General features: G+C 43.6%; 1 protein-coding gene across 13 annotated transcripts; it reads left to right on the top strand.

The window, feature by feature from the left end:
• The first annotated feature begins 43,433 nt into the window (after nucleotides 1-43,433).
• On the top strand, nucleotides 43,434-228,429 carry NRG1 (neuregulin 1). Of its 13 annotated transcripts, XM_052778028.1 has the most exons (13): nucleotides 43,457-43,685; nucleotides 75,470-75,647; nucleotides 83,159-83,283; nucleotides 91,955-92,005; nucleotides 94,947-94,997; nucleotides 199,301-199,430; nucleotides 206,239-206,297; nucleotides 212,652-212,675; nucleotides 217,235-217,337; nucleotides 220,743-220,869; nucleotides 222,348-222,478; nucleotides 222,991-223,194; nucleotides 227,285-228,429. In XM_052778028.1, the coding sequence occupies exons 1-13, from the start codon at nucleotides 43,472-43,474 to the stop codon at nucleotides 227,934-227,936; spliced, it is 2,049 nt and encodes a 682-aa protein (XP_052633988.1). In that variant the 5' UTR covers nucleotides 43,457-43,471; the 3' UTR covers nucleotides 227,937-228,429. The 13 variants fall into 13 exon arrangements, with proteins under 13 accessions (XP_052633997.1, XP_052633988.1, XP_052633991.1 ...); XM_052778031.1 differs by lacking the exon at nucleotides 91,955-92,005; XM_052778030.1 differs by lacking the exon at nucleotides 212,652-212,675.
• Nucleotides 228,430-233,470: the final 5,041 nt, after the last annotated feature.

Below are 233,470 nucleotides of genomic sequence, written 5' to 3'. Positions count from 1 at the left end.
CTGTCAGGACATGTCTGGCTCAGCCTGGAGCAGGAACATCTTTGGGGCACCTAATAGCACCCTGGTACCTATGGGGAGGGGGAGTGCTTGCAGGAGGGGGAGAGGGAGTGGTCATGATTTGAAACAGGAGAGTTTCTGACTGTGTATACAGGATGGAGAAAAATGTTACAAGGATAATTAGGCATCAGAACAGGGGTCCGGAGTGGCTGTGGGATCTCTATTCATGGTGGCTTTCAAGTACTGACTTGACAAAGCTCTGAGCAACCTGTCCTGAATTAATAGGTGACCCTGCTCTGAGCAGGATGTTGGACTAGACTCCCTCCCAACCTGACTCATTCTGTCATTCTAAAAATGAGCATCAGAATTAAGAAAACTTTTTTTCTCAAGTAAGGACAAGAATAAAATACACTGGACAGGTTCCTGTTGTGCCTCAGCCTTGACTACAACCGATTGAAGCATAGTTAATTTCTCGCTATCATTTATGCTCAAACTCAATTGTAAAAATCACAAAAGAGCAGACAAAAGCTCCTCATATAAACATGACACACAGTTATTTAACCTCACACATGGTCTCCGCTGGCATGGCTTCTAGGGTTGAACTCTGCTTTGTGTAAATCTCCATAGCTGTAACTTCAAATTGGCAAGTCTACTGTCAAGGCACTTGTTGCAAGATCTTAGGGCTGTCTGAATCTTTGTTCCTGAGCTAGGAAAACGCTTAGGCTCCTGCTCCAATTTAAGTCCTTAGCTAATATTTACCTGAAGAAGAATGTGGGCCGTTGCCTTCCTGATCTCAGCCTATAGTTAAGGAGTGGTTCACAAAATGATAGCTGGTTTGTATATTTTCTTGTTCAATGGGAATGGAACATACAGCTTCAATACATCAGCCAGCAGCGGCCCCAGAACACTGTGAAATGCCCATGCTGGGCTTGATTAGGCTGGTATAGAATTAGAGCTAGTCACTCAGTACAGAATTCACTTTCAAGCCAAAATTTTGCAAACCCAAAGCTTGTGATGTGTGGTTGTGACTTGCACGACACTCATGTCTTCCACAGAGATACTGTTTTTTTTCTGTTTTCCTCTGGAAGTGGGAAGGTCACTAGCTGCAACCAGAAAACACTCAAATACAAGAAAACTTTGCAGAGCCTGTAGGAGTTGTGAACCATGAAGAGCACACTCTATAAAAATGACAGTCATTTATCTTTGTTAATAGTGCTAAGGATGTTGCACAAACTTGTAGGAAATTCCCATCCAGGCCAAAGAACAGTACTCCTCCCCCACCTTGCATCTTTATTGTAGCTCTTACAGGACGCGAACTATTACAAAATGACCCAGAGCTGCGTCACAGCACAGCAGCAGCAGCAGCAGCAGCGCAGCCAAAGCACATGATGCCTCTTCTTGTAACTCCAGCTCCCACGGCCTTCTTACTAAGTGAGGGTCCTAGCTTTGATGCAAAGAAAGAATTAGCTCATACCGTGATTTGGGAGAAAATACTTAAAAACCAATCTGTTAAAAAAACAGAAAGCCACTAAAAATATCTAAACAGTATTTTGTAGCTTTGTGATTTCTCAAGCTAATTTTAAAACAGAAGGGGATAAAGGACATGGGCAAGGGAGTAGCTGACTCAATTTTTGAACTCTCACTAATGGCAGTATTGCAAAAGAAAAAAAAAAAGTAAGAAATAGCCCATGGTACGTTTTCCAAGGAGTTCAACACCTACTCCACCATCAAGATAAAATGCCCCCACTTTTGAAAGTGCTCCATCCCCACTCTGAGGCATGTTCTTTGAAAAGGAAGAAAATGGGTATTTTCTACTTGTTTTGCTAGACACAAGGAATGAATCTGAACACTTGGTTTTAAGCAACCAAATGGGAACTGAACACTGTGGGACATACAAAGAAACATATTTTCCTGTAGACTCAGTTGGGATTTTTGTTATCATTTCTGTGCTTTCCCTTACCTAGTGATACAGAAAATGGTAAGAGAAACGCACTTTCTGCCTGTCAAAGGCAGAATCCTTACTGGCAAAAACTTCTGTTTGGGGGGTTTTGCTGTCCTGGCAGCAGTTCTGGTTGCTCAGTATGACTGTAAGGCCACGCGTCACTATGGCTGATACAGTCAACTGATGGGGGTGTGTTTTCCATTCCATCAACAACTCATTTATCTCTGAGCTGTTTGTGTTTATTTTTCTGGAAATTTGCTATCATGTATAACTCAGGAAACTGGTACATACTGTTATTCAAACAATTCTCACTTTAAAATGCTTTGTCCACTTTAAAGTGACATCTACTTGATGTCTTAGCAGATCCCCACTCTGTTGGACCTATCCTTCCCCCATCAACACTTTGCCCTGTTCCAGCAGGGATTCATTGCTATCCCATGCAGATAGCTGAAATTATTTTATCAGTGACAACAGTGGGACAGTATTAACTTTCTCATAATTCAGCTTTTTTTCATAAAAGTTGAATTGACTTGCCAAAGAAGCCCTATTAGACACACAGGCAAGTTTGGAACCAGCTCTGTTCAGTCAGGGGTGAAAATGTAGGGCTGTGTGCAGCACTTGTAGGATAACGTATCAATACAATGCTGTTCATGTTAGGACAAAGCCAATACCTGCACTTTCTGGATCCACTTCCTCCTGCTTACAGAAAAGGCTATCAATCACCACCCACAGGGACAGCATTACTTTCAGTCCTGGGCAGAGCTGAGATGCGCACCCAGTGCCCATCGCTTGCATTGTGTCTGGCCCCAGCAGGTCAAGAGGATGCCATTTCTAATAATACGCAGGTAATACAACCCTGAAGGCAAAGTTTCACTAGATCTCCCCAAATGAAGTAGATATCTTCTTTACTGAACTGAGACTCAGGTACGAGGTCACAGGTGTCAGTTGTTGACTCTGTTGTACAGAAAACAGCTTCTTTCCTTAGACTGATTCCCAGTCCCCCACACAGACCTGCCTTCCACCCGCTGCCTGTATGTTGCCTTCCTGTCCACTTTTTCTCAGGCAGCATGAGTCTCTCTGAGATATCTGGCATCTCTAGAAAGGGCAGGATTGTTTTACCCCTGTTGGCCTGCCTGGTGGGAGAAAGGAACTGGTAGGAGGTCTGTACTGGAGTAGTACAGTGAGTCCATTGTGCTTTAGGATTCCTGAAGGGCACCCAAAGGGGGATTGCCCTTGGGAAGCAAAATGGCTTATTAGACCCTTAAGTTGCAGGGGTTCAGTCCTGGGGAAATGCTGCACTGGTACAATGCAAGCCTGAGACAAAGTACTCCCAGAGAACCGTGCTTCTCCTTTATATGTTGCTACGTAAATTTAATATTAAAGCACTGGGCTCATGTGGTAGAAAATTGGGTTAAATCCTGGGTCTCTGCTAGTTTACTTTGGTAACTGTAATCGAGTGTTTAAAAAAAAAATTTATAAAGCAATACAGATGTCCCAACTACTGTCTTCCATCTGAAAATGGAGCTAATTTTGTGTCCCTTCTAGTCTTTTTTGCCAGCATTTCAGAGCACAGATTGACTCTTGCTTCGGTTTTAAATAGCTCCCAGCATTATTGGAACCTAATTTTTGGCTGAGGCCTCACATTTGTGGTAGTGCAAAAAAATGAGTCATTGATCTCAAGTTTCAAAACTGCTTTAAGCCAGTAAAGGTCTATAAAGAAAATAAAGTGGTGGTCCTGTGCCCCTTACCCCTACTTCCCCATCCCCAGCTGTGCATTGGCATCTGATACCAGCTCTAGTGCCTATGTACATATGAGCAGCCAGATCAGGGAGCCAATCTGCCTTAAAAGTAACAACTTACTGTCTCACAGCATAATTTTTCAGGGTTAGTTTTCTGTTATATGATTTCCCTTGTCCCTTGTTGCCAACACAAGAAAGAGAATGAAGACAAGAGCAGAAGGGCAAGACAACCTCTTTAGGGAATAGATTGCTGTATATCAGTCATAACCTTCACAAGTAGAATAACTTTCAATTCCTTCATGCCAAGGAACATAAATAATTCCTGATACAGAAAATCCATTTGCTTTCCTTAGGTACTTTTATACAGAAACTCCATACATGTGAATTGATTGCTGTGGTTTTGGTTTCAGGCCCCCCTTTTGAGCAATGGGAGTGGGTGCTTATAGCTGTAGTTAGTGCAGTCCTTGGGTTATCCAAAGCTGTATGCCTGTCTTCTCAAACCTGTATAATTTTTTCAGCATGTGCTTGAAAAGATAGTAGCATTGTCATACTCCTAAACACAGCACAATAATCTGCCCCAGAGCTCCAGAGTAGAAGCAAAGTGGAAGATTCTACTGGCTGATAATCTGCTGTTTCCTGTTCTAGGGATGAAAAATGAGCAAAAATAAAGGTCATCTGTGTTTATATTAACAATACAACATTTCCACTATATTTCGTAACAAAGTTGGGTCATTATTTATCCACTTGTCCTTTATATCATTGCTTTGAACTCTCTGGGTTTGCTTACAATGATATTTCTAAAATCTGTAAACAGTCAGGAAGAAGCATTTATAGTTTTCTAAATAGAGCATTAGGTCATTTTATTATCAGAGAAATAGAACGCTGCCCATCTGTTGTTGTTCCACATGTGGAACAGCAGGCAGCCTCCTCCTAACCGTTAATTATTTCAAGGAAGTCAGTACAGCAACTTTGCCATATGGGTCGAGTTTCTTTTCTGCTCTTCAGGATAGCCTTCCCCACAGCTATCTGTGAAGGCAGTGCTGTGCTAAGAAAACACACCCATCCATGCAAATCCCCAGCTAACAACACACTCTTGATACAATTTGCTGCAAGTGTTCTAGGTTTTGTTGGTGGAGTGAAGGTAGAGTTTCATTTTCACTTTAGGGCATTAATTCAGCTCTAGGTTCAAAATAAAGTTTGCATCGTCCTTGAAACCTCTGGAAAAGGTGAGGTTATCTGCTCCCTAACCCTGGGGTGTCATTAACCTGTTAGATCACTGTACTGCTTCCTGCAGCAAGATGTCTCTCTTGTTACTCCCATACCCTGTATAATACAGGAGGGCAGTAAAGAGGACAACAGGAATAATAGTTAACTAGATCTGAAAATCCTAGGTCCCTTTGTGGTTCACTGAAAGCATGTTCTTCCATGTCAGAATATGATGGAAATGTTGCAGTAAACAGGTTCAGTCCCAAAGTAAACAGAAAGCCACCGTGGTTAGAAGCTCCTCTAGGCAGGTATTGTATTTCTGCAAAGTATATGTGCAGTGCTTAGGAAACTTTGCTAGTCCTTGCAAGTATTACAGTAGTGCAGAAACACAAGGCATTATTTCATATGGATAAATAAAACTAAGGAATTATCACAGTGGTGTGATTCCCCTTTGAGTTTAGAGAACAGAGGAAATTGCATGTGAACTTGGTGCAACCTCTCACCGTCCCATATACCACTGTTCTCAGTTCCCACCACCTCCCCTCTGCAGTACCACCTCATTCAGGCACATCCTGTGCCTGAGGAGTCATCACCTCCACCACACTGCACCGCAGTACACCAAACTGTGCATCAGGACATGGTGCTTCTGTCTAAGCCTCTTAGAGATTTACATTGAAAATGTCTAGCAAAATTCAGTAATCAGCTTACTCCTAATGAAAGTGTAAGTTAAGAAATGGCTCGGGAGCACCAGTTGGGTCTCCGTGGGCTCTCTTTGCTTCTCAGGATGGCTCAGAACACAGTGTGCCCTGCAACACACTGAGGCTAGCCTGGGCCATGGGGGTTTTCTGAAAGACGTGTAGTCTCTCTTTCCTGGGAAAATTATGTTGGGGTGGGGGCTGCTTGGTTTGCTTTGTTTTGAGGAGGGATGGTTTCTCCTTTGTTATTTTGAGGATTATTTTTTTCCTGGTTTGCATTAAACATACTTCCTGTGGGCATGGCACATTGCAATGTAGAGAAGGCCCAGGCACTCTTCATGATAAAAAATGTCTCCTTCACAGAGATTGCATCTCAGCAACACCTTCTACACCTGTTCACAACTTCTTCTGCAGCTTCTCACTTTGACCAAGATCACTGTATCCATGTTTCCTTCATCAGGCATTGCATAACATTCTCCCTGGCAAAACTGTGACCTTCTTCTAGAGAATTGTGACTTTCAAGAAGTCCCAAGCCTGTTTTAGGTGTCTTCTAAGAAATTTGTCAGCAGAAAGTAGTAAGCATGGGAAAGAAAGACTGAAAACAATTGATGGGCCAGCAGCATTCCCCAGACCAGATTATGAGAAAGCTTGCAATAGACTGGTTGTGTAGATACTATATGGACTTTAGAAAGGAGTGTGGACCCTTGTGGACCAGTGGGACTAGAGTAATTTTTCTTTAAGGACCAGCTGGGTGGGAATATGAGGAATATCCCCAGTTTATCTCAAAAAATCTGAGAGCTATACATGAGTGATATACCTCTATCAGGATAAAGCTTTGTGTATTTTCATGCAGTAGAGATAACTTCCTTTGTTGTTTTATACAAACAAATCACATGCATGAGGAACATGAGAAATTAGGTACATGAAAAATGCATGAGAATGAGCTTAGAAGACAGCACTTGCTGGGAAACTACCCAAATTGTCTCCTGAGGAAATGGAGAGAAATGGGAAGACAGGTGGCTTCGGAATTGCTCCATGGTGTGAGAAGTCTCTCCTGGGAAATTGATGTACCACCTTCCCCTTTCCGCAAAAGAAAGAGTGTGCTCCTGGCTTGAGGGAAGACAGTGAGGAAGTGCGAACTACAATGAGACTCAGCCCTATCCAAGTACCAGCTTGTTCCTCAGCAGATTAGTCTGGGGTAGCTCCCTGCTCATACTGCCTGATGCCTTATCTACCATGGGGGAAACCCAAGCTAGATGCTGGTTTTCTCCATATGTATCCCCCTATGACTCCACTGAGGTACATGCTTTCAGGACCCTATTCTAGTCACTGAGAATTTTATCACCAGGGACCAGATCAAACAGGAATTTTTACTCAGAAAACTATTGTCTTCTTTGAGGTCTGTCTTGCTGCAGGTAGCCGTTATGTCTCTGTGAGTTGAGGTAGTTTTCAATGTGGAGACTACTTGGGGGTTTTTTATGCCCTGGAGAAGTGGCATCCTGTCTTTTTTTATTTATTTATTTTATTCCCAAAGATCTATAACTGTCTGCATGGCTTGGACTACTTTTAATATATTAAAAACCCCACAATACTGTGCAAATTAATTGCAAGTGTAGGTTAAATATTTTTTGTGGGTTTTGTTTTCACATTTTTCCAGTGTGTACTTTTGTGTGCCTGTGCATGTGATTATGACTTCACATGGATTAGGGTGCAGGTGAGATGACATCTAAGCATGTTGGTACTGTTAAGCATATTCCATCCTTGAGTATAATCCCCCCATAAGCAATGGCTGCATATTTGATATGGCAGCAGGGACGACCACAAAATGTGTGCTATACTCAGATTAGTGCTTTACCTTAAACTGGATGCTGCTGCAAACACAGTTAATCTCTCTTGCTTGTTTTCCTCTCCCTTTCTCAGGTTTGTGTATCTTTCAGCAAAACAGCTTGTTACATGCTAACGAAGTCCCTTGGCCTAAATCTTGATTCTATATCTTATTTATATGTCAGGAGTGTAGGTTGTGCTTGTTCCCATACTGACCGTACAGTACATAATTCAATAATGGAAGTTTAGCCCTGAGAACTCTGCTGTGTCTCTTAAAAAGATGATATTTTCTCATGCATATAAGACTGGCAACTGTTGTTGCACCAATCACTAGATGTAGCTGTGCCCATTTCATGAAGCCCAGCTTGCCTCTTGTATGCTTCCCCCGAAGAAGTGGAGCCTGGGAAGAGGAACCCACTAATACTACCATGGTTTTCCACCAGAAGATGCCTGCATGCAACCCTACTGTCTACCTAGATCCCTGTTACAGAGCTCTGCATCAGCACCAACATTATTTCCAAAGATGGGGGCACTGCTAAAGGCAAGGCAAAGGTTTTCCAGCATTTTACATTTCTGCCTGAAAATCTTCTAAGGGGACTTTAAGAAACACGTAGCAAGTATGTAATAAAAAACTATAAAATAATAAAGCAGCAATAAAGTAAATTAGACTAAGGGTGAGTTAGGGTCTAGGAGGTAAGCAAAGAGACTATAAAAGAGGGGGGGAAAGAACAAAGGTCACCTGTTTTCTATCAGAAATCTAGTTTAGAACTCAAAATCCATTCCCACAAGGATAAAAAGATGTGTGTGACACGTGAGGAAATTAAGTCTCCAGGATGTGCCTTGGGAGTGCTCTAGGACAGAGGCATTTTGGAAAGAGGTGATAAAGGCCTTAAAGGGCAGTGATGAGATTGTGGAACTCCTGCATGTGGGTTCTGGAAAAAAAAGATATATTTGAAAAACCCCCAAAACCAAAAGCTCCTGGAAAATACGAGCAGCTGGACTAATTGTAGACACTTGGAAAATGGAAAGACATTTCCTTTTTTTTTTTCTTTAAACAGGAGCTTTTGTAATCTGGCTTCTGTTCAAGGCATAAGGAAAAATGTGTTGATTTCTGTCTCTGTTATGTGCACCCTTTGCAGTCACAGCCTGCAAACCTAAAATAAAGGAAATCACCAAAGGCTAACCCCAAAATATTCTAGCACACTGCTTATCAGTCATTATGAAGTGGCCTGTTTTCATGGATGGGTACATAATGCTATTTCCATTTTTACACATCCATCAAAGAGCTTAAGAAACACTCGTGTATCTAACTGACAGATATATCAGCCAGTAAACTTAAGTTGCAACTTCTGATTATAATAATCTGAATTGTATAAATGATGGGCAAATTGTAAAAAGATAGCTCTAGAGCCCATTATCAACTCCAGTGAACCCATGGTAGACAACTCTCTTTTTGCTGCTGACATCTATGAATTGCTTGGTGTCATCTTAGCTGAGATTGTAACATTTGTCTCACTGGAAGCACAGCCAGATCTCTGTCAGACTGTGTACCTGACCAGATTCCCTCTGAAATCCATGTCTAGTTACACTCATCATCTTGCAGTACCAGCTCTGTGAAAATGGCATTGAATGGTAGGTTTTCAGAGATACTTCTTTATCCAAATCAACTGCAGGGACCACTTCTTTGTTTCATGTTCTCTTTCAAGGACTCAAAAAAAAACCTTGAAGGTTGCAACCCTGCTGTGAAATATCTCCAGACTGTTGATCACCAGAGTCTGAAGCAAGGCCCATCTTTTTTGCCAAGGCTGCTGAAAAACTAGACAAAGATAAAGTGTTTAAATTAAAATTAGAAAATTGTGTGCTTCTGCTCTGCAGTTGGGTTGGGTTTTTTTCAGTGCTCAGTGATTTCCTATTATTTTTGTTGCAGGATTGCCCTGCTGTTGATAACTGTGCCAGTTTTGTCTAAAGTGTTGATCTGGTTATCTGTCGTCCTTGCTATTTGTTGAATCTTAATGCTATCCTAAGCTGATTCTTGTTTTATACTCCATTTGTATTTGCTACTTAGTGCTGGAAAGCATGTTTTGGAAAGTCAGAGACCCAAAATCCTATTCAAGGAGGCAAGAGGAATCTTGCGCAGATCATTTTCTTAGGTTGGTATAGCATCTTTCTATAATCTCCAGGGTCTCACAGCCCATTATGTCCTTCGGAGTGCATCTTAATGTGAGCTGTTCTGATGCATAATGGATTTCAACTTAGTCCCAGAAGCGCACAGTAAACAGCAACAGAGAGGAGGCTTTATGAGGTACCACAGTGCTGTTGTTGAAATCTGCCACCCAGCATCTTGCCTGCTTTATCTGTCCAGAAGGAGCTATCACTCACAAATCATTTGACTCTTCCACTAACTATGTCTTTTCTGGGCTTTAGCAGTTCTTGAGAGGCTTAGTAAAAGCACTGCAAATTACTGAAAAATCCAGGAGAAATCTACAACACTGAGTCTTGAGTTGATTTTTTTAATCACATTTTAAAAACTGTAGTTGAATCAGCAAAAGATCTGAGTTGGTGCGCAAGCTGTATCCTTTTCTCTCTTTTCCTTGATTTAAGCCAACAATTAATCATGGCACAAGAGGTAAATGAGTGGGGGATTTCAGTGTAAACTGTGCTGGTGGATAGGTAAACATTTCTGGTATTGTTGCAAATAACCAACACAAGTGTAAGGAATGGAAGTTTAGCTTTAGGCCTGTATGTTTACTGTTATGACTTTAAACTGTTTATAAGAAGAAGAGTACTTTAAATGTTCCTGAGGAGATGGGCAAAACCACATGGCTACTAAGGGTTTAACTGAGATAAAGTGTTTGCCTTAAAATTCAGAGAAACATGGTCACTTTGCAGGAGTGGTTTGTCATTTAAAACATTGCTGTTGATTTTGTGCTGTGACACCAGCCTAAAACATTTATGGTAACTCCAGAAATTAGGTGTATTAGAAGCTGGGAGGCAATATCTGGACTCTTCCTTATCACTGTGTCCTCAAACAGAGCTAATTCAGAGTTGTCCACGTAAAATAACAATGCAAACTGCCCTGTTCCTACTGTTAATACTGCAGTTGTTAAGATGCGAACTTAAATGACTTTCAATAAATCCCTTGGTCCAGTTTGCATGGTGGTAGATGAAGGTGTCAGTTTTGGTGACCAGTAAAACATTGATCAGAGTTTTCCACTAGCCAAGCCACTGGCTAAAAGCTTGGGAGAGCTGGGTGCTGTTCTCTTGGGGTTTGTGACCTGGACATCCCACCTCCCACATGTCTTCCAAGAGGCCTGGTCTGGCAGCTGCCCTCCATGCTGGGGAGCTTGGAGTCCATGGCTCAAATTCTTCTTCTACATGAGAGGGGTCAAACCACCCTTTCCATCAAGAGGTTCTCCAAGAGACTGGCAAAGTGTTCTGCTTTGAAATTATTTTCTATCATGTTAAAGCTGTTTTACCCTGCAGATGTAACTAGAAATTAAGTGGAAGAGAGCATAGGTCTCTAAGTGGATCATACAGTGCTGAAATGGGACAGTGAAGCTCTCGGTTCCAGCCACTGTTCCAAGGTCTTTTTAAACATCCTGTGAGGTTCGGCACCCTCACTCAGGATTTGTAAACATGTGGTGTTGGCAAGTAAGAAACTGAGCTATTGCTGCCAGTACAGGTGGGGAAGGATGTCAGAAGGAGAAGGTCCCTCACCTTAGTGAAAGGGCTCTCCACAGCTCTGGCCAAACTCCACTCAACAGCAGTTCATAGTAGCCCAGTGTTACCTAAGGAGGAGTTTTGATCTTGGGACCATCGAGAAGAAAAGGACAAATATGTAGCTTGCAATAGGTGTGACCATGATAGCCTGAAGTTAATAAAAAAAGTTTTTCACTCCTTTGTCAAAGTGAGTGCTCAGATAGTGCATTTCAGGCTGACGTCAGTACTCAGTAGCAAGAGATACACAAGGACAGATGTAAAAAACATTGCTGTCTTCACCTGAGAGCTCTCTGTTTCCCTTATTAACATCCTTAGCTGATTGCTTTTTTGATAGGGTGGTACCAAAAAGGCTGCCTGACCGTTGTGGACTCTGTAGAGCACTGAGCTGGCAACAAATGATATGCCTCCTTGAGGAATCTTTAATTTAAATAGGAAAGACCAAATATGAAAGAGAAGACAAGCATCCTTAACCCATGTCATTAGTTTTGCCCTTTAACCTTGTCTTCTCCACGAACTTGGATCTGATGACAAAAAACTAAGCTGTCTTTCTGCATGTGCTACTCAAAAGAGACGATGTAATTTTGTGTGACTTTTTCTTTGCAGGTGGGTGCAGCCTTTTTCACACTGCCCTGAAGTCAGCCCTTACAGCTAGTGTTTTGTTGTGCTCTCACTGTATTTGTGACATTTGCCCCCTAAGGTCTTTCTAGGTTGCACTACTGAAGAGTTTGCAGCCTTCACTGGGTTTATCCTTCCTTTGTCCTTGTGCCTCATACACATCTCAGGGAGCTATCTTCCAAACTTTTAACCAGCACCCAATGCATTGGACCTCCTCAGTATTACAAGTGCTCTGTTACAGAGGCAATATGTATGAAAACCTGCTCCATGTCATGGAGCAGCTCCCATGGAAAGTGGAATGAAGAAAATGTCATTGGTGAGCTGGAAAAGGAAGATGCCTTCAGTGCAAAGGATTTGAGGTAGATACAACCTCTGCCAAGTTCCTGGAGGAATTCCTCTCAGATTTAGACGGCCTGCCAAATAAGGGTCTTCCGGATAACCCAGGCCTTGCTATGTGAGTATCTTGGATGGAAAATATGGTTTAGTCATATCACATGGGAGGAGTATTCTTTGGTGCTTTTCTAGTCTTTCTAAATGACTTTGATGTAGAAGTAACCCTTCAAAACCATGCTACCTGGGTTGGTATTTAGCTTGAGCAGCCAGATTTTACTTTTCAAGTCTCTATCTGCAGCCCAGCTAGGGGACTGTAGTAGCATAGAGTGTTGTCAAGCTGCTGTAAATGTGTGGATGTATTTAGGTTACCATGCGTGGAGTAGCTGATGAGCTGATGAGGAAGAACTATCAGTGCAACCAGTTATAAACGTATAGCTAACATCTACCTAGAATACAGATGGCTCGTGCTGGCCTGTAGACAGCGCTGAGGTCATAGCCAGGCCCATTGCAATATGTTTGCAAGGAAAAGACAATTCATTACAGACTGACAGGCTCAGTTAGCAGGATTACAATATGCCTCTTTATACAGCAAAAGGCCAAGTTAATTATCTCTGGTATACAGGATAGCTGCATGTGTCTAATGGCCTTTGCTCCTTCCTGGAGGGAGAGATAGTTTATTATTTGCTAATTCCAGACCTGAAACTGCTAAGAAATTTGTTGGGTTTTGTTTTTTTTTTCTCTGTGGAAATCGCCTGGAATCATTAATCCTGCTATTATTTCCCTTGCCTTCTCTCAAAGATCAGAATACTAAAAAATCTATTTGACCAGGCATTCATATATTCAGTTTTGTTGATGAAAAACATATTCTAGTTTTACATGCATACTTTTTATACAGATATGTATCAATTTATGCATGTATTTATAAGTATATACAAATATATGTGTGTATAGACATATACATACATATACAAAGACATATTTATACACACATATAAATATATATATTTTTTTATATATGTATACACACATATGTGTACATCTGCACTACCATCCCGATATGCATAGTAGCCATCCACTGAGAGAAATCGCATGACGGATTTCCTTACTGACATTCATCTTGCAACAATGCTCTCTTTATCACAGTGCAGTGGTAGGTTAGTGGAAGGATGGACAAGCAGACTTTTTGTTTTGTGAATGAGCCATTACAGTGGTCTCATGCTCTTCATGAGATTTCACCTGTGAGGTCTCTCCATTGTCTTGCCAATAAAGCCTGTAAAAAGAAAATTGCATCAGCAGCACTTCATTGAAACTGCAGGTGAGCCTGTGCCAAGGGTGGGGAAGAAGAAAGAGGGCTCTGAGTATGTTTCAGACTATGGGTCACAGCAAGAAAGCAGAACACTTGGAAAATTTCTAAAGGAATGATCATGTAAAATATTTTGGAATAGAGTCAGACACTGAGGCATAAGGCTATAGAGGATGTATGAGGTTGGTCAGTTTGAGCTTCTGGTGGATTTCTGTAATATAATCACTCTGCAGTCTTGCCTTAATAATGAAGAATGACTCAGCACAGCTATTCTCCAAGTGTACATTGTGTGTGGGAATCCTCATAACATGATCTTCAGTTTCTTAGCATTCAGCATGCATCATGGACAAGCACTAAAACCTAGCAGGCCAGTTTTCAAAATAATGAGTTCATACTTGGACACATGGGTCCTGATTCAGAAAGGCATTTAACACTTCCTAACTTTTCTTGATTTCTAAGGAACTAATGCAAATGCTTGGAGTTAAGCATGTGTGTCTGTAAGTGCTTTGCTGAATCTGTTAATAACAGCTTATATTCCCATCGCAGCCTCTCACCTCAGTTCCTCTTCAGGTTAATCATATTTATGAAGTTCATCGGAAATATAAAACTAGTCATGGGTCAACCAGCCATGAATAATCAAATATATTAAAATGTAAAGTACACTTGTGGAAATCATGTTCTGCCAGCAGGCATTCTGTTCAGAGTGGTTAAAAATCATGGAATAAGTTACTCATTGTAAATTATTCACTCATTTGTAATAAACAAGTAGTTTTCACTAGAAATCAGGCTGTTCTGCTAAATAAAGCAGAGATATAAACTGACAATGGGAAAGAATTTGGTAAATGGCTTTTGTTGAAGCACTGTTTTCTGTGTCATCCAGGATTGTAACTGAACATTTTTTAAAGGTTTTATTAGATGTAAAAACCAGCAACAAAGGACTGGATTGACTCTGGAGACCACATCTCTGATTTGGACCTAGCAATATTCTTGTTTGGCTGCTTTTATGGAAAAGGGAGTAAACTACACATAAATGAATTCATGAACAGAAAGGGTTTGGAAAGATTTGGGCAAATAGATAAAGAACAGTACTTACACAGCTGGGTCACAAAAGAGATGAAAAAGCACTAAAACAAGGTTTATTTAGGAAAAATGGGATCTGTGTCAACCCCATATCCAATAGCAGAATTCATTCAAAAGGCTGTTCATGCAAAGGTCTGGAGTGGACAGTGGAAATCAAGTTAAAGAGAAATGTGTTATGTGATCAAGACTATGAAAATAGGACTGGTTAAGTCCTATAAACACCAAATTATCGGCTTCCTAAAGGTAGGTTGTAATGGATGCTTTTTATGTCCTGGCTGGATCCCCATATGCAATTGTTAGAAGGTTCCACTGTTTTGGAGGAATGATGATAACCTGAAAGGGACATCAAAAAAGAGAGACAAAGACTTACTATGTGTAAGAATCAACATAGGAGGTGGTAAATGGTACAGAATGGCCTTACTGCAGGTGTGTGGCATTGGTCACACTCTGCTCTACAGGAGTCACCTGACACAGCTTGGTTGCTTTACATCTCTTGAGATACTGGTCCTTTAGTGGGGTAAAGCCTTAAGAAATTAATTGAAATGAGTCCATGATCTGTCTTGGTAGGATAAGTCTTGTCAAAATTAGTCCCTTCCTTTGCTGCCTTTCTGCGCTGTTTCTCTGAAACATCTGTGCAACCTAAAGGGAATGATAGGAAAACACAAGACAAACCTTGGACGTGAATGGAACAGAAGGAAGACAATTCAATCCCATCTTGCAGAGCATGAAGATGAGCTTAAATGCTAGGTTTTTAGACATACAAAATATCTGTACAGTATAAAGATCTGGGAGCTGTTATCTGTGCAGTATGAAGATCTGGGAACAGAACCTAGGCACAGGGCAAGACCTTAGGATGGTTATCCTCGGAGAAATCTGTTTCTGTTTCAAGTGCTTTTGGCTATCCATGTGTAAGCATATACAAGAAGTATTTTTTTGAGTTTAAGAATGGAATTAAATACCACCCTACTCTGCAAGAGACTTTAGGCTTAGATCCTCAGAGATATTTGTCATTGGGAATTAAGTGCCTGCATAGTGGATCTAGACTTTACACTCTGGATCAAAAATGCCCTTAATTTGTTGAGTTTAGGCAACCTCTTTCGAGCCAGCTGTGCAGGTGAAGGTGTCAGTATCACCCCTATGGAAGCTGCCACCTGTGCAATTCTGCGGGCGGAGTGGTTCCCTGATACGCTGTAGGGAAAAACAACTGGCATAGCACAAACCCAAGCCATGTAGTTTAAGTGTGTAAACCAACCTGGCTGATTTTCCCTGAGGTGGTGATGAGCACCCTGGGGATGATGATAACATCATCATCTGGCTTAGCTCAGTGCAGCATCAGAATCTGTCTGTAGCTGTAAGGCATGGCACCAGCACACCACCACTTATTGTAATGACTCGCCTGCACCTGGCCTTCAAGCTCCAAATTGGGAAAACGTGCAAGCAAAACTGGCACCCTAAAAATGTTGAAGGAGAACCAAAAAAGAAAGTAATCTATAATATGACAGGTAAGAAAGGGTAAATAAAATGAAAACTCTCTGGAGACAGGGGAAAGCCTTCCTTTATTTCAGCTTAGTTTATTCTGACCTTATGTCTTTCTTTATAAACATTCAGTGGATAAAACCACAGTGGAGCCTTTTCAGGTTTGGGGATGATGGTATGCTTTCCTTCTCACGGGGCAGCTAAGTTTCCTAGGAGCTTTGTATTAAGAGCTTTCCCCATCTCTGACACAGGAAGGCTCCCTCCCTCATAATACCAATTGCTGTTCATACCATGAGGAGTTTTGCCCAAGAATTTTGCAGACTGCGTCTACAAGACACTGACAGACCATGGTTGGACTTCACAGTCTAACAGACTAACAGGCAGAGCACAGAAACCTGTCGATTATATGGGAATGTGTCTGCAGGAGGGCTAGTTAGAGGAACAGAGTTAGTGTGCATCAGGACCGATTCTCAAACAGCCTGCATAAAGCTATACCTGCAGTTGTAGGCCAGTGCATGGACTGAAGTGGTGGTGATTTTGATTTTCATCCCCACCCACCTCCTACATTTGCATTTGATTTCTTGGTAATTTTTAATGATTAGTTAAAGCCAAAGTTAAGAGAGAAGTGTGCCTATTTTGGTGCAATTCTGAGAGTTCAGGGTTGGGAAATTCAAAACTACCAAAATACAATAAATGCAGAGTTTTCACTGGCACCAGGCAAAATACCTGGTTTGGTGAAAGTCAGGCAATATGACCCATTCTGTAATTTCCACTAATGTAACATGAAAACAAAATACAGCCAGAAGACAAAAGAGTGGAAGGTCCAGAAAAAATTTGGCTACCAGAGATCATCCACCCCCTAAAATTTACTAAATTGTAGCTTCAAACTAGTGTTTACCTTTTCTCTCAATAGCCTTTTTTCCAAGTGTCCATATATAGACACCTCTATGGACTGGGGACTGCACAGAGATCTTCTCCTATAGATCAAAAAGTCATGGAAAATGGCATCTTTCCATTATCAATAGAAATCAAACAGGACAAATATTTTCTGCATTCATGGTTTAAAAGAAATGGATGTTTCCCCAACAGCTAGCCTTCCATTGTCAGCTCTGTTACTCCAGGTCCCCGTGTATTCCAGCCTTGAGGGCAAAAGCAGCCAGTTTTATATGGATTGAGAGATCATTTTATTGGCAGGCAGAGGGCAGACCCATACACCGCTGAATTAGCCACCCCTGCCAGCCTTCTGCAGGTGCACATATAGTCCCCCACGATCTTCCCACAGGGCATTTGCAGAGCAGCGTTCCCAGGATGCCTGGCAGCTGGCCAGCTGGTATCACACAGACTGGGGAGGGCTGCTGGGTCTTTGGGTTGCAAACCTGTTGTTCCTGCCCTATGGGAAGCTAAGAGCCTGATATATCGCAGTCAATTCAGCTTCAGTACACAGCTGTCTTTAGACAGTGTGACTCATCAGTGGTCTGGTCCAACTTCTGCCCAAATTCTATTTGGTGTCCTTTTATTTAAGAAAATAATTTCTCTAACCTTGAAGACTGATTCGGCTTCTTGAAAACTTTATATTGATTTTTTTTCTGCCCTCCTGCTAATATTTGCTGCTATAATGGACCTGCAATGTAAAAGTGGTAGCTTAGAGCAGGTACTGAGCTACAATGTAGTGGAATACATCTGGCTCCATAGCACCTTTCAGCCTTTCTAATATTCACAAGTTTACCTGAGTAGCATCTCTTTAAAGAGCTCGTTGGCTTTTCTTTTATCCAGTCACTCTGTAGGGCTCTGGGCACTCGAATAGCATGGCATAAAAGAATTGGGCACAAAACTTGGAGCTAAATGATGAATAGGGCTATTTCTGACTTACACTCAGCACTCCAAGTTATGAGCTCTGACATCTTTATCTGCAGCAGATCAAACTATTATGGCTCCCAGCTGCCTACCCTGTTTCTCTGCCAGAAGATGGTACTCCCATGGTGGGGTGAGAGAAGCACACATGCCTACACCACTGCCCAGACTACTGCCCTACACTACTACCTCAGACTGCTAATCAGGGGTGGGTGGAAAGGCAGGGGGTGGCTACACCTTAACCTACGGCAGAAGAAAACACCAGAGCTCATGATTCAAAACTGTCATATCCTGATCACACCACAGAGGTAGTATGAAATGGCCTTCAAGGCTTTATATAATTACAGGAGTAGTGCTACTGTGCCTCGGTGCAAAGGAGATTCCAGGTACATTTAGAAATATACTCAGCTTTATAGAATCACAAAGAAAACCAGTTACACAGTGACTGAAGCTGCTCCAGTTGTGCAGGGAATTCATACCCACCTTGCATGAGGCTGTTGAAAGAATCTGGAGGAAAACCGAGGACTGTTTTGAGTATTTCTGAGTTACAAGACACAATTGAATTGGATATATTTTGTTTAAAAGTTGTCAAATCTCTAGAGCATTTCCTCCCTTCACTTTTTGAACAAAAACTTAAAATCAATTCTCCACAGACTTGCTGTGCTTTCAAGGGGCATTTGAAAAGCCTGCATTGTTTTCCCCAGAGTCTCTTGAAGCTTTTATAAGTATCTGCCAGCTAGATGTCAGAAGGAAACGCATATGGTCCTCTTTCTACAAAAGTGGTTGACTACTTCAAGTGGATAATCGATTGGACAGCTGACTTAGCAGTCAATTGACCACTCCAGTATCCAGTCTGATTGATGATTTTCCCTTTCTTTCCTGGTGAAGTGAAGCATACAAGTGTCTTTTTTGTTGTTGTGGAAACACTGAGGTCTGATGTAGCCTTTTAGTTAGGTGTTTTCACCTTTGAGGCAGGAAAAATGGGCCTTTTGCAGTCAATGGGTACAGATCAAAGCAAATGGGAGACGAAGAGTTTATACCGTGGGAAATTGAATAAAGACTGGAGGACAGATGACTGTGAATTGGGTTGAGCTCTCATTTTGGCAGGCAGGCAGACCATCCACAGCCCTTTGTGTTCCTGCAGCTTCCCACTCACATAATGTTTGAGAGGACAGGAGTGTCACCCATCTTCTTTGGAGCTTGGGAAATCAGTTACCAGCATCTCCAAGAAGGGAAAGGTCCTCCTGTGTGCTTGGAGCACTATATTCATAAGTGACCTTGTACTCACAAGTTTCCCTGGATACATCTCGGATAGTTTTGGAGGAGCTGATACCAAGACTAGTTGTCCATACAGATATCAGATTGGAAACAGAGGCCCAAGGAGCAGCCAGAGACTGACCTTCGAAGCTCAGGGGATCCTATGTGGCTGGACACAGTCAGTGGCTGAGTGCATTAATAGCATGGCATTTGGCACCTACAGAAGAGCAAGGCACACCTACAACAAGCTGCTAAATGGTGGAAGGATACACAGCCACCTTTCAATGACAGTGTAATCATATTCTCCTTTATACCACAATTGCTTTAAAAAATGTGGCTGAAGTCACTGGGTCCCTTGGATGCTTTTAAAATGTGTATCCAGAAGCAAACCAGCTTTCTATGCAGTTAATGTTGGGCTGGAGTAGAAGTTTATAAGAAATATTACATTCCCTCAGTATGCAGAACATGCAAGTTCTCATTTCTGTAAGTTCTCTTCGTATTGTTGCAGGAGTGCTAAGTGGGTGTAAATATAATGTGCAGCCAATATAAAGCTATAATATGCTGCCAGAGTGATGTGAAAGGGTCACTTAGCAGAATAAATGGCTGTCTTGAGAATTCACTACTGTCCATACAGTAGCAATACAGACAAAGGATTATAAAGTATCCTGAGCTGCATTTCTTTTTGGCTGAAGGTGATTTAGCATTGAGAAATAATCTCAGTGGAAATCCAGATAGCATGGTTCAAGTCCCACATTTCCGAGCAGGTTTCCTCACCAAATGGCTCAAACACATTCCTATTTCCATGGTTTCTTAGTTGAGATTCATACAGCAAGAAGCTTCCATCCCATTGCAATGGCAAAATGAAGGGGTGAAGTCTATCCCCTGAGGTGCAGCTTTGCTGGTGAGACAGACCTGGAAGAGAAAGAGTGAAATGACATGAAAGAGTGTTCAAACTGACGGTACCCTTTTAGACACTATTTCAAAATTCAGCCTGCTAGCTCTTTTCTCTACTTTCACTTTGGTATGCCCTATGATGGTATCAGGCCCACTAGACCCTGACAGCTCTACATTTTACATGCAGCACTTCTTAATTATTTGGCCTAATCTTCAACTCAGGAGACATAGCATGGCAGAAGAGGCCTTTACCTGTCTTGGAGACACCTGGGGAGGACAACATGTAAAGACCTTTGAGATCCAGAGTAGAAAAACAGAAACAATGCTACTTGCAGAGTTTTTTATTCAGAACCACTTGTACACATTTAGATGTTGGACTGCTTCAGACTTATTCACCATCACGGCTGATGACAGCTCTCCTGTTGAAATAGATCAGTAGGAGCTTTACCTGATATTCCCAGTGGGGCAGGCTCTGGAGAAGAGCTGGGAAGGGGAAGCCATTTGAATCTTTGGGACACCACACCATAAACCTCTGCTGCAGCACACAGCCCTGCCTGCTGAGCAGGAGCCATTTGCCTGTTGATCCCTGGGGAACAAGGACACTGCCCTTTTCAAGCAAAACAGAGTGACGGTTGGAGCCTCTGATGACAGGAAGCAGGATTTTTAAATTTTTTTTAATGTACTTTTTTTCCTCTTGTTTTAAGAGAGTAGGAGGAAGTGATTGAAAGTGAAGCCTGGAAACAGCTGGCTTTTCTTTTGGGTCACAGAATTATCCAAACTGTTTGCAAACTCACGTCTGTAAAGCTAACAAATTGAAAGTCACTAAATCCACCGTATACTTTAGGTTTCGTTTGACGCCCACATGCTGAAACTACCTCACTTGCATCTGCTAATACAGAAGGATCCTTGCTGGAGTGAAGTATCACCCCTGTGCTGCTTGTCTGAACATGCTGATTTTCAGTTGTGAGAGAGTTTCCTGCAGCTTTGGGCAGTGTCAGCACAACGACATCTGTGGTTCCTTCTCCCACTTGCTTGAGCATAAGCGAAGTCACCTGCAAGTTTCTTCCACATGTTTCTGTAACAAAGGTGTTATCTTTTTAAGAGACAGACTTAGCAGGGAGACGTGTGTGGAAAACAGACAGTATGGCTACATGTTTCCATAACCTGCAGCACTGCTGCTTACAGTCAACATAATCTTTTCCTTCAGGGAAAGGAAGTCAGGAGGAGCAAAAGTATGCTTCTCACTAGGAAAAATCAGTGGGGTGCGTACGTGATTGTTTCACTCCTTCAGCTGCTCTTTTTCCCTATGCATGGTAGTGCACAGTGCATGTTAAAATTAAATACATGTAAGAGTTATAATAGGTGTTGGAGCCTTCCACTGTAACGCTAGATAAGTTAGGCTGGCTAACTGCTTTCAACTATCTTAACTTTTCCAATGCAACTTCCTCAACACGGTTATTTTATCTGTATTACTTATACATCTGTAGTATGACAGTTCTCAAAGCCTATCAACACCTGTGTTGTTATGCTCTAGGCTTTAGAAAGTGTACAGGCGAATGTTGCAGAAATGCATCCCTTAGCTTCATTGACTTTAGATGTACTACTGATTCTAATGTTGCAGCTTGTGAGGAACAAGCCTCTCCAGTGCAGTACCTGAACTTGCAGCCTGGAAGAGAAGACATAGAAGATGGATTTCAAGAGTTGCATGGGCAGAGAAAAAGGGTAACACAAATAAAGTGAGCTTTAGGGTGGCCTGGCCTACGTGCACTGCTTGCTTAATCTTTGTGCCTTCTTTGGTAACACTTCCGTAAAAGTAAGGACCAACATGGAAAAGCTGTCCCTGGTGGACTTTCAGCAGTCAAGGAGCTTCTCAAGTCTGTTATTCTTAGGTTTCATTCGTTAAGATGTCAGCCTCCATTCAGCAACAACTGCCATCCTAAAAAGAAATCCTCATGGGGAGGAGGAACAGTGCCTTTTTGGACTGTGTGGTTATCACTTCCAACCACAACCAGATCAGCCAGGACATCAGTGTTAAAAGAGCTCCTCACCTCTCTCTGAAGCAATTCTTTCTGGTGCAGCTGATGTTAGGATGTGGTCTCAGAAGAGTTACCAGATGTCTCATACTAATATAAACCTAGCTAGAAGAAATGGATACTTCTCCATTTGATTTTTTTTCAATATCACCTCTAAGTCAGCCAAGATTTGTTTATATATCCATTGCTTTTCATACACTTGGCAGGTTTTTTGTTGTTTGTGTGTGTGTGTGTGTCTTTTAATATATTCACTTAGCTCAACAGCACCATTTGTACATATGTTCCACCAAAAGGATCAAGCCCTAAACAAAAAACTTTTCTGTGAGGCTGACTTTAGGTAGAGACAATCAGGCAGTAACCTAGGTTCACTGGCAGCTAGTGGTAGAAGGTGGCCCCACTGAGGCCACCTGCTTTTCCTTTGCTTTCTTTAGGGGAAAGGGAGGCATGACTGTTTAAGCAGCACATGCTACCCAAAAAGGTGATCTCCACCTCTTGCATGCAGAGACCTGCACAGAGCTGGCCTTGCAGGCAGCACTGGAAGCTGAGGAGGGGTGTGAGGGACATGGGACACTGCTCCTTCCCTTAACCACCTCCCCTTCTAGTGAGTGATCTCTGCATTCTTGCAGAAAGGAGGAGCAGCAAGCTTCAGTGCTGGTCTGGTCTCCTTCTGCCTCACCCTGTCCTCAGCCAGCTCATACACCAGCAACCCAGGAAGGACCAGGCTACCCTGCTGTAATGACAGAAAGAAGGTCCTACAAAACCATTTGGTCAGCTGATAAGATCCATGGTATTGAGGAGGCAAGACACAGAGGCATTATACAGAACTGCCTGAAATCTCCCCACCATTTTCAAGCCCCATTCATCTCCTTCCCTCTCCCTTCCTTCAGACTCCCTCCAGTCACATCCATCCCTCCCAGCTTCAGCTCTTCTTTCTCTAAAGCCCTATTTCTTCCTGTCATCACACCTCTACTCCCAGGTCTCAACACTTCACTAGCCCCTTTGGGCTCCCCATACACCTTATTGACACATTTCTAAATACAGGTTAGAAACAGCTCCTCTTGGTCTAACTTCACTCTTTTCATTACTCAGCTAGCTGGATAACTGTAGAGGTTTTAAAAGCCATGTACACTATCAGTGAGGCTTTTGCTTCTCACTCTTGGGGGCACTCACAAATTTGGCCACCACTGATAAATAGCATGAAACTGCTGCAGCTGCAAGTATTTGTGCATTTTATCTCTTTGAACTCATCCTGTAACTAAATAAATCGGGTTGTTGTTTTTTAATTAGGTGATACTAAAACTTCATGTGTGCTATTTAGCAAAACTTACTTAGGAAAATAATAATTCCTTATCCTGCAACAAAAACAATGCATCTTTTGATTCAAATAAAAAATGAATGGCGTAATGCAAGCAAAACTAATTTAATTCTGAATTGAGAGGAAAAGTGAAATTCCTAGAATGCTTAACAAAATAAAACTTAGTTTTGACTTTTATTGTTTTGACCTGATATTATTTACAAAAGGCTAAGCAAGACAGTAAAAAATGAGTTGTTACATGACTTTATTGAAATGAAATCTTTGACTTCGTGTTCATTAAATATTTTGACTGACTACCTATTTTATATGTAGGTGAAAATACTTAGCTTTGCTATGACTGAACACTGATTATCCTTGGAAGCTTCTAAATTTTTCTTATCCCCAGAAATTATTTACAACAGTTGCATCCAGAAATGGCTGCTGTTAAACACTGTCAGATTTTTCAGTATATTGAGAGGCAGAGCTGCAGACAAGCAATTCGGTTCATCAAGGAGTCTAAGGAAAGACAGGAGTTTACAGGAAAGGTCTGTAAGCTGTGGTCATGGACAACAGGCTGAACAACATTTGCAATATTGGTGTGATTGAAATATGCAGGAAATCAACAGAGTTTTCTTGATGTGCACTGACAGAAGAGCTGAGTGAACACACACTTATGCTTTGTTTCACCCAACAGTTCCACCCGTTGCAGCTGAGAAGAGTGAAATACACAATTATTGGTATATGGCCCTTTTTTCTTGCATTTTCACTCAGTGTCTGGTGAAGACAGGGCAGAGGACATGCCTGTGTCATTGACAACTCTGTGGATAGATTAAGCTCTGCACATTTTATTACCCAAGTGAGGTCCTGTGCACAGGAAAGGGAAAGCTCATTTCAACGTCATCATTCAGCTGTGCAGCTCCATCTCATGCTTGGTGCGGGGGACCATACTCTGTTGCCCAGGTTGGACTTTTTGTGCTTCGAAGGGAAATAAATAAGTGATCCTGCCTCTGAAAAGCCACCAAACTGGCTTCTAATTTCCATGAGTTTTCAATTAATGATAAAGCTGTTATTTTAATTCAGTTCTTCAAGCCCTAGCTTGGCCATCTGTTGTATGAATAAATGCAGCAATCATTCAGATCAGGGGAAAATGTGACTGCTATGACTGTTTGCTCTTCCAACAGGTTTTATTCAGATAACAACACTGGTCTGGTTTAAAGGCATCTCTATAACTGTTATGAATTAGTGACTTACACCTAGGGTGTGCAGTCATGACACAAAGAGCCTTGATAATAGGTCCCGTGGCAGTTCAAGACAAATTTCAAAATCAGTCTAGAAAGCAATTCTTCAATTTAATTGACATACATTTTGTATGAAAAAGTCAAATCTTTAATTAAAGTAGCTAATAGATGACAAAATACAGTCAAACTTTTAGCACACAATTCCTTCTCCAGCTCATCAGCTTTTTCCAACTGTATTGGTTGTTTCAGTTAAGAGACATTACCTCTCCCTTCAAGGCTTGACCCACTTGTATCCCTAAATCATCACGGTTACAACACAATCCTACCCATTTGTCCATCTGGTGCTCAGAAGTATTTCCTGACATGATCTCCAGCTTCTGGTTGTGATGTGAACTAGCTTTTTATTATTATTATTTTGTCAGCTTATGTTTAAAAATTGTGTTGAAGGATCTTTATAAAGTAAAAAACTCAGAAGTACCTCCATGAATATAACCTGTCTGCACAGACCAAGTTCAGCTTCCTAGAGTGTGGCCTTCACATTACAGTCAGAAAGCACAAGTTTTTCCCTTGTGACTTCTTCATCCAATACAGCTCTTGACTTTTAGGCTGCTTAGTTTGGATCAAGTACTCACCTTTAAGCATCTACACCTCAAGAATTTGCTGATGCTTTCCTTGCAAAGAATATCACAGCTTCATCCTGGTGCAAGAGTCCTACGGTCTCTTCAAGAGTCTGATCCTGATTTCTGGTGGGAGGAAATTAAACCTCACTTTTAAGAGACTTTGCGTATCAAAAATTGGGTTAGCTTGGTGGATGTTGCTTAAAGCACTAGGCAAATTTTCCATCCCCTGAAGTAAACTTCTTAAAATGTCAATTCTTAAAATCAAAGGTTAAGAAGTAGTAAGTTGGAGACCACTTAATGGAAGGCAGGGAACCCTGTGTAAAAGGCAATTGAATGGATTATGTTCTCTACACTGTGGCCAGAGCTTAAAAAAATTGGGTGTGGCACAACCTTGCTTTTAATTCCCTCTTTACTTCTTTCTTCAAAATATTAATCTAAGTTTTAGTGTGGATTTTAGTCAACCACATTTCAAGCACAGGTGTGTTGTTTTCCCCAAGGCTTAAAGGCTTCTGGGACTATGGGCATAGTGTTTTGTCCTATGGTGCAGAAGGGGTCAATTTCACTGGTTATAAATTCATTAACTTTTAAGACATTAAAAATACTTCTACCATTGGTTGGCTGTAGAAGCAAGAATACAATATGACATCTTAAGCCTGGTTCTAGCTGTCCTCCTTCACTCGCATCAGTGGATTTTTAGCTATGCCTGTAAACAATCACACAAAATGGGCAGAGAGTGATATGAATTCATATATGATACATACGGTTGTCAGCTAGTTTGGAAGTGGCTAGTTTGGGTTTAATCAGAGACTTTCAAAATAACACCAAAAATATGTTAAAAGAGAAAGAAGTGCTGTTATTTTTCGTACTTGTGGACACTATTGGCCCAAATATTTGCTCTGAGCTTCAGAAGGTGTTTGTCCCTGCTCACCCTATGCACGTAAATCAGAGCAGCCCAGAGCTGCTTTAAATGACTGCAGCTGCCAAGAACCTCTCTGAAACCACACAGGCACTGAGAACTGGTGAAGCACTGATACTTTTGATCCTAACCCTGAAGGACTCTTGTTTTCCTCTCCTCTAGGGCAGGAGTGGGTGGGTGGGTGGGGAAGCTGTGCCAGTTGTGCCTTTAACGCACTGCAAATTCCCCTGCCCATAGTGGGGTCTCAGCTAGCACACAGGGCTGGCTCTGCTGGGGCAGGGAATGGGGAGCCTCTCTTTCCTATCTGCTCCCAGGCTGTCAAAACAAATCAGGTAATGCCCCCACTATGAGTGCCTGCTTCCTACTGGACTTCAATTACAGAGTGAACATGCACAAGAAAAATCCCTTATCCCCAGGGCATGCGCAGCTAACTGAGAAAGTATTCTCTTAATACACGTATTTATTTTTCTTCAAAGTAGATCTTAAGGGTGATTTTCCACCCTGAACAAATATCAGCTGGCTGACACAGAGAAGTAAAGAAAAAGAAAGATCCCTCTCTGGGTAAATTAAAAACAAAGGCTTAAAGGTTGTGTGTAACTAGGCGATCATGAAGCTGAAGTGGTCATCGAATGTTTTGCCTTCGTTCTAAAAATGAGTACGTGTATAGCTTTCACTCCTTTCTTCTGTTTCCTAAGCCCAGACAAAACTGTTTGCCAGCTCTCTGCCTGTTAAGCCAAGATGGATGCTACAGAAGACAGCCTGGGCCAGTGCCTGAGAGTGCCAGCACCCTCTGTGCGGCTGTATGTCATAAGGATTTATCAGGGCTTGAGTTCAGCTTTGCTGTTTTTTGGGGCTATGAGAGACAGCCAGGCAGACATCTCTAGCCACCCTCTTTCGCACAGGCAGGGGGAAAAAGCAGATATAAAAAGCACAGTTTCATAGATCTGGAACACAACCTCAGCAGCAGCATTAACAGTTTTTTCCCGAGGGACTGCAGTTTAAAATCCTTGGTCGTCCTCCTATGTTAACAAAAAACAATCAGAAGGAAGGTTTCTCCATGGTTTATAAAGGAGGATGGTAAAGGAGAAGGAAGGTGTGTGACATGCTAGACTCAAGCCTGATCAGCTTAGTATCTGCAAAGAGAGAAGATTAGGGCCCAGGCATGTGGCACTGGTTGAAGTGGGTCTATGCAGGAAAAGCCTGGGTTGTAGAAAAGTGGCCAAAATGTCTCTTTGTCTTTCAAAACACACATCTGTCCAGGAAAAAAAATTTCTTCTTCCTAGCCATGCATCAGGCAAATGTTTTGCATGATTCAGTTAGTCTGTTGCTTTCTGTTCAGGTTGCTTGATGCAGTGATACCAAACACCATGAAGGCTTCCTCAGCAGAGCTGGCAGATAGCAGCAGGATTCCACGCTTTTGAAAGGAAGTCTCCCAAGGGCAACTGAAAAATTAGTGAGATCTTTGGTAAATCCCCTCAGGTGGCCCAGAGCTCTATGCAAAATCCCTCCTCCGTGAGGTCAAGGGAAGATTTGGGTTCTGGAGACCATGACTCAGAAGCCTTCCTCACCTGGTGCTTGGGCCCACAACCTGTTTGTGGCTGGTCCCTACTTCTCAATTTCCTCATGCATCTGGTCCAATCAGGAGAGTGTCCCTGAGCTGAATCAGTGGATTTGCACACACACCACAAAGCAGCTTGCATGGAGGCAATAGAAAAAGCTGCTCCCAATGTAAGGGAGATGCTCTTTGCTCTTCACAACGTGTTATTAAAAACTGCCTGGCCCAGGAGTCTCTTCGAAAATGCTGTGATCCAGGTAACTCCTGTGCCTGCTGAGGCATCGCGGCAAGGCACCAACTGGCCCCAGCACGCGTCTTGCAGTGTGCTGTACAGGAAGGGTGTGCGCTTGTTTGGGGTGAAAGGAGTTCCACCAGGAAATGCTGGCGCTTCCAAGAAATGACTTGGAATATTTATTGCCTGTGGAGCGAATGCCAGGCTTGGATGAACAGCACCCTATCTGACTGAGCCAAACTGAATAGCCTCCCCCCTCTTTGGCAGCGGGGGCTAAGTCAATCCTGCTGAAACTGGAACCACCTTTGTACGATTTGCATATTTCTATGATGTTTGAACAGTGACCATATACTGCTGTCATTATCCACTAGGAAGATACCTAGCAGGACTATAGAACAGGAATAAGATGGACATACAATACACTATGAAGATAAAGAAGAGAGTAAACATTAGTGTTAACATTTTACAAGTCTCTGCACGTGTCATTCCTTAAGATCTGTAATCTAGATGATTCAAAAGAACAGCATGGGTGAAGTGCACCCTCTGTCTGACAGCTTTGTTGTTCAAATCAGGGAACTAAAAACTCCTCCCCAGTTTTCCGTCCTCCAGTATAATAAAAATAGTGGTCTATTTCCTATTTAGTAACAATTTTACACATATGGCAAGGGAGGCACACAGGGCATGGAGTGACATAACATCATTTTCTACACTTTTTGAAACAGTCCATTACGTAAAAATTTGGAATATTCCCTCTGATGGTGATGGACCAGCTCAAAAAAACTCCCACGTATTGCACATTTTTTTACTTTCCTGCTTCTTTTTTCTTCCTTCTTTGCAATGATTGTGTACTCTTTGTTTGCCTGGCCTACGCTTTTCCGTTACAACACCCAGTCAATCCTGCATTCCTCTGACTTTCCAAAAGCTTGTGGCTGTTAAAGGGATCTTGTGAAGGTGTTTGAATTATGCCTGGAGCAAGCATGCACAAATTTAAGCATGATCAGGTATTTGTGGCCTGCCTGGAGAACCCTTTCTCCTGATGAGTAGCACTTCAGTGAGTAGTCCCACTGACTTAAATAGGATGACTCATGTAAGCAATGGGCGTCACAGTTAAGAGGTTGAACACAGGTGGAAAACCAAAAGGTGTACGGAAATTCTTCTCTGCTGAGCGTGTACACCCAGTTCCTGAACAGTGTGAGCAGCCAGTGCATGTGTTCACAGGTTCGTCTGTGGCAATGCATCCTGCCTAGTTTGAGTCTCTGCTGGAAATGAGGAAAAATGTCTCTCATTACCTTGCAGTGCTTATTGGTTAATACCTGCATTTTTAAATGGGATTTTTGGAAGGGGAGGAGGGAGAAACTGCATCACAAAGCTGGACAGAGCAACAAGGTCCCAAAGAAATCACACTCCATGACATTGCTTTGCTGGGTGGCAGTGATGTGTTACAGCTGGGAAGAATTTGGCTTGAAGACTCAAAAGCCTGTTCACTATTGCAACCATGTTGATGGAGGGCAGGATCCAGCTCTTCATCTGAGCACAGCTGTTGCTGCCAGCCAGGATGTTACCCCCCTTTCTTCTCAAACTAGAGAACACAAATGAAATGCTCCATCACCTGCATTGTCTGTGTCCTCACTTTGTTTTGGGAAAAGAGAGAAAACAAAACAGGAGTCAGGTGATGCTTTGTTTTGGATATGGATAGCAAGTAGAGTTCACAAGGGAAGTGATGCTGATAACGTCTAAAGTAAGCACACGCAGCTTTTAGGTCCACAGGGGAGACCAAAGCCAGTTTAATGCCTCACCTGCTGGTAGGATTTTTGCTATTAGCGTGTAACACATAAATTTGGCGTTACACTGCCCATGTGGCAATGGAGGCATTAATCCAGCCCGTTACTCTTGGCCATTCCAGTACAAAGCAGGATAGATGTTTGGAGTTAGCAAATCCCAGGCAAGGGCCATTCCTCTTCAAAAAGCATGTTCCTGTGGGCAGAAAGTGCCCTATGAAGGGGAAGCTGTGCAGCCATGCCAGTGCCCCATTGTCAGTTCAAAGACAGCTCTGTAGTGTGCTGTTTAGGATCTCACAGCACGGCCGCTGATAGAGCCGTGCCTGCACCCTGCTGCCCATCCAGCAGCACTCTCAAAAGGAAAAGGGGACCTCGTCAGCAAGAGGAAGAGAAAGCAGCCCCCTCCTACTCCACTCTGTGCGAGTGTGAGAGGTCTGGCTAGTCTCCCTGCTGGCATGAGCAAGATTGTGCAACCTGTGTGTCCTCTCCTCGCGGTGGGAGCACAAGGACACCCTTGTGCACGGGCAAAGCAGCTTCCCTGCCCATCATCTATCGCAAGGACCCTGCTGATGTGCTACACCCGAGTGGCCTTCCTGACCATGTAGCGATGCTGATATAAGCAGGGGGGGAAGCTGAGGGACCAATGTCCAAAGTGCATAGGAGCAGACTTTCAATGGGTGCAACTCAGCACAGCCTGTTGGCTTCAGTGGCACTGCACTGACTTATACCAGCTGAAAACCTGTTCACTGCTTTTGCCAGAGTTAATGTACTTTCCTTTCGCAGGACAGGGACAGAGCGGCCTAATGGTAATTATTGTTATGCAGGAAGTTGAAGTTAATCTCTGTTTTCGAATGAGTATAAATGCCAAGGCCTGCATATGTACGTTTCAGAAACAAAGAGAAATTACACAATGAACTCATGGCATTTCATTAGCATTTACATTATCTTTGGGCCCAGAGGGCTCAGTGGAAATGGAGAGTCTTCCGCATAAGGAACTTTACCCAGGGCTTTATAAGGGCTTTTTTTATTGGATCTTGAAAACCTCCAAGGATGCAGAAGGCTCAGCCTCTCTGGCCATCCCGTTGCACTGCCTGGCTGTCATCATGGGGAAGAAGTGTGTCTTTATCTCCAGCCTGAACCTCTCTAGCTTCAGCTTATGCCCATTGTCGCTGCCCTTCCCAGCAGGCACTGCCAGGGTGCTGTCAGGTGCCCCATAGCCATCTCTGCTCCAGGCTGAACAAGCTCCTCCTTGTAGGACAGTGGTCCAGTCCCACCAACCCAGTGGCCTCCTGGAGCCCCTCTGGTTTGTAATTGTATCTCCTCCCTGGGGTCCCAAACAGGGCATAGTGCCTGGATGAGGCCTGATGAGCCCTGAGCCGAGGGGATCACCCCTCTCCCCCATACAAATCCATCTGCCCTGTAGAACTTACAAATTTAAAAAAAAAAAAAAAAAAAGACAAGCTGGATCACAGCAAAGACAAGGACACGGAGAACATGGCTTGTCTAAACTTAGCTTGCTTAGCTGAGACCAGAAGACCATGTAGCCCACTATCCTGCCCCTGAGACTAGCCAACAGACCATAGTGGTGGAAGAGTGTAAGGACATGGGAGGTATGCCAAGGGGGATTTTTGGGAATGATTTCCCAAGCTTCCAAGAACTTGAGTCTCATGGGTGATGGGTTTATATTTAATAGCTCCTGAATCACTTTTTGTCCATGAGTTTATCAGATTGGTTTTGAACTCCATGTAAGCCTTTACCATCCACAATGTCCTGTGGTAAGGTGATGCACAATGTAATTAGCTATATGTTGTGTGAAAAAGTACTCCTTTTCATGTTTGAAAATAATTGGGGTTGTGTTTGAAACTACTGCTTTCTGGTTTACTGATGCTCCTTACTTTGAAAATTCTCTAATCACCTTCTCTGTTCCACTTATGTGGAGCACATGGGACTCCACCACATCCATCAGACTGCGTGCCTTCAACCATCTGTCTTGCTCTTCTCTGTACTTTACCCAGAGCCGTTGCAGGGACAAAGACTGCAGAGTTGTTTTTTTTTAAACGTGGCTGCAAACCAAGTTTGGCAGAGAGATGTTCTCCATTTCCTTCTTTTTTCCATTCTCAAAAGTACCTAGCATGGAGTTTGCTCTTTTGGTGGAGCACCAGCCCTACTGTGTGCAGAGCTATCTATTTGAAACTCAGGATCTCATCTTGAGTGGGGATAATCCATTGAAACCCTGCCCCTGCATGGGTAAAGGTCAGGGAGGGCTTTTCCTCTGTCTCTTTACCTCCACTCCAGTGTCCTGCCTGCTAAGTTTAGCTAGCTTCCAGAAACACTCCATTGGCGTAGTTAATTTCTGCTCTCATGTCCTTTCAGTCTTGCCTAATGCATTCCAAACTTTGCCGCTCTTTGTCCATGACACAATGATAGTACAACAAGGACTATGCCCCAATAAAATACTTCTTTGTTTTTTCTATTGGACCGAAAGTTTTATGGCATCTTTGTATGCCTTTCTTTCTGCAGCCCTACTGATTGCTTTGGGCCTCATATTCACCCCAAACACTCAAACTTCAGCTTTTAGAGTAACTTCCTTCAGCACGTCCAGCCCCAAGAAAGGCGAGAGGCATTGAAGGGCTGTGAGAGACTGCAGGTGAAGAACGGGAAACAGGGGGAGACCCATCCCCACTGTGCATAGTCATCCATAGCGTGCATTATGGTGGTGGTCAACCTCCACGGGCACTGTTTCAGAGACAGTAAAATGGCTACAGCACGAGCTGTGAGTCCATACATTGGTGTTGCTGTTATGCTGGGGGTCACCTGGTGCCATCCTAGGGCAGAATCTGGCCCTCTGGGCACTACTGGGAGTTTAGTACCAGTAGGGTCAAATCAATGCTGTCTTGAATCAATGTCCATGAAATGGAAAAAAACACTTTTCACTGTTTCACCTATCCCAGAGAGCACTAACTTTTCTGAAAGTGACATGTGATTAGTCCGGCACAGTATAAACCCCCCACTCCAGCTTTTTTTTCTTCCTATCAATGAGTTTTTCTGTGGCTGGTGCAATGCCCATAATAATATTCTCTCACTGATCTCTGTGAGCAATAGATCTGGCCCTTTAGGGTTAAATTGGTGTGGCCAGCCTTCCCCAAAAAGACTGTGGCCTGTGGCATATTATGTTACGAGTAGGGCCACTTGATGGGGCACCCTGTCTGCGCAGCCTGGCAAAAAGGCCAGAGCAGCTCTAGTGTGTCCTGCATCTTATCTGAGACTGGGACCACCTGATTTCTCCAGCAACAGTTAGTCAACATCTTGTGTCCTGAGTAAAGATCTCAGATAAGATGGTGCTCTGCAGGTTGCTGGAATAACATTTTGAAGATCTGGCATCTTTATGGTTCTGCCACAGCTTTGATGTGCTTTCCTAAACAAATTGCTTCATTGCATCATGCTTGAGCTTCCACCTCTGTTCAATAGGGAGTCATTATAGGGACCCCCTAAAAGCTAGGAATTATTCCAGTTAAACCAAGGGAATGGTGGTGCTGACAATCTTTTCAAGAACTGATGACATTTCTTGGAGGTGAACACTGTCATTTGCTTGATGGTTACCAGAAGGTATTCATGGATGTTAGAGCTAATAGTAATTAATTGACCATGTAAAACCACTGATGACTGAAGAAGCTGACTCAGATCCCACTTCTTTGTTTAAACTTGTCTGTAAATTCTTCACATTTTCGTTTGGTAAGAACAAAGATAAACTGCTTTAAATGTAACCACAACCTGTAAACATAACATGCAATGTCTGAAAGATGGGTCAGATTTTCTGTTGGGTGAGTGGGTGCAGCTTCCAGACTGAGGTTGAGAGGTTGGCTCAGCAGTTTCCAAGCCATGAGCATTTCTTCTCTGAAAAAGAAATGGGGTTTTCTGCAGAATGAAGAAGAGCAAAACAGCTGTCTTAAGGCCAAAGGCGCAAGCTGACAAACTGGAAGAAATGGACATACAGGGCTGGGCATTTGCTGGGGAAATATTCAGGTTCTTAAAGAACATAGGGGAATTGGGGCAAAAGAGACATTTCGCCAGGGCCTTCAGTCCAAAATACAGACAATTAAAGGTTTTGAAAATATCGCCCTAAACAAATGAAAGACAATAAACACATGGGATTAGGAAAGCTCTCCCCCTCTTGAGCAATTTTTGCATCTGTACAGAGGTACACTGAAGCCACAGGAGGCTGAGCCCTCCTCCCCAAACATTTCAGACACCAAGAGCTGCTGAATGTTGATACTTTTGTCCTCGGTCAGTCTCCTCATTGCATCCACCCCATCCAGATCCTCAGACAGCTCGGGCTGCAGCATGTGGGGTCAGCCTGGGTGCTAGGGCACTCACTTTGCTGCCCCAAGGAAGGTCACAGCACAGAGTTTCTTTCTCTGCATCGCATTTCAGCCTGCCAAAGCCATTCGCTTACCTGAGAAACTATGGCAAGTTTGGAAAAAATGACATTTCAAAATTAGGCTTGCCTTCCCCAGTTGTTCACATTTGCATTTGCATTTGATTGCTTTGCTGATCCTCAACTATTTTAATTTTACTACAGCAAATCTTGCTAGCTAATTATTCTCTCCAGACTAGTGCAGCTTATCCTCTAGCTCTCGGCCCTTTACTTGGGGCAGTCACTCACTTACTTATTTTTGCCAGAACACTGGGATCCGTATCAACGTGACTTATTATTTTCTTGAGGTGTCCCTGACCATCAGACACTTCATCAGATTCTTTAATATCTTTTGCATCCTGTTGCTGTAGACAAGTCATGCACCTGCTGGACCATCTGCCGATGCAGACTGCAATTCAACCACGCACACAAGAGATTTCTTTATCCATTACTTTGCACTTTGTTAAATGGTATCTGTCTGTACAGAGAGGCTCTAGTGAGGTTTCAGACCAGGGCCAGGCCAAGGTGTTTTGGAAGCACAAGCAAAACCTGATTTTTTTCCTGCCATTAACTCCAAAGGACTCGAGTTCTACCTCCAGAAGTTGAAAGGAGCACATGGAGAGCCCTGCGGGGTTGTGTGTGGCATGCTGAGCACTGCTTATTCTGCAAACCAGGGAAATGGGAGGTCCAAGACAGCGCAGTGGTACCAGCCAGCCTTGCTTTTCAGGACTCTAGCACAGAGCAGGCAAATGCTGGAGCTTTTGTTCCTTTCCTGCCAATTTTCTTGCCTGTTCCCTGCCTTCATCTCATGCCTGAAAGGGAAGTACCCAGATCCCAGTTATTTGTATTTTTAAGCACTAAATCTTGGCAGCCAGGGCGTAACTTGTAGGAATTTTTCAGTGATCCAGAAAGAACCCTAAATATACATGTATTTAGGTCTTCAAGTGTGCTAAAGTACTGTGTTCACTGGGATCTGTGTGGCCCAACAGCACCTCCTGAATTGTATTTCGTGCGTGCATGTGCGTGTGTGTGCACATGTGTGTGTGTATGACCTGAGGATCTGGAGAGACTTCTTTCTAAACAGTGTTTCACAAAAAGTTTTATCCACAGAGGAAGTCGCACCAGCCTGATTACATCAGAGCACTTACAGTGCTGAGGTTCTCCAGCTTGATTCCCTATTTAGACTTCCTTTAAAAAGGGAGGAACTAGTCAGCAAACAGCAAAGCTATTTGCTATCTATATGTTTTAAACTAGGGCTCATCTGGAAATAGTCATGATGTGTTAGGGCCAAATCTTCAGGCATGCAAATCACTATTTCCATGGACTTCAAAAGAGCCATGCTAATTTTCCACCCTGTGGGATATGACCTCTGGATTTTACTTCAACTTTCACACTACGCTCACTACCTTCCTTACCACACCTTTTGCCAAACAAAGTTATATTTAGCCCTTTGTCTGACATTTTATGCTAAATTCAATTTTCCTACCACCAATAAGCAACCCATAATACTTTCAATCATGACTTTGCAAAGCCATGAAAAGAAAAATCAAGATATTTTTAAAATGTAGTTTTATCTTCCCCTTGGCAATCTTTTACTAGGTGTGTAGCTTGGTAATTTCTGATGCCCCAAAATGAGGAAGTAGGAGACAGTGACCATGGGAGTCAGGTCACCCTAACTGTGGCAGAAAGATAGGACAACAGGACTTTGCACCATGTCTCTACACTTGTGGAAAAAATGGAAAGTAGTTAGTCTGGGAAGAAGGAACAAGTTTCTATAAACAGCTCTGAACCAGCACTCACTTACAGATCACTGAAGTCACAACTTGCTTTTAGAAATATGATGAAGCCTCATGCTGACCTGAAACCTCAGGCACTTGTTAAATTGCATGCAAAGCAAAAGAACACAGAACTGGTCATAATGGGTCAAACTAAAGTCCCATCCAGCTTAACATCCATTTTCTAACAATGGCCAGGAGCGGGCTTCTAAATGAGATTAAAAGAACTGGGCATGTAGAGAGCAATTTTCAGATTTATGCTCCCAGCTCCTGTCTGTCAACCAGGTACCCTGCTCTTTGGATAACTACAGAGTGCCCAGGTGTATTTGGGGTGCATTTCCACCCCACCCCACTCCCCCCCAAATGGTTGGCAGGGCTCAAAACAGACAAATATACAGTTTTTGCTCTGGCCTGTCTGCAGGTAACACGCCACTTCCACCCCACCCACCAGTGCACTGCGTTTAACACAATTTCAAAACATTATTTTTTGAGGCTTGAAATAACTGGATTTCCCTGGGCTTTAATTTACCACTTGACTAGTTTCCTATTTAACCTTTCACTTCAATCCTTATTTCACAGCATGAAATGATACCCCTGCGCACCATATTTCTCTTTTTGAGGCAAGCCTACCAAAATTATCTTCTGCTTGGATGTGATGGGCAGTGCATGCAACTTTGTGAAACAACTCAGTGAAAACAACATATTACTCATAGAAAATTCTCCGTGAAGGTTGCAGCTGAGAAACTTTGATAGGAGGAATGGCATATCAGACACATTTTACCCAAAGTTCCACTTACTTAGAAAGGAAAGGGCATGAAAACTTTCTGAAAGAACAATCTTTCCCAAACCCTGTTTCTGAAAGGGAGCTAAGTCTGTGCCTGGCTTTAAGCAAAGGAGTTGCCATAGAAATACTGCTGTGCTTAATATGATACCTGCTAAGTCAGGGATTTAACCAGGGACACTGTAATTAATGACACAGATTTTTACAGCCTGAGCTAAACAGTCAAGACTTGCTAGCTATAGGTATATATTTCTTACACAGATAAGGCACAGCAGGGAATCTTACCACTGGTTCAGGCTTTAATTAGACACATCTTCATTATCTTGCTGGATGAAAGACCTTGAAACAAAGCTGGTGTGACTGTACATCCTCTCTAACACTGTATTTATTAATTTTTGCTTAGGATTTAAGTAAGAAGAGTTATGGAGAAGGCAAAGCCCATACAGAGAGACTCCTCTCCCTACCTGCAATATATTTTTGTTTACTGCTGCTCATCAAACTGATGTTCATGGGCAGCAAAAGCTCCAGTTGAATCACAGCAGTTCTGAATTAGCTGTGAATGTGTGTGTGTGTATATATATACACATGTGGGGAGGTATGTGCACGGGGGAAGCCTCATCCTTCATTTTGTATATTAATGACAAAATGGTTCCAAACAATTTCTGCATTTAACAGCAGGCCATTTAGCTGAGCCCTCAGTGAAATCCACACAAAAAATGTACATCTGTATGTCTGGTCTAGGGGGCTGGACCTGTTGGTATGCTCAGACAAGAGAGAATACCCTCAGTCGATCCAGTCACACTTGTCCCACCACATACTGGGCCAGAGACAAAGAAAGCATGGTAGCGATCAGAACACTTACGTGAAAGAAAGGATGGTCTCAGTTCCAGTTCCTGCTCTCCTAACTATTTTATCAGTCCAAAATTTTTGGCCAAAGTGCCTAAGAGCCTGGCTAACTCCTGAAAGATGAGAGATGTGCACTTGCATCTCTTCAGACAGAAGAAGGAACCAAGCTCAGGTTTCTCCCTCTTGGGAATAGGGCATCTTCCAACACTGGGCTGTTAGCACAGGCAGGAGGGAGGCAGTCCATGCTTGTTGCAATCATTTTCAAATAGCATCTCCTTTTTTTCTGGTGTTTTTATTTCACTTTGGGGCTGTGAATACACCTCCCTGCAGCATGAAGTTGAAAGCCTCCTAAGCTTCAATGAGACATCTTGTTTTATTGTTAACACTGGGGTAGCTTCTTGCTTAGCAGACATGGCAGTTGTGAATGCCACCATTGGGCACTGAACAATCCTCAGGCACTGAATGTGGAGCCTGTGTGCCTAATTCAGGATGCTGTTTTGATGACCATATCATGAAGAGTTTGCAGCTACAAAGCTGAGAGCTGCTGGGTATAAATTCCCTCTCAGTTCTAACTCCTTTTCCTCTTCTGTAAAGAAAGAGGCTAGTAGCTTTGCCACACAGCCACAGGGGTGTTTTGAAGATGAGATATCTTGGAGATTGTATACCATTGAGATTTTCTCATGAAGAAGGCTGTAACAACCTTGGGTGGCAGTGCAGGCAAAACACACTCCAGAGTGCTTGTGCTGCACTGATTGACTCCAAAGGGGAGCTGTTTTCTTCACAGAGCCCATGGAGCAAAGGCAGCATGAAGTGGAGCCCTTGGGGACCCATCAGACTAGCCAAGTGATTTATTCAGGGACACTGGGTTAACAACACACCTTGGTTAACTGCACCCTGCTGGGAGCATCATTTTTCCTCCTGCAGCAGGGCAGGGATGCAGGCAGGTGCCTGTGCTCTCTGTAGTCAGCTTACTGCAGGACAGGCCAGCTTGTTGTTGCAGAGGAGGGGGGTTACAGGGAAGCAGAGAGGCCACAAGTCCACCACTCTCATGGTGGAGAAGACCACACAAGATATAGACATACCTGTGCAGCTTGATGGCTCAGAGACAGAGCGAGCTTTACCAAACCCACCGAGCAGAGTGCAGTTTGAGACTGCTGACCATGTGGATGCAGGCTTCAGAGGGGATGGGACCAGCATCCCTTTTGAGATGTGTCACCACAGAGGTAAGGAATGTGTGCTGGCTGTGATGGGGCACAGGTTAACCATGAATTTAGGCCCAGAGTGTGCCAGTCTAATTTGGAAGGTCTGTTGGTCCCTTGTGCGTGCAACCAGGATGATGGGGATTATCATGCCTGGCCACTAACGTCTTGCCCACAGTGAGAAAAATCAATCTAGATCCAAAACAGCTACGCATTTAACGTGAACTTGTTAAACCACATTAAAGCTCTGCTTTGGCATTTTTAATCAAAGGTGCTTTTAATATGATCAGACTTCATTACCTTACCAAGTGAATTGGTCTGAACTTAATTTCAGAATTTTTTAGTCCTGAATAGAATATCCACCCAGAAATTGAATGAAGTGTCAATATACACTTAGAAAATTAATTTGGATTCATTTCCATGAGAGCACAATGTGTGGTCTGAACACTGATCAGTAGAGTCACACCAGTGAAGTGAGCGAGCTGTCAGTACTGCAGGTGCTGGAGGAGCTTGGATTCAAACAGGGACTGTCAAAATTACTCCTCTTAACAGATTTTCACCTTCCACGCGTTTTCACTTAGTTTATTTTCAGAGGCCATATCCTTGGTTGTAACTAGTGATGTTTTGCAGGAGTGTAGTAGCCTGTAGAAACTTTGGCCTGATAGGTTTTTGAGGAAGATAAAGCTTATGCCCATTAACTACACAAAAATATTTCTTCATTCATCACACACGGAACATGCACATTAATGGGGCTAGAAGTTGTGACTAGGTGATCTAATAAGTTCTGAAACAGTAAATGTTAAAGCATCCACTTCACTTGTGACAGTTTCCTGAACTTTCACAAATTGAGTCCATAAAAATTGTTGGTAAATTGGAGGCTATCAGGTCTTGTTTGTAGCAACATCTATACAGACACATGTACAAACAACTCTGAAATGTGCCATTTCCTGAACAGAGACGTTAATGAAACGTCATCACCTGTCACGATTGCTGCTGTTGCCAAAGATGTTCGTCTGTCAGCTCGACCTTTAAACCACTGTTAGGATACTTTTGTGTAATCAAGATTTGCATCCTCAAAATGTCAGTAGAACAAAAGCTACTGTTGTCCTGACTCAGCTGAGTAGATGTCAAAGACTTGGTTCTCAGCTGCTGACAAAATTTCAAGTCGAGCTTGAGATAAGAAAGTGTTTTATTCACAGTTATGGTTAGAATACTTCTTTACCATTTAATTCTATTTATGCTGATGTTTCTTACTCTTTTCTTGCCACCAACAGAGTGGCAATAAGCAGTTTTGATGTCTATGCAGATTGTCTTCCCACTTGTCTTCGTGGGTTTTAAAGGAACACCAAATGGAGAAAAAGAGAAATTGGCAGTCCTCAGTTTCAGAAGAGACTGAGAGTAGGGTTAAACCATCACCTTTATGAATTCAGGAACCAATTTTGTTAATTAAGTACATTTTCTGTAAGAAAAAAAAAAAAGGTCTTAAAACACTTTATACTCTCTTGGTAAGTCATTGGAGTCTCAAAGTATTTGTAATGAAGCCCCTTTTGTATGGCCAGTGATTTGTAAAAATGAACCTAGAAGCAAAAGAAAATCAGATTGTTGAAGTTTTATTCAATTGTTTGTTACACTGGAGCGCTTTTTATTTATTTTTGTTTACTGATCTGTCTCTTTTGCCCTGCATTGCGTTTTGCAGAGATGTTTATATGAGGGGAAAATTAGACTTAGCAGTGTTCTGCATTCACTTTGCGTGATGTAAATAGTGGCACAAAGTGCAGAGGTCCAGAGTAGCTGACTATCAACAGCTAGATGAGCTTGGGCATAGGCAGAGCTTAACTTTTGTGCTGAAGAAGTTGACGTGGAGAGAGCAAGGAGATGAATGTGTAAAAGTTTGATACATAGTCTCTACCTGTGTGCTGGTGACAAGCGGGCAGCTCTCCTCTACCTGTCCTACGATGCACATGAAAGTTTGACTTCTGTTCCCCAAGTAACTGTAATTTTTATGAAATTGTACAACATGTCTGAGCTATGGTTCCCACTCCACTGAAATGATGTAAATTGTTGCATCCCTGTATTTCAAGAAGTCCAAAGTGGCCTTTCGATGTGGAAACTGATAAAGTGCTTTGAGATCAGTGGGTTGAACTGTGCTGTAGCAGCTCAAAAAGTTGTTGTACGTTATGCATTTTCAGACCTGTGTCTGACAAGCCCACTCTGTACCACACTACTGCAACTGAGGGGGGGAAACAGCTGTTTTAACATGGTGTTAAATCAGCTGCTACCCACTCTGCTGAAGCACCTCACAGCTGGCAACAGCAGAGGAGGAGAGACAGTCTTACATGCTATAAGCAGTACCTGCTTCTTTCTCATCAGTGTATACAGGAGTAAATCACACCCTTCCACTGCAGATCCATGACACATTGTCTAAAATGAATGACAGTCTTCCTTCTGGGAATAATAGGCTTATTTCTGGGGCAGACTTCTGGTATGTTTTCCCAAGAAATTTCACTTTTCTGACAGAGAAGGTGCCAGGGTGTCAGGAATCAGACGTTTCATTTTTAGGCTTTCAGTTTGAATGCATCCTCGGGCTCCTGGGGTCTTCTCACAGTATCGCACCCTCAAAAAGAAGGAGTCTTTGGTGGGGGTCCATCCTGTGTCCTGCTCACGGTGCCTCGATGCTGATAACTCCCTGGAATGACGTTCTAACACTGATAAACACGGCATGAAGGTAATGTTTACCTTGAGCATTTAGATTTTGCAGAGTACAGAAAACGAGGTCATCTCGAGATTGTTTGAAAGTACACTTTGTTACCCAACACAGTCCCTTACATTTTGCCGGAGTGCGCTCCCTCCTTGCTGAGTAGTGACCCCTTAAGGAAAAACCCAGCTACTGCCGCCAGTAATATCTCCCCATCTCCAGCTGCTCTTCCGTGAGTTTTGCTTTCTCTCCCCACCCCGCCTGGGGCTTATTCACTCATTTTCGGTTCAGCACATTTGAGAAAGGATGTCATAACGACGTGTATCAAGAAATCCGAAATGTTGCTCAAATGCGTCCTGCAGCAGGCATCTTCTGTAACTTTTTGTGTCAATAATTGTGCCCGTGTCCTTTATTTTATTTTCCCCATGGTTTGATTGTTCACTGGTGCTGTATCGCCAGGCCACTTAGGAACTCTATTTTTTTGCCTTATTGTTTTGCAGTCGATGTTGTTCACTCCTCTAATTTTACCATAGAGACAGAACTTACACGAGCATCGGGTTTTTTTCTGTATGTTTCAAAGTCCAAATGCTGAAAACCAAGTATCACTGGTTAACCACTCCTTTTTTCAAAAGCCTCTTGCTCCAGAAGAGTATCTTGAAAAAATTGAACCCTAAAATTGAGCCCTAAAACTTTCAGCCACAGAAGATGAGTAACTCAGTATATGTTGGGTTTGGAGTGTTTTGTCTTTTTTGGGCCTGACTCAGGAAGATTTTTTGAATGTTTTCAATCAAACAATACTGAAAAACAATTCTATAGCATCTTTCGTGCATGGTGATCATTGTAAATGTTTTTTTGCAGCCTAAGGAACATGCAGAATAATCTCCTCAAGAAAAGGAGGAATCACTAAGAACTGCAAAGTAACTATCCTAGTTCTGGGTTCTGATCCTACCTGGTTTTCCACGTTGCATGGCCTTTCCAAGCATACAGGGAAAACCTTCCTTTGTGAGATTTAAATAGTTTGTGCAGATCTTTTCTGTAACTTCTCAGAGTACTATGCTTCCCACCTAAGGGTGTAAGTGCATCTCCTACAGATAATGGTTATCTGCACCAGCAGGGAATATGGCTGAGCAACTATATACACAGATTCTTGAAGTTTTCTGGGTGACGGTGGAGTTCACTTTGGTGTATCTACACTGTTACCGGCTTCTTTAAAGCTGTCTCGGGTATGACTCTGTCGGGTGCAGTTTTATCTATGAACTGCAGCAAGGCTTCACCTGACCAACTCTCGGTTGTGAGAACCGGTGGTTCTGGGATCAGCCCCATGAGGGGATGCAAGAGTAGGAACGGACCCACACTGGGAACACGGACTGTAAGTGCGACCTCCCCGGGGGCACGGTCCCCTTGCAAAGCACCAGGTGCGGGAGTGGACGCTATAGCCTTGCGAATCCCCCTTCCCTTGAGCATCGGCCACCGCCGGGGGGGCGGCACTGCCGGTAACCCCGCAGGAAGCCGCAGTTTAAGCAGGTGCCGAAGTGGCAGCACGCAAGCACCCTGAGGAGCCACTGCAGCCGCACCCGCCTCTAGCTTTCCCCAACCCGCGACCCCGCGCCGGAGACCACCCCGCAGCCCCCGGGAGAGGCCCCGCGCCTCTCCCCCACGGCGTGCCCGCAGGTCGTCTGGTGGCGGAGCCACCCGCCTTCGCGACCAGCCGCAGGCTTTGCCGATCGGCGGGGCGGCACCCGGCTGCGACGCCCGCCCCGCCCCGCCCTGCCCTGCCCTGCCCGCCCCGCCCCGCCCCGCCCCGCCCCGCCGGGGCCGCGGTGTCTGCGCCCTCCCCGGGGCCGGGGCCGGGGCTGCCCCACACCCTGGGTCCGTGCAGGCTCCTCCCGAGAGCAAGCGTGCGGTGCCCGGGGCGGGCATTAGTAAGGCGTGTGCCGAGGGGGTGTGTATGTTGGCTGGAGTTTATTATTATTATTATTATTATTATTATTATTATTAGGAAAGAAAGGGAAAAGGAGGGAAAAAAAAGGGAGGGGGGAGGAGGAGGAGGAGGAGGAGGAGGGAGGGGGGTGAAGGGAAAAAAAAAAGCCCGGAGAGGAGTTTCCAAAAACTTCCAAGGAACTCGCTGCTCCAAGTCCCAGGCGGCGGCGGCGGGCAAGAGCGATGCTGGAGCCTCGGGCGCTCCGGGAGCCGACAGCGGCAGCGGCGGAGGGGGCGGCTGCGGGGATGGCGGCGGCGGCGGGGAGCGCGGTGCTGGCCGGAGCTGGGGTGGCCGAGAAGAAAAAAGACGGCAACGGCAGGAAGGGGAGGAAAGGCAAAGGGCCCGGCAAGAAGCCGGCTCCGCCGGAGGAGGGCGAGGCGCCCGGGTCCGCCACAGGTAAGCCGGTCGGCAGGTGCGGGGGCGCCCCGCGCGGACCCACCGCGCTTTTCCCGCACCCGTGGGGCCGCAGGCAGCGGGCGCATCCCCGGCGCCCCCCGCCGCCGCCTGCCCGGCCCGGCCCGGCGGAGTTGCGCGCCCCGCGGCGGCGGCTGCTCGCCGAGCTGCCCGGCCCCGCGGAGCGGCGGCGGCGGCGGCGAGAGCCCCTCGGCTGTCCGACCGCGGGCCGGTCTGCCGCCCTCCCTCCCACCGGCCCCGAAACCCTGAGCGGCTCTCGGCCAGCAGTTGCTTTTTTCTCCCCCCCCCCCCCCCCCCTTTTGGAGGTCGAGGGGCTCTCTCTCCTACTACAAAACACGTTTTCTGTCCCTTCCTTTCCCCAGAATCGCTTAGCTGAATTGAAGAGATGGCAAACTTTCGTGTGGGGTATTTTGTCTAAACTTGCAGCTGTTTACTCAGGGATGATTAGAGAGGACTTTTTGCTCGCTTAGCAGCACGGGTTGTTTCTCTTATGCCTCCCCAGTATCAAGCGCAAGTATTCGTGCCAGTGACACCCTCATCCTTTGTAGGTGTCCACAGAGGCAGGACTCTGTGGATCGACCCAAAGGTAGGGTTGCAGCTGAGCACGCTGCATCCCTCGCTATAGTTACTTATTTCTATCAGCCAAACACCCCGATCAAGATCAAGACTCCTAGTGCTGTACGAACACATATGAGCACATGATGCTTTTCCTAGAGGTATGCCACCTAGTTTATCAGAAAGCCTAGTGGCACATACAGATGCACTTAGCTTTTTGCAACAGCAGTGTGTAACTGGACTTGCTGGTTAGTTTATCTGTTTCTTTGAATTCTTTGTTGTTTGTAGGCAAGTTGTTTTAAAAGAAGTATATGAAAAGCAGTCAGTTGCCTGATTTGAGCTTTTTTTTTTTGCTTTGGGTTTTTTCCCCTCTAAACAGCCACATAAACAAAAAGCCAAAAAGGGTAAAACTTCCTAAATATACCTATGTTAACTTTGCTTAGTGCATCATGGCCAACACGATGCTGCTATAGATTTTAATCATCAGCCCTCAAGGAGGATGTGTGTGATTCAGCAGCAGCAGGTATCCCTTTGGGCTAATAATCTTTACAAACTAGCACTGCCCAATGCATCCTCTTCTTTGTGTCTCTTGGAGACACTGCTCACCCAGCTTCTGGTCAGCAGTGGGTGTAAATGAGTTTCAGGTACAGCAGGTGAGGTTTCCCTTGTTACGCCAAGCTAGAGACAAACTCTCCTTTTGACACCCCCCCCCCCCGGGTTTTTGTAATGCTGCTTGCTGTTACACTATGCAAGCATTGTGAGCATCTCCTGCTAAAACAAACTGTCTCTTGGAACATTAAAACCTCTGGTAATCTTACCCATGATAGCTGGGCTGTTTGAAGTGTTTGGGGGTTTTTTTGTTTGTTTTTGTGGTTGACAGAAAACAGGAGGACAGTGACATGTTGGAGGATTTGTGACAAGAAAGCTCTGTTAAGGAAGTGTAAAGGAGACACATGTTTTCTGAGTTTCTGAGTCCTCTAGTATTCCATTCTTGTAGGAGAGCTTTCATTTTCCTGCTCTGTGGACAGTTTTCTGTCTCCAGTGGAGCAGGGTTGCTGCACTAGGGAAGCTGGGGCAGTCCCAGGAAGCTGGGGTGAGCATTTGCGCAGGGCACGGGAGGCTCCATGTGCCTTGGGCTGGGCACTTGTGCCAGTGCTGAGGGAGCAGGGGAAGGAGCTGTGAACCAGAGGGGATATTTTTTGAGTAATCCAACCAAGTTGACTCTGAACTAGGCCGAGGTTTTTGGGAAGATGGTCTTCTTTCTCTGGTGGGGGGAGCCAGAGTAACAGTCTCGAGGATCTACGCAATATGTATCACCTAAAGTTTAGGTAACCATGTGTATTTAGTTCCCGCTTCTGGTGCTGTGGTCTGATCATGTCTGCCATGGTGAGAGTTTTATCTGAAAATCTGAAAGGTGGCAAGTCTAGATGGAGGTTCACCAAAGCAGGGTTCAGATCATACCTAGCTCTTAAGGCTCTGCTAAAACTCCAGAGGGCTCATGTCCCTACTAAGCCAAAACATGTCAGTGTTGGAACCAGAAAAAGTCCATTTTTCTGGCAAGTGCTTACCTCAGTTCTCCAAAGTGCCAGTATGTTTTTGTCGGTATGAAAGAGTACTGCCTTCATCCATGCCTGACATTACTAGTCAAAAGTTTCCTGTATGGGCAAGAACTGAGCATTCTTCTATCTTATGTAATTAAAATCCCACTTCTTCCAAGATGAGTGTATGTGGCAGGGTAATTCACATGTGTAGCTAATCCATGTACTGTTTGCAGGTATGTTATCTAATAGGAGAATGAAACACAGCATAAGACATCAGTGTACACTTCACTCACAATCAAATAATGTCACGTTGGCAATGTTACACTTACAAATTTTGTCTAATCTGTTACTTAAGAATATTTTCTTGTGGGGGGGACTTAGAACAAGAGCTGATATTTTAGAAGAGAAAGAGTGGAAAGATTGGTTAATGTGAAATGTAGCAAGAGAGCAGTTTCACATTTCATGCAATGGGCTTTTATTCTCTCTCTTCAAGCATATTAGAGCTTGAGTTAATGACTGGCTACACATGTTGATTAACAGTACTTACTAGGGATGGTATGAAGGCCTCTGACTTTCGTGGGACCATGATTTCTCCTTTTTGCTAATACAGTTTTGTGGTTGTATCTGATGATCAGTTGGTGTGTTTAGGATGTGCAGTCTGAGAGGTCATGAAACAGTTTTGCTTTTTAGTTACCTGCTTTCTTGAATTATGTCAGGAATTGTCATCTTCTCTGCTGTGTTCTCCTCTGTCAGTAGTTTGCATCTGCTCGTGGTCTTCCTTCCATATGAAAAATGGCAGCTTGCAGCTGGTCATCAGTTTTAAGGTCTGTGCACTAGCATAGGAGTCCTTAGCAGATCTTGATTTTTTTGTTTAGTGCTGTTTTTTATGATCATAGCTTCTCTCAGCTTAGTTTGCTTTTGGCTGTCAAAGTATATCACATATCCCTTCAATCTTGGGTCTGGAAGCATTGACTTATTGGTAACTTGTCACCAGGTTGAGAATTGGCTTTATTATTTGGAAAAAAAGTGTATGAGAAAATGTTTCTTTACTGTATTCTGTCACAACTTACCTGGGAACTCCAGAATTACTGTTGGAGAATAAAGTTATAGAGTTATTGGGAAAAAAACCTGAGCAGGTTTGGCCTCCTCTGCTCAGCTGCACAGTGGTAACACAGAAAAAAACCATCTTCATGTTTTCATTGCCTGTGTGAAATCTGGGCTCTGTTACAAAAGTTTGGGAAGGTCCATGTCGCTGTTGTTTCTTTGTCACTAAAATTATGTAGAAGAACATTTCCCCCCCTCACTTCAAGCAGTCTTGAACAAACTGATGCTGTCTGGTTTGTGTCAAGTCCAGAGTGATTGTATCTTCCTTTAGCAGGGTACTCTGGACCATGATAAATACAGGGGGTGGAAAACTGAGGACAGAGTATTGCAAATGGACAGAAGCTTACAGCTTTTCTCTGAGTGATTTCACTGAACTGCTGTGCCAGCTGAGCATGCAGAGAGGCTCAACAAATCTGGTCTTCCTAGGGCATCACCAGCACACTGAAAATACATCCAGCCTGGGCAGAGGAACCTAATGCAGGGAAGCTGAGGTTGTGAAGCAAGGTCTCCAGACCTTCCCCTCACAGAGGCACTGCTCCTGACTCGGGGTGCTGTTATAGCAGGAGCAGGGAGGCTGGGACTGGGCCCAGTGTCAGTCCTTGAACCTTCTGCCTAGCCCAACTTAGTGTTGGACCACGTAAAGTAGTGCTACTGAACTGAGAGAAAGGAATCAGCCCAGGAAGAATCCGTCTGTGAAAGAGCTGTGTTTTGGTAAATTAGGTGGTGCACCAGCATATCGGTTGCCCAGCGCCTTTGCCAAGTGTTTCTGGACATCTCAGGAAATGTGAGTTTTCAGGTGGTTTCTGCTTAGCAGACAAGATGAGGGAGAGGCTGCTGGGCTTGAAAGGACAAAGCATGAGAAGACATGGAGTGTTTCTGAGAGAGACACCTTGATGTGTGCAATGACTGACAGTGCTGTCAGAGCAGTAAAGTCTGTGGCTATGGGTTATGTCAGCCACTATAGTTCAGTAGCAGTGGTAGGAAGCTCTGCAAGACTCTGGTGCAGAAAGACAAAGTTGGTGGTGGAAGAGTGAAGAGTAGCAAAGATGGGTCCCAATCATCATTTCAGTGAGGTGACCTCAGCAGCATTGTTCTGAACACATCTGCACTTGGAGAGCCCAGAGAAGGGTGGTTGCAGTCATTGACATAGAAAATAAGTACCTCCTGGTGAGAAATTCAATTTAGACTTAGGTAAAATGCCAGAACTTTGAGACTACATGACAAAATAAATAGCACAAAGTTCAGATGAGATGAGTGTGACTGAGCATCACTTTTGACTGCATCCTGGTAGCAGGCTTGGTGGACAGAGGAAGAAATGGTTTTGATCATATGAAAGACCAAGTTGCAGGTCAGGGCTTGGTTGGGAAGATTAGAGGCTTGCTAGGTTTAAATTGATACTTAACATTCATAAAGAAAGGTCAGAAGAGAGGTCAGTATTTTGGCATGAATTGAAGACAAGAAAAGCCTTGGAGATGGAATGAGAGCTGTGATTTCTGGTAAAACTTGTCCAATTGTAGAGGAAAACCATTGCTTAGAAGGAGTGACAACTTCTGGTGTTTCCAGGCCAAAATATTTATGCGCTGCTGGTATGCCTGTACATTTTTCTGGGAGGAAAGCCTCTCCACCTGTGTGCAGTGCCCGAATGCTCCAAACATTCCGCACAATCTTCAGAGCAATTTTGAGAATGAATCCTTTAAAAAGCATGTGAGTGTGTTCATGTTTTGTGAATAAATGAGATTAGTGACCATTCAACATTTTTTGACTTAACACTAGAAGTACTACTTGACTGTAGCCGTGGGAATGCAAATAAAATTGTGAGGACATACCAGTGCAGTTGTCCAGTAAGTACTGCATGTGTATAGAAAGACATTCCCCCTGTGAAATAAATCCAGAAACTGTTCTGAACTTTGTGCAAATATTGATAGCTGGGGAAGGCTGAATAAATTTTTATCTTGGGTATAGAAATGCCAAGATCTGCTAAGCTATGCAAGGATTTTAAAACATTAATCCCTGGCAAAGCTTGTGAGATGACACTCAAATCTGAGTTTGTCTATTTGCAATTGTGGGCTTCTCTTCTTGGATTTCTGGAAAGGCACTAACTGAAAAAAAAAAAAAAAAAGAGTGAAACAGTTTGAAACAGCTCTCATAAGTAAAAAAAAGAAAGAATCCTATGCAGTTGATTTTTCAGAAGACTTCAGCACTCACTATTTGGGGCAGCTCACTTTTCATCTCATCTACTGAATCAAAGTCACTGGGTTTTCAAGAAAAGCTTTTGGGTGCCCAGTTCATGAATGTCTAGCCACAAAAATCACAGAGGAGCTACCGAGCATCTTTGACAACAGATTCTACTTTAGGCACCTAAGTGGCAATTTGTTATTCTGAAGGTAAGGCCAGCTCAGTGCTGAACTGTATAAAACTTTCTTCCAAGCATCTCCCTTCCTCCACCTCCCCCTTTTAATCTATTTGTGAGCTTCTGATAGTCCTTTGAGACAGGTACTTATAACCAAGAGCAAAACAGTGAAGAACAATAGTGTCGCAGGGTGTCAGAAGCTCTGGAAATGCTATGAATTCTTACCAAATCAGTGTTTTGTTAACATTCCAAAAGTAACAAGAGTGAATGTGCCTTTAACAGTACTGATACTTTATCATGTTCCGTTATGATACAAGGAAACAAACCAAGTGTCAATACTTTGTGTGAGTCATTCTCGCTCTACAAAGAACTGCTTGAATGTGCTTGAGGTGTTTCAGTTAACCCTCAGTTGCTCCCTCAAATACACGGAGTCCTGGGGTCGGCGGGAGGCGGGGGGGAGGTCTTGTTCCAGCCCGAGAAAATTTAGAGTGAAAGGCTTGCATTTGAAGAGCTACCGTGTCAGTGCCGGAGCTACAGGCAGCTGCAGCAGGGGCACAGCTGAGAGAGGAGCCATGTCAGGACTGCGGTGCTTGCCGGTGATGCTCACGGAGGCGTCTGTGGACGTGTTGCCTTAAAAATAATGAAAATAATCACAATAACAGTGAAAGGAAAAAAATATCCGTTGGTGACCTGAAGGGAAAGGAAGCGGGGCTTGAAGAGGGGTGCCGCTCCCGCTGCCGGCCGCGAGAGGGTGCGGCGGGAGCGCGCTGCTGCTCGCGGCCCCGCGGCAGGTACGGGGACCGGGGTTGGGGCGGGGGAGGAGCTCCGGCCCCCCGCACCTTTCCCTCCTCGGGCTCTGGACGGGGACGGTGGGGTGGCAGCTGCCCGTTGCCCTAGAGCTGCGAGGCTTTGGGCTGATCCGCGTGGGAGACTGACGGGGGTGTTTTCTCAGTCCTTTGTCTCCGTGGGTACTTCACCCGTATCGGAGGGTGACGAGAGGATGGCAACTTGGAAAGCAGTCTCCTGAAAATGAAGGGGGGTGGGGGGCTCTGAAGTTGTGCAGGTGTGTGGATGTGCAGGAGAACTGGTAGAGAAGCTGTGAGGGCATGCTTTTCTCCTCTTTTCCTTCATTCTTTCCTTCCTTCCTTTCCTTCCACACTCCCTCCCTTTCTTCTTCCCCTCCTTCCTCCTTTCCTTCTTCTTTTCTTCCCTCCCTTCTTTCCTCCCGTCCCCCTTTCCATCCATCTGTCCTGCTGTCCTTCTTTTTTGCCTCTCTCTCTATCCTTTCCTTCCTCTGTCCTTTTCTTCCTCCCTCCCTTCTTTTCTCCATCCTTGCTGCTTTCTCTCCCTTTCTCCCTCCCTCCTTTTCCTCCTTTTTTCTCTTCTTCCTTTCCATCCATCTGTCCTTCCTCCTGTCCTTCCCATCTGTTCTGTTTCTGTTAATGGAGAAAAAACAATAAAAGGAAAATAAAGCAAGGTACTTCATAAGGGACGTATAGGGATCTTTAACATAACCTCCTGTCTGGAGTAACTGCTAATGTTTTATTTGTGCACAGAATACTAGTGCCTGTTTTTGCATTTCTGGTTGTGTAATTTTCTGTGGGAGCACTAGATCTGGGGAGAAATTGACCATCTTATGTAGGTTGTTCACTGTGGGCCATTTGACGACTCCTAGCTCTGACAAGGAGCCCACAGGCTTCACAGGTCAGGGAGGAAGAGAGAGATGTTAATCCAATTGTAACAGTTCGCTTCGGAGCCTTTCCTCATTCCCTCTGTGCATCTCTTTCTCAGATTTTATGAACCGATGGTCCTTCCACCTCTGTAAGCAGGGGGAATCCAGGTCAGGCTGTTTGGTCTTGGCATTCAGACTCGGACTCAGGCTGAGCGTTGCTCAATGCCTTTCTCCTGCATTAACAGCTTTCATTTCAACCCTGAGTCAACCACATGCCATGTCCTATGGCTAATGGTTAATCCCTTTGAAGACAGTTACAGAAGCATGAATGCATACTTGAGATGACTAAACAGACTCCCTGGTAACATCCAGTTGCAGAGGTGATTGATAGAGGTTGTTCCCACTGCCACTACTGCCAGAAGAGTTAAATTTTACATCCAATATTGGGAGGCTTTGTGTGTGTATGTGATGTGAAGTTTTAGCAGGATTGTTGGCTTCTACAGTGACAGACTCTTCAGTTTTCCTTTGGGGAAGTTCACTGGACTTAGAAAGGAGAAAAAAGGGGTTGTTCTGTCAATGTTATGTTGCACCTGTATATGAAACAGCACTGAAAACTGCTCTCAGTTATTGCATTATATTTGGAACGGATGCCAGTAAATGAAACAGGGCCCATTATTCTGTGAATACATTTTTGCACGTAGCCTTGAACTGCACCAAATAAACTGGTGTTGTTTGTATCATAACAGTCCTTTGAGGTCTAGCTGAAATCTGTATCCTTCAAATTCCTCTCTGTAGAACAAGCTCAGTTTGAGAGCAAGATCCTATTGCCTACAGTCTGTGCATGTCCAAGGTCACACCAGATCAGAATCTGATCCCAGCACAGAAACCAAGTCTCCTGATGCTCAGTCTAACTTCCTTCTTCAAACCACCCTGTTTCCTGACATATGGCCATTCTAGAGATAAGAATAACATATAGGTAACACAAGCCTGTCTCTTGCCCTGTTTTTTAGTGTGCAAAAAGATTCCTTTCCCTCTGTGAAAATGGGTTTCCTGGAGGGCACTGTGCATTGTTGATACATCTGTTGCAGAGGGGACAGAAAGATGGGGGGTCTTTTTAGGTAGCATGCATATTGCTGTCCCACTGGTCCTGTGCAGCCAGCTCTGTGGCAGGAGCTGTTTCCACAGGGAGGATATGGGGATGAAGGGCATCAGGGAAGATATCAGTTGTGCTACTGTGCCAGACCTGCATGTTTCAGGTAGGTGTGTTACTGGTAGGATTTGACAGACCCTCAGAGAGAAGGTGGTATTAGAAAAATTTTCCAGCAGGCTGCTTCCAAGGGCAGAATCTCCCGTTGCAAGAACAGAAGAGAAACTTCCCTTGCAGAACTTCCCCCCTCCAGTGGGAACAATATGACCTGTAAAAACTGGTGTTCCAGGGTAGCCAGAGCCTCCTTCTTATTTCTGCCCTCTGCTCTACTTCTGCAGTGAGTCATATCAGCTTTCCAGCACTGTCCCAATTATCTCAAGAGAAGTTACTTTTGGAGAAATTAGCTAAGCTTTTGAAAAGTGAACCTGAAAACATGAAAGCTCCTAATTGGACATGTTCTTGGAAGGGGTGGACTGGAGATACAGAGGTATAAAGTGCACTGTAAAGGGTTTATTCTCTGTGGGAGCTCTAGGGGATGAATGGAGCTGCCAGTGCACTGGTGGGGTTAGTTAAAAGGCACTGATTCTAAAAGTGAAGGCAGTGATGCAGAAGAAGGACTTGCCGGGGCATGTGGAGGATTTCTGTCACTCACAGCATCTGAGAAGAGGATTGGTATCTTTTTTGAAAGATACGCTATAGTTCAACCAAAAGCTATGGGATGAATGCAGAAATTACTGGGTAAGGTTTTTTTATGTGTGTCAGGCTTCTAGTCTGACCTTCTGAGCAAGTTATTGCCAGACTTAATGTTGTAGATTCCAGCACTCCTGGCCTCATCTTTTTTTCTGTTGACACATTTTGATTTAAATATGATTTTTTCTTAAGCATGTTGCACATAGCATATGAGAAGGTGCTGCAAATGTACAAAAGGCTAAGTGCAAATGCTGGATGACAAAATGAACTGTGGGGAAAAGAAACTGATTGTCAACAAAAGTGAAACTGGTGTTGAGCACAGGTTTTCCTGGCTGTGTGAAGTGCCAGCAAGGTCACAAATTGGAAAACCATTTCGGAGCAATAACGGGGGGGGGGGATTTTGAAACAAGGTCAGAGAGGGGGATTTAAAATAGATAACTATCCTTTTAACTCAGGCCTCTCCTTCATTATTTGGCATTGATTATTTCTCCCATCTGTGAGTGAGGGTGTCTCTTACCCCATTCTGTCCTCACTCTTACAGTGAAGACCATCTGGGTGAGGAGTCTCTTTGTAGGGTTAGGGCCCATCCTATCACAGAATGGTGAGAACTCATCCTAGCTACAATCTCTCTCTTAAGGCTCATGTCAGTTCCACGAATGCTAGAATCCACTGGTCTCAGTTGCTGGTGTCCTTGCTCCCATCCCCAAAATGCTGTCTGCCCTCATCCCTTCTCCAGCTCACACCTGACTGGCAGAAGCTGTTGGCAATAACCAGGCTGCCTCCAGTTTCCAGGCAGGGTGAGTGAGGGGAACCAGTTCTTTGGCTGCAGTCTGAGTTGCACCTGACAGCAGGATGAAGGCAGAGCTTGGTGTTAAGGAGATGTCATCTTCACTGCTGTCCACAAGAAAGTGCAAGGGAGGGAATATAATTTTTTAAAGCTGTTGCGAGAGCTTTTTTGCTAGCTTCATCTAGGCATTTTATTTTAATGGTATGGAAATAATTGCACAGCTGCTGCCAGTGACATTGCTTCCTCTTGAGGGGGGAGGCGCTGAAGAGAGATTCCCAGGGCACCAAAGATGGCTGAGAATGTCCTAGTCCCAGGGTGGATTTTTAAATGCTTCTTATGGTTCACTCTAGGCTTCCATGGCTTTCCGTCAAGTTGACTTTGTATGCAAGTGCCAACAAAGCTGAAGTAGGCTGCCAGGTCTAGATAGCTGTGTTTCTGTCCATGGTCTGTAGTTTGAGTCTTTGGTGTCTGTTTCCTTTTTGTTTCCCAAAAGGTCAGACTCTGCTTCTGTGATGAGTTGTGCTGAGTGCTGGCTGCCACAGTGAGCTCACCTGAAGGTACCTACATGGCACTGGCAAGAGGGAAATAGCGTGTCAATGAGATGAAATGGCAGGAGGGCATGTGAAAATACTTCATTTTGCAAGCTCTTCAAATACTTGCATAAACAAAAAGTGTTTGGGAGCCTTGTCTTCTGTCACACAGTGTACGGCCTCTGCATACTTATCCAAAATGCTTATACCTGGGGATGCCAAACCATAAATTTTCACCAGACTCTCTCTAGCACCAAAGGCTGCTCAGTGCTTTGGCAGGGCAGCTGCTCATGCTCTGCCATCTCCACCGTGAAATGAAGTAGCCCAGAAACTGCTCTGATTTATACCACCGTTGAGTTTGAAGTACCACTTTCTTCCCACAATGCCAGGAGGTTTAGACACTTTGTGCTGTCCAGGGGCATCAGAAGAAGAATCTTGAGGCAGCCCACTGTCAGAGTTTCCACCTATTTCTGTAACGTAAAAATGTGATGCTAACTTGCTTCAGTGTAGGCAGTTTCCCTAAACATGTCCTGGGAACCTGCATGCACAGGACAGGGAAGAATAAAAGTTGCTACTAGTGATTTTGAGCCAAATCCCCAGAGGAAGAAAAGCTTTCATCACAGACTTGAGGGGAAAAAAGCCATGAGCAAGACAAAGACCAGATGCCAGCTGTAGCAAAATCACCTGTGCAGTTGAGAGGGGACCTTATCTTATAGACAGAACAGTGGATCCAATCCCTCCTACCCATTACAGACAGTTCTGGGGTCACTGTGTCTATGCATCTCCCTGTCCTGCACAGTTAGGCCCTGAAAGGAACCTGATCTTCCAGCTTACAAGCAAGCTGACCTGTCAGGAATGCATGAAACTCCTTGAACATCACTGGGACTATTTGCAGACTTAAACTTGAGCACTTGCCTAAGCACTCTGGTAAATGGAACTAGCTGGGGCTGTGTGCAAGGTGAAGATATCATGCCTATGGTTAGGTTTCCTCTTTTCTCAGCCTACATGGGTATCCACGTATTTTAAACTGTGAGTAGGTGTTGTCTTGGGTGTCCTTTGGTGAGTCCCAGAAGAGCCAAGTGAAAATGCAATTAATGACACTGCAAATTATTTAAACTGAGAATAATAAATGGACTTCTGTCTTGCAAAAACAGTATTTGGAAGAAATTGAAATGATGTGCTGTATCATGTTTGCTGGCCTAGAGATGACAGGGAGAGAAAGATAATTAAATTAAATATCTAGTGTTTGCTGATGAGGTTAATGGTTAACTCAGCTGTCCTGTGCAATCAGGTGCTTGTACATTTGGAGGTGTTTTGGCATCTTTTTCGTCTTATCCTCTTTACATCTGCAAAGTGATAGCTGTTTCTTATTCTACTCTCATCTACTTAGCTTCTGCAAAGAGAAGGAAAATTTTTTTTTACTAGAGTCATGCTAGAGCAATATTAGTGCAAACATATATGCAGACTTGTGCACACACACACACTGTGGTCATCACAACTGCAGCAAGAGAGGAGTTAATTTTGAAGTCCTTGAGACCTTCTAGAGTTATATTACATCAGAGAATTCGTCCGCTGGGGAAGTGTCAAGAAAAGAAAAGGCTTCTTTTCTAAGCCATTTTTAACTCGTGGTTCCATAAAAATGCTGGAGTTCCTGGAGAGACCCCCTCAGGGAGTGGTCCTGTGAAATGTGCCAACAGCTGGATGGCACAAATTTGGAAAACACTGCTGTCCTTAACGAATAGAACTGAAAGCTGCTGTGAGAAAGCAGTGCATTTTCCCAAATAACCCTTTTAATTCTGTATCAATGTTTTAGAGAGGAACAAATGCATATTCTTTTGATAGTGTTGGGAAGCAAGCTCTTTATGGAAAAGCAGAAATCTCCTCACCGTGGGTCACAGCAGGGAAGTCTTGAAATGTCCAGAATAGTGAGTTGCCTTTGATACTTCTTTTTAAAGCCGCAGTTGGCTAACAACTCCCTTGACAAATTAAAGAAATACCAAGCAGCCTTAGGATCGCCTTGTTTCATGGCACATCTCATGATGTTTCTCACTATCAGTTTCATGGCAAAACTCAGTCCATTTCAGATCAATCCCAAAGAACCCAAGCACAAATAAGAGCTATGAGTTGCTTTGAAGTTGAGGCATAAGCAACAACTTGGGGTATTTAGAACTGGGGTTTGTTTGTGAGGCTGTTTCCCCTCACAAAACCATAACGACTGCTGGCTCTATAACCAGGGAGTAAGTAGAATAAGATAAAAAATGTAAGATAGGATTACCCTCACAGTGTTTGCACATCCTTCTCCTGACCATCAGCAGGGTATGTGTGGGTCCAGTAATGCTGCCTGAGCGTTCCTGCCTCTGCTCCGGTGCAAAGCTCCACCTCACCGGATCCAGGTCTCTCCCTGGAGTCAGCCAAAGTTCCCCATCACCTTCAAGCCCCACCAGAGGAGTGAGAGGCAGCTTGTGCATCTGCTTCACACCACAAAGGCTCCTGAGCATCAAACCTGACCCAGTGGTATCTCCTTCCTCTGCAGCTTGCTGACGTGGAGGACTTTGCCATGGCCAAGGGCATCACAGCCAGTGATTTATGGTTGCTTTTTTCCTTGCCTCTTTTCCCTGTCACCCACCATCAGCTGCAGCTGGAGATAGGATACTAGGCTAGACTAGCTTTTTGTCTGACGGGGATGGTCATTTTTATGGGTGCTGAAACATGCTTGAGGATGGAGTGAAGGATGGGCATGTGGGCCTGTTTGACAAGGGAAAATACTGGATGTGGAGGATTTTTCAAGCAGGAGTGGAGGATATGCACTTGGCAAGGAATTAATGTATCAGCATCTCAGGGAGTCCTTCCTTAAGCAGCTGCCCATTTCTTATGTTCTCAGTGCTCTACTCCTGCCCTGGTGCCTGCTACATCTCTTTCCCCAGTACCACTATCAGCATTTCTAACAAACTCTCTTGCCTGCAGCATGCTGTATGTAACGTTTCCAGGGAGGAATGTGGGGGTGGAAAGACCACATGAGGTCATAAAGTTTTTGTGGAGTTGCAATTTGATCCAAAAAGTGAATTACCAGGTGCTTCTTCAGAGAGGGATTGGGGGTTATATTTAAATACCTCTTTTAGTAAGGCCTTTTACTCCAGAAGAGAATCAATTCCATTTATCCTCTAAATGCATTTGTTTTACCATAGCATAATTCCAGGATGATCTTTAAATTGATCAGTAGATTGAACTTAACAAATTAAGAAATAAGAGAAAAAAAAAGACAATGCTATGTATCATTTTTCCTAACACAGAGGATTTTACCAGGCTACTGAGTAATGAAACTTTAAAAAGGCAATACATTTCAGATGTTTATTTTCAGAAATTTGCCTTTACTTTGCAGGGAAGGGAGAGAGTAGGGGTACAGCCCCACTACTGTAATCAGCACTTGAACTCTGTGTTCCAGGGCCAGGGTGGATACAGCATCAATCAATAGGCTTTAATCAAGGAGGGGTGGCAGAAGAGGTTTGATGCGACTCTGCAAATGGACATACTGCTTCTGGAATGGTTGTTACCGCTTGGGGAGGCTTCTTGTAACAGAAGGTTTGTAGGGAAGGTGTTACACTCCTGTGAGCTGTATGCAGGGGTGCGGCTGTTTGTGACTTGGCCGGGAGGCTGCTGGGTCTGCTCCTGGTTCTCGAGTGGACAGAGCTGCTGGAAACACAGGTTGTATTTTTTTTTCTGCTGTGTTTCTGAACAGCAGTGTTGAACGCTGATCTCCTACCCACTTGTTCAGGCATTCAGCAGGGAGTATCAGCTGGAAGCAGTAATGGCACTGCTTATACATGCTTGGAAGGCAAGAGCCTGTGGTCAGCAGCCTGTTTATGCAGGGACACCTGGAAAGCTCATCCAAACAAGCTTTTAAAGTGCATACATGAAGCCATATTGGATCACCACTTGCATTTTTTTTTTTTTAACCTAGTTCTAAACCAGCTAGAATTAAGATCACTTTATTTCTGAAGGTGTGTCCCCACCATAGTTAAACTCAAGTAGTTTAGATTCACACTTTGAGTTAGTTCAGTTAAAGTTTTGCAGTCTACCCTTGTGTCAACAGCCCTAAAATGCTTTCCCCTTGCTGCTTAGCCTGGACTAAGTCTCTAGCCCCAGCTGAGTCTGCAGGGGAAATAAGAGAGACCCAGCCCACAGTGCTGCTGTGGTCTTACACATGATGTGCTGCGCAGACGCAGGGAGAAGTCAGCTTGGGACCATGTTCAAGAGGAGGGGAGAAGTGGTGGAAAAGCAAGGGGGTGGGACTGGGATTTGTGGGGCTGAACATCAAGCAGTGGGAAATGAGTGAGTGAAGAGAGGTCCTTGGTGGAGAGCAAGGAAAGGAGGGAGGATGGTGGGAGCAGAGAGCTTGGGAAGCAAGATGCGTCTGGGAGATGAGGGTGCAGGAGGGGTGGTGGAGAGGTTCAGGGTCACTTTTGGCTCAGTGGGAGATGGGAGATTGGGAAAGGGGGGAAACTGAGGCATGACAAACCCACAATGAGGGTGGGATGAGTGGGACAAAGGAAGGTGGCCTTGCAAGGGGAGGGAAAAGGCTGCCGATGCAGATGGTGTTGTGCAGCCCCACTCCCCCCAGGGTCAGCAGGCAAAATGACTTCACTGGCCATCCTCATCATCTTTTCCCTGGCTGCAGAGCCACGCTGTTTCCATGCAGTGACCATGGCAACCCAAGTTTTTGACTGGCTGCTCTAGGATGGTAGCCGCGGTAATGAGTATTGATGGAAGGGAGGGGAAGGCAAGCAGCTGTGGAGCAGGGGAAGTTGCCTGAGTACAGTAATCATGTTTGGCAGGTCAAGGGTGAACTGTGGCCTGCGGGAGTTGTACAATGCCCAAGGCTAGCAAAGTGGTGTTATAATAAACCCCAGATGTTTCCGCTATTTACAATGTATACCTTATGTTTAAACCTGAAAATGCATCCTAGGATCTGGTGGGTAAGGAAACAGTTATTAGCTGTTTGGAAAGGACTTGCTGGTAATGTATCTGTTCCCCCTTGATATTAGCTGTTGCCTGTTTAAAATATAAATCTTCTAAGCAGAGACCCTCACAAGCAGCTGCTTTGCCAAACCAGTGGTTCCATTCGGCTTCATGAGAAACAGCACCACCCCCCCGACAGTTTCTTGGGAGTATACAGCCTGGGCACAGCAGCCCTGGGAGCCGTGCTAGCAGCCTGTGTGCTTTGGTGTGGGAGAGGCAGTGCTGTCAGGCACGGGAGCGCAGCCAGTCACAGGTGCGCAGAAATGACCGTTTAATTTCCCCAAACTAATTGTTTCAGAGCTTGGAGCCAGAAGCCTTGAGGTATGTTATGGGCCACAGCAGAACCACAGCAACTTGAATAAGCATTGGGGGGGGGGGGGGACACACACACACACACACGACACTGGACGACACACCTTAGGCTTTTATGTCAAAACAATGGCTTGTCTACAACAGTAAATTAGTCAGCTAAACTGTCAATTTACAGCCCAATGGTTGCTCTGCACAAACCCTCCAGGTGATCAGTCCTACAGCTGGTCCAGGCAAGGCACTCAAAATACTAACATTTAAAGTGAATGAGTTCAACTGTGGGAAGCCCTGGAGCGGATGTTAGTGTTCAGAGATGAACCATTCTGAGTGAATTGGAGTTGAATCTGCTTTGGAAGTGAATTAAACCAAAGCCACCCAAATTTGGAAGGGACATGTTTGCTTTGATGTTTTATTGGATTTAAATAATGCAGGAAAAATGCACACCTCCAGTGAATCCTGATTAACTCCTCATGCACGTCCCCCGCCTGCCCCTGCTCCCCGTGCATCAGTCTGCACTGTGCCACACTCACCCATCGCATGGGAACTTGGTGTATGAAGGGGCTTGTCTGGACCCCTCACCACAGGGTATACAGACCCTAGTGCTTTGTGTAGGGATTGAAAGAGGAGTGCTTTAAGTTAGGCTGTGTGAAAACATTGCTGAAGATCAACCAACAGTTTGCAAGGAAAATGGCCAAAAATGGAGTCCTGGATGACCAGTTCAATTTACTTCTGCAGAGAACCCTTTTGCCCAGGGTACCTGGGCATGTAGGAGAGTTGAGTAGTCACATTACGCAGCACTTATCATGTGTTGATATGGCTTTTGGGTCTGTGTAGAAGTGAATCTTGGGCATCGGGGGGAAAACTGTGCTGATTTTGACAGTTGCTGTTGAGTTGTTCCTCCTTGTTCTCTGTTTCTATCCCAAACATTCCCAGTGCAGCTATCCCATTGCAAGTCTACTGTGGCTTCTACTAAAGGCAAGGTCTTTTCTCCCCAAGCTTTATTGTCCTCCCACATCCCGTGTGCCTGCCCTAGAGTGATTTTCTTGAATTTTAGCCCTGATGGACAGCTCCCTGCCTAGCCATCCAGTTTTACAGTATTTCACATCATGCCTCATAAGAAGGGATACAGTACAAGTATTCTGCTAGGCAGACTGCCTGTGTGATGTCGATGGCTCTCTGTACCTCTCTCTTATTCTCTTGGACTCATTATCATGGGTGAAGGATGATTCATTTTAGTGGTTTCTAACGTGACACTCCAGTTTAGAATGCAGTAAGCCACTCTAGTTAATATGAAGCCAGTGCCTGAGGTGACTGAGTACAATAACTAAAGCTCTGTAAATTCACATTCCATCCCATCCCATGAATTAGCTTCCCCACATGGAAAGCCCCAGGTGTAGAAATGTCACTTGTCTGAGATCTTTTTTGAATGCTAGAGTTGTCTGTTTTGCTGATTGAGAAAAGTTTTTTTTAATGTTTTTCACCTATTTCAATGTGATGACCAATTTTTTTCAAAGTGAAGTTGCTGAGTAAGAGTTAAAACAGCAAAATCCTGCATTTTTCTCTCCCAGTCTATGCCTAAAACTGACGAGCCTCTCCTTTTTTAAGGACGTGATGAACATATTCAAATGTCACTCATAAAGTCACTTTTAGTACTTCTTTGTTTAGTGAGCCTGTTGATTGTGAATTCAAAACACGTTTTAATAAAATTTCTGCTTCTCTCCTCCCCTGTGTGTCTAGCAGATTCAACTAATGTAAGTCCTGTCAAAATTCTCTTTTTCTGTATTTTAGTCTTTATCCTTCCACAGAATAATCAGTCAGATAACAAATACATCAGATAATACATTCTTTTGCAGTGTAAAAAAAAAGATCTAAGAATTTATAGGGTGATTATGTGTATGTTCAGTTATACAATTGTCTAAACAAATGGAGGGCAGAGATAGCATATCCTCAGAGCTTGGAAAACTGAGTTATCAAATTGAGAATAAGGGCTATGCTTAATAACAAATAAAAGTGTCATAATAGTTAGCAACCAGTGAGAACCTTTCTCTTTTTTTTTCTTTTCAGGGAAAGAATGGGGTATAGAAAGGAAAAAGATTGTTAAAACCTGCTGTTTAGGTCAGTGCTTCCTCTGATTATTTAAATTTTGTTTAAGATTGGGGAAGCAAGCCATGGGGATTAAGAGCTGTCAAACCTCTCACTACTATCAAAACACTTCCATCTCATGAGCACTGAGAAATACTGAGAAACAAAAAACTTCACACTTTTTTGTATCTACTCAGAAAGATTGGGATGAAGATACTGTGAGAAAGAGGGCACCTGGCCCTGGAGATTTTTGCCTTTCTTGGCATAGAAACCTGGACTTCCATGATTAGACGCTGTGTTTTGTGTGTGCTCAGTCAACCCTGGACAGGTCTGTGAAGGCTGCAGATGGAGGTGCCATGAGCTGCCAGCAGAGATGATGACTTTGTTGTTGTTTTACTGAATTTTGACCCTCCTCTATGCACTCTCAACTCATGTCAGAGCTATTAATGACAATGGCTTTTGGGCCCTTTCACACCTCCCTGAACACATAGTGTGTGCTCACTTCCTGTCCCTCCATCACAAATAGCTTGATTGTTCTGGAGGCTCCAGGAAAACACTATTTTGATACCGTGTTTCCTTAATCCTTGGTCTGTTCATGTACTACTGGAAATTGATGAAGCTCATGAGATAAAACAGTCTGCAAGAAGAAGATCACACCTGGAAATAATGAATTCCAAAGTCCAAAGCATGTCTTAAATTCTTTCCAGAAGCAATGATTAGAAGGGAAAAATACAGTAGACATTCAGTATAATGATACTGTTGGGTTTTGTTATTACGTTTTTCAGCCATGTTGGGTTTTATGACATCTCTCAGTAGACAGACAGAAATTCAGAATGAGGTAATGCTGTGAAAACAGTATGCTTATCGTCTACAGAGCACTTTTCTGTCTTGTTTCCATTTCTCTCAGCAATAATGGTGTCCTGCTTGGTTGCTTCCTACATAAAATTCCCTTTGCAGCCAGAAGGGGGACTCAGGATATTAAATTTCAGCAGATGCCGTGAACTCATCCCTTCTGTTCTTTCTTCTGAACATCCCTTTCTGATACTGTTGCGATTCTTTCTTGTCTTCCTCCATCAATCTTTCATGGCTTTTATTTGCATAGCTTTCATTATTATGTACTTACCGATGTCGGACAAATTTTGCAGAAGGAGGTACTGAAATGCTAGGACACATGGCTGAAACCAGATTCCAGTCCATCAGGAAGAGGATTTGGTGTCTCTTTTCTTTGTCTATTTATCACAGGGGGGTTCAGTCCCTGTATTATTGGGTCTCCCCACAGTTATATCTTCTCCCCCGTGTGTAGGTAGAATCCCAGACTGTAATTAATAAGGGAATATTTTGGCTCTTGTGACATTGAAACACAGGGGAGTGTTGTGAGACCCAAGAGAGGATACTTGGTCTGCTGGATGGACTTCAGACCATCGCCCAGCTCATGATGAAAGAGAATAAATGGACATTTCTAATCAGAGATATGTATGTTGCTTCATGTGGTAGCAGCAGTGAACTAATCTATGAGAGAAAAGCCAGAGGTAAAAACAAAAAAAAAAGGTAGAAAAGCCAGATGGTGTGGATACATCATTTTAGGTAAATAGCAGACTTATCTTTTGCTCATCACCAGGACGTGAATCCTGCCTGCCAATGGGCTTGTTGTGAGACAGCCCTGTTCTCTGTACTCATGCCACCTTGCAGGACTAAGTCTTACAGGAAACCTGATACACCTGCCAGTTCTGCTGCTGGAGTTGCACAACAGTTTCCATTGTAAATCCCCATTTTCCCAAACCTTTTTAGGATCAAGCTTTTATCTTTGATTTATTCATGTAATATGAGTTTTTTTCTCATGTCTTCTAGAAAATCTGGACAAAAGCGATGACTGGCAACCCCCTAGAGTTCAGCTCAGTTGGGGAGAAAGTTATGCATTCTGCTTGTTCTGTGCTATTTTCAATGAAAATCCAGATTGGAACTTGACATGATACCATCTTTTTAGGATACTGTGGTTTTGTTTGGTTCATGAAAGACTGCTTTTTTTTTTGAAGACTACTAAAAGAAAGAAAAAAGTGACAACGTAAGAATTAGTCTGAACACTATGCAGAGGCTCTCTGAAGGGAGATTTGATTCTGGTTTGATGCTTCGATCTCATCTTATTGCTTGGGGAAATATCCCTCCTGTGTCTGTCAAGGAGCAGCAGCCTTCTCTAACAGATTTTGCAGTTATTTACTTCAGATAGCTTCAGAGAGGCACAGTGGCCACATGTGATGAGGCTGGAGCCTTTATTGTAATGCTGGCTCTGCAAGAAATAGATAAGCAATCTTCTGGGCTGCTGCAGCATGACACCAACACCAGCATGTGGGAACCTTCTTTCTTTTCCTCACCTGGGCTTTTTTCTGGGGAGTTGTCTCAGGGTGCTCCTGCATGAGATTTTGACTCTGTTGGCACAGCAGCGAGGGTGTAGATTGCTGCCTTCCTTGCAGCTCAGCTGTCTGAACCTGAACAGAGCTGGTTTGAGGTCTGTTCGATGGGACTCAGTGGTAAAAACAGCTTTGCTGCAGATTGGCTTGCAGTCATTCTAGCAAAGCTTTTCAGTAATTTCTCAGCAGCAGAAAAGCACATTTTATGCTGGATGCTATGTGTATACAGTCCAGGTGATTCATGGTTGAAGTCCGTGTCGGCGCTGGGAATTAAAAGCAAAGGAAGAGTTTCCTGTTGCAGAAATAACAACTGAAACTTTTACTAGTAAATATGTGAAACAGATAGATTACAGGAGATGATATACAAAAATCTCTAGCTCAGCAGTAGCAAAATGAAGCTGTTGTTCATGTGGCTATTATCCTTGAGAATGAAACAAAAAGGAGACCAGGAAAGGGATGGGACATTGGTCTGATTAGTCCTTTTGTGCAGAGGTTTATAATCACATTGACGCCTTTCTACCCTGAATGATGAATGCGTATTAACATATATGAGTGTTAACACACAAAGTCACTGTCGTTAAAGTCAGGTTTCTTAATTTAATTGAAGCAGAGAGAGCATTGCCTCTAGAAAGACCTGTTAGGACTAATTTAATCCAGAAGTTTATTGATTCAACTTAATTTGTTAAGGAATTGACTTTAATGTGGGTTTAATCATAAATCAGCTTTAAATCTGTTTAAGTGTGTTCACACTGAGGCTTTGCATTGGTTTAAATAAAATTGATTTATGCTTTACTTAGAAATCTGCAAATTTGGCTATAGATAAGGTCTGTACTTTATTTTTTCCTCTTAGAAAGACTATAGCACATTTCTCTGTCTTCTGGAGGGAAAGTCTAACTGTATCGAATCAATGACAAAGCATTTTATTTTCACAGGGCCTGAATTTTACCTTAGTACTATGCTGGGTCTTCAGTTCTTATTGTATAGCAAATAAAGCCCTGGATACTTGCACACTTGATATAATCAATTTTCAGGCTGTGATTTTATCCAAAACTGTGACACACAAAAACCATTTGTAAGTTTAAAAGAAGAGGTAGAGAAAGGGAGGTTTACTTGATTTACCATGTCTTTATTCTTTTTACTGGCAGCCTGTTCAGAATTTATGGAGTGCAGTTTATTCTCCAACTCCTTTTTAGCTAAACTTTACAATATAGTCTCTGTTCCGTTAATGGAGCGCCTAGATTGGGGCATAAGATTTGGTAAATTATGCACATTGCTTACTACACTTTATATATTTGAGTGGCTCTATAAGGGCTGCCTGTGGCTTCTACATAAAGAATATCACATTCCTACAGTAAAATCCATAATTCCTCCTTGACAGTAGATGCTGGTGGCCACAATAACAAGGGTTAGATACGTAGGATGTTAAATAGTTACTATTTAATGCATGTTACAGTCTTTTTCACATAGTCATAGATTTTAAGACCATTGAGGGGTTTTGACAGAAGGATATAAACACCTGGCAGGATGGGCTTGATCATTATGGACCAGGAGCTCCAGGCTGGACTTGATGGCCTGGAGAGCTATTTCACAGTTTTCTGTATTTGTGTGATGGTCCCACTCCTGTGTGGCCCACAACTTAGCATTCACACAGGTTTCCTGGTAGGCAATTCCACCACTTATGGTTGATCTGGAATATATTTTTAAAAAGCCTTGTAATTTTTCCTGCATAATTTTTGAACTTTTGTCTACAGTCGAGAAACCATTTCAGAATTGCATAAAGTGTTCCTATCCCTCCTCCAGTGACTGCTGGACCATGGCATGTTTCTGCACGCTTTACTGATCATGTGGTTATGGATTTCTGGAAGTTGACCTTTAAAAGGATGTCTAATCTTGTATAATAATTTAACCAGGGGAGATGCTTCTAATTAGATCTTTTTGCAAGCTGTTCCTGATTGCAGGTATTTAGCAATATTTATTTGTAAGAATTTTGTTTAATTTTTCATTTGTCTGAAGATAGCCTGTGCACATTTTTAAGCAGCTGTGACATAAACGTTTCCTTTTCACTGCAGTTGCCTGTTCTGTTTTGTCATAGCTGCAGAGTATAAATGCGGGGTTCAGTATATGTTGGAAGTAAATTATACTGAAGGGTATACATTGAGATCCTCTCTGCGTACTGCGCAAGCCCATAATGTTAAGTAAGTGCCCTGTTTAGATTTTTGCTGAGCTGGGTTTGAGCTGATGATTTGTGTGCTATGCCCAGGTGTATCCAGATTCTCAGCTCCTGAAATGAGTCAAGTGGCTTTTGGTCTCATTGGCTAAACTGTTTGCACACCTTCTGGTAAAAAAGGAAGATTTTGCTAACAGATGTTTCCAAGTAACGGCCACCTCAGTCAACTGAAGGGGCCAGGACTAGTTGTGCTCTGTCCCTGGGGAAAGGCATGTCTTTTTGCTGTGGGAGTGGCACCCTTGTGGCACTGTCAGACCACGTTGATTTTCCCTTAGCATGTAGGTATGAAAGCAGTCATCTTCTGAATTGACTTAGGAGTGGAGGCACAGCATGCTGCACCAGCAATGGCTCTGATGTTTTCTACCTGGTACAGATTTCAGCAGAGGCAGGGGGGCTGCTCTTTCAAGTGTTATGCAGCTGGGATGGCACTGGCACATGCTCTGCTCTGTCTGTGATCAGCACCAGAAGAAAATGACAAAGAAAAGCATTAGAGGCAACTCTGGTTAAGCCTGGGTGGGGACAGACCCCACTTTGGGGTTGCAGTGGAAGGGCTGCCCTTGCCTTCCACAGGTTTCCTCCATCTTTGAGCACACAGATGTTTTTGTAGGCCCATGTCCTTCCACAGCCTGTGCTAAACACCCACATAAATCCCCAAAAGACAGTATTGCTAGAAGAGCTGACCACAAAGGATTTAAAGGAGAGGAGGGGAAGGAAAGTGGTGAATGAGGAGCCAATACCCATAGTATTGTTTGACTTGTGTATTAGCAAATCAATGTCTTGAAAGTTTCAAACTTCTTCACACTGCTGTAAATACTTTATGCAGCCCTTAATGCAACAGCAACTTCTTCCTTTTCATGGTCCAGTCATTCTTGTTTTCTCCGAATTAATTTCTACGTTTTGATTTAGTTTCTGTTCATGTCAAACAAGCCATCAGACAGGTTTCAGTTCAGGTTTTCCACCTTCCCACCTCAAAATTTCAACATGGATGAGTGGTTCAGCATAGGGAGGAATGTTAGTGGACAAATGAACCCTCTAAACTGCCAATTGTGCCTGAGGATGCCCAGAAATTTTCTCATCTACTTTGTGAAAAGTGGTGGCCTCTGTGTGAACTTTGTGAGAGGGAGATTTTGGGGGACTTTTGGGGAGGCAGTTGTTTTTGTAAATCCCATTTGGGGTCTTTCTGTGTACTCACTAATTATTCTTTCCAGTGGTTTTATCCCCAAACTCAGATTACTCAGGTATCCTTGGTGGTGGTGGCAGTGACTCTAGCTCTGTGAACCTGTGTAGGATGAGGTGGTTAGCAGTCACCTGTTGAGGTACCCTGCATCCCACGGTCTGGGAATTGCCTTCTGACCACGATTTCCACTGAATTTCACCTGTAATGGCACTCCCTATTCCCTGTGTTGTATCATTTTTAATGTGTCCATGTGGGCAGCAGGTCCTTCTGGTTTTCTTGTTCAACATGGAGAATTTTTTTAATACTGAGCAAATTTATGTGAATCCAATGACTACAACTACAACATCTGATGTTATTTAAATTCTGCATCATGCACTAATGTGGCAGACTGTTGCTTCTATACATATACAACTGAGCTCTCACTGGGAATAGGGACAAATTGGCACGCTTAATTAGGAAGATCTCTGACCAGGCACCTAAAAGTGTGCTGGCAATGTTGCTGGATGTGTGTCGTTATTCCTTCTCTTAAGGCTTCCACAGCCTCAAAAGGATGAGGAAGATTTTGAGAAGTATGAAGGCCTGCCATGGATACGTCTACACTGGGCAATTTATTGGCTGATGCATGGTACGATTTTGTCTGTGAAGTGAAACTATTGCAGAATCAGAAGAAGCTACAAGCCCAGAAAACAGTTTAAGCCAGGATAGAAAATGGGCCTCTCTGATTAGGATCAAGGGAAAGCAATCACTCATGTCATTTGTACATAGGCATACCAGCTTTGTTGGAACAGTGTGAAGGGAAAGAGCATGATGGAGAAATGTTGAGAGGGTGGATAAGCAACTGGTGAGACCAGAGGAGGTGGAAACAAGAGTTATAAAATATAAGATAGTGCGTAGGATTTGAAAAGCTTACAGGATTTGACACACAGAAGTCTCTGTGTTTTCTGATGGTGGCAAATACAGGAGTGTGTCAGAGAATACGAAATGTGAGAGGGAGAGGAAGAGATGGCTGTGGCACTTTTCAGCCCTCCGATTGAAAGGCTAAAGCTCTAAGGAAGCTATAAAAAAAAAAAGTCAGTTCTACCAAAAAGAGAAAAAAAGGGAATTACCCAAGAACTGGATTTTCATCAGTAATCCAGAGGAATAACCTCTGAAATTATACCAAAGGAGAAGACCGTTGTGTTGCACATCTTTCCTTCCTTGCCTTTTTTTTTTCTCCATTTGTTTTTATTCTTCCCAACATGATCTTAGGGCACACCAACATGGCTAGACATGTACCACAGCTGAGACCCAAAGTTTAAGTTTTGCATGCCTCTCAGCCCGGTCATCTGGTGGACCTTCCAATTCTGGCTGTAAGGTGTAGTCTGAGACCCAGCCAAGTTAACAGTGCAGTCACAGCCTTTGCTTTTAGGTCGTCTTCTCAGCTGCAGTAGTCTCTGGTGACTTATTGCATGCCTTTTTTCAAGCAAAGATAGAGATTAGTGATGAAAGTACTTATGCTGGAGAGCAAAGAAGAGAAAGAGACATATGTATGATGCAGCAAGCCATGCTTCCTCCCCTCATCTGACTTCAAGGCACGCAACTTGAGACAAACTTTTTTAATGTGCAGCCCTGAAATTCAGCTCTTAAATCAAAAGTGGCTTCATGTAAAAAAAATCACTGAGTACTTGCAAGTCCCCTTGAAGTCCATGGGATTTATGCCTGCATAGCATTTCTGTGCATTGGATTGCTTTAATTTTAGTGCTGAAATAAAGATTCTGGAGTCTACCTTTATGCACTTAGGTATGTAAAATATGGACCTGCAGATTTTTATATTGACTTTATGAGCAGTTGTACCTGAATCACTTATTGGATATCAAGTATATTTATTTTACACTGTCCCCACATTTTCAGTCTGTATGATCAGGTTTTTGTATTGACAGTGTCTAACAGGATCATCAAAGTTTATCAGGGATGCAGCCAGTTGGAGTCAGCTGAAGCATTGTGAACCAGAAGAGCGAGTATTTAATACAATCAGGCAGTGTGTTCCTCAGACACGATCATCAGTAAATAAATTAAGTGTTGACCTTTAAATTGTAATCTTTAAGTGAGACGCTTGCTCACACCCAGCTTCTCTTGTGAAACCTACATTTTGCTATCTTTGAACACCGTTCCCTGTCTCTGAGGAGGTCTAAGCTCAGAAACTGATATCTTGAGTGACTGCAGGAGGCTGGACAGCTTGGCATTATCTTATTACACTGAATAAATGGGCACTCTCAGGTTTTCCCTAATGGACATGATACTTCTAGACATGCCAGTTTGTCACTAACATCCTTTTTCTGGCTCCACTGGAGATGCTTTTTACTTTTAGAGTGGAGGAGGGAATAGTGAGACCTTCTCCATTTGTACAGTTCTTCTTCCATATGTCCATTTTCAGTGTCCTGTTGAAAATCCTGCCTTGCCAAGGTTAGGGGGGAGTAGTGAGACCTTCACCATTTGCACAGTTGTTCTTCCATATGTCCATTTTCAGCGTTCTGTTGGAAATCTTGCCTTGCCAAGGTTATGTTATGAGTTGGCCCATGATACTCTCATTGGAAGGGTTTACTGGGTTTCTGACAGGGAGAACGACAAGAGGATTAATGCAAGCTCAGAGAGCAGCTTCATGGCTAGGGTTAAATATCCATGAACACTGGCATGACATACCATGTACCTGAAAGCATCTCACCCTGAATAAACAAATACTTTAGGTGGAGATCTATGAGTTTGCTGGGTGCACCATTACTTTGAAAGGACCAAGTGAGACTTCAGCGCATCATACCTAAGCCTATCAGGCTCACTGAGTTTAGACTCAAACTCTCCACAGCGCGAGACAAGCAGTTCCTGGTCAGGGTAATCAGAGTTGCAGTTGGCTTTGTGATTACTTTTGGAAGTATTTACTCTGATTTATAGTGGCATTTGCTGGTTCCTCACTGGTCCAGTGTTCAAAGAACATGGCTGTAGTGCAATATCTCTCCCTAGTGCTCTGTCTCTTGGCTCCTGAACATGTTGCTAGCCATTCCTGTGGCATTCCCCTTTCTTTTGGCCTTTAAAACATCTACAATTTCTGCAAAAATTTCTTTTTAACATCACTAGGAAGAATAAGATTACGTGGGTCTTGGTTTTACATGTAGTGCTCAAGACAAATGTCAGGTTTGCATTTTTCCTTTTGGTCTTCTACACAGCCATAAGTATTCAAATCATACCAAGACCAAGAAGTTGAAATGTATCTGGCAGTATTTTGAAAAGAGTTCAGAACTGAGAAATTCCCGTTTAAGTAGCTAAATGATTTGTTTGGTATTCCAATCTCTCAGCTCATGTTCAGTTACTCTGGTATTTTGGAGAGCTGGTTATGTGGGATTATCTCCTATCATTACACACAGGGTTTTATCGTGTAGGTAATCTGCACACAGATGCAGCATGCTGGAAGGAAATAGCCAGATTTTTAAAAGTGTAGAGAATCCAAATGTTGCCTAAGAGAATAACAGGAGGATTAGAACCAATAGAAAACAACAGAACTTTTGGGTTTGGTTTTTTTTTTTTTAGTTGCTTAGAGCAGGAGCAGTATACATTTTAAAATGTAGCTTACATGGTTTGTACCAAAGCCTTTAGAAAATCTGGCCTGCTGATGATAAACCTGAGCTTGATTACAATCTCATATGCAAGGGGAGAAGGCTTTTGGAAATAATGTAATTTGTCTTGCATTACTGACCTGCCTTGAGCATTACGCTACAAAAAAGCAAGTCTGAGGCCAAGGCAATGGGTGTTATTCTTGTGGCTTTTATTACCACTCACCAAGCTGTTGGTCACAATTTTGCACAGCAAACGGTGCACATGTGCCTACTGGCAAGCATGCCTAATACATTCCTGTGCTTAGACTCTTAAAAGGCTTTGTGCCTTCCTAGGAAAAGAAAAGAAAGGGGAAAAAAAACCAACCACTCATGGAATTTCAGCTGAAAGCGTGTAGTTGTGTGATAATATTTTGCAGGTTTCCTGTTTAATTTGTTCAATGTGTTGAGCTTCCATGCAGATTAACTATACAATCAAACACCGAGGGTGAGGAGATTGCTGTGCTTTGCCAAACTCACCAAAGTCCAGAGAGAAGAAGTTATCTCCAGTCATACATTATCAGTGAGTCTTTTGCAGAGAGAATATGGAAGTGCGTGTTCCTTATCTGCAATGATATTATGCAGGCCAGCAGACATACATTTCTGAAAAAATTGCTAACAAAATGACAGATATTCAAGCCATTTCAATAAGCAGAGATCTAACACCTTGCATGCTTTTCCCTGTTAAACCCTTCCAACACTGCGGGACGTTTGCTGACACAAGAGCCCCCGCCGCTTTATGAGGGCTCGTCACAGCGTGACAGCCCTCTCTTGCTGTTATTGCCCCTGTTGCTTTCTTAGAAAGTCTGTCAAACCAGGGGAGGTCCATGGGTCACAGAGAGAGGTCCTGACCGGGGAGTGTGAAATGCCTGGGGTTAAACATGGGTGCCTTTCTGTGTGTCTAATTGACTCTTAAAATGTGAGGCCCTCCCAGGTTTCAGCACAAGGAATACAGATAAAGTGGATCGTGCCGCACCTTTCATTCAAGTGGTGTCACTTTCGGGGTGGTTCCACGCTTAGTTTCTGCTGTTTCTCTTTGGGATTTGTTTGTTTTCTTTGCTACCTGGCCCTTGTCATTCGGTGACGGATGGCACGTGTGAGGACACGGCTGCCACTGTACCAGAGCTGCTCATGACAGCACCACCGAAAACGGGACCCATAGGAAATGCTGCAAGGCTCCCTTCCATCTTTCACAACACCTTTGGACCGAGTCATCCTCTCCGAGTCATCCTCTCCTGGATGGCACCTCAACCTCCATCCCTGCGTAGGAGATGCAGAAAGTGTTTTTCTTGCCCTTTCTCCCTCGTTCCCACCCGCAGCAGCGAGCCTCACCCAGATCGGTGGGCAGTGGCATCGCTGGTGTCAGGAGCGGTGCTGTGTGATGGGCACAGCAAGGAGCGGTGGAAAGGAGCCAAGCTGGCAGGAGATGCCATGGGGCCAAAGGGGGAAGGGGTAGAGAGGCAAGGGGAGGGAGGTGTCAGGGGAGCAATGTCAAGTTATCATTATACGCATTTTTGCCTCCTTTAAAAGCATTTTTACCCCTCAGACAAGGTCCTGTCTTAGCAGCACTGGAGAAATTGGCACAGACTGATGAAAGTCAACTACCTCCTGCAACAGTGGAAGCTGTAGCTGATCTCGATCCAAGCACACAATGCTGTAGTTCTATCAGCACAAGCTTTCTCATATGCCTGGCAGGTCTGATTAACTTTTGCAAAACTGCAGCTGAAAGGAAATAAACATAGTGTAATGAAAAGGGGGGGGGAGAAGAAACAATCTCTTTTCTGTCATGTCTGTGAACAGCTTTTACTGCTTTCCCTGGAGAGCCTGCATGCTTGGACAGCAAGTTACTGTGAATTAGTGAGGGTCACTGCCATTGATTAAATCCTCTTTTATGTTTCCTGGTAACTCCTGAATTATGGCAAGAGCTGAGCATATTAATTTAACACTTTTTTTTTTCATTGACAGTTCTGACGGAGGAAAAAATCTGCAAGTCATTTTGAGCAGATAATATTGAATTAAAATAAAATTCAGGAACAAAATGGCATCTCCCTTTTATTTCCAGTTTCACACTGCTATGTTGACAGGAAAATCAATAACCAGTTGAAGTCTTAAGCACAAAAATTTTGATCCTTGCAAGTGTGGTTATTCTCCTAATTTATGCAAGATATGGACTAGGACCATAATAAGTGAAATATGGTAAAATAAGGAATACTGCCTTTTATTTCACACCTCTGCAGCTCCTTTTCATATATAGAGGCAAAAGACTATAACCTTAACTCTTTAATGACAGAATGAAAGTGTATGCACAAACCTCAGTAGTAAGGCTGTTAATGCTAATTATTTTGCTGGAAAATTTAAAGATTGGTATTTTTCAAGATTTCTTTCTCTCTTTTGGGTGACTGCCTGAATATTTACATGTGTGCTTATGTAAATGTATATGTATATACAAATACACACACACTCATAGAATTGTATTTATTTAAACATACTGATTTCAGAATGGTGTGTGGGCATTTGTTTTTCAGAAAGCAAAAATTGTTTTGGTAGCATTTTGGGAACACCCTGGAATTTCCAAAACTATTCTGAGGGGAGTGGAAAATGGGAACCAACATATGAGAAGGCACTTTGGGGGAGATTTCTTTCTGGTCATGAAATCCTGGGCCTTACCTGATCCATCACAGTGCCATGCTGACACATGTGTCTACCCTGTGTGTAAAACCTCCATGGATGCCCTCCCCAGAGAAGGTCTCCCTCTCAGACGTTTTGCTGATATCTCACCTAATACTTCCTGCCAGGGACTTGTTTTCCACACCAGCAGAGATGCATGAAAAAAGTTGTCACCTTCCTTTTAATCAGAAGTCTTTTAATTATTAAAGGCTGCTCTGTCCCTATCCTGTCTTCTGCTGGTGGCCCAGCAGGTGCCACCTCATTTGCTCGCTCACTGCAGACTGCATTTTCCCAACCACCGTTGTTTATGCTGCTCTGCTCAAGTCCCATTTTCCACAGAAATCAGGCTTTCCCTGGGCTTTCCTGGGATCAGGAAGGTTGCCTCACATGGGGGACAGGCCACGCTGCTGTCTGCCACAGGCAACTGCTTATCGGGCATGTGTGAATCCAGTTCTTTATACATGCCTCTCATAATTATCGACATGATGGTGCTGCTTGGTTTTTGTCTGACTGGAATAATAATTAAGGGCAATTGATGTCAGTAAGTCTCCACAAACACACAAGCAACAGATATCAAAACGTAATCAAGCATGTTCCAGTTTGTCAAAACATTTTGTTGTACTGGACTGTATTGGAGACCTGTTGGTGTCCTGATGAAATCTCCTAATCTGCACATTACAGGGAATCATTTGGCCATGCTGGCCATTTGTTTCCTTGGACACTATTACATCTGTTCAAGGAACAAACCACACTGCAGCTAGAGAATACTGGTTCCCCAGAGGTACAGACCAATAACGGGGCGCAGCTGAGCTGGGAAGGACTCACAAGCTATCACCAGCTGCAGCTCCCTGTATTAGCCCTCCCCGGCTGTGTGGTAAAGGTGTTATCTTAAGCCCCAGGGGAAGTAAGGTTAAACTAGGTGTTTAACCTCAATACTGGAGTATGGTAGAGGCTGGTTTACAGCTAGCCCATAGGGTCAAATGAAGGGTAGTGTCTCACAAAAGGACTGCATCTTCTTGTGAAGCCTGTGCTCAAAGATCATTACTGGTTGTGCAATATTAGAGGTCTTTAACTTAGAAAGCCCTAAATGGTTTGAGATTTACCCACAAAAGAAACACTATTGCTACAACACAGTAGAAATTGAGATGCATCAGCTGGAGCCCTTCAGTGTGTTGGAGCCATTGGCTGAGCCTCTTCAATGCAGTGTCCCCTTCTGGGTCCAAAATATCCTTAATTGGTATTGATTCTCTTGATGGGCTTCCAAGCCCGTTGTCTCTTGCCTCAGGGAAAGGATATGGCCAAGCTGAGGTTTGAGGTAGGTGTATAATGTGGGTTATAATGTTTGGCTGGAGCAAAAGCCTTTCCCTCAGATTAGGGAAGCTGTCAAGCTTATATTTATGCTTTTAGCTCCCTGTCACATCAGCTGCACCTACAGCCTTTGGATAGCCCCTGACTCATAGCAGTTGAAAAAAGTAAAGCAGCAAGACACCCTCCCTTTCCCTTTCTGTATTACCTACCAAGGCTGCCTGCCGCAGTGTGCTGTCTTGTGTCTAGGTGCACACAATCAATTAAGTGTTGTTAGTGCTTCATACCATATTCAGAAGCAGCACTTTAGTTCTTGCTAAGGCTGCATATGGCTTGCAGGTTGTAAGACCCACGTAAGAGGACTCCAAAGAGTCAAACTAGGCTGTCATTAAATGTGCCCTTATGCTTTAAGGATGATACACGTAACACACAAATGATCCTTATTTTTCAGGTTTTGTTGTAGAAGCATTGCTACTCTGGGTGGGGTTTTGCTCTCTGTGGCTTGCCTAGCTCAACTTGACTTGGTACTGTTTTCCCTTCTGAGGACGGCCTAATCACCAGCACGTTCTTTTATTTCTTTAGCTGTGCCTCCCAAATTGAAGGAGATGAAAAACCAAGAGGCTGCTGTGGGTCAGAAGCTAGTGCTAAGGTGTGAAACCACTTCAGAATACCCTGCACTCAGATTCAAATGGTTAAAGAATGGAAAGGAAATAACCAAAAAAAACAGACCGGAAAATATCAAGATCCCCAAAAAACAAAAGTAAGTACAGACACATATCTCGCAAGTGGGGCTGGGAGGGATGAGGAGGGCTGTTCACCAGAACACAAGCATTGAGGTTGTTAATTGCAGTATCACAAAGCTAAAAGCTGTGAGTTACAGCGGAAGAAATTTAAGGAAACAGATACTGACGTTATTTTTCTTGAACGTATGGATGAAGTGGTAGTATGGTATAAATATTTCATAAACAGTTTTCCCTTTTCAATTTCTATTTATTTTCTGATAGCCAAAGGCTATCATTTTAACCAGTAAACCTTGGAGACAGGCCATTTTTAAACAACTGACAAGAACTGAGGTGCCTTATGTTTATTGTCTAAAATCCAAGAACATTTAAAATCATCAAAGCAAAGTACATTTGGAAATATTTTTGAGATTTGCTTTGCAAGCAGTCTAGTCCTTAAGAAGGGCTGAATGCTGTCTGCATTAGCTTCGAATGCCTTATGCATGCTTGCAGTAGTCCTTTACTAGAGGCATTCCCACAATGCAGAACAAGACATGGCTCTAGCAATTGTCAGATGAGTAGCAAAGCCTGCAAATCTCATCCTCCTGGCTGGGTGGAAGTGTCCCCTACATGTGACTGATAACCAGTGCCAAAAGATGGTCTGGTGCGTTGCTTCTGCAGGGAAGGAAAAGAAGGTACACAATGCATTTTCTGCATCAAGACAGGAGAAGGCTTTTGCTGTTTGGTCTCTACCTTGTTGTTTAAGTTAAAAAGTTTCAATTGTGGATGCTCATCCATCAAAGAAGCAATGGAAATCTGTTTGAACACAGCCCTTCAACTGTCACTTCTGTTCTCAGTAGGCAGGGCTGCTATCTGCTGCATTGTGCCATGCCAGCCCTTTGTACAAGACACGGAGGATTTGGGGTGTCTGCAAGAGTACCTGCAAGAGATCTTTCCTTCCAGGGTGTCAAGTGCCCCCATACTTTTTGTCAGGTCTCAACTCATTAGGCAAAACAGGAGCCAAAATCAAACAGGTGCTTGACTTGCCAGAGCTATTCAGGTTGAAAACCAGATGCCCTGCCCTCCCTTGCAGTTTCTTGTACCCCAGCCTGGGGCACAAAGTGAAACAAGGAGGGGGGCAGAGCAGCATTACTGCAGCCCTCATGCCACGGTCGCACAGACGGCAAGAAGGAACCTCTGATGTCTCCTTCCAGCATTTGTGAAATGGAGCTGTTCCAGGTGGCAGATAGCCTGGCAAATTGTCTGGACCCATTTGCAGGGCCATATGTCTCCATCAGAGTTGTATTTTCAGTCTATTCTGTAAAGAAAATGTTCAGGTCAGAGCCTGGCCCTCAGCTTCCCCAGCAGCACAGTGCTGCCTGTGACCGGCAAACAGTATTTTCTCCTCATACATTTTGGCTGATGCTGATTGACAAAACTCACTGGAGCCAGGATTTCACCTTCTGGGGCTGGGCTGTATCAGTTCAGCATTGAATCAGTAACTGCCTTCTGCCAGCTCCCTTCTTTCTGGTTTTTTTTTTTCCCCACAAAACTTTGAGGAGCTGGCAGAAGGGAAACTAGCTAATAGCTATTGATTACAGCATGCATGTGGAACATGTGAAACTATTTTTCAGGTTGATGTGCCAAAACACATTTTAAATCCCCCAAAAGATACATAATGAAAAAAATTAAAATTGGGCCTTTTTCTGAAAAACAGAAATCTGAAGTCCTATTCCCCCACTGTCAGTGGGCAGAATGCAGGCTTTGACACGGATTTCACACTTCTGTGTGCTACCCCAGCCATGAGGGTGTCACTCATCATTGAAATTTCTCTCTTCTATATTCTGTTTTAAACCAGAAATGTCAGTGTGGAACAGAGAAGCCCTTCCAGTTAGAGATGTGAAAGTCACTGAATGTAGATGTATTGGCTTTGTGTGGCAAGGTTTTGGAAGCAGGGGGGGTTACAGGGGTGGCTTCTGTAAGAAGCTGCTGGAAGCTTCCCCTGTGTCTGACAGAGCCAATACCAGCCAGCTCTAAGACGGACCCACCACCAGCCAAGGCCGAGCCAATCAGTGATAGTGGTAACGCCTCTGTGATAACATTTTTAAGAAGGAAAAAAAGTTGGGACGGAGGTATTCGGCAGCCGGAGAGAGGAGTGAGAACATGTAAGAGAAACAACCCTGCGGACACCAAGGTCAGTGAAGAAGGAGGGGGAGGAGATGCTCCAGGCGCTGGAGCAGAGATTCCCCTGCAGCCCGTGGGGAAGACCATGGTGAGGCAGGCTGTCCCCCTGCAGCCCATGGAGGTCCACGGTGGAGCAGATATCCACCTGCAGCCCGTGGAGGACCCCACGCCGGAGCAGGTGGGTTCCCGAAGGAGGCTGTGACCCCGTGGGAACCTCGTGCTGGAGCAGGCTCCTGGCAGGACCTGTGGATCTGTGGAGAGAGGAGCCCACGGAGCAGGTTTTCTGGCAGGACTTGTGACCTCGTGGGGGACCCACGCTGGAGCAGTCTGTGCCTGAAGGACTGCACACCGTGGAAAGGACCCATGCTGGAGCAGTTCGTGAAGAACTGCAGCCCGTGGGAAGGACCCACGTTGGAGAAGTTCGTGGAGGACTGTCTCCCGTGGGTGGGACCCCACGCTGGAGCAGGGGAAGAGTGTGATGAGTCCTCCCCCTGAGGAGGATGAAGCGGCAGAAAATAACGTGTGATGAACTGACCGTAAACCCCATCCCCGTCCCCCTGTGCCGCTGGGGGGTTGGTAGAGAATCCAGGAGTGAAGTTGTGCCCGGGAAGAAGGGAGGGGTGGAGGGAAGGTGTTCTGAGATTTGGTTTTATTTCTCATTACCCTACTCCGGTTGATTTGTAATAAATTGAGTTAATTTTCCCCAAACTGAGTCTGTTTTGCCCGTGACGGTAATTGGTGAGTGATCTCTCCTGTCCTTATCTCGACCCACAAGCTCTTTGTTATATTTTCTCTCCCCTGTCCAGCTGAGAAGGATGGGGAGTGATAGAACGGCTTTGGTGGGCACCTGGCATCCAGCCAGGGTTAACCCATCACAGTAGAGTACAAAAAGGGGAAAGACAAGGGATGTCTGCTGACATCTGAAGGATTTTCCTTGCCTTTTTATTTTGAGATTTTACTTTGAGGGCACATCAGTGCTTTGCCATTTCTTCTTTTGCTTTTTACATGTGCTTCCAGGACTGAGTAGATGTGAAGAACTTAAAAGGAGATAGATTTTATTTTGATAAAAATTGGGACAGGCATGGGTTCTAAAGCTAAAGGAAAACAGGGGAAAATGCAGTGCAAATGAATGCCTGAAAAGACATGCAGATTAAAGTAAACAAAGCCATATTATAAAGATCCGATAGCAAATGAAATGAATATCAGTGATGAAGGAGTTTTTTCCCCACTTACTTTCTGTATTTTTTTCATGACAGTGCATTGGTAAATGTTTGTCATGTTCGTATGCTGCTATATTGTTATAACAATCATTTTAGTATGAATTTTTTACTATTACCAAGTGTGGGAAACATCAACTAGGAAGGCTAGAGTAGTTGTTGATCTGTCTGGGATTGTCTGTTTTAAAGATCAAATGGCTACATAAAAAGTAGGCTATGTTTCTGGAGAACCATTAGCATGCAGGGTACCACAGTCTTATTGACTCCTTCAATCCAAACACTTGAGAATAACACTTTCTACATATTTATGAAAACCTTTCGAAGTTTCTAGGTAGTGGCCAATGGCCAGAAGTGACTTTCGCTAATGCCATATTTTGCAAGAAATCACCTTTCTCATTGTGTGATGGCAGAATAAAACCTGTTCGTTGTTGGGAGAAAAATAAATATTTCTGAGTTCTGGCTATTTAGCTTTAGGTTTTTTAACAAATTTCAAAAATATCTGGCAGAGCAATGAAGTGTCTAGCTCAAAAATTGAAATTAATACCTTCGCTTGGCACCTGGAGTAGGCACGGAAAAGATAATACTGCAACTTGGTGTTTATTGGGTGCATTTGGCCGGGGTGAATACTACTGGTTCAAAGGATTTTTGGGAGCGGGGCACATGCTGACTGTGTTTTCCTAGTTTTTTAAGGGTTTAGAAGACTCTGTGGCAATGCAGGCTTCCTCAAAGCTTCGCCTTCTGAAGACTGCCTTGCATGTAAAATGAACTCGGGGGATCACTCCTCTAAGCTCACTAGGATGATTTCAGGGTGGTTGATTCAGAGGGCGCATTGCCCTGACATGTGATGACATGACAGTACAGCAGGTGAAACACACTAAATGACTGTGCCCCTTCTCATTACACTGGAAAGTCAAGAGAAACTGAATGAGTTTAAATTTTAATGAAAGGCATTTAAAGCATTCACTTTTAACCTCAAATTTGTCATGGAGTAAGAGCACGCAGTCAGTGAGTTTCTGCTGCTGTTATGATTGCTTATGATTCGTGATGCCACAATTGACTGATTTGTGTGTCCAAGCTCTAAGCTGTTCCTTTGCGTCAGTGGAGATACAGAAAAATTGGGCACCAGACAAGGGCTTTTCACCTGCTAGCTAACTTTCCCATGCCTGTTCACTTGTACTGGTAACATTTCATTTTCATTCCCTGATTTCAAACCCAGGTGAAGCGTGCACTTTTTTGTTTTGGGTAGTGTGCTGTGCAGAGTCAGGCTCTCTTCATGAAGAGAGACTCCTTTATTGAGGTTGCGTTTTTTGGGCAGAGGGATGGTGTTTGCCACTTCACCTAGCTGATGGCTTTGGATGCAATAGTGCATGAGAAAACTTTGTGTGCAAGTGCCCTGTGCCTTGGGCTTCATCCAAGCTTAGCCTGGATATTTGCCCGCAGACAGGCAATTCTGGATGACAGATGGAGACTGGAAGCAAAATGAATTCAAGCAGTCAGATAAGGTGGGCTGGGACTGCACTCTGCGGATGTATTTCTTTCCCTTTCGTGTATGAATACAAGCTCAGCAGTGTCATAGTGGCAATGAGCTAAAAATTATAACAGAAGCAAATCTTATAGGGAGAGGCATTTTTTGGTGTTGCATGGTATAGATTGAGAAAAGGACAGGCATCTGAATACAAAATCCCTTATCAGAGGCTTTAAGTGAATACTGTTGGAGTACTGTATTGCTAGGGAGCTGCTTCATTTACAGACATTAATGAGTCATCTTCTGCTCTGACTGTTTTGAATTCTGTCCTGATATGTCTTGATAATATTCTTAAGGCTATAAATATTCATATTATTTCTCCTGCTCTCAGAGAGAAAACTCCTTACAGAGTTTTTCTAAAAACAAGAGTAAATCTGGCTTGTTAGAAGTAGATTTGTAAAAAATACGGTTGCTTCACCTATTTTAATATAATCTTAAAATCATAAAAGGAAGACACAATTCCTCACATTTTCCCCTATCTATCATGTAAAACAAAGAGAATAAAAATAAATGTGCAGGGCAAAGAGCTTCTTCTAAAGGCCAAGAGTGCCACAAAGGTGGTTTGCATCAATATTACTTAATATCATACAGAGAGGAAAAGAGACTACAGCAGACATATAGTGGGTGCCCAAAGAAAAGTGATATAGCTGCAGCTGTGCTTCTTGCTTATCACTGGGTTAAAGTGAGTTCCTCAAAAGAATGAGCCTGTTTACATTTCCTTTTGAGGCATGCTGAGGCTACAGCCTGCTCTCCCTCTAGGCAAATGTCTGCAAGCATGGCTGAAAGATAACCTGTGCAATATAGGAAATATCACATGTCCATGCAAGCTGCTAGGTGGTGTAGACTACTGCCAGACGTTCCTGGACAGGCCCTCAATAGGCTGTTGCAAAACCAGTTATGTAGATGGCTGGCAGAAAGATTAGAGTAGGCCATTTTTACTGTGGCATAGCTGTTAGGTGCAAAATTCCCATGCAAAGAGACAGTAGCTTCCACCTTCTTGACACTTCTGTCAGTGTCTCAACCACATTTTTCTCATATATTCATGGTGGCCACCAACTAGAGTGTGTTCTTGTATGCCATATGAAATGCAGCCCAGATAATTAATTCAGCATTGGGAACTGGGATCCTAATGTTGCCTGAGAAGGGAGCCCAAATAGTCAGCTATTTAGTTGTTTACCGTTTGAGTAAACCTGAGCAACTTGCTAATCCTAGCTTGGCTGCTTCTACTTCTTGCAAGCCCAGTGGCCTCAGGAAAGCAGCCCTCTTTCATGACATGAGGGGAAAGTCTTGTAATGTGAGTTTCTAGCAGAGCTAGGATCCACCTGGCACACTGCTGTCATCCCGTGAGGGCCACAGCGCTGACTCCTCAGCAATAGGACCTTTGTGTAGAGGCAGGGAATGCTGAGCTGCTGATAAGCAGGTGTTTGATAGCAGATGGGATAGTTTACTGTGCTGAAGGGAGGGATGGCTCACAAGGATGGGTTGGAAAGTGGCATTGAACATTTTGGTTGCTCCAGAAGCCCCCCCTGCTACAACAGACTTGTTTCTGGTCTGAACCCAGCCCTGCTCAATGGTTCCCAGAAGGGGTAATCAATTGTGATTTCTGCATGGAGAGTTAGGAGACATGGCTGTGCTGAAGCAAAGCAACTCCCCAAACATAGCTTGACTCACCACTCATCACTAGACATGCTGGTGACTACGAGGTTTTAGAGTGAAGAACCTGTGCTCCCTGGGGATCAGTCCTTCATGTTGGGGTAGGCCAACTTAGGGAAGCCAATGCTCATGCACTCTGCTAGGTGACTGTTGTGTAGATAAATGAGCAGGCTTTGCTACAGGCAAAAACTTCCCCAAAGCAATTCTTTTAAACAGAAACTGGGAACAGCAATAATGTGTGTATTTTCCCCAAGCTAGTCATTCTTCGCAGTCTAGGTAATGGGATTATTGCCATCACATGAGTTGGGGACCCCTTGAATGACACCAGAACATGTTCCTACCAAATTAATGGGTAGGCAGGAGTTCTGCATTTTAAAATCTAATCTTAAAACCTTGGAGACTGATTAAATTACGTCTCTGAGCCAGGAACAAAATGTAGCTTCATGCAAATTGTGCTCCTGCTCATAATTTTTTGTTAGCCCTGGAGAATGATTTACTATTAGGGTTTCAGAGGTTGTTAAAGAGAGTGGTGCATTCTAATCTCATGATTATTTAGTCAGATGTTGGAAACTACAGTACTTACCCAGAACTCTGCTACTGGCAATATGAAAATGTAGGAAAGGGTAATCTATTTTAGTATTACACCCATCTCTGTGGCGTCTGGATAGCCAACAATTCAGCTGAGAGAGGAAGGTTGTTTTTCAGATTTACTTTAAGAACAAAGACTCCTCTCCAGCAGAAAAGCATAAACAAGTATTTTCATTTGAGTTCATTAATATGCCTATTTTCCAGCAGCCTGTAAGAGAGATACTTTTTTATTCTCCTCCCTTCATTCAAACCTGGATAGTGTTAATCTGTCAGTACGAATGGAAGACAAGACTCTTTGTTGAGAGGCAAAAAAAAGAGTGCATTAGTTGATGTAGTGACTGTTACTCCAGTACAGGATGTTTACATGTTTTTTCTGATTTCACAGGAAATACTCTGAGCTTCACATTTACAGAGCCACGTTGGCTGACGCTGGGGAATATGCATGCAGAGTGAGCAGCAAACTAGGGAATGACAGTACTAAAGCCAATGTTATCATCACGGACACCAATGGTAAGGCTTGACTCTTTATTTTACTATCATGTTCAGAAAGACCATGTCTTAAAGCTGCCACCCTGACAAAAGGGTTTGGAGGAGGGGAAGGCTTTGCAAGTGAAGTGGAAGTGGAAACATTGACATGTATTAGGTGTACTAAGAAAATTAATCAGGCTTGACTTGTCTGCTATGTAGTTGAGATGTTCAGTTTTCTTTACCCAGACAAATGGGATGCCTCCTATGGATCTCAGCAGAGATCAGCATTTTCTGTGAGACACTTTCCAACACCAAGTCTACGACACAGTCTAAATAGACAAGATAAGAGGAGGATGAAGGGAAGGGAATATTATTCTAATTCCCATGGTACACATGAGTAGTGGAGGCACTATAGACCTGTGGGGAAGCTTTCATTTAACTTAAAACATGTCCTAGTCTGAACTTCTAAACCAGCACTTCTCTCTTTGTCTTTAAGTAATATTTGTATCGCTCTGATTGCCATCATTTTTACTTTCACAGATGTTGAAAGGTTTTTCTTTTGGTTTCTAAAATAATAATGACAAAGGCGTGAATGTATTTGAAGGCATATTATTCAAAGGCATGAATGTAATTCACGAACTTTAATTCAGGTATTGTGGTTTGAACTTATTGCTTGAGGAGCGGAGCTTCTCATGAGGCAGATAGCATTCAGACTTACCCAAATGATTTAAAATTACTATAGATTGCTGTTTTTGCAGGGCTCCTTTCCATTTCATTTACAGGAAGTTCCAATTGCTTCTGACAGAATTTTGTGAGTGTTACCATTGTACACAAATGTTTTAGCAGTACTATTTCTCCTTGCGAGTGCATTGGAGGCTGCAGGTTGGTTGAAATCTTGTTTCTTAAGTGTGACATTGACTAATTCAGCTCCAATAATTCAAACTCCAGTGTCCAGCCAGTTGTGAAGTATCAAACAAACATGCCCTCATTAGCAAACAAAGCAGAAGTTCTATGCGTATCTGAGATAGGTTTAAAGATGTTGTTGCAATGGCAATTTACCAGGGATGCTTTTCTGTTCCACATTGTGCTCTGAAACAGGAGAAAGGCATTAAAATAAAAAGAAAAATGAATGTAAACCTTTGCCAGTGGGATTTGTGTTTGGCTATCTGCTGTTTTGTGAGCACACAGTGATCGCTCGACTGTATTCACTTTGTGTATTTGCTATTCTATTTCATCAACTAAAGAATCTCAAGTGCTAAGATTTCATACTGGCTGTATGGTATTATAATTATGATCAGCTGTCAGGAGACTGATATAAAAGCTCAAGTGTTATTTACCAGAATATTGTTAGGAGGAAAAATGGGTAGGTGTTTCTGTGTAGCTTTGTAAATGTTCTTGGTTTCCATGAATACTAATTTTGGTTGCTCATTAGCTGCTTACATGGAAAGCTCCTATACTGTTTCCAAGATACTGGAGTTTCCAAAACTCAGCTGTAGGCACTGTGCCTAGGCTACGATACAGATAAATGCAAAAAAATGCTTGGCCGTCCTCTATTACTTTCTCAGACAAGGAATGGTGTCGTGGCTGGGGAGTGCATGTGGGACCTCATTCCTATGCTTCATGACATGGATTTTTTGGAGGCTGTGCTGAATGACAGCAAAACACTCCTGCTGCAGGGAGACAGGAGCTTGGTTTTGAATGAAAACATTTGCAAGCAAGCCCTGTTATGTACATTTATAACCGATATGTTAGAATCTGTCTAATCTTATTGTGAAATGTACGTTGTTTAAAACACAGCCGTGCATGCAAACTCACTTGAATGCAGGGCAAACTTGGATCCAGTCTAAACCTGGCAGCTGGCTCTTGTCTGTAAAGATCTGAACTGGAAACTCAGTGATATCTGAACTGGAACATCTTGGTGGTATTTGATAATCTAGAATCAGGCATGGCAGCATTCATTGGTTGAATAAATCAATCGTGCATATTTGGTTGCCACACATACATCTGAGCCCCCTCTGCTTATTGTTGCTTACAAATGACCAGTAAAATTGTTCCTAATTTTCTTCCTAATGATGGAATTTTCCACCTGGATTTGAGGAACAGCATGGGCAACATCTGGTGACTTAAGAGGAATGGATCCCTAAGGCCTCAGAGGGTAACATCTGCTTTGCAAACAGGGATAGACCCCCTGCACGGGTGACCTCCTCACCCCTCCTTCCCCTGCATTCCCTGACCTCTTCCCCTTGCAAGCTTAATGACAGATTTGGGATCCAAACTCAGTAATGAGCCCTGAAGGGCAGTCATTATTCAGGTCCTATATATCTGTGAGGTCCTGCACTATTCATAAGAAAGAGAAAGGTTAAAAAAAAAACCAAACCAAAACCAAACAGCGTATTTAGCTCATATTTGTTATTTCCTGCCAGTGGGCTTTTGGAGAAGACCTTGGGGTCCAGTGCAGCCCAGGAGCTCCTGTAGAAAACTAATATGTGGGTATCTGAGAGGGCTGAGCCTCTCAGGGTAGGCAGAGAGGTTGCTTCCTTCCACCTCCAGCAGATAGGGCAACAGTGGGGTAAAGAAAGATACATCAGAGAGCCTGACTTTCTTATGGTTGTACTGACCTGCTCTGCTATAAGAACCATAATTTTAATTATGACCTTTAATTTAATGACCTCATGTGGTCGTGTTTATTATGTGTACCCTGCTATCTGCAAACTAGATCCTCCGTTCCCTTTATGCTGGGTGCTTTAAGACCGAGGGGTAGACAAGGTGATGGCATTTCTGGGTATGGCATTATTTTTCTTTCCACTTAAAGATTAGTGCTTTTCAGTATAAAAATCTTGGGTTTAATTTCTCAGAATTTTGTCAAACTTTAACTATTTTAGTTGAAATTTTCTTTGCTGGTGTATGCCACAAAAGAGAACTCTAGGGCTAGATCAAAGGTCTATCTAGCATGACACCTTGTCTCTAACTTCAAGTAGCAATAGGCATTAGGAAAAAACACAAGAACAAGGCAAATGTGTTGGGTTTTTTGCCCAAGAATGGGAATAGCCACACCTTTACTACTAAGGTCGCATTTCTGAAAATTGCTAATTTCAATTCCCTTCTCCAAAGAATAGAAAAATGAGTATTTCTCAATAAAACAACTGTAAAAATTTCTTCGTTGTTTTCAGTGAGCAAAGAGCTATATTTTTCCCTGATGACATTCCCAGAAATGGTAAATTTTTCTGTCTTAAACAGTAATAGTCAATGCAATAGTAACTCCTGTCCTTGTTGCTGTCGCTGTTATTATTAACATTGCTGTTAATTAAAACTGACAAATTTGCTCTTGTGCAAGTTTTTGCTACACATACACACACACACATACAACACACACAAACTGTATTAACCTACATAGACTTTTAATTTTTTTCTCATTTCTACTGAAAGAAACATAAAGCCTTGTCTGTAGAGCCATATGTATGGATTAAAAATGCAGCAAATATAAAAATAAGTAGACAAACACTATTTTTTACCAGTCATAATAGCAAGCAGTGGGAGCTATTCTGTTCTCTTTTAAATTTATAATGAGTATAACTTGCCCACAGGATATGAGCTGCCTTCTTATTTTCATTCACTCCTATTCATGTATGCTCCTCTAAGAAAGATTGTAATTGAGGTCAGAATAGAGGCATGAAGTTCTCCTGGATTTGTATAAATAGTGCACAGGTTTGGTAATGCAATAATAACCGCTTTTTTGCATCTTAATTTTTCACTTTAGCCAGGCAAAATTCTTGCAGTGAATTTTTTCATGGACTTTCTTATGAACATAACACCTTACTACACTTAGAAATAACACTGAGAGAATACTTCATACCACAGCCAAAGCTTTCAATTTCATGTTTGAAAACTTGCTCACAAAACCCTTTATTTAGACAACTAGGTAAGTGACCTTGTTTTCTAAAGCGTTGAGCACACAACAGCCCCAGCTGAATGTGGTGTCAATCTTTTCCAATAAAAGCTGTTGACCTAAATCTTTTGCCTCTCTAAGGATGTTTTCTGTGCCCAGCATTACTCAGGGTGCAAAAGGGTGGATTCCTGCAGAGATGTTTCAGAAGTTAAAAGTCTACAGTGCTGGATTACTGCTGCGTTGTGTGCAGGGTATTGTGTGAGCGCTCATCCTGCATGTCTGTGCAAAGTGAGTTGATGTAGTTTGAGTCATCAGTGGGGGAGGCTGGGACAACTTTGCCTGAACTGAAGTGAACAAGAAGTGCTCAGGTGATCTGTTCACGTAACTCAACTGTAGACAGAGGTAAGCCTTGGTAAATTCATTAGCTACACAGTCAGTGGCCTGTGCAAGCTTCTGGGTTTGCATCCATAGGACTTGCTGTAGTAGTAACAGCTCCGAGTTGTGCAGTAGTCAATAAGGATCTGATATTCATCATTCATTAAACTTTCCTTTGTTCTTCCTTTTCTGAAGGTAGCCAGTAGCTTCTCTTCAAGAAGATGGCAGAGAAATAAGTAAATAAAAACAACATCTTGCATCTAGTACCCATAGAGCAGATGGCCAACTACGAAATACTTCAAATGCAAGAAAAGTCCCTCCTACTCATCGATTAATCTCTTTGAGACTTGATTAAAGCAGATCAGTGTATCTTTTCTCTCTCTAGCATAGTTACAGGTGACCTGGGGCCATCGTTTGCTTTTAACTGGCTGGTGTAATGGGTCAGATTCTCAGCTGGTGCAAATCAGCATGCCTGGACCAACGTCACTGATTTAGGCCTCCACATAGAAAGAAATGTGGCCATCACTCAGTTTGGCATAGCAGTTCCCCTAAGAGTAGCTTTGAACCTTTCCTTGCAATTTGACATATTTGAATTGAGGGCAGTGCTCTTTAAATCTGATTCAGGGCAATAGTTTCTTGGAGGACCAGGAAAAAGGTAAAAAGCACAGTAGTTTTAAGAAACAAGTCAGTTCATCCATTGGATCTCCCTGTGTCCTTGACCACATGTGCCTGAATGCCTCTGAGGCCTCTGACTATGGCCTTACCTTCTACACACCTACCCCCTATTCTGCCGTCTGTAGACCAAGTAACAGAGGTCTCAGATACTCCCCTTTTCTCAAGGTGTGTGCTACCTTGTGTCATTCTTCATATAATTCAGAATGTGTCACCTGAATGGCACAACTAATGTAAAAGGCTTAAGTCTTATGTCACTGCCAGAAAGTAAACCTCAGGATGACAGAATGCTTGTTGCAGCTCTACCTACCTGTGATATTTGTGGTGTTTGAATCCTCCTCAGAGCGCAGGTTGTTGTCCCTGTCAGGGTCCTCAGAGCCACCTTCACAGCCTGAACCAAAACCCATGAGATCAACCAAATCCCCTCAGTTTGCTCAAGCAGGCTTTTTGCATTAGGCCTTTGGCAAATGAAGTGGGGGAAATAAACGGCTGTGAGGTCATGCAGAGGGCTCTTCACAACAGCAGCTGTAGGGCTGTTAGATGTTTGGTTATCCCCGGAGAAAAGATGTCTGCTGAGAAGGAGGACCTCCTGCCTCCCTCAGAGGCATTACAGCACAGCTTGTCACCCAGGCACTGAGCTGTCTCCTCTCAGCAGGCCAAACAAAGCTCCCTACCTGGAAGGATGAATCAAGATACCAAGCCCAGCAAGGTGGTGGGTTGCTGTGAGTCCTGTAGGGATTGAAGAGGCTCTTCACTGTCTTGCCAGAGGAGACAGCAAGAGGTGAAGCTGGCCACAGTACTAAGAAAATGGGACTGAGAGGCTGCAGGGACCTGCCCCTTAAAGCATGCCCAAACAAGAATCTCTTGTCCATCTGTCAGTATTTTTACATAAGAAAGCCCCGGCACAAACATATCTAGTTTCAGGAAGCAGCAGTTCACCAAAAATAAGTGCTTCTAGAAGCACCAGGGGACAGAACTGGATGGAGCATCTGAGGTAGCTGTTCCTTGTGGGGACTTAAACATGATGATAAAGGTGGGGCTGCAGGCTGCCGTCTCCATACCTGTCCTAGTTTCAGCTGGGATAGAGTTAATTTTCTTCCTAGTAGCTGGTATAGTGTTATGTTTTGGGTTCAGTGGGAGAAGAATGTTGACAACACACTAGTGTTTTCAGTTGTTGCTAAGTAGTGTTTATACTGTCAAGGATTTTTCAGCTTCTCATGCCCAGCCTGCAAGAAAGCTGGAGGGGCTCAAGAAGTTGGGAGGGGACACAGCCGGGACAGCTGACCCAAAGTGGCCAAAGGGATATTCCATACCATTGACATCAGATCTAGCATATAAACTGGGGGGGGTGGGGGGGGGGGGGTGGCCAGGGCAGGGGCAGATTGCTGCTTGGAAACTAACTGGGCATTGGTCGGCAAGTGGTGAGCAATTACATTGTGCATCTGTATTCAATTCTTTTATTATTATTAATGTCATTTTATTATTGTTATTATTATCATATTTATTTTCTTCCTTTCTGTCTTATCTCAACCCACAAGTTTTACTTTTTCCCCCGATTCTCTCCCCCATCCCACTGGGTGGGGGGGAAGTGAGTGAGCAACTGTGTGGTGCTTAGTTGCTGGCTGGGGTTAAACCACGGCAATACCTTAGCAGACTGCAGCAGCAACTGCAAGTATCATGACTGAAAAATGCTTTGAGTTCTTCCACCTTGGGCAAGTATTGATGGCCCCCTACAAGCAGCCTCTTTTCTCTCTGTTTCTTGTATTCAGATGGCTTGTCGTGTGGATCTGTGCTGGCCTTCTCGGGTGGAGTAAAATGCCTCTCTTGGTGTTGTGGTGTACTGTCCTCAGTAAGCAACACACACAAATTGTGCATCTTCCAAACATTAGCATCCACTGTTAAGGCTGCTAACACAAATGCTAGTAGCGGGGCTTGGTAATTTGTGACTTTGCTACATGTTTTCCAAATGTGTTTCTTAGAAAGTTACAGGTGTGGGAGGCTCTGGCTGTATTTTCCACCGGCAGGGAAGCTTGCCGTCGGTGTTCGTACTGACACAGCTGGGCTGAGGAGGCGACAGTAAGAAATGTTCCATCAAGCTCAGCTTGGGCACTAAATGGAACATGGTTTCTTTAACGGAGAAAGAAGAATTTGCTCCAGTTGTGCCAGATGCTGAGCTATGCAGCTGTCAGACCTGTTCTGTCTCCTTTTGTGACTAAGAAAGGTTAATTGCTCAGACAACCCAGCTGCAAAACAGCAAACTGCCTCCATACCCCAAAAATGGTCCTGAAAGCTGCCTGGCTACAGGTCGCTGTGTTCTAAGACCTAGTGCAAAGGTTTTGACCTTAAAAGTTTTACTTATAATAATCATTTCCATGCCACACATCACTGGCTATCAGGGAAATTCTGCATAACATATTCGCTCACAGTAGTGAGATGAAACTGGGACATATTGCTCAGGCAAATAAGATATTTGCCAAAGAAAACTGGACCAAAATGGAAAAAATATGAAAGAAGAGCTAGCCAGTAAGAAATTAAAAAACAGCCTCAACATTGAGGTTTAATGAGAGGGATGTTGAAGGGAAGACAGTTGGACTGAGTTTTGTCTCTGGTCAAGATTCTGTGGACTCTGAAGACGGTGAGCAGAGGGTCGCCTGATCCAGAATCACAGAACAGAGTAAAAACATTCTTAAGTCACCTTTTCCTAAATCTCTTATGAGGCTTTTTCTAAATTCTTTTTGTTTGGCCTACCAGAGGATTCTTGGTGTGCCTTGAGGATACAGGGCAAGACTTCTTCCCTGGGATTTGTGGCCATTCTCCAGCTGTGGAGTTGAAACTTGTGCAGCTGTATTGAACTGCACCACTATGAGGCTGAAAACTGTTTTGAGAACTTGGAGAAGACCAAGATTGTCGATGCTTACAACTGAAGGGCGCTTTGTCCACACCTAGGAGATTGCACACAGTTGTGGCTTGCAGGGTCAGCAGTGCACAGACAGATGGATGGTGTCATTGGAATGAGGTCTCTGTACAAGTCTGTGAAGCCTAAACAAAGGCTTTCTACTTTCTGCTTTCTCCCATCTCCGTTCTGCAAGGCATTAGCAGGGATCTAAGCATGGCAGCATCATCCCGCATAGCCATCAACCAGTGCAACAAGCGGGTGCAAGGAGTCCATGGCAGTATGCCACTAGCAATAGCATATCTCTGTAGGACCAGTATGGAAGAGCAACTTTTCTCATCTCTTCAGCAAAGCAACTGTTTGATTTCCATCACAGAACCCCCAGCAGTCATCCCACGAGGGACTGGGTTTGCATGTGTAACTTAGAAGATCCCCCTGAAGTGGCAAGTGACATTATTGGATATACTTACCAGCAATTCAAGTCATATGAACAGGAACACATCTTTGCAAAATTTAACTGCCTAGAAGCATAAGGAATGAATACTAACACTGACACCTTCCAGAAGCAGAGCCATCTGCATTTCTCCTCTTGTCACTGATCAGTGTTTCCCAGAGGAGAATGAGAGATTGAACAACTGGCTTCTTTCAGAAGAAACAGGCTTTTTTCTTCAGATCTACTGGTAGACAACATCATTTTTCATTTTTTCCCAAAAGGAAACATTTGCAAGTTGGTGTCTGATTGCAGCCTCTGCCCACTGAAGCAGAATTTAAGCTTGCTTCTTTGAGCACCTTTTTCCCCTTTACTTTGTCCATTCTTGGACCTGAATGCCGTTAGAGGATCGTCTGACTCCACATTATAACTTCTTGTTGCCTCTTGTGTTTTCCAGAGAGCACCAGCAAGATACCAGTATCACCAGAAGGGACAAAAACTTCTTCACGTAAGTTGAATTAACAGAGTCTTTCTATCTCTTTCTCTTTATTTCTTCTTGAAACTGCTTCTGTAGCTCTGAAACTCTCCCTCTTAGCAGAGAACAATTCGCCTACATCCAGCACCTTGGTACCTGCATATCACCTTGAATACTGGAGCTACTTCAGGGACTGAGAAATGAATGAAGAAAGGTTAAGCATAGTTTTTGATATCCTGGAGCTGCATTGAGGATGCTAACTAGGCCTGCAGTTGTCAGCCTGCAGCAGACCAAGTGAAAAAGTATTTGAGTTGTTAGGAACTGTGTTTCAAAAAAGCACTTGTTGCTCCTGTTCCTGTAAATCGTAGTAGCTGCATATGAATTTTCAGAGTGTATAGACATATTGATGTTTCCTCCAGAAAGTCTGTTGCCTAGACTGCTCTGTTCCTCAGGGGTCTACATACAATTCCTGACAACTCTGCAGGGTATGTGAATGTAGACAGGTAACTCACTGTCAATAGTTTAACCACTTTTGAAGCTGCCTTGGCATACTAGAAGCCCTCTCCAGATGGTTTCCTTTCAGGCTGGTGGAATTTTGCTTTCAGCATCCTGCCTGCAGTTACGGATTGCACGCCTCCAGAGTTACTCCTGGAACTGACCCCAGTGAGAAGTCACTTTCATTATTTTAACTATTAGAGTTACTTTATATATGGCCACAATACAAGCAGTTGTCTCTACCGCTGAGTTTGGCTGAGGGAGCTATGGATAGGCATGTGTAAGCTGAGCATCCCGAGGATTTACATGATGCACATATCCTGCTTGGCAAAGAGGCTGGAGTCCTGCTAGCTTTTTTGAGAAAGCTATGTCTGGCAGAGACAGGTTTTAGTATGAGATGACAGTGTTTGTAGGCTAGATCAAGGAAAACAGTGGGATTGCCAGATTTTGCATTTAGCATGCCTGCAGCCTTTCCTTTGATGCATCTGCGTGTGTGGTGACCTACTTCTGAAATCTTGGCACTGCTGCCTGGCAGAAGAGCCATTGGATGTGCCCACATTCTTTCATGTTCTCAGTGGGGCCTGTCACTGGTACTTCACTGGATATGTATGAGACCACATAGCTAATAGAAAGTGTCCTGTAACCGTTGGAACCATTTTTGTTCAAAGGAGGTGACACGCTGGTCACTGACTCCACTGGGCTTGCCTTCCCTCCTCCCTTGTGCAGCAAGAATGCAATCCCTGCATTTCTCTCCCTTCTTTCCCATGAACTAAATTTCTTGTTCTTGAGTGATCTCTTTCCCTGCTTATGTCCCTTCCAGTGCCTGCTGTTACAGTACTGTTCTCCTCTTTACTGCTATTGTGCCACTGGAGAGGAGGAGGCTGGGATGTTCAAAAGGCTGGCTGCATTCCTGATGAGTTGCTGGACTAGCAGATTTCATGCCAAGAGGCACATCACGCTGTTGTCCTGAAGGAGAGCAGAAAGCAACACATTCAGTGGCTGTTTGTTGAGGTCTTCTCATGGAGCTCTGAGTAGGTCTTTGCTATGTGGCTGGAGCAGAGACCTGCTCAGTCCCAAACCCAGCCAGGTGCCATTTTTCCCACTGTTCTCACCCAGCCCTGGGTCCAGACCATGTCAGCTTTCTCTGCCACAACAGGAGTCTCCTGCTGACCAAGTGTTTGGGGTTTTGGGCACTGCGGATTTTTTCCAGTCCTTGCAAATGCAAGTAAGTTATTAGTGTGTTGCTGCTTTAATTGGAGGTAGGCTATTGTAAGACGCTGGTATTTAAATCACCAGGAGCTAGGTCTCTTGAAGTATTGCTATAGCTATGTTTTGGTGATAGGAGGACTTACAGAGTGGTCTTAGCTTTTAAGTGTGGTTTTAGTCTGCCTAAAAACTGACTCTATTAGGTGACAGATTCATGTTTTCTGCCTGACGTGACATGTTGTTAAATACTTCGCTACAGAGCATGCAGTATGCCTGACCTGCGGCCTATGATCCACAGGCTGATTGCTAGCCACCCTGACTTCCTTCTTCCCCCTCCACAGTGGCACGTCACATTGCCACCTTAGGCAAAGTGCTCTCTCTGCAAACTCTTCCTTCCAGCTGATAGTAGTCCTCAAGCACACTCTTGAATTCTTTATTCACGCATGTCACCATATGTTTTGCTGGACTCTAAGCCGGTGAAACCCCACGCAGCCACCCAAACACATGGCTCTGGTTTGCTGCATTCGGCTCAGGTTCCTACAGCTCAGGAGGTTCAGCCCTAGCTTCAGGCTAGCTTGCTTCCTCCATTAACTTTTCTGAGTGCTTCCTTTGTGTGATTTGTGTTGAGGTCTGTTTCCTTCATCTGTCCTACAAGATTATTTGCCATCTTGAGAATGCTTCTTCTTTTTCCTTTCTTTGTTACCACTTTGGGGCTTGTGCTAGGTCCCATTTTGGTCTGGAACATGTCCTGCTCTCCCTTCCAGCTACAGCTCTCTGCAAAGGTGGTGACACTCATGCTCCCTGCTCTCTTTGAAGCCACAGTGGCCTTTAGCCATAGTTGTGATAAACCTGGAGGCCTGACTGTCCATTTGGAGTTATGTGAGAAGAAGATAAGAAGCTAGTGTTTCCTGGGTCAGCATGTGCAGCTTCAAGACCCACTGATTTCCACTTTCCTCTGATGCTGTCACAAACAGCTGAAAACTTTGCTTTCTTTTTGCCAGTTTTCTCCTGGCCTTTCCTCCCAGCACTATGGAGCATTTTTGCTGTAATTGATTATTCACAGCGTGCCTGGGACATGCTGTACCAACTTTGAAGTTATTTCCTTCTCGAGCTATCTCATTTTTTTTCACTTCTTTGGCAGGTTTCTGATTACTGAAAAAAAAAAAATTAAAAAAGAAAGCTGTACTGGGGGAAGATGTTCAGGCTCCTCGAGTATAACTATATAGCTGTGGCTGTATTCTTACAACTTTGTTGTTACTCCTGTGTGTTGCAGAACCCATGCTTAGGATACAAGCTTCAACAGAAGGAACAAACACTTCCTCCTGTAAGTATATACACATTGTTTAAATTGTTGCTAGCAAGACCCTCAGATACAGTTCTTGCTCCCTAGCTGAGTAAAAAATGTGCTTCTATCTAAATCTACAGTAAGGGATCGGGAGTGACTGGGCAGGATTCCTGCACTACAGATGCAGTTGTTATTTGTTATACATATTATAACTCTCAGAGCCATGTCCTTTGTGGATTGAGGGCTAAACACCTTCCTTCAGGAAGGTCAAAGCACATGTTTGGGCAGGGCAAAGGAGGAGGAAACTGCTCCAGTGTTTCCTACCTGGAATTCCCTTCCCTGCCCTCTCCAGGCAATGCATGGCTTCAAACATGGTCTCCTCTGCCTCCACAGCCCCTGGCCCTAGGGTAGCTGGAACATCCTTAGGTCCAGCCATTCCCAGCTGCAGCGCATTTCCCTTGATCCCCATGGCAGCTGGTGCATGTTAGAGCTTCTCGGGCTCTTTCTGTTGTGCTCAGCTGCCCTTGGGAAGAGGATGAGGAAGGTGAGGACATCTTTTTATGTGTCTTCCCTCAGCAGGGACAGAGGTTCCTTACTGTGGAAGAAAGGTTGTCTCTCTGCTCATCTTGGTAGCACACTGGGAGCTGGCGGGTTACCAGTGAGGAAGCTGACTCTTTTCTTCCTCTGTAGTGATGCTTCCCCAGGAAGCACACTTTACAGCCATAATCCTGTGCGCTTTCATCTTTGAGAACTATCAGGTAGAGCCTTCCAGCTCTTTACTAGACCGAGATCCACCATCTAGTCAGCCTAGTTTTAAGCAGTCTGGAAGTACGCTTCACAAAATCAAAGTCAGCAGGGTTGTGGGAGGTAAGGTATTGACCTTTTTCTAAAGCAGTAAGTATTGCTGGCTGCCAGGAATGGGATGGCAGGTGAGATAGACCAGTGGTCCAATCCACCCCAACAGTTCCAGTGTTACTGTAAAATACTGTGTGTGCTCTATAGCAAACTATACATAGATGCCCTTAACTCACATCTATTAGCTACTGTAGCAGCACAAGAGGGAATGGTCAAAGCCAAATCTCTGGACACAGTATTCTGAACATTTTTTCATAATTTATATGAGATACAAAAGATTTATTCTTGTAGATTTTCTTCTCAGGTCTTAAACTGATTAATGTTTTAAGTGTGTGGTGAAGGAATTTTAGAAATCTGATAGGTTAAAAGACTGAAAAGCTTTCAGCTAGCAAGGTGAGAAGAGTTAATATTTTTGGCCATCTTTTTCCTCTGATGCATAGCAGCAGGGTGGCAGGAGTAATTCCTGGAGCAATTTAAAACAGACATTTCCTTCTGTTCTGTTCTCAGTTGCATTGAAGTAAATCGGGATTAGTACTATTCAAGTCACTAAAGTAATGGAGGAGAGCAGTATTGGATACTGCTGCCTATGCTGGGTCGGAAAGGTACTACGAAGCAGGAGGGAGCCAATGTTTATTGCTAACAGATGTGAATGTCTACTCACACTACAGAGCATTGAGGGAATTGAGTGCACATTCTTATTCTAAAGTTGCTTAGGGCTTTTATTTTCTGAATTTCAGTGGGACATGTCAGTTTCACACTTGTCACTGTCAATCTTGCAACAGCTACAGGAGATAAAATAAACTGTTTCCTTCCACTTCTCAGACAATAGCAGATGTTTCAGAGAACATGCCAGCACTGTCACTGTTGGCCAGACACTGGGAAAGACCTGAGAACAGCAGAGTGATTCAGTAGTCTCTCTCCCCTGGGCTTTCACAAGTGTACAGACATGTGTCATGCTGTGGTTTTTTGGGGTTCCAGTGACAGACAGATATTCAGAAAGCTAAAAAATTTTAAAAAATCCCATCTCTGTAAGACACTCCACAACAGACACCCCAAAACTGAAGGTCCCTCTACCCTTTTATGTGCACATGCACCTACACTCTTCCAAATCCACGCTGTTTCAAGAGTGTGAGCCTCCATTCTTAAGTAAAGGAGAAGGGAAAGACTCTGATGTATTCCTAGTTTCAGGTAAAGGGCTGGTGGTCAGGCTGGGGGGTCAGTAATCCAAGGGAGGACGAGGAAATTCATGTTTTTGTGTCATGTTTCATAGTGAGAGACTTTGTGGCACTGATTACCAACAATGCCCCAGCAGGTAGAAATGCTTCCCACCTTCTCTTCCACCCCAACCCTAGGATTGCTCCATATATATTTATTTTGTACTGTGTAATTTTGAAACCTAAGTTACAACTTTAATTTTCCTTGATGATGGAGCTCTCTGTGATATGGTTTCTCCCGCTGAATGAAGTGAGCAAATCAACAGCAGTTGGAGCCCTGTGTGCTCTCACTACCAAGGACCGCAGAGGCCATTCTTAAGCACATCAGAGCAATTTGGGGATGGAAGACGTTTTTCCTCCCCTTGTTTCCACGATTGCAGTGCTCTGAAACAAGTGCCTTATGACTCTGTGACTTTCTTCTGCTCAGGATTTGCAGTGGAAAAAGTAAATCTGAGATTTCACCCTAGTGCCTTTGTTTTATGGGTTCATTCAACTATGTATTCAAGACAAGAGAATGAAAATATGGTGGTCTTTTTGCTCTTCTGGGACTTGTTAAAGGAATTTTGGCTTCTCACCTTGATAGGCAAGAATAGCATACATATGGCAGCCTTCCTTTTCTTTAGAAAAGTGGTCCCAAAACTTGAATTCTTGTTTGTAAGTTACAACACACCTGGAAAGAAATTCAAAAGCAATCAGGTTTCTTAGATTAAAATCAAATCGTCAGCACTGCACATAGCCTCCTGGTGGAGGTATTCTGCAGGAACATTTGTGTAGTGCAAGAGGGGAGAAGGGAAGTGGTGGGATGCAGGCTGTTTACAATGACCATAGTTCCTGTTGTGTGGGAACCATCTACAGCACAGTACGTATGTACAGACCAGGAGTGATGAGGCACCTTAGCTCACTGTTTCTATGGAGAGCAACAGTCTGGAAACCCATGTTCTGAGGACTAAACTGGATCAAAAGCTGAGCATTTGTAGCAGTAGGAAATGAAGAAGTTGGACAGAGCCAGAGCCTGTGGGAGTATATTTCATATTCTTCATCACAGACAGCTTAGTTACACCTTGCAGCATTACCTTCATGCCCTTGTTTACGCTGCCCACTAAGGGCTGCTCCCTAAAATGTCTGTGGAGGCACTTCCTCCAGCAAAGAGCCAGGGCATGCTGTGTACTCTTCATGTTTCAGACCTGATTGTCTTACACTGGGCTTCTCAGTTCGGATTTGTCTGCTTGTGCAAGATGCTGAGCCAGCAGCCATGGCACTGGATGTGCATGGAGCATATTGTCTGCAGCATGCAGCCTCCTGTCCACTGTCTAGCAGGTTGATATGATGCCCACCTTGAGGCAGGAGTGTGGATGAAGAACAGGTAGGAGGCTGATCCCACCTGGCTTGTGGCTTCTTTTTCAGAAGAGTGCAGAGCAAGTTTGTTTAGCTTTTAGCTGGAGGGAAAGACCCAGTGTTGGTCATCTGTCCCATAGATTACTTTAATCTCATTTTCCCACAGACTTTCATTCTGGCCTTTAAAACCTGCGCAGAAATTTTAAAAAGAAAGATTAGCTGGAGAAGAAATGTGTCAGCTTGGACTGCTCATCTCTTCTCTCTGGAATTATTAACTTGCAAGCTCCAAGCCTGGCACAGCAAGGCACCTCCTAACACTTCATCTTCTCATGGTGCAGTAACAGATTCCAACCTGCATATCAAATGGAGAGCAGATACAGCACGTAGAAAGGAGGCATGCAAAGACTTTTTGCCTGTCACATTTTCTCAAGCACAGTACTGATCTGCTTTGATAAAAATGTTCCATGTCGAGTAGTAAAACCTTCTATGACATGGTGTTAGGGTCATTGGTTTATACAGTATTTTTAAGAGGAATGTTTTTGCATATATGAGGCAAGCAGCCTGGCCAGTAAATCATCTGTGTCCTAAAATCTTAACAAGCAAGTTAAGTTTCTGCTAGTTTATGCTTTCCTTTATCTCCTAAAGTGAACCCAGTCCTCCTCCCCTGTATTTATTCATGTAATACCCAACAGGAGTCCACTTTCAAAAAAACATGAATTTTGTCTAAGAATCATACAAACCAGAATCAGCCCTTCTGGAAGACAGAAAGCTTGGGCCCCCAATGATACAAGTTTTATGTGGCTGTTTCTTCTGCCTTGAGGATACTTATCCAAACCTCTAAAGACCTTCTGATTTTGTTGCTATTTCAAGCAATTGTTTAAAGGGTCATCTTGATTTGTAACAAGTCCTTAGACCACTCAAATTGTCCTGCTATCTGATGTTTGGAGTTTGGGTTAGATTATTTTATTTTGGTTTTTTTTTAATATTACTGATGCATAGGTACCTATAGGAGTCTGCTTGCCTTTGATGTGTGGCCAAAACTTGTGGCATGAAGAAAAGGCAGATGAAGAGTGAAACTCTACTCTGCAGTCTTTCGCACTTTCTGAGGTCCATGTGAATTGCAGTTCTTTTAAGAGACAATGTGACTTGGTGACCAGATATCTTGCAGTATAGCAGAATATAGTAAATATGGAGTTTCTGCATTAATTCATTTTACTCTCGGGTTTTTTTGCTTCATTTTACTCTGAGTTTGACAGATGTTAATTTCTAATACTCCCTCTACAACTGAGAGACGAAGAAGATGATAATGTGATGGACAGTGCTGCAGCACAGTGTAAGGATCAGAAAAAATCAGGGGACACTGCCTAATGGTTGAACATGTGTTTAACTTCTTTCATCCCCAAAAGGCTCTGCTGTATTATCATAAAGCCTAAATACACTGGTAGCAGCTCAATGACTTCTGAAATGCAGCTATCTTTGGGTGAAAGAGCAGAATTATTTTACTAGAGACTAGTAATATGGCAGAGTCACTCGGGGCAGGATGGGAAGAGGAGAATACTGTAACCAATTGAGAAAGCTGAAGGAATTCAGATGGCGAAGGCAATTACTCAGGTTGCAGTTATTCTAGCACAGCAGGATTCCCAACTCCTGCTCTTGTAATAAGTTGGTGTGACATCTTCAACTGTCAGCATTTAACTTACCCGTTCCATGGACTGAAAGTCTGCTTCTCCAGGAAAACCATATACCTGATGCCTTGGTGGGACAGTGGGTCAGAGAAAAATACTATACCACCTCATGCATTTTGCTTTATTATTTCAGTGGTTTTATTTTCCTGAATAATCATCTCTGGAGAAAACACTTTGCTTTGTTCTAAGAACACAGTGAATGAGCAAGGGCAAGGTTAGGTAACTAGTTCTTGTTTAATGTAAAATGAGTTTAAGCCTTCTGGTTAGTGAAATCCTACTGAAAGAGCAGAGATGAAGACATGTGTCAATCCCCTGTTAAAACCTAGCACAGTGCGCAGTATTTTCCAGTTTCTTTCTCCACAGTGGACACTAATCACAGTGGGCAATGCAGCAGTAATCTCAGTAGCCTTATGATTTGATCTGGTGTGACGAATCCTGTTTCCTGTGTTTGAATTTCACAGATAGGGCAAACTCATGTGAATAGATAACGTTTCCCAGAGACACAGATTTCAACCTTTTGCGTGATTCCCAGTCTAAGGCTGGTGTGACATTAAGTCTCTGCTTCCAAACCACTTAATCTTGCGGGTTTTCGGTAGTTGTGTTCTTGGTCCCCCAGCCTTGCTATGAAGAAGAGCATGGGTTGACACTGAGGACCTGAGCTGGGTTAGGCAGCTCCACTGGAAAGTTTGTACATATCCAACTTATAAGATAACACCACTAGTATAGAGTCAGTCCTCTTCTGTGCTGGGGTTTCTTGGGTTTTTTTCCTTCAAGGAGGTCAAAGAGGTAAAATGCAATGATGGGTATAAGCACTATTAAAATTAGAAGAAGCTGACATAACAGTCACAAAGGAATAAGTGCAACAGTTTACATAGCTTAAACACAGCTGCCAGAGTGGAAGGGTTTTAAGGACATTGCCTTTAGCTATCTGTATATTTGTGCATGTAAGAATAAATCCATAAGGCTAGCACTTGCCTCAGGATTTGTATATGATGAGGCAATAGTGTTTTATGTATAGATATACGTACATATATAGGTTTATAAAGTATATACATGTAAGTGTGAAGGCAGTGGTTTGGATCTGTTTATTTCAGGCTGCGCTTTCCTGAGGTCATGGATTACACCACGAAAAGCACTACCAAACATGCGGCAGTCTACTCTGCTGGCATACAAGTCACAAAAGCTACTTCAAATGTTTCTGTTGCTTGTAATATTTCTGAAAGAATTTCACAGGCCCACCTCCCATTGTCTTTAACATTGTGGATCATCTCATTCTCTTCAAGTTTCTAACAGAAACTCTTCCCATCATTCAGCAAAAGGGATCAGTAGTTAAATTTTTTAAAACCTGAATGTGTCCTCACTGGTGGAGTGGGGGACACCCTCACAACAGGATAGGTGGCCAAAAGCCACGTTGTTAATTGCTGCCTTAGCTGGGTCTCAGAGATGAGAGACTGCAGGCTCCATCCCTAGCTCTCCTCAGGATCCCAGAGTATGTCAGGACCTCTCTTTCCAAGACTGTGTAAGTTGTATGAGGATTTGGCTTCAAGGGGCTGCTGGTAAGGCCTGGTTTCTCTGAGGGTCTCCCAGAGGGTCTAATCATGGCAAAACCTTTCCTAACAGAGCATTAGTTTATGCCCTTCTGACTTCTTCTCCCCACTATGCTGAAGTGACATGTACTATGCTCCCACCTGAGACCAAAATCAGCATCTTTCTGATTTGCCAGCATAACCTATGCTATACTGAAGAACCTGAGCTTGTAGCACAGGGATGGATTGGTGGTCTGACCTTGGTGGTTTGGTCTCTGTGTCTTCCATGGGAAGAAGTCCCTGGTGCTGTTACTGTGACAAAAACAGGTGCTCAAGGACTCCTGTTGCCTGCTGGCTATACACTTTCCGGGTAGCAATTATGAACATACTTTGTGGTATTGGATCAGCCTTCTCAAAATCTTCCCTTGTCCATGTCATTTTTGAGGCATCAAGGTAGCAAGTATTCATACTGAATAAAAGTATGTGACGGGCAGTGATACTAGCTGGGCAGAGATATGTGAACAACATAGAATACATGACCTTGACAGAAGCACGCATCTATTTCAGGCACTCTGGCAAATCAAGATGTGTCATTAACCATGCTGAAATCAAGAATGACAGTGCTTTGTAGGAAAGGGCATAAAGGAGCCAAAAAGCTCAGAGCAAGTGTGAAAAGGGATACTCACAACAGACAAAAATGACGAATGTGTGCATGGGTACAGAATAATACTAGTATTTTATCTAAAATAGGCAATTCCCAACTTTCCCCTATAGCCCAGAAATTCTGTTCATCTCCTTATCTTCCACCTATTGTCCCAACAATACCTTCCTACCCCCAAAGAGACTTTACCCTGAGGCACCCTGTTGTATTAACCCCAGGAGAGACTAGCAATGCAAGGTCCTTTACGCTCCTCAGGAGGCCCTTCTGTTCTGAGAAAGACATGTTTGCTGTTCACTTTCTTCTTTTTAGAGGGGGAGTTTCTGTTGTTTCAGCTTTGGTGGGAAGAGTCCAACAAAGAAGAAAGTCCCAAAGGGAATTTGAGTTTCCAAATCTGAATTACACCAGCATGCCCGGAGGTTTGTGGGGCTCCCTTTGACAGAGAGGCACACACAGCTGGCTTTCTTAGATGGTGTGTTCCGGGCTTTCTATTCCACATTATCCCAGGGGAGGTCTTAGGCTGCATCAGCTGTAAACAGAGACACTCTGTGGCATAGCAGGGCCCTGGTCCATGAAAGGTTGTTGCAAGTTCATGGTCCGGCAGTGGAAGCCTGTGACGAAGCAGAAACACAAAATTAATTAGACAGAAGTCAAGACACTGGGTCCAATGCTTTGTTTTCTTGCTGACCTTCCAATTCAGGCAGTTTTGGTCAAGCCCAAAAGGCAGATGCTGTTGTCTAGGGAGAAGGAACAAAGTTTCTTAGAGAACAATAGGGGAAAGGAAGATACCCCTCTGAGTTATCTGCCTGGGCAGCTAGGCTCTTTTGATTCCTGAGCAGGAATCCAGGGAGTCCCTACCTTTTTAATAACTGGAAGTGCCTCAGCATTCGATTGGATCTGTTTCTAGAAGATGAAAGCAGAGGATAACATGGCAGTAGATAAAAGATGAACAGAAAAGTACACTGTTATCTTCAGAATAACTTTTAAAGTGTAAGGCTTTGAATAAGTTTCCATTTGCTTAAGAATAACCCCATGATAAATTACTTTTTACTTCTTAGAAAATGCAAACTGCTTGACAGAAGTTATATTTCAAAAGCCATAGGCAGAGCACTGTATACATACATGCAATCTTGTCATAGATGCATGGCTTTGAAAAGCTATCCCTGTGTCCCCTCATTAGCTTCTCCACAAACACGGTGGCACGCTATGGCTGAGACTTAATTTAGACTATAGCAGTTGCTAGCAGGTAAATTAAAAGCAATACTCTTCTTTCACGTTCCTATTCTAGCAGTATTCTAACAGTGCAATGGGAGCCAAGCTAAACCCATGGTAAGAAATTACCATCCCATCTTTAATGTCCACATCTCTTCTAAATTGCCTTTTGGTAACATCTCATAATTGGATGCAAAGTGGGAAAGTTGTATCTCCTGTGACTTTCATTATCAAAATGTTCCTGCAGGTTCCTAATGGTTTCTGCTGTTCTTGACATTCTCCCCCCGTACAGAGAGGAGAAGGAATCACTGTAGTCACTGCAGCAATTAAAGACCAGCCTTTTACAATGTGATCTTCTTTCTAGGTGTGCATCTTCCTAAATATTTAGCAGTAGTCAGCTAGTCAGTAATTTTGAGTTACATCTGCAGTAGCATGGAAATGCATGGCAAGGATCACAAAACACCCACTCAGTTTCTTTGAAAAGAAAGCTATGCCCTGGAGCAATTGTCCTTTATGAATTGTGTCTGATGGATGTCAGTATTTTCTTTCAGGGAATATATATGTATATAAAGGCTCTTGCATTTCTTTACAAGATTTTCTTCTGACTGCCCACTCTTCATGCTAGTCAACTTCATTATGGATGTACAGAGCTCATAGGCCTTATTAGTAGATTATATTAATCACAGTATCCAGCTGTCTGAGATCTTTTGGCAAAATAATTCCAAATTTTCCCTTCCACAGGGATCTGCTTTTTACAAGGGAGGAAACTTTTCACAGCCCTCCAATTTCCAAACTGCATCAATCCTGTTACAAGCTAAAATAGCGTGGGGCATTTCTAATTTATAATGGATGATCATAAAGGCTAAACCTAGGGTGCTAAGTGGAGTGAGGCTGAGTGAGCTGGAGTGCTAGAGCAGTGTTTGCCCATTTCATCATTAACATGCTTTCTTGTGTCATTCTGACTCACATCAAATACTGCTTTTCAAGATACCTAAGCACAATATGAAGGATTAAGTGCATTGAGACCTTTCCCAGGAAGCAGCATGGGTACCAGCCTACCAGCTTGGATCCCTTCACTCTAAACAGTCCTCCCACATCATCCCAATAGACACGGCAACCCCCAAAAGCCTTTATACCATACCAGAGGGAATTAATCATAAAACCATATTCATGCCATAAAACACTGCCTGGGTGGGCTAAGACACAGCCTTCCCACAATTTAGACACTGGGAACTGGAAAAAGCACACATGTAAATTAGTTTTAAAGAAGGGCAGAGCCATGGTGAAGTGATGTGTGACCTAGATGTAGCCCAGCCATGACACTTGTCCTTGGACTGAGAGCATGATCCGTCCCCATTGCTACTGAGCAGCGTAGGCACATCTGAGAGGTCAGGCTCCCTATCCCACCCCAACCTTCCTGACCATGGTGTACCTGTGGGGCACAGAGCAGCTGGCATTGCACCACAGCCCTCCTGAGTTTAGCAACTGCAGCCACTGCTCTTGAATGGAGAGATGAGACAACACCTACTACACTCCAGTCCCAAGCCAACGGAGGAGACAACTGTTTTTCCAGCCCGGAGCGTTTGGCTTTTTTGTTTGTTCATTTGTTTCTGTTCTGTTTATTCAGCACAGAAAAGCTCCTTACTCCAGAGCTATAAATCTCCAGAATTGATGTTGAGTCAGGAAGGATTTGACTGGACACAGCTCCGCAGCCTGAAGCTTTTACAAACACCATGTGCCACTGAGCTTATCTTGAAGTTTAGCATTTATACATGGGGTGGTAATAGCCCTTCAGAAGTTAATACAGTCTTTATTCTTCTGAGGTTTATAAAGTGGAATCTGAACTTTATTACTGATATTTTTCTGGTAATATTCACAATGATAAAAAACATGATTCTTAATAAAACAGTCAAGCATCTGACAGGTATTTAGAGGAGCTTTCCAAAATGTCAGCAGGTTTGCTGAGGAGTATTACTGCAATGGTTGGTTATAAAAGAAAAAGATAAGCCATACTTCAGGGAATAAATATGAGGGCATTTTTTCAATAATGTCTATTTTGCAGGCAGATATCTAGCCGTGAAAGCCACAGCTACCTACATTGTAGAAAGCTACCCATTAGATCTATTGCTGCCAATTGTGGCACAAATTGTCAGTGGCAGAAAGTTTTTCTAGTCTTCTCAAATTAGAAGTGAGCTAATCACATGTAATGCATTTGTTTGTTTGAAATGTCTGTGGTTTTATATATAGGAACTGAGGATGTTCTTTCAGCTGTAGCTAAAATTCTGTTGTATGCTTTTAAGCACTGGCATCCAATGCTGTGGGGCATTAGTTCAACAGTTTAGTTATTGTTCTGAGAGAACAGTAGGTTTAAATGTCTGGTACTTTCGCCTGATTAAATGCCACCCCCCTACCCCCCACCCCGCTTTTTTCCATTCTAAGAAAGTCCAAAACTAGCATTGATTGTTTTGAATTCCTTAATATTTTATGTTATTTAAAGCAATGCAAACATGGAGTGATTCCACTGACTCCGCAGAACACACAGTGAAATAAGATTGGAGTCTAATCCTGCACTATACTTTTTATACTGTTAGTATGACTTCTGTTGTTTCCCTGGAACAGCTCTTTCCTTCCATTTCCCACTGGGGAAATCTTTGGCTTAAAACAAGCTGCAGGCTATGCATAGTTCTTGAATATTTTAATGATCTACACAAAACCCATTAGCTGCCACAATAGCAACTAATACTTGACAGACAGTAGGATAACAGTTGTCTTGGAGTCTGCGAGAGGCCAGAAGAATCTTAAACACTAATTTTGCAGGAAGGATGAAGAATTGCCTTGAGCAGCAATGCAGCTCATTCAAATGCGTGTCTCTGTCGCTGTGCAGAACTGGTGTTTCAGTTCTCTGGTGTAATGAGCTCTGAATGAGATGCTGTCCCTGGTTACTAGGCACACCACATCTGCAGAGTAGATGCTTGTAACTCCTTTATTTGTCACTTTGGAGGGAGGAGGAGGTTAAGATAGGTCCAGGGAAGGAATGCTGTGACTATAAATTCTGTATCTTTTTTGGTAGACTAGTAGTCAAGCCAATGTAGATGTAATCCCTAAGAGTAGCGGATCAATTCCAAGCTTCATGGGAGGTAACACAAGTCTGAAATCCTCTCCATGTGTGTTCAGCCAACACATTTGGGCTATGCATTGGTGAAATGCCTCCATGGAGGCAGGGGAGAGAAATTAGGCATGGCTTAGGGACTGTTTACCTTAACCTGTCCAGTTGCATGTTTCTGTCAGATGCAGAGGATTCTTGGTGTCTTCCCCACAACATCTGTGTTCTGCACCAAGTGTGTAAGGGACCTCTCATGTTGGCAGCAACACCATGAGCTAATTACACTTTAGAGTACAGGAGCTAAATGCCAGCACCTTACTAATTCTTCCAGCCAAATGGACACCTGGAGAGCTAATGTATTGTTGTACTTACTGCTTGAGTTATGTGTAGAAAATATGCAGTAAAACTCCAGATAATTGGATGTGGATTGCATTTGCAATATTTTGTTCACTGGATAATATGCATGCATCAGAGACCTAATATTCACCCCAGCAAGACAGCACAGTTATAGGCAGGCTGAGCAAATGGAGATTTTCAATTTAAATGTGCAAATGAAATTTATACACACATGGGCACTATTAGCAGATGGCCAGTAAGGAAGGCTGGATACAGGGGAGGGATTCTTTCCTTTTAATTTGGTAAGAATTTGTTCCTCTGGATGATGTTTCATCCTGAGGAATAGCTTTTATTATCTGTAAATATCTTGTAAAATATGAGGTTGCCATTCACAACAACCCAAAAGCAGCATGTATGAAGTACTGGATGGAGAATTTTCTCTGGATGGAGATAAAATAATCAAAAAGAGTGAGCCAAATATACCAACTATTATCAAATTTTCAGAACAAGATGTGGAGTGGGTAGCACTAGTAGAAACACATTAGCTATAGTTGATGAATTGGCACAAGATTGCTGAAAATTTTGAATCTTCCTTAAGGAAAAAAGAATTCTTAAAAAAGCTGGCCATCAGCTAACTCTTTAGAATGGGAGACAGGCAGAGAATTGGTTATCACTTGTTTAGACTTGCTGCTCTCAAGTTGATCTACTGTATCCTAGTATTAAAGGGGTGGTGGAGTGTAGGAAAGCTAGTTTAAGCAGAAAGGAGAGGAGAGCATGTGTGTATGAGCTGGCATTTCTGCTGAGCCTTTGTCTCAACCAGATCTCACTGCTCATTTCTTAAACACTGCCATATTCTTGGCATCTCTCCTTTTGTTATCACAGGAAATTGTCAGTGTGAGAAAGTACATTACAGCATTTATAAGGAACACTGACTAATAAGGGTCCAGTGAGTCTTTAAGGAGCTCTACATACTATTCTGATCTCCAGGGGCTGTTTCTTCCTCAGCCCTAGTCATGATCATGCCTCAGCCTTCAGTAGCTCTGCAGAAAATAGTCATTCCAATTAATTTTCAGCACAATCTCTGCATGCAATGCCACCTGTCAAAATTGAAATATCACCAGCTCTTGAATGAAAGTCCCAGCTGTCAGCCAGTCAAACTGACCACGTGTGAAGCAGCCATGCTGCTGTACCTCCTCTACCTGGCCAGGGAAGAAACGGAAGCTGACATTCTGGAAAACACCGTTTGCTGCAGGGCAGAATTTCTGCTGCCAGCCCATGCTCACAGATGACAGGGAAGCAGACCAGCCAGAGACACGCAACAGCAGGCAGGCTGGCCAGTTCCAGCGCCCGCCAAGCCCTGTGTCCTGTCTCAGGCAGCAGGCAGCAATTGGTGCCTCAGGGACTGGTGGGGGAAAGACACAACAGAAAGATGATGCCTCTGCTAAATGAGTTTCCTCCTAAGCCGTGACCATGAGAAGTAACTCAACCTTTCTGACTCCTATTTTTCCTCTCGTTAGATCTGTGGGGAGTCTTGTTTCTTCTGTAATCTTGTTTGGTTGTTGGCCTCAGCTCCCTTCCACTGTCCCATAGCAACCACTCCCCCATTATGCCTTGGATCAGGTTCCTCACTGTGAGGCCACCTGTGCCCTGTGACTTCAGAAGGGGGCTTCTCCCACCTTATAGACCCAGGGCAGTTGGGGACGAGAGATGATTAAACCCTAAGCCACTAAGTGGAATGTAATCTTCTCTTGGTCTGCTGCCTCTCCTCATGCCTTATCTACATCAACTAGAAACAATTAGAGCAGCAAGCCACATAATCAAATATTGTGGCTGGAGTCACATGCCATTTCAGACACCTTGAATAGTGTCGCACATGATTGATGTGGGAATACAGAGCACCAGAATATGTTAGTGCTTTACTGATTACTGTTGCTAACTGCAGGCAAGGCCAAAAAGGGAGAGGAAGGTGCAAAAATAATCTTTGTGGAAAACTGGACTTGTTTTATTACCTAGGAAATGTCATCCTTGCCTTCTTGTGATTGACTGACTTATACCCTAAAGCATGAGGCTTACAAGCCTTTGCATAAGAAGCATTTCGTTTTATTAGTGCGGCAAGGGAATCCATGTTCCTATTTTCCATGCAACTATCAAATCTTTTCTCAAAATTTCCTTAAGAACTTGACCTGAAGGACGCCTAAGCAAATAAGTGTTTCTCAATGGCAGATGAGATATTTTTATTTTATTTTTCTGTTCCCATGTTGAAAAGAGAAATGTGTCTGTTCCCCATACAGGAAAATCTAACCACAGAGGGCTCTAAAGTCACCTGGCGGGCTGGAGAGGCATAACTTGACCTGCTCCTTTGTTGTGGTTTAACCCCAGCCAGCAACTAAGCACCACGCAGCCGCTCACTCACTCTCCCACCCCCAGTGGGATGGGGGAGAAAATCAGGAAAAGAAGTAAAACTCGTGGGTTGAGATAAGAACAGTTTAATAGAACAGAAAAGAAGAAACTAATAATTATAATGATAACACTAATAAAATGACAACAGCAATAATAAAAGGATTGGAATGTACAAATGATGCGCAGTGCAATTGCTCACCACCCGCCGATTGACACTGAGCTAGTCCCCGAGCGGCGATTCCCCGCCCCCACTCCCCAGTTTATATACTAGATGTGACATCCCATGGTATGGAATACCCCGTTGGCCAGTTTGGGGCAGGTGCCCTGGCTGTGTCCTGTGCCAACTTCTTGTGCCCCTCCAGCTTTCTCGCTGGCTGGGCATGAGAAGCTGAAAAATCCTTGACTTAGTCTAAACACTACTTAGCAACAACTGAAAACGTCAGTGTTATCAACATTCTTCGCATACTGAACTCAAAACATAGCACTGTACCAGCTACTAGGAAGACAGTTAACTCTATCCCAGCTGAAACCAGGACATCCTTGGAGCCCACAGAGGTCCCTCTCTTAGCTCAAGAGATGGTGGGGAACATCCTGACTGGCAGAAGGCACTCCCTTCAATATGCTGGTGATGTAAGATCATAAACTGGGAGACCTTGGGGGTCTCATTTTGCAGCCCATGTGAAGTGCTGAGGAGGATGCATGTGTTAGTCTTTTCAAGACTTCTAACTGGCCTTAAGACTGGCCACAGTTTGACCTGATTATGGTTTATTTGTCCCAGAGCAGATACAATTAATATGTATCACCCACAATTAATACGTGGGCGAACATACAAGGAAAACAATGTCTTCAGCAGGGAGCCAGCACAAGGCTTCTGTCACTGACACTCGCCTTTGCCCTGTTGTTTCACCCACTGTGATTAGAAATTCATCAAATATGTCTGGAGAATTTGCATGCTTAGCCTGCTTTGGAAAGAGGGGATTGTCTAGCTGTGAAAGGAGATTATGCAGCAACTTCCTCCTCAGCACAGCAAGGCAATAATCTGACTCTTCATTATAGAGGAAGGATGAGTAAGAACAGTTGCATTTCCTGTGCAGCAAGAGCAACACGAGCTATGCTCCAGGTTCCTTTGGGAATTTCCATGATCATGTTGATTTCAGACACGATGCATAATGTTACTACAAGAAAATGCAGATGTTTAAATAGGAATGCTTGTGGGGGAGAGGAAAGGGATCGATTCATTAAACAATGTGTTTGATCTCAGCTAGAAAGACAGCTGTACAAAAGAAGACAGGCTCAAAGTTAGTTCCTTGAGTTTTATAACTCATGCATTAATTACTGACAGCAGCAATGTATTTCTGAGATGACCATGATTTTTAATAGATATTCTCACATTCTCTCACCACTTATTAAAATATTTCACTGTGTTTTCGTTATGCAAGAGGCTGTAAAGAAGTCTTGCAGTTACTTGTATTTGCTAAATAAATGAAGGAGAGGGGTCCCACAAAGCATCTGCATCTCTGTCTTGTGCTTTCACACTCCTGCTTAGGGTGAACACAACTCAGTGCTGCTGGTCAGGCATCAAACACCCGCTTTCTGTTTCCCAGAGTCTCTAACACATATGCAATCCTGCTTACATTTTTATAAATAGTTTACTTGCAGGAGGTTGTACACCTGCAAATGCAGAAATGTATCACAGAGACAACAATCACAAGGACACATTCTCGAATGCTCAAGACAGACAGATGGTCCAGCAACTGGATGTTAGCAAGATACTGATCAAAGGAAAGATTTCCTGAGCAACCCTGAGCACATCCCGTAGGACTAACATGAATGTGGGTTGCAGGCTGGGAATCCCAGACCAACACTTGGCTCCTGAGGGAACAACTCATGAACCCTGAACTGCATGTGCAGGCACCCCAGTGAATGCCCAGAGAGACTTTAGATGCATCAAAACTAAAAATATTTCCTACAAGGATTAGTCCAAAGAATTAACCAAAGGTTGTTCCACACTTATGTGCTGAGTGGGGAGCCAGGCAGATAGACAGCATATTAGAGATGGCTAAGATGGAGCAGGGGAATTTGTCTTCACTTCTGCCCATCCCCTAGATCCTCAACAGTTCCTCAGACATATAAGGAGGCAAAAAAAAAAAAAAAGAGGGGGGGAAGCATTAAACCACCATCAAATAAATGCACCTACTATTTGCCTGTGAAGAGATAGTGTTCATCATGTCTTTCCTCTGTCCACAAAGTCTTAGAAAAAAGCTTCAGTGACATTTATCTCTCTAATGTAGAAAATGTTTCATCATTTTCTGCAAAGCTGGAGATTTACTTCAGCAAGAGAACTCAGAAGTTCTCCCTAAATCAGCCTGCAGTGCCAGCATTGAAAATGTGCTCTTGGGAGAGGAGGAAAACTCCCAAGGGGGAGAAAAAGGGTAGCCCTGTCAGGTTGTTTTAAAATAAATCCAAAAGCTGCTATTAACATCTTGGGTGAGGTCTACCATGGTAAAAGGATCTGAAGGGCAGTTCTGGTTTGTCCAGCACCCTCTAGGGTAAGGAATGGAGGAGAGCCATGAGTCATGAGCAGATGCAGGTGTGAGAAAGGAACTGAAGTGCCTAAGGCCACATGGTTGAGTGTGCCTATATACTAAGTTAGGCCCATTTTAGATCCCCGGGCATATTTTTTTAAACTGACTATTTTTATTTTTTCCTCATAAAGGAAATTCAGTAACTGCACATGCCTTATTAAAAGATTACTTGTTTGGCTGGTGGCCACAGACGAGTAATTCCTCTTATTGCTCAATAAATCAAGTTACTATCATTTTAAACACTCTAGCTGAATTTCTGATCAGCACATGAAAGAGTTAATTCCATCACTGTCATGTTACCACAGCATTGAAATAACAGCAAATTTGGGGAACATAAATTTTATCTTCTCTTGTAGCATAAATTTGGAGCATAGGCAAAATCCTTATAGAACTGTGCACATTCTGTAAAAATCTGTCTCTTACTTGGAAAATACACGAGTAGAACTGCGGACTAGTAAATTGCAAATAAAATATGTACAGGAAAGCAGAGTGGTGTCTTTTGAATTTGTAGGCATTTCAAATATGTTTTTTTAAATTTTTAAATAAAACTTCTTAAAATGTTAAACAGTTTTTGATTTCAGTTAACACAACTCTTCTTATGTATAATAATAATCAGGTTATCCTGGGCTGGAAGGGGGCGTTGATTTAATTTGAAGTGGTGGGTGCCTTTTCTGAAAGGTTTTTCTGTTGCTTTAGCAATTGAAAGCCTTTCTTTCCTAATAGGATTAGCCCAAATAATTACCAAAGGATTTCTCTGTGTCATCTAAGTACAGTTCCCCACAGTGGTATTAAAAAGCCTGTCTGCAGTAAGGAAAGAGTCAATGGCCGTGAGTAGCTGAAAAGGTTATAGTTAACTGTTGCCACTCAAACCAGAGAAAGTAATCTTCAAAGGCAGGACCGCAGTGGTTTTTACCCTAATCCCCATCGTGCCCAACTGTTGGGAAGAAGAAACAGTAGCTCCTTGTTGGCAAGAAGCTACTATGGAGGGTTCATGGTCAGCAGGGTGAAACGAGGGGCCACAACCTGAATGGTAGGTGTCGTGACAGCCCTTTTGCATGTCTTGTTCGGTAACGCACAAGTGATCCTGGGACAACGAAGCTTTAACATTGCACGTGCCAAATTTCATGCTAGCCCTTTGGTTCTGGCTGCAGACCTGGGTCCTCCCCTCTGGCCTGTTAGGAAGGAATTCTACTTGAACTTCTTTGATGGATCCCTGAAATCAGTGAGACATGTCAACAGGGTGTGGGAGAAGCTTCTGACTCTTCAGCTTTAGGACAGCTCCTTGCTGCTTTTTATGATTTTTACATTTTAGGCTCTGTATTGAGGAGTTACAGATTTTGTACAAAAAGAAGGAACCCCTTGAGGAGGGGAAAAAACAAAATGTGACTCAGCTTGAGACTGCACAAAAGCATCCTGCTGGGGGAGCAGGTCTGAATTAATTTCTGTGACTTTAATCCATGTATCTAATCTGTAGCTTTATTGCTTGTTCAAGCCACACTGTATTTTTCTGCTGTTCTAAGCCTTCATTTCAGGGGTTCTGGCTATGTATGTATATTTGTATGCAGCATAATATGTTGTCCAGGATAACTGGAAAATGACATCTGAAAGGCATTTCTTCAGCATGTGTGTGCAGATACCAGCCTGACAGATACATGTCTGTAATCATAGATCATTGTTCGGTGTGCTAGGAAATAAACACTTATGGCCTGACTTGTCTGATATTCCTTGAAATCACAGGACATGTGTGGGCATTTTTTCCAGCTCACTGTGAACACTGTGTTGTTTCGATGGGAAAAGGGCTTGGTAAAGACCTTTATTTGGGGTGCTTTATCTCATGCTGCTATCTCTACCTGTTTCCTTTCTGCCCCTCCTCCGGAGACTTCCGACTTGAGTAATTGCGTTTGAACATAATCACATTCGTGGATCAAAGAAAATGCACAACCTTATTGTCGCAAGTTAATTGTTCCTGGAATAATTCCTGCAGGTTGCCTACTGTTGCCTGTCTCAGTGATAGATTCAGACCCATCATTCCTCCCAGCTTCTGTGCTTTTCCAAATAGCTGGTATTATTTAGCCACTTTAGTTGGCACTCTTGGAAACTCTGTCATTACCTAATGCACCAGCGAGCTGACTGTTGCCAGTAGCTACAACTTACCTCTACACTGGTAAGCAGTAAACCTGAACTTTCTGTCTGCTGTGGCCACATTAATAATGCATTATTGTTTCCTGTAACTACATACATGCACAGTGATTTTTTTTTTGTAAGAAGAAAGGAGATGGAGGTAGAGGGTGGAAGGTGGTGGAAATGGCTACAACTAATTATTAATGCTGACTAGACCCCAGCTGCATAGATTTTTAATTAGCCCATGTCTAATCCTAGTAGTCACTGTTGGGATAATACTAGCACTTCTTAAATGGGCTAGTTTAGAAGGAGAAGTGTAATGTCTGCTCACCCTACACTGTGTAGTGTTACTAGCACATACTCAGCAACACAGGCCAGAACTTCATCCTTTTTCATTTTTCAGTTCACTTGGTTAAATTTTAGTCATTTTGTGTCCTTCAAGGCAGCCTCAAAGAGTGATTTCTGTGCAGCTGAGCAGGGCTGCTTTCCTGATGAAACCATGAACTGATGCCTAACGAAGGAAAGGCATGTAATATACAGAATTTCATGTATTTTTCAAGTGTTATTAACAAGGTGTCCAGAGAATCATTTCAAATTGATCAGTGAGGCAGGAGCACCATCTTCACTCTTTGGGGCAAAAGGAGTTCAAAATTCAAGACACCTTACTTTTTCCTTCCTTAGCTGAGCTTCAGGCTTCTGGAATAAGTAGAAACAATGTTATGTTATGCTCATGAATATGTGTGTCAGCCTGGTCTGCCCCAGCGATCTCAGGCTTTGCCCTGTGGAGCTTGTGCCTTTAGAATCAGATCTATTTTGGTCACATCCTTGTTTTCTCCTCTAGCGTGTGCAAAGGTGTTAAAATACAGTTCCCTTATTGAAAACCCTGAAGGAAGGACACAGGGTTTAGTGTGAAATTAGAAACATAGAGAGGATTTTTTGCCCTTTGGCAGCTTTTAATTTAATTGGAGTAAAGTGGCAGTTAAGCAGTATGCAGGGAATTTTTAAGCAAGAGCAAGGCATCCCTCAAGTGAAAGCAGGTATTAGGACTTCACCATCTCTGTGGCTGAGCAGGCTGAAATCTTGCCCACGCTGGCAAGAAATTTGGCCCCATCTTTGCAGCAGTCAATGTCTGAGGGAATGGTAGAGTGTTATAGGGTCTAGCTTCAAACTATGGCCCTGATCAGAAAGGGATTTAGGGACACAATTCACCTTATCTGTGTGTTTACAAGCCAAGGTCGCTAAGTGCATCCTCCTTGCAGCCTGTAGGTGCTTGTTTCCCTTCCCCACCATCATGGCCACCTTTCCCACCACAGACTTAGCATACTGTAGTGGGTTAACCCTGGCTGGATGCCAGGTGCCCACCAAAGCCGCTCTATCACTCCCCCTTCTCAGCTGGACAGGGGGGAGAAAATATAACAAAAGGCTCGTGGGTCAAGATAAGGACAGTTTAATAAAGTGAAAGCCAAGGTCGTGCGCGAAAGCAAAGAAAAACAAATGATATTATTCTCTACTTCCCATCAGCAGGCGATGTCTAGCCACTTCCTGGGAAGCAGGGCTTCAGAACGCGTAGTTGTTGCTCCGGAAGGCAAAAATGCCCCCCCCTTCCGTCTCCCTTTACTTAGCTTTATATCTGAGCTGACGTCATATGGTATGGAATATCTGTTTGGTTAGTTTAGGTCAGCTGTCCTGGTTATGTCCCCTCCCGAGATCTCGCCCTGCCCCAGCCTGCCGTTGAGGGGGGGGGGCAAAAATGTTGGAGAGACAGCCTTGATGCTGTGCCAGCACTGCTCAGCAGTAGCCAAAACACTGGTGTGTTATCAACACCTTTCTAGCTACTGATGCAGAGCACAGTGCTATGAGGGCTGCTATAGGGAGTATTAACTCCATCTCAGCCAGACCCAATACACCACCAATAGTGGTGTACATGAGGACAGCTCTATTTTATTTGACTTTTTCTCTGGATGGTAATTTGGATGAGCTCGGCTGGGAACACAGGATACAGTGCGACCTCAGCCCTGCCTGTCTGGACCACCCTTTCAAATACTCTTTCAGAATAAATGCACTTATTCCTTAGGCACCCTCAAGAAAAAGGAAAAAGACAGCCTGTCCCCTGTAGTCCCGTTGCCACTCCACAGCCTCTGTGGTGAAACGCAGGCAGATATAAGGCACCTCCGGTGAACCTGACCTGCAGTTTGAATGCAGGAAATGCTGCAGGAATAATGCATCCATCAAATGAAATGGTGATTGCTGTGAACTCTTTCTGATACATATGTATGTATGAGTGTGTAAACACTCTGTCACATACTGTTGTTGTCAGTAGTGGGGATTAGAAATACCTGGGTTCTGTAGCAAAGGCTCCATTTACCTGCCTTCCTCTGTCCTGCTGTGGGCTTTAAAGACCTGGTTTTTGCTCTGTCACTGCCTCCTATGCTCCACTTCCAGGTTGTCCAATGTCTTGCAGAAGAGGGTGTTTCCAAAGCTACCCTACTGCTCTTACACCATCCAGCAGCAATGGCCCACATTGCCCTGAGCTGTGCATGCCTGTGTGTTAAATGCAAACAAGTTATAATGAACCCATTTTACCCTGGTGTAGGGGTCTGCTCAGTGTCTGGAGCATCACAGAGCCTGCGTCAATGAAATGAGAGTACAGCAGATAGATTTCTTTAAGGTTTCAGAGTTTCCTCTTTGCTGTTTTCCTCTCTTGCTCTTGACAAGACCCAACCTGATGCAGGAATATTAAAGTCCTGTGTATGAGAAGAGTTAATTATCCACCTTACTTCAATTTGGATTTTGATTTCTAAAAGGTGAGAGTTTTGGTTTTGTGCCAGACCATATATAGCACAAAGAGAGCCTGGATGCAGGGGTGAGAAAGATGTGACAAGACATTTTAAAATGCAGGCTAGGGTTTACATTCAAAACATAGCTATGTAGTAAAACCATATTTGATTACACTACTGAAAACTCATGACTAGACATAAAATCTCCTTTGTCATACTTATCTGAATTCTTCTTAATTATTTGCTGGAAATTGACGAAGTTTTCTAGCCAATGCCAAAGGAGTGATTCATGCCTTCTATGGCTTTCTGAATGCACTAAGAAAGAATATTAAATATTAAATATTAAATGTCCTTGATGATACTAGGATTCTGAGGCATGATGAGAGCTGTTGCTTTTGTTATTGTTGGAATTTTGCAGTTATAAATACTGTGTTTCTTATCTGTTTTAAACAGCGAACGTCTCAATTCTGCTAACTTGAGCATAATCAGGCTACATATAGACATGACCAGAGCTGGACTGAATTAATATCTTGATTTAGGATAAGGTAGATTAAAATCTTTATTTGGAGGTATTTGCAGAGAGCTGCTAAGCAAACCAGCTCTTGAGCTGAAATCATAACATTTTCTGCAAGCAAAATTCTGAAGCTTGCAGATTCTGAATGTATGACTGCACTGTAAGATGTACTTTACAAATCTAAGCCAGTAATATGTCAATGTCATATCATTAATACTCATTTATGTAATGCTACAGAAATTCTTCCATGTGTTAGGCTGGCTCTATGTCTTTGACTTCTTTCCTTCTGTTTTTCTAACAGCCAAACTATTGAATATACATATGCTAGAGAGTTACTCTATGAAAAAGTCCATGTGTAGTGGAAATTTTGAAAATGACACTTTAAAGTGAAGTAAAGTTTGATGCCTTAAGTTTTAAACAGCAGCAGTTGGGAATATGTGTAGGTACAAAAATAATTTGTCTTTACAAAAAAATGAAAGGTGTAAGTAGAGTCAAGATTTTTCAGAATAATGGGTATCTTGTTGGGATCTTCCAGGAGCTTCTGCCTAAGTTAAGCCTAGATTCAGGAAGGGTCTTGGGTCATGGTTTCACTATGCAGAGTCTTTGGTGAGAAGGCAAGGTCAAGGAACTTCTGTCCTCTGGACCATGGTCCCCATTCTTCCAGCCTATATATGTTTATGGGACCAGGCTGGGAATTAGTTGGTAAGCTTACCCATTAAAAAAAAAAAACAACTTAAAAGAAATTCTTTATAAGTCAAAAATCAGTTCTCTGATCCAGTTGAAATCCTGGCCACATGAACAATGTTACGAATTAGTGCAGGTGACAGAACAGAGGGAGCAAAAAGAAAGGAGAGACAGGGAAAAGGATGATATTGCTGCCAAACTGTTTATCATGAAACCACAGCACTACGCTCCAAAATACCTTTTCAGTTTCTGAATTAGGCTCTGATTCAAAAAGGCACTTAAATGTATGATGTAGCCCATCTCTAATCAGGAAGGCATTTCACCACTTGTTTAACTCCATGCACGTTTAAGTACTTTATTAACCAGGGGTCAATGGGGGAGGGATAATTCCTTGATTCAGGGCTTTTGGGACCTTTACTCAAATTATCAGTGTCCAGTGACTCCCCAGCAGCAGCAGCACTGTGGATATGAAGGCTGGCCAGCACGAAATCCTGCATAGCCATGCCTGTGCAAAGTAGCAGTACTGCCACTGTCCCATGGACACCCACAAGGAATTTCTTCCATCTGAATAAAGTGGCTCAAATGCAGGCACGCAGATGCATTTCAAGACTAAGGTGGGTGGGAGTTAATGAGTGACTACAATGCTGCCCCAGCTAAACCCAAAACCAAAACAAAACAGAAAACTGCACATGGTCTTTCTTCTGCTGCTTCTGCCCTCAGACAGAAGAGCCTAGCTGAGCATGTTACATGTCTTTGCATCTCTTAAATGCTCCTTTACCACATGGCAGAGCTAATTATCATTAGCCTGAACAGTGGCAGGGCTCATCCCGGTTTTGTGACTGAGCAGAGGCTAGGGGAATGAGTCAGTGTCATTGATGAAAAACCCTGACATTTGTGGTTTGATATTGGATTTCTGTGTCTCGTGTAGTGCCACTAGCTCTGCTTTTGATTAGGATGAAAGAAACTCGGTGTCTCACATTTCACTTGAAGATGAAAAGACTCAGAAAACCTTTTGGTTCCCCTGAAATAACAGCCCATTTTGTGGCAGTTTTCAGTTTCAATTACTGGCTGCAGCTATTTAAAGTATAAACATCTCTTGAAACAGCCATTGTAGTTGTGTTGTTTTTTCAAATCACTGTTTCTGCAAGCCACAGCTATTGGACTTACAGAAAGCATGTTCCTGGTGTAAACGTACACGTGACATCAGTACAGAAAATGCTGCCACAGAGGCAACATGAGCTCTCCCAAATGTTTTTACAAGCACTGAAGTTTGTATTCTGTGCTTCAGACATTTCCAAGAAATGTATTAGTGTGAAGACCTGCTTCTGACACACCTATGTGGGCAGTGCAATAATTCCATTATAGTGGGTTTGGCTTCAGGGTATGGAGATGGTTTGGATACAGCCCCTTCATGTCCCTGTCTCCTGTGTTGTCTGAGGGTAGGGGGTCTTCCTACAGCAGCCCTCTTATACCAAATGAATTAAGCACACTAATGATTCTGCTGACATTGATGTATTTAACCTCATGTCTAAGGCTGAATAAGTGCTTAAGGGTTTGTACTTTTACTGCTCAAGTTTTCCTGCATTTTTGTACGGGCTTGATGTTCCTTCTCCTCAGTCACATATGGCTGCAAATGGCCAGAGGGTTTAAAAAAACATAAAGGGGAAAACGTGGTGGTAATGGGCAGAGACATATAAACAGCACTAGCACATGTATCCTGTTTGCTTTCCATCAGGTGAAAAATGGGATGTGTGTGTATGCGACTGTTAGCCTGTCCCATTTTAACATTTGCAGTTCCAGTGACAGGACCAGTATAGAAACAAAATGAAGTTTTCTCCATGCGCCATTTGAGCTGAAAGATGAGGTTTTTAGTGAAGGCTTTTGGAAGGACTCAAAGGGAGAGAGTACTGGCATCAGTCCAAGGGAGATGGATTAAGGCGGGGAGGTTGGTGAAGCACTGAAAACAGGAATAAATGAATCGTTTGCATCATGTGTGATAGCCCACTCTTCCCACACCATGATTGCTGGCAGTGATGCTGTTTATTGGGCCTGCTCACTTGCTTTGGGTCATCCCCCCCCATCTTTAAATAGTGCACTTATTTAATTTGAAGAAAGTGCCTGCAATCAATAAAAAGAGATCCTTTTATCTTCCTCATCAATCTCTTGTTAATGAATGTGCACTTTTTTTCTTTTTAGCTTCTTGGTTACAATGCTTTTAATTTCTCAATGTGTGGAAAAAAAGGGAGTGCAGTCAAACACATGATGGAGCAGTTGATGCCACATATTGCTGCTTGCTTCTTTCTGAGGAATTGGCATGTTCTTAAAGGAAAGCAGTGGCCTGGGGGAAAATCACTTGCCCTGCACTGATCTGTGATCCCCTGAGCATCCTTTCTTAAGCTGTGATCCAACAGAGTCATGAATAACCGCTTGTGAAGACATACTTTACTTTCCTAATGTCCCAGTAGTTGCAAGAAAGTAGGTAATTCTTAGAGAATCTTTTTGTGGGCTACTGGGACTTTATTTAAAGCAGTTGCGTATTTGATATCCAATGGCTTCTATGAGAATGACTTGCCAAGCCTAATTTCAAAAACCTTCAGCAGGTTTGGGTCTGATTATGGCATGACTGAAGGGTCATCTGAGTTAAATGGTACTTGCTGCTCTAATTTGCGGGATGTTGTCAGTTATGATCACATATCTATTTAAGCTTCATCCACATATTTGTGGCTGGCCAGAAAGAATGGTCCTCTGCAGTTTGGTAATACAAAATCAACCTCCTTTTAGGACCTGTAAAACTGGAGGAACAGATACAGCTTGTTCCTCCTCATCATAGGCTGGAGGTTAATTCCAACTTCGGATTTGTGTCTTTCCTTGAGTCTGTTGGGAGTAGAACTTTGCAAAAACACTCCACAAAATAAAATTCCAGTTTTGTAAGCCTTTGAGTTTCAACCTGTCACTTACATATGGCAAGAGTCCAAATCTCAGTCACAGCCTAGCTTCATTAGTGTAGAATCACACTACTTTTCCCTCTAAGCCAAGGAGGCCCAAGCTATATAATAATCAGAAATAAATCTTTGCGTAAGGACCTAACCTGATGACAAACAGGCAAGTAATTTCCTTCCTTACCCTTCTGTATTGCCCACCACCAATGGGCTACCCTAGTAAAACTTTGTTACCTCCAAGGTCATGCTCCCTCTTGTTCTCTTCCAGAGTCTCCCTTTCTGTTAACCAATTCTGGCTCTTTTCCAAGGCACTCATCTCTTCCAGCTTGGGCCAGAACCCATGTTTAAGCACAGCACGCCAGTGCTAGCATGTCGCTACAGAAATGTAAAAGCCTCAAAACGGCAGCTGCAGGAAAGTATTTCTGCATTGCTTTGGGGGGAAAGGGGAGCAGAAAGAACCCCCCAAACCAGCGAACTATACCTTCAGTTTACAGTCATATCTTCAGACCCAAAGTGAGAGACCATCAGCCTTTACCGCAGCCGCGAGAGCTGGCACAAAAGGCAGCGTGCTCCCTTACCAACCCAGACGTGGCAAAGAGGGTGGGGTTGCATTTTTGTCCAAAGGGTCCCGCGAGGAGCCAGCACTGTGCAGTATCGGGCTGCAGCATGGCGGACAGGCTGTGTCCTGGCCCTGGCTTTGGCCACCTGTGGAGCGGGGCCAGGGAAGCAGGCGGGCCAGTGATTCAGCATTGCCTTTCTCCCTGGTCGGCCGGGGAGCAAGGGGAGCCGCCAGGCACCCCGAAGGCAGGGTGCCGCCCTGGTCTCCTCGCTGCAAGCCCCAGCACCCCGCAGCTCCAGCGCGGCCCGGAGGCTGAAGCAGCTCTGCAGACTTCCCTGGGGCGGGGGACGGCAGGAGGAGGAGGAGGAGGAGGAGGAGGAGGAGGAGGAGGAGGTCTGAGCAGAGCTGGCTGCGCGATGCTGAAGCAGGCAGCCTGTGCGCCAGGTCTGGAGGTGCCGCGGGGGAAGGGACCTGCAGCAGAGGAGGGTACTGCAGCCTGGAAGGGAGCCAGGCCCCACGGAGATGCTGCGGCCGCGGAGGCGGCGGGAGGGGCTGGAGGTGGTTGCCTACCGGCAGGAGATGGTGCAGGCAGGCTGGGCCCTGGCCAGGGGGGGAGAGCGTGAAAAAGCAAGGAGGTAGCAGAAGCTATCCTGGCTCCATTTAGCTGAGTGGGCTCGGGCGGCAGGCGAGGCCCCTTTGGCAGAGCCCTTCCCCAGGCCCTGCGAGCTCACGGCCCCTCTGGCAGCAGGGTGAGGAGAGGGGCAATGCACACACATGCAGGGGAGCCCCTGGAAGTGTCCCCACTGGAACAAGAGGCTCTGAGGTTTCACGAGGCACTGTGCATGCGGACGTGGCAGCCCGTGGTCTGAACCAGTAATAATCCATCTCCCTGTCCAGCTATGTAGCATTGCGCACAATTACTTCAACTTCATGGCAACCCTTGTAAGAAAGGTGCAAGACCTCCACATGCATTTCTGTTCACCTCAGTGCCTGAAAGATGTGAGCAAAGCAGAAACATAATCTGAAGGACAGCAGTTAAATGTGGGTGGGCTGGAGAGTAGTGAAGATTATAGGAGAAGACTGAACACAGGTAGTTTGCCTGGAAGGACAGTGCAGGGAAGATGTGGACAGGGCAGTGGATTAAACACAAGCTCAGAGCAGTGACAGCAGGGAAAATTGTCTTACTGGAAATAGGAAGGTTGAAATACTAGCCATGGATGAAGAAGGCATGACATTTTAAAAAATTTGTGCCGAGCACTCAGATGCTGCGGTATCTCATCTGTGCAATGAAGAGAGTATTCCCAGCTGGTTCTCAACTTGCACTCTGCTTTGAAGAATGTTGCTTCAGCTTCACACTGGAGGAGCAACTTGTGTGTGCAAAAGTATGTCTGGTTTTCCCAGATTTGTCAGTTAATCTAATAAAAGATACATCCTTTCCCTAAGAAACCTTGCTTACTTGTACCCACAGACCACCACAACTGTCACAGCAATACTGCTGTGATGTTACCTTTTCTACAGTGGCTGTGTTGTTACTGCTGTTTGAAATAGGTTTTGAGATACTTGAAAGAGGCTGCAGTCATGCAGAATATTACCAGCTAAGGAGCACATGTGCTTTGTAATAAGAGGAGGCATGTAAGTAAATATGCAATGCAAGCTGTTCGTTCTGTCTGAGGTTACTGATCACATCATTAACCTGAGGACCAGACACTTTAGTGGTAATGTAGACTAGATTGTATGACGATTTGTCTTTTTACATTCTTCCAGAGAGTGTTATCACTGGCTGTGCTTTAAGGTAAATTCTCCAGGCGCTTGAATGTAGTAGCATCGTGATTACTTCAGTTGGCTACTACTGCCTCACAGGAAGCTTTGTGATCAGGCATCCATCAATTAGTCCTTGACATGAGAGTCTGTGAAAACACTATGGGATTCACTGAAATTTTGACAAACCTTTTTTTATGCGAATGTTACTAATGTTCCCATGGAAGTCAGGGTGGGGGGAGGCAGGAAGACGAGATGGGCAGAGACAGATGTCTTTTTTGTCACTACTGAAAATACGTAACTACAAAGGAAATTACTTTTTGGATGCCTGAGTAAGGTACCAGCAAAAATGAGTTTGGGGCAATTTGTAGCACTTGATTCTTTGTTTCCTTATGCATCCTGCAGCCATTTATACTAAGGAGAAGGGGGGATTCATGCTGCCAAATCTTCAGTGCAAACGTTTTCACTAAGTCCAAGGAACTGGAAATGGTGTTAAAAGCCCCTCTCCTTTTATACACATGTCTGTATTGTTACACAGGTGTACTTTTCTGTGGGAGACAAAAGAGACTGGGAATGGAGCTGATTCTAATCTTACTTTCGTTATGTTAATACCCCTGTATTACACTGCACTGGTGGAAATGGGAGTTAATACTAGGTATTGGTAGAGGTGAGGAATGACAGGTAAATTGAAGAACAAAGTGGAAGCCTTGTTAATAATAATATTCTTTGTTTTTTGTTTTTTGGTTTTTTTTAGTCTAAGGGGGAGTGAGGATATATATGTTAGCAGCATGTGAGCTCTTGAAAAGTGTGTTCAGGAGCTGGCTTTAGTGTGAAGTCTTTGCTTTTTGGTTTTGGAGGGGTTTGGGAGGGAGGTTGAAAAATGAAATATTAAAAAAAATTATGCAAACCTCTTTGTAGTAACATAAAAGCAAATTTGTCAGAGGCAGGAATGCTTTTGGGTTTTGTTTTTTTTTCCTCTGCTTGACTTAAGATGCATCTCAGCATTGTTCCGAGTGAACGAAACTTATTCAGGGGCTTGGAAAGAAAAGCTGTCTCTAGCTGTCAGGCAGGGAGAAACTGCTGCCGGAAAGCGGGTCTTCCCGCTGGGAGAGATCGGGTATCAGGCAGAGCGAGCCCAGTCCAGCCCAAAGAGCTCCCACCGACACCCGGTCCTCGCCGTAGGACCCTGTCATCGATAGCCGCCGCCGCCTCTGGCCGCGCTTCGGATGGAGAGAGGGAGCGGGCGGGCGCGCAACTCCAGCCCTCTCCTTCCCTTTGATTTGATGGCCTTTATTCCCCCTAATTGGATAAAATAGGAAGTCACTGACAGTCCTGCGTTGCTGGGTGTACTGATTTCCCTCAGACCAGCCCTGCGGAGGGCGGGGGGTGGGGTAGGGGAGGAAGGAGCAAGTCTGTACATCAGGGAAACAGGCTGCGAGGGGGCTGGGGGAGTGGGGCGGGGGGGGAAGGAGGAAGGTGAATGAGCGCTCAATAAGGACAAAGAGGGAGGGGAGAGAAAGGGAGTTACCACCGTCTTGGCATCGTTCTTCCTTTCAAACCTCTGTGTAATGATATTGTTTGCAGTGATGCTCAGACAGCGAGCACCTGCTGCTCTGTAATGATTCAGCCTCTTTCAGCCGCCGCTGTAACACGACAGGATGCTGCTGCTACTGTCACTTCTGCCGCTGCCGCTGTTGTTACAGATTTTGCTTTTGCTCCTTCTACCGCATGACAATTGTTTTCCTCGTCTAAGCAGATACCAGCCTCAGATGCTCAAGGTGAGAGTCTTGCCTTTCACTCTGGGCTATTGGTTCACTTAATCCGGTCAATTTGTTTGGTGTCCGTGGTTTTCTTTCTCTCATCACCCTCCTCCCCTGTTTTGTTTTGTTGCGCTTGCTTTTGGGGGATGTTTCTTCCCTCCCACAGAAGAGCTGGAATTGCTTGAGAGGCATTTAAGGAATTATAAAAGTGGCCAGCTAACAGGAGCTCAGTAATTGTGAAGCTACTCTTGCTTCAGAGAGGCAGAGAGAGTGACAGAGGGCTAGGGGGAAGGGAGGGACAGGGGTGGTCTCATTTCTCCTGTGCATTGCTCCTCTCCCAGTTTGGATGATGTTGCTGAGCTCGGACCTTTTGTTGACTCCCACTCTGTGATTTTTGCAGAGCACTGTGACTATTACTACCATCTCTTTTTGTCTGTGTCTCACAGTAATGGACTGTGATAGAGTTAAGGCCTTTTGGAGGTGAGCTGTTTGAGAGCTGATGCTTAAACATGTCTGAAGTAGCTGCCGACACTTTCCCCAGCCCCTCAGCTCAGCTGAGCCTTGATGCGTCCCTCAACGGGCTCCCGGCTGAGGAGAACATGCCGGGGACCCAAAGAGAGGACAGGAGGGTCCAGGGGATAGCAGGCCTTGCCACGACCTGCTGTGTGTGCCTGGAGGCAGAGCGACTGAAGGGCTGCCTCAACTCTGAAAAGATCTGCATCGCCCCTATCCTGGCTTGCCTGCTCAGCCTTTGCCTCTGCATTGCTGGCCTCAAGTGGGTCTTTGTGGACAAGATTTTTGAGTATGACTCTCCTACCCACCTTGACCCTGGGAGGATAGGACAAGACCCAAAGAGCGCTGTGGATCCTACAGCTCTGTCTGCCTGGGTGCCTTCGGAGGTGTATGCCTCACCCTTCCCTGTACCTAGCCCCAAGAGCAAGGCTGAAGTGACAGTGCAAAATGACAGCTCGCTCGTGCCCTCCAAACCGTTCCTCCAGCCTTCTCTGTATAACCGCATCCTAGATGTTGGGCTGTTGTCCTCTGCCGCACCTTCGCTATCACCACCCTCCCTGGAGCCTACCACAGCATCTCAGGCGCAAGCAACAGAAACCAATCTCCAAACTGCTCCAAAACTTTGTAAGTAGAAGCTATGTGTTTCTTTGTTTTTCCCTTCCACAAAAAAAAAAAAAAAGGCACTTAACTGTTCTGCAGCTGTCCTCGAGGAGGAGATGTGATTGGCATGCAAAGCTTATATATGCTAAGACAGGTATAGCATGGGTTACCTTCTGAGGAGAGCACGTAGGGGCCTCTGAACTTAGTTCTGAGGTGTGCATGGCAATGAAGAGTGCTTCATTTGGGACCTTTGTAAAGCACCAGTACCACCCTTTTCTCTGCATCCACTTGTAGGGAAGTATGTGATTTACTTCAAGGGTTTATCTGATAGCTATTCCACATGCTCTATCAGCGTATTTTCCTTAGAAATTTGATTTGCATCCTGTGCCGTATCTTCTATGTGTGTTCATTTTCTTTGCCTTGCCTGCAGAGCACTTCTACTACCCTCTTCCTGAAGTCCATTGCTGGCAAACATCCCTGTCATCCTCCTGAAACAGTCTGGGAGGACAGTGGGAAAGAGAGTGTATTTGAAGCAGTTAGAGACTGGGAATTATTAATTTAGCAGTTAACTTATAAGCTTTCCCTTTCTCTTAAAAGCATAGCACATGTTTCTCTGCACCTTTCCCCTCCTCTAGGAGCTGATTCTTGTTGGACCTGTTTCTCAGACATTGCCTCATTGACTTTTGTGGGGCGTTTCAGGAAAGCATTCTGGCTGATGCAGGAGGGGTCAGTTTCCAAATTAGTCTTTGCTCATCCCTAAAGCAAAAAAATATCCAGGGTACCTGGATTATTTTCCCAGTAGTGATCATAAAGCATCAAAATACCGCATTGCTGAAGTGTAATTTCTTTGACATTCATCATTTTAACCCATCAAATCCGGAGTAGATCAAGCCAGCAATTCCTGAGCCGTGTAAAATTGTACAACTCTAGAAGAGAAGGCAGCATGCCGTTGTGCTGAGAGCACAGGGCTGAGGCTTCCTTTGGAAAGCTGCAGTGATCAGAACGAGCAACTGTGTTCCTTGCAAACTGCCTTGCAGGACCCCATCTCAGTTATTCTCCCTTGTGCCTTCCCTGTAATGCCGCAGGATGGCCACCTTGTAGGTGGTACATACTGGACCTCACCCTGGAGCCCTGAAGTCACTAGAAGTTCGCTACTAAGTTTAGCCTGACCAGGACTGGACTCAGTATAGATATATGGCAATTGGATTATATGTAACATTTTGAGCCAACCACCTTGCCGGTGAAAATGAGCATAACTACAGTGATTTCAGTGGAGGTCCTTTTGGCTGAGAGTCAGTCCTGAACAACAATTCCAGAATCGCTGAAAGAAAATTTTAAGTATTCCTGTAGAAGTCCTGCTGCCTTTTGCTTAGATAATGGGTGACAATCAGCCTTCAGATTAAAAGTAATTTGTCTGATGGAAACAGCCTAATAGGGAAATATTGCTGTGCAATTCAATGACAGGGGGCTTTGTCTGTGGTAGGTAGGACATTACTTGAATTATTGGGACACTTAACCACCTTTGCAGTTATATAGGACTACACTAAGTGATTTTTTTTTTTTTTTGTCGCTGGTGCAGAAAATCTTTTTTTGTAGTGCAAATATTATAAGTGACATCAAAGATATGACAACAATTTTTACTTCATAAAGTGACCAAGGACCACCATCCAGTCAAAATGGCCTCTTTTGTGTGAGAGGGAGAAGCAACAAAAAGCTAGTTATGTCAGGACAACCCTCATCCTCTTGAATTTCCACATGTGAGGCAAGCCTTTATCAATAACATGGCTAACTTCAAGTAAATGTAGGGGATGGGAGGGAAGAGATTCTTTGGAGCAGTCACTGACAAAAAGCTATTATCTGCAATCAGATCCGCTCACATCTGGGAAATAAATGGTTGTCCAGAAATTAGGTGATTGAGTTGAGTTTGTTTTTTCACTGTTGCCTTAATTTTCTTAAGATAAATATGTTTTAAGGCATCATAGACTTCCAGATAGATACAGATTGAAAGGAGAGGAAGAACTGGCAGCAGGTCAAGTTTGGGTTGCTCTGAGGGAGAAGGTTGTATAGACAGTATTTATTCTAACTGTGGCATGTAATCCTGACTATGGCAAGGGACTGCAATTCCCTGCAAAGAAAAATAAGAAAATATAGCTGGGAAAGTACACTGCAGAAGATCTGCCTAAGAATTCAAAAAGTCATGAAAAGAACTTTTTGGACAGCTCTAAAAGCACCGTCTTGGGGTTTTTGAAACAGCTGCATTTCAAACACATCATTGTGTTTTATGTAGAGCAAGATTTGTTGGAGAGGTTGACAGATTGCATCAGTGATAACTTTTTTTTTTATGAATGCCTTTGACAGCTATAAAATTCTCAGAGAGATGGCTAGGAAAGTAGCATCTGCAAATTGGATTGTCCCTTCTTTTGCCTCTCAGTATCCTTTTTTCCATTTCAGGCAGGGTGAGGTAACTTGTTCCCAGAAAGCCCCTTTTGTGCTGATAATTTTTTTTTCCAGTGCAGAAATAAAAAAACCCTGACACATCTTATATTCTGTGGCTGATACATTGTTTCTAAACCAAGCCCTTCCATGAGTTTCAAAATCCTTTTCTCTTCTTCTCCTCTCTTTTCTGTCTTACTCAGCATATTCCCCTTAAAGCTGTATCCTTCAAGGTCATAGTCTGCAGAGAGCTAATTGATTCTTCTTTCTCCTGGAGCCTGGAAGAGAAAGAGAAGAGAGACAATCCTAGTAATTGTGTCTGTGCATTAGATTCAAGACTGGTCTCACTCTTATTATACATTGCCCTTTATCAATACAGAAATAATCTCTTCCTTTCTGTTTGGTTTACATTTTATATTATAATATCATTTCCTCTTTGCTGAAACAGAAAGGAAAGGTGAATGTTTTAAAGCATTACCATATTTAGGGAGCGTGTCAATATTAGCATAAATACACCAGAGAAGATTTTGTTACAAGCAGCATATAATAGTACACACTAACCTACAATCTCCCTCCCTCTGAGAAGACATGCAGATTGTAAAAGTGCTAACACAGTTCAGGAGCTAAATTTTACCTCTTCCTACACCATCACCTTTAAATACAATTCCACCCTTTACTGAGGCTGGTAATAGACATGGTTCTGTAGTACTGTCAAAACTGTGTTTCTGTAATAACTGCGTCTATACATCTGCAAACCAACCACTCCCCTCTTTACAGGTCTTCCCACTGTTTTCTCTTTCAATTTAAGCAGATTTCCCCCCAAACCACCCACCCAGGTCCATGTAGGCTTGCCTTCCTGGTGTGACAGCTCTGCCAAAGAGTGCAGCGCTCCTGCATTTTGGCTCTGCCCCGAAGTGGAGGTGCCTGAGCCCTTGGCTTTGGGATCACAACTCTCCTGACTTGGTGAGGTGCCACAGCGCACACAAGAGGCAGGGCAGGAGACAGACCACAGCACGAGGACTTTGCAGAAGTGGGTTTCCCTGTGAGCAGAGCAAAAGGCCCGGTAGAGACCAGAGTCCAGAAGATGCACCTCCCTGGCAACACATCTGCGCTGCCCCTGTGTCCTTTCCACTTCTGTCTTCCCTGGCTACCTTACGTGCTGTGTGCTGATGGGCCAGCTGCACACCTCGCACCACACTGGTGGCCAGCAGATAACCAACAGGCATGTCTGCATCTCCCTACCTCTGTGCCTACCGAGTTGTGCTGGCTGTAACAGGCAGAGGTGGGTGGGTGCAGCACCAGACATGTGCATGCCCCTCAGGGACAGGAAGGGCTCCCTCCTACCTCTCCTGGAAAATGTGGCAAAGCAGAGAAAGGGCTGTGCACTGCTGCAACCACCCCTGACTGGGACTGCTCCCTTCTCTTGTTTTTGACTTCTGCTGCCACTTCAGGTGTGCTGGGCCAGCATCAGCAAAAGCTGCTGCTTTCTCATCCTCAGTGGAAAAAGTGTTAAAAGAGTGCCTCTAAGCACTGGTAGTGGGTGTTTACCTAGGAAGTGGTCCCAGTTCCCCTCCAAAGTTATCCAGGCACAATGGCTGAATTTCTTGTGTCTTTTTAGAGCTAGGGATGGCAAAAATGGAAAGAAAACTAGCCTGTGCCTTGTTTTGGTATCGTACTGTAAATATTCCTTGCAATTTCTCTCTGCCTCTTTCACCTCTGCTTGTTCTTTCTCAGCTCTGCATTTGATGTCGTTTCTCCTATACACAGTGATTTGTGATGGTCTGTATTTTACCTCTGTGGCAGGCTGGAGGGAGCCTTTCCCTCCAGTTATAGGTGCTGCAGCCCACCTGAAGGCTTCAATTTATGGACAGCGAGGGTTTGTTCATAGGAGCTTCACACAGTGGTTTTTTTTTTTTTCTTGAAACAGTCTAATTCTGACCCATGCTCTGCAGCTCAAATCCTCATCTCAGCACTGTAGGGTTGAGTCCATGCCTGGCAGCCTCTGAAAGTGTCAAGGTTAGAGATGTCTCGGAGAGCTGCAGGGGACTGTACTCTCCAGGAGGGGAGAGCAGATGATACAGCACAGGCTATATACCAACCTTTTCTACACTCACTGTTATTATGCAGGGCAGTGCTGCAAGGGTGATTGCTTTTTCCCCAAAGCTTGAAGATGCAGGAGGGGAGCACCTTAAAGCAGATGTTGCTCAATTTCTGATACAGTATTGATGTTGATTAGCTTCAGACACCTGACTTAAATGTGTACATGAGGAAGCTAGGCAGCCTTCAGCTTCCTATTCAGCATAAAGGAAGAGACCTCCCCCAGGCAATTCCCAGCATGACTCTAGCAGGAATAACTCTCTTTCTCCAATCAGTGTATAGGGAGACTAACCTTGCGATTCAATTTCTAAGTTAAATGTCTGCTACACAATATGAAAACTCGTTTCGAAAGCCATGACTTTTCTTTGATGTGTCCTGTGAATTAACAATATCTTGTCACAGGGAAGCTATAATCAAGCACGGTTAAGATACCAGACAAGTTCTGAGTCTAACTCAAGAGTGTAATAAAGAGATTCTGATCTCAGTGGGCTCTGAAGACACGACTGGGCCTCTGTTAACAAGCAGCAATAAAGCAAGTGCCACTGTACTGAGCCAGCCACCCTGTATTTCCCCGAAACACTTCTTTCTCTGCTGTCCCAAAGGTCACGATGGCTTACAGACATATATACTTGTGGCAGGAACACTCAGCGTAAAGTGGGATTGGGACTGATGGGGTGGGATTCATAAGGTGCAGCAATTTTTAGGGGGTTCAGGCCCATTAAGCCTTCTAAAGTGATAACTGAGACTTCCTCTCCCTAGCGCAGTTAGTCACACTGTCTTTAAAATGCCCTCAACAACCACAGAGTTTGTTCAGACAAATTTATATTTTTGTATGTCTACCATTCCCCTTTTTAACATTCATTGCTTGCATAGAAACAGTTTTTCTATTTAACATGCAGAGGACTGAACTGATGGGTCCTGTGTTTCTTTCTCTTGGCCAAGCACCCCAAATTCATGGCTTTTAAAACTACCCCATGGGTATGGTTTTTCTTTTGTGCACTGTGCATCATGCGCAGATCATGATGGAGAAAAAGCAGTATTTCCTGAAGTATTTTCTCTTAATAACAGTCTGAATTTCTCAGTGAAAAATAGTAGTCTGTGCTTGTGTTTATTTTTAAAAGCTTCGTTTTACTTTGTAAACTTCACTGAGAATAAGCCATGTATTCATGTTACATGGAACTTCTGCATGGTCTCCCTCCTCATTTATATACGTATGCATATGTGAGTATAGAAAATACAATAGGTATATGGAGTGTATGGCCATTGTTTCTTTATTAAAAATGGCATCTGGGATTACTGCATCATAAGTTTCTAAGCAAAACTGATTAATAATTGATGTTATAACAAAACCCAGGGTTTGGATTTCCACTGCAGAGACTGAAATTATCCTCCTTCAGTATCTACTGTACTTTTAAGTGAACTGTTTTATTTCCTATTCATGCACTGCAAATAAATGCACACAGCAGCCAACCTCAGATTTGCAGTGCCTAACTTTTGGGTGCAGAGAAACCTTGGGGAACTTTCTCAGCATCAGATGAGAAGGCAGAATTTGGCTTGCTGGAGGCTAAGTAGCAGGCTAATTGTGATGCAGAGCTGGAATGATATAAATGAGCGTTTTCATCATTTGCAGTCTTGCTAATGGAAATGCAATAGATTTGCTGCAGAAATCCAACTCTGAATCAATAGCAGTGCAATGAGGCAGCTGGTTCAGGGAGAGCACGTGGGATGCCAATCTGCTGCAGACAGTACCTGGGCAGAGACTCCTCTGGCGCTCTGTCAGGAAAGGGCAGGCAGCTCTAGAGGATGCCACAGCAGGTGATGAAAGACTTCTGAAAGGAAAAAGCCTGCTTCACCTAGGATGGGGCAGTGTTAGGAGAAAACGCTTTCTCATACTGAGGGAAGAGAATAGTTTCCTTTGAGGAATTCAGGTCTGTTTGGACCCAATAATGTCTTTTTTGTTACAAGGTGCTAAGTTAAGCATGGGAGTGTTTGTGCATCAGGTCATGTTTGGGTCACATGAAATCAAGGAAGGACTGAGTCATGGTGTGTAACTTTGGAGACCGGTACATGGTTTTAAAGTATCTCCTGCTAAGGGCTTCTGCTGTTTTGTTCCCCAGGCAGACCACAGAGAAGAGCAGGTGCTGCCTTTTTGTGGATTGCTTTATAGTAGGTACAGTGGCTACCTTTACTATTTATACTGCAGGGAGCCCAGTTTCCTGGAGAGTGAGCACTGTGAATCGCATCTTGATCTTTCACGTTAAAATGTTGTATGAAGTACCACTCAGTAGGAGGTACATATTAAACTCAAGTGCCTGAGCATGATCATTGTTTGGCAATTAGAGAGCTCTTGAAAGCAGCAAGGGAGAAATATCTATGCATTATTTTGGGGCAATGTGTTTACACCCTGTCCTGTCTCATCCTGTCTCTCATCCCCCTTCCCCAACCCCAGAAGAGTCTTAGTCACTCAGACAAAAGGAAAGGTTTTAGGTGGGGAAAAATGGGCAGGGACAAATCCAGTGGGACATGGCTGGCTGCCACTCAGGGCTGCTCTAAGCTAAACCAGAGGCAAGGTCCATCTAGCTCTGGGCAAAATCAGTGGTATTGTGGCATCCATCTATTACCTTTGCTCCTGTATTGTTTTATTATGAAAGCCTTATTTTAATATAAATCTCGCAGAGTATATTCAGCTTTTTCACATATGCTTTCACTACCCCCTCCCCCACTTTTTCTTTTTTATATCTATGCTTCATCCTGGAACTTGCTGGCAGTGCATTCTCATAACTCAGACAGCTTTTTATTTTGGCAATGAATATCACTTCAGTTTTTGAGATGAAAAGAAATCAATACTGGGTTGATAGTCACATGGCACTGGGGGGAGTATATGAAGCTATGATCTTAAGCATGATTCGTGACATAGTTCAGTATTTCTATGGAATTCCTGAAAGAGATTTGAATTTTACAATTTTTAACAGTCAATTAATTCATGTGATTAGACAGATCAAAGGAGAAAAAAAGAGTATCAAGCTCGTTCAAAAGCTTTTCTCTTATGCAAAAAAAGAAAAGACTCGGAGCTTATAAAATATGACTTGAATCTTTCAAGGTGGTAACTGGAAGCGAGTGTAAAGCTGCTAGAACTGGATCTTGAGAAGAGAAACTTACGTTTTTCACTGTACTAAATTAATCTGGATAATTAATTTAACTTTTCGGTTTGAACGAAATGGCCTGAATTTTCACTGGCATAAAGGTTCTCAGGTCTGTAGCCCTGTAAGTCCTAGCAGAGCATTGGGATGCACTGGTCCATGACCTACATGACATAGAGTATCTTCCTGACTAAGGTTTCTTCCAGACCCCTACCAGTTGTGTTGTGAAGACTGAGAGCACGACAGTGTCTGTCTTTTCCCGTATTCTAGCTTCTCTTTTAAACAGAACCGCCTACTTTGACTTTGAAAATATGTGTTTGTATTCTGGCCATTTGTTCATTTACACCTTTCTCTCCTAGATTAAAAAGCTCTCCCATGCCATGTATTTTCCCCTCACAAAGGTGCATATACACTGTAATCAGCTCAGCTTTGGATAAGCTGTTTTGACAGGACAGGCAGGCTGAACTCCATAATTCTCCCCATGGAGGGAATTGTTTTCAGTCCTTGAATTATTTCATCCCCTTTCACGCTTTCTCAGTTTTCAGATAAATAGACCTATAATTGTTATATGATACTTACACATGGACTGGTCCAAAATCCTAACAAAGGACAACAAAATATGTTCAGTGTCTTGATCACTGTTCAGAAGCACTCAAGATACATGAAGTAGCGCACCAGTGTCTGTTTAAGTGGTAAATCAGTAATAATGTCCAGTCAGAGCAGAAGACCCATGTCTCACAAATGCAAGGGCCCTCACTGTCCTGCTTCTTGACCCCCAAAGTCACATGCTGCTTCTTACTGAGGTGAAACAACAATCCTAAGGGCCTGTCAAGGGAAGAAAAGACAAATATTGCCCAGCCTTGGCAATGCTATGTGCCTTTTAGGAAGAGTTTCAGCTCTCTCATTCCCCAGCTGGTTCTGTCCTGCTCTGAAGGATGCCCTCAGCAAGGCTTCTTGGGTGAACAGCAGGTCAGTTCAATGGTTTTAACTGTGGAGGCTCCCCTATTTGCTTGACTTCTGCTCATGCTTTCAAAGATTTCTCCCTCTCTGCCCTGCTGACACTTCTCCCATTATTGGCCCAAGGACCATTGCATCAGTTTGCCCTTCATTCAGTTTATTGTCTCAGCTCCTCCAACATTTGGTTCTTCCTTCCAAAAGCAGTAACAGCCCCAGAGCATGCATTTGTGGGAGGGAAGGATTTTGGTGTTTGTGCATCACTCCTGTCTACCCAGTTTAAAAACACTTTGCTTATGTGATGGATTCGTTTGCATTTCTGTCCTACAGTGGGTCTGCTGCATGGACTCAGCCTGATAGGGTTGCATGATGCCCAAGCACCTTTTATTATCACAGGACATGCGAATTAAGGAGCATGATCATATCAAGAAAGTCACAATGGCTAATAATTTCAAGATAGTTGGGATTTTCAAGACATTTTTATATTTTCAAGATAGGTTTTCTTGGGCTGTCGGTGTGCTCAGCAGGACAGTTAGCAGTGTGAGGGTAATACTGCCTTAGCAAGGGAATGAAGTATATCAGCGTGAGAGAAACAACTGTAGGGGAATGGAAGAATGATCATTTCTGTATCTAGTCTGAGCTGGTCAAGGAACAAACTAGTGAGTGTGTTGTTACAGTTTTAGGAATTAAAGAGCACAGGATAAGAGGGATGACAAAAGGCTCCCTGCCATGTTGATACAGGGGGTTGGAGAGGCTTGAGCTCCTACTTGCAAGAGAAGAACATCATTAAGTAGCCAGGAAAGTGCCAGGAAATTGGGAAGTGATTATATCTGCCAAGCACAGGAGAGCAGGGGAGGTCTGATCCTTTCTTGACTGGAAGAAGGCAGGACGAATCTGTTCCCCAATGCCACAGGTTCCTGCAGTCTGCCTGGGACTTGCAGGAGATCCCAAAGCAGCTTTTCCCCCTGCTGAGGGGCTGGACTATGAATGCAATCATCCATTCTTTGGCCATGCTGCATTTCTAAGGGAACATCTGCAGGGCAGATCCTCTTGCCATCCAGCCGTGCTGAGTGCGGGCTCCTCACTGACACCAAGATCCAAGGAAGTGCCCTTCGTGCCCTGCTTTCCCCAGCCTCCCCAAGGGCTGGAGCTACTCTGCTCTGTCTGCAAACACTGCGAATTGTCTCTCTGTCATTGAATTCCTCCCCCATCACTTTGTTCAAAAGCCCTCAGTGCACTCCAGCCATTGCCTCATGGAGGTTAGTCAGCCCACCCTTGTTTTTGGAGACATTGATTTAGTGATAGCATTTATAGATTTTGAAGGTTATCAGTAACAATTTTTGCAAACTCCTTCAGCTATGTAATTTTTGGGACGTATGGCTGTGTCTGTATTTTGTTTGTGAGCAAAGAAAGGCTGTGTTTCAGGATCAAAAAGCCAATAAACACATTAGCACACAGAGTCTTTTTTTCAGAGTCAGTTAACAGAAAGATTCTCCTTTTGCTTTATAAAATGGTATCTGGCCAGTAAAGCCAAAAAATACATTGTGTTTTGAACATGCGAAGGTTCAAGAACATGGCTAGCAACCTCACCATTGCTTGCTAGCTCCAAGCATTTGAATTCACCATGCTGTAGAGATTAATGGAGATCTCTCAGATAAGTAGCTTTTCAAGTAACCCTGTAATTTTCCTAATTGTTGCTAATTGATTGTTTAGTGTATGCAGGTTTTACTTCTCCAAATTTGGAAGAAGGATGAAAAAGACATGTTCTGTAAGTGTATTCAGATAGCTGCTACAAGCCCAGGAAGCAGATTTACTAGCTGTGAATCAGAGGAAGTATCAGTTCCCTCAAGCCACTTTGCTGGGCAGAAGCTGGCAGAGGAGGGGGCTGAAGAGAAAGAAAACAGAAAAATATTCTGATGCTTCCTGAACAGGACTGAAATCCAGCAAGCATGGCATGTCAATATGCCAGCATTCAAAGAAGAATTTGGTATCTAAATTGACTTGCCCCTAACAGATACCTAGCAGGTTCCCCAAGTTGCAGAGTAACACGTGGTTATGCTCTGCTTTTGCTTTTGCAGATTACTTATAATGTCTTCTCAGGGCTGTTACTGATACTTTCAGGATGCTAATACACATTGATTTTAACAAATGGGTATACCAGCACTACATCTGATGTTAACTTACATTTCACTTATATATTCATTTTCATACATTACTCTGTTTTACAAAGGTGATGGCATAGTGACAAAATATTCCTGATAATTAATCCAAAATGATGACTTAACAGAAACACTGACAAGGTTTTTAAAAAACACAGCTTGTAAACATCATTTGAGTCATGTAAATACTGTCCCTGCAGAGGAAGACTTAAAAATGTTAGTCAATAGAGAAAGATCAGACAAATAACTTGACCATGACTTTTGTGTAATGACAGGTCATGTAAGAGAAAATTTGGCATGTTAAGATCTGGCAAGGAAACACTGCATCATGTGAGAGTGAGCTGAAAATAGATTATTCAGGCTAGAAATTAACCACAGGGTTTTTAAGAATAAGCCTGTACAACTGCTGGAATTTTTACTTTGGGGGTTAACTGACCTTCAGCAACCACATGGGAAGAATGCGTGTCCCAACCAGTAATGTCACCAATTGCACCACGGTAACTTGCTACCCCAAAGTGACTGATTCATATCCCAATCTCATAGAGAGAAAAGCTTTAGCAAGTTCAAATCCCATGCTCTAGTGACTTTGGGTGAATGCAAGTTTCTTCAAGTTTACAATAATTACTTGAAACAACTCTTTACCTACATGCTGTCTCTAGTTTTCACTGAAAACTAATGAGCAGTTCAGCTACACTGGCCTTTGTTCTACCTTGTGGTAAGTTCAGGATTGAAAATGCTGTCTACCTTTCTAGTTGCAGCTTGACCTCTCTGTGCTTCCATGTAAAAATAGAAGAAACCTCGGAATGATCATTTGAAATCTTGGAATGACCATTTGAAATCTAACACTAATTCTGCTTTAAATTCTGCTAATTTAAAGAGGATTGTGTTCCATTATTGTGGGCAGCCCATGCGGTGAATATTCATAAAGCATAAGAAGACTATGTAGCAGAAGGACCACAAATCACAAATCTAGAGATAGCTGTAAAACTGTGAGAGCTTCTGGGGATGTTCACTTGCTAACAGAGCTTTTAAAGTTGTCAATTTGTGACTTCCCATGTGTGATCTCAACCTCAGTCTTTCCTGTGCTTCATTTACTCACACTGTTAGTGATCTGCCCTTTTCATTGCTTCAGAAGCCTTCAAGCTCATGCTGCTTGGCATTCTTGGCAGACTTGGACCCAGAGATCTGCTCCTGAAGGCAGCTCGTGTTTTGAATTATGCATAAGTCCATCACAGAGGGGCTGCACTTCAAGGCTCCTTTTTGGGTGTGGTGATGTAAGGGAGTCTAAGTAATATAGTGACACTTTTCATTTTTCATGTCCTAGCTCAGTTAAGAGCAACCCTTGAATTGTGTCATTTTTCTCCCATGTGACTGTTTAATCACCTGAGAGAGCACCAACCAGAGTTTTGTGGTAAGATTGATTATACTCCCAACAAAGTGCTTCCTTCAGCTGAGCGCCGGGAAGTAGCCGGTTTAGCAGCTAATGGGCTTCAGTCTGAAGGGGAAATGGCGACTGATTGAAATATCAGTGCGGTGCATGCCAGCCCTTTGGGCTGCGTGCTGAACAGTACTGAGATCCTGGGGACGTTGTTCAGGTTTCCAGATGGGGAGAGATATTCCCGAGCTGGACCACACAAAGTTGTGCTATGGGGAGGACTTCAACTTCTCCTTTGAAAGCATCAGGGGGGTGGGTGTGGGAATATCCAGACCTGCAAGTAGAGAAGGATGTTGCTGCAGATGTAACGATGATTTTGTTCACACTGTTGGCCTGCATTGCCATAGGGCTGGTGCTGTGAGGTTTGTAATATCACTGCTGGCATCAGCGAAGTGTGCTGCAGGACCAGCTAGGACCCCAGTTTACATGGCATGAGACGAAGAGAATTGTAATGGAGTGATCTTCCACTAACACCCCCCAACACACATTTTGACAGCAGCCTGCACTCATATCCGTTACAAGCCTGGGAGAGAACTAAGGAAATATACTCACCAGCCCCGTTTTACAGAGCGTGAGTCAATAATAACATCATAGGTGACAGTTTACAAATGTTTTGCCTTGCTTGGGTGAATTCACAGCTCTGCGTGCCAACAGCTTCTCTTACAGAGGCCTCTGTGATTTACCCAGCATCACAATGGAAACTTGTGGCAGCCCCAAGAATGAAGTCCCACAGCCTGAGAGGCAGCTGTCCTCTCTTTAAAGGGTAGCACATACTAATGAAAATCCAGGAAAAAAGGGGAGAAAAGTCACAAATAAAGGCTAGTAAATATGGTTGCATGAAGATACAATGAAGCAAAAATCATTCCAGAATCCTTCAATTCCAGAGGGTTGGGTTTTTTTTAGTTTGTGATAAGAAATACTGTTTGAAGTAAATAGGAAGACAATATGTCTTCACTGTTAAAAGATACTTCTTTCTGGCATTTATCACTGAAAATGAATGAAATAAATGTAAACAAAATCAGATCATGACATTTCAAGTTAGGCTATTTTTCTGTCATTGCTTCACTGAATGTAATAGACTGTTAGTTAATGGCTTCCTTCAGAAAAAAAAATAGCAGAGTTGCACTTCATTGACATTTGACAACTTAGCCAAAGTCTGGGGATCACATTTCCCAAAGCTGAGAGCTTTGAATGTTGAAGACTTGTTGTTCACCCTTTGGCTGAACCTCAACCAGCTGCAGGGCCTGTTTGTTTGTGTTTGTTTCTGGTTTTGTTTTCTTTTTTTGTTTGTTTGTTTTTAATAGAGATTGATTGCTTCTTTCCAAATCTTTGCTAGTTCCAATTTTTGCGCATAAATACGCAAAAACAGCTGCTCGTTTTGAACACTGTCTGCTCCTATGGCTGTTTTTTCACTGTCCTGTGTTTAGCATGGGTCCAGACCTCAGTTCCTTAGCCGCTCAAATTTAGCAGCCTTGACTTGCACAAAGCAAGGTTGCAGGAATGACCTTCATACCATCACCTCCTGTGTCTCTGGCCAGGGGATTTCTTCCTGGGCAGCAGTCACTGCATGGCTATCCTGCTTGGGCTGTGGGAGGAAGAAGCCCGTGCTCTGCCAGACGGAGGAGCGTGGTGGTGGGGAGGAAGAGGAGCTGTGAAGGGTCTGCCACCCCATCACAGTGGTGGTGGCAAGGTGCCAGCCCTGTGGCCAGGAGGGAGGGCAGTTCCCAAAGCGCCGCTCAGGGAGGGTGCAGGCATCCAACAGGTACGCAGTGTAGGGATGGCTCCAGCTCACTGGGCAAAAAGGCAGTCCCTTTAGACAGGAGAAGAAGGGACATAAGCACTCTCTGAACACCCATGGGGGACTCACAGGTCTCAGTGCAATCCTTTTGGCAGAAACCCCCCTCCTTGCCAGTCAGCCCTGTCCAGAAAGATTTTTTAGCTTTGCCCTTCACTATTGTCATTACTGTAATAAATTGAGGGTAATTGCTTGGCTTGAAACAGCTCTGCCTTCTGCTGTGTAGGTGGGGAAACGATGCCAGGAACAATCCTTTCTTCTCCTGCCAGTTTGCTTTTCTCTGCAGCAGGGATGCTATACATACCAGTTCTGTATAGCTGCTGCTGTTAGCAAAAAGCAACCTAAGCACTGCCTCAGCTAGAAATGCAAGACTGATTACATTAGATGTGGTTTTTTCCCAGTGTCCTGCATGAAATCAGCTCCTGAATAGGTTAATGCCATTGCTTTAGAGTGGAAAATGCCAATGTTAATACAGGGTTTGTTACAGATAGACGGCTTGATACAGAGCACAAATGCATGGGATTGGGTCACTGCCAGACTTGGAGGGAGGTCAAATGAAGGTTTGTATGTGATGATATTTCCTATACCAAACTCAGCATGTGACCAGTTGCTAGGACACCCCAGGGAGCTGTATCCTCTAGGTCTGAGTTCAGCTCTGCTATGATGCCATTTACAGAAGACTCAAACATGTTTTCAGCCATGGCCCAAATTATTCTGCTGCTTCATGGTGAGGGCAGGACACCATGACAACACTTTAAATCTCACTTTAAAATGAAACAAGTCTTCCGGAAAGTGTCTAGTTTGAAAATGCAGGGAAATTACTGGAAGCAGAGCAGAGCACATGATGCCCACTGCAGGGGCAAGACCCTCTGCATGATCCTTGAACACTGCAACAGGGGGGGATCCAACCTCATTTTGGGACAACACACAATAACCAAAAGGCAGCAGCCCTCTGCTGCCTGGCAGTCCAGGCCCTCGGCTCTGCTGGCCCAGCATCGGTGATGGTGGAGAGGTTAAGGGATTTTGGCATGGCTCTAGAGCTGGGAGATCAAGTTCTGCTTTGCCCTTGCTCTGTGATGCTCTTCTCCAGTGGTTCACTGGGCAGAGAGGAAACTGGCCTTACCAAGCCGTACGAAGCCAGCGTACCGCCCAGGTGTGACTGTGGTTCTTGGCTTTCAGGGGATGGATATGGAAATGAATGGGCGAGTGTGTTTTCCACCCATCTTATGTCCCAGCCTTAGAGTTCAGTTTCTGAGTGTTCCCGTATGATCAGTGTAGCCTCTCACTTATAAGCGTCATGGCTGGCCACGGGGCTACTCACAACCAGAATGGAGACTTGCACAGAGCTGGAGTGAAACTTACAGTTCAGAGGGGTGCCCCAAGAGGGAGAGAGTGATGCTGGTCCATGACCTGTCCCTAAGGAGTGCTGCACAGAGCCTCTCATCATGCTCCCATGTCCCCAGCCCCCACATGCTGCACAGCATCTCATTCGTGGCATGCCTTTGCTGTTAACACATCTTCCACAGCAGACATTGCTAGGGGTGAATGGTGGATTCACACAGTAACCTGGAGATGCTTGAACAGCAAATGACATGCTGCCCCTTAGGTGAAGACTGGTGCTAGGGTACCAATACAGGGCTGTACACTTGGTTGGCTGTTTTTCAGGACCACAGGCTGTGAGGAGGTCCTAACCCTTCTTCAAAGTTTGGCCATGCCAACATAGTTAAATTCTCTGGGTCAGGATGTGCTAGTTCTGTACACTTTTTACATGTTTTCCTGGCCTTTGCACCTTCTCAAGTCACAACCTATATCCATCCTGCACGCCAAGTACTTTTAGGTAAATGCAAGAGGAGTAGTGGACTGTAAGGCAGGCAAACAGCAGCTCTGAGACTTTTCAATATCTTCTGTTGCTGGGCAAGGTTGCACATTTTGTGGAATGCTGCAGTCTGCAAGGCATGAGGCAAAATGCTACACCCCTTTTAGACACAAAACAATAAAGAACCATTTGCCTCACAAACTACCAGCAGCCAAAGTGATGCTCTGCCACACAATGCATCTGTTTTGCATTCAGACCAGGCAGAAAGGAAACACACTGTAGGCTATTTTTAACATTTCAGATGCATTGGTGGGTATGGCAATGGGCTGTTCTGTCATGATAATGTCAAAATCAGGAAGGAGGAAAGATACCTATTTTTTCATAGCTACTTCTACAGTAGAGTGCATGTGTGAGTTAGTACCTGTTTAATGAAGTTGTAGTTTTAGGCCTGACTGCTAAGCTGTTGCCAAACACTCTGGAACATCCAAGCGCCTGTTTTAATTTACTTTGTTGTTATGATCTCTGGGGCTGGTGTGGACTTTTACAGATATTAAATCTTAATATCCAGAAGATAATCGAGAAACATGGATTCAAGGTGTTATGGGTGGTGGCCTTATATGGCATGGCCCTGTCCTTTCATCCTTCCTTAGAGCTTTGACAACCCAAAACCAAAAACATCTGTAGTAAACAAGGTTTATTGTCCTATTGCTGTCGCTGATATTCGTGATTAACTGTCTGTGTCTTGACTACCCTCATCTACTTTGTATTTCCAAGGCACTGTTTTTTTTAAGAGGTCCCTTGCATCCTGAAACATTTCAGTGGTATATTGTTTCCTAATCTCAATGCCTTATATCATGTCCTGGTTATCTGACACTTCTAGAGAATGACAAGGAAGCTAAAGGTTCTTTATCTATTACCTTGGGACATGGCTAAGACCTCCTTTCACTTACAGATTCAAGATCTTTATGGGGGAGAGGGGAAGTTGCCATTGCTTCTCACTAGGCTAAAATTATTATATCATTATGGATATTAAATAGAATAATCTTGAATGCTCTTAGTGTATTAGCTATGCCTGATTCCAACTAAGAGCTGGTGGAACAATATTTCCAGGGGACCATCTATTATTCATCTCTCTTTCTTCCGCTAAATGAAAGACCATAGACACGGAGAGTAACTAGTTTTGCTTTTGCTTCAAAAGAAATGGCATGCTGTTTCATCTTTTGTGGTGCAATTCAGTCAGGTCCTTTTGGAGAACTATGTAACAATCTGTTCTTTCCATGGCGGGGGAGGCCATCATTTATTCTAGCTGAAAAGGGCTTCTCGGGAGTATAAGACATTAACAGAGAACAAGCTACAAGGTTTCATAGATCTCCAGAGATCGACAGAGAGCTCTCTAGTAAATGAGGATTCTCGTACAGCCTCCCACTCCCTTTCCCAGTCTGTTGCCAATTTTAGGGACAACAGTTATAGCAGACCTTTCCTACTGATGTTTTGCTCAGCTTCTCTCACACGGTTCTGCTCAGCTCCGTAATTGCTTCTCATAAAATGCATTTGTCTGCATAACTCCTGCTTTGTCATTCCTGCAGTGCAGGATCTTGCTGGTGCTAATGAGCAGAGCTCTTGCAAGCTCAGGAGCATACAGCAACAGGGAACAGTGCTGAAATCCCATCAGGGCCTGGATTGTCACAAAAGGGTATTGCATTGTGCAATAGTTGCCCAGGGCAGGACTTTTCTAAGCCATGTACTGATGGAGCTACTTAGGTACCACAAATAGTATATGTGCTCCCACAGGGACTGAACGTGACCTGAATGAGGGGCAGAACTAATTAGCCTACTTCACAGGCATGATGGTGCTGTTTTGAGGGATGCAGTGCCCTGGGCAGCATGGGCAACAGGGTCTGTTCTCTCAGGCCTGGCATGGCAGCACCTCTTCATGTTCACCCTTTTGGCATCGTGGATGTGGCCAACTAATTGCAGCATGTTTCCCAGGCTTTTCAAATGTGTGCCAAGTCATACTGCTCTGCCTAGCCAACTGGGAGAGAGACAGTGCTCAGACCCCATCACTGCCTGCTGGATGAGCTAGATAAGATGTAGCAGCCTCTGCTGTAGCTGATAAACAGCAGGGATCAGCAGGAAACAAGTGGGTTAAATTGCACCTACATCCTGGTGTAGGATAATCTCCTTCCCAGTCTTGTGATTGGTGAATGCAGGCTCTCCCAAAGTGCTGAATATTGGTGAGATGATGAGATTCAGCCCTGGGGGACTTTGACCTTGCACCCTCCAGGGTAAAGCAGCTCCTCCCTCTGCTCTGACCCTAGCTGTACTCTTTTTTGAAGACTGCAAAAAGTCAGACCTCAACAGGACCAGAACTGGAAATGATGCAGATAGATAGATGTAGCTCCTTTGGGCTTCTGTTGTAGGTCAGTATAACATTTCAGATCCTGTTAATAGCTTGCTAATATGTGTTTATTATTACTAGCATTATAAGGTATGTCTTAAGGTCTCCTATGCCAACAAATTGAGATAAGAGGCAGAGCCCATCCTTTAAGGTGCCATACCACACAAAGCCAAGGCAGATGAAGGGCTGAAGGGGAAAGCAGTGTGACCGAGCTCATGCTGTGAGCCAAAAGCAGGACAGAGAGCTGAATCTAAGGCTCCTGGGTTAGGTCTTCTCTGCTGACACTACCTTTTCCCAGCTCCTGCTGCTGGACCAGCAGCCTTTTACCAAAGTTCCTGCTGACACAGCCAAAGCTGGTCACCTCCCATACATGCTCGAACAGCTCCCTGCCTTTGAATAGCACACTGGGAGGCTGTGACTTGACAGACAACCAGTTTTGGGAGGACTGGGACAAACATACCTTATCCAGCTGCTGCCAAGTACCGTGATCTGAAATCAACTCTGCTGGTTCAAATGTGTTCCAAAAGTAATTGTACAGGCAGGCTTTTGTGCGGTCCAGGTACTGCCTGCCCCTCCACATCCGGCAGAAGACCACTAAAGAACAAGTAATGAGTAAAACAGGTATGTGCACATCTTCTTGTGGTGCTGGAAATTAAGAAATTCAGCACAAAGTCTTAAGGGAAAGCATAAGGAGCAGTAGTTGTCACGTAGCAGCTCTGAAAGGTCTTGGCTTTTCTTTGGACCAAAGGCCAGTAGAGGGATTTGGAGGTGCAGGGCAGAAAGCTGCAGGTTTAAGCCTCAGCAGAAGCAGTGTGTTCTGACCCCGATGCCTGGCCAACAACAAACCACTTCCCAAGCAGGCTGGATGTCCTTTACGCAGCCCAGCTAAAAGCTGAGTTTGTAACTACCCCTTACAGGCACGTGTGAAGAGAGAGCAGAAGGCCGTCCCATGGCTGCAACAGCCCAGCTCAGTCTGCAGCGCCTGCTGGTTCAGGCTCTAATTGTACGCAAAACCCCTACAAAAACAAAGACACAGCTGCTGGCCTGTTTTGTGTGGCAGTCCTTAGTTAATGCTGTGTAATGTGAGAACTGCTCCATGCCAAGACCACTGTGTCCGTCCTTCCTCCTGCCTCCCTCCCCACCACCAGACACATCTCTAAGCTCAAAACCTGCCCCAGATAAGGAACACATCAGGGCAGATTTTGCATGAGTGGACAGGAGTAAAATCCCTCACAGCACAGGCTTCAGTCTGCTTCATATTACCCACCTGGAAATGGTTAGGCTTATGGCTATCTCCTTCTTTGATAATGCAAGTTTACATATTGCACATACTCCAGACCTGCAGCAACGCCTGCAGAGGAGTATAGCAAATTAACCTCTCTATACTCAGGTGTGAAATCCCCTCCCCTGGGGCACATTTACACCGAACCCTCCTACACACACATACACACAGACAGCACTGAAAGGCACTGAGGGAACGGCACTGAGGGAACGGCACTGAGGCTGACATTAAAAGCCATGGAAGATATATGCTCGCCTATTGCTGATGGATGCTCCTTCTGTGGCAAATTGCTGGGACCAGCTGGTAGCGAATGAAGTTGTAGAAATGACCCTATGCAGAAGGAATTGTGGCCCGTACATGACAAATGTGTTCTCGCTCCTCTCTCTTTGTCCCCCTAAAAGCTGTACGAGATGGAGGCAGGGAAGGAAGAATGGATGCATTTTACTCCAGGGGGTGTTAGACCCTTTTAGCAAATCTCCTTAGGTGTCAACCACCTTATTAGGTATTTAAACCCCTCTGAAAAATCTGCCCATGCATTAGATAAAGGTTGCACTGCCCCTGAAAAACAAATTCTGCAGGTGCAGCCTTGGTCCACTGCTTCCCATTAAACCTCTCCCAGTTAAGGGACAATAGCAAGCAAGTAAAAAATGAAATCTGGCATTGCTTTCCACTGCCTTCCTGCCTGCAAAAGGGAGGTGATAAGGGCCTGGCTCTTGCTGCAGTAGCACATTTTCCCCACAGCATCTGTTCTGCCATTATTTACCTAGGTTGGTGATAAAAGCTCCTGCTTTTGTGAATTCAAACAGCGTAGATGGTATGAGCTGTCAGTTGGATCACAGCCCTGATTTGGTCAACGGTTTTCAAAAAATACTAATGACTATTGATTAAAGATCTGCAAACATTAATTAGGATAGCTGTTCTTTGGAGATACCTGCTTTGGAATAAAAAGCACCTCGGAAACATAGACAGTTAGAACAATTGTCTTAGAAGTCATTTGTAGCCAAGTGATATACTCCACCAATGCAGCACTTAAAAGATAAGCAATGGAGAGTGGCTTGTAAAATCCATCCAGGTACAGACACTGGCTGTTCTGCAGGGGCCAACACTTAGGCTATTACCACGAGGCTCTTAGTATTCAAAGCTTTCTTGACAAAGTATCAGCCCATTCAGTCCTGATACTACTTGAAAATCTGTACTTCTTTCCCCTGCAATTTTATTTTTTTATTAATTTCTAATCGTGATGATTGCAAAAATAAGCTTGAAAATCTGGGCAGCTAAAGTTCAAAAATGCAGAGGCCAAAAACTAATATGTCATTTTAAGAGACATTTCCATTTTCATGCCAATTTCATGATTTTTGAACACTTAGAATTGGCAAGACAGACTGTATAACCTTTTATTGAGAACACAGGCTCCAAATCTTGGCATCTTCAGGAATCTGGATTTTAATAGAACTTTTTTTTTTTTTTTTTTTTTTTTACAATAAGACATATTTAGGTTCATTTTATTTTATGGCAGGCTCTTCAGGCCAGATTTCTGGATGGCTTTTTCTTTAAATAACTGTCCTTGTTCTACAGTGTTCAGTTTGGCTGAGTAAAATGTAAACAGGCCCATACAAGTTATTAATGGAATATCTGGATGATGTTACAAATGTCTAAAAACCTCTAGAATGTTTCAGAAACACAGAGGGTAATTTTTGAAACTTCCTGGAATTACTCCACTAATCGTCTTTTCCCACAGGAAATGACTATTCTATCCCCAGCAATAAACATCCGGCATCCTCCAAATGACACTAAGCTGATGAATTGTGAATATTGCTTTCCCCTCATCCCCACACAAAATTTCATGTGCTCATATGCATATGTACATGCACACTCACACTATGATCCAAACACAGAACATTTTGCCAAACACAGCGTCAGGATCTTTTTCTTTCCTCACTAATTCCTCTACCATGTCAAGAGCTGCATGTCCCATGTTGCACAGAAGGTCATATTCACGAAATATAACAACCCTCCCTCCTCTGAGTCTGTAAAGTAAATCTGAGCCAACCAAATGGTTTTATCAGCTGCCCCAAGCAGACTGGTAATTTTTGCTAAAAACTGAGTCGTGCTTTCATTATAAGCACACTTTAAAAACTAAACTACTTTTGCTCTATTGTTTAGTGTTAGTAGTGTTTTTAACGTAAGAGTTTAAAAGTTAAAGAGGGCAATTGACTCAAGGTTTATTTAATTAATATCCTTTTACCAGAAGAAGCATGGAGTAGGTTATCTGAACAACCTTCCTTGAAAATGAAGAGGGATGGCCTGCTGGAGGGCTAGCCTCTCCCATGCGCTGAGCTGCATTTGAACTGTGAAAGGGTAAATTCAAACAGCATGTGTCTGACATCAGTAGGGAAACTCCATATCCCCACAAAATCAGAGTTTGGCACACAATGATCTGTTGCAGCAGTAGCATTACATTGTTACACTGCTAAAGCCAGAGTAATGATCTAAAGTTTAAATGCATATAATTTCTGTTGCCCTGTTTAAGCATTACTGATCTTGAAGTTATTCGCTCCTTTATGTTCATGTGTTCATATGTTCATGCTTATGTTTAGGGTGATTGTTGCTGTCCTCTGGACTCTCCCTGATTTGTCCACATCCTCCTTCAAAGAGCAGTCTCAAGTCTTGCAGGGGAGGCTTACTGATGCAGCACAGCACTGGATGTGCCTTTTCTGTGGCTTTGTTGTTTCCCACCATTTGTGATCCGTAACGACTCAGATGTCCTTTCTTAGAGTCATTCATCCCCACCTGTGCGTATGTAGTTGATTCATTCTGCTTATTTGTTCCCACCGAGCAGCATCTTTCTCCTGTCTTTCAAAATCCATTTTCTTGAAGAGACTGCCTGCTATGCATTCATATTCTCAGGACCATAACTGAACTTCTCAACCTTTACAGTTTTGCCAGTGTGTGACACAGGCCATAGCAATGTGTGACAAATGACAGAAATGTGGAACACTTGTGCCCCGTTGCATAGCATGCTGTAATTGACAGATTATAATCATTTTTAACCATAAAAACTGTTTACAGAGTGCTTTTTCAGAGAGCGTGAGTCACATAAACCAGTTTGTGTCACTTGCTTGTTTATATGTGATTTGAAAAATAGGTTTTGTGGCCAAGATATCTGATGGCTCTGGCCAAATTATCTGATGGCTGAGGCAGAGGATCTCAGCTGGGAATCTCCATCGGTACCTGCAAGAGTGGGATGGTGGCCAAAAGAGGAGACACTATCCCACTGACTTAGTCCTATGTGTGTCCTCTTCTATAACTCTACAGCTGCTCCTGCCCCTCCCCACAGAGGTTGGACCAGGTGTCACCATTTGTAAATGTGCTACCATCTTCTAAAGCCTCTCCCTCATGCACTCTGGGCTCAAGCATCAGGACTTCTCTCTTCCCCATTCAGTCCCTGCAGGCAGCATGTCAGAAGGCACAATGTTTTGGAAAGATCAGGCTCCAGCTGTCAGAAAAATGAGTGAAACAAGATTAGTGGCCATGTCTGAGAATGTCCTTGCTTGCTTATGCTGCACTGGAAGCATGTCGCAGAGCCAGGGATAAAGCTAAAGTCCCCTTCCGGCACAGCACAAAACCTTAATTGTATAACTGCTTCCTCCACCCGTACCACTTCTTCACCAGTGGTTACCAAGTTAGCTGGTAGAAAGCAGAACAGTGCCAGAAAACAAGGGGTGGATCCTGTGGCAGGGATAAGAGTCAGCAAGCCATCTCTGACCCAGAGAGGCAAGAGACCACTGGCATTGCTGGCCTGGGAGCTGTGCAATTATAAATGTGGCAGTGGTGTCTGGGAGCCCCACAAAAAGGATTCTTTCACCCTCCCCCACCACGCCAACACAAATCCAGTGAATGCGTTGTGGGGATAATAGTATCAGTTTTATAGCAGCTTTAACCCAGCTCACATTTAAATGTGCAATCTCACACCCATTCTAAAAACTTGCCACATTTAAGATTTGCAATTAAAATGAGGGAGCCTTGGTGAACATTGCTCTTCATGGGATGCTGCAGAAAAGCAATGGGTTTTTTTGTGTAGTTTTTAGAAAGCTGTTACCACAGTGCCCTCATTCCATAAATGTATTGATTATGAGAATAAACTAGCAGTGAGAACTAACTCAAAGTCACCAGAAAGGGAGGTGTAAAAAGCTTTTGAAAAAGTGCAAAGATATCTGTTTCATTACCTGGAAATCCCTTGCCATATTTGCTCTTGTAATTCTCACTTGCACCAACCTCAAGAATCAAACATTATAATGGGATCAGGCCCTGGATGGGGGTGAATAGATAGCTTAGACTGACTCAGCAAAATTTGTCATCTGCCTTCCTTCCCAAGTTTATTATGGGAGTTATTTCTCATGGTTAGACATGCAGCGGTTGTCCAGGAGGGATTCTGACCTAGGCTCCACCAGGAGCAGCCTGGACACAGAAACGCATAGATGAAAGTCCATCCCTGCTCCACCTCCCCACCCCCAAAAAAGGAAGAAAAGCATATTTTACTCCTTCAGAAACCAAATAAACTTGCACAAAGACATCTCAAGTGTGGAGAGCTGCAGCTGCTCCTACATAATCTCTGCAGCAAAAAGTAAGAAAAAAACTAATAAAAAATCAGGTTCTGAAAAACCTGCTCCCTTCTGCAGTCACCACTAGATCTGCACAGCAACAGCCACTATAGACTGCTTTGCATTCAATAGTTATTATAGTTATTTTAATGAAGTGCTTAAAGATGTAGGAAAGCATAAAGTGCCATGACCATGCTGCTCAAGATTTTTTTATAAGCATTGGCAATTAATGATGAGCACTAAATTAGAAAGCTTTTGCAGTTGGCAAAGTTATCTGCAAACATATTTCATAATAACTGTTCTCAGGACAGTATTCTCTCATGAAAATTCTGTCATTCAGGCAAATATTTGATAACTTTTCAGAGCCTGATAATTTTCAGGACATAGCTACTTATTTCATAGTGAGGGGACAAGAAATAAAAGAAGACATTCTCATTAGTGTTCAGTGTTGCAATATCATTAAGACAATTTATTATGTCAGCGGAAAAGCTTTCCTAATTCAGCTGCATTCATTGATTTTTTGCCTTCACTTTGTTTGTTATATGCTCATATGAAACTGTAAGTAATAAGAGTCCTAGAAGATTAGCTGATGAGTTTGAATGCTTTGTAGCACGAGTGTGCCTAGAAATGAGCTGGTCTCACCTGAGAGCTAGGCATTACATCAAAAAAAAAAAAAAAAAGGAAGAAAGCACAAAGCCTTGCAGTCCCTGTAATTATCTGACCCTTTTTGGAAGGCAGCATGTCTTCCCTCCTCTCCACACTGAGGAGACTGACTCTTGCAGTCAGAGTCTATACAATGCTGGACCCATGCTGACCACAGCTGGAGGGGCCCTTTCCATCAGCTCACATTGCCCATGTGCATGTGGTTGGTGAAGCAGCTCTCCCAGTGTTGTCTCACCAGGAGGATCTCCATCACAGCTTTGTCATTTTGTAGGTAACAGTAATAACTGCAGTTACCCACGGTCTGGAAATTCCCAAATTCATAGCCAAGACTTCACACAGGATTGCTTCCAAGTCCTCTTGCCTGCATGGTTTAGCAAGGCCTGAGCTCTTGTGGGATGTGACTACTGCTGCAAAGAAAGAGTCTGTCTGAGGTGCATTTCTGGACATGCAGGTGGGGGTCATGCCAGCTTCTCAGGAACAGGACCCACACCTGTATTAGTTACTGTGGTTAACAGCATCCACAGCAAGGGAGCTTGGACCTCAGCCTGGCGAAATGATGGTAGAAAGTGTGCTGTGTCCTTTTTGCTGCCAGATGGGTTGTCAATGTTTCAGGTTTTGCCTTCCAGATTCAGTGATGCAGCAAGGACATTGCCTTCCCCTACACATACTGATGTTGCTCTGCCAGCTTAACGAGATCTGCTTGGGTGAAGGCAGTGGATATAGATGGTGGAGTACTTGGGCTGATGAAACAGTTTTCTGTTTGCTGGAAAGAAGTAAGGATAGTGTCTAGCTTTGGGGGTGCTTAGGCCCTTCAAGGAAAACCATTACTAAGCATCTTTTGGTCCTTGAGGACATCTCTGATCACCTACTATTAAAGTCCAGCTGAAGGCAAGACGTGAGGCAGTTCCACTCAGAACAGAGAAATTTTCTAATTACTGTGGAAATGCTGCCTTCCTCCCTGCGTCCTGTTGTGTTTCCTTCACCAGTACAGCCTGCTACTGTGAGTCATCTGCCTGGGGCTTAATGAAGTTAGTCTGCAGTGTCAAAGCAATTAAAGTGCTTTTGCAGAGCAGCTCCACACAGTTACCTTTAGCTTGTCCCCTGAGAAGTCCCGTGCTGCATCTGCAGACTCCCTTGCAATTGTTGGGAGCAGTTTTGCTGGTTTTACTTGTGAGAAAAATAAACACGGATTGCTCTTGTCCTCAGTGTGGCACCACTCAGCAGGCTGGCCTGCCTTGGGTTCAAGAGTGGGGCTCCTGGAGTCATGCAGTAGGGAATGAAACTTGGAGGAGGAATGAGAAAGGAGGATGTTAGCAGCCATCCTCCTGGGTTAAAAATGGGCTTGCTGTGTTTCTGCTGCTCCTACAGACTCACCCTCTGGGGGATGCAGTCTTCACACTTCTGCTCTCTGAGGGTACAGGGAATTCCTGTGAATATAAGCCATAAGAAGATGCAGATGTGCTGTTGGGTTGCTTAGGACTCTGGCTGACGTGTTTCAGTTGGGCACCAGAAGGAAACCCAGTCCTTTCCAGTCCTTCCCGGCACTGAGCACCAACAGCTCAACAGTGAACTTAATTCCTCGCAGTACATGGGACGCAGATTCATTCCCACTTCGGGGGGCAAGGGACTTGATATCAGGTCTTTTACACCCTGGCACACCAGCCTTCCCTTGTTCCAAAGGCTGCTACCCCAAGCAATATTACCACTAAAACCTTTGCAGAAATGCAGGCATTTTTTGCAGAAATGCTCTGGTTGCAACAAGTCAGTGCTTCCTGAAAGACTTTTCACTGCAAAGAATACCCTGCCTCAGCTCTCACTCATGCTCATCTGCACCCTGTGGGATTTTCCAGCTGAGCAGATTACATTGACAGCAGGCTGGATGTGCACAGTTGCATCTCACTCTCCCTCAGGTCTGTGACTTGTAAGTGTCTTGCTCTTCCTGATGCTGAGGCTGATCCTCCTTCCACACACAGGGCCTTTGAGCCAAACCTGAAGCTTAGGTGGAGCAAGCCCTACACACAGTCAGAGGAAGTGAGCAAGGGATAAACAAAGCTGAGTAGCAAATGCATGGGAAATGCAGGGACTGAACTCCCAAGCCAGGGTGGAAGGCACCCGGAGGAGAGTGCAAAAAACAAAGATGGTCCAGAGATTTACAGGGAGAAATAAGGATAGCTGCAGATACAGGGAAAGTGATATGTGAAGCAGTAACTGGATTTGAGAGAAAGGCATAACAAGTACAGTAGTTCATAACAGCTCTTATTCTGAAAAAAGGGAAGTGTGGCAGAAAGGAGGGAGCAGCTTGCTGTGTAGCTGTGGCAGCAGCAGAGATCTGGCACCTTGTCCTCCTGCTCATGCCTCCCCAGCACATCTGCCTGACCCCACACTGGAACGGATGGGATCCCAGTTCCCTTGTTCTCAATGGTTTGAATTTTATTTCTTTGGTTTTTAAGTTTCATTCCTGGTCATCTCATACAAGCAAAGCAATATAGGTATATATTTTTCGTCTTCTTTTGTGCTTCATCTCAAGGCTTGTGGTTTTATGCAGACAACTCTATGTAGTGTTTCCTGGCAGTGGATGGAAACAGGACCCACAAGCAAGGATGTGTGTGTGTGGTCTCAGGAGGTGATGTGACTACTTGGGAAATGTCCTGGACTGAAACTGTGCAGCAAAGGAGATCATTTTAGAAATAAGCAGCCTGCTTTGCATCTAGCACACAGTCTGGCAGGAACTGCTCTTGGACTGTTCTGCAGTGTGTTTCTTTCCATTACAAGGCTAGGACAACAGTGTGAGTGAGCTAACCGAGCCGCAGTCATTCAGAAGGAATCAGGTCTTGTTTCATTGCTTCAGCACAGTGCTGAGCTGGTAGTTTCCTCCTTTCTGAGTTTTTGAAGCTGCTACCCCTGGGCATCAGTGCTGGTAGTGAGTATCACCATTAGTAAGAGCACCACCCAGCTCTGTGCTGGGCACATCTGCCTTGAAACTGGTCTGGTTACCAGTGTACAAACCCTTGTACAGTGGTTTTTCCCTCACCGTATCTCTCCATCCCTCCTTTTTCCTTCCACACGTACGTGCTTGCCCCTGTGAGGGTGCAGGCAACAGGGCCTGTTTGTGGGCAGTGGAGCAGGAGCATAGGAAGTGCCATGGAGGGTGGCTGCTCATCCCTAAAGAAACATAGCTGTGACAGAGCTAAGCACCAAAACAGAGGTGCGATGTCATCCCACCCTGCCTCTCTCATCTTAGGGGTGCAGAGTGGACCCTGAGCAGTGTGTTGCAAGGCTTTAGGCTGCTCTGCCAGGGGCTGTTGCTGATCCCTGCTGCCTAGCAGATCTGTCATGGAGAGCCTCAGAGCCTTTGCTGTAAAGTGCCTGTTTTAGGATGGGGTCAGTATTCTTCACCACAGCTGGCACAGGCTTCTTTCCTAGACATCAAGGAGGAAAGGCAAGCAGCAAATCTCTCATTAAATAAGCAAACAAACTGTAATGCCATGCAGACAAATCCAGATTTTCTTGCACTTCACTCCCTCTTGGGCAAAGTCTGTGGCACTCTGGTTTGAAAAATAATGATTTACTGCACAATGTGAAAGAAGAAATGTTGCATGAATATTAAAGGACACAGCAAGTCAAAACCAGCTTAGTCATGAGTGAAACAGTCTTTGTAACACCCCATCAGCTGTCTGATGTCCTCTTCCTAGTGTACAAACCTGCTGCTTTTACAGCACTGCTTTCGGGGTTATCTTTGGTTTTAGAGTGTTGGGTTTTTGGATGAAAACTGATCCATGGCAGAAATACCTACCCCAGACGTGAGGAATGCAACATGGACATTTCCAATGACAGCTGTCTGAAGTGGGGGGAAGGGCGGCAGGTGGTGCCCTCTGGGTGCACACAACTCCTATTGTGAGATCTGCAAAAGAAGATGAGAGAGAATCTCCATTTCTGCACAGCCTACAGCAGCAAGCAAATAGGCAGGCAGTACACCAGCACCACGGCCAGCTTGCTTTTATTCAGTAGCATCTCCAGGCTGTAATTTTTAAGACATCTCTCAGTTAGCACATCAGTTTCTGCTAGCTCACCACGCAGCAGAAGTGGAGAAGCTGGCTTCTCAGGAGGTGGTGGAGTGCACCAATCTTGTTTGAATGCTTTGAGCATTGTGGTGTAACCTTCCCCTGCCCATGGGCTACAGAGACTGTTTTAACACCCTCATTTTCCATTCCCCTTGAGCCGTTAGGTACCTCTGATCACTTACTGAGCGCAGGACAGTTGCTGTGTGTGCTCCCTGAAAGACTGCTCCATCACTGGAGCTCTTGCATGTTTCTTGCAAGCCAAGAATAGGACAATTATTGGCAGTTTTTTAGGTGACACAACATATGAATTAGCCTTAGAAAACTGCTACCGTGTCCACAAGTTTTCAGAGTGTTCGTACAGAGACAAAAAGAGGTTGTAAATTAGCTTGAGAAGAGCATGATTTAGTGATCAAATATTCATTGAAATTCAGAGATAAATGACTGGGGAGACTCCCAACATTGCATATTTTCAGTTCTCCACCAGTATAGCAAGAACAGCTTTTTCCTACTGGGGTCTGCCTATTCCTAAGTCACAGGGAGGATGCAGTCTTGTATATTTTGAGGACAGAGCTGGAGCAGGTGAGGAAGTTAACTGCCCCGGCTGTTCTTTACTGCCAGTCTTCTGGAGTCACAGTTGAGCTACACTTTTGAGGGTACAGTGCTAATTTGGAATAACTCTATATAGATCAGTGACAAAATACCTTTGTATAATGGAGTCATGTTAGAAGCAGTTCTGCTGACTCCATCCTGATACAAGGGGAAATAAGGGAATTCTTAAGTGAGGGGAAATAAGGAAATTCTCTTAGATACTAGTTTTAGAGACCTGGGAATGAAAAAGTAGTTCTGATTTTAGAGGCTGTGTATAAGGCTGTTAAAATAATAGCTCTGCATAGCTGAATGTTTCTGGGCAGTAGCCATGTAGACTCCTATTTTCTGCAGTTGTTTGGAATGCTTGAGTTTCCCCGATTTTGTTTGGAAGTGCAACACTATCCATTTTTGCATTGGTTTTCTGATCTTTTCATTGCTTTCTGGCGCCTCAGACCATTTGAGGTATGTCTTTGGATATGACATGCCATAAACCAAAGCAGAATAAAAATTTATTGTGCCTGTGCCTGAACGTCAACACTTTGAGCACTGGATGCTGCTAAGGCCTTTAGCAGACCTCTTTCACTTAGCAGATTGTGTGCTTCTTCTGTCATCCCTGCCTCTAGCAATGCATGTGAGGGCTATGTCACTCTTGTTAACCCCTCTTGTTCCATGATCTCACTTTGACTTACGATACCATGAAGCACATGCACTTGCAAAGTCATTATGGCAATAAAATAGTGTCAATGTTTCAGGTTTTCACACAGCACAGAAGGATGCTCTCTTCAGGTATGCTTCAAACCCTGCTCATCTCAATATATAGCCCAGCAATGCAAACAAACTTCTTCTTTGGCTTAAAAAAAAAAAAAAAAGAAAGAAGGAAAATTGGGTATTACTTTTAGCAGGACCCCCAGGATGGTAAGACATTGGTGTTGCTGTTACGTGATCATAGAAATGTCAGTGGACTTGCTTGTTGTGAAAAATCATGGAGGAAGGAGGGAAAAACTCCTTGGATGATTCATTGTCTGTGTGTGGAGATGGAATCTCATTACCAACTTTATGAAATGTCTCCCAGTTTCCATAAGAAGGAGAAAGTTTGGGGGAGGGATGGTGAAGACATGAAGAGAGGGGGAAGGAGGATGACAGGCACGGGATGAGGTTTGAACACTGCGCTGACAGATACCCTATCATTGCCTAGTGGCTAAAAATAGGCTCCTGCTAGTGTATACATAATGGATATTCAGCCTGTCTCCAGACTAGGTGTGTGCACGTTTTACAAATGCCTGTTTTCTTCCCAGGAGGACAGAAGCAGGCTGCAGCCCTACTGCCTCCCCTACACACAGGCACACAAACTCCTGACTCTCATTTACACTCATTTAGACTTTTGTTTAGACTAGGGATGAAGCAAACCCCACATTCTTAGTCTAAATAAAAGGCCCTGGCTCCCACTTCCACCAAACCCCTTTATGCTTCGGGAGGAGTGGAAATGGGCTCAGGGACCAGGAAGAATGAGACCCTTGTGAGGGGCCAGCTTGAGGTGGAGCTGCTCGGGCAGCTCATCCCCGGAGATTTACAGGGGCAGGTTTCCAGCTGGTGTTGCTATGAGGAGCTCTTTTAGCCAGTGGAGCTGCAGACATTTACAGTTGATGAAGCTGAGACTCCCAAGCTTGCAAGCATCTGGTGCTGACTCACTGCTGGGTGCAGCAGCCGGGCGCAGATACGGTGTGAGAAGGCACTGACATGTCACGCTCTCTGCAGCAAATGCAGTGGTAAAAATGGGAGCACGGGAGGACCTGCTCCTCACCCTAAAGGAAAGTCTTGCCCTGCCAGCAGCTTGGTGCAGAAGCCATGGGGGAGTTGTACAGAAGCTGTGAGGCTGTGGATTTGTTTAAATTTTGTTTTCTGTTCTTTGCTTAAAAAGAGATTTCTCATCCAAATCCCCTTCTTCTCACTGCCCACCCCAGCCCCCAAGAAAATACATGTAAAAAGCAGCTTTAATCACAGAGTATTGCTTCTGTCACATTACTGGCAATAGTGCGTAGCTCTGTACAAACTGCTGCCTGCTGCGCTGCCAAACCCCTGCCTACAGGAGCCCTCCTCACTGTCAGATGTCTCAGCTTCCACATGTGCTTAGTGAGAAGCAAGATTTATTGCACTGATAAGTGGTCTCTGAAGTGTAGTCCTACTGCTCAGTAATTGAAGCCAAGAACCAGGCTATTCCCAAGCCTCGTGTGACTCTCAGCACAGCCAGCACTGCCAATTCCCTGTAGTGGCCCTGGCTGTACTTCCTCCGATGCCCAGTGGCAATGCCTCCCTGAGAGCTCTGCCCTCTTCTGCCTCCAGTCCTGTGGCTTAGCTCCACACAGGCAAGGGTAAGCAGTTTTTGAGGTGTATGCGTGCTTTCCTCTTCCTGCCAACCTAAGTGCTAGTTAAGGAAAAGGAAAATCCTTGCCTCAATTCTCTTGTTGCCAGCAGATATCAGTTGTGAGCATCTTCCTCAGAGGTGAAACATTACACAGAGAGTGTGCTTGGTATGGGCAGCTGCTTTTGATGGAGTGCCCAGGCAAAGCTGCCTCTCCTAGGCAGACCTTTCGCTTGGGGCTTTCAGAACAGCTGCCCAGAAAAAATCACATTTGGAGGGGAATGCAGTCACTGCTGGACGGGTAAGGGGCAGACCAGGCTGGAGGGAAGGTCAGCATGCTGTGGTTGGTTTTGTTCTTATTTGCTTGCTTTGTTTGTCATTCAAGGACTTTCACTGACACCTCCTTTATGAGCACTCCCTTGCTGCTCAGTCCCCAGCAGGCAGATACAAGGAACCTTCTGCAGGGACCCCAGAGGGGCTGAGAGCTGTTTCTGCATGGAAGTGTTTAGGGAAAGCATCAGGACATGAGAAGAGGTCAGGCTGCGAGAACTGGGGAATATGGCTTCAGTTACTTCACAGCTGAAACATGCTGACTAAAGGCAATTACGTATTTTCCTAAGTACCCTGCCTGTCTGTATTTCCAGCCCAACACAAGCTGCATAAAACATGGAGCAATGGTATAGCAGGCACTGCACAGGAAAGTGAGGAACCATACCAGAGAAGCTGGGGTGACCCAGAAGATCCCCACTGCCCAGGTCAGCCAGGGAGAAATGCCAGTGATGTACAATTGCATTGCTGAGCCTGGATGGGATCCAGCCTCAGGGGCCTCAGCTAGATTTTAAGGCTTGTTATGTTGGACTCTCCGGGAAAGCCATTTGGGTGGATGAGGATCCTTACCCTCCTGACTGCCCCAGGGTGGATTTCTAGGCTGCAAGACATGCAGAAAACTCACCCTGGGCAGTGCCTGAAGACATGCGGTTGTAGTTCCTCCCATTCCAGCACACAGAAAGAGGCCAGAAAGTGAAAATAAGGCATGGTTTCCCAGGGTGTCCTGTTTCTACCAACTGCCGTGACTCTTGGCAGTAGTGGAGGGAAAGAAGAGAGACTGCATGCAAAGAGTTCAAAGAATGAAGCAGAGCTGTTAGCATCACTGAACTGAGATCTTTCATACCTACGCGCATCTTGGAAGCTATTAATTAGCATCCATATTGTAGGGAGTAGGCTGATCCTGACTCTGAATAACTGAATAAAGAGAATGATTGAGTTGCCTGTGGGCTGGAGGGAAACAAGTTGCATATGAGACAGGCCAGTAATTCACAAACCTCTGACTTAGTGTACCCAGATTGTTGAGCATTGGCAGCAGAATTGCTTGGCTTATGAGCAATGATATACGGTACACAACAGTAAGGCCTTCAAAAATGTTCTTGGTTCAGTTGCAACATGGATAAATTAGGACAGGTGGCCAATGGTTCGGATGACAGAGGCAAAAGCAAATTCCAGAAGTTTAGCAGGCTTAGAGACTTACAGGATATTGTGTTCAAGCAGGATACCTGTAACTACTAACACAGCAGCCATGGGGTTGGGGTTGGAACCACAGCTAAGTCAACACTGTGTTAGTCAGGTCAGTCGATCTCACTAAGAGATGTTCACTGATATATTCAGTACATACATACAATAAGCCAAATCCACCACAAATGTAGGGAGCCACATTGACCTCTGTCAAGTTAAACCCCTAGAACACAAGCAGAAAGTGGTGCTTATGGAGTATAAGAACATTGCAGGGTTAGATGAATTTGTTGAAACTGTAGAGGCCCGAAGAGACATCAGTGGGCTCAAAAGCTCACCTATCTTTTTCCAACTCAATCTGTCAGAGTACCAAAAGATACTGTCTCCCAATACAGACCTTAGCCCATTTAAAAGTTGAGGTGTACTAGTGTGTATGAGTTATGAAGAGGGTTCTGCTGCCTGCTTACCCATGTTACTGCAAAAAATACCATTAAATCTTCAGTGGTCTGACATGGAATTCTCCTGCCATCAGCAAAAGCATTGCAAGCAGCCATTATATTTACCAGGGCATGCTAAAATGGATCATCAATAAAGGTTTCATGTCTGTCAATAGGTTAAAAAAAAAAAATTCCTCCTCTGTTTTAAGATACTAAGGAAAGCATCAAAGCTTTCCTCTGAATGGAAGATATGGCTGCAAACAGTCAACTGAGTACTATTCCAGAGCCATCCAAAGCACAGACTAACAAATAGCCCTGAAAGACAAGTGCGTATCTTCAGATGAGGAAGAAACTGTGCCCAAGATCTTCTTCATGCAGATCTAAGGAATAGCCACAATACAATGGAAAAAAACAGACCAGAGAGTATATCTACTGTTTTGCCATTAGTGCCCCAAGCTGAAAGCCTTTGTGGAACAATATCTACAGCACGCTGTTTTCATGAGACAGATAGCCTCAATACAGGGCAAACCATGAAGAAGAGAGAAAGCATGTACAGAGCAAGGAAAGGTGAGGAACCAGAGACAGTTTAGTTACTAATGCTTTTTGTAAGAAGCTGGGTACCTCATGTTCATGCAAGGGCAAACTTCATTGAAATTAGACTGGTATCGAAACAAAGCAGATTCAACATTTTGTCCTTTGTTGAGCACCCTGGTGAAACAGCGCAGGTGTCCATCTCCATGAGAAGGCACAGAGAGGATAAACCACACTGCTGAGTGTGATGGTAGCGTGTGTTCATGGCGACAATGTCAGAGCAGAAAATCTTGTGAGACAAAAACCAGAGGTGGAGAAGATCCTTTCCAGCAGTCACTAATTGTTTACAGGCAGCCAGGGAGGGAAAAGTGTCCAAAATATAACAAAGCCTGTTGAAGGAGGGACCCTGTCTACACCTGTCCCATATTTAGCAAAGGCCAAATGACTAAGAGTCATTAAAAATGGGAGGAAAGGAGAAGAACAGTAACCCTTCCCTAGTCAGGAAAGTGGCTAGTGGAGATCTGCCAGATGTCTGGGTTTGTCTGCCAGGGAAAAGCAGCCAGCTGGGCAGCATCTCCCCTTCTTCGGGTGTGGGATAGCCCCAGGGCCCTCTCCCACCTGAGGATGAAGGACAGTCTCAGCAACCCCACAGGGGTCATGCTGAGACACCCATGTGCAGTGCAACATGGACGATTAAAAGCTGTTTTGCTTGGTTGTCACCACATGCATAGTGAGTGTTTTGCCAAAGCTGCAGTCACAAGCTAGGTTGGCACTACCTTGTGACCGGGGATACATAGCTGAATATACCCATGAAGTACCAGACAGCCTCAGCTCCCATTTAGGAGGTGGGATGAGAGAGCAAAGCCAATTTGGAAGACACCAACAAACTGGAAAGAAGAAAAAGGGCCAACTGGAAGGGCCCACTGTAACTGATATGATGACTGCTGGACTTTAGGTCATCTCCTAAGACAGGAAAAGGAACAAGCACCAGTGAGAGGGAGGAAGAGAGCATGAACTTTGGCTGGAAAGTAGAAGACAATCCCTATGGGTCAGAGCAGCTCTGCTCTGCAGCAGGTCTCCAGGGAGTATGGCAGATAGGAGCAGGAAAGCAAGGGATGCTGCAGCTCCCATGCTGCAATGGGGTTTCCTTTCCATGGATTTGCCACCCCCATCAGTCCCTCCTTGTCCTGTTTCTCCTAAGGCTAGCCCGCAGCAGTAGTGAGCAGCCTCTGCACGCCCTAGCCATGGAGGCTATGGGCCAGGGTCCAGCTGTATACTGGGCAACCTGTCACCAAGGCACCCTCATCTTCCACCAACCCAAACAGCCACATCTCAGGGCTCTAGAGAAACACCAGAAAGTGAAGACAGGTTAAAGGGCAGACTGTGAGGAAATTGCCAGAGGTGACTGGAGTTATACACACCTGGGGCATTACCCTAGATATTCTGTAACAAGATGCTGTGCTGAGTGACCTGTTTGATGCTATGTTTCCTTAAATTTTGATCCCCTAGAAATGGCTGTTATCCCCCCATGCTCCAAAGGTTTTTTTCTTCATTGCAACCTAAGCTGAAGTGCATATAATCATTACAGGCTGTCTGTTTATCATCTAAGCACCTCCAAAGAAAAACTCCGTTACTTTTTATTTCACTTAAAGTTTATTGCCTTCAAGTTGCAGTCAGCATCCCTGAATTGTAAGCCCCCAGTCTGAAACACAACATATGCTTTGTGTCCCTGATGTCTTCCAAGAAAGCATTTTGCAGCCAAAAAAAAAAAAAAAAAGACAGCATCTTGTATACACTGAGAGACCTGATATTACTAAAAACATCTGCACAGACAACCTTACAACAGACCAGAAAAATTGAACATACTATTTCTAAAGTGATGGTGTTGTGTTTTCCACCAAACCACCTTGTTTTAAAAATACTTCTCTATGTGACAAGATCTTCTTAATTCCCCAAAATGTTTAAAAGCCTACCTTTCTCAAGCAGGTACTATGTCAGTTTTTGAATGGAAAACTTTTTATAGGAAGAAAAAAGGATGAATATGTTCAACTTTTGCCTTAATCACCTCAGCTCAAGGACATGTACATTGCATTTATATGTACCTAAAGTGAGGAGTAGTTACGATACCGTGGCCTTGTGGGACTGGAAGTAGAATGAATGTTTTTCTGTTGTCTGTGATACAAAGCAGCATGGTTTTTGTAATTAATTAGTATTGTTCTGCCCTGTGCTGACCACATTTCATAATTCTGAAGACAACATATTGTATTTTCTAGGAAGTGGGCAAATCCAGTGGCCCCACTGATGTGAGGCTGCAGCAGCTCCATGTCTCATGTCCAGGCAGTGGTGAGGCTGGGCACACGTTCCCAGCAGGCGTGCACACAGACACATGTACATACACATGTCATCTGTACACACATGCACACTCCTCACCCAGGAAAAGAGTTAGAAATGGAGTTTAATAAGAAGACTGGGCAGACTGCACTGATCAGGTGCAAGGCATGGCCACACAAACAGACTGATCGGCAGCCTGTTTACATGACTGGCCCCCTTTTCTCCCCTTATCCCTCAGTTTTCCCGTGCTTGTTCTCCCCCAAACCACCTAGGTCCCTCCCGTTCCCTGCCTTTGTTTTCTCCCCCAAATAGCTCATCGTTAGTCTTGTAGGATACCAAAATGTGCTTCCCTTGCATCCCATAAGGAGTCCCAGACGCCCGTAGGCAATAACACCGCTGTCTGAACGCTGCTCCAGAAAGACTTTCTAGTTGAATCACAGCGGTGGTTTTCATCCCTCAATATGTGGCTGATGGGTCCTGGTGTGGGCCAGGCAGGGTATGATTCTGGTTCCCCCTCTATCTGCTGTTGTCTCTGTGCACTCCCTCATGGGTGGGCAGATGAGCTTTCATCACATAAGCTAACAGTGTTAGAAAATAAAATAAAGCTGAGTTGTGATCACAGTGAGATGCGCTCTTCTTTCAACTCCATCATTCGCCAAATTTAAGATTAATTACATTATGGTTCTTTGTTAGCTATGTCACTTACTAGGAAAAAAACCAATCTTAAACAAGAAATCAGGGTTTTCTGCTGCATTGTATTTGCCTTTAGCTGTGCTACAGGCACGCAAGTTATTTCTGCATGTTGTGGTTCCCAGACTGCGTCTAGGGACATCTTTTACATAAGCATTTTTTAGGTAAGCTTAGGGCTGTCACTCTCAGGTGTGAAGTAACACAGCCACAGCCACACGCCTGTGAAGAGATGTTTTAGTTTCAGATCTCAATGGCCAGTCACACAGACTAACCCGTCTTGTCCTTTTGCTTTCGTAAGCCTCGTACTACAGCTGTGACCTTCAGCTCTGTCACTGGCTTTGCCTGTAACAAACTAAGGTTTGTGGCCCAAATTTTCCAAAGGAGTGAGTGTTTTGGGGCGCCACCGGTGAGTTGAGGGTCAGAAGAGGGGGCTGATCAGGAGGACCTGAGTGCGCAGCAGTTTGGAGTCCTTTAAGAAATGAACATCATGCAGAAATCGAGGAGTCACTGCTGCAGAGATGTTCACCTCTCTTAACATGCCCTAGGCAAGGCACAGGCACTGGGGAGGAGGTGAGGGTGTCAGAGAGAGGCTTGATTGCTAATCCAGTTATGGGGCTGATATCACCCTGGTGCTTTCTGGCCCTCTGCTCTGCCTTGACTTTTCATCTGTCCGGAGACTGTGTGCCTGGGGAAAGTTTACCAACCTCCTGTTGGACCCTGACTAGCATTCAAGCAAAACAAACTTTATTTAAACACTTGTTTAGAGATTAAGTGCAAAACTGTTTTTTCCTGCCAAGGTCTAAGCTTAGATCTTTTTATTTCCTCTGCAGCAGTGAATGACATCATTGCCACTCTCTTACACTGTGTTAAGCATAAAGGAGGCCATCCAGTGCTGAGCAGAAACAGAAAACAACTGCCTTGAAATCTTGCATAACAAATAAATGACTTTCTTTTAAACGTTTAAGATTTAAATTGTAGTAGCCACTGCCTTGTAGCATAGGCTGTAAGCCATTTTCCATGATAAACCCATTTTGTCAGTCGTTTACAACTTTGACAGACTATTCAAATGGAAATTTTCCCTGCCTCGTGCTGTAGGTAGAACATTGTTTGAAAAGTTTCAGTGAAAAAGAATTTTCTGTTCTTCTGAGAGCAAGATTAGGAAAGTTTTTGCAGAGCAGATATGCCCATGGTAAAGAATAGCTTGTGAATACCTAATGGATGTGCTCACAGAGTCACACATGCAGGTGACTCTTTAGATACAGTCATGTGGCTGCAGGGACACCACTATAAAGCACAACTTTCAGCATAACTTTTCATTATGTGAATGGCAGTGCGCTTATCAGAAAGGTAAAACAGCCTTGCTAATGTCTGGGGGAGACAGAGTATGTTGGCAGCTAAGAGCAGGATGCAGTGTCCTGCATTTTGTATAGCCGTGTACAAGTTGCTCCTTCCCAGACCTCAGTGTGAGCATTAACTCACATTTGCCTCTGTTTTCTACTTTCCTGCCTATTGGTTTTGAAACTTGCCTGAACTGGGTAGGATCTACACACAGTGCAAAACTGCCAGCCTAGTCTGCATTACAGGCTTTGTCTCTGGCACTGGCCCTGAAGGTCTGCCCTGGGCAGCGATTTACTGGCCTGCTCGACTCCTGCGAGCTCCCTAATGGCTCATCAGCTTCATTCAGCCTCTTCACACAGCCATTTTTTTTCCAGTGGCACCCAGTTTGCATCCATGTGGGATGCTAACCTGTTGCTGTTGTGACCAAGGTGTCTAAAGTATCTCTGCTTCTGTGGATCACAAATGCCATAAAGGGGAGACAGAGGGGAATTAATGGGAGGACAGAGATGTCAACAGCAGATTGATTTCATTTAGTGAGTTCCTGCTAGGAAAAGATAGATATTATGCTCACCATGGTAACCTTGTTCTTCCAAAAAGAGGTGGGGGGAGAGAGGAGAGGGGGACATTTCAAAGAGAAAGTGTGTACTCGCTAGTTGCAGAATTCCTGAGAAGAGAGGAGAAGCTCTTACTTCAGTTTTGGCACAGCTGCCCAGTTCACCATTACGGGAAAATAAGGGTGATCCTCCTCCTGGAGTGAGTCAGCATTGTATGCTGTGTAGAGAGGAGATTGCAGGGTGTTACTTATCTTCTGGAAGAATAACTGGGATTGTGACTGAAGACCACATTGCCCTGAAGCATGATTTTTTTACTGTTGTTCATCTCCTTGCTATTTTTTTCTTTCATTTTATGAATGATCTGGTTTACGTTTAGCTGAAAGATACAGACTAGCTGATTCACTTGCTGCAGTTTTAAACTGCAAATGGAGAGCCAATTAAAAATTAACAATAGCAAAAAAAACCCCAACTCCAGTCAAGGCTAAGAGCTGGCATGATCAGTGATCCTTCCAATTGCATTGAGAGGATGTAGCACAGGCCACTTTTCTATTTTCCCCTTTGATTTTCTATGAGAGGCTGTGAGTAATGTTAAATAGCTTATGCTGCTATGCTTCTCCCATTCATTTCCATAATTTCTTGGTCATCTAAGATAATGCCCCAACAAACAGAAAGAACGAACATTGGCTTAGAAATAGTGGCTACTTGTCTAACTAATTCTGGCTGCTCTAGGACAAAAGTCTCTCCTATATGTCTAAATCCCTTTCACTGTCTTCATCTCCACTTCCCTCCTCTATTCATCAGCAGTTTTTGTTCTGAAAGACTCATCGCAAACTCAGCCACCATTTAAAATCCTGGGATAGTAATCATAAAGCAGTCTGGCCAGTATTTTAACGAGCATACAATATTTCCGGCATTGGATGAAATTCTGTTGTTTAGCCTTTTGCATCCAAGAGTGAGTGCATGCATCTCTGTGTGTGTGCATGGGCGTGTATGTGTGATTTTGGTCATTGGTTGCCTAATTGTCAATCTTTTTACGTGCCATAGGACGATGACTCCTGTTGTACTATGATTAACAGCTTGAATTTGCATTTCATCTGAAACTGGAATGTGTTTGATTCATTAGTTGCATCGTGGCTGTTGCATACATTGCATTCAAAATGAGAAAAACAATGTGGCATGTAAGGGTGCATGAAAAGGAGAATGCACCATTTGCTAGTCTCTCTGCAACTGCTCTTAGGGCACTCCTAGGGCTTTGTTCAGGGCTTGCCCAGCTCATGGTGTCCATCACAGGCTGCCTGTGTATCCTGTATCCTCCTGCCCTGTAGATCCCCAGCAGCCTGGAGCCTCAGCACTGGATCTGGGAGCTCTCTGTGTAGATCCATCAGTGGGAAAGGCCTTTTACTGTTTCTCACAACCTCTGTGGAGCTGAGAGATGGTAACCCTTCCATTTCTGCCCTGGAAAACTCAAATCCTTTGGCCAAACAATGCCTTTAATCCTACAAGTGTACAGGCACCTTAGCAGAGCAGCTCTGCAAACGCCGCACTGGCCACAGAGTCACAGCTCTATGTGGTCAGGACCTGTCTGCAGTGCCATGGTGCATCGCCATTAGCCTGAAAGCAGCAGAGAAGGGAGTGTCAGGGCGTTGCGCACTGGGAGGTTACAGAGGGCGCTGGAGGCACAGGGCAAGCAGGAGTTAGCAGCAGGCTCGTGACAGACCCTGGCAGAAGGAACGGCTTTGAGAACACACAGCTGGTCTAGGAGCGGAAAGCTGTTGAGATCTGGGAATGACAAATTTCAAAAGATGTTCTAGCCTAGGACTTTGTGTAGGCTCACCCTCTGAGAACAGATTTTCCACAGGCAGGAATGGGGAATGAACTGTCCTGTTGGCAGTTAACAGGTGAGGGCAGCATCCCCATCCACCAAGGTGCTGAGGTGTCCCAATACTTCCTCATATGAAACAGAGTCTCCTGTGACCCTGGATCTTGGCCCTGGCTTGCCCTTTGGAAACTCTGTGCAGATTAGCTCAATTTGTGATTGTTCTTGATATTTCTAGTTTTTTGCACTTCCTGTACGTAAGAAAGAGAGAACTCAGGAAGATGCTCTAAGATGGTGATTGGGTTTTGGTAACCCTGCAGCATCTCAGGAAGAAGATTGTATGTGATGGTCTCAGACTCCCGCATCACATTTTTACTTTAAGTGCATTTTCTTCTATAGTGGAAAACTGTTATCTTTGAGTACAGTTTAGAACTCACAGAGTAGAGATGGTGATTTTCTTTGTACGCTGCCCCATCAGAGACACATCATCTAGTCACAATGCAATGATTTTTTTGTAATGCTTTTACATTTTGCCTTCTGGTAAAAAAAACCTGTAGGGCTCTTCTCCCCAAAAGCCCTCATTTTCTGTGTTTTTCCTCTCCACCTCCACACACCTCTCAGGTTCCTTTTCAGTGTTATGCATCATGACAGCAAAGCCCTTCAGTGTACTATTACCCTGCCTTGGTACAGAACAAGTGTCCAAGCACTTAAAGAAGTAGCATTTCGGAAATGGCAGTGGTGTCAAAACCACATTTTAACACACACTCATGCAACCTATTCTTTTCCCCCCCGCTGTGGTTTCAAAATCTGTGAGCTGCAGACACCATCACTCTAAAAACCAGGCTTTGCTATTTCAAAACAGAGAAGAGCTTGTGGTCTCTGTAGCTAAGGCTGTGATTAGCTTTCCTTGTTAAGCCTGGAATTAATCTTCTCTCCTACTGTGGTCAAATGAAATTGGTCCATCTGTGATGTACATGTAGTTTTTTCTAGAGACTAAATAGCTTCAGAAAGTCAGGGATAACTGAATGGGAGAGAGGAGGAAGGTTGTCAAACATAAAAACTCAGTATTACCATTTTTGCATGTCTGGTGGCTACTGGATGGGATAGACGGGGAGGATGATATACAGAAACAACTCCAGCAAGAAACCTAGATTTATGTTTTTCTGTTGTCTTAATTGAAAGCCAATGCACTGGTCTGTGTAAAGAGTGAAGCGTAGTAGCCCTAGAGGAATGGATAAAGCAAATAAATTCCTCTGAATTTCTGGCTTGGGTTTTGTAGTTACATGAAAATAGATCTTCTCTAAGTCAGGAGAATGAAAAATTGCCGCAGTCTTGCTACATAGTAATAGAGATTGATTTACAGTTTTATAGTCATCTTAACATTCCTTCCTTTTTTGGCATCCTGTGTTGTGTCACTAGCAAAATGGGGCTGCTTCCAGCTTCAGACTTCTTAATTTGTTAGTAGTCCAGGCAGTATTGCTATGAGGGTGATTCATCCTTTTTTACCTTTGTAAGCATTTAAGCACAAGCAAGCATCAATCCATATCAAAGCACCACCTCTTTTAACAACACAGCAGCATTTCATCTGTTAATCCAAAAGGCTAGACATCCTTTTTCTTTCTGTGCTCAATATACAAAAAATGTTGGGCAGCATGAGGACCTGGCAGGTTAGCTGGGGCGTTTTACATAGGCCTGCCTTAACAACTGCTGGGGATATATAATAAAACAATTGCTACATCTTCCCAGTTTGGAGTGAGGCTTCAGTTCATTTTCTGTCCAAGTGGCTTGGCTGCACCTACAGTGCTGCTGCATCACGTTACTTCTTCATGCCCAAATCAGCTGGCACTAGCTTTTCTCTCCAGATCATTCCTGTGGTCCTTAATCACATATTAAGTACAATATAGGCAAGATTACTGTGTACCCAGTTGTGTCCCCAGGGTGCCCATGACACTGTGCATGCACTCAAGAAATGACAATTTCTTCTAAGCTTTTCCAAATGTAGGTCTTTCTGATGGCAATAAAATGAATTCCAAGAGCAGTCGTCTTTGGTGCATTTTTCCCATGAAATTTGTGGGATGTCTTGGACCTTTTGATGCAGCAATAGGTGGAAACCCATCCTGTTTACTATGTATGCGTGACAGCTAAAACCCTGAGTGTTCAGAGCTGAAATAAGTGAAATTCATTGTCCTTTGGGAGTCAGTAGCTGAGGGTTACTCAGGCAAGACTAAAGCAATGTTCAGAAGAGGCATTCCAGAAGAACAGACAGTGGGGTGAAGTTTCCCCCCTCCTGCTAAGCCGGCGCGCCTGTCAGCATGACTCATCAGGGAGCTGCAGCCAGCAGATAGGAGTTTGTTCATCTGTATCTGGTTGCAATCATGTAACCTTTAATGTCCTCTGCAGATTTTGCTGCCATTATTCATGTTGCTGTCACTCGGGGACTGACTGTTGCATGGTGCCCTCTCTCACTGCCACCTCCCATCCGCTCCATGCCTATACCCCATCCTGGAGGCACTTGTGTGAATGGAAAAGGAGAGGCAGAAAGTCTTTAAAGAGTTTGGAGCTGTCCTTTGCACAGTTTAACAGCTCATAATGCAGAGAGGGAGGCAGCGTCACACAAGTAGGCATGGCCCTAGCTGTGGCTAGGTGCCATACTTTGGGGCCACATGGGTATGCACAGCTTCCTCCCAGGAACTGCAGACGTCTAGGTTGGATGGGTTCTATAGCATGTTCTTTGCAGTCCTTGACCAGCCCATGAGAGCCATCATGATCTGTCTCTGAGGCTAAAAATAAGTCCTTGGATAGTTCTTGAACGGGGTTGGAAACCAGAGGAAGTGCCCTACCCTGTCCCACCTGCAAAATCACTCATATTACACCAATGGGATAGGTAAGGTCTGTCCATGCCTGTACAGAAAGCAGGCCTCACATTTGATCACAAATTAGCTCTGCATCATTTTCTTTTCCCCTTCAAAGACCCCAGAAGAGAGGAAAGGGAGGCAGAGCAGCATCATGCACATTGGGAAAAGCCAGGGGACAACTCAGAGGAGTAAAGGCCTTGCAGGATTTCCCAGTTCCTTCTGCACCCTGCCCTTGCTCCATGATTCACAACAGACAGTATGTCCAAGATGTTTCCTTATGTTTCCTTAAGTGCAAGACGGTCTGTTCAGAATGGAAATAGCAAAGCAACATCCATCAGGAAAGAGGCAGCCCATCAGGAAAGGACTTCCTTCTCTCTATTACAATGGCATTTTATGTAGTGTTCAAGGAGTTGTGGAATATGGGAAAGGTTAGGAAAACTGAGGCAGCTGATCCTTGTGTTCCTAACTTCTCTGAAGCACTCAGCCTAGAAAACCAGCACTGCAGGGAAGCAATATGCATGCTGTGCCTATCTTTGCTTGGGATCTGCAGTAAGCAGCACAATAGGATCTATGTCTCTTGGGAGTGATTATCTGTCAGTGCACTGTTTGAATGTCAGTGGAAACTAGGAGATCTTTGGCTATCTTCTTGTCTCTTGGGGAGACTATTACAAATTTATTTAGATTCTTAATCCCTATTTAAGCACCATGACTCCCATTGAAATGTGTGGGGACTTGGATTCTCATGTGAACCTGTCCTCTGGCATTTGAGCTCTCAAGGTGCATGTACACAGACTAATGAGACAGCACACAGCTCAAAGGGTCAGGAGATGCCTGCCATGGCACAGCAGGCAAAAGACAAGCTTCTGCTTCTGTAAGCAGCTCTGAATATGCAGAGCCCATCATATGTGTAGGCTCTGTTCTTGCACAGAAACATTTGCAACACCAGGGTCAGAGTGAGGTGCCATTTCTTGAACAAGTAAAGCTAGACTGATGTATGTCAAGCAAGGGGCCATTACTGAGGACAAATGTTCTCTTGTGTACCAGTGCTAAAGTAAAAATAAGGTTGCAGGAAAGCATTACAGCTGTACAGGATCCCAAATGCAGACAGTTGTACGGGCTTTGTAAGGAGACCCCGTTTATTTCTCACACACACCATTTGAGAAAGGAGAGTTGTGCAGAAGGCGTTCTTCCTTTACTGCAATTTGTGGCTGCCCTTAACAATGAGTAAGGACCTGTGCAAGACCTGTCTTCTTCACTGTCTTTCCTTTTACTTGTGTTTGTGTTGTTTTTCGTCTTTACTGCTTAGTAACACCCACTACTGGATAAATATCTGCCACTCTTTTACCCAGTCTCACAGTGAGGTCATACACCTGTTTATGCTCTCACAGCCCATTGTCATGGTACCATGACTCCAGACATCTTGAGCAATGACTTTATTGTGAGACCAATTAAGACAAAGTGCTGTGAGGCAATGGTTCTTTGACACAAGGCGATGCCCAAGTATGCAGAGCAACTGCAAAGGAAAAGTGCAGTGTGGCAAGCTCACAGTTATCATGTGTCTGCTCTTTACATGCAGTCCTTCAATGAGTTGGTTTTTTAGTCATTTGCTGAGCATCTTATTCTTTGAGGTACTGTGGTAATCCTGAGGTCAGCACTGTACCTTGCCTGTACCTTGGCTTGGGTGATATCCCAGACCTCCCAAGATCACATTCATAAGCTAGAATGCCTCACCCAGCATCATCCCTACTTTCCGTTCGTCTGGCTTCCTAGAATCCCCTGAGCAGTGGCTATCCATGAATGAAACTGCCATGCCACTTCTACTCTGCCTTTAAATAAGTGGTTACTGAAAGTGGAGCAGTTTCATTTCCTGCAGTTCAGTACGTGACAATGATGGAGTGGCCCAGTATGCCCACAATGGCACGGAAATTGATTCATTAAATTGAATCAGTTTTAAGACCCAGATTTTGATTAGTTAAACAGCTTGCTTGGTTAGTGATTAATGTGGCTGCAGGACTGAAATCTGTTTTTTCTAGAAGATAGAGAAGATAACCCTTATGAAGTACAGGCTGTGGCACACATCTAATTATCAGAATGGTGACCAGAGCAGATTTTAAGTGTAATGCAATGCTGGGTTTTTTAAGTCAAAAGATGGAGTTAATGCTACAAAGAGCATGAGGAGCAATCTCGAATTGCTGCAGAGTCAGCCATGAAAGATGCATTCTTGGAGTAAATGCAAACTCATGTCTCTGGGTCATGGATCTTTATAGCTTGACAGAGGCCAGCTGACCCCATTCAGCCTGAGACCTGAGTGGCTGCCACTGGTAACTTGGCAGTTTTGCTCCTCCAGCAGAGAACTTTCATGGTGACAGGCAATGTTGGAAAGTAATTTTCACTTACCATATACTAAGAGATGTGAAGAACCTTGCAAGAACAAGTCGTAAGTTACTTACGCAGACTTTTCTACTTGGTTTCTCAGAAAGCTCAGCTTTTAATTTAAGGACGTTTTCCTATTGGAAAATCTCCAAGGAAGTATGTCGCTGTCACTGCCATCTGTCTTCTTTCCGGGGAGGTATCTCTAGTGAATAAGGAGGAATGCTGGCTGGCAACAAATAGCGAATTTTACCCTTGCATTTGCCAATTCTGGCCCTAAAGGCCACTGCTCTGTAACGAAGCAGTGAATATATGATATAAATAAATAAATAAAATGGCTGAACTAAAATACCTAAACTCAGAGCTTGTTACAATAAAGTTTAAAAATGTTTTTTTTTCTTGTTCTAGACACATCTGTGACTCTAAAAGATATTTACAGAAGCTCTGCTTTTGGGGAGCTGGCACATCAGAGTGCAGACTGCTTGGGGTTGGCTAGGTGATGCCTTCCAACCCATTGCCTGTCTTTGAATCATTGGCACAACTTACATCAATTGTACACATCTTTCCCTTCTGTTCCAGCTCTGGGCTGGCTATCTACTTGTGAGGAAAACAGGAAAAGGGGAGGGAGGGATAAAATAGCAAAATCATTTTTATAAAATGATTTTACAAAAAAGTGAAAACCAATAGAAGGAAATACTTTTTCACACAATACATAATTAGTTTATGGAACTCACTGCCAGAGGATATAACTGAAGCCAAAGACTGCAGGCCTGTTCAAAACAGGATTAGGCATAATATGAAGAGCAATGTTAGACAGAGTCATAATGGTTACTACTTAAAAATAAACAAGAGATTCTGGAAGGAGTGTAAATCCTTGGGCATCAGGACGGAAGCCAAGCTCTAGCTAACAGGGGTTAAGAAGAAATTTTTCCCGGGGCCTGTTTATTCCATAAGTGAGCGTTAGCAGAGTATCTTGCACCTTCCTCTGAAGCATCTGGTGCTGGCCACTGTCAGAGAGACAACACCAGGTGACTGGGCACTGAGACAGACACAGTCTGGCAGAACCAAATTTTCTTTAGTTAAATGCAGGTTTAGAATTAAAATAGAAACAAAGCAAAAATTTTGGGAAAGCAGAACAAGTTTTCTCATTTCAGATTCTGTGAGCAAAAAACCAGAAGTTAGCCTATCCCCAGTCAAAAGCAGGAAACCTAATACCTAGCTGCATGTGTTGATGCAATCTATTGAGTTCAGCAAGACCTAACCACACACATCTTTAAGTCTGAACATCAGTATGAATCTGAGAGGCCACACCATCCTCTTGAACTGTAACACTAGGGCCAGTCAAAAACCTTTTCTATTTTTAATGTTACTTTTTAATTTTTAAAGTAACCTCAGTGGGACCTTCTGTGCAGGACAGGAGGTGTGTCAGTTCTGCTAACACAGCAGGGGTTTTGCCAAGACTAGGTTTCTCCCAGGACCTTCCAGAAAAATCTCACGCAGCTGCAGCCGCTGTGAAAGAACAGCATGTTTGTACCAAGGCACTTGTCAGCACTTGCTCCCAGTGGAGAGGAAGGGAAGGGTTTCCATGTTTCATATGTACAGGGAGGGCAAGACTGCAGCAATAGGATGGGGAGGACAGGGACAGGGGAAAAGAAGAATTGGGAGAAAAAATGGAGATAGGCAAAGAGGAGGCTGGCCCAAAACAGAAGGTAGAATTCAATCAGTCATTTAGATGCATCTTTTTCTAATGAATAAGCATGTACAAAAAAAGCATGTCTGCTTAACAGAACAACCCCCAATCACCCAAGACTTGGGTTGAATTCTGTACTTCTGGGCCACAAAAAGCCCTCAGGGAGCAGCATAACTACCTTCTGTCTGACCATCCATCTTGCCTGCCCACCTTCCCCTCTTTCCTACTGATACTGCTCTTGTCCAACTGAAACCGCCATGTTTCTTTCCTGTGGGATGGCCTTTTCCCCACCATTACAAGCAGCAATGTGGCAGCAGACCTAAGCAATCTCAAACCTTCCCTCCATGCATCAAGGGTCAGCTTCTGGGATGCGCTCAGCACCCATGATGCAACCTCGGCTCCTGGTTAAACCTGTTAGCAGAGAGCTTGCTCACAGGAGCCAGCAAGAGAGGCACTGATCAATTTTGAAAACTTCGCTGTGGGCAGCATGCAGGGTCACCAACAGACAACAGTCCCCATAGAAAGCCACAGTGGGAGATGGACTGCATCTGAAAATCAGGTCCTGGTAGCGGAAGCAGGCTGCTTTTAAGTCATTGGAAAAGTCTGCCCCCATTTTATTAGGTTATTCTTTATTGCTGCAAGATTTGGTTTCCTCTGAATGTCAAAGTTGAGCTAATTTTCTTCTGTTTTGTTCAACTTCTCTGCTTCCAAAATGCAAAGCAATCTCTTGTTAAACCTAGAGAGAGGATGATATCAATACTGGAAATTTTTATATTCTGAAATGAGGCATATGGCTGGAAATAGATTGGCAAATCAATGTTGGAAATATGGGAGGGAGGAAACAGAGGGTCTCCCCTTCACTTAGCATCATATGGGCTCAACAGCATGAGTCTCGTTACTGGAAAATTGTCACTTCAATAAGAAAGTTCACTAAAGCATCTGCAATAGTTTCCTGTCTAGTGGCCATTCTTGGACCAGATGTGCCAATGAGAAAATGACAGAGAGACAAGAAATAAAAAGCAAGAGATATACCTATTTATAACTCAGGCCAGCTGTAAGGCTCAGAGGACCCCTGACAGTGGTGGAATGAGGAACGTGAATTAAGAGCTCCCCGTTTCCTCCTTCCCCTCTACCCTGAAAAATATACTGTGGAGTGTATGATGTCTTACAGGGATAACTGGCTGACTTTTATCTTTGGTTTTCTCCTGTCTTCCTCCTTGAAACCTTTGGATCAAAGGCATTGCTTATTTTCTTGTTGAAAGTTAAACTTTGTCTACAAGTAGGTCAGTCAAAGTTTCATTGTCTCTTGGGTGACTATATCTGTTCAGATCTGTTAGAGCAGAGCTCATGGAACAGAGTTATTTTGCATGATTCATATTAAACAAAACTGGCAAATAATACATGATACAGGGAGGGTGAAAGGAAGAAGACAGCCTCTTAGGGGACAGTGGGAAAGGTAGGCCCCTGAATGCAGGAAAACAGACTATAGGAAACAGACCTTTCCTAACATTTCTTTGTGATGGTTCCCTTTCCACTTTGTTAGATTGTTTGAGCTGACACAGGACACAGGTATAATTAGCCCAACTGTCCATTTCCCAGAGGGAAAGCCAGAACCAAGCTGTTCACCCACAGTCCTGGCCTTTGCCCAGGACAACCAAGCATTTTCCCTATCTCTGCTACTGACCCTCTGTCTATCCTTGGGCACATCACCTCTTATCTTTTATCTGTCTGGTCACTTCGGGTTGTAAGCACCATAGGAGTGGGTCTTCACTTGTGTTACAGGTGTTTCTGAAAAAGAAACAGCTTATTCCACCACTACCTCAGCACAGCTGTAGTTCAGTAATTTTTTGGTTTTTAAATCCAAATGAAGAGGTCTTCTGCATACACCACTGTGCTCAAAGGCCCAAGTAGTTTTTAGGAAACATACAAATTGGAATGGGAAAACTACAGGGAAAATGTCGTGATGCCTTCATACAAAATGGTGATGTACTTTTGTCTGGAGTGCTGCCTGCTGCTTCATTTCACAGATGGAATAGCAGAGTAGAAAGGGATCCAGCAAAGAATTAAAGGAAGAGCAGAGAGCTTGGAAAAACACTCGGGGTTTTTCCTATGTGAGGAGATTGGAGCAGAAACATTTGGGGGACATAATGGGGAGGCTGGGTGATTTTAAAAATGGTCTTGAGAGGGTAGATGGGAGGTTCTGCTCTCTTTATCCACTGGTCCGAAAGCAAGGATGTACTCAGTCCCACTGCTCGATGGACTAAAAAGCTGACCAAAAGCGATCTTGGTTTGTATTACATGTAGTTAAGCTGTGAAGCATGTTGCCACAGGAAATCATTAGGCTGAAACCAGAATGATGTTTTGTTGGATTAGTTTTCTGTGCATTGGATTGTCAGGAAAGCAGTGGAACTGCTCAGTGGAAACCGTGAGAGACCCTAGTTTTTCTTCTTGGAACTATTTGTGTGGTAACAGTACAAGTGGCAGTATCCAGCCAACTTCAAATCCTGCACCAAAACAGGAATATGGACCAAGGCAATGGGTAGGTGAAGAAGGAGATTGCCCTGGCTCAGTCCAGGAAACAATGCAGATGAAGAGTGGTCAGCAGAAGGAAACGCTTTAGCTAAGGAGCGGATGAAGTCTCTGGCTAATCTATCTGGTTATCAGAAACTGAGCTTGCTAGGGTCCTTCAGGCCACTTGACAGCATCACGAGGCAAAAATGGCAGCTTTCCAATGGCAGCCGGCCAGCTGCTTCCAGACAGACAGGAATGCACCACAATAGCACAGACCTCTTTCACCTTCAGTCCCATAACACAAGGGCAGGAAGACCTTCTAGCTCCAGTTGGTACTGGGTTTGTCAGCCCCCCACAGAGCAGGTCTTCTGAAACTTGTAGGACAACCCACTGAACATGAGAGGGATGCTGCAGAGGTGAGCAACAACAGTGGATGTAGCACCAGTCCTCCGTACAGGCCTTTCTCCTGGGTCCGTCTTTTGCTGCCAGGTGATGCTTGAGCCTCACAGACTTGCCTTCCTCCATTTCCAGCCCCCCGCCTTGCGACTGATGGCATAACTGAAGTAAGGGGGCAGCAACAATGCAGCTAGGGGTGAGCAGTGGGACTCTGGCTAATGCACGAGCTGAGCTGGTAACTCATTCCAGGTTGTGGGAGCTCTGTCACTGCCAATGAACATCCCTCGGCTTCCAGAGAGCAGACCGGAGTTTGCTTTCAATTACTCCACTCTCCTCTCACCATGCAGATCTTCTCCATAGAAAACACAATTGTCTTTAGAAGATTACGTCCTGGCCCCGTACTGATAAAAATGAATGGGTTTGCTCCCATCAACAAATTCTGTGTGGATCCAGGCTAGGAACAGATGTAGCTAGACTTACGCTCTCAAAAAAAAAAAAAAAAAGAATCAGGCAGCATGTTAAAGCCTGAAACCTGACTCTTTACAGGTGGATTTGAATTAAAAATGCTCACTGTTTCTCTGCATACTAATAAGTGTTGATGACAGAAAAATGAGGCATTCTTGCCCAGTTGTTTCGGTCTAACTTCAGGCATCTAGATTTTAGGTTTTTTACATCATTCCCTTTTTATGCTACTGGACTGAGACTATCTGTAGCCCATATCAAACAGCCCATTTTGGATGCTATAACAAGAGATTTCTTTTAATATCATGCTTTTCTTGCTTGTGGTTTTTAAATGATCTGTCAGATCAGAGCAGAAAACTTCCCCTATGCTTTGTTAACACAGAGAATGTATGATCTCAAAAAGTAAAGCAGAGATACTATGAAGGACAAATTTAACATGATACAGAAAGTCTTCTAACCAATCAGGTCCAGTTTTCTGAAGTGGACAGGCTAAGGACAGTGAAATACAGTGAGAGAGAAGCATAGGCAATGTGTGATACAGGAGCTGACACATTTTTTCACTTAAACCATAGCTGCAAAGCAAAATCAATCGCATTTTTTACTTTTCCCAATACTAATAAAAAATAGAGTAAATCTCACAATGAAATCAGTAACATTTTAGTTCTTGTTGAGGTAAGACACACACACACAGAGTAATCCCAATGTACATTTGTGATTCATGGTCTGCCTTCCCCATAGCCTTGAAATTCACTGGCCCTTTCAGGGATTTTTTTCCTTTAATAATATATCTGTACTTTTGTAAAAAAAAAAAGCCAGTGGTTGCACAAACACTTCCATATGCTGAAGGAGATAGTTTCTGCCTCTGGCAGCCAGAGGAACTAGGACATTCAAACCACCCTGGTGCCAGTGCGTGACGCACCATATCAGCAGCAGAGTTCATACCCGAAGGCGAGCAAAGCCTCTTCGTCCACCCTGACCCTCATCCCAGGTTTTCAACTTCCCCAGGTTTTTGCTCTTTAGAGGCTTGGAAAAATGAAACAATCAGTGAATAAGACCTTTCACAGACACTACTTTTCTTCAGTGTTTCGGGATTGATACCAGAGCCCAGTTGTTTGCCCTATGCATGCTCTGGCTGTGACTGGGTTCCCTGTTAGTTGATGTGATGCTGCCCATGCTGAGGTCTTCCTCTTGCCTGGCAACATGAGAGTGATGTCCAGCTGTCCATGAGCTGATGGTTACCTGCAGCTGAACCAGGTTTGTTGTGATCTCAGGAACAAAAGGCATTTGAGCCAACAAGGTTTAGGATTGTGGTCATTTTTGCCTGTATTTCTGCATGGTAGGGCTGGGGTGCTCAGGGAAGCCTAGAGTGCCGGGCACTGGGCTCCTGCCCAGCTGATGTTAACCAGCTCACTCTCTTTCAGGTGTTTTGCACATCCCATTTGGGGCAGACTGAAGCCCCTGAAATAACATGTTTTGTTCTCTTAGAAGCCCTTTATAGGTGGCCTAAGTTATTTTCCTGGTTTGGAGGAGAAAGGGCAGAAGAGCATGTGTTTATTCAACCTTAACTCCCAGCATGCTAATGAAGAAGCCAGTTGGTTTCAGCCATCCTTGTCACTGGTGGAGACATCCCTGGAATGTGATTTAGGGGGGATGCGGATAGCACACCAGAGTGCCACTAGTCCTTCCCTGTACATGGCCCTGTCTGCCTGAGCTACCTGTTGCTGCTCTGCCTGTTGACCCAACTTCCAAGAAGCAGTATCAGGTGCAGGCACATAGGTGTTCCTGTGGCAGCATCCTTGCACAAAGGTGTACCATGGTGCATGCAGGAACTGGCTGACCTTTCCCTCTCGCTCCTGATGAGGGGCCTTAGCAATTCATGCAAAGGTGCCCATGGCTAGGGAGGGTATCTCCCATGTGAGTCTTCTTCTGAGGTCTTTTGTCAGTCAGGTTGAGAGATCTGGCAAGGCTGGAGAAACAGGTCAATAAAAGGAGGAAGAGGAGGAGGAGAAAGGCTTCAGAGCTATGTCATAAGTCTGATTCCCTCCCAACAGAGGCTGGGACCAGCAGTGGATAATCTCTGTGTGTGAAGGAATAGGGGTTTATTCTATTTGAATTTCCCTTCCACTACAGCCTCGTCCACATTTGTTCAGCACTTTGAGGGCGCCTCCACAGAGGCACATAAAAATAAGAAGGCAGGTGGAAGAAAGATAGAGTTTCATCTGCTTCTGCTGCTTCCCAAGAGGAATGAGGTTGTCTCTTCCCAGCCACTTTTCCAACTGGCTTTAGCAGTATCACATCTGTTGCGTACGACAGGAAGATTTCTTCCTTCCCGTCAGACAGTATGCAGCCCAGCATTTTCTGCAGTAGAGGAGATCAAGCCCAGATTTGACCTAAGCTGAAATAGGTGCATGCAATTACAAGGAGGGCTTTTTGTGGGCCTGTTAACATGAAGAAGAAACACGGATAGCAATCACAGCATAAGCCTGTGGATCCTCATAGGAACCTTAGCAAAGGCTCCATTTTCCGATGTTTCAGAGAGTCTGGAGGTGCTGTAGCTATTAAGTGTCCCTTCATGCACCTTTAGTGTCATCGCAGTGAGCTGAAGCTGCATGGAAATCAGAAGAATAAGAGAAAGAAAAGAGAAGAGCTGTTAAGATGCTTCTCACTGCAACGTTTAATGCAGCCTGATTTTGACAAAGAGCTGATCAGGGCAGTCTCAGCTAGTCCAGTTGGGTACTCAAATGCTCAGTTGTCCAAATTCACTGATCAGCTCAGATATCCCAAACCAGTGCTTGACATCAAGGGCCTGCAAACCTTTGGCAATGCGCCAGCCTTCTATAAATCACTGGTCTTTCACTGAAAACTGCCACCTACTCCTACTACCGTGAGAGATCTCTGTTGTGCATGCATGTCTGAAAAAAATGTAGCAGAATAATTAAACAGAAGTAATAAGCACCTGTCAGTCCCTTTTGGTTTCAGTGAAAGCTGCTCATACTCAGCACCTATGAAAAGTGTACTGTATGAGATCATGGTTTAACTGAAGAAATATTTAAGTACAGCCAGAGTCAAGGGCAATGCTGAATTCTGGAAAATTCACATCAGCTATGAAATCTTGCCAAACTTTTTTTTTTGTGGTAGGGTGCTGATTCTAAGGAATGATGGGATTGATTCAGACTCATGAGCAGGGAATTGGGAATTGTATGTGATGTGTGATTCCACGTGGTTAAATATCCACCTGGAAGTGCGATCTTTCATTTTAATAAAAGTTTTGCAGGCATTATATTTAGTAGGCAGGAGACCGAGCATTTTAGTTTAAACACTCCAACGGACAAAAATAACAGTCATACACAAAGGATCTAAAGATCTGTGAGTCCTGGGATCCATACACAATTTTGTCTTTCCCATATATGTCTTTTCCTTTTCAGGGTTTGCTGACCCTTCAGCACAGAAGTGCTTAGAGCACTGCAGTCTGTTTACATATTGGTTGTAGGATTAATGGCTGAACATGCTCCCTAGGAAGTAAAAAACCAGGATTATAGACATGCTGTAAATGGCCAGAGATATATATCTTCTACTTATTCCTTCTTTGTTACATGAACAAGTATCTTTTATATGATTCTATGAGCAAATAATCTCTTGAAGTATTTAATTTACCTTGGACTCTCTTTCTCCTGCAACAGACCATTGCCAGAAAGCATGCCACCAACTCCAGAATTTCACTTGATTCTTTTGACTTGAGTCTTTGAAATCCCACCCTCTCCGAGGTCACCATAAAATGATCATAGCTGACAATCTTGATCTGCATCCATGCTTGTTTGCTCTAAGTATTACTTTTACTGTATGTTGGAAAGAACTTTGCAAAAGAAAAGATATGATCTCCTAAAAAAATTATATGTGTCATAAAGGGGGGGACTGAAGCAGTATTACTAGGCTGCAATGTGTAGGCTGCAATGTGTGAAAGCACAGGCTGAACCAACACATCATTTGATCAGGCAGTTAAATCAGCTCCACAGGTAGCTGGAGCATTGCTGGAGCACAGCACAAAATGCGGCACTGAGCTGAGTGGATTTTTGCGGGACAGACAGGAAGCATTGGCATGTCCGGAACTTTTCTGTCCTTGGTGAGCAGGGCTGGCATTACTGCACACTCAGAGGATGCTCCCGCAGCTCTGCTCACTGTAGCTTGGCACTGAATACAGCAGGACCAGGCAACCTGAGCTCCTCCAGAGCTGCTCACCAAAGCATGACTCCAGGCAGGGTTTTTCAAGGCATTTGAGAGCCTGTGAGATTGAGACCCAGGCCCACCGTCTCCCAGTGGACATGCCTTGCATACCTTGAGAATGGTATATATGCATGTTGCATCAAGGTAGTGCTTTAAGCAGGCTGTCTGAGCTAGGTTTTGTGTAAAGTTGAAGCCCAAACGTTAATTATTTAACAGACTAAGAAAGGGCTGTTCTTTCTTCAGCTTCCTTACCTCATTGGCTGCAATTAGCTTACATAATTGCCTCACTTTTCTTGCCCTGTATTGCTTGGTAATTTCTTCTCATAATGTGCCTGTCACTTGTTCCTGACTCATTCTCTACTAAAAATCCAGAAAGGCCTAGGTAAGGGCTGCGGAAAAGAAATGCACAGAAAAGCTGAAGCTCCAATTTCAAATCCAAAGCAGTAAGGTCTATATAATAAATAGCCTGCTGAAGTCCTAGCAAAATGGACCACTTCAAAAATGCTTTAAAAGGCCTTTTTTGTCAGGCTAAGTAGCTGAGTTGAGGCTTTTCTTTGTGACCCTTTATTTAACACCAAGGGCATGTTCTGTATCAAGATATAACCAGACCTGTCTCCAGAGAGCAGTCAGTCTGGTTGAGGAGCCAGGCCCACCAGAACATGCAGGGGATGCAATTACTGACGTGTCTGGTTACTGTGTTGAGTCTGTTCCCGGACAAGAACCCCCCTAGCCTTTTTTGCTCTACCTGATTACACACTTCTCCTGCCTTCCAGATAAATTCATACCTGGGGGTAAGGAAAGAGGACAGCCCTGTTCAAGTTGGTAGCAGGGAAGCTGCATCTTTGCTACCCCAGCACATCACCTGCTGCCACATGCTTCACTAGCCTGCAGGACAGTATTTGTTAAGGTCTGGTGCTGCTGGAGCCCCAAAATATCCCTGCTGTCCTTACGTCTTGCAGGGACAATGCTGTAAGGGCACATAAATGGTGTAGGGAGAAGAAAATGAAATGGCTTTGACTGGTGAAGCAGGAGGGTTGTGGGAAGGACTAAAGGGAAGAAAAGTGAAGAGAAACACACAGACAGACAGACTGGACTGCTGGTCTGGCACAGCCTAGAATAAACTGTCGGCAGGAGGGTGAAAGGATCTGAAAATAGAAAGGGGTAAATGTTGTGCTCTGTAGGTCCACTGCTACAAACAGTGAGAGCCAGGCTTGGACTTCGGGTCTGCACAGAGTCAGGAGCAGTATCATTTTAGGCAGCTGTAATTCTTTTTCAGCCTTTCGAAACAGAGTCTAGTTGGCAAATTTTGGGCTATAATAAGGTCAAAGATGAAATCCCTGAAAGTTGCTTTTTCCCATTTTATCTCAAAGTGATAACCTCTTCCATTTATTTTTCCAATGGGACACACTCCACCAGATCACACAGAATATGTGTGAAAGATGGGAGGTAATGAATGGCATCCTCTTCTCACTCATTTGTAAAATGTGTCTGCTGTTGACTTCAGGCCAAACACTGATCTCAGTTACAAGACAGACCCAGGCTAATTCCACTAGGAGTTCATACTGTTGCATTTAAACTCAGCTTTTAGAAAGAGACTGCTGAGTTTTGGGGTACTTCCATTTTTGGACTCCCTAATTCAAGGCAGCTTCAAGGCAGGATGAGCTCAGCCTGTCTGAAAAGCAGGCCAGCACAAGAGTTCTCAAGCTGGTCCAACCAAAACCAGCAGTATGCTATAGCAAAAGCTTGTATCTTTTATTTTAGAGGAACCACTTTGAGTCTATCCCAACTACTGAGTACTAAATGAGTTAAAAAAGAAAGGATTTTTGGTAGAATTTCTTGAAAAATCAGTATCATTACTTTACAGACATCTGTAATTTTCTGCTCCCCTAATGGGCATCCATGACACAAACAGCATATATTGCATCAGTCTGACAGACATGCATGGCATATGCACCAGACAAGAGCTGTATGTGTTGACAATATACCTAAACGATTTTGATAACTATTCAGGTCAAAGCTTTATTTTTTCTTTTTTATCAATTTTCATGTAGTGTATTTCATCACAATTTAGAGCAAAATGATAAATGAAATTAAGACAGTGATTTTTTCCTTGCAGGGAAAGCTATGACCTGTCAGGGTTTTCATTCTTTTCCAAGGAAGCAGAGAAATATATTCTAAATGTTGATCCACCTCTTTTTCCAATTTGTTTACTTTCAAGTCCTTCTAAAAATATTAAACATTCTTCTTAACTGCTCTCTGCTCTTCTTAACTGCTATCTACTGACTTCTTGAAGTTTTTCTCTAGTTTTGATTACTAGTTAGGAAATAAAACTTAGGAAGTAAAAAAATGTTAGTCATGCTTTTGGAAGCACAAAATTGCTTAATAGGTTCATCAGGCGTCTTGAACTTGTTTCTAGCTTAGCACAATGCATGAAAAATTTTTTTGTTTTATTTTTTCTAGCATCATCTCTTAACGGATATCTCTTTGATACCCAAATTTCTTCTGAGCAGCATGAGTAATGAAGGAAAGATCGTACTCCACGGAAAATTTCTGAAAGACCACACAAAACTAACAGACTAAAACAAGAAAAAAAGGCTTACTGCTAGAAGTTAAGCAAATGTATTTCATATTATACTTAGTATGATCTTATTATCCATGAAGTCATTTTCCCATTAGTCAACTCTTTAATCAGAGCTATCATCCACTGATTTAGACTTTTATCTTTCCCTACATGTGAATGTTTTAAGCTAGTCTTTATTTTCATCCCTAGCTAAAAAGGAAACGTTTTATCTAGATGCTTAAATTCACTAATTTTCTTGCAGGCAGTGTCTCAAACTATTTAATTCGAATAGCTGCTCTTAGGCTTAGAAACATTGAAGAAAGCTGTGCTCAAAGGACCACTCTTCATTGGTGCATGTAAACAAAAGCAGATAAATTGTGCAAAAATGTCAGAGAGGAGAAGGACCCACTCTCCTCTCTCTCAGTGGGATCAATTTCTCATTTCAGTCAAGTCAAGTGACTGTGGCAGATAAATCCTTCTGGCCTGTTTGCCCTTTTGTCTCAAAGCAGGCTCCTTGCACAGTAAAATGCAATTTCATCCCACTAAGTGAGTTTCATAAAGGCCATGGAAATTAATGGCACCCAGGGGTCATCTCTACAGTACTGGGAGAGTAAAAGATTGTACAAGCACTGTAACTTAGCTCACCACTGGCATACTACCAACACAAGACTTTCATTGCTGCTATGATATTGCTGCTGCTGTTAACAAAATACGTGGCTTTGGTGGAATGAAGCAAGCCATGTTGGGTAAATGGAGGAAGACAGAGTCTGCCACAGCAATATCTGTCATTTAGGCTTTGTGTCCTGCTGACCAAGGTTAAGTAAGGCAGATAGCTAACATAGGTCTCTGATTCAACAGGAAAGTTGAAAAAGACATGAAGTCTGCTTTGCTCAACTGTAAGAGAATACCCTGAAGAAATAAAAGGTCTTTGTTTTGCCCTGAGATACTCAAACTTTGCCTTGTCTTCATTGACCTTGAAGTATCTTCCAGTGAGGAAATGCATCCTGTGAAAGGCAGCATGGGTTTAGGCTAGAATTGCTGCTCTTACTTTATATTCACCAGGGTCTTTGCGCCAGGAACCTTACTGAGTTTCTGGAGGTGCAAATTGGTAAGGGAGGCTGCAGCCCTGGAGAAAAGCAGCCAGTGTCTACTTTTGTCCTGTGGAAAGGCTCAGCCTTGTCTCAACATTCCTAAGAGTCAAAAAAATTGCTCATTACTAAAATGGTCATCACCCCCCACGCTGGTAAATTGCTCCTTGCAGTACACTCTGGGTACAGCAGCCAAGGATCCTTTCAAAGCAGTATTTAGAGGCAGTTTTGCAGTGAATTGCATTGTTTCTCAAGCTATGGTAAAATGCTGTTGCAGTGCTACCAGCACACAAAGTAGGCAGAATCTCTGCAGCATTTGGTTTCTTTCTTCAAGCTACATTTTAGCTTTCACTTGAAAGGAAAAAGGGAAAGCCAAACTTTTTGGGTTGCAATACAAAATAGGCTCAAAGGCTGAAAAGCAACAAAACAATAAAAACACTGAGTGAATGATTTTTTTATATCCTGCTGTACTCCTTCTAAACTAATCTCAGGATTTTGAAGGCTTGACTCAGGGTTTTTAAATGTCTCAGACTATTGATCTTCTTGTTTTAGCTCACACTGAAAGACAATATTTTTAAATAAATAAATGCTAAGCCTACATCTTTCATAACTTCAGGAAAGCTCCACCGCTGCCACTGTCAAGTGTTTGCCTAAAATGTTGGCCCTGAGCACTTGGTAGCTTCCCCTTTCAGTGGTTTGTGCCAAGTTGCTGTCCTGCCCTGGAGACCTTCAGGAATTTCTCTTTGTTCCTAACCCTAGAACAAGCATGGAAAAGATTGCTACATCTGCCCAATAATTGTCGCATGTGAAGCACATTCTGGGTTTTGGTGGAAACCAAACCTAGCTTCTCAGGGCTCGGGTGCACAATTCTGTTCCAGCCTTTGGGCTGTCTTTTGTTAAATTACTAGCTGAAACCCAGGAAATAATGCTATCAGGCGAGCCATATGATGAGGGCAATCCCCGGGGTCTCTCCTGTGGGGTGGTGCATGGCAGTTTCCTCAGTCACCTGCAGGAGGCAATGACACATTTGACACTCAAGGTTCTCATTAGCACAGATTTTTGCTTGAAGGTAAACCTCATGGCACCATAAAATGGATGCAGCAGTTGAGAAACCATAACGATTCAGTTTGTAGACTGAAAGAAGATGGAAAAACAGACCCTCTAAAAGGTTTAGTAATGAAAATGTGCTTTCATTTTGATACAAAGGGACTCAAAAGTATTTGGAGCAAATGGAGTGCTCGAAAGGTCATTGGTAGGGTACCACACGCACCAACAGTTTTCCATAATGAACCCGAAAGATTAGGCCCAGTCTACAGGAGTAAAGGTGATCCTTTCACCCCATGTAGTGCTTTGAAATGAAGAGGTTGAAAAGGTGTAGGCTCAGTGGATGGCCATCTTGGCTCCCTGTGTCTGGAGGGCTCCTTGTGCATGACACCACTAGAACACAGCTTTCTGCTTTTACATGCACACCTAGGACCTCCACCCCATCAGGCTTTTCCAGTGTCACCAGTGCTTTCCTTCTGCATCCCTCCAGTAGTTTCTCATCTCATTGCACGCCAGCCCCCTTACAGCTTATCCCCTCTTCCCTTCCGATCACCGTATAGGTGCAGGTTCCCACCTTCAGGCAGCAATTGGGTGCTGCTTTCCATAAAACAGTTGTTCAAACAGCCACTTCAGATGTTGCCCCCTGCTTGGAGGGGCTGTCTGTAAGCCACGCATCTTCATTTTACTTGGAATATTCTCTTTTGTGGAAGAACCTACAAAAAATCTTGGCTGTCACCATGAAGAGTTTCTTGATGTTTTCTTGTGTCCCCATCTCTGCGTACCTCTGTTTCTTGCCTTTTACATGCCCTGTGAACTCTTCGCATTTCTGACTGGTGTTCTCCTTGATCTTGGTACACAACAGCATCCCAGCTCTGTTTACAGTGACAGAAATAGTAAATACCAGCAAAGAGCTCCTTCTAAGCTGAAGAGCAAGGACCAAGGATAGCACTGCCTTAGCAAAAAAGGTTTATGTTCGAAAGGCAGCTGCCATGTGTAAACAGGGCTTTTTTTTTGGTCACAAGGTTTCCCTCATGTGACTGTGCTTGCACTTTTGCCACATCTAACTCCCTTAGCTGGACAAAAATCCTGGTTTTCAAGATTTCTTGAAAGTAGGATGTTCATCTGGACTGCATGTTCTCCTTCACTCTGAGACTGCCTCTTGAAAAGAGACACGCTCTGCTCAGGCTGTTGAGCAGCCTTTTCTCATTCCTGTGGATCCATCCCTTTTGCAGGTCTGTGTCTGCACAAATACATGAGTATGACAGCGACTCCATTAACACAGCAATTGCTTGGAATCTGTTAACATTTCATTATAAATCTGATTTTTGACAGATTTATAACCAGACTGTAGAAATTAACTGCTGGAGGAAATGTGCCATTTAGTCTCAACATGAACACATTTTATTTTTCTACATGGTTGTATTTTTTCTTACCAGACTTTTTTTAGAGGCTAGTTAAATAACCTTGTGCTTGTTTTAATGTACTTCTTTTAAAGTGAAAAAAACCTCCAACTTTTCATAAACATTTAAGAACTGTCTAGCACAGTGACATGTTTATTGCATATTCCTCTCTGATGTTTCTTGAGAACAGGTACTGATTAAATGACACTTACTGTATCAGCACATTAAAATATAACTTCACTGAAGAAATAACAGCTGAATATAATAAGGTTAGCAGGTAAGTAAAATAAAGTGCCAGAACAAACAGTGCCATTGATAGGTGGAAGATAGTCCTTCTTATTGCAACAAATATAGTACTGTTCATGTTTACAAAACTGAGTTGATAGATATTAAGGACAGCATCCCATTCCCTTTGCAGTAACCTGAAGTTTTGCCACAGAGCTTTGCCAGTGAGCCCAAGCTGAAGTACTGCACACCCTTTCATGCAAGTGGTGGCAGAAGTCGCAGGAATGAGGGCAGAGGAGGGAGAGCAGTCTGAGAGGACTGGCTCTGGGTGTAGGCACTTGCTCCTCTGCACTCGCAACTGCCATCCGAAGCAGTTCACAGAGGTCTTGGGCAGGGGCAGCAGTAGTCACAGGCAGGTTTCGCTGGGGACACACTGAGCTGGCGCCTGCTAATGCGGCTGCTCCTGACAAACCACACTATCCTTTGAAGCCTGTTGGAGTCAGTCCCAGCAGAACTAGAGCCCACAGTTCAAAAAAAACTTCTTTCAGGCTATGCAACCTGAAATCTTTCCATTTTGCCCCATTAGTTGTGTTTTCTAGGCCATTCTTGTTTGCCTTTTTACTGACATGAGTATGTTTTCCCTGGGTACCATTTCATACACACTGATTTTCAAACAGAACTATAAACAGTGACAGTTTCATACCTCCAGGCTGCATATTAGGGAAGGGAATGAGGAAAGGCTCCCTTACTGCAGAAAACACTTTCTTTGATAAGAATTTCAAGTGCTTTGACAGTTTGCTATGAAAGCACCTTGCTTACAGAGTCCAAAGGATCTTGCCACAAGCAAAGCACCAAATAATGTCTCTCACCACCACTGTCCTCTGCAGAGACAAATTGCAAGCAGGGAAGTGGTAACTCTGTGTTTTTCAGAAAAGACAGGTCCCATGGCTGTGCTCGTGTATAGCAGAGTGGAAATCTGCAGCTGCCTGGAGAAGATTTTTCTCCTTGGTCTCAGTGAGCAGCTCCAAAACAGCCCAGGAAGCTGGATCCTCCAACAAAGCCTACATGAGAGACCCAGCAGCTCTGTCTAACAGTTTCTCATATCTTTTTTCCAAGGGGAACTGTCCATTTCAAATGTAAGGAATGAGTTTTAACAGCAAGAGAGTAAGTCTTTCTTCTTTTCTACTGGTTGTATCTCACAACTTCTTTTCAATTGTAAAGCACCTTTAAAAAAAATAAGAAATCTGAGGCCTTGGAAATCTCTGCTGGAATACAAATATCAAAGTAAACTGACAAATAAATTCAAACTTCAGTGCCTTAGGAAAGAAGCTGTCTTCGATAAGCATTCTTGTTCTTTACTTATCTCCTATACTTGCAGTCTTCTTGGGAGTCCTTTCTTGTAATGCTTTCTTATCATAGATATCAAGGAGATACTTGGCAACCTGTGAGCAATCCTTTGTGTTTTGTGAAAGAAGTTGCCTTTGCCATATCTTTGACTTAGAAATGGAGGTATATTTCTGTACTAGTCTGTGTTTCAAAGGGTGTCACGAGAGCTACCATTAAATCTGAAGAGCCAATCTCTGCAAGTCTGCTTTTCCTTACCACCCAGGGACTTCAGGCTGGTTAAAAAGATTGAGCTGTAATTGCCTCAGGGCCAGCACATTGCTTTCATGCCTTAAGTTTGCAGTGGCTTCTTCTCGTGGCCACCCCCATGAAGCAGAAGGCCACTGGGAAAGCAACAGGTAGTCTTCTGTGCTTTGGGGATGGGGATAGGGGGAGGGGACATGACCTTAATGACTTTGAAGATGTGCTTCAAAATCAATGAAAGCGTGTTTCACTGTGGAATTAGTAAACGCTTTTCACTGCAGAGTATGCAATAGGAGACAGATTAATGCATGCCTAGGAATCCTGGACTGGACATTTAGAATTATTCAAGGAAAGGTTGCAGACACAGCTTCCTCTTGCAAACTTATTTAATGTGGGGTATTTCAATGGGCAAGCTTTGCCTTCAACAAGGCTAAACTCTTAAGGCACTGTGCTGAAATCCATTCTACTTCAGAAAAAGTTTTTAAAGACACCAAGGAAAAACATGGAAGTGAATGTGACTACAAATTAAGCAGGTACTTGAGTGCTATCTTGAATTTGTGTGGGCTCAGCTTTAAGTATGTTCTTGCTGAAATGCTTTCCTGAGGTAAGGTTCCCGACAAGGATTATCATGTTGACTTTATATGAAACATCATTTGTAATTGAAAGCTTGCATACTTCCTTTCATAAGCTGCTGAATAGTCTTTATTATCCCTGCATCTCTGTGAGCAGATAGCACTAAAGAAGTGAAGAAATTTTGCATTTATCTGCAGAAATATAATTGGATACTTGGAATTAATAAGAAAAATCTTTCAGAGGAATGAGGAACAAGAACAGATTTTGACTGACTATGTTATAATGGGATGGAAGTATTTCAATACTCGACGTGATAAGGAAATAGTCATGTCAGTATCACTACGTACCCATCAAGGCAAACTTAATTGTACCAGGTGGAACCTGTAATACAGTCCTCTGCTACAGTAACGTTCAGGAGCAGTAAGACAGCCCTTCTACCTGAGCTGAGACTAACTGCAGCTAATCAGAGTTAGATTTTTTTATTATTATTTATTTTAGTAATTGAATGTGGGTTATAGCACTGGTGAACCACATGATCAACTCAGTCCTCACAGAAAGCATCAGACATGGACAGAATAAGGGAATGTAGTGGTTTAACCCCAGCCAGCAACTAAGCACCACGCAGCCACTTACTCACTCCCCTGCAACCCAGTGGGATGGGGGAGAAAATCAGGAAAAGAAGTAAGACTCGTGGGTTGAGATTAGAACGGTTTAATAGAACAGAAAAGAAGAAACTAATAATGATAATGATAACACTAATAAAATGACAACAGCAATGATAAAAGGATTGGAATGTACAAATGATGCGCAGTGCAATTGCTCACCACCCACCGATCGACACCCAGTTAGTCCACGAGTGGCGATTCCCCCGCCCCCACTCCCCCCAGTTTATATACTAGATGTGACATCACATGGTATGGAATACCCCGTTGCCCATTTTGCGTCAGCTGCCCTGGGTGTGTCCTGTGCCAACTTCTTCTGCCCCTCCAGCTTTCTCGCTGGCTGGGCTTGAGAAGCTGAAAAATCCTTGACTTTAGACTAACCACTACTGAGCAACAACTAAAAACATCAGTGTTTTCAACATTCTTCACATACTGAACTCAAAACATAGCACTGTACCAGCTACTAGGAAGACAATTAACTCTATCCCAGCTGAAACCAGGACAGGGAAAAAATCCAGATTTTGCATCCTGAGGCAGGGAAAGCACTGTAAGCACAGCTGTAGTTGCTGCCTCTGGGAGCTTACTGCCATGCCAAACCTGCAGTTGGATTTGGGCAGCTGGCAGGAGTGTAAGGATTTCTCTCTGGACAGTTCCTTGAAGGACAGCAATCTGTCTTCATAATCTTTGTAGTCTTTGTGTGTTTGTCCTTTCAGTTCTGTCAAGGCCCTTTTTTCCTCCTTTTTTTAAATTAAAAGTCTTTTTGAGTTAGAACTGTTGAGTATGATTGTTTGCTCTATGCAGAAATGATGCTGTTTGCATTAGAGTGCTCCACATGCTGCCTTGCAGAATCAGGGCATTTGAGACTTGAGAAAAGAGCCCAAGTTCTCTGCCTTACTAGCTCAAGTCCAGTTCTTCTGCCAGGATGGAAGTTTCCAGCTAGGTCCCATCGGTCACCTCTCCAGGCTATAATGCAACTGCAGATGGTGCAGTAGCCCCTTTCTCATTGATTAGGCAGAGTCATGACACCAACAGTAAAACCTGACCTGCCCAGTGGTTTGGTGCAATCAGTTCTCCTGGGGTTGGTATCTACACCCTGGCATGCAAAAGGAGATAGCTTCTCACCTGTCCAACAGTTGATTTCTCTTCTTTATGCATTGGCTCCTCTAGCTGTGCACTGGAGGAGGAACTGGACTGTTTGGGCAGCTCCTGCTTTGTGAAGCTTCAACTTGTCTTTTAAGTGTCCTCAGAGTTTTGAGGGCCTGCTCTGCATCTGCACTGATGGTCCTTTGCCAGCAGCCTGAAGACACCTTTCAGAGCTCTGTGGAACTGTGAGATGATACACAGGAGTAAGGTCCCCCATGATACAGCACACCTTACCAAATGTATTATGGGTTGTTTTGCTTGGGCTCTGCCCCCGTTATGAATTTCCAGCCCAATGAGTTATTTACCTTACCTTGCTGCACAGTGAGCATGGAAAAGAGCAGAGCGCAGCCTCTGAAGCAAGGTGAGCCAGGAATCCTTTCCTACAGTTTATTTGACCACCCACGCTTTTCCACATGGTGGGATGTTCTCCAGCGCAGCAAAGGACTCCACATTGGATGAAGTTCATTGTGTCATGGCAGTTGCATTCAGCTCCTTATCTGCTGTCTGCTTTAATCTAAGGCCTACAAGTTTTCAGGCCCTCCCACCCATTGCTGGCATTTTCAAGGTTGTTTGAGAGTCCCTCAGTAGTAAAGGCACTTCCCTATCTGGCTCAGTTTAGCATTCCTGGGCTTAGACCTCTTTTTCCTGCACCAGTTCCATCTATGCATATTTCCTCAGCACCTCCTTTCTTTTCTTTTTTTGCTGCCCCTCCCCACTACACACACATTTTTCCTCTTGGGACCCTCTGACCTGTCACTGCCTTGTGTTTTGCTATTCACGTTTCCCCTCACCAGGTGGGGAATGTTTTCTAAAGGCCCTTGCAGACCTTTTGCTGGCACTTATGACCCTAAAGTGAAAGCTAACATCTTTCATGGCAATGGGAAAGTATGCCTTGTCTCAAAGCCCAGTTTCAACCATGTCTCTCCATGTACCCTTGCACTCTTCCGCAACCCATGTTGCCCCCCTTTTTCTAAAAACTCTACTGTTTGCAAGCAGTATTTGCATTTCTTCACAAACAACCTGTGGGCTATGTGTCTCTCTGCCCATCTTTCCTCCCATCTCAAAGTTAAAGGAAGCAAACAAAAATTGTTCCTGGTTGGGCCGTCTTTAGCATGTGTCACCTCTTGACCCTCCGTGGTGAGCCAGATGCTGTACAGGTCTCACAGTCACATGCCTGCCAACTGGGTCAGTCTGTTGGCCTATCAGGGAGGAAGCGATTGGGTGGTGCAGTGAGCTGAAGCGTCTGTCCTTTGTTTTTCTTTCTCTTTTTCTTTTTTTTTTTTTTTGCTTTCATTTGCTTTACTAAGGTTGCATTCGTGAGGGGAAACTGCTGCCGAGTCCATGTCATAGGGGGAAGAGGGACATGCTGCCTTGGTTCAGCAAGAGTTTATGTGCTCTCAGTCTTTCCTGAAGTTTCTATCTTGCAGACCCAGCAATTTCCTGTTTCCTTCTTGCTGGCCCTGATCTTCATAGAGATAGTGCCAAAGTGAGAAAGCACTGCTTTAGGGCCAGAGAGTAATTCCACTAACTTGTAAGCACTTAATTCAAGCTGCTGGCAAAACAGCAGGCTCCTTAAATGATCTCCTGTGAAGGTCCCAGGAATCTGTTACACTGCATGTTATTTGTGAAGATAGAGACTGAAAAAATTTTATAACTAGATTGGACAGCCAGTTTACCATATTACATCACCAAAGTAATATGAACAGTTCTCAGCAGCCCCGTGAAATAGACCATAAATGCCTCCTATAAAGATTTGGGATTTTTTTTTTCTCTGAGGTTTTTTTGGTTAGTGTTGGTAGTTTTTTGAAACCTTTGGTATGTTCAGAGCTACATGGATGCAGCTTCAGCTTGAACCATTAAGGATGAAGAACACAAAACACATCCTTCTACACACCTGGTAAAATGGAAATTTTTGTCCGTTCAGAAAGGGGCTAGTTTTTGATTGCTCTCAGGTTTTGGCTTCTGTTCTCCTTGAAGGTACCCATACAGCTTTTGCTGCCCACAGTTATGCTGGAACCAGCAGTTTTGCTCATTCAGTGCAGTACAGAAATGCCAAGCTTTTTGGAGTCACAAGTACTTCACAAGTTGGGCTCATCGGGGAAGTCAGAGTGAGCTGAAGAGGCTCAGTACTCAGCAGGAAGAAAATGTTTAACTGAGACATAGAGGGATAAAGTTCTACAGTCAAGGTTACACGGGAAATCAATCTACCCTGCAGATCAGGGCTGGACATCTTTAAACTGCCCATCATCAAGTCAAGAGGGAATTGGATTGTGCTTTTAAAGAAATGAATGAGCTTCAAGTGAGGGAATATGAATTAGTAAAGCTGACTTTCTTCTGGGGGCACACACTTCATCACCCCAAAGCTTGCTTGTGTGCACTCCCTCTCCCTCTCCTGCTTTCCTTCTGTCCCTCCCTCAGTCCATGCAGGTCCCTTCCTCTTCCATTGGCATAAGCTTCAAGTAGGCTTTGCTCAAGCCTTAGTCTTAGAAAACAGTGATAAGCGGAAGTGTTTGTTAAGTTCCTTCCCAGTAATTTACTCTTTTTGTTCACAAAAAGGGACTGGAAAGGTCTCCACCTGCAGTCCAATAAGGTGGCATATTTACAATCTGTAAGTGGCCTTCCAGTGAGAATGGCAAACCTTCCTTTGTGCTGCAGCTGCCACTTGACTTTGTCTCCATTGAGTCATAAGCATCTCACTAGTCACCTTGTATGGCTTTGAGCATGTCCTCTGATTTTACACCAGCTTTGCAGAAACTCAGTTCGAAGAGGCATGGATACTATTCTGTCTAGGTTGCAAAGCCTTTCGCTCTCAGTCTGTACTCAGACAACCCTTAGGGCTCTTCTCAGCAGACTGCCTCACCTGTGCAGGGCCTGGGAGTCCAGTTGCTGTAGCCACTGAACTTCAGAGGGATTTTTGGAAAGCAAGAGAGAGAAAGAGAATGCATTTTTCTGTTTCAAGACAAAAAAGGGTCAGAGATTCCCCAGGTAAGCTCAGAATTACATGAAGTTTTGTCTGCTTAACATGAAATTATCCTGAAATGGTTTTACAGCAGTAATTCATGTTTTAGAGAGTACTTTTTGAAAAATGCAATAGCTCCTATTTTTCTTCTTGTTAATGGCTTTAGGCAGTTCCCGTAGATGGGAGCAGATCTCATTGTTTTTCAGTGCCATGTGAATATTTGCATTAGTGGGGACTTTGTTCATACTGCCTGCAGTTCCTTTTTTCAAGTGTGGTGTTTCTGCATTCAGGGAAGGAAAAAAAAAAAAGGTAGAGTATGCAGTGTTTTCAGATGTTATCTCATGCATGATATTTTCAAATTTTGTTACAGCATGTAATTTAGTCCTTTCAGTAAGGTAGGGGTTTGGTATAGGACTCTAGAACAAACCAGCTTTTCTATCTTGTGCTTGTATAGCTGAAGAAAACATTACAGAAAAGAAAGGAAGTATGAATTTTGACTAGGTGAATAAAGAACAGCGCACAGATTCGTGGTCTACAGCTGTGCCTTACCTCACTGCCGCCTGTCATTCGCACTGTACATCCTCCAAGCCCATGTCTGCTAGAGATGTATGGAAAGGCAGTGTTTTGGGGCTAGTTATGGACTGTATGAAATGGGCTCTGATGAACACCTGCTCCCAAACACCACATTTCTTCCGTTACGTGGCTTTAAGTGAAACCCAAAACCATAGTTAGCATTTCTTGTATTTAATTCGCAAAATAGACTTATAGTGCATACACTGAGTACTGGCCATATGCCATAAAAACTATGCATCCTTTGCAAAGAAAAATTAATATCAGAATTAACTCACTGGACACTTTTTTTTCCCCCTGAGCCCACAGAGTTACAAAGCTCAGGCAGATTGGGACTATGGTGCCAATGGATCAGTAATGCAGAGAAAATTCTCATGCAAGATTTATACAACAGTTTTGAACATGCGATGCCAAAAACGTGCGTAGAGACACTCCTCACAAATATGTGTAAAGCCGTTGTATGATGAGATTTCTCTGCTGCAGATTATTCCCATCTCTGGTAATCAGTTCAGAGCAATTTCTGCTATCAAAAGCTCACTTACATCACCTGGGAAATAACTGTTACTTTGAAAGTCCATGGTGATCTGCTTTTGATTGAGCTGCTGCTTAACGAAGAAGCAGTAAGCAAGATGACGAAAACAATTATAGATAGCTACAAGCCCACTTGCTACTATATCTACCTTCGTAATTCAATTTAAAACATTCCACTAGCCAGCAGGGTAGCAAAATGGTTGTTTTGTCAGAAATGCCGCAGATAATATTGCCTTTTTTTCCCTTCCAAATTAATGCATTAGCTTTCTGAGCTTGAGGACATCCTCAGAGTGCTTGTCTCACTTGCAGGTTGAAGTCTTTTAATAGGGTAAAAGGTGGATAGGCTATCAGCAGGGATAAGCTTAATAGTGAGTTTACCTGTTAAGACTCAAAAAGGCTTCAAAATGTGCATCACTGTATAGATGGGATTCACTCACCTGCATTTGTTATATCTTAGGTCTTGGTATGCCACCGCAAGTCATGTCAAACATCTCCTTTGAGCTAATAATCCAGGCTCCTTTCAAGCCAGTGAAAAAGGAAAGGCTCTTCCACACGGCAAATTTCTCCATCCTAAGATTCATGTCAAGGATGGTGGTCAACGCACTGACATCAAGTGTAGACAATGCTTCACCGCTGAGCTGATGGCAATCTGTTGGCCAGCCTTTTGTCAACATTGGGTGCGAAGTCCTGTTTGAAATGATGCTAGCTGAAAGAGTGTCAGACTACTCTTAAAACATGACCCCTTTTCCTGCCTCTAGACAAGGCATAAATTTATCCTGATCTGACAGGTTATAAATCATGCTTTGAGGGGCCAGGAGAAAGGAATGTGTTATTATTATTATGCTACTAATTTGAGGAATTAGTACTCCGTGTTTGCATTTCATTAGCCCCAGTCAATGGAGCCTTAGAGGACTCAGTCAACATCAGCATCTGGGGAGATGTGACACAACGGGTGGGTGCAACAGTGAGAAGCAGGAGGGAGCCTGAGTTTTGGAAGAGGTCACAGGAGGGATTTTCCTGGCCTGTCAGAGGAGGGCAGCCCATGCAAGCAAGGCATCATGGAAGAAGGAGAAAGAAGCTGACACGCTGACGATTAATGGCAAAGAAAGGAAGGGGTATGAGAGACGTTAGATGTACAGGCAGATGGGATTTTGATGGAGTAAAAGGGGGGACTTAAATATCACAGTCACTATCTCATGTGTCATTGAAGCAAGATAGCTAAAGCCACCCTGAAAATGGTGCCAGCCAAGGTGCCCCATTCTCCCCAGTGCTGAGTGCTAAAAATGCAGTTTTACTTGGAAGATGATGGGAAACACATGAAAATCAAATGTGACAGGGACTACTTCATCCTTATTCTCAGAAAGAAGAACTCGAAATGTGTAAGTGGTATTTGTTGATAGCCAATCTGCAAAAAGCATGTTTTCTTTGGATTCAGTGTGTGCAGCAAATGGTAGAACGTCAAGCATCACCTACTGTAAACATGCCCCTTGGGTGCCTTTATGTTAGAAATGGCTTTGAATATCAGACAACCTTTGTGTAGGTGCTTGCAGCTTTCTAGCCAACTCCAGTGGAATCAGTCAGTAGATAAAAGCATTGTTCCACCTCAGGGTAGAAGCTATCTTTCAGAAACAAAAATACTGGGATTTATTCAGTACTGTAACAAAATTTCTTACTTCTCTATGTCTGGAGATGGCTAAACAAAAACCACGCAGGAATCTTCCCCACTTTTTACAGATGACGGATAGTCACTTCAGTCAGTTGTAGCCATTTAAAAATTAGGGGCATATTCTCAAGAGTTTAATCTTGCTCTGCAGTCAATGTAGGGAGACAGACATCATCAGAGGGGCTGTTTATCGCACCCATTGTGGGGATAAGTTGAGCTGCTTTCTGTGAGCAGTGGAGAGCACCTTACAACTAAATGATTCAGTTTTGGGTGGAAAAAATCAAGTGAAATTAAAAACCTGAATGGCTTGTTAGAGGTCACATAGCCCATCAGCAGCATGGTTCCTGAGCTGGGTACTGATTGGTGTCCAGGCTTCAAGCACACCTACCCTGTTTTGACAGAATTTAGAGCAAAACTTATCTAAACTAGGGTGCAACCAGAGACTGTAGTTTGGGGCTGCAGCTGCAGCCTAGCAGGTACATGCCTGACTTAGGTTTAACTCAGCTCACAGAGGTGGTTTTGCAGGCACAGAGCAGCATGAGGAGCTGAGGACATAATATGGCCTCCCCATCATCCCTGTTGCTGTTAGCTAGTTTAGGGGAACCTCAGGTAGTTTCACCTTACACTAGTAGTTACCAGCAATGACTGCAGTGGGGACTTTTTGAGCACTGTCTCTCCTACAGTACTGCTCCCTTTGGTCAGAGCACTATCGTTTCCTTGACAGACACTGCATGGGCAAATCCTAAGGCTGGGATTTCTCATCCTACCCTGGCAGCCTCTTTAACGGTTGCTAACTAAACCCTGCTCCTGCCCTCTCCGGGTATTCCATAAATGCAGCACGGTGTAAGCTAAGAAACACTGCAGGTGTAGTGGTACTTCCATTTAGTAACAATTTGGGCACCTACTGGTGTCTAGCAGCACTGGTGGCCCCAAACTGTTAATACTTCATTCAGATGAGCCCATCTGCAGGAGATGCTAAGCTGGCCTCCAGATCAAAGACTCCTGTGGACACAAGGGTGGCAATTGTGTAAGCACAGGAAGGGACGATGCCTCCACCTCCCCCCGTCCTCTCCCTCCCTACAGAGTCAAACCAGAGCAGCCACAGCTCACATCCTTGATAAGCAGGGGAAGAGGCATTCAGTGTGCAGCCAGTCACCCTCTCCCCTGTGAAGCAGGCAGTGGTTGGACCAAGGGGTTCAGTCCCAAGTGACTGAATCAGCACAGGGCCTCAGGTTAAGCTCCTGTGAAAAACACCTACTTCAAGGCAATGCCAGGAAGAAACCTCATCCAGGGCCTCATTTTATTAGGCACTATATCAGCAGTCTGTCATGACTCTTATAGCTCAAAATCACTTGAATGCAATTAATGCAATATAGGTAACTGCACATAAACTACACAATTTTAATGAAATACACATGAATGTTGCAGAAATTTAAGGTCACTTGATGGACAGGGCTAGTGAAATCCTCCCTTCCTCCCAGGCTGGGTGTGGGGTAGCGTATTTCTGACATGTGCCTTTAAACTCCACTCCCTGTGTCGATCAACAAAACACAGAGTAAGGTAATTAGTGCTTGTGGTAGCAGCAGATAGAGAGCTCAGAGGAGTTGCCAAATCCTCCCTGGCCTTACTTCTTCCCTCACATACAAGTACACTTACCAGTCAGGAAGAAAAACTAAGCCATTCTGATGTGTATTTTCACTCTTGTCTTTTCCAGCCACTTCCACATCTACAACTGGGACAAGTCATCTCACAAAATGTGACGTAAAGCAGAAAGCCTTCTGTGTAAATGGGGGAGAGTGTTACATGGTTAAAGACCTTCCAAACCCCCCAAGATATCTGTGCAGGTAAGATATCCTATTTGCTTACTTTTGTGGAGCCACCAGGTTCCAGAAATGCTTTTTCTTTAAAGGAGCACCTGAACAATTTCTTAATTTTTAAGTATGTGGATGTGAAAACCTACCAAGAATGACCTCTGTGTTCTATATATGAGGCATAATAGAGGCTAAACAGGAAATCTTCCCATGTGATACTGGCACAGCAAGCGCCTTTGATGTTTACACAGCATGAAGTAACACAACTTAAGCCTTATATTAGAAATAATGAAACAGATACTGTAAACTAAATACACTGCAAATAGCAAAAAAAGGTGTGTGAGTAACTGCATTGGATAAGTACCCTTTATACAGGACAAACTGGTTATTCCTATTGTCTACTCTAGTAACTGAACACTTTCTGATCAGATCGGATTCACAACTGGAGTTTTTGCTGTTGTGTTTAATTGCATAAAAACCAATAAATGTCATGGTAATTGGTGGAGGCTACTATTTCATGTGAGGATCTTGATTCAGGAATTCATATGAGTTTAGTTTTAAGGGTATGCTTGCACACCTTTCTCAAATCCTGGCCTGTGGTGTTTCAGGCTGTTGCAATAGTCCATTATGTTGGAGAACATCCATGAAGATCTACAGCACTGGAGTTCACCTCCTGCCTGGTGGTGCACCATGTAGCATTTACATCTGGAGTTGAACTAGTCGTAGTGAGTTACTGCTTCTCTCTGGCTTGAGAGGGAACTTGGCATTTAAACCTTGGCAAACACCCTTGCAACCTAGCAGGACTGAGCAGAAAGGGGGCAGTTTTGTAAGGATATTGCTGGTTTTCAGACAGACAAGAGACAGTGGTCAGTAAAGACTGTCATCTGCTGTAACTGCATAGGTTTTCAGTCTACTAGGACTAAAAATCAAACACTAACTGTAAAGATGACTCTGGTAGGTGAGTTAGGTGAAGGTCTATGATGCTTTCATAGGTTGGGAAGGCATTGACTGCTTGTCTCTTCTGTTAATTAAAAAGCACCCCAGACAAAAAAAAACCCTCACAAATACCAAACCCCACAATGTTCTGCTTTACTTGTGAGTCTTCTTTTTTTGTAGAAGGATGTTACCTGCACTTTATAAGCTTTGTTTTGCTTTGGTTTTTCACAGATTGCTCTGTTGCTGAAAGTGATGAATATTTCAGTGATCTTAGAATCATTTTTAGCTGAAGTGAATATGGAAAAGTTACTGGCTCTGGTGGGTTGGATTCTTTTTTGAGAGAGAGAGAGAAAGATTTGTGTTAAATTTACATGATCATTATAAGCCAGCTGTACAAGATGAGCAGTTTGCTATGACTCTCCAGGGCATGTACAAGAGCCTACCTGCCTGTTTCAACTTCCTATCCAAACACTGCTCAGAAAACTCCAGGGCAGCAGAGCTAAGCATCTAGCAGACTTGCTAATAATTAGCATTGTCTTGACAGTTTCAGGTACCCCATTTTCACTGGTACGGGGACTTCTCTTTTTTTTTAAATTCAGAGATCTGACTGTGTTTGTTCTTTGATGTTATACATTGGCTAATTTTTTAATTAAATGTCTCAGAGACGCTTGGATGAAGTGGAGATTTTTTTCCCCTCTTGTAGACAAGAAATAACCTTTAATTCTGGTGCTGGAGTTCAAAGAAAAGGCAATTCCCAAATTTGACAGATGTGCCTGTCTCTGGGTGGCCCAAGACTTATTTGGAAAAAGCATCAGAGCTGTAAAATCAGAGAGGGTGAATCTCATTTACAGTAAGGCAGTGGAAACGGATTCTTATCCTGAGAACAGTCAGGGCCACCGCTATTTTGCAGGGCCTTTTGCTATGCCCTCTAATACTTGCCAGAACTAAAACTTTGTGTTGTGTAGCAAAACAGGACACAATACAGCCATGTAAGAAATAAAAGTGTGAGTACTTGAAAGCGGGTGTACTTGGAAACTGAAGAGACAAAATAGGTTCTTTTCTTATTTCATTAAAAATACAGATGTTTACTTTTAATTCTAGTATTCCAGTGTTAATTAAAATAAGTATCTAACCAGTTCACATTGCCTTCATTGTTCTGAGAAAATAAATCTTCCCTCAGAACATGCCTGTGGAAACAGAATGTTTGAAATATGGTACTTGCTCTTCATATTTCTGCCTCAGTAGCAAGTTCACATTTTTCCATATGGTCCATCTGTTGAGAGCAAAAACAAAATTTCTAAAGCATGAGCCATATCATTCTAAATTGGTTTTATCCCTAACCAAAAAAACATGACTCAGATTCACAACAACCATGGAATTTTCCAAGTGATATCTCTGGTTTTGTAAATCCCCAATACTATTTAAAAAAAGAAGCTCCTAAATCCATCTTCTATTAAAGTCTAGGTATGTATTAAAAAAAAAAAAAAGTGTTTTGTAAAATATATATTGTATAATGATCCAAACTGGATCTGATCTTGCTGTCATGGATACTGGTGTGAACTTTGAAAAAATTCCCTGCTTTCAAGAGGTAACCATGTGAAATACTCAAGAAATGTGTCAAGACTTAGTAATGCATTGTACAGCTACATCTATGGTAGCATGTATGTTCCCTACATGTATTTTAATTATGGCCCCAGACAGAACAAAACAATCTCTAAATATGAAAGATGAAAAAGGAAGCTTTGAGACTACTTAAATAAACTAATGTATAAAATTTTCAGAAGTTTCATAGGAACATGAGTCATATTTTGAAAACATCATAGACTTTGGAAGCTGGGAAGTTACTGGCTTCCTATGAGACTGAGGTTCCTAAGTAATTTTTGTTCAGTTGGAAATGTATCCCCAAGTTCACTGAAGACAAAAAATAAGATAGCTTCTTCAATAAATATAAAATTAAGACCAGAATTCCTAGTGTTTACTTCTTACTTGAAGAAAAATATATATGAATATAATATCTGTTACATTTTTAAAGTATTCTTTTGAAGTATCCTACCATGAAGGCCTTGCTGGTCTGACTAATTGATTTCTTGCTCACAGAGATCATCTTTTCTAGTGCTTTTGTGCTACTGAAGAAATGAATTTACATCCAAATTTCAGTGGATGAAAATAATGCTTCTCTCTAACAGAAGGATGCTGCTTCTTTTCTTAACAGCAAAAGAGTGAATGATGTACTTTTTAATGATATAGCTATTTCCTATATCCATCTTCATGTAAAGGCCTTGATGGAATAGAAATTGACAGTAGATTCTTGAAAACAGCAAAAAGAGAAAATTTGTTTCCATGATACTAGCAAAAGTTCCAGAGATACTCATTCAACAGGCAGGACAGGAATACTAGTTGTGACTTAGGCTATGAAATGGATGACTAAATATGGAAGTGTACTGTACTTCCCATGAAAAAAAAAAGCATTCTCCCACAATGCATTTGTTTATAGGCAGCAGATGAAATGGAAATGTGAGGTCCTGATCCATTCAGCCATTCCTCTCCTGCTGAAAAACAGTTTGATGATATGCATTTGATGTTCTGAGAAGTGCCTTCTGAACACATGCAAATACCACTCTTTGCAACTACTGTGTGTAGAGGAAAAAAGCAAATATTTTAGTATATGTTGTTTAGTATTGTGGTTTCACCCAGTTAATACAATAAATAAATAGTCCGAGTAGCCTTTTTTTAGGCAGAAAGGAAATTATAAGGCTCTTGCAGCACAAAGGTCTACTTGTTGCCCCAAGTTGCTTGTCTCCAACTTTTGCTAGTGTCATAAAAGAAAATGGTACATGGGTAATGAACTGGAAAAGAAAGACACAACAAGAAATAACATCTGGAAACTTTGAGCTGGACAAGATGTTTTGAAAACGACACCATTGCAAGCTGTTTGTAAAAACACAATCTGCAGTAAATAACTTGCCAAACAACACTGGAAACGGTGCTGCACTGCATATCTGACAAATAAAATGCCTTTAGCATTCACACATAATCCTAGGCTGACAGGCTCATCTCAGCTCTCATCTCAGCTGGCCCACCCTGGACCCGTTCTTAGCGGCAGGTCCTGCAGTCCATTTCCTGACAATGGTTTCAGAGTGAGTATAAACACACCTGAACTGTTTTCAGCGCCATCTCAACAGGACTGACCCTGCTCGGTCTGGAAGTGATTTCAGCATTGTCTACACCAGTGCTCCAGTTGTTTTCATCACCTCCGCAGCTGCACCAACATCTGAAAACAAGCACAGATGGAGCAAGCAGCCACCAGGAGTCAGTGACAGGAGCAAAGCCTGAGGCTTTTAATCAGCAGCATGTTCATTAGGATTGTGTAGGGTTGAGCCTGACAAACAAGATGTAGAGGTCCCTATGAAATGAAAGCCAATGCAGGTGTGAATACCAGCTTTCCAGGGATGAGTATTTAACTAGATCACCATAGTGCAAAATAAAACTGAAATCACAGGGGTAAAACATTCTTACTCTCGTTCAGTAACACAGATCAAAGTGGCTTCTATCAAAGGCATTTTGCCTTCTATCAAAGATGCAAAAAGTCTTCTATGGTGCCCAGTAGTATCACCTTTTCATTACAGAGTTACCCTTGTTGCATTTTTCTCAACAGAATATATCTGTGGAGACTGGGATGTCTCCACCCTGGGTACTTATCAAAAGGTACAACCTTAGCTCTGAAGAACATAAACTCCATTCCTTAATAAAAAATACATCATTACAGCAAATCAGCTCCAAAGAATCATCTGCAGATCCTCAATGCATACCTTTATTATACAAAAAATCATTCCTGCCTGGTTTATTGGAACAAGATACTAGCGTTTATGCCTGACACTGGTCCTCTGCCGAAGTGATTTTCTGAAAGTCCCATTTGTACAAGGGCAGCATCCCTGACCCTTAGGGCTAGAGGCAATTGTGGAAGAGTGGAATTTAAAATATCAGGACAGCTTTCAGTGCACATGAAACTGGGGTGGACAGGAGAGGTGGAAGATTATTCTGAACAATATGCATTTGCAAATAAGAAGGTTTTTTGGGCCCTGGTGAGTAAATGATGAAGCAGTTTGAAAAGAAGGATAGCACCAGATTGGCAGCAGGAGAAAAAGAGGGGGAGATTCTTGCACCATGGCAAAATCATGGAGAGCATCAGAAATACAGGCAACACAAGTGATGTATTCAAGGATGCAGATATCAGGTAATGTCAGGTTACACGCTGAGTAAGAGTGGGTAGAAGAAGGAGGAGGAAAGAAGATTGAAATCTATAGATGTGTGGTGGACAGTCATTCACACTTACGTCTGAAGCACAGGAGCCTGCATTGCTATGGTGATATTCTGGGAGCCTGAGCTCTGCCCCAAAATGGAGAATAAAGGTGAAGGAAGAACTGACAGCCAGCAGCAGAAGAAAAGACAGGCAAAACACAGAAGAGAAATTCCTTCACTATAACCAAGGGGAAAGCTGCACTGAAGTTTTCGGCAGAAGAGCTTATGAACTGAAAGGGAGGACAGCTGTGGGGCTTCAAATTTTGAGAGCACCACTGCCCTCTCATCTTATTTATTGAATGGACTGACTATTTTTCCATTTGTCAGCCATGTTGAATATACTTCCTGCCTTTGGGTTTGAGTTTGTCTTCTCACTTTTTGGAATTTTTTTTGGCTTTTCTGTGAATGCTGTTTTAACTATTCCCCTTCAAAGGAAATTACTGGAAGACGCAGCGTGCCATTACAGAAATAGGGAAATCATGGTATTTTCACAGGATTTATGTGACTGATGAAAGCAACAGTGTAAATTGCTGTTACACACTGCATTGCAAATTTAAAAACACTCAATCTGGTCCCTTCATGAGGTGGAATAAGCAATGAGCTGATACACATTTTTGCTAGCCCTGATTCTTCTTTCTTTTTCAAAACAGACAAGAAAAAAGACTTCCTAGATTTTTTCTCTGGTGGATTTTTGCTGTAAATTTTGCAAAGTGTTATCTTCTGGAAAGGTTACACTTTCTTGCCCCTTTTCTGATCATTTTTCCCTAACACCTAACCAGGAGGTCACTTAATGCACTCTCATCTCCATAGGCCAGCAGATGTCAGTCTGTTAGTGCAGTGGTTTTGGTGTACTATTGCTTATCACGTTTTTGCCCTTTAGGTGCCAACCTGGATTCACTGGAGCAAGATGTACTGAAACTCTGCCCATGAAAATCCAAAACCAAGAAAGTATGTTAAAATAATCTGAACTTTGCTTTCTTCCCCAACTACAGCAACAAAATCAATAGTACTTGGTGTTTTCACAGTTCAGCTGGAACCGGCCTCTTTATGCAATAATTTATGACCTGATTCTCTAAAGTAAAATCTGTACACCATGGCATTATTGACCTCCAAAATGTTTCTCATTTTGTTATTTTGATCTTTCCATCTGTTTGCAGATGCATTTGTATTGCACACACTGGCAGCTTTCTTGTTTGGGAGACTGCTGTTAAGTGCAACCCTAAAAAAGCAAACTCATGGAGATGAGTGATGTACAAATCTTGTGTCCTCGCCGCCTTGCGGAAAGTGCATCCTAAAAGCAATTTCGGAATTTGGAATGGTGAATTTCTGTCTCACATCTCGAAACACACTTTGATCTGGATTGGATTGGTTTGGTTTGGGCTGGTTTTTCAGGGGGGGGGATTTCTTTCCATTTCCACAGAGCAAATGAGTTGCTCTCAACATCTTGAGCCATTTTGACACAGTAAACCGAGATTCAGTTTCTGAAAGTGAACTCACCAAGTCATATCAGTTCACACTGAAGGAGCTTCTTTCTTGGCATATATTCACCTCTTCTCTTTTCTCTGTTTTTTCTCTACCATTTTTTTTTTGTTTGTTTTCCTCTCAGGTGCCCAAATGAATTTACTGGTGATCGCTGCCAAAACTACGTAATGGCCAGCTTCTACAGTACGTCCACTACCTTTCTGTCTGTGCTGCAATAGAAGCATGCTCAGTTGGTGCTGCTTTCTTGTCGCTGCATCTTTCCTCCAATTTTTTTTTTTTAATCTGTAACTAGATTTGTTGCCTAAGGCCTAATATTGATTGTCTCTGCCTGTTGCATGAAAATGATAACAAAAAGCAATTGCAATACTCTCCTGGATTGTTTGGCATTGAGGTTATGGGGAAAGGCAAGACTTACTTAGGAACACTGTGAAATTAACACTGAATGGTGTGATACAGACTCTCCACTGACATCAAGTAGTAAAAGTGCAAAAATGAAGTTTTGAAAGTCTCACATTTTATTTGCCACAAAAAGCTTATGAGTCTCTATACCGATCAGTACTCCCCCAAAAAAGGGACAGGTAGCTAATCCTCTACTTGCATATGAGATTTGTATTTGGACCTACAAGTTAAAGGTAATTGACACACTTACATCATTTCTAATGAGCACATGCCAAACAGGATCAAAGTGTTCTTCCTCCTCATTGTCCAAGTTTCAGGGGAAAGATCACAGAAAGACAAAGAAAAGGGGGAGAGACAGCATAAACAATGGGGTCTGACACATTTCTTCGTGGGTAACAGGTGCAAGAGATCAAGTATTTCAGAGCCAGATTAATTGGCCAACGAAATGTACCAGACAGACACACACACATAGACACACACACACACACAGAAGACTCTGTCTGTGTCAGACTGCTGGTAGAATCAGCACTGCAGTCACATATCTCCTAAGCTTTCCCATGGAGGGACAGGTTAATTATTATTACTTGTCAGGGAGGAAACAGAAAGTACACTGAATATTTATTTTCTCTTATTGGCTATAGCAAAGTCAAAGGTAACATATAAGAAAATTGCTTAGATCTTACATTTTAATGCATGTGTACTATTCATAATTAATTGTCGCTGGCATCAGAATGTACTATGATCTAAGAGCAGTATTATAGGAACTATTTTTTTGATGGATTACTTGTCAGCACAGAAAGATTTCAGAGACTTTAGGCTAGCTTAATTTAATTTCCATTAGTATATAGGACAAAGAGCTGTTAGCATGTGCTGGACATTTTGGAGCCTGAAGAGATGCATAGGTTTTCTCTTATACTGATGGATGAAAAATGTCCATACATAATTCATACTGCCCATCATGGAAGCTACCCATGTAAATCCCAAGGGTGCTGACTGGAGACCAGACCTTCCAGCATTCAAGTGTGTATTTTATGTCCTGTTTTAAAAGCTTTATTAGTGTGAGTTATTTTTAAAATGCCTCTGGTAACTATGGATTTGAAAATTTTTATGCTGTTACAGTGTTTAAGTTTACCAAATGTTAGATTTAAATGGCCTTTTCTGTGTATTGTGGTGAAAAGTGCAGTTAAGGTTTTCTGATCTTAAAAGAATCATTTAAAAGGAGGTGGTGTAAAAATATAAGATCCATTTTTTGCTGCTGAATTTACCCTGAAAACCATGGAAGAATTGTATGTTGATCATAAATTCATTTTCCTAACCAGAAAAAAAAAGGGGGAGAAGATGGGGGGGGGGGGAGTAAGTGGGGTTTTCTTCATTAGTTTTTCAGTTTCCTAACTCTAGTTGGGATTTTTAAAGGAATCTTTGAGCAGTAGACACCAGGCTGAGATTTTCTAAAGTTGGCTCCATGGGAAAAGCATAGATGCCCTTGCCTTGCTGCAGGAGTTATGCTCAGCTATAAGTACTTATGCCAGTCCAGCCCTCCTCTCCTTGAAATGCACTGGCAGGAGAGCACGCTGCTACCTACCTCAGGCTACTCTTAGGCAATGGCTCTGAGACTCTGGCACTTCTGCCTACCCTGCATCTGCAGTATAACGTCAGGTTTCTTGAACTGCTACAAATCTTAAAAATACACTTTTGGGAAGGGTCCAGTGAGTGTACATTTATATCTAACCAAAAAAATCAATGAAGAAGCATTTATATGACTTTTTATTATTACACCCAACGCAGACCAGAGTATACAATTAAAAATGGGACTTAGATCTTCAGGCAAATGTTGCATTTGGAGCTTAAAGCCAAGTTCATATCTTGCACCAAGTGTTGTGGGTGAGTAACTTAGCTCTGTAGATGCAGCTTTTGCAAAGTATAGAGCAAATCAGGATGTTAAACAGCATAAGTGCCAGTAGAAAATGAAAGTGTACATGTGAACTATACAGTGCTATCTAATTTGACTTTCAGGAGGGTCTTTCTTCATTTGGAAAGAAAGGGTCAATGGGATTCCACGCCAAGTGTGCCTACTGATGAGCTGTTACTATCTTAAGGCTCTGTATTTGGCTGTTGAGAAAAAGTTAGCTTCAGAAATCTGCCCTAGAGTTGGTATTTGTAAGAGTCCTGAAGTTACGAGCTTTGCTGAGGGCCTGTTGCAAGATCAAAACAAGGCTGATGCTAAGCATTCTAGAAATCCCCTGTCGCAACAGAGTGCAAGGCCAACTGGCTTATCTTGGCAGTGGTTTGGTTAGCCCTGGAGGATTCAGTTATCATGGTGCACTAGAAATAGGTTGAAAAGAGACACAGGAAATGAGGTGGATCTCCATTTTAAGAAAAGTTCTTCTATAGAAATGTCTTTCCTTTCTGTAAGTGGAAATCTGAGCATAACTGGGAATGGATGTGAGGGAGACTACTGGAAAGCACATGTTTAGGCTCACTGTGCCTTGGCTTCCAGCTTTGCAAACACACCAAACCATGGGACAACCTGTTGTGGCCAAGAGGTGATGGCTGTTAGGTTCCCCACTTCCACAGTGACCTCCAGCACTGCAGCTACACAGTTTTTCTCCTTCAACTGGTCCTTACTGCCACTGGAGACCAAGGGACACTAAAGAACAAGCTGTGCTAGTTTTGCTGGTCTCTGGAGTCTGGCTGGCAGACCCTGTAATGTCCTTTCTTTGAGCACAGCAATCACAGCTGCTACCAGGTGTTTTCCCCAATACCCCGGCTTTTTGCTGCGGTGGTTTTGACTTTGAGGCTTGTGGTCCACCGTTGGTCCATAAGACACCAGAAGGTGGTCCACAGAAGTGTGGCAAAAATACATCTCTTCCATGCAGATATATTTGCTGTTTTTGAATGTTCACACATTCACTCCCTTGAAGACAAGGAAGCAAAGCAAATGGAGGAAAATAAAAGTAATGAATTAACATTAAAAGTTTTGGCTCGTTTTTATGTAGCTATGCATGAGAACTCTTACAGCAACACTGTGCAGAATGAACCTTGGGATAAGAAACACTGGTGGAGCCTTGGATTAATAGAATGTTGAGGAAACTTCTCTAGAGCATAATCACAGGTAAACTCTTTGTCCTTCCAAATGCCCCAGATGGGCCAAGGACCCCACCCAAAGGGCCAATTGAATTACTTACTTGACTAGTTAACAGTTATATATGTATTGTGAATATAGAACAACTTGTGGGGCATGCTGTGAGCTGTCTCGGGCATTAATTGAATGTGGTCTCTGCCTTGCTGAAGGCAAGTGTTTCAGCGTGGGACACCAGTTTAAACTGTGTCCATTCCAGCTCTGCCATCCTTGGTGAGCAAGAGGGACAGTGTCAAGAGGGGCAGAGGGAAATTTCTGTTTAGATGACAGCCTCCACCGCATACTGTCAGGATGAGCCTGGCTGAAAAATTAAAGGGGGCAAGAGTTGTGTAAAGCTATGATATTCTAGAGGGATGACCAAAACTGCTGTTACTCTGTAATGGCCTCAATCTTTCAGTCTTTCAACATAAACTACAGATCTTCAAAAGTCCATTTTTCAGCAATTTTACTAATTCAGTATTTCTCAATACCTATATATTTCTTAAGTGGTCACATCTCTATGAGGGTACTAGACAATCTTACCTGAAATTTTTGTTTTCTAAGGCCTTTCAGCACCCTAAATTGTACTCTTTATTTGCTGAGACCAAGACTCCTAAACGATGCAAACAGATTTGAAAAATGTCATTGTCTGTCTTCTGCTCAAGGTTAAAGAAAACAGTTTTTCACTATAAACTGGTCAGTTAATGCTCATTAAATGCTAAAATTGCTATGATAGAATACTGTAATTAAGAAAGGACATTTTCTGTACTTCTGAGACTCTAACCAGTTGTAGGATAACACTTTTACAGGAGCCATAGGACTCAACATCCCAAGTTCAAAATTTATTTTTCAGCCTGAGTACCACTGAAATGAATCAAGATTTAGGATCCAAAGGGGATCCTAAGCCTCATGAAGAGATGCAGCATCCCAGCCTGTCAAGCAGAATTGGCCAACATGTAGGGTTTATGTTCTGTGATAGTTTGGGGGATTTTACTTTGTTTTCAATTCAAATTACATGAAAAAGAAACTTTTTTAGAATTTCTTATTACCCACAGAACACGTTTAATAAGAAAACTAAGAAACTAGGCACCTTGATGCTTCAGAGGTGAAATTGGTCTCCCTGAATTTCTCTGCTGCTGTGTGTGGTTGATCCAAATGGGTCCTTCCCTTGTCAGGTGCAAGGTGTCCACACAAAACCTGCAACTGTGCTCATTGTGCCCTCACTGGGCAGCACCATATCCCCAGGCTATCCACCCACCTATCTCTATGGAGTAGCCACCCCAAAATCTTGGGTGCTCAGCAGCTGTGTCACACCGCTCATGAAACAGCATGCAGTCCTGGAGGACCTGTTCCAGCATTTCCAGGCATCATACTCTTGTTCTGTAGACCCTGGACCCCAGCATGATACAATACATCCAATGAGTTGTACTTGTAAGTCACTTTTTGGAAAAACACCTTCTTCCCAAGCATTTTTTCTTCCAATACTGCCCTCACAAAAATCACATCCAGAATGAAAACTGACTTGTTAAAGATAATTAATTGTATTTCTTCTTAGAGTACCTGGAGAAATTTTCAATAGAAACCACATTGCATGTAAAAAGTATGCAACAATATTGGGTTAAATAGGAAAAGATCAAAAATGATGACCTGTTTATAAAATGAGAAGTGTTGGGATATCCTGCTTTCTTTTAATCAGGTCTCAGGAATGTAGCTAGGAATAGCAAAGGTAAATAAGAGCTACATGACATCTAGGTTTGAATAAGCAATGCATGTTTCTTCAGCATGTTTTCTTGTTAGGGCTTTCAGCCAGAATATATTCCCATTTTAAGTACCAACTTCCCATTGAATTATTTGAAATAGAAACTGCATGATATGAGTGACTTCCCATAAAAATTAAATTACATCCAGGCTAGGCGTCTTACCTATAAGGAGGCATAAATACAGCAATATATGTGCATGGGCATGTCATTCATTTTATTGAAGACTTAACCAAGCTTTCTATGCAACTAATGTATATCGTTAGCAGTGTTCATGTAGGCATGTAATATTGGCTCTTCAGGAAGAGACCTGGATGGATTCCACCTTACTTAACCCTTAAAATGTTACTGATTAACAGGAAAGAATTGGCATTCCCCATGTGTACAAACTACATAAAATATCCATTTTGTCAGAAAATTAGGACTGGATTTAAATTTCACAGCACACAAAGATAAAGAAAGTAAGAACTACCATGGTTATGGTATTGGCCCTGTGGGAAGTGTCTTCTAGGGTACCTGCTGGGGGGAAACCTGTGTTCCTCTTCTCCCCTGGCTGCTGGGGCCTGGCTGCTAATTTAGGCAGGTGATCCATGTAAGCAGTATCAGCCCCTGCACCCCAGGGTGCATCCAGCCAGCCAGCAAGTGTTGGTCTGAGGCAGTGCAGCCCAAAGGCAGGGTAAAAGGGGTTGGCTCCTCATTCTCCAGAAATGAGAGCCCTGCTGCAGTCAGTTTGCAAAGCTGAGAAGGGCTCCCACTGCTGAGCAAACAGTCCCAGCCACCTCCAGGTAGCAACCCACAAGAGCAAAGATCCGCATGCTGGGAACAGGAGCAGGGCCAGAAGGAAGGGCAATGCATGACCCATTTGCAGGGGAAAGCTGCCCCTTGTAATGCGTCCCTGTGCTCTCGTGGTCCCATCTAAAAACAATCAGCTGTTTCACATGGCGTCATCAAGCCATAGCCCCCTTCATCTCAGTCAGGTTTTTAAGGGTTAATGGTTCCTGCAGCATTCCCTGCTCTGTGGCTGTTCAGATCCCCCATATGTATTTTGGTGTGTAACCCTTGTAGAAGGTCTGGTCATGTAGCTTACAGAGGCACACTTGAGCACTGCCCATGTAACCACATGCCCCTTTGCCCTATATTTCACATGCAGACACAGAATAGCTGTAATTCTCATATATGATTTATTTTTGAGTACAGTGTATTGCTCTTTTCTGAAACTTTCTCCTTTTTCTTTCTTTTTTTGTCAACTTTCTGCATTGGCAGAGCATCTTGGGATTGAATTTATGGGTATGGACCAATCATTCCTTTTAGCCTACAGATTTTAGAGCCTGAGAGATAAACCCATTTTTATTTTTTTCTCCACCTCCCCTTTTCAATTCCTAACCAATTTCTTTATGCTTTAGAAGGGATCATACAGCTATAACAACAACCCTTGTCAAAATGTTAGCAGAGATCAGGTCACTAAAATGATACTAGTGATAGGATATTCCAGACCTAAGGAGTTCTAGTAATTACTGAAGTATTCATAACATAGTGTACATTCGTTTTTCTGCTGTGTAATTTTGACTGTTTTGACATTTGCTTTTGCTAAGTTCTTCTAGGGTTGATGGATTTTGGAAACACTGTAAGCATTAAGCAAAATGACTAACTAGGCTGTAAAAAAAGATAAACTGTTATGGCCACTTAAAATTCTGCAGATTTGCAGTTTTAAGCTCTGGTTTCCAAGTAAAGTTTTATGTCTAAACCCACAGCTAGGTATGTAAATCAGATGCATATACATATGTGTAAATGGTATGCATATATACATTAATTTCTAGGTCTGTAAACTAGAAGTGAACTGAAGTAAAGGTTTACAGCTAGACTCCAGATCCTCAAGTCAGCAAATATATTCAATATTTCTAATACCAAACTCATATTGGACCCAACCAAGAATAATGGCAGTGGGTACTATTTTTACACTTCAGCTTAAATATAATAGAAATAGGTCTTGTAAGTCCTCTTCATGAATAGACTGTACTTATCTGACTAAAATTTAGTAATCAAGGACACAAATAACGCATCTCTTGAATAGACTAGCCTGGAATTCAGGTCAGTTTTAGTTTGGAACCTCCTAAAATTGTAGGCAAATGAGAAAAAACAGCCAGTGATGCTTTTCACACAGTTTTAGTTCATGTTCTTATTAAAAATGCCCCCACAAAATGTCATTAGCTTAAGCTGTGAACTGTGGAAAACCCATTACAAGTCCAAATTTAAAAAATCTCTCACAACCCAGCTTATTGTTATTATTATCACAAGGTAATATTAATTCTCACTCATAAGTACTAGATCATGGTAGAAGATATATGGCTACATTAACATATGAGGAATTAAATTAAAATCCTTTAGAAAACTGACTTGCAAATTTGGCTTTATATATGAAATTACGTCAGCGGAACCACCTCTTGGAATGAAATTCTTTTCAAAATCCCCGGAGACCTGTAAGAAGAAAAACTTTAAAACAGAGCAAATTTAAGACCATATATGTCATCAATTATGTATAAATTAGGATGATGTGAAATTAATTGCATAATGTGCATGTTCAAAAGGCTGCACATAGAGGGATTTAATATCTTGACTTAAGTCTCACATTGATTTGATTTTCCTAGCATTATGCAGGGGGAAAAAATGTATTCAAATGATTTTTAATACTTTACAGGCTAAAACGTTTTCTAAATTCTCACTGCACATACTTTTCTCTACGGATTTTTCCCTAAGGCTGGTATTATTTTTTTCAAGCTAGTTCAATGACCACTGCAAACACAGCACGTGTGATTTGGCTGGGCATCATTAACTGGCTCTGTAAATGTTAACACTGGTCAGAAAGAGAGGGCAGTTTTGGGGTGAGACCCAGTATAACTGCAAGGGCCCCGCTGCAGTTCAGTCCCTGCTTCACAAACTCTTCTGGCCTTAAACAGAGAGGCCAAGGCTCATCATGAGGCACCATGCCACCTCCAGATCCATGGCCAGGATCCCTGTCCCATCCCCACAGGACACCCGGACATCCCCCAGTCGGTCCCTGCTGTCCCAGGCAGGGAGACCCTGTCAGCCAGGAGCACAGCCAGGTTTACATGGGAGATTGTGGGTTTACTAGGCAAGATATGCCCGGAGGCCTCTGCCTTCCCAGGCAGCCATTCCCCTCGTGGCTTGAGGGAGGGCATGGTGGCACCACCGTTCATGCACACCATGTCAAGCTGGATCTTCCTACGGGCCTCATTTCGAAGGGCACAGGGGGGAATTAAGGCAATGAAAGCAGACTCTGGGGTTTACCTCTCTGTGTCTCTCAAGACCTACAGTCCCAGCAGACATGCCAGTGCAAGGAGCACTGCTCAGGGCTGCACCCACCGCCCTGTTCCCTTGCTGCACCCCCCTCCCCTGCAGTGGGTGAGAGCCCAGGGGCGTGCAACACACAAGCAACAAGCCTCAACCCACTGGCAGCCTTAGCAGACCCATCACTGGCCAGCCGCCCAGCTCATTTAAAACAGCCTCAGCCTGGAGTGGGCCTCCTGGAGTCTGTGCAATTTCTTCCCGAGTATAAACAACCAAGCAGACTTTCCACTGTTAATTAATCTTCTTCCTCCTCTCCTTTCCCCTCCAAGAAAAACGGGTTGATACATCCTTATTCATTTTGCTTTCACAAGCTAACAGCTGACAGCATGAACAAAAGAAAAAAGAATAATTCAAAGCATTTAAAATTTGCCCTTAAATTGCTTAGCACAATTCTCCTGTTTCCTGTGACATCCTTGTGATACACCATTCCCATGGCTAACTAATAAGCGCTTTCAGAAGGGGCAAAAATGGGAAGGGGATTAAGTGCCACTAACTAGCCTAGGCGAGGAGTTATGCTGTATGAGAAATCCCTTCACACTCTGCTTCAGCCTTTTTTTTTTGTCCCCAAGCATTTCTTCACTCTGTTTTTTCCAGTATCAAGCATGCTGTGCCAGGCCTGCAGTTGACTTCTCAACCCTTTAACCCTGTCTTTCCCTATATTTCACCTTCCTCTTTTTCTCTTTGTCCTGGTTTGGTTTGGTTTGGTTTGGTTTCGTTTCATTTTGTTTGGAACTTCAACCCTTTCTTCCTTACCTTTTTTGACTTTCTGTTCTTGGAGTTATATTTTTGTTTTCTTTAATACATTTTTGCAGCCTCCTAGTTTTACTGAACTCACTTCTTCCCCGCCCCCCCGCCCCGCCCCCCACCTTGGTTATAATCAGTGTTATTAATTTTGTCTGACAGTGCTCATGACCTGTTTGCTGGTGTTTTGGTTTACAATGGGTTTGGCTTGTAGGACAAATTCATTCCATGGTAAGGTGCATTGTATCAGAGAAATTAAGATTTCTTTTTGCTTTGTGGTTTGTTGCATGGAATATTTACCATTTTCCCACAGCAGCTTTAAAACTAAACTAGATAAGCCCAGGAAAGACATTGGAGGAAGGATTGCTCCCTCTTCAGTAGGGAGCATTTTCCAGCATGACATTTATGACAGCGCATCATTTCAGGATGGACAGAGACTCATGGCACATGTGAGGGACCGTTGTGCATCTCTGTACCTCCTGGTGAATTGCCCCACAGACCTTTGGTGTTCATGCAAGTCCCTTCCAGCAGGAATAATGCTGGCAATTATCCCAAAGGTAGTACAAAGCTGTGCAGCTTTTATTCGTTCATTTTTTTTTAATCATCTACTGGTATTGCGACTGTGGTCAATATTGCAGTCTGACTAAAGGCCACCGTCTGGTCTGGATCCTCCAGAGCAAGTTTTCTGGGCTGTCTGCTTAATCAAAACCAAGACTTAAGAAAAGCTAGACACCCATTTTTGTCCTAAAAGCAGGAATGCAAATCCACATCCATAAAGTGTCAATACAGAACGCGCCTCTGTTTCAGCACTCCTTACATAATGTTTCCCCAGCACAGCACGCAGTGATGCTCTCTGCCAAGCATGAGTGAGGCTGGAATGCATGGGTAGCTCCAACCCAAACATTACCAGTGCTACTAACATCATTATAATAGTGAAATATCTCTGATGAATGAGATCGGTAACAAGTTGTCATCACTGAGCAAGCTGCTGCTCTAGATAGATAGAACAGTTCCTTTGCTGGACACAAAGAGATGCAAGTAGAAACCCAACATTTCTCTGATACAAGGCACTGCTGGCTGTTGATATTGCTGTGGTTTTGGAGGACCACTGGAGAAAGAGTCTGAATTTTATGACCAGAGCTCAAAACTTGTCTTCATTTCCATTGGTGATATAATTACAAGCCAAGCTCTTGTCTCAAATGTAGAAGGATATTTTGAAATCTATCTGTAAAGACAACTGAGATATAAATTGACATGGGGGCAGAGGGACATTGGATATGAAAACAATCCAAAAGAGATAATAAGAAAATTAATTTATCTTAAGGCCCATAAAATTGGCCTTCATTCCAGCTGTCTTTGCAGAGTAAAACTTCCACAGCATTTGCAAATTCATGTTATTACCTTAGTGCATTGCATTTTTATTTCCAGCAAATGCTGAGTGTTTGTCAGTTGTGAAGTTGTTTCTTAGTTATTCTGGTTGTTGACTTAGACAAAAAAAAAATTGCTTTTGACTGTAATGGTACGAATGATTGCTTGTCCCCAGTACTGTGTTAAGAGCTTATGGTGTAGTCCTGTTCTCCTTGCAGTCAATAATGAGTCTGCCTGAAGTGTGGTGGCTGTGATTCTGTGTGGCTGTGTGAATCTGTGCAGTGGTTTGTAGCATGCCAGCTGTTGCCTGTGTGCTCCTTGCCTAGCCATTCTCCCATGTTGTGACCTTCTCTGTTTTTGTCCCTTTCTAGAAGCTGAGGAACTGTACCAGAAACGGGTGCTGACCATAACTGGCATTTGCATTGCCCTTCTAGTAGTTGGCATCATGTGTGTGGTGGCCTACTGCAAAACCAAGTAAACTTTTCTCTTCTTTTTTTTATATCTATGGTTGTTGGTCAGGGCCTTCCCAGTTGACTGTAGCTTCTACTCCTCTGAGCATAGCATTGTATATGGGTTTCTCCAGAGGTGAGCTGAAGAGACAAACCTGTGGCCAGGGTGCTCTGGTCCCAGCCAAACGGGTGCAGATCCCCATGTCCATCAGTAGTGCAAAGATAAGACAGCTATCTGAAAGGTTTCTCACCCTTCAAATGTGACTTGAGCAAATTTCACTGACTTGCAGTTCTTGCAGTTCTTTGTCTATCACCCATTCCAGCTGGTTTCCCCAACTGGAAAGGAACAAACCCCAACACTGGAATCATGTTGCTCTGCAGCAGTAAATTTTACGTATCAGCCTAGTTTGTTTGTGTTCAAAGATTGAGGCAAGATTAATGGTGCTAAAAGTTACTAAACACCAAAGGCCAAAGAACTGAATGTGAAAGTGCTCCCAGTGCAAAAGTAGGCACTGAAATGCATTCTGTGAGTCTCTGTAAATTAGTGGGGGTGACTCTCAAACACACATGAGGCACTCTGGACCATAAATTACACTGAACATCAGCAGGATTTGTGCTTCCAAAACTTCTGGTTGCTCTTATAAATCTCCCCACAAAAACACAGAGAACCCTTATCATAAATCTTCCACATTTGTATAAACCTGATTTACTGTTGCAGGGCCTGATTGGCAGTTGGGTTGTTGGTTTTCCTTGTAAGCCCCAGCAATAATAGATGTGTTAAAAGGGGGGGGGAATCATCCCGCCCCCCCCCCCCCCCCCCCGTGAGAGTCCAGCCACACACACACACGCTGCTCCGACCCACAACCTTGTGCCAGTGGTCAGTGGGGAACGACTGAAACAGTAATAAAGAATCAGATCAATTACTACTTTTAGAAATTACAACTGGCAAGCCAGGGCAGCTGAACGATTTCCTGGTCCAAAGTTCATCGAAATCAGCCAAGACATCCCCATGAATTTCAACAAACATTTAGTCGGGGTCCTCAAGTATGGTTTTCTATATAAAGAGCTCCCAGAATCCATCAGGACTCTGGATGCTTTGTCACGGTTTGTCCCAGACATCAGCAATCACTGCCAGCCAAAAGTGAAATGTTTTCAAACACAGCTGATGAAAGTGAAAGTGAGCTGCCAGTTCAAGGCCCTCCAAATGCAGCAGTAATGCCAGACTGCTATCTGTGAGATGTTCCCCACATGCTCTTTCCTCCTAATAGGGGAAAACCAAGAAACGGGAAAATCCTGGAATGGTGTTAGGAGAACACACTAAATAAAATATAATGGCTTAGATTTCGTTGGTCTCTTTGCAAGAGATACTGCTGGTCAAATGCGAAGGCAAAGTCTTTGACACTGAGTCTTAACTCAGAGGTGCTTTATTTGCAAATCATTTATGTTAAGGGAAAGGCTTCTCAGAATAAGTGAGGTACACATTAGCTTTCCCAGTATTCTTTCTTCTCAGCTTCCTGGAGTAATTTCTTTTTTTAGTTAGTGTCCTTTTACTAGAGGACAAACGGCGCACATGGAAGCATGCAAAATGTGAATACATTGATCACTAAAGGTGGGAAGTAATGTGTTTCCTAGGGACAGATTCCCAGGCAGTATGTGCCAGGATCTCAGACCCATAGATGATGAACTTGAACTCCCTCTAGAACCCACTTTCTCTACCATGTCAGGGGACTTGGGTTGTCCTCAGCTGCCATGGTCTCCAAGTCTCATGAAGGGGTGCAGTGAAATCAAGTTAAACCCTTGTCCGTGTTGCTTTTCAGCCCAGGCAGGTCTTTGGATAGCTGCTCAGATATCTCCTGGTGCTGCACTCTCCACCAGCCTTAACCACCTGTGTGTCCTGAGATGATGTCTGGTTGTCCTCCAAACACAAAGCCTATGTGGACAGGGACTGTGTCCTGCTGAGACAGGAGCATTTGCAAGGCAGCCATGTCTGCTTATACCATTCATGTCAAGGGACATAAATTAAACGTCTTCCACTATCCAGGCACATACACACAGAGAAAATATGTAAAATGCAGTGTGTCAAGTCATGTTTTCTTTGTCTTTAAGCTTCCCTGGCTATCAAGCTTCAACATATTTATTGTTTTCCCTCCCTTCTCCTTTTTGGAAAGCTTGGAATAGTCCCCTTGAGTTCAAAACAGGATTGAAAATGGTTATATCTTACACTGTCCTACCCTGCCAAAAGTATCTGCACTTCTGCACACAGCTTAGGGAATTGTGTGTATTTTAGTTCTTGCCACAGCCAAGGTCATATGCACTCTGAAGTGCACTGGAGCCTGCATCCTCCTTTCATTTCCCTGGATTCTGTGGCAGGATGGTGGAAGTTCTCCAGTATAATCAGAAAAAACTGGGGAATATTGATAAATTAAGTCTGAAATTGAATAGCTCTTTCCTCGGTTATTTATTTTGGTGTTCTATTTAGTGTGTTCTGCGTGGCCTTCACAGTGCCAGGTTTTACTATGCTGCAAGTTTTGTTACTGACAGCCTGTAATGATCTCCTGAAAAGTTCTCTTGAGGAGAGCTGGAAGGATTAGCAACTGGGGAAGGAGCAGCTGAGGACAAGGCACAGTAGAAGCATCCAAGTCAGCCAGAGACCATGCTATTAGTACATGTGCTTGATGGATGGTTCTACTGAATGCATTAGCAGCCCTGGCATCCACCTGGTAATCATTAGGTTCCAGAGTTAATCTGATGTTGCTGTAACAAAACCTTCCAGAGCTGCCAGGATGGCTGCAGGCTCAGGCATACCTCACCCACACACTCACTTTGGATTTCTGGGGCTTCCTCTGCAGCTTTGACTTCTTTAACAGATTTACGTATTTGAATTGCACTGTTGAGGTAGGGGACAAATCCCACAAAAAAAAGCGTAGCTGCCTCATCACAAAGATTGTGGCACTCGCCGTGTTTTCCAATGGCTGCAAGCAAGCTCTGAGGCAAAGCCACCTTGACTCCCTGTGGTGAATGGAGAAGCATAATGTGGTGGGCTGTCAGAAACCTGGCTGTGGCTGCAGTGAGGGTGTCAGGATGGCTGGGTTAAAATCTCTCCCCCCTCCCTTCTGAGTGCAGAAAAGAGCTCCTCCTGAGATGGAACATGGTTTAGAAATGGCTTCTCTCTTCCTCGCACTTTTTCCTGTCCCTCTGTGGCCTGCTGACTCCTGGAAGGGTTCCCACACATCCTTCCCCCTCTGCAGGTCCCCACAGCTCCAGCTGCAATTAGACCTGCGGTCTTCAGAGTTACTCTGAGATCTTGCAGCTATGGGGAAAGTGCTGGCAAAAAAAGCAATGTTATATTATTATCATCATCATCAACATGCTGAAAGGTGCAGCTGCTTTCCCTTTGTCTATTAAAATCATTTCCGTGTTTCATGCACAGGAAGCAGAGGAAAAAGTTACATGACCGCATTCGACAGAGCCTGCGCTCGGAAAGGAACAATGTGATGAACTTGGCCAATGGGCCACACCACCCCAACCCGCCACCGGATAATGTCCAGCTGGTGAACGTAGGTTTTACTGCCTAGGCTGCCAGTGCCACAACAAAGCTCACCCCCCAGCTTTTAAACTTCTATCTGCTGCAGGCTGGTGACTGAATTCTCTTTGCTTTCTCCACCCAGAAACAGTTAGGGACTTTGCAAAAAATATGCAGTAAAATTAGATACGTTTCTGCAGGTGGCCAGTATACTGGGGCATGCTGCAGTGCTGCAGCTGTGCCTGTGGATCTAGGACACCAAAAGCAAGAAAAATGCCTCAGAAAAAAATACTAATGGCTCTACAGCAGGACCAAGTGCTGTAGGGATCAATTTCTTAAAACACATGTCTTGCTCTTCCTACTGCCCTTGGCCTGATGGTTGGTGAGCAGGGACAGCCCCCTCGGATCAGGAATGTGATGCTATGAACTCAGGGGTAGAAGTCTGAATGAAGATCTCACCTGGACAGTAGCAATGACTGAGGACACAGGGCTGGGGCAGATACTCTACCAGCATCCCCCAGCCATTTGTCAGAGGAGAGCAGAGTTACTCTTCAACTAACCCCTTAGCCAAGCCCCTTGGCCTTAGAGGCCAGGGCTCATGCTGCTGCTTCCTCCTCTCCTCCCTTTCCCAGGGAAGCCTGGTGCCCACAGAGAATGTCAGCTTCCTGCCACCTCGAGCCATCCCTGCTCTCCTGCTCCACCATCACTGTACATATTCATGCCAGCTCGTTGCAGGGGTGAGCCCTGGCTCCGCTAAGTCAATGGCAGCACTCCCACTGCCCTTGGTTAAGGCCAAGACACCTTTTCAGAAGAGCTCAGCTTCCAATATTTCCCCTCAAAGGACCTGAATCTGTGGTCAGATAATTAAGACAGGGGAAACCAGGAGTGCCCACTGAGGAGAGTGGACAGTCCTACCAGCAACAGCATTGGGGGGGCTCCAGACGAAAGCTGTGAGGGAGGTTGGGCACTGCACACCTCCAGCCCCATCTCAGGAGGCTTTGGCCCATTCTGCAGATCATTCCCTGATGAATAGGTCTGCCCTGGTGCGGCATCCATGGGCACTGAAAATAGCCATTTCCTGCCCAGATTCTTAGCCTGCAATGAACCATTGCTACTGTTAACTACTGCTGTCTTCTCCATCAGAGAATAGTTTTTCTGATGCATTTGGTAGTAAAGGGGGGGTTGCCTTTCCAGGTCCCTATCCATGAGGACTTCTCATCCCTTGTTAAATATGTGTGTTGTTTATAGCCTGATTGGGAGGCACACCTTTGCTAATTTCCTCATTTGTTTCCTCCTACTTTGAGTTTAGATGGGGTATGTACGCAGAGGTGTACATGAAAGTGCTTGAGTGTGTCACTGTGCTTTCTGTCTGTACTTAAGTGACAAAGTTTGTGCTTTGGCACGTGTGAAAAACTGTGACTTGGGGGGAAGGGGGGAGGGACTGGAAATTATGTCTGCAAATGTGCTGTGAATTACAGTTTGTAAACCTGCGGTTTGTCTGGGTTTTTTCAGCAGTACGTTTCAAAAAATGTAATCTCCAGTGAGCATGTCATCGAGCGAGAAACAGAGACATCATTTTCTACGAGCCACTACACCTCAACAACACATCATTCCGTGACGGTCACCCAGACACCCAGCCACAGGTACTGGAGTGGGAAGGAAAACAGCACCTGTAATATCTGATATGTTGCTGTTGCAAAACTGAAAAGATGTGTAAAAAAACAAACCCAGAAAAATCTATGCTCCCTTTGTAGTGTTTTCATTTTAAGGCTAACAATATTTGATGTCATGTCACCTAACTAATGATCTTTCCAGGAATTTACAAAGAGCTTTATTGACTGAATGGCATTCCAATACCGTTACAGTGAATTTTAGTATATGCAATTGCTAAATCAGCGACAGTCCTGGTGACTGGAAAGCCCTCCTTCCCTCTCCTTTTATACACACATTCAAAATCGTCTTGATGCATGTGGATTCATACAATTCACAAAACTCTGCAGCCCCGGTTACCAACCCAAATGTTATGCTGCACATCCTGAGTGGCAACAGAGCCCTTCCTTTCCCCTGGCTAAACTTCAGCTCATCTGCATTTGCCACAAAACAATCCTCTCATGCTCCCCTTCCTTCCTCTCCTTTCCTGGTTGCTGCTCTCCAGCTGGAGTAATGGCCACACCGAAAGCATCCTCTCCGAAAGCCACTCAGTGCTCGTCAGCTCCTCCATGGAGAACAGCAGGCACACCAGCCCAGTGGGGCCCCGGGGCCGCCTCAACGGCATCAGTGGGCCACGAGAAGGCAACAGCTTCCTCCGGCATGCGAGAGAAACCCCTGACTCCTACCGAGACTCTCCTCACAGTGAAAGGTAAGACACACCACCTCATTGTTTTCAGCTGGCAAGGCCTGGTATCCCCAGATGGTTTCAAAGCTTGGGAGCACAGGAAGAAACCCAACAGTGCAGCTGTTCATCTACAGAGTACATCTCCTCATTCATAAAGGTGGAGAGCTTGCTAGTATTTTAAAGTCTACCAAAAGCATTGCTTCCCTTCTTGCCTCTGCTGGATTTATTCCTAATAGCCAGGAGTTCACATTTGGATAAGCTCCACTGAAGTCATTTGTCAGTAATTTCCATTGTAAAGTAAGAACGGATCTTTGCCTAATTATCAGTTTCTTAGAAGAAGCGAGAAAACTGAGGGATTTTGTGAGACACAAAAGGTGGGGAGAAAGCAATGTATTGAACCATAGGAGGGCACTAAGGACTCCTAAGCAGTATAGGAATTCTGCCACTACCTACTTTCTGGGGGATTCCAGCTCCTAAACCCATTATCTCCTACAAAATTTCCCCTTGACAATTTATTAGCAAGGAACACAAAGTGCAAGCCAGAAAAACCCAGCTCATTATTAAATCAGGAGTAGTTAGAAATAAAGCTGGCCAGGAGTTTTCCAACTAAGTAATTTTTTCTCTGAAAAGACTGGTTCATCAGTACTTAGAGTTTGCCTTGAAGTGCATCAGTTGTAAGAAAACTTTTACTGAAAAAGTCTTCTCAGCTTTAGGCTAGGATTTTATCTCAAGAGCATGGGATGGCCCCAGAGTAGCAAAAGAAAGACTGAGAAGAAACAAGACATTTAAAGAGAGCTTTGCTCCCAACAGTCAGAGGCAGAAGAAAAGGAAAGCAAAGGGTTACTGGACCAATTCTCTGAGCATTGTGAAATCACAAGGACTTTGATCTTGTGGGATGTCCATGATGTCAAAAATGCAGCCAGGCAATCCCCAAGGAGGCCGAGTTGTGTAGGAGACAAATTGAGGTTTCCAGAAAAATGAATGTGCAAGTACAGCAAAAGCCATTTCTGTGGTACTCCCTGTGCTACACAAAGAACAATTGCTTAGCAGCAGGATAAGGCACGATGGCTAAGGGTTCTCTGAACAAGGCCTGTAGGACAACTAAGGATGGTGAACTGGCTCTCTCCTTATAACAAAGTTATATGTAATTTAGCATGGAATTTAATTTCAAGATATGTGGCTTACATGACATAAACAGCCATGGCCCCAATCCAGTAGAGCACTTCAACAAGATTAACTTTTAATCATGCAAGTAGCCCTATTGAAATCAGCGAGATTACTCACGTGGGTAGAGGTCAGCATGTGCTTAAGTGCTTTGCTGGATCAGGACCTATAGAAGTAAATACCGCATTGTCTCCTGCCTGGGAACTGTCCAGGATGCAGGGCCACATGCCCACTGATGGTGAGTATTACAGCTTAGTATATTTGGGCATCTGCATGTGAGAAGCGAAGATCATTCACGCTGTCTTCCCACATTACCTGGGACACCACAGAGCATCAGTCTGATATGAGCTGTTCAGATTTTAGCAGGGGGGAAAGGAGCGTGTGCCTTTCTGTTTCGATGAGAAGAAAGAAGGCATTTCATCAATTATTGTGTTTCTTGAAGATTATGCTACAAGTGAAAAGCAGCAACATTTCTGTGATAATTCACCAGGCATTGATGGCCTAGCCTGTGCCTGAAATGACCGTGAATTTGTAATGCAGAAGATAGTTCCCTGGGCATTAAATTAGGCCTTATCTATTTTTAGCAAGCAGGAAATACATGGCAGATTATTTCTGAGATGGATTGCGTGTATGTGTATATAAGGGGGAAAATGAGAGTTATTTGCAACTAAAAATGACTCTGAAACATAAAGGAATGTATGAGCTGACAAATTACTTCCTGAAGCCATCAAATGTTGCTATGCTTTGAAATGGTAGATCAAGGCTGTGCTCCCTCCACCCTCCAGTCCCCCAGCTACTTCACAATTTTGAAATTAAATAGAACGGACATTGAGATAGGGTCTTTTGCATTACCCCATCCATTTGTTGGATCTCATGCACTGACACCTGTTTACACAAGCAGAAGACCCAAGCACCTGTATTTTAGAAAGTCCTTAGCCATCTTACAGGAGAGAAGATCAAAACCCGCCATCTCTGCACAAAAGGCTGGACTCTATGATGAAGTTCGCAGCATGTAACAAGTTAATGCTTGTTGGCTGGCCATGGATACACTCTGATCCCCTTTCACTGAGCCAGTATTGTTTACCTTTTGTTGACCATGAAGCTGGATAAATCTATCGCCTTTTAACCTTCATTTTGGGATGGGCTAGAGCTGCATGTATTCGGCTCCTGTGCCCCAGCTCATGGACAGCAGCTTGTTAGCACTGGCCCATTACGATGTGGGGGAATACACCAGAAATGTGTGAATGCACAACACCCCAGTATGAGTAACTTGACACTGATGGAAGCGTGCACAGTATGCTGAACACATTTAATTAACACTGCATTAACTGAATCAGTTTAGCTAAAATCCAGTGTGTCAAGAAGATGTACATCCAACACTGTACCAGCTGGGGAAGTTGAAAGGCTTCATTTTTTCAGACAATGCCTATTTAAAAATGTGAAAGGGATGAAAAGTTCACTCATGGAAGGAAAAATAAAGAATGGCTTCATTCATCTAATGCATAGACCTATTAATTGCCCTCTGCTCTCACTAGCAACCAACTTGATTAGTTCCCATGCATAACTACAGTTTTGTTCTTCTTTCTTATGTTCCTTAGTTGATGTAAATCAATGTGCTTCTACTGAAATCAATTTACTCTACTACACCTCAGTTCAGGATCTGTCCTGGTTTCTCTTTTATCCAATAACTCTGTTTTAATCAAGTGTAATATGTGCAACTGAGTCATAGATTGGATAAGAAAGTTGGATTCAGATTTATTTTGGTAATTTCAGACTCAGATAGACAAATCACTAATGGAAAAGTAAATAACTTCCTCAATCATAGCCTTATAACTTATCTCAATGGGCCTGTGTAAGAAAGGCAGCTTAGAAAGATTTTAAATTTGGACACATGAAATTCAGGCAGGTGAACTTAGGATAAGAACAAAAGCAAAGCCAAACCATGCAAAATGTCATGCTGGGCACTGTGCCTTTGATCAAGAGGTTTCAGGCAGATCCTCACCCGGCATGAATCCTCATGACCTCATAGCATCTCATGGAGCTCTGCTGATTCAAACCAGCTGAGAGTCTCACATTTTTTTGTCCTATTCCTTTGGGACAAGCTCTGTACTGGCACCTGAGCTTCATTTTCAGAAATCATCTTTGACCATTACCCTTTTCACCAAAACTTATGAAGAAATAGGGGCACATTTTGCAGAGCAATCATGAACACTAGGCCAGACAGTCCCCTCTGTCAGCATTTGTTCCCACATGATGACAAATAACGAACCATGTTTCTTTGCAGATAGGTAGACCTACCAGCCAGGGTAACTAGCACCCAAAGAGTGGAGCAGCACAAAGCTGCTGGGACGGTGCTGCAAATCCTCCTCTGACTACCCCCAGTGATTAAAATCAGCAGAATTTGGCTTTAGATTTTGTACAAACTTTGCTTTCTCTCTTTAGCCTGAGACAGTCTGGTTGTCAGAAGAGGGTGAAGCCCCAAGAGGACTGTCCCTCGGTTCCTTCCTTTCTCTCCTCCTGTCTGTTTGCGTGCACTCCAAGTTCTGGTCATATCCTGCCAGAAGTGCAGCAGCCGTTTTCCTTTTGAGAAAATACTTGCAAATGCATTTTGTTTCTGGCAGCCTCCCACTCTCTGAATCCCATTCCTGGAGTCATTCCAGGAAGTTATTCTGGCAAATAATTTACAGCACCTCCATGGCTCTTCTGAGGCGAACGGACCTGGGGGCTTTGCCATGCTCCTCCTGCTCTCAAACATTTTTGCCTAGAGTCCCAGAAGTCAGCAGTTTTACAGGATTAATAGCAACAGGAAAGTTTCCCTGGTAGCTGATTGTGAGGATGCCAGGGATCTTAAGGGGTCCCTGCCTTTTCCACCCCAGCCCATGTGAGCAGCTGTGTTCACATGTCACCACCGCTCCTGTGCTCGCAACCTTTCCCCATCTCTTTTCTTCAGGTATGTCTCAGCTATGACCACACCAGCTCGCATGTCACCCGTTGATTTCCACACTCCAACTTCTCCCAAGTCCCGCCCCTCCAAAATGTCGCCACCGGCTTCCAGCTTGACCATCTCTGTCCCATCGGTGGCGGTGAGTCCCTTTGTAGAAGAGGAGCGACCGCTGCTCCTGGTGACCCCACCACGACTACGTGAGAAGTATGATCATCACCTTCAGCAGTTCAACTCCTTCCACCACAATGCCGCCCACGAGAGCAACAGCCTGCCGCCAAGTCCTCTGCGGATAGTGGAGGACGAGGAGTATGAGACCACGCAGGAGTATGAACCAGCACAGGAGCCTCCAAAGAAACTCGCCAACAGCCGGAGGGTCAAAAGAACAAAGCCCAATGGCCATATTTCCAGCAGGGTGGAAATGGACTCCAACACGAGCTCTGAGAGCAGCAGCTCTGAGACCGAAACCGAAGATGAAAGAATAGGCGAGGATACACCCTTCCTGAGCATACCGAACCCCGTGGCGACCAATCTGGAGCCAGCCACTGCCTACCGGCTGGCTGAAAGCAGGACTAACCCGGCAAATCGCTTCTCCACACCAGAAGAGTTGCAAGCAAGGTTGTCCAGTGTGATAGCTAACCAAGACCCTATTGCTGTATAAAACATAAAACACATAGATTCACATGTAAAACTTTATTTTATATAATGAAGTATTCCACCTTTAAATTAAACAATTTATTTTATTTTAGCAATTCCGCTGATAGAAAACAGGAGAGGAAAAAAAAACTTTTATAAATTAAATATACATATGTACAAATGTGTTATGTGCCATATGTAGCAATTTTTTACAGTATTTCAAAAATGGGGAAAGATATCAATGGTGCCTTTATGTTATGTTACGTTAAGAGCAAGTTTTGTACAGTTACAATGATTGCTGTCCCATAGTATTTTGCAAAACCTTCTAGCCCTCAGTTATCCTGGCTTTTTTGTGCACTGCATTATAATGACTGGAGGTATGATTTGCAAGAATTGCAGAAGTCCCTCTGGTCGCTTGTTGTAGAATCCCCAGATCAAAAAGCCCTGTAATGGCACTCCCACACTACCCACCCCACCAGAAAAAAAAAATACACACACACACACACACATGCATACACACACAGAAAAGAAAAAAAAAAAAGAGAAAAAAAAAAGCTGAAAAAAAACCAACAAAAATATTTTCTTCTATAAGAAGTTTTATTTGCTTTCCGTATATGAAATGAGTTTTGTCTGCTCTCTGCCAGCCAAAAGGTTTGCTTCTTTGAGCACTGGGATAATAGTAGATCCAACAGCATGCTACTATTAATTACAGCAGGATAACAAAAAAAAAAAACAAAAACAAAAAAAAACAAAACAAAACAAAAAAAGCCAACCTGCATTAAATAATGTTACTTATAGAAAGAAAGTAATACTGTGATTTTAAACCAAATATATTATTAATCAGAGGTCAGCTTGTAATCACTAGGAGCTGCCATGTCATTATTTTCCAGATGTTAATTGTTCTAGTAATCCCTTAGAAAATGGGTTTAGGTTAGCTGAGGCTTTGAACCCAATACTCTATTTAAAAAAAAAGAAAAAAAAAGAAAAAAAAAGAAAAAAAAAACAAAAAAAAAGATTTATATTAGTTTAAGTTAATGGGGCAAATATAATAGCAGATATCTGTAATCAAGCAAGGAAGAGATCTAGCTGGAAAACAAATGCCACTAATAAAAGTGCAATCAGTTTTCACCTCTATTTTTTAATGTTGATTTCTAATAGATGATTTATCCTTTTGTTTCCCCTCAGTTTTCTCCCATTTCTTCTCCTCCTCAGAAGGAACCCTGACAAGCTTCTAGCAATACTTTGTTAGAGCTGCTGTTGGAGTAAGGGTTACTCTTGGACACAGAAATGACTTTTAGGGAAGAATTGATTTGCTGAAAGGTTAAAAAGTGTAGGGAAGTAGGAAGGACATAGCGGAAGTATGGAGTTCATTTCTACTTGCCTTTATTGACTGCATTATTTGGGGTGAAAGAGGCAAGGCTGATGCAAAGCCCATTTATGAAGGCAAGCACACTATGTGGGTTACAGCCAGAGTGTGCATGGCAATTTGGTATCAGTGTTTATATAGCCAGTGATGGCCTTGAAGTCTTTGACTAGCAATGAACAAGGATGCTGTCAGTGCTGGAGCAGTCCAGTTGCATCCATTCAGACAGAAACAAATGGCCTCTTTTGCACTGAATTCCTATCAGTTTAGTCAGGGTCACTCTGCCTTTTCTCTTCTTTTGATTTTTGTTGTGTGTTCAGTTGGCACAGCATAGACTCAGTATTGATGTGGAAAACAAATGTTTTTCCTAGACTCCGGGGATTCTGAAAATAAGAACATATGTTCTACAGGTATTACTGGACTCTAAATAAGAGCCATGTCAAGAGAAAAAGAATTTCAGTCAAACTACACTCATCCTTTGGGCCACATCCTGGTCCCAGTTAAATGAAGAGAAATAAGTCAAGAAAATTTTGTGAGATGTAAACCTGAGGAACTAAAGTCCTGACTCAGTAAATTGTTCAAGCATATGCTTATGCTAATCCCAGCAAAAGTTATCATCTTCAGCACGTGCTAGACTCCATTGACACATCCAGCGCATGCACAGTTAAGCATGCACTTAAGATTTTTGCTGAACAAGGTGTCCTATTGATTTGAGACCTGAAAGCAAAGTCTAGTAAATGAAGCTGTTTATCAGGATGATTAAAATCAGTGAGTTGCTCACTGCACAAATCAACCACATCATATTAGTAAGAACATGGGTGAGTCTACCTGACCACCAGATTCAGCAGGAAAAAAACCAACCAAACAAAAAAAACCCCTTAGTATAGGAAGAAGATGATGACAAAGTTGTATGCTAGAATGTTGGTGGTACAAGCAAAAGGCTAGGAAACTAGCACAGCTTTGGGCTACGTGGTGGCTGAAATAGCACTGCTTATTTGAGAAGTCTATGGAGATGGCAAAGTTTGTCAAATACATACTCTCTGGACTTAAGCCTCCTTTGCCATTTTTTCCCTAGCTGGCATGTACTTGAACACACTTTGCCTTTGCAGACCAAAACAAAAGCACTCTACCAATTCTAGATACCATATACTCATTTTCATCCCTTTAGTCATGCCTATTTATCTGCAATCCCATTCAGCAGAACATCCACTTCCCCAGTAACTCTGCAACTCGGTAGTACAGAGGGCCAGGTGGGCTTTCCTAATGCAGACCACCAATTTCCAAAGGATTTGCACTGTTGAGTTTCCAGAGGCACTTGAAAATCCATCCTTGCATTAAGGTCTCTTGATACTGCAAAGATCTTACAGGACAGACAAGACAGAAAAACGATGGCAGAGGAACAAGAGATTTGCCCCCAAATCACTCATTTTAGTGGCAGAATAGAGATTATAACACAGGTCTTCTGTAATCTCCTCCAGTATAGATCACCTACAAGGCCAGCTCTCATTGATGTGTCTGTGATAGCCCTGACAGATTAATCAGGATGGAAAGGGAACTTGCCTTGAAGTGGAGTAAATTATTTGACTACTAACACTGTTGTTAATATAGAGGGCCAGTATAAAACAGAAAAGCAATTGCATGCTTGGGAGCTGTACATGTGAGATTTATTCACTGTAGGTCTAGGGGAAAATGTCACACCTCTACTGTTGCAGTGCCTCAAATTCAAAGTGGTGTGCAGTCCCTGCTCCTCCTCCCCGGTACATATAGTCGTGTGTTATAGGGTAAGCATGAAATTAGGCTGGGGACTTCACATGGACCTAAGAACAAGAAAATACAATTGGGGATATGGCTGCCTAAGCCCTTAGGTCTTTGGGGAGAACCCAGCCTTACAGCACAATTCATGCAACAGCGAGTTATGGGAGTTGCCCTGGCTTGGCACTCAGAAATGGGAGCAGGACGTGGCCCCTCACCTCTGGACTTGCTTTCAGCACACTGTGAGGGTGCTCCGTGTCAGTCAAGTCCACATCCTGAAGTTAGCAAGTCTACATGGCCACAGGTTCTGCTGGCAGGCTGCAGCCAACTTCTGCTGGCCAAGGGGCTGGAGACTGCAGCAGCACGGAGCAGAGCCAGCAAGTGCCTACGGGAAAGGCCAGCTCCCCTGTTGGGGATATTCGCTTCATTACCTGGACCTCTGAGCTAGGCAGTCCCAACATCCTTGAGCCATCACTGTGTAACCCTTGCCAACTTTTGGCTGAAAGTCATGGCAAGGAGAAATGTACTTTGAAGAGGGGGGAAATATTCCAGTGGTGGCAGAGTTGTTCAGATTGTCCTGGTTCCTTTCCATGTCATTTAACTTGAGCCATGAGTTTTCCTTGTGTATGTGTTTATATGCAGGAATTATTCCAGGATGAAAGGCTTCCTTCAGGCGTGTATAGCTGGAAAATGTTGTGCACAACCTGGTACAGCCCACCTGTTCAGCTCGTGTAAATCACTACAGCTGCACAGATGTTCTCATGTAACAGAGAAAAACCTACTCCCTCCTCTTGGCCCAGCTATTCCCTTCCTCACTTGAGCCACCCCAACACCCCCAGGTTTAAGAGATGAATCACTGCCTTTATCAGGGAAACAGGAAAGCTCCTTCTCTTTCCAATCCTCCAAAACAACAACACTGCATCTCCCTGCTTCTCTCACACACATTGCAAGCAGTTTCCTGAGCATCCAGGATAGCAAACTTGTGTCTCCTCAAAGGACAAACTTCTCAGCCTGTTGACCACTTCTTGGCCCTGCAGTGTGGCTACTTACCATCAGCTGGGACTTACTTCTAGTAAGAAACAAAAAAAGCACCTATGAAATGCTGCAGAGAAGGGCAGACAAAGAACATGGCCAATTATCATCATTTGTAATTCTCTATTCTATTGTAAATACATCTTGTACATATTTGGATGTTTTCATCATTTACTGTCTTTATGGATTATATGTTAAATGAGACTCTCTTTAGTTTATTGTGTAACACTGTAAATAACATAACATCCTTTATTATTTATGCATAGGCATCTAACACGCGGAGAAAGTTATCCTCATATTATTTTAAGATATATGTCAAAAATATGTTGCATTTTTCTTTTTGCTTTGAAAAAAATTGTAATATATCCTCTTTTTCCCCTCTTTTCCTTTAAAAGAAAAATGAATGCTAATTTATTGTTCAGGAGAGAAAGGGGATGTAACTGAAAGGCAAACTGTTCAAAGAACATGCTATGGAAGCCACAAGCTACTGATAAACTAAAGAATTTATTATCCCAAATACAGCAATAAGTAATTGTTGATTTATTAAGGTTTTGTTATTCATTTTCAGTAAAAGAGGTGCTGGATTAAATTGTTTATGTGTTGTACTGGCCCAGCTGCTCAGCAGACTGTGTCAGGTCACTAACCACCATCTTTCTGGATCCAAACATTGTTGTAATGGTCTTGTTCTGTCTTTGTGGACCACTGTTCCCTGAGTTTTCTGACTCATCCCTATAGAGGTGTCTGGCAGACACTCTTGTTCCTAGGTACAACATTTTTAGTGTCTTAAATTAGAATTATTAGCTTTACGCTGACCAATACTACTCAAGGCGGGGGGGTGGGGGGGGGCAGAAAGGATACAGTCTTGGGGCTGTGAGAGCCTGCTCTACAAAAATGTCACCTCCCTGCTCAGTAACAGTCAATAAAGCATATCAGATACTAGGAATTATTAGATGGCATCACTATGCCACTGTATAAATTCATGATTTGTGCAGATCTTAAATACAATGAGTAGTCCTGGCCGTCTTGTCTCAGAATAGAAATAGTATAATGGGGAAAGGTTTGGAGGGCACCATGAATGAATGAATATCTGGAGCCGGTGAGGTCTCGGGGGGCACTGAGTAGGCTGGGTCTCATTAGTCTGGAAGAAAGGACAGCTGAGGGGAGATATCACAAAGGTCCATGGAAACATAATTATCTTGTAGATGGTAGGAAAGAACTGGCTGTTCAGTACTTCTTCCAATACAACGAATTGAGTTATCTATCAAAACTACTGGGCACCATATTCAGAAAGATGTGGCTCTTGTGTAAGGAACTTGGAGAACTCCTTGCTGCAAGAGGTTATGGATTGTAAATGTTTCCATGGGTTCAAGGGGAGTCCAGATCTTAGACAGTAATCCAATGAGAATTATTAA

This window comes from Harpia harpyja, chromosome Z, assembly GCF_026419915.1.
Source record: "Harpia harpyja isolate bHarHar1 chromosome Z, bHarHar1 primary haplotype, whole genome shotgun sequence".
NCBI lineage: Eukaryota > Metazoa > Chordata > Aves > Accipitriformes > Accipitridae > Harpia > Harpia harpyja.
Note: the sequence above shows the minus strand (reverse complement) of the source record. Positions and strands in the feature narration are given on the sequence as shown.

Bases quoted from the DNA above. Each gene is read 5' to 3' on its own strand.
- NRG1 (XM_052778038.1), top strand. From the start codon at position 125,489: ATGTCTGAAGTAGCTGCCGACACTTTCCCCAGCCCCTCAGCTCAGCTG. The intron at 205,581-212,651 runs GTATGTTAAAAT...CTGCATTGGCAG, and splicing joins GAAAATCCAAAACCAAGAAA to AGCATCTTGGGATTGAATTT. The intron at 220,870-222,347 runs GTAGGTTTTACT...GGGTTTTTTCAG, and splicing joins ATAATGTCCAGCTGGTGAAC to CAGTACGTTTCAAAAAATGT.